The 258,079-nt window shown below is 35.6% G+C and overlaps 8 protein-coding genes across 14 annotated transcripts in view; 4 read left to right on the top strand and 4 right to left on the bottom strand.

The window, feature by feature from the left end:
• The window catches only part of LOC110447950, a 28,507-nt gene extending 19,018 nt beyond the window's left edge, over positions 1-9,489 (bottom strand). The window contains exon 1 of one of the 2 annotated variants that reach the window (XM_021493949.1): positions 9,429-9,489. Coding sequence is in view for 1 of the 2 variants with exons in the window: in XM_021493948.1 (XP_021349623.1) it covers positions 4,460-4,465 (6 nt within the window). In the remaining variant the exon portion in view is untranslated. Of the gene's footprint in view, positions 1-4,459; positions 4,767-9,428 lie in introns of those variants that run through there. The other variant, XM_021493948.1, reaches the window with a different exon arrangement.
• A 9,505-nt stretch (positions 9,490-18,994) lies between these two features.
• On the top strand, positions 18,995-82,648 carry LOC110447949 (tubulin polyglutamylase ttll6-like). Of its 5 annotated transcripts, XM_021493943.1 has the most exons (21): positions 18,995-19,077; positions 31,857-32,182; positions 42,053-42,191; positions 49,886-49,926; positions 50,158-50,276; positions 50,524-50,654; positions 51,399-51,555; positions 52,075-52,218; positions 52,898-52,983; positions 54,551-54,776; positions 55,497-55,678; positions 56,625-56,810; positions 58,442-58,616; positions 59,236-59,463; positions 60,632-60,673; positions 69,107-69,523; positions 71,298-71,324; positions 71,968-72,205; positions 72,470-72,487; positions 78,388-78,447; positions 81,421-82,648. In XM_021493943.1, the coding sequence occupies exons 2-21, from the start codon at positions 31,906-31,908 to the stop codon at positions 81,699-81,701; spliced, it is 3,174 nt and encodes a 1,057-aa protein (XP_021349618.1). In that variant the 5' UTR covers positions 18,995-19,077; positions 31,857-31,905; the 3' UTR covers positions 81,702-82,648. The 5 variants fall into 5 exon arrangements, with proteins under 5 accessions (XP_021349618.1, XP_021349622.1, XP_021349619.1 ...); XM_021493947.1 differs by lacking the exons at positions 60,632-60,673; positions 72,470-72,487 and adding an exon at positions 77,461-77,508 and having other exon boundaries at positions 69,431-69,523; XM_021493944.1 differs by lacking the exons at positions 60,632-60,673; positions 72,470-72,487 and adding an exon at positions 77,461-77,508.
• Positions 82,649-91,235: 8,587 nt separating this feature from the next.
• LOC110447947 (probable ATP-dependent RNA helicase YTHDC2) lies at positions 91,236-120,268 on the top strand. The gene is made up of 33 exons (XM_021493941.1): positions 91,236-91,508; positions 93,475-93,671; positions 94,351-94,441; positions 94,713-94,900; positions 95,718-95,920; positions 96,798-96,964; positions 97,340-97,442; positions 98,020-98,176; positions 98,706-98,760; positions 99,063-99,115; positions 99,389-99,516; positions 102,395-102,533; positions 102,920-103,112; positions 103,392-103,567; positions 104,403-104,490; positions 105,007-105,094; positions 105,601-105,681; positions 106,161-106,243; positions 106,769-106,874; positions 107,592-107,711; positions 109,721-109,886; positions 110,271-110,377; positions 110,796-110,890; positions 111,453-111,629; positions 112,166-112,413; positions 112,718-112,839; positions 113,399-113,494; positions 114,966-115,062; positions 115,363-115,449; positions 116,074-116,339; positions 116,805-116,956; positions 117,875-117,959; positions 118,682-120,268. The coding sequence occupies exons 1-33, from the start codon at positions 91,450-91,452 to the stop codon at positions 119,189-119,191; spliced, it is 4,683 nt and encodes a 1,560-aa protein (XP_021349616.1). The 5' UTR covers positions 91,236-91,449; the 3' UTR covers positions 119,192-120,268.
• Positions 120,269-124,696: 4,428 nt separating this feature from the next.
• Positions 124,697-149,671, top strand: LOC110447946 (receptor-type tyrosine-protein phosphatase F-like). 2 transcript variants are annotated; one of them, XM_021493939.1, is made up of 14 exons: positions 124,697-124,989; positions 130,273-130,318; positions 132,220-132,386; positions 133,053-135,457; positions 136,479-136,643; positions 137,330-137,485; positions 138,813-138,902; positions 139,577-139,658; positions 140,718-140,794; positions 141,849-141,986; positions 142,465-142,602; positions 143,003-143,148; positions 143,623-143,782; positions 145,240-149,671. In XM_021493939.1, the coding sequence occupies exons 3-14, from the start codon at positions 132,341-132,343 to the stop codon at positions 145,321-145,323; spliced, it is 3,687 nt and encodes a 1,228-aa protein (XP_021349614.1). In that variant the 5' UTR covers positions 124,697-124,989; positions 130,273-130,318; positions 132,220-132,340; the 3' UTR covers positions 145,324-149,671. The 2 variants fall into 2 exon arrangements, with proteins under 2 accessions (XP_021349614.1, XP_021349615.1); XM_021493940.1 differs by lacking the exon at positions 124,697-124,989 and adding an exon at positions 127,224-127,242.
• A 6,046-nt stretch (positions 149,672-155,717) lies between these two features.
• On the top strand, positions 155,718-187,436 carry LOC110447945 (RNA polymerase II elongation factor ELL-like). Its single transcript, XM_021493938.1, has 12 exons — positions 155,718-155,879; positions 164,830-164,880; positions 168,707-168,819; positions 169,433-169,558; positions 172,002-172,388; positions 175,584-175,654; positions 176,385-176,547; positions 177,502-177,577; positions 178,211-178,385; positions 178,871-178,919; positions 179,244-179,415; positions 179,891-187,436. The coding sequence occupies exons 1-12, from the start codon at positions 155,748-155,750 to the stop codon at positions 180,047-180,049; spliced, it is 1,674 nt and encodes a 557-aa protein (XP_021349613.1). The 5' UTR covers positions 155,718-155,747; the 3' UTR covers positions 180,050-187,436.
• A 4,127-nt stretch (positions 187,437-191,563) lies between these two features.
• Positions 191,564-197,888, bottom strand: LOC110447944 (tripartite motif-containing protein 54-like). Its single transcript, XM_021493937.1, has 3 exons — positions 197,749-197,888; positions 195,333-195,428; positions 191,564-195,034 (listed from the first exon to the last, which is right to left on the bottom strand). The coding sequence occupies exons 2-3, from the start codon at positions 195,400-195,402 to the stop codon at positions 193,833-193,835; spliced, it is 1,272 nt and encodes a 423-aa protein (XP_021349612.1). The 5' UTR covers positions 195,403-195,428; positions 197,749-197,888; the 3' UTR covers positions 191,564-193,832.
• A 4,290-nt stretch (positions 197,889-202,178) lies between these two features.
• LOC110447943 (tripartite motif-containing protein 59-like) lies at positions 202,179-224,932 on the bottom strand. Its single transcript, XM_021493936.1, has 4 exons — positions 224,284-224,932; positions 210,629-210,723; positions 205,830-205,941; positions 202,179-205,001 (listed from the first exon to the last, which is right to left on the bottom strand). Exons 3-4 carry the CDS (start codon positions 205,894-205,896, stop codon positions 203,965-203,967), a joined length of 1,104 nt encoding a protein of 367 aa, XP_021349611.1. The 5' UTR covers positions 205,897-205,941; positions 210,629-210,723; positions 224,284-224,932; the 3' UTR covers positions 202,179-203,964.
• Positions 224,933-244,729: 19,797 nt separating this feature from the next.
• Positions 244,730-257,357, bottom strand: LOC110447937 (ceroid-lipofuscinosis neuronal protein 6-like). Its single transcript, XM_021493928.1, has 7 exons — positions 257,232-257,357; positions 256,308-256,410; positions 254,863-254,961; positions 248,089-248,277; positions 246,947-247,002; positions 246,196-246,324; positions 244,730-245,705 (listed from the first exon to the last, which is right to left on the bottom strand). Exons 1-7 carry the CDS (start codon positions 257,312-257,314, stop codon positions 245,402-245,404), a joined length of 963 nt encoding a protein of 320 aa, XP_021349603.1. The 5' UTR covers positions 257,315-257,357; the 3' UTR covers positions 244,730-245,401.
• Between the last annotated feature and the right edge of the window lie 722 nt (positions 257,358-258,079).

The following is a 258,079-nucleotide window of genomic DNA, read 5'->3' as shown; positions in this document are numbered from 1 at the left end:
ATTTATCAGAAATATCGTCCGTTACACTGCACTGATCAACAGGGGATTGTTATAAATGTCTGAAATACACATATTATATAGACCAACTGACACACATGTTACAGACCTACTGATATGAGTCACAGCACACATAAACATTTCAGACATTTATAACGAACCCCAGTGCTCCGTCGCAAGATCACTCACTTCAAACGATATCAGTTTCACGCGTCTCGCAGCCACGGTTTCTCCAGTTTCTGATCACGACATGTCAAATAACGAGGCTGTTATAGAATCTACCGACTGTAGTCAGATTTCCATATAATCAACAAATACATTCACGTCTGGATTCTTCACAAAATGAGCAAAGAGAAACTTTCGGATTAACTTCCAAAAATAACTCCCTCGTGGAGGTCAAGGTCGGATTCACGGTGTTCACTGTTTTTATCCACTCGAAATTTGTTCCGTGTAAAAATCGGAACAATTTAAAATCCAACTTTCAGCTCAGATTTCTATTGATAAACTTAAATCACCCTATAGACATATCATACGCAATTGTATTGATACTAAATTGTGGAATAAAATTGAAGTGTTTGTTAAAATTTCAAAGTACTACTTTGTTTGCCAATCAGCACGCGACAATACGCTGTTCAAATTATTGAACGAAATTGTGTGAACTGTCGATAAGGCGGGCATTTTTAATTTTAAATATAAATTATAAGTTAAAAAAGAACATAAGAGGAAGAGAAAACGTAAATATAAGTATTGAACTGTTTTTGTATGGTATTTATGTTCTAGCGCGCATTACATTGTTTGCTTGCAAAGCTGTGTCATTCAACTAGATCATAAATACCATACAAATACAGTTCAATGCTTTAATATATACAACAATGTAGTATAAATGACGTGCTAATGCATGTACACTATCATATCACACACATAAACATACTGAAGAAGATCCATTTATAGATATACAGTCACGTCTGATTTTAACACGTGCTTACCGTATTTATAACATTTTGTGACGTCAGAATCAAGAAATAATCATGACGTCAAGTCAGTGTGACGTCATATAAAAGACTTTAGACATTTATGATGTCAAATAGGTGATATTAAAAACAGAGACAACAGTTTTCCTCAAATTATCCAACTTCATTCCTGGTAGTGCTTTAAAAGGGATCTTGAATTAATTTCCCTTTTAACAACGATTCATGAAAATACTTGACGTTTCCTTTTGCTCAACAGAGCTCAGCTGAAAAAATAAGAATTCTTGACACGTTTCATAAATATCATTTGAAATGAAAACTCAATAAAGATTTTCAATGTATTACATTTCGTCCTAGATAGTGCATAGCGTCTAGGGGTAGGTGAATGTATGATGGTTGTTTAATGTATAGCGTCTAGGGGTAGGTGAATGTATGATGGTTGTTTAATGTATAGCGTCTAGGGGTAGGTGAATGTATGATGGTTGTTTAATGTATAGCGTCTAGGGGTAGGTGAATGTATGATGGTTGTTTAATGTATAGCGTCTAGGGGTAGGTGAATGTATGATGGTTGTTTAATGTATAGCGTCTAGGGGTAGGTGAATGTATGATGGTTGTTTAATGTATAGCGTCTAGGGGTAGGTGAATGTATGATGGTTGTTTAATGTATAGCGTCTAGGGGTAGGTGAATGTATGATGGTTGTTTAATGTATAGCGTCTAGGGGTAGGTGAATGTATGATGGTTGTTTAATGTATAGCGTCTAGGGGTAGGTGAATGAGGAAATGTTTATACATAGGCAGAGTATGATGGTTGTTTAATGTATAGCGTCTAGGGGTAAGTGAATGAGGAAATGTTTATACATAGGCAGAGTATGATGGTTGTTTAATGTATAGCGTCTAGGGGTAGGTGAATGAGGAAATGTTTATACATAGGCAGAGTATGATGGTTGTTTAATGTATAGCGTCTAGGGGTAGGTGAATGAGGAAATGTTTATACATAGGCAGAGTATGATGGTTGTTTAATGTATAGCGTCTAGGGGTAGGTGAATGAGGAAATGTTTATACATAGGCAGAGTATGATGGTTGTTTAATGTATAGCGTCTAGGGGTAGGTGAATGAGGAAATGTTTATACATAGGCAGAGTATGATGGTTGTTTAATGTATAGCGTCTAGGGGTAGGTGAATGAGGAAATGTTTATACATAGGCAGAGTATGATGGTTGTTTAATGTATAGCGTCTAGGGGTAGGTGAATGAGGAAATGTTTATACATAGGCAGAGTATGATGGTTGTTTAATGTATAGCGTCTAGGGGTAGGTGAATGAGGAAATGTTTATACATAGGCAGAGTATGATGGTTGTTTAATGTATAGCGTCTAGGGGTAGGTGAATGAGGAAATGTTTATACATAGGCAGAGTATGATGGTTGTTTAATGTATAGCGTCTAGGGGTAGGTGAATGAGGAAATGTTTATACATAGGCAGAGTATGATGGTTGTTTAATGTATAGCGTCTAGGGGTAGGTGAATGAGGAAATGTTTATACATAGGCAGAGTATGATGGTTGTTTAATGTATAGCGTCTAGGGGTAGGTGAATGAGGAAATGTTTATACATAGGCAGAGTATGATGGTTGTTTAATGTATAGCGTCTAGGGGTAGGTGAATGAGGAAATGTTTATACATAGGCAGAGTATGATGGTTGTTTAATGTATAGCGTCTAGGGGTAGGTGAATGAGGAAATGTTTATACATAGGCAGAGTATGATGGTTGTTTAATGTATAGCGTCTAGGGGTAGGTGAATGAGGAAATGTTTATATATAGGCAGAGTATGATGGTTGTATAATGTATAGCGTCTAGGGGTAGGTGAATGAGGAAATGTTTATACATAGGCAGAGTATGATGGTTGTATAATCTATACCTAACCTCTGCATGTGTAGATTATGAAGATATCTCGTGCTAGCATGTATGCTCTGTAAGTGAGTGTGTGTGTGTGTGTTGCTTTTCTTGATTATATGTATTATGAAAAAATCGTCGAAAAATAAAAATTACAAAAAAACCCATTTCAATTCTATAAACGAACTATGGTAGCGATAAAAAAAACTCATTACTTTCACTCCACAGAAATCATGCTGATCTTTACCATGACATGGCGGTGTACTTAAATACGACTGCGTAAACAGAGACGTACTTAAATGATATTCTATACAACTCAAACAAACCTGTATACACTGTATATTCTGAGAGTTTTAAGTCATCCTTTCTATTGAACTTGAAATGTTATCAACGTACCGAGGTATATTTTCACTTACTGTAGAAATCGTTCGCCGTCATGTCAAACGTTGCCTGATTCACAACTCTCTTTGCGAGAATAATCTTTAATATTTTCCGGCAAAACATTTAATACAGTGCCAACTAGCTGTTATACTGTGAATTTAATACTTTGTATACAATGAAGAATCGTCTAGATCAGATTTATATTATAATATAATATATGAATATAATATGTCGAGTATGACTGACGGGCGAAACACCCACGATGACGGAATAGCTCACCAAACAACAGAACATAGACACGGGTCAGTTGGTCAGATATTCATACGAAATTATACACTGTACATAAACGGCCTCTTACACGAGCTAATTTTCATCTAGGATTGAATTTGTTCATTGAGATAAGTTATTTTAAATGGGGTATAGAATATAAACAGCTGTCTCCTACGTGTTGGTGTATATGATAGCGTAACGAGTTTTCAATATAACCTGTATTTCGATCGCATACACCCTTAATCCGTTAATCGGGTCACAACTAATCCAGTTAACCCATTGTCCCGTCAGTGATTTAGGGGACAGTTGGCCAAAATTAATATATCAACCCCACAATCTGGTCACTTTTGATTGGGAATTGTCTTCTATGAAAATAATATATGTTGTCACGAAAGTCACACTCTCTTGGCACAAAATAAGCATATATACCTATATTAACTTTATTTATTTTACAATAACTATGTAAAAAAAGGAACAAATAGACAATATGAATTTGCCAATATTTTTAGATACTTGTTAAATGATTACACTGGGAAAGACAATAGCACGTCCCATTCAATAAATTAAAACTCACTTGATGTTCACGAACGTTCTTCCGGCGAAACATTCCCGAAAGAATTTAACACAGGAAAGATATAATACACGTTCAATGTTCCATATTTGTTTGTGTCTGAATACATTTTTTAAGATATTCAAACCGCAGAATCGTCTTGCCTCGTAAATTAACTTAAACAAACAAATATTACGAAATATACAGGACTGACATAAGTAAAAACTCATTAAAGTGTCACCTTTTAATCTATATTTCTCATACCAAATTTGATTATTTCAAATCTAACAATCCTAAGTATGCGTCCTATATCTGAATCATACCATAACGTAGGAATATATTGTCAGTGGTTCTTAATAACAAAATTGATACAGAAATATAAACTAAAAGAAAAACGGAAGACTTACATTCATGTTGGGGTAGTCCGTATCTTCGAGATATCCACAATGTTTAGGAAAGTCTTCAACTTTCACTTTAAATATCCAAACTAATTTAAATATCACAAACTTTGATATATATTCCTGTATAGCCAAGTAAATATACCACCTACTTACGATAACTTAGAGTCAGCCTATAATATGATACGTCATTAGAGGTCGCAAGTGGAACGAGAACATTGTGTACAGGTAACAAAAGACAGGTATATTAAAAATTCATATACTTAATAACACTTTATACAGAACAAATATAAAGCTAGGCTATGTGAAGGCTACCCAACATCAGGTGTATATAATAATACATTGTACATGTACCTATAACAATTACGCTAAGCTCCTGACGTGTATTCGTACAGGTAAATGTGAAGTAAGCCGGCGTGGGCTCTACGTAATCCACCTGAATATTTATTCAATTACGTATAATACAAATGGATTTCATTAATGCTTTACTTATAAATGGAGTTCGGTCTGGGACGTGTCAGCTGGCAAATTAATCTTGTTCATAAAAACGGAAAACCATTTAATATAGGGTATTTAATGTGAGAAAGTCGACTTATGATACGTTAGTCGTCTTTAATGTCGTGGCAACTAACACGGGTGTGATATTGTAAACATTGATGCACAAGACTCCCTTTCAAAACACAGATTTTCATACCTTTTGACGCTTTCTTTAAAGATTGATTGATTACGTTTAATTTCCTTGCAACAGACAAGGTTAAGATACTTTAGTGTCCGCATACGGGGTCATTTAAAGTGCCTCTTCGGTGAAAACAACAGCCGTAACACGTAATATGGCAGACTTTTCTCCATTTATGACGACCCTTGGTTTTCTATCAAATAAAAATCAGCTATCCATGAAGAGCACCTCCCCGACATTCAATATTTTGCTAGTTTATGGATTAGGTGTTGATGAGAAACGTCATCAAATGCTTTCATAACATCACAAAACAATAACATTGACACACCCACCTTTATCCAAATGTCCTGCCCATTCATCAATAACATATTTAGAAGTTGTAACACAGTAGAACTGCTTTCAATGTTTTCATTTTCTTAAGCAAATATAATTAATGTAACGTTCTCAAAACCAGGACCGGGGTTGTTACAGCAAATTAATGAAAATAATCAAAAACATATACCTTCATATCACACAATGAAAAAACATATTATTTTCTATGAGATAGTAATGAAGACATAATACTTGTTCATTTTTTTCCATCAACCTACATCTCAAATACGGTAGTACTTCATGATCATTGCTGAAAAATCCTTCATTTTTTGTCAGCATCTAATTCTAGTTTCAGCACTGGACCGCTTTTTAAAAGAAAAGATGACTTATGTCAGTATCCCCTGTAATATATTTATCGATTTTTTTCAATAATATAATTCAACATATACAGTTACTCAACTTACAAACATATTTGAAATTGTCAATATGTAAATTATTCCATCTTGCTTAGTTCCGTTTTACTTAAATTTAGTTAAATGTTATTTGTTCAAAACCGCACATTCATTTAAAAGACATTCAACAAAATGATTTAGAAAAAAGCAATCTCATTTTGCATAATATGGCGTAAAATTGTTTTGATGTTTTCGTGTTTAAACAATTGGCCGCAACCAATTTGGCAACGGATTTTTAGCTCGATCGATAGTATGTCATGGCTCTGGGTTCGATTCCTAACAGAGGCATTCAAACATAATAACCACTGTAACATATTTACATTGATTATGTCTGTATAATGTATTTAAGCATATATTTACATAGAACGTACTCTGTGTGATCGGTGTATGTAATGGTCTAACTATTTACTAGGGATGATATATTTACATAGAACGTACTCTGTGTGATCGGTGTATGTAATGGTCTAACTATTTACTAGGCATGATATATTTACATAGCACGTACTCTGTGCGATCGGTGTATGTTATGGTCTAACTATTTACTAGGGATGATATATTTACATAGAACGTACTCTGTGTGATCGGTGTATGTAATGGTCAAACTATTTACTAGGCATGATATATTTACATAGCACGTACTGTGTGCGATCGGTGTATGTTATGGTCTAACTATTTACTAGGGATGATATATTTACATAGCACGTGCTCTGTGTGATCGGTGTATGTCATGGTCTAACTATGTACTAGGGAGGATATATTTACATAGAACGTACTCTGTGTGATCTGTGTATGTAATGGTCTAACTATTTACTAGGGATGATACATTTACATAGAACGTACTCTGTGTGATCGGTATATGTCATGGTCTAACTATTTACTAGGGATGATATATTTACATAGCACGTACTCTGTGTGATCGGTGTATGTCATGGTCTAATTATTTACTAGGGATGATATATTTACATAGAACGAACTCTGTGTGATCGGTGTATGTAATGGTCTAACTATGTACTAGGGATGATATATTTACATAGAACGTACTCTGTGTGATTGGTGTATGTCATGGTCTAACTATTTACTAGGGACGATACATTTACATAGAACGTACTCTGTGTGATCGGTGTATGTGATGGTCTAACTATTTACTAGGGATAATATATTTACATAGAACGTACTCTGTGTGATCGGTGTATGTGATGGTCTAACTATTTACTAGGGATGATATATTTACATAGCCCGTACTCTGTGTGATCGGTGTATGTCATGGTCTAATTATTTACTAGGGATGATATATTTACATAGAACGAACTCTGTGTGATCGGTGTATGTAATGGTCTAACTATTTACTAGGGATGATATATTTACATAGAGCGTACTCTGTGTGATCGGTGTATGTGATGGTCTAACTATTTACTAGGGATAATATATTTACATAGAACGTACTCTGTGTGATCGGTGTATGCAATGGTCTAACTATTTACTAAGGATGATATATTTACATAGAACGTACTCTGTGTGATTGGTGTATGTCATGGTCTAACTATTTACTAGGGACGATACATTTACATAGAACGTACTCTGTGTGATCGGTATATGTCATGGTCTAACTATTTACTAGGGATGATACATTTACATAGAACGTACTCTGTGTGATCGGTATATGTCATGGTCTAACTATTTACTAGGGATGATATATTTACATAGCACGTGCTCTGTGTGATCGGTGTATGTCATGGTCTAACTATTGACTAGGGATGATATATTTACATAGAACGTCCTCTGTGTGATCGGTGTATGTCATGGTCTAACTATGTACTAGGGATGATATATTTACATAGAACGTACTCTGTGTGATTGGTGTATGTCATGGTCTAACTATTTACTAGGGACGATACATTTACATAGAACGTACTCTGTGTGATCGGTATATGTCATGGTCTAACTATTTACTAGGGATGATATATTTACAAAGAACGTACTCTGTGTGATCGGTGTATGTAATGGTCCAACTATTTACTAGGGATGATATATTTACATAGAGCGTACTCTGTGTGATCGGTGTATGTGATGGTCTAACTATTTACTAGGGATGATATATTTACATAGAGCGTACTCTGTGTGATCGGTGTATGTGATGGTCTAACTATTTACTAGGGATGATATATTTACATAGCACGTACTCTGTGTGATCGGTGTATGTAATGGTCTACCTATTTACTAGGGATGATATATTTACATAGAACGAACTCTGTGTGATCGGTGTATGTAATGGTCTAACTATTTACTAGGGATGATACATTTACATAGAACGTACTCTGTGTGATCGGTATATGTCATGGTCTAACTATTTACTAGGGATGATACATTTACATAGAACGTACTCTGTGTGATCGGTGTATGCAATGGTCTAACTATTTACTAAGGATGATATATTTACATAGAACGTACTCTGTGTGATTGGTGTATGTCATGGTCTAACTATTTACTAGGGACGATACATTTACATAGAACGTACTCTGTGTGATCGGTATATGTCATGGTCTAACTATTTACTAGGGATGATACATTTACATAGAACGTACTCTGTGTGATCGGTATATGTCATGGTCTAACTATTTACTAGGGATGATATATTTACAAAGAACGTACTCTGTGTGATCGGTGTATGTAATGGTCCAACTATTTACTAGGGATGATATATTTACATAGAGCGTACTCTGTGTGATCGGTGTATGTGATGGTCTAACTATTTACTAGGGATAATATATTTACATAGAACGTACTCTGTGTGATCGGTGTATGTAATGGTCTACCTATTTACTAGGGATGATATATTTACATAGAACGAACTCTGTGTGATCGGTGTATGTAATGGTCTAACTATTTACTAGGCGTGATATATTTACATAGCACGTACTCTGTGCGATCGGTGTATGTTATGGTCTAACTATTTACTAGGGATGATATATTTACATAGCCCGTACTCTGTGTGATCGGTGTATGTCATGGTCTAATTATTTACTAGGGATGATATATTTACATAGAACGTCCTCTGTGTGATCGGTGTATGTCATGGTCTAACTATTTACTAGGGATGATATATTTTGTTTTGAATATGTTGGATACATCATTCCATTGCAGCGTCTTTGATAATGTATCGTGTTCAGGCTAGACTTATTCCAATTTCAATTTAAATAAAAACATGAATCGAATTATCATAACTTTACATTAAGCTCCATACTGATCGAGTGCATGTTTTTTGTTGATTTTTTTTATTATAAAAGGACAATGGTCTATAGATGGAATGAGAACGACGTTGACATTTATCCTTAAAATTCGCTAAACGAAATAAATTTTAATTGCACTTCTAGTGATAATTAAAGCTGGAAAAAAATCAGACGAAACACTTACAGTTGTATCATTGCCATTAACTTGTGACGTCATAATATTGTTCTTTTGTGACGCAATAATGAATGGTAAAACACCAAATAGCAGTAAGAGTAAATAAACACAATTTCTATTAAACACGTATTCTCACCTCTAGAACTCCAGCCAATCCTTATTAGTAAGCAAGGATCCTTCCTTTGGTGTACAACACAGTCAGATGAACACTGAACACATCTGGAGAAGAAGGGATACTTTTTATATGTACAGTATCATTAAATGAGCTCAATAGGCGGGGTTATTAATGTACATATCATTCAGTCGACCATGTGAATATAGATTTCTGTCTATCGTGTCATTCAGTCATTGAAACAAACTTAGCTAAAACGACGCTGAAATTGATTTTCCCAGTTAATGTTTAAAGTGATTGTCAACACGATTTCCCTTCCAGACTTGAAAGTGGTAAGTAGGAGGTTCCATTAAAATGTTAGCTGCTACGGTTATCAACACGTTGATGTCACAATAAGGAATTAAAATACACTCATCAATGTCGATATCAGCTTCGGGGCATGCGGTTTAATGGCATTAAAGAGTAATTATATATCAAGTAAAATAAAGTATTAGACGAGCCTTGTGGTCAATACCTTTGGCAGGATTATTGGTCAGCATGCTTATGGATAGTCATTGTTCATGGATACCTGAAAGTCTAATAAGCAAGCGAGGTTTAATTAAGAATGTACATACTGTTTAACACGATACATTCGTGGGTATTTTCTGTCGTGACTTGAAGCCACTAAGATCGTTCAATGGTACAAACTTTCGTGGATACCCATTTAACAAATAGTAGACAAGCATATCAATTAAATTTGTTGTATTTATTTTCGTGATTCCGTAGCCTCTACGAAAACAACGAACATTTCATGTTACACACCATATATACTGAACTATTTACAGTTTAACCATTTTTGATAATATATTGCATTGGTATTGGGCAAAACTTTTAAACTTATTGAGGTCTTTTCTCTCAATATTGTAAAGGTATCTACTTACCTGTGATGAACGGTTGTTCAGATGTGTGGAAATGGCTGTGTGGGTCAAGGATGAATACGGAAATGTTTTTGGCGTTACCTAAAAATTTGACAATTGAAACTCAGTAAAACAATAGCACGATGTTAGTACGTACTGTGATACATAGGATTGGCACAGAGGTTCTCTACATTTTCAACAAAATGTTATTTAGGATATGTTTTATTATTCAACCTGTTTTGCCAAGTGTAGCGAAAGTATCACGTGTATAGTCTTTGTTTTCATTCACGTATAGCACTAGCTCCGAGTTCAAATAGATATTCTCGTTAAAAACATGAATTAAGGCCAACACAAATTAGGCAACCTTCATGAGTCTTCGATATTGATGAATTTCAATTTAATTACATCTCTTGTGTATTGGTATGCTTGTTGGGAGAAAAGCGCGATATTAATTGTATATATAAAGTTTTTTTCAGTTATGGAACGAAAGCTGAAATTCAGTCCAAAAATAATCGAAAAAACATCATCAATAAAAGAGGAATAGGGGAAGTCTACCCTTTGCTTTGAAATGCAAAATGGTGGATAACATATATTCTGCGCAGAGAATGGGAAAATGCACTTAAGTGTTGTAGATCGTGTATACTGTCCCATGAAATTTGTAGAAAAACTGTTTTGAGTTAACTGTAATATGAACGGTACCTTACTGGCGTTGAGAAAATGTAAAATAGTATGAATACATTGTTGAGTTCTATGATAACCGAGAAACATATAGTTATGCTAAAGATTTTATTATAATTTACACATCATCATTAACACATGCTAGATACTTGCCTCGCCCAAATCCAGCAAATAATATATGTTTCCTTATGATAAGGATTATGAACATCACACTGTACAGTAACATTGAAACAACAAGAGTATGTGGAGTCGGGATAAAATAAAGACCTAATGATACTTGACTACTGTTCTTGCTTCCTTACAATGATGATGGGGTTTATCCTGTATTGTGTCTGGTTGTGGATCAGGTTCTGGTGAAACTGACTGCTAAGGAAAGCCATCGAAATACCAAGGTGCAAGGGCTTTGAAGGGGAAAATCCCATAAAGATTAGGGTTTATTATCCCCTACTTCCGGCCTAGGTGCTCCTAGAAAGTGCGTTTTCCTGCAGCACAGCAAAATTTTGTTTTGACATTGCATGGTCATGTGTGTCTTTTTCTTTGGTACCCTCAAGGCTATTCCAAAGTGTTTAGATAAGATATAATCCTAGGGAATTTTCCATGGAACAAAACCAAACCTTACCTACCAGAAAAGTAATGTTTCCAGTTGGTGTTTTATCAGGAATGCATTTCTGATGGAGAACCATTCCACATTGTCCAGAAACAGCAAATGCCATATGTAATATATCGGCATTGCTTTGAATTCTACGGGCCTTCTCCTTTGAGACATCTCAACACATCTTGCTATCTCATTCATTGACTTGTTGGGACTATCATCTACATGCAAGTGTCTGTCAGTTCAACCTGTCCATAAGTATCAAGAGTAATATCCTTCTTAAGTAATGATGGTCGCTTTATTACTTTAGATTTAAAGTAGGAATAAGGATTCTTTCTCTTCGATTGTTGACGTAATATGAATGTATGATTATTTCGCACTTGTCTATGCCGGATTTTTTCCAGTTTACAAGTTACACGTCCCACGTGCAGGTCTGATTAGTACAAATAAGCCCCTGATTGTTCGTTCAGAAGTTCTCAGTATTTCATAGCTTTGACAGGGTGGTTAGTGACGTAATGTTTCACAATACTTTTCCGTATTCGAAAGATTAGACTAGTAATCCATCGTTGGTACATGTACTTGTTTTTGAAAGAAAAATAAATCCAATTTATCATAAAATCAACCATTATTATACAGAATTTTATGAACAGTAAATGTCATTGCTTATTCCGTATTTGTTGTATCGATGTGATCAGTACTGCCTTGGTTGAGTCGTTAGTTTTCTAATAAATGACTGGTAGCTGAGAGTTATCGTTTCCCGGGAAACCATTGAATTCTACACCATTGATATAATAGTGGTGTTCATTAACGTGTATTGTGACGAATATTTTAACTAGGCGCATATTGGCATTTAAAAAGAATTATCAACATTTGATGCTACATAAACTACATTTCCCGATGTCATTTAGAACCATAGCATTTGCTGACAAAGCAACCATGTTTATATTTAAGAACACACATTTGTATTAATATAAATATGTTCCGTTATTATTACCAAAATATTTAAAAAACCGAAGCTTATATTTTTTTTACGTATCAAATGGTGCCAATCAGAGTTGCTCGTTCCTTTCGGGTTGATTTTATTTCGAATAACTTGTGTATACGGTTTTATAGGGTATGCGAGTGCCGAAGGTAAATGTTCATTGTATTATAAAGCCTGTCTGTAGTTTCTCAGAATAAGTTAACGTTGAGATCACCAACTAAAATACCCTTGTATTTCCATTCAGTTCATAATCACAGTCATAAAGCCTATAAACTTCACAAAGGAAGATAGCGGAACAACTTTATCTAAATATCAATCTTCTCACCAGGTTCAAACTGGAAGTTTAACCATCGAGGAACAGAAAGCAATAGTGGATACATTGCCACCATATTGTCGTAAATAATGATAGTTTTGAAATTCTGAAGGCTGAAGGCGGGGATAGACAGCGATTATTTAGACACAGAAATGTTAAGGTAAGTCTCGGGCTACAGTCGACGTAAATGTAGAGACTGTGTGTTCTAGTTCTACAATAGAGGGTTATCGATATATAATTTCTCTGTGTGTTACGTTCACCTATCAATTTATACAACGTGGTAGACGCTGCTGGTATATTTCTTAGTCCCCGGTGTTTAACCGTTTCGTCGTAATGAAAAGTCCTTTGTTATTTTGACGGCATGCCAAGTTTTTGGTATCAAGCAAAGTTTTTAAAAAATGAACTTTTTGAAAACGTATAACCATTTATTTATTTTTAATTGTGAAAAGAACCAATACTCGTGATATGTACATGTAGATAATGAGTTCGGCCTTTTAGTCCTAATCTAGAGGTCATATACTGAAATATGCTATTTTGATGAGTACAAAACACTTCAATTCAGGTATCTTAAATTCAGGTTTCGGTTAGTTAAAGATAAAGTGTATCAATTTCAATTAAAGGTTTTCACAATGATATGTACTTAAGACAAATGTGGCTTTAAATTGCTTTAAAAAGTATGAAAAACAACTATTTGATGGTTTTAAATATCCATACTTTTTACGTTAATAGAAAATAATAATACCATATTTTTTAATTAATACCAAACGTCGTCACAAACATATAAAAATATTGACTCTGGTCATTTTGAATACAAATTGTACCTCTTTTCGAAGCATAACTTATTCTTAAATATTTTTCTTAATTATTAACTGCGTGGGTATCAAAACTAAGAATCTCTGTCGGCTGAAGTAAATATATATATATATATAGACTAGTGATATTTTAATGTTTTTTCCATTACTCTTCAGAGTTTAAATACATTCGTTTGCTACCCTCGATTAGTGACAACACCGTAATAAAATATCAAAATGGCTGTACCATATGTTGTAAATGCTGAGGGGGTTATAAAATTATATGTATTATAAACACAGCCCGCCCTATATAATGATGACATAAATTGACAAATTCCGTGCGTGGGAAGATTTTTGCAGCCCCGCCTATGTAAGGTAGTGAATATGCACGTGTGACAGCTGCTTTATACTCCTTGTGTCAGATTTATACAGATTGCATCATGATATTCAGTCAGTAAAATACGACAATAGAACTCAAAAAGAGAAAACAAACGGCAGCAAGTACTGAGAACACGTGAAACAAAAGTAAAAACATCTCGAATCCTTTGCCCGTCCTCACCCCACGGAAAACCATCTCGGGTGTCCCATAGGAGATTGTATTTCATATACAGCATTTGATATCCGCCATTTGTTATATCTCCTGAAAAATCCAGAGAAAAAAAATGTAGGTTACTAATGAATGAACAAGTTTTCATCCATATAGGAACTGTAATTTAGGAATTAGAGGCCAATACTCAGAACTAAGAGAGTTCTTCAAAAACTTTCTTAACATGGTCATCTTTAAATTTTATTATTTGTCTCAATTGTTTCATGTTTTGGTTTTCTGTTTCGAATAAAAAGGTCATTTCGAATCATAATATGTAATGATTTCACTTTTTTATTTGACACTTTACCCCGAACTCAAATCTAATTATTATGCGAGTGGAGAAAGCTCTCATACAACAAGTATTTTAATTCAGAAGTAAGATAGTCATGCAAGAGTTGCACCCCTTTCTGTGAAGTCGTCCTCGTACAGACATACATAAACCTGTACTGACTCTTGGATGTCAATCTGTGTTGTCACTTCAACGACGGTGTGATTCGTCCTTGTTGGCTTTATAATTCTAGTTACACTAGGAGTAAGTTAATGTCTGTCTAATTCAGCTTCAAACGGGTTTTTAGAAAGCGAATTTATTAAGTGGTTAGACAGGGAGTTCCGATAGTGCTCCACTTTTTGTCTGAAAGAAATGTTTAAAAAAGTATTGCTTTTATTTTCATCATTGTTTTTTTTTCATTCCGTGCATAAGCTTGGTCACTCTTCGATGGACGATCTCTGGTCTTATATATCCATGTTCTTACATGTACAGTTATGTTTCAAAACACTTCCTCAGTACTTTATATTTGGCCTTACTAAAGATTCATAAATCCAGACATTTTAAGCTTCTCCATATTGTACCCAGTTATATTTACCTTTTAATTCCTGCGCATACATAAGTTACATGTATAATATACAACATTTAAATATAGGGTGATATGTACATGACGTCAGCACAAAAGATCCTACAATGCAGACATAAACAGGTGGATACGTATATACTTTTTAAAGGCCATAGTTTCTGACTTCCTGGTAGCAGATGGCAAGCTATTCCAAAACTTGGCCGAGACCCTTCCAAAGCACCGGTTTCCATAGGTCAGAGATTTTGGGACACACAACAACGATTATATCTGCCACCACAGTGATCGTGACGGCGGATACAGGTAACAGGATCATGTTCCATCAGTGCCTTGTATGTATACACCAAAATTTCGTACTACAACCTGTATCGTACAGGTAGCCAGTGCAATGAATATAGCACAGGTGTGATGTGCTCTCTCTGTCGAGTACGAGTAACCAGACGTGCTGCAGTGTTCTGGACCGTCTGCAGACGACTAGTTAGTTTGTCAGATAAACCACAGAGCAGGAATTCTTTATTCTTTCCATTTTCTCTCATTTGATTTCATATTACTATTTTTAATGTAGTCCAATGGATTATCATTCCACAAATGTGTCAGGGTCAAAGGAAACTCGGGCTACATTGTATTGTGCAAGAGTTTCTTGTTACTGGTGCCCTAGACGGAGTTAAGAGCCCAGCTGCAATAAAGTAGGAAAAACTGACTAGAAAGCTAGGGGCTAAAGTAATGATGATTAAGTAGTATCAATATCATTAGACAATGGTGTAAATGAAGCGAGTAAAATAAATGAATTCCTTCAATGTCCATGATTATGTTTAAGACACATTTTTGGACTAACAACGTTTGCGACAAGAAAATTCCAAATTTGAACATTGTGATATCAATCCATTATTAAAATAAGAAATGTTCATTTCTTCACTTTGAACAAGTGAAGCTGACGAAGCTATCAATCAAACATGACGATAGTAAAATAAGTGGTTAATCAATGTTCAAAGTTAGATATGTTAACAAAATTAACATTTTTTCCCGAAACTGCCTATGCCCGTTCTTCTCTTCGTCTTTGTCCCTGCTTCACTCCTTATATACTTGCCAATCACCGATTGGATTGTCTGTCTATAGAAATAACTTTCCTCTTCAAAAACACGCCAGTTTACTTCGTTAAATTAATTTGTAAGTAGACATTGAAACCCTTCTAACTTTGTTCTGTATCGTTCTAGCTGTTCCGTGATCAGTCTTTTCCCTCATGGGGAATGTTCGGCTCTGTACGACACATGCTCATTGTTATTTTTTTCATTTCTGTTGAATTCATTCTAACCTTTGAGGTTTCTTTACTTTCTTGTGTTTCAATTTGTTCGATTTATCTGCAAACTCAGGAGAGACAGATTGACACGTAGCTTGCAGTTTGTCACACCTATCGTTAAATGTAATTGAGTCGTCTGCGTCTGTAACATCCTCGTTGTTAAAACGTCGTTTAGAAGTCGATTGCCGTCAGAATTTTTTATTCCCAATTGCTAATCGGGTCTTGTCATTCTGATGTAAATTTCGGGTGCAAAGCACGTGCGTCGAGTCAGAGAACTTATTTGTTGCAGCTTTATTCGTGGCCTGTTCGTCATCTGTCCCTATCACTAAAATCCGTCTATTTGGATTTCACATAGGCAAAAAACCTCTTTCTCTCAGAGTCGCTGTTGTCTTAAATCAAAAGGCAGTCTTGTGCATAACGCACAACTTAAAATGTACAAATTCAGACTTTCATGAGCGCTTATTTCTAAACTTGGGACATGCTGTGGTACTTTGTTAATCATCTTCTAATTAATAAACCCCTTGAATTAAAAATATCTTCAATGACCATGTGTCTGTTTTGATAAACGTGGTCTTTGGAGAGACTGCACATGTGGTATTCCACTTCCCAAAGTCATTTGCAAAAAAAAAACCTATTTCCTCTGCCTTTTCTTTTAAGTCGGTTGGTTTTGTTGTCTTTTGCTAAGTACTTGTTATATTTACCCCTTAGGTATGTAGTCTAATGGCGGTTGTTTTGAAAGATTATACTGTGTCATTCTCTAAGAAAATGTGCTCTACAGCAACATCAAACAACTAAAGAGAATCTGCACTGAGAACCTAGAGACATCAGTACGTTTAAGATTGATTTCAATGAGACGTTTATACGACAAGGAAAAACGTGGGTTTCGTAATATTTATTGTCGTGAAGTATCCACAGTTTGCATGAAGATTCTTCCGAGCATAATAAATATGTATTAGAAGTATCTTTTATGCAGAGAATGAATAATAAAGGACCCAGTACCGAGCCTTGGGGAACTCCAGCATTACTAGATTTGCCAGTTGCCAACAAAACCTTAGCTATTATTGTCTATCACTTAAATGGTTATTTAACCGATCAGACAATTTTCCCGAAATGTCGTAACTAAAGAGTTTGTTTCACGTTCAGTGCCTTCACAGCCGGTCGAACGCTTTAAATAGGTATACCACCAAAAACACCGAACGTGTATATGTAGGAGGCTTTCAATCAAAATGTTCGCATTTCTATCATTTGATGTACTGAAGAATGCCCAGGCTGGAATCCCGATCGATATACTTGTATATCAGTAAGTTATGATATAAATAAATGTTAAAATATTTTACAGCTAGCCGTTCAAAAACTATTGATCGTTGCTTGTATTAATGCTACTAGGTTGTAATTAGCAGAATATTGATCATCCTTCGTTTTAAACCTGACGACATGCAGCTTGCTTCGAAAGGTGTACAATAGCAATTCCAGAGATCTAAGTGTGAGAAATGAATGTAAAACCCTACTGACATCACTGTATATTTCCAGCAAGTTGTAGCTGATTGTGTCACTAACCACAGAACTATAGCTATTCTATATATTCTGCTGACATTTGTGATATTTTCTGCATTTTGTAGACAATATACGTATATGACGTCATAGACTTTCCAATGATGGTAATTAAGGATTTAAATGCATATTTTTATCATTTAATGTAAGAAACATGCATTTTAAAAGATACATTTACGTTCAAAACTAAAAAAAACACGAGTATATGTTGATAGTCTAGTAGTTTTTCTTTAGGCTCATGATACAGTTCAAACCAATATGGAAACGACATATTTGCAAATGCTTTTTGTGGTGTTTGCTATATACAATTAATTTCATATTAAAATCAAATATCAGTTTATCGTCATAATCAATGGAAAGTAAAAACATTTTAATTCACTACATTCTATTCAGAATTAAAGCCCTTTTTATATCATTCTTAAAAAGACAGTAGACAAATCGAATAAAGTGCTATTTAACATTAATTTATAAGTAAATGATATATTAATTATATGACAAAATGAATAGTAAAAGTAATTGATATCAGTGACCCAATGTTAATGTGTGTTAGTTAGTGCAAGACGACACAAGATGTGTTATCAAAATTGAATTATTTGTAAATAGGTCTGTTTCTCAGCTATTTGAATAACACATTTTATTACGTATTCAGCGTCGTTTAGCCAACATATAACGTTTTTTAGATAATGTATTCATTTAAGACATGTGGGATTTTTAAAGAATCTTTTAACTAGAAATTGATTTGTAACAAAATAGGTTTCTACAAAAAGAAGAGTTACCTCTCTTTATGTGATCTCTGTTATTATTTGAGGTCAAGGTCTTTTACTGAGCAACGATTGACCAATCACCGCTTATAATTGAAAATGGATTTGGACTATTTTTAACGACTGTGTTGGTATGATTCGTTTTAATTCGTTTATTTTAGGTCGTACTTTACTTAAAATTAAATAAACATACAAGCTTATAATAAATGTGTTATTATTTTCTCACGAAAGAGCTGATTAAATATCTTAAAAGCATCGCGGATTAATATTGTTTACATTGGATGCGTGATAGGGTTACTAAGAGTCGCCATGTTTAAACAATATGGCGGAACGTGTGTGGGAAATAACGTAACATCATGATATTACTTCGATCAATAGGTATGTAAAGTCTGTAACTTTATGTTTAACAATATTGAATCAGATATGCGGAAATAACACTGACTGGACGTTTTCGCTTGTCCTAACGAGTCCAGGAGTCGTCCAAAAGGAACACGACTTCATATTGAGCAATGTTCTATACACTCTTCAATACACGAGTATCTGACAGTAGAAAACTAACGGACTTTTGAGTCTGTCGAATCTTAGACTGCGAATGACCTGCTGATAATAAAACAATTCGGGAATTTCTGTTCCCGTGTGATTCGACTTTGCCTAATGACCGTTTTGAGCTCTGAGGCAGTTCCTCCTGAAAAACTGTTGCTTAAAGAGGTCATTAGAAATGCTCACTTTTGCAGTAGGGCCTACTGTAAAGTGCAGTATACAAGGTGAATAAGAATTATTTGTTAGGTTTTTTCGTTGAAATTAATTAAGTGGTCATGTCTGTGGAGCTAGTGGCATTCTGGCTTGATTCAGTGAAACATGGTTATTGTTGAGGCAATGCTTGACTTCCTGCCATTTGATATATTGGTAACAAAATGTACAAGATAATAATAATAGTCTTTTTTTATAATTGATGACAAAGTTGAGTCAACGACTCGTTGACGTTGTTTTCCAAAATATTGCTGACATGTCACAGTACTAACTGTTTTAAGTAGTAATACTGATTATGGATTAGCATGTTAGTGTCAGGGTGTAGTAATATAAATTATAAATAGAAATTATATGACAGTTACTTGGACAATTACCTACCAAGTAAAGATGTCTTAAACTTCATGCATCCCCTCCCTCTCTTCCAAAAAATAATTTACACTTCACTATTATAATTTGCTGGGTTAAATTTAATGAAGCCTATTGGTAACTTTTTGAATGATTTCAAAAGGGATTTAACAATAGTCATAGCCTATACTATGTCATGTCAAGTAAATTTTATTTAAAGTTGGTACATGGTTAAAAACAGGGTAACACTAACCTAAACAGGCTTTTACAACCGACTATAACAATGGGTGGTCGGGTTGCCCAGTGGATTATCCCATAGCGCACTTGCTTTTCACCAAGGCGGCCTGGGGTTGATTCCCCGATCGAATTTCCAGTGATTTTTGAAATATTTTTTCATTCCAGTCCTGAATGTCATTTTCAAAATGTTGAGGAGTTCCATTACAGAGAATATAGATTTTGGCCATGGGCTTTCAAAATGAGGGTGTGTCTTACAAGAAAAGCACCATTCATATTTTGACCTAATTAAATGTTGCTGACTTTTGGTGTAGAGCTACCACAATAACGTTTATATCCCTATATCATCTTTATTTCCTCCAAATTGGAAAGCATGATACAATGATAGTACATGAATAATACATTATTTACAAACAACAATCGTGACATTCATACAAATTCACAAACGTATATATACATATTGTTAAATATCAGTGATATAATACTGGTTTATGTAGCCAGTAAAAAAAAAAAAAATAATAATACCTTGCCTATGTTCATTTTTTTTACATTTTCCTTATAAGGCAAGGATTTGTTAGACATTATTATAATAATAATTATTATGTATATAAGTCAAACATTCTTTTTATCGCATAAACAGATTCTAGTCTAAATTCTTCAAAATCAATTTCATTTAAATTATAGGTCATTGGGCCTCCTAGTAAAATGTGAATTACTGAATAGTCAGGCAGTGAATGCAGATATGAACTGAGTTCAATACTTGAATGCAGGCAATTATACACCGTAAATTGTCACAAAGATTTTCTGTTACAGAACAATGCAGAATCACATGAGATACGTATACAAAATCTGTGTAGAAATAGCCACAATGATGACATAAAAGTTGTATGTTACTTACACGTGTAGATCCAATCAATTTCATTACATATCCAATATTGTCAAGAAAATTTGGGTGACGCAAGGCTAATTTTTAATAGAGTAATTTCCATAAATTATGAGGTTTTAGACAGTCATGTAGCAATAAAAATCGTGTAAAGTCTGTGTCATTAGACATTCTTTGCATCCATGTATTAGTTTCATAATTTGTTACGGATTTATAAATCAATGACTTCCAATACATTTTATTTGGAAAAACAACATCATCTAGAAATTTTATAATGTATTCATATAGATTATACTTCTTTAGTAATCTGACAATGTCTTGTATACAACCTTTTTGACTATAATTATTAACTGTATACATAAAATACCTCAAAATGAATACTTTGCAGATTAAGTTACTTTTTTGATATTGATATACGCCTCTATAGAAAACCATCCGATTAAAGAAGTACACATACAAATATAATGTATCAGTTCTTGTTCTTTTTCCGAAACCTTGCATTGACTTAACAATAAAATGGTGGGCTCTCTCTAACATCAATAACTCAGTATTTGAAAGTACCCGGAGTTCACAACCGTAAAGTGCAGACGGGTAGACTTTGATTTTTACAATTTTAGCAACAGTTAATGGGTTTAGTGCGCATTGATGTGCCCCAGAACGTAAAAGGGCCATAGTACCACTTTTTATTTTTTTACACGCTTGTTTTATTCTTTCAATGGAATTGTGCTTAGCATTCAATAAGATACCTACATGAGTAATTTCTGAAACGACAGGCAATATATTATCGTAAAGACGTACAGTACAGTTAATGTTTATGATTCTTTTATTTGAAAATACGACAACTTTACTTTTTGACGCAGAATACAAAAATCGCCACTTCCGACTGTATGATTCACAAATAGTTAACATTTTATTTAGACTTGTAATATTTGTACTAACCAAACATATATCGTCTGCTTGAGTTGGAACATTTACAGTTTTATCGATTATCATTGCGCCCCTACCGCAGTTTTCAACTTCATTCAACAATTAATAAAAACTAAGTACATTTTGGCTGAGAGAGCCTCGCCTTGTAAGATACCTCGCTCCATCTTTACTGGTGCCGAGGTTTAACCATTAAAAATTATAGAACTGTGTATATCCGTGTACATATAATTTAAAATATTCCACACTTTATCAGTAAGGCCAATACCATACAATTTTACTAGTAGACCGTCATGCCAAACGGTATCAAGCGCCTTAGCGCTATTTAAAAACGACGCATATACATCTGAACCATTTTCCATATTATAATATACACATTCCTGCAAATTAAACGCAGTACAAAGACTACATAGATTCTTCTGATATGCTGACTGTTGCTTGTTTGGAAATATATCGGACTCTATTATATATTGTTAATTCTCTTTGCAATAGCCATTTCAAACATTTTAGAAAATACTGGCAAGAGGGTTATTCCCCTATAACTGTTAGGATCATCTTTCAGCTTTCCGTGACCTTTATATAGAGTTACTATAATTCCCTGTTTCCAGTTTCTAGGAATATATTCTTGTTTAACAACAAGATTGAATAAATTCTGTATATAATATATGGTAAATTACAGTTTCCTGTTGTTTGTATTGTGTGTGCTTAAGGTTCCCGGCCGCTGGCAAACACTTTGGAATTCAACTTAAGTTTCTTGTACATACAACAACCTCACCTAACTTCATTTTGGATTTATAAACTACATGTAGCTCTAAGTGGCCCAGCTAGGCCACTACTGTTGACCAGCTCAGTTTGCTTGAGTGACAGTTAAATGATCAGAAGTTCAAAGTTTGAATCCTCTGATGTCTGGACCTATCGCATTTTATCATTCAGAACACTTAAGTATAAGATTTTGTTTTACTCAAGAATTTTTATTTTACTCAAGGTTTAAGTTTTATTCGAACTTTAGGCCATTGGCCCATCAGTATACAATACATATTATACACAAATCATGGACAATGTACAGAGAATGAAGACAATCATATTCCATTATAATACCCTTAATTTGTTTGCCTCACAGATGATTTTTCCTAGTAGACAAAATTCTTTAATATTATGGACACTCAATAACTGAACGACTTTAAACACAGATGGTAGTACTGATGCTGATTCTTTTATTTTTTATTTCCCTTTTGTCATTTTTTATGAGAATTCCCCAAGGTTTGATTCTCTTTTCAAAAATGATTTATCAGACATACAACCTTTGTCAAAAAAGTGTCTGATGAATGGTGACATTTTTTGGCAGTGGTACAGGCCGGGATCCTTAAGGATACCTTTTTGGCAGTGGTACAGGCCGGGATCCTTAAGGATACCTTTTTGGCAGTGGTACAGGCCGGGATCCTTAAGGATACCTTTTTGGCAGTGGTACAGGCCGGGATCCTTAAGGATACCTTTTTGGCAGTGGTACAGGCCGGGATCCTTAAGGATACCTTTTTGGCAGTGGTACAGGCCGGGATCCTTAAGGATACCTTTTTGGCAGTGGTACAGGCCGGGATCCTTAAGGATACCTTTTTGGCAGTGGTACAGGCCGGGATCCTTAAGGATACCTTTTTGGCAGTGGTACAGGCCGGGATCCTTAAGGATACCTTTTTGGCAGTGGTACAGGCCGGGATCCTTAAGGATACCTTTTTGGCAGTGGTACAGGCCGGGATCCTTAAGGATACCTTTTTGGCAGTGGTACAGGCCGGGATCCTTAAGGATACCTTTTTGGCAGTGGTACAGGCCGGGATCCTTAAGGATACACTTTTTGGCAGTGGTACAGGCCGGGATCCTTAAGGATACCTTTTTGAAATGGTAGATTTATTTACAGGTTGAATAATGGAAATTTGTATTACATACATGCATCTACAGCATTCCATGTGTGTGTATATATATAAATGTATACTGTACATGTACATGATATACCCCTTCAAGCTTATGTATCCGTATAGACTGGCGAGGTATTGTGTACCCCAATAATAACTTCATGTATACAACATCACGACTGATACTTGGAATGGTCTAGCCTCCAAACAGATATCGTAGTCATCGATATTTCAAAGGCCTTTGATAAAATCAGTGATACATACCATTACAAGTGGTTCATTTAACTAAAATACAAATTGAATTATTACAGGGTTATTGAAGGGGAAAATCTAGCCATTGTAGGGGAACAAGACTCTGTCAATAGCTGGCGATCAGGTAGCTCAATTAGTCTAAGAGCCTCTGTATAGTCCCAGGTTCGAATCTCAGTCTGGTTGTTGCACCTGTTGTAATTTTACACTAAGATTACTGTTGATGAATATTTCATCTATGTGTGTATTATTATTCATAAACGTCCCCCAAGGTATGGTTTTCTTTTCAGAAATGATAAATTTATCAAAGCCACAGCTAGGGCAGAAAAAACGATTTCCAATATGTAGTTACAATTTTTGACAGTGGTACAGGTATTTGTTTCTAGAGCCTCTGGATACTTCTGAGGTCCCTCGTTCAAATCTCCGTCTGGTCGTTGCAGTTTTTTCTTTCTTGCTACACAATTCCATTTGTATTTACATGCATGGTCCCCCTCGTAGGTACTTGAGTCCTTGGCATCAATACAGACTGGTAGAAATAAAAAAGTCAAGAGGTCAATAGACCCTATATTCCAGGACAAAAAATACTACAATCAGCTATTTGTTCTGCTGTAAAACTGTCTAACACATACTACAACAAACTAGGGCAAAATATATTAATACGCAAACATAAGTACCAGAAGTTCTGTAAAACAGCTTCTCCCAAAGTTTGTTTTACATTTCAAATGTCATAGCTGGAACCAATAATCATGATGACCATACTTATTTGAACAAAGGCCAGTATGTACATTGTAGGTCACCAGATATTGATTATTAATATGGAACACCTTTCATTTGAACATCTTATAACAATACAAAGTTTACCATCAATGATCAATATATACATGTAGGTCACCAAACGGCAAATGTATCTAATTGATTGTCACCAGTGGTAGAAACTAAAAGCTAACTCACTAGTCCTAGACTACCACATATATTCTACAATAAGCCCAGGTGCCAATACAGGACTAGTAGAATAGATTATTAACTAGTCCTTCGTCATATGTAACTAGTCTAAGATTTCCTTATAAGGAAACATCGCGATCTATTGCACGAAACCGTAAAAGTTATCGACTGTAGGGGACATAAAATAACTACTACCAAAAAAATATGGTGAAGTTTTAGGAAAACATTTGACAAATATCATGCAATATATCTTATTTTAAGCAGTTTTCTAAATTTTAAAAAAGAAAAATGAAATAGCATGTGTAAGTGGTGTTTTTTCCTACATTCAAATTGGTGGGCTTATTATCAGGCATCGGCTAATTTCAGAAGGACTAGTGAAACACCTTCCCTAAACTGGTCTTTTAAACTTATAAGAATTATGATGTATTTTAAAATAATATATCATTTGACTGATTTGTTTTAAAATTTGAATTGTCCTTTCCAAAAAGTGAAAAGCTGCGTAAACAACAAAAACTTTATGTAAATTAGTTGACATTTTTTCTGAACATTTCACGCGCCAAAACTATGTGATCATGTCGGCTGAAGCCAGTTTAAAACCTTTTCTATTTTATGCTGCAGGAAGTTTGCTTCAGGGAAATCTCAGGGGGAAAATGTGAAAAGTAAAATGGGGTGAAAACTTCCCAGTATACAGCGTAACTAGTCATATATAATAAATAATATACAACATTTGATATAGCGCCCTATCTAGCTAGCATAAGCCAATCTAAAGTGCTTTACAGTACATAGATATACAATTAATACAATTAGCATATATATACATTAATCAATACAATTTTGAGGAATTTGCAGGAGCTGCCTTATCAGGCATTAACTACTAGTCCTATGCCACCTGGTTAATATCTCCCTATGTGTGTATGCCTGCGTGTGTGCTGGTGATTTGTTCTGTTTGTAGTTGGACCATGCTTCCAACAGCATCATTTATATATAATAAGTGCCACCTAACTTGAATGCTACAGCATAGATACTGCAACATCCACCCTAGACCAATTTATACTCCATGGGTTGTTGGAGTTGTGTGGGCAGGAGAAAAACACTTTCTCTGACTATCCATGCATCCATGCATACAACAACTTCGGGGATCGAACCCCGGCCGCCTGCTTGGAGAATTTCACCTCAGCATTTGATCAGATTATCAGGTGTACATGTGTACAGTGCCACGTTTCCGATATCCAGGGCTTGTATAATTTATAGACAAAGCTAGTGAAATTTTTCATTATTTTTAACAGTATAGGTCTGGCTAAGTATTATCTTTCGACATTTACCTGTATGTTAGGTTTTATTATGAAATTGAACACCTTTGATAATATATTCATTTATGTATTACCAAGACAAGACTGTTTTTATATGTATGACCCCTGAGCAGTCCGAGGACGTTAAACCAAACTGATCCAATTACTACACAAGAACCTGAAGAATCCCATTTAAGTGTGACGCTAACAAGCGTTCCATTTAGAGATCAGTGTGACTCTGGGACTTGAAAGTATTCCAAATTGATTCTTCAAAATGCTTTTCATACTGTCAAACGCTCTAAATCACGGACCAGGGCAACCAGTTTTAATGTTTGGGAAGTGCAAAAATTTGGCACATTTGTCTGTGGATTTTCTCAAAACTTTTTTTAAAAATTGGGCCGTATTTCTGTTGTCCCATTAGAGGACATTAAGAAAGCATGTTTATCTTTACCTGAATTTGTTTTGCATCGTTTGATATTATCACAATTGTCGCAATCTACATGTAGTATTAATGTAAGCTTGAAAAATCACTGCAGGTCACTCTCAAGATCTGACACCTAATGTGTCTGCACTCTCCTGATCGCTATCACTTAAGTGCTGAGTTATTTTATATTGTAGTACCAATACGTATCTGAGTTAAGAGGGACTGCTGCTTTTTTGTATATATATATATATATATATTTAACCATTAGTGACTAATAGAATCTTCCCCTACCTTGAGGGTGTGACAGAGAAATCTCCAACCCTCGGAGTGATGTTTGTTGGTTTTTGTCTAACCCTCGATCGGCAGAGCATCAAGTTAGACAACCCAAAAAAGAACTTCCTGAGGGTTGGAGGTTTCTCTGTTACACCTTCAAAGTAGGGGATCATTATTTCTCTCCCATCCTATTATTTCAGTCACAACTCCACCGACAGTTTCTGTTTGTAAACAAAAACACATGTGGGGTATGAATATCGTCATTTAATTTTGAAGTCTACCGGTGATACATTTTAATGGCGTCACAATCGGCACAAGGCTATCTACCCCTAGGGATGACAAGCTGATCTTTCCCAGCTAAACGGGAGACACACCTGTGAAGGGTGGGAGAATTATGTGTCTTTTTGTAATGCATTGAAAATAGAATTGGGTATTCACATACTATAGTATCATATTTTGGTTGTATTTTGATACATAAAATCCCATCTTTACACACTGTATATACATTGAAGTTTTTAGCCGCCCGGCAGCACATTCGTTCTTGGTGTAGGGTGGGTATACCTTCAAATCCAAGGGTTGTCAGCTGGTTTTACCTTTCTTTAAAGTGTACAGTAATAATATATACATCTGTAGTCAGCTATTCTACCTTATTCATGAGGTAAAGTCAAAAGAATACCAGGTAATAGTTGTTTGACTTCAAAATGCAGGTATATATATTAATCATTCACTCCAGTAGACACATTTAAACTCTTCCAATTCAAAGGTTGGAATAGTTCATTGTGAAATTTCAGGGGTGAGTTAATATTGTGAGCCAGCCATGTCTGAGACTATTCTTTTTATCTATCACTTATTTATCTTAAGTCTTCTTTCACTGATGGTATCTATGGAAAGTTCAGAGCTTTTTGATCCTGGAAAAATTACATGTCATATATGTAACTCTTGAACTGATATCTTTTACGTCTTGAAAACATTAATTGCAAAAATAAGTGGGGATTAACTAAACCTCTTCAAATGTAAGAAGACCTAACTGCTGTTAAACATCTCCAAGTTCTTTGTTTAATTTTGTGCAGGATATTTGATCTAATACATTTAAGTTCACAGTAAAATATTAAAAGTGGGACATAATATTGATATGTAAATGTATGTATTATGTATGTAAATTAATGTAATAGGTTAGTTAAATTACCAGATTCATGCAATCATTTGGATCCAATATTTCAAATTGTGAATGCATGCGACTGCAATTTCAAATCTAGTTGTTAAAAAAATCGGTTAAATTATGATATTTCTACCTCCTCCAAAGCTTGATCTCCTATATAGATTTTAAATGTCTCACATATAGTGGCTGCATTGGTTCAAACAACTTTAGGTAGGTATGTATATGCGCACAATTGCCATTCTGCCATACCAGGATTGTATAGGGGTTAGTCTCACCTGCTGGAGACATGCCAACGCACATATACCACTGTAGACCTACATTTTATCCTAATAACGTTGGCCCCTGTATAATATCTAGCCTGGGTGTGATACCTCTGGATCAAAACACAATGGCCTATCAATATGAAGAGCAGTCAGATATAAGATGTCAATGTTTAAGAATATTATTCTGCCAGAACCTTACCAAACGTATATACGCATGATCACTCGCCGAGGAATATATACCAGAATGTATACGATTGGTATTTTGTTGGTCGTCAACTGAACCAGGTGGTGTTCTGGAATCATCACAGTGTAACGACAAGGATTTTAACTGAATGAAATTTATGTGATTTTCTTATGAAGCTTGGGATTTCAATTTAACAATTATTGGAAGTGTATTAAAAAGTACAGTTCTATCAACAATATATGTTAATGTATTTTGAGAAGACAAATTATAAAACTTGTCGCTGTGCATTCAGACATGCATAAAGTTGGATCTTCGTTTACAGAGTGTATTTGGATCAATTATTAATTAGCAGGAAGCTGTATGGATTCAGTTAAATTTGGAGTGTTTAAATAATACAAAGTTTTCCCTGGATTTTTGTGTTTAGATATTCAAGGATTTTGATGTAAAATTTGATAAAATCTACACAGGACAAGAGGGATAAATTCACACATGTTTAAACCTTTAAACAAGATGGTAAGCTGGTCTGATGCCAATGTTTGGGTGAAATGTTTAAGTCATTATTTGCCATGTGTATATATTAACCGTATTTACAACATAAAACTTAGGGTAAAGGGTCTACCAATAAGTTAAACTATATCATTACCACTGTCACTGTGAAAAAATTGTTTAGGTCTTTTAATTGCTAAAGAAATATCCCATAAAAAAAACTGTTGCCAATGCAAGCATTTGAAAGAGGTGTATAGTTGTCAAAATTTGAAATGATTAAAAATTGAAATGAAAAAGTAAAACCAGAAAACTGCAGGGGTTGAAATTGGAATATTTACATTACAAAAGCCTACACTTTACTTATCTTACCATACAGGAATTATAAGTATATCAAAATGAGTGTCCAATTTATATTCCACAAAGCATTTGTAAAACTTGACAGGGGAAGTTATTCTAAGCCAGAAAAAAAACTCTGTTTGGTTGCTCCATCTTCTTTATAAATGGTTGCTCTATCTTCTTTATAAAAGGGAGAATACTCTTAGTCAAAAACACTCTGAGCGGAACTCTTCTTTACGATTGCAACTGATGCAGTGGTATTCTTTACCTTAAGTGCCTATCAGGGATTAGTTGAGGCCATTTTAATGTCTGTGTAATTATCAAACAAGCTACATATATGTACCTTTGAATTTATGGTATGGTGGGGTCCAGCATTTGACATCCATTAATCCATCAACTGTTTTCTTTGGACAACTTCTTCTAAAAACCTGAAAGACCCAGTGTCATGATATTTGGCCCTTTAACGAAGGTACCAGGGATTCGCATGTCATAAAAGTTAATTCATGTGTAAATTACATAGCTATGGCTAATGACAATATGTTTTAGAGTTTTAATTACTTGGGTATGGTATGTATATAAAGACCAGCAGTGCAAACCTTTTTCAAATAATGTCAAAGGTCAAGTTTGAGTGCATACTGGGGTCAAAGGTCAATTTTTAGTGCTGGCTTGCATTTTGAGCAAAAGTAAGTAACCTTCAGTAGCATGGACTACTTTTATATAAAGTTTCTTTATATTGATGACCGTAACTTACTTTTAAGGTCACAGGGGTCAAATATATTAGAAATTTCTGACATCAAGTCTAACTCAATAAAGCCCAAAGTTTTCAGTCCATATCTAGATATCAAATTTTTGTATCACACATATATATATGCATTTGAAAAGCAGTGAAATGTTCAAATTCTGCAACATGACTCTATGTATGTAACAAAGATGTCTAATTTTGTATTTTATTTGTCACTATATATAAGGTCACATCCCTGTCCGGATCATTGACTTTGAACTAGTTTTCGATGTTGTAGTATATCTTTGTACCAAGTTCTGGATCTTAACCCAATTCTTGTGTGATGTATTTATATACTTATCCTGGCCTATCTACTGAATCATGTGTTCACTTCTTTAATCATAGCTGTTACCTACGTCTTTATACATAAAACCACAAAAAATAAAAAGGGAGGAGGGGCAACAGCTCTTTCAGTAAGGTCACCAAATGGATGGATGTGTGAATGAGGTAGCTACTGTAACTTGCAAGCCTAACTGCCTGGCCGCAAAATCTTGATTGACATTAAAGCAAGTATGCCATGTATGGCTCTCCAGTGTTAATTCACATGTTTACCCCTAACATTCTGAGTACTTCCATTCTTACCCCTAACATTCTGTGTACTTCCATTCTTACCCCTAACATTCTGTGTACTTCCATTCTTACCCCTAACATTCTGTGTACTTCCATTCTTACCCCTAACATTCTGTGTACTTCCATTCTTACCCCTAACATTCTGTGTACTTCCATTCTTACCCCTAACATTCTGTGTACTTCCATTCTTACCCCTAACATTCTGTGTACTTCCATTCTTACCCCTAACATTCTGTGTACTTCCATTCTTACCCCTAACATTCTGTGTACTTCCATTCTTACCCCTAACATTCTGTGTACTTCCATTCTTACCCCTAACATTCTGTGTACTTCCATTCTTACCCCTAACATTCTGTGTACTTCCATTCTTACCCCTAACATTCTGTGTACTTCCATTCTTACCCCTAACATTCTGTGTACTTCCATTCTTACCCCTAACATTCTGTGTACTTCCATTCTAAGCCCGCCACATGTGTGCATACAAAGCTTTGATAGACCTAGCTGTACGTATCACCACACAGCTTGACCAGGAACTCTTGTGTGCTGCTCATACGTTAACAATGCTTCTGATTCATTGTTGGATTGATGAATTGAAATAAGAATGAGATCCAAATTTAATTTGAATGCTATGGATCATTTTTCCAGCCATACATTTTTTTTTGTCATTTATTGTATTTTGATTCAGAGTTTAAGAAAGCAACTTTAACATCTGTCAAGAACACAATGTACTTTGATCCTTACTTACATATGTATTATTTGTATCTTCAAAGATGTAAACAGAGTTGTAATTAAAACCATCCACAATCAACTTTAAGGAAAAACAAAATTGTACCAAAATTTTTGTTTAGAAATTAAAATGACTAAAAGTGTTCAATGTTTATGTCAGAAAAGATTGGTTTTCCAATAGAAATTTTAAGTTCACTGAACTAAGCATGGATAAAATAAATTGTACTAGAACCTTTGTTTAAAAATTGAAATGATCAAAAACGATAAATGTTCATGTCAGAATAAATTATTTTACCAATAGAAAATATAATTAAGTTCACTTAATTGAGCATGAATATCAGCCAAGAGCCAAACATTAATTTGTTGTTTTACAGTTTCTTGTTTTATGAAATATCAAATTTACCAACTGATTATAAACAGTGATATTTTCCGCAGGTTAGCCAGGGTGTAGAGACTAAGGAGGGAAACACTGGACCGGACGAGTATGGACAGTCCCCCCTATGACAAGGACGAACAGTCCGATGATCAGAGTGAGGTAGAGGAATCAACTTATCGTGACGAGCCAGAGGAAGTTGTTTCCGGAATGTCTGACTCTGATTCGGAAAGTGATCAGGAGGTGGATCCAGACGGAACCGACTCTGGTTATGACAATAATGATGGCGGCGGAGGTGGTCCAGAGCTGTCCCTCATGGACGGGGTGTCGATTCTGGTCCAACAGCCTCTGGAGCTGGAGGGTGAAGGGGATGATTACGGAGATGAAGGTTAGTACCTGTTATGGTTACGTTTATTTGCCGTGTTGTTCGCACTTTTTCCTGGATTTTTACTTACACCAGTGTATACCGCCTTGATATCCACGGCACAATCGACCAAGATATTGAAGAAACCTCCCTTATCGTTGTGTCTCCACCCCCTTCTGTAAAATAGTTTTATTTAAATACTTTGTCTACAACATTTTACATGGCTCCATAGTAAATACATGTACCTGTTAAGATACTTTAATTTTCTCCAGACAACAACATGTAAGGTACTTAACTTTTTATTGTACTTACTCAATATATCAGGTAAGATTTTATTTATTAGCAGATCATGATCAGAGGACATTTTATGCCATGTCACAGGAACACAATGTATATTCCTGTAAGAATAACTGCCTTTGTATTTCTGTACAGTTAATCCTTCAGTCTCATTCTAATTAATGTCTAATTTCAAATTCATTGATCAACCTTCGATTCAGCTCATTGTATGAAAAAAAAAATCTGCTAAAATTAACATGTTCGTAAAACTATTGTAGGAAGGTCATCAATTTAGTGCTACACAGATGTATGTCAGTTTTGTGAGCTACACAGACGTATGTCAGTTTTGTGAGCTACATAGATGTATGTCAGTTTTGTGAGCTACACAGATGTACATGTATGTCAGTTTTGTGAGCTACACAGATGTATGTCAGTTTTGTGAGCTACACAGATGTACATGTATGCAAGTTTTGTGAGCTACACAGACGTATGTCAGTTTTGTGAGTTACACAGACGTATGTCAGTTTTGTGAGCTACACAGACGTATGTCAGTTTTGTGAGCTACACAGACGCATGCCAGTTTTGTGATCTACACAGAGGTATGTCAGTTTTGTGAGCTACACAGATGTATGTCAGTATTGTGAGCTACACAGACGTATGTCAGTTTTGTGAGTTACACATACGTATGTCAGTTTTGTGAGCTACACAGACGTATTTCAGTTTTGTGAGCTACACAGACGTATGTAAGTTTTGTGAGCTACACAGACGCATGCCAGTTTTGTGATCTACACAGAGGTATGTCAGTTTTGTGAGCTACACAGATGTATGTCAGTATTGTGAGCTACACAGACGTATGTCAGTTTTGTGAGCTACACAGACGCATGCCAGTTTTGTGATCTACACAGATGTATGTCAGTTTTGTGAGCTACACAGACGTATGTCAGTTTTGTGAGCTACACAGACGTATGTCAGTTTTGTGAGCTACACAGACGTATGTCAGTTTTGTGAGCTACACAGACGTATGTCAGTTTTGTGAGCTACACAGACGTATGTCAGTTTTGTGAGCTACACAGACGTATGTCAGTTTTGTGAGCTACACAGACGTATGTCAGTTTTGTGAGCTACACAGACGTATGTCAGTTTTGTGAGCTACACAGACGTATGTCAGTTTTGTGAGCTACACAGACGTATGTCAGTTTTGTGAGCTACACAGACGTATGTCAGTTTTGTGAGCTACACAGACGTATGTCAGTTTTGTGAGCTACACAGACGTATGTCAGTTTTGTGAGCTACACAGACGTATGTCAGTTTTGTGAGCTACACAGACGTATGTCAGTTTTGTGAGCTACACAGACGTATGTCAGTTTTGTGAGCTACACAGACGTATGTCAGTTTTGTGAGCTACACAGACGTATGTCAGTTTTGTGAGCTACACAGACGTATGTCAGTTTTGTGAGCTACACAGACGTATGTCAGTTTTGTGAGCTACACAGACGTATGTCAGTTTTGTGAGCTACACAGACGTATGTCAGTTTTGTGAGCTACACAGACGTATGTCAGTTTTGTGAGCTACACAGACGTATGTCAGTTTTGTGAGCTACACAGACGTATGTCAGTTTTGTGAGCTACACAGACGTATGTCAGTTTTGTGAGCTACACAGACGTATGTCAGTTTTGTGAGCTACACAGACGTATGTCAGTTTTGTGAGCTACACAGACGTATGTCAGTTTTGTGAGCTACACAGACGTATGTCAGTTTTGTGAGCTACACAGACGTATGTCAGTTTTGTGAGCTACACAGACGTATGTCAGTTTTGTGAGCTACACAGACGTATGTCAGTTTTGTGAGCTACACAGACGTATGTCAGTTTTGTGAGCTACACAGACGTATGTCAGTTTTGTGAGCTACACAGATGTATGCCAGTTTTGTGAGCTAACGTATGTCAGTTTTGTGTTTTTTTTATTTTTATTTTAAGCAGACTGACATTTGCTCTTCTTCCCTAAGTTACTATCATATTGAAAAATGTAAGTTGAAACATGAAAAGTTTCACCAAAAAAATGTAAGACTGTTCTAATTATTTCTTCCAAAATAATTGATTGCATACCCAGGTAGTTGTAAAAAAAAAATGAATTTAGTTAACACTTACTCTTAAAACAGACTACTATAAATATACATTTTGTAGCTTATTGGTCATCATAAGTGTATTGCATTTTCTCTTTAATTGTATATCAGAAGTAGTTCTATCTGAATAAGACATGACACAAATGTTTGAAAAAATTGTGACAAAAGGAAATATCAACTAATTTATAAACAGTGCAGCGAGCTTTGAAATGCAGGGTTTTCTCCAGGGCTGAAAAACTTTTGTAAAAATTGCAACAGGATAAAAATGTATCCATTAGCTTATAAATAGTGTAGCAAGCTTTACTTAATAATGCAGGGTGTTCTCCAGGGCTGTTAGGTATTGCCATCTTCCATTATGTTGGGAAATATTGACAGCATATTGAAACAATGAAACCCACTTCCTACTTTTTTTCGCCTATTGTATTTTAAAGAGATATTTTAAGATATTTTATTTTATTTACCTAATTTGGAAGAAAACTACCTTGGTACTCTCTGAATCTCATTTGAAATGGAGCCAAATTTTAACTCCACATTATACAGGCAGTTTTAGAATGTAGGTACCATAGACAACAGGAGTATGAGATACAGACTTCTTATAGCCGTAATGAAATTTTGATAGACTAGACGTTGACCAAGAAAATTTTACTCAGGCATTCGTTTATTAAGATTGAACTAGTTGGACCAGAGTTGTTCATTTATGAAATAAGGTTGAACCTAGCAATCTGATGTTGCTTTCAAGCAAGCCTTGACATGCTGCCTTGCAAGGCCTGCATAAACATTTGCCAGGATTTATACTAAAAAATGTTACATTTAAAAGCAGACAAACCAGTTGAACTGGATACGTGAAAGGGGCCAAAGAAATGATGTGTAACAATAAAGGAAGATAAGTAGTTTCACAGAGGATTGTTTTCTCTCACTTCTATATTTATCATTGAATCATACACATCACAGGAAATAACATCTTGGTCTATGAAGAAATTGATTCTCATAGACCTGAAGTTTTTTTCATGGTGACTGTCTATGGGTTGACCAATAAGTTTGAAAACTGGCTGTGCCATTACTATACAAAATTTATATGTTACATTCAGACTTCAAATACATGCTGCGAAAGACTAATTAGTTTGAAATGCTGCGAGTGTTTCTCAAGCGATATTGAGAAATGTCCTTTCTATTACACACCTCTGCTAGACAATAACTCCATTGTCAATAAAGAGAGCTCCTTACTCTCTAAAAGGAATCATCGTGACTTTCCAATATTGATCTGAAGTAGACTTTACCTGTGATCCTACTGAATCAATATGTATTTTATCTGTTCATGAAAGGGCAGACATGTTTTCTGGTATCAAGTATCTATAGACAGTGTGTCTGAGACAGACGCCCAAGGTGAAGAAGGTATGCAGGTATTCAAACACATGTAACGTATAAGATAAAATACCTCAGGGGTAATTTTATAAGGTAAGGAGAAAATTCTAGCATGTTAAAAGTGATAAAATTTAATAGAGAATGCAAAATTGGAAAATATTCATCAAAATTTCATCAATATTACATGAAATATTTAACAGCCTGATAACAGTGAAAAATTATATGCTTAAATCTATATCAAAAACCACCATTAGGAAGTCCACAATGGCGTTCTCTTATTGCATGCTACTGGTCTTTTGATACAGGTTCAATTAACAGGGAAATCACAAAAATGGGAACATTAGAAATGGCCACTTATACAGGTGGTCTCTTAACACAGGTGGTCTCTTAACACAGGTGGTCTCTTTACACAGATATATGGTCTCTTAACACAGGTGGTCTATTAGCACAGGTGGTCTCTTAACACAGTTGGTCTCTTTCCACAGATCTATGGTCTCTAACATAAATGGTCTCTTAACACAGGTGGTCTCTTAACACAGGTGGTCTCTTTAACACATTTAATCACATAAGTAGGTTTGACTTTTGTATTTTAATAAAATGAGACATATATGTTATTGAAAAATTGTTCTTGGAAAACCAATTGACAGAAAAATATAATGAAAAATATGTTCAAACTTTTTTGTTTAAATTTTTTACAAGAATGAAAATTGTAACTATGAATAAGAAACTTTTTTTTACCAGGATGACATTAGCTTTAATAAATTCTTTCCGAAAGGAAACCAAAAACACTTGTGGATATTTTCTTTGATAAATGAATAGATAAAAATCTACTGTGTATAACACTGTTCTGATAGTAAAACTGAATTAGACCAGACCGACAGATCCAAACCCTGGACCACAATCACAATAGGGTCCCTCCAACGAACTGTAAGCAACCAGGTCTGAGTGGCAGTTCCCAGTGGCCCAGTCAATCAAAAGACAGAAAATGGATCACGAGGAGAGAATTATTACTTTGCAAGCTATTTTAGTGAGTTGGATGATTTTTTGAATTTTTTTTGTTTTTTGTTCTTTTGTGTTGCTGAAAAGTTTTAGATATGCTAACTAGTAGAGAAGTGGATGATAAGTTATAGATATCATAACTAGTAGAGAAGTGGATGATAAGTTATAGATATCATAACTAGTAGAGAAGTGGATGATAAGCTCCCTGCTTCCTAATCAAGAGGTTCGTAGTGTGAACCCCTATAGCAGAAATGTTAGTTTATTTATTATAAAAAATCAGGAGTTACTGTCTGTGATCACAAAATCGCAATGGCCAAATAAACATTGGATGCACCTGCTAGCTAGCTGGAATTTCACTCGGTTGACAAAAGGATTAGCTATCCCCTGCCAATTTGAAAAAAAATGAACAATTTGATCAATTTAAAAAAAAAGACATTAATTTTGTATTTCAAATAGAATATCCTCAGGATCATATTTGTACCCTTTTGAAAAAATCATCTCCGAAAAATTGTCTGTGCGTGTATAAAGTCCATTTAAACAGGTTGTGATCACCTAGTGGAAATACTGCTCTATACTCAGTGTCTTAATTACTTAAATATAAGTAGTAGGCAAAACTATTTTATCTACAATTAAATTGCTCAATTAAACGATTACATTTAATGAAAGATAGTCAATTAAATATCCCATTGCTAAAAGAAATAAACTGTTTTATATCGAATTAAAACTGGCTTCAATGGATTCTAATTTTAGCTCATTAACCCCTGAAATTTCATAATGAACTATTCCAACCTTTGTATTGGAAGGGTTCAAATGTGTCTTCGGGGGTGAATGAGTTAAAGTTCTTTATCAAGTTAAATAAAAACCTGAAGATGTTGGTAGTTTTGAAAGAGATCGTTATTGTGTGTACACGTTCGGGTGTTATTGTTTAAAACAATGACGTGTTTACCGATATGTAAGACTTTGTTGTTATGCTAGGGGTGTACGTTTCATGTCTCCCGTCTCGGAACTGATAGTGTTTCAAGATTAATGTCTGTTTGTCTAAGTCCTATTGTGCTTTATAAGTAGTTATATCTAAAACATGTACATTCAACTTAATCAGATCGTTTGCATGATCATTATATTTAACGATAATTGGCCACGTGGTGCATTATCTATCCCGAGAATTTTGGAAACGGACCAGGGTCTACTACCTGTACAATTTAACAGCATGGATTTTATGTACATATTGGTATTTTTGCTTTGTAAACTGCTGAATGTGAAGAATATTAATTTTCTACAAATTGAAAGAGCACTATATACAAATTTTGCATATTATTATTTAGTTATTTTTAACAGAATATTCCTAAATTTTAACACACATATATATCTGAAATATTAAATGATTATATTAATTCAAATTATTTATTTAATTGCAATGAAAACAATATTTCCTTTATATGTACAATATGTTTAGTCCTCTGAGTATGTGACAATGACAGCTGAGAAATAATTTGCTCTTCCAATATAAATGACAAGTTTGCAAAAAAGTCCATGTATGTTATCTCATTCACCCCTGAAGACTCATTTGAACTCTTCCAATTCAAAGGTTGGAATAGTATTTGAACTCTTCCAATTCAAAGGTTGGAATAGTTCATTATGAAATTTTAGGGGTTAATGGGTTAAGTTTTAAAACTAAATACTCCTTCTTATAACATTGTTCATTTCATTGGTTAAATTGCAACTGCCAACAAACCATTTTGACTAAATACAGACTTTTTTTATTAAATGTATGTGGAATATAAGAAAGAAATTCCTTCAGACCAAATAAGAAGAAATAAGGTTTTTCATGGTTCCTAATACATGTATATACCCTAATTTTACTGCTGACCTTACAGATCTTTTGCAAATTCTTACACACGTACTGGTCAAGTCAATACACACAATGACACACTACACACAATGCAAAATTTATCCCATTTTTGTTCTTGGCTAACTGTAAACAGATATTTAATTTGGTTCAACCTCATGTGGAGAAAAAAGTTCTTCTTATTAAATAAAAAATATTTTCATATTCTCCAGAGTTTCCCAAAATCCTCTGATGGGGAGTTTTTTTTTACCCCTAAAACTGTTGGTTGTGCATGTACCCCCTATCCTACATAACAAAATTTTGAAAATCTATAAAATATACCCCCAAATCGAAAATCCATCGGGAGCACAGCACTGTTCTTGACTTGTGAACTTAAAGGTGAGCAATTCATGCCCATTAAACCTCTTGTATTTAGAGATTAAAAAGCATATACTAGTAGTACAGGCCACTTGGGCCTGTTGTCAATGTTGAGGTTTCTATACAATGGTAGAGATTGTAACACTGTGATGTTATGGTTGAAAACCTCAGTGTCATTCTACACTTCAGTTACCCTGATCGTACGGTCCATTGTTCTCTTTGTTTTACATAATATTCCACTACAATATCTTCAAGTTGAAGTCATTCATATCATATTTCTGAGTGACCTGGATTTGCTCAGCGGCCTATATATTTGATTGTAAACTGTTGGCTACAACATTAAGATTTTGATCCTGTAATAAGACTACGTTGTAAAGTGCATCTATTCTGTGTTATTTGGAATCTGTAGAGTTTACTGTATACATTATTGTTACATAGTCTTTTTTATATCATAAAAGAGTTTATATTGTAGTGACAATAGTTTAACCCTGCCAATTGTTTGCCATCTGGTCTGTTGAATTATTTTTCATTGTTGAATGTGTCCATATATATTAAATTACAGTACACCTATTTATATCTATGATCCATGTTGATTTGTAACTTGCATTTTTCATTGAAGAACAAATATTGCAAAAAAAATCTAAAATTTTCTTAAAACCTATTCACTGGTTTCTCTGTCCATCTGTCTTCCTCTCTTCATGTCTTCCTTTCTTTCCCTCTATCACTCTCCCCATCAATTTTCTATCTATTGACTCATTCACCCCTGAAATTTCAAAATGAACTATTCCAACCTTTGAATTGGAAGAATTCAAATGTGTCTTCAGGGGTGAATGAGGTAATCCCCTCTGCTCCTCTGTCTCCCTCCCTTCCCTATTTCCCTTTCTATCTTTTCTTTCCCCTCTCTTTCATTTTTTCCCCCTGTCTACATTTCAGTCTTTATTTTCTCCTCTCTCCCCATCAATCTGTTACTCACTGTCCCTATCTTCCTCTTTTGCCCTTTCAATATACCCCTCTCTCTTTTCTGTTCTTTCTTTCTTCTTCTCTCTCCCTTTTCTGTTTTTTTCCAAAAAATGAAAACTTTCAAGACATAATCTGTATATAGATAATAACTTGTAGATGGAGTCTGAAAATGTATGTAAAAATGGATGGTATGAGAGTGATTTTTATATATATATATATATTTGTTAAATAAATAAATAAATAATACCATATTTGACCTTTTTTGTGCCCCCTATCCATTTTTCTGTCACAAATGTTCCATCCCTTCCACATATTCTACCAACTTGCATGAAAAAGTGTCAGTTGTTATATTTTTTTCTATTTTTTGAGAAATTTGTAAGATCAGAACTGCAATAATTCTCTATCATTTTTTCAATATATATGTGCCTAGGGCATTTAACAGGTCAAATACGATAATAAAATAATGTAATTTCAATATGTTGTTAATGATAACGACACTTTGGATAAATAACATTGGCTGTCAATGTAATCCATTCTGGTGGAACAGGCTCTAACAAATCTATTTAATGAATTCTTTTGCTACATTGCATGTACATAATATCGACTGTGATAAGAATAATGCCAAAATTGAGTTTTTTATCTTCAACTATCCAATTGGGGTTTTCTTCACAAGCAGGAGTATAGAATAATATTTCATTACAGATATATATTTGAACCATAAAAAAAAAATTCAAGGGTGAAACAGATTTTGAAGTATATGTTAAATATTGGTAATGTCCTTTTTAAAAGTTTGGAGATTCTAATTTTGTGTACATATCAAATTATACAGAAAAGATTGAAATGATTATAGTGTAAAATGAATCTGACACATGAGATAAATTACAACATGATGTAGTTTCTGATAACATACATTTACATTATAAATTCAGGCATTACAAAATTCAATAAAAGACATTATCAACATTATGATTGATTTTCAATAAAGGTTTTCAATATTGACATATTTAAACGACTCAGTCAAGGTGATCTTGTGGGTTCTTTAACTTTAAATTGATATTAAGGAGACCATAACATGGAGGTACACTGTATACATTTTTGTTGACAATTTTGAAATCAGGTGATTTAAAATCTCGATATATTGTATGGCCTTATTGAAAGAATCTTCTACTCTTTGATATGTAACAATTATAAATTCATCTAGTTCAACAAAAATCTGAAATAGACCAACGAAAGTATCAATACATGAACCCTAGCCTATTGCTAGAATCATTTTGATAAACCTCAAAACAAAGTGACAGATTACTGTAACAGTTGTATAATTTCATCGGCATGTTTATTTATAAAATGCGGAATTTGATCATGTTTTATCTTCACCTTTAAATGAAAGGATTAAATTAAATATGAGCAACAGTACCAGCCAGTATACATGGGTTAATAATAAGCACTTAGTAAAATAGTTTTAAGAGAAGTCTTGGCCCTAATTTCAAGAATGTTCCTTGACTTAGAGAAATTCCTAAACTTAAAGTTTTTCATAGAAAAACACTGCTGAAGTTAAGGAAGATTGCTGTAACTTATGATATCATCTTATTACGAATAATATTCTCATGTGGAAGAACTTCACCTCTGTTTTCTGAAGTAAAATAACATTTTTGAAAGTGAGGCTTAGAAAAAAAGACGAAAATATTACAGTTAAGGTACCGTCTTTTTCAAGCAAGAAAAGAAGCCCAGGGGACCAGCTCCTAATCCCAGACTTAAAGTAGGGGGCTCGGCTCACAACAGGACAATTAAATAAATGTTGTTGCATATAGATATGGATGGGCTTATTACCAGGCATGGGCTTATTGCTGGATAAATATAGTATTTGGTCTCTCAAGGTCAGGCTACATGGATGCGTTATGGTAGCATAACATTGTAACGTTGACTGCAAATAATCATTCTGTGCAGTAATTAAAAACTTTGTTGATCGTTGTAGATACTGGCATTAGCACACAGGCAGACGACGCATCAGAATATGAAGGCGAGGGTAGTAGTCGCACGGAACAGCTGCAGCAGACCGACCTAGAAAAGAAAGAATTGGAAAAAAAAGCAAAGAAGAAGAAGAAAAAGAAAAAGTAAGAACTTTTCTTTTTGTAATTTTTCCTGATGTACAATAGTGTTGTATAGGTATGTATTTTCAATTACATATACCCACAGGTCCCGGATTTTATAAAAGTAAATGTTGCGTTTATATATCGCATGCTGTCATAGAATTGCATGCTGGCTGATGGACTGTGGGAAATCGTGGGACAATCACGTTTTATGACAGCCAACACGCACCTCTATCACTGAAAAAAATTGGTGTTATTGAGTGCAAAGGAAATTGATCCCTACCATAAGTTACGATAATTGACCTCCCCCCTAGTGTATAGACTTTGACCGGCTTACTGTAACGTCTTGGGGGTATATAGTACTCATGAATATCTATAGATACCGTTCAATATTGATTCTGTTAACTACTTGTGTTCCAATTATCACCCACACCACACACTTACTTCAGCCATATAGGGTCAACACATGTACACATATATACTAGGCCTATAACTTGACCTTTTATGTCCTAAGATAGCGGAAAAAAGGATTAAGGACCCTTTTGTTTTCGTTCATAAGATTTAGATTTTCATATTTTTTATTTCCATGTTAACGAGAAAATTGTGTGATATCTCGTTGGAAATGCAAAGGATGCTAATAATATATATTTCATTTACAGGAAAACTATGTATAAATATACTAACTATTATGTTAGGAAACATACACCATATAGACTAGTGCAATTATGATTTAATGAATAAATGATTCAATTATAAAGAGTCATTTTAGTCTGCCATGGTAGGAAAATAGTCAAAAAAGGAGAAATGTATATTGTTTGAGGAAAAATGTGTTTAGATAAAATTAAGTAAAGCAGCTCCCCACTGGTCATTTACTAGTACATGTACTCGGCATCATTTTTACATCAAATACGGTAATTACCATTTCACAAGTTTGTCCCCTAGTATATGACTCTGAGATGGAAATGAGGTACCATATTTATCCTGCAATAAGCCCAGGGAGGCCAACACATAATCTCTGACTGAAAATAGAGGGGGGGTGGGGGGGGGGGGCTTATTACAGGACAATGAACAAGCTTTTGTTGGCCTTTATTCCAAACAACAATATATATTGGTGGGCTTATTATGAAACATGGGCTTATTGCAGGATAGATACAGTAACTTTACCAGTGCCTTACTCGATATTACGCGTCCCTATATATATATATCTATGTGAAGAAGATAAACTACAAATTATCTCGTCATATCCCCTAAAACCATAAAATAAAGGCCACAAGGAGATTACAATTGTGTTAGATTAGTGTATTTACTTTCAGAGATTCGATTGATTCAGTTCTTCAGTGTTTTGTTATGATACTTAACACTTTGGTGAAGAGATTTGATAGGATGGCTTCATACAGACTTCAAATTTATAGATAAAGGGCCATAAAGTGTCCACATTCATACTGCTCCGAAGTGAAGAAAGAAAATTGCAGGAGACTTGGAATACTTTGAAGATTTCACTTATATTCCTTTATGACTTCAAATATCAATGTACGCTTGCAAAAAATGAAAAAATGAAATTGTTGTCCAGAAGAAAAATCTTAAGATATATATATAAGTTATAGGGCCTTTGCAACCAGCCAATATCTTTCTCAACTCCCTCCGGAGCATACAGCCGGTGGTGGCATTTCGGCACTCCCAGCTTAGCATTCAACAATTCTAGCACTGCCAGACCATGTACCAGTACTTATTTACAACTGAGTAGACTGGAACAAGCGGAGTAAAGTATCTTGTTCAAAGATACAACACAGTGCCATGCCGTGACTCGAACCCGCAACCCTTCGGTCACGAGCCCGGCGTCCTACCACTAGACTACCTTGCCTCCTAATATGTTGTGTGTTACGTACCATAAGCATTATATATTTCTGCAAAATTATCATTGATTTCTCCTGCTAGTCAACATGAAAATTTGCATCAATAATATGTTAATTTTAAAGTATATTTACCATATCATTGATTCCAGTATAACAAAAGCTTAAGGTCTGAAAACAAATATTGATTATGACGACAATAAAGCGTTAATAAATGATATTAAAACAGTTTAATTTACGAGTGTTCCCAGGTAAGACTTGAAAGCTTTATCAAGGGATAAACAAATGAAGGGTATTCAGGTTCCTGTACTTTGGATGTTTACTCGAGTAACTTTCCATCAATATCTGCATTTCCTACGTACGTCATCAACTACCATTAAACACAGTGTATAACTGTGTCGGAATAGCTGTACAGGGTAAACACTTCCTTTGTCCCAGAACATTTCTCCGTCAAATCTTCTGTCCCTGACGTCAAATCTTCTGTCCCTAACGTAGTGCTGTTTACCATATTTAATGTAAACACTCCCTTAGCCAAACGGTTTCTTGTCAAATCGTCCGTCCTAAAATAGATGTGTCAAACTTAGGCTGGAGACCTATAGATTAAACCTGTCATTGATTGGTTTCGCACTAATAGGTGTTCAGGTACAGCGTACACCTGTGTAGTATCTACCATAGGTTAAACTGGTACTGTCGACCGTAAGGGACTTCTGCAGGACACAGTGAGTGTGCCATGGTTTTATCTACCTGTAAACTTGAATTGGAAGTTGATAGATAATTGTGTGGTAGACTGTAGACTTGGGTGGTGGTACAGTCAAACCTGTTTTATGTTTTTAGTTCAAAATAAGGTCACATAAGACAGGTGGTCACTTAAGACAGGATCAAAACTTTTCAAAGATTAATATAAACTGTGTGTTTAAAATGATTATATGATATTTATTTGTGAAATATTTACGTAATAAAACAATTTGACTTTTATAAGCATTATATATTAATAATTTATTAAATAGTGGTTTTTTTAAGATGTTTGTTAAAAATTAACATATCACACAGCTGGGCGAGGTAATGCGTTCCTGTGAACGTTTGCCTCCTGCCCAATCCTCGCCTTTAGGGCAAGGTAATGCGTTCCTTTGAACATTTGCCTCCTGCCCAATCTTCGCCTTTAGGGCGAGGTAATGCGTTCCTTTGAACGTTTGCCTCCTGCCCAATCCTCGCCTTTAGGGCGAGGTAATGCGTTCCTGTGAACGTTTGCCTCCTACACAATCCTAGCCTTTAGAATGAAATGTTTGCTTGGTAACGTATCTATATAAAAAAGACCTGTTTCGTCCATATTAAAAATATCACATGCATTATATCCTTCACATAATGTCCCTAGTTTAGATTTCCAGTCAATTACTGTAGTATTACTCTCATCACCTCTCTCGCTTCTCATTGTTCCAAATACAATGTCGTTACGCTTGGTAAAACTTTCAAGCCAACCATTGGAAGCCTTAAAACTCACGTTTCCTAAGTCACCGGCAAACTTCATGGCATTCGTTTTTAACAATGGTCCGGTGTCATGCATAAAATGTACCTCCTGCTTAAATAGTATCCGGATACTTTTTATGCAGAATAAAAAGTATCCGGAAACTTTTTATATCCCTACCAAAAAGTACTCCCCCTGTATAAAAAGTACCCCCCATGGAAAAAAAAAAATTGTTTAAATTTGTTTAATCACAAACAGTTCAGAAGTTGATCAGAAGATTACAGTTGTATGTTTATCCACCCCTACCCCACCTGAATCCCCACCCCGGGGCCAGGAAATTATGCCAAAATAATTTTCAATCACTGGACACAATTAGGTTTGGGGAGTCAAGTAGAAACATTTACAGTTATGTTATAGNCCCCCCTAATGAAAAAAATATTTTTTTCTCTTTTTTTTTTATCCAATTGAGTTCAGAGCTTGAACAGGACATTACAGGGGAATATTTATCCACCCCTACCCCACCAATCCCCACCCCTGGGGCCAGGAAATTATTCCATTTTTTTTTTTAATCACTGGACACAATTAGGTTTGGGGATTCAAGTAGAAACATTTACAGTTATGTTATAGTCATTACCCAAGCTATCTTCAACTCCCCACCCCCTGGATACTTTTTATACACCCGACCAAAATGTACCATAACTGGTAACATTAATTTGCCGGCTAACCACATCCTTAAACCATTTAAAACATAATTTGTTAATTTCTTCATTGCCGTTAAGATGGTGTTGACGTTTTGCAGTGCCAGGTACATTGTTCTCCTAATCTTTTTAGTATTACCTACGTACTATTACTCTGTGGTGTACTGAAGCCTTGTGGTAGTTTATAGGTAACTCTGTGGCATACTGAAGCCTTGTGGTAGTTTATAGGTCAGTTTCTGGTATACTGAAGCCTTCTGGTAGTTTATAGGTAACTCTCTGGTAAACTGAAGCTTGTGGTAGTTTATAGGTAACTATGTGGTATACTGAAGCCTTGAGGTAGTTTATAGGTAACTCTGTGGCATACTGAAGCCTTGTGGTAGTTTATAGGTCAGTTTCTGGTATACTGAAGCCTTCTGGTAGTTTATAGGTAACTCTCTGGTAAACTGAAGCTTGTGGTAGTTCATAGGTAACTATGTGGTATACTGAAGCCTTGTGGTAGTTGATAGGTAAGTCTGTGGTATAGTGAAGCCTTGTGGTAGTTGATAGGTAACTCTCTGGTATACTGAAACCTTGTGGTAGTTTATAGGTAACTCTGTGGCATACTGAAGCCTTGTGGTAGTTGATAGGTAGCTCTGTGGTATAATGAAGCCTTGTGGTAGTTGATAGGTAACTGTGGTATACTGAAGCCTTGTGGTAGTTGATAGGTAACTCTCTGGTATACTGAAGCCTTGTGGTAGTTGATAGGTAGCTCTGTGGTATACTGAAGCCTTGTGGTAGTTTATAGGTAACTATGTGGTATACTGAAGCTTTGTGGTAGTTGATAGGTAAGTCTGTGGTATAGTGAAGCCTTGTGGTAGTTGATAGGTAACTCTCTGGTATACTGAAACCTTGTGGTAGTTTATAGGTAACTCTGTGGTATAGTGAAGCCTTGTGGTAGTTGATAGGTAACTGGGGTATAGTGAAGGCTTGTGGTAGTTTATAGGTAAGTCTGTGGTATACTGAAGCCTTGTGATAGTTGATAGTTAACTATGTGGTATACTGAAGCCTTGTGGTAGTAGATAGTTAATTCTGTGGTATAAAGCAGCCTTGTGGTAGTTGGTAGGTAACTGGGGTATAGTGAAGGCTTGTGGTAGTTTATAGGGAAGTCTGTGGTTTACTGAAGCCTTGTGGTAGTTTATAGATAAGTATGTGGTGTACTGAAGCCTTGTAGTAGTTTATAGGTAAGTCTGTGGTATACTGAAGCCTTGTGGTAGTTTATAGGTAACTCTGTTGTATACTGAAGCCTTATGGTAGTTGATAGATAAGTCTGTGGTGTAAAGAAGCCTTAATTGTGGTAGTTGCTAGGCAATTCTTTGGTAGACTATATCTAGGCTTGTAGTGGTAGTGGATGGTATTTCTTTAGTAGACTGTTAACTTCTGACAGAAAGAGATAGGTGATTCTGTGGTAGACTAGAGCTAGGCTTGTAGTGGTAGTGGATGGTAATTCTTTGGTAGACTGTAAACTTCTGGCGGAAAGAGATAGGTGATTCTAAGGTAGAGGCTATGTCCAACTAGTAGCCTTCTAGTTGTGTTTAGTGGATAATGAATTCTACGGTAGAACTGTAAATCTATGAACTTGTAGAGGTAGAGAAGATTTGTAGGGAATTCTTTAGAGCACTGTTGACCATATATGTATCGATATATAATTATATACCTGTAAACTTTTTGGGGCAGTACTCGAGGACGATAATTCTATGGTATATAGGTAAATATAACTGTGGAGTGACGCTTGTTGAAAGCAAACCCCTGAATAACACCAGTACGATCATAGAAGCCATGAGTGTCACCCTTTGTTGAAGATCTACAATGAATACCATAATATATATACGGGTGTTATGCCTGATGTTTTGTCCTAAGGTAACCCTATATACACAGCAAGAAAAGGCCACAGTCATACCCCATGTCTCTCAACTGCTCATACGACAGCTAGTCCGAAGTAAGAGGATAAGTCAACATTAACGCTCCATTCATACAAATTACAGCCGATTATTTATACCCCTGATCTTCCATTAGGAGTCCCTGTTAATTTAATTAAATCCTCGGCATGCTAAAATTTTATCAGCATAAACCTGCCATTGTTATTTCTGTCGCTGAACAGGGTATGTCTTGAGCTCATTACTAAATCTTGAGTGTTCACCGGAACGGAAATGGTTCTGTAATAAGAGTATGTATATTGGAATAGTAAGGTTAGCAGTCCTTTATTGGTATTTTCTCTGTCAATATTGGCAGGTGAAAATCTATATAAGCATTATACCTGTACCTGTTATCATCTATAGTGCATTTGAGTCATGAAGGCTTATAACAGCGTTATGGACATAGGACACTTGTAACGATTTATGTTAATCGTCACTAAGCTCTCTGTTATTGCTTTTATAATGCACTTTTACAAGAAAAGAAATTTTCCATACTTGAGTCAGTTGATAATAACTTTTTAACATGTTCAAAAGTGTTAAATTATTTGGTTCAGTAAATTTTGTTCTATGAAAAACTGAAACACAGGTTAACCAAACTCAACTGGATTTATAAAACTGCTATATTACAACACAATTTGTAGTTGGCCTACAGGCGTCGATATCACATTGTATGAAGCTCTACGAAGCAGGTCTCATCCAGTCAGATTTCAGGAAATTTGCTGGTCACAAAATGAAAAATTATTATTGTAGTATGACTAAAATTCTTAACTAAGAGGCACAGAATGTGTTTCCCATAATTCTTAACTCCTCAGCCCCATTCTGGAATAGAAAGTGGGAAAAAAAGGACTGATATACTATATTTATATATATATATATGTATTATATAATGGTGGTATTTTAAGGGTAAAACTTTCATGATTTTGTAAGTGAAACAATTTATTGAGTTTAAAATTTTGTGTAACACCTTCAGTTAGAGTCAATACAATCATAAGTAACTGTCAAAACCCAGTCAACACCTTTACTAGGCAATATAGTCATAACTAACTCCCTATCAACACTTTTAGTTGTTACTTTATAATATAGTCATAACTAACTCCCTGTCAACACTTTTAGTTGTTACTTTATAATATAGTCATAACTTACTCCCTATCAACACCTTCAGTAGTCAATACAGTCATAACTAACTCACTGTCGACACCTTTAGTAGTCAATATAGTCATAACTAACTCCCTGTCAACACCTTAAGTAGTAAATATAGTCATAACTAACTCCCTATCAACACCTTCAGTAGTCAATATAGTCATAACTAATTCTCTATCAACACCTTAAGTAGTCAATATAGTCATAACTAACTCCCTATCAACACCTTCAGTAGTCAATATAGTCATAACTAACTCCATATCAACACCTTCAGTAGTCAATATAGTCATAACTAACTCTCTATCAACACCTTAAGTAGTAAATATAGTCATAACTAACTCCCTATCAACCCCTTCAGTAGTCAATATAGTCATAACTAATTCTCTATCAACACCTTAAGTAGTCAATATATTCATAACTAACTCCCTATCAACACCTTCAGTAGTCAATATAGTCATAACTAACTCTCTATCAACACCTTCAGTAGTCAATATAGTCATAACTAACTCCCTATCAACACCTGGCTACTACAAAAACGTCAAAAACACTTTTGGAATGAAGAAACCATATTTACGACATAGATAATTTATTTAATGCATTTTTTTTTGTTTTTCAGAATATACTACATTTGTCTTGCCAACTGCAAGTATGATGTTGGTATGTATCCATTTCATTTTTGAAAATTATGTTATATAAAGTTCAGTTCTTATCGTAATTTTTTTTCTTCTTCAACTTGATTTTAATATATGAAAAGAAAATTTGTTTTCTGCACAGCAAAAATTGATATTACTCTGCCATACTTTTCTCAAAAGAGAAGCTTAAAGTTGTCTCACAAGTTTGATTTAACATTATGTTAAGGAGTAAAATGTTTGATTTTGACTTTTATAGTACGGAAGGTGTCTCGTAAGTTTGGTTTTAAAGAAGTTGGTGAGGATGAGGACTGGACGCTCTACTGGACAGACTATTCAGTGGCATTGGAGCGGGTCATGGACATGAAAAAGTACCAGGTATAATCAGTCAACACATTTGTCTGTATATCGAAGTTGTGCCCTAGGTGTTTTAGTATGATACCTACAGTCTAAAAAAAAACAATGAACTAAAGAATTATCTCGTAGTAATATATCATCCTTTTTAATACAGAGCTACGATCAACCTTGACGTTACTGTTTGATAACATTTGAAAACCTAGTGTGTTGAACAATATTTAAGTTAGATTTAACGATATGCTTTGATTCATTTTTTATTTTTTTTCAGAAAATTAATCATTTTCCTGGGATGAGTGAAATTTGTCGAAAAGACATGTTGGCAAGAAACTTGAACAGAATGTTAAAATTGTTTCCCAAAGAATACAACGTCTTCCCGAAAACCTGGTGCCTTCCTGCCGAGTAAGTCTACGATAATCTAACTAATTTAAAACTTTAGTGAAATAGTCCATTTACAGCTTTGAACTGCAATAGAAAGTAAACCTGAACTACAAAAAAATTGCAAGAAGTTATACCGTAACCAACTTGGGTTATGTCCCTTAAGAATAGATGTTACCTCACACGTTATACCTGTGATTTGTGTTTTAGTTATCTCCCTTATCAATATATACTACCGTAAACATTACACCTATGATTTGGGTAAAAGATGTCTTTTTTAAGGCTATATGCTAGCTAACATTTTATAACTATGAGTTATCTCCCTTTAAATAGTTGATAAACACCATCATAGAATTCAGAATGACATTAGTGTATAGTCAATATGAACATTCTTGTACTGTAAAGGATGCTCATTAATTAATTCAGACCACAAGTCCAACTTATAATTCTGTACCCTTTCAGACCTTATGTAACTTTATTAGACTCGAACATGCATTGATATTGATGAGTCCATTATGGTTTACAGTGGTGAAAGGGTTAAAAACATTTTATTTCAAGTGTGGAATTCTTGTTTAAAGGAACTGTGTGTCCTAGTAAGGTTACATGCACCCTTAAGATGTCATAATATAATTGTGAAACTGTCAAGGTTTAGATGAAGTGGAATTAACAGACCGAATCCTTTTTGAAAACCAGAACTTTTGTGATAAGATTATATCTTAAAATGAAATCAGTGTGCATATAACTGATACAATTTTTTATCTATTTTAGTCATGGTGATTTCCTGGCATACACACGACAGAAGAAAAACAAGACCTACATCCTAAAGCCAGAGACTGGTTGTCAGGGCAAGGGCATCTGGGTCACAAAGAATCCCAAGGAAATCAAACCCCACGAACATATGATATGTCAGCAATATATGTGTAAAGTAATTATACCAGAAACTAAAATACTAAAGGTACAAGACTACACTTCAAAAACTGCTGGACAGCTTTCACACAAAATATTAAGTCCTGAAATTGACAGATTCTAAACTAAATGTGATTTGAAAATAAAATTCCACTTGTTGCAGAAGAGGAAAAGAAAATGTTGAAAGAATGGCTTAATTTTGATTACATTTTCTACATACCAATTTGTTTTTAATTCATTATTCGCAAAGACATTTCAATTATAATGTGATACAATATTACCTAATTGGATAATTGGGTCATTCTCACAGGTCAACTATGGCATTTGTATATTTTGCTTCCATTTGGCCCATACAACAATATGTGTCAGGTTAGTTGTTATTTACCATATGGTATTTTGACAGGTAAATAAGCCCCCCACCACCACCTCCTAGTGATAAAAGATTGGAGGAGGCTTGATTACGAGCATCCCTCCTTGTATTCTTTATGTTCACTTTGTATGATGAATATTAATTTGTAATATTTCTTTTTCTCTACAGCCTCTGTTACTAGATGGATTTAAATTTGATTTAAGAATCTACGTGCTAGTCACCTCCTGTGATCCGCTGAGAATATTCCTCTTCAAAGATGGCCTGGCTCGGTTTGCGACAAATAAGTATAATGAACCAACCAACAGCAATATCGTAAGTCACGATTCCTACAGTTTGGTTGATAAAAAAATAAGGTACTGATTTAGGCATTATGATTTAAAACAAATTCTAAATATTGAAATATTTGCAATATTATTATGGATTTAGAGGATCTGCCAGAGGCTCTCAAACATGAAAAATCCAAAACTTGTATCGTAAATCTAATATGAAAGGAAACGAATGACAGATTCTTTTTATCATATAATACGAATTGTGATCTGAAACGAATATTTTGCGTCCGCTTCACAATGACGTGACGTCACAGTGATTGTTCCTTTTCGATTGTGACGTCATTTCCGGAGTGATATTACACACGTTACGTAAACCTAATTTATGTGATGGCTTTTTGACACTGCATAACACGGTATTCGTATGATAAATTAAATTGTTTAATTAGATCATGGCTGAGACAATATAAAAAACAGCTCAAACATAATCTGTAATGCTTTATGATTTAATTTTGAAATAACGTATACCAAGAAGCGCCAGTCACACACTGCATGTACATGTAGTAAAATACATATTAACACAGTATTCATAGCATCCTTCACATGGAATTTCTACTCATTACAAAGATGGTGAAAATGTAGAAAGTTTAGGTGCACAAACGTTTCCCCTATACAGAAGCGTGTACAATTTATTGGTTTTGATGTAATGTTACTATTTATTACAGGATAATGTTTTCATGCATTTAACAAACTATGCCATCAACAAACACAGTACAGATTTCATCAGGGACGACGAGGCAGGAAGTAAAAGGTAACTTATTGTCGTAGCTAAAGTGTGTACAGAGGACGAGGCAGGAAGTAAAAGGTAACTTATTGTCGTAGCTAAAGTGTGTACAGAGGACGAGGCAGGAAGTAAAAGGTAACTTATTGTCGTAGCTAAAGTGTGTACAGAGGACGAGGCAGGAAGTAAAAGGTAACTTATTGTCGTAGCTAAAGTGTGTACAGAGGACGAGGCAGGAAGTAAAAGGTAACTTATTGTCGTAGCTAAAGTGTGTACAGAGGACGAGGCAGGAAGTAAAAGGTAACTTATTGTCGTAGCTAAAGTGTGTACAGAGGACGAGGCAGGAAGTAAAAGGTAACTTATTGTCGTAGCTAAAGTGTGTACAGAGGACGAGGCAGGAAGTAAAAGGTAACTTATTGTCGTAGCTAAAGTGTGTACAGAGGACGAGGCAGGAAGTAAAAGGTAACTTATTGTCGTAGCTAAAGTGTGTACAGAGGACGAGGCAGGAAGTAAAAGGTAACTTATTGTCGTAGCTAAAGTGTGTACAGAGGACGAGGCAGGAAGTAAAAGGTAACTTATTGTCGTAGCTAAAGTGTGTACAGAGGACGAGGCAGGAAGTAAAAGGTAACTTATTGTCGTAGCTAAAGTGTGTACAGAGGACGAGGCAGGAAGTAAAAGGTAACTTATTGTCGTAGCTAAAGTGTGTACAGAGGACGAGGCAGGAAGTAAAAGGTAACTTATTGTCGTAGCTAAAGTGTGTACAGAGGACGAGGCAGGAAGTAAAAGGTAACTTATTGTCGTAGCTAAAGTGTGTACAGAGGACGAGGCAGGAAGTAAAAGGTAACTTATTGTCGTAGCTAAAGTGTGTACAGAGGACGAGGCAGGAAGTAAAAGGTAACTTATTGTCGTAGCTAAAGTGTGTACAGAGGACGAGGCAGGAAGTAAAAGGTAACTTATTGTCGTAGCTAAAGTGTGTACAGAGGACGAGGCAGGAAGTAAAAGGTAACTTATTGTCGTAGCTAAAGTGTGTACAGAGGACGAGGCAGGAAGTAAAAGGTAACTTATTGTCGTAGCTAAAGTGTGTACAGAGGACGAGGCAGGAAGTAAAAGGTAACTTATTGTCGTAGCTCAAGTGTGTACAGAGCAATGTGTATCACTTGATTTTTGTGAGACAGATATTTTCGCATTAATTTTTGAAGAGAGGCAATCTCAGATTCAAATATCTTACCGATGTTTAGTTGAACGCATTTAAGCAAGAGATAAATTCAACTGTTTTTATTCTTTTCCTAAATTTTCCTTATTTTCCTTTTATCATATACCTGCAACTTGTTTCAAAGTTGGGTTGACTCTGAGAAAGTCATCAATATTAATTTTTGGGTACATCTTCAGTGTCCTTCACCAGTTCATCAAATGTAGGTCACTGTGACCTATAGTTTACACTTCATAGACTTTGGTAAGATATTTTTTAGCTCCATTTCATTGGTTGGAGTTTGCATTAAGCTATATCTCCTTTCAAAGCAGAAGCAGTGGTATATGTTTGTTTTATAAAAGTGTCCCTGTTTCATTTATTTATTTATTTATTTATTTTATCAAACAGGAAAATCAGCACTGTGGACAGATACATGCGTGAAAAGGGATTTGACATTGATAAAATGTGGAATGACATTGATGATGTCATCATAAAGACTCTTATATCAGCTCATTCTGTTCTCAAACACAACTACCGCACATGTTTCCCGAACCACGTGAAAGGCAGCGCCTGTTTTGAGATCCTCGGATTTGATGTTCTGCTAGATAGGAAGTTACGACCCTCAATACTTGAGGTAAAACATCAGTTGTGTATACTTAGTTTAAAGAGATATGCTACCTTATGACATGCTTTCTTAGGGATGATAACTCTGACTCAACACACTGACATGATAAGTTGGCATGTATCTTTAAGAACATATCCTGCCTTACTAATTATGTATGTGAAATATGTTAGAGTAACCTCCCTTGTTGTTGTTTTTCTTCATAAGTTATAACACAGAATTATGTTCTTGTTTTAAATCCATGGATTTGAACATGTCAACCATTTATAAAGCCAGTTCTAATTTTTATATTTTTTACCTTTGACCTATGACCGAAGACCTCATTTCCAGTTCTATATATTTGACCTTGACCTTTGACCTTAGACATATCATTTGGTGTCCTATGCATCCTTTTTCCATACAATTTTTTATTATATATTATTAGTCAATAGTGTACGAAGCTTGAACTCGTCCTTTTATGACCCTGGCTTTTTTAAGGATGTTAACTTGTTTACCCCTGAATTTCATAATGAACTATTCCAACCTTTCTATTGGAAGAGTTCAAATGTGTTTTCAGGGATGAATGAGTTAGGCTCCAAACAATGAAGTTTGAATACTGAGACTATAAGCCAACAGAAATGTATCTTATTTATGATACAGATACAGAAACTGATGGATGTACTGAAAGTACCAAAGGACTTCTAACTGAAATTATAACCCATAATATCAAATTTTTATTGAATTGATTTTCAGGTGAATCATTCTCCTAGTTTTAACACGGACTCGGAGCTGGACAGGGAAATCAAAGGTGCTTTGGTGTGGGACACACTCAACTTAGTCAATTTTGGTGCTTGTGATCGCCGTAGATGTATTGAAGAAGAAAAGCGGCGTATTAAGGAGAGGCTTCTGGGAAGAGGCGCGAAAAAGGAAACCAAGTAAGTGGAGCAGCAAAACAAGGAAACTAATTAATTTGTGTACCTTTAACAAGAGGGCAGAGCCAACACAGAATGATAAATATCAATATAATTAGTATTTTTATAATTATTATCAGTGTTCTCACTAGGTTTTGAAATAGGTGATTAATTATAGAGGAATTGACAGTCAAACAATCACAGCTATAATACTGACCTTTTCATATTCTGAAAAAACAGTTGGTTCAAAGTTGATGAATAGCAGTCAAATGTTTCTTAACTCATTCACCCCTGAAGACATATTTTAACTCTTCCAATTAAAAGATTGGAATAGTTCATTATGAAATTTCAGGGTTGAATGAGTTAATACCTCCCAAGTACTTTCACCTGTTTAGAGGTTCATTTAAAAGTATCAGTACAGGCTGGTAAAGTGTACTGTTGTGAATTCAACATAAACTAAATCTGGTAGAGATCTAACATAGGAACTCTATCAACATAACTTTGCCTTTAAATGAACAAATGGTTGGTTGTTTGACAATTAGAATTAAAGAATTATTTTTATCTAGTGACATTTGACCTGATGTGTGATCTGAAACCAGTAAACCCATACTAGAAATCCAATCCTCAACATTTGCAGAAAATATTAGAATGAAAGTTTATTTGTGTTGGTATATTGATAATTCTGATGGGTTTTTTTAACTTTTGTTTGCATTACACGACTACATACCAAGATATTTTAGCCACTACTGCGGCCTTCCTCAGTGTAACTGCGAGTTGTCAGGTGTAATTACCTCGGGTCCTGTGACCTCTCGGACACATGACCTCGGGAGTGAGTCATAGACACCTGGCTTGCTCCAAATTGTGATTGTTTGTTAGGGAACTTGAAGGAACATCTGGGTATATGACTGTTTAGTTACTTACTCATGGTAAACTCAGGAAGACTGGTAAATGTTCTGCCACATGTTTACAGGGAGGAGCTGGAGTTGGCTCAGGCCCAGTATCTGGAGATATTGGAGAGGTACGAGAATGGACACCTTGGAAATTTCAGGCGGATCTATCCGGCACCTGGGTGGGAGAAGTATGACAAGTTTTTCCACAGTAGTGGGACTCTGTTCCAGGAAACTGCTGCCTTCAAAGCCAGGAGCGAATTAGCAAGGTATGCTACACTCCTGAATAATGTATTATTAAAAATGAAAAGAAAAATATCATTAAGGACTTCCCACCCTTCGTAATACGCATGTTTTTCTTGTCGTATTTTTCGTGTCGTCATTTCCGTATTGCGTATCGGGCATATCATTACCGTAGTGTAAATTATAGTAACACCGGGTAAACAATAGTACACATGCGTGATGATGATATGTCAACACCCGATATCGAGTGATATCGTAATAAAGCTTATGATAGAAAGACATTAATTAACTCACGGGAAAACACTGACATACGATCAGACGACTTAAAGAAGGTCGTATGAGGCGCATGGAATGCAGACTGATGTGTTTTGTTTACCGACCTTACCTGTACGTATCACATGCTAACAGTAGTTCACAAAACAAATATCAAGATCCCTATAAAATGCAAGTGTATGTGCGTGCACGTGATAACGGCATACCATGCGATATCCTATGGTTACATATGTACCTGACATGTAAATATACCATGCGTAAGCGGGCTATGGAATAATGTCCAAAGTGTACATGATTGAGAGTAATTTTGTTCCATAAAAGAACAGTAAATTGACAATTAAATATAGTAATTTAATTCATTTCCGTCGCTTTTGGTAAAGTAAAGAAAATAAGTGTCGTTGTGTAAATTCTAACCCTCTGCAAAAAGTTCCAATTTTTTTCAAGGTAAACAACTCTCATCAGGATCAAAATTATTGTAAAATTTAATATAAATTAATTATTAAGACTTGGTTCAATTTTTTAGTCTTTTTGTATGAAACTATGTGTCCTGTTTGCTTTTAGCTTGTAATTAGTAACTTTTATCCATACAATTTCAATAAAAAACGCTTTTTGTTACATGTTGTAGATATTTTTTGATAAATAAAATATTTGTAGGGTTGATAAGCAATGTTTCTTTTCGATATTTTATTGTTGTTATAGTTTTGAGCAATGCCACACACTCAAAAAAAGTGATAGTGTTGAATTTGACAAAAATTTAATTTTTCGGTATTTTTTACGGTTTATCGGAATGCTTAGATTTTCATAAAATCATCTCTACATATTGACATAACTATTATGTGAAGCTTTCATTGAATTCTGCTGGCTAATTACGAAAGGGTGGAGCCACCTTAATATTGAATTTAAGATCACCTCCAGTTCGGTGAACAAAGAAAATAATCTGTTTATAAAAAAAACATCAAAAAAGTTGAATTTTAACTTAATATAATTTTTTATGCTGCACAAATTTTGACATGAATGGCTCCTGTGTACCTACAGTTGAGTTAATTACCTGTGAAAGTGATTTTCACAAAGTCATGTCTGAACAGCACTCTAAAATTCCTATTTGCTATTAATTAAGGATCCCCATGCCACTGTTGAAAACTGTAACTACACATTGGAAACTTTTTTCTGGCATTACTATGTCTTCGATAAATTATTTCTCAAAAGAAACCAATACCTTTTAATGAAAAAGGAGAATAAACAGCAAAAAAAAACACAGCAGTATATTCTGAGTGTAAAAGTGTAATGGCGCCAGGCCAGGATTTGATAACTGCCTGAATTGCAATTGGTTGAAGTGATTCACTCATGATTATACCTGACATGTCGTTTTTGACCAATGTTTTAGACAACAAAGGGATGACATAGCCCGGAAAAAAGAAAAGTTAGAATCCATGTTAAAAGGAAAGAAAGTAAACACAACTGGTCTACGGCCAGAGAGTCCAAACAGTCGCCGAAGACGGACACTTCGAAGGACAACCATGCCTTCCCGACGTCTCCTAAGCTCACGTAACAGTCTAGAGGTCAGTATTGTTGATTCCTGGTGAACTCTTGTAACAGTCAGCAGGTTAGTGTCAATGATAAACAATGCAGTATCCTGTGGTGGTTATCAAAGGGAGGTCACTCACACAGCAAAGTAAAGCTTTCACAGCAGATAATAAGGTTTTCAATCAGCCACTACAGGAAGGTTCAAATTGATAACTTATGATGTCTGAATTGTCCAGCCACTTTGTTCAAACTTTAAGTGACATCTGTGTCCTGAAACAATATTATTTTGAATTTTTGAATAAAAAAAGGGAAATTTGTTCCATGGACAACTGACTTGATAGTCAGGCAACCAAATTAGTACTAATGACTGGATTTAAAAAGGCAAGAGTCAGCTCCCAAATCTATTATTATCACTCAATGAGAAATTTAACCATATTTATCCTGCAATTAGCCCAGGGTCAGCACAGAAAATCTGATTCATAGTCGGGTGAGCTTTTAACCAGACAAAGAAATGATATTTGTTTGGATTTCCACTGAACTGTGTTTGACATAGGTGGGCTTATTACCAGGCATGGGCTTATTGTTGGATAAATACGGTAATTGGAACTCTCTTTCTGTAAAACATTGTATAATATCTAATGCTTACCTCATCAGGTGATGGGCAGTGAATCTTCCCGTCAGGTGTATGACGAACCGGTGGACACGTCAAAGCCAATGGACATCCTAGAAGAGGAGGAGCTTGAGAGAATCAGTGGCCTTTTACAACGTGACAATTTGGTTCGCGGTCTCGGCATCGTGGAGCATGTTTACCGCCTCCTACATTGTACGCCCGGTACCATGGGGGTCTTGAAAACAGACTCTCGTGCTCTTCCGCCTCCCCTGGTACGTATCTCCGTCATATTATCTTACACTCATGATGTAGCGGTATCAGAAAAGTTACATAGTTATTATAATCAATAAACCCCGACTCGGTTAGATGTAATACTGTAGAGTTTTAACCTACTCGCGTACCAAACTAGTGCAGAAATATTTTGTAACTTTTATAGAAAGGAAAAACCTAGGTAGATGTAATATTCTAGAACATTAATATATAAAGTCATAATTCAGAAATTTTAGATTTCGTAATATATAGATGTATTTATTCTTGAAATGAAATAGGCATTATCATGTTGCTGAATATGATAACATATCCTGTAAAATAGCGATTCTAGATAAAGATTATTGTCATTTAGTTAATTAAAAAGAAAATCTGAAACTGTTACAAAAATTTCCTATTTAAAAAAGTATTAAATCATTGCTTTACTGTTTTTAAAGCGGCAAAAAACCCTGGACGGGTTTATCAGTTGTAAACAACATACGTTGATACCGGAGATAACATTGGTAATACATTCTCTGGTAGATCTGTAGTGTTCAACAGTCTCGACAATTAGTGACTATTTGTGATATCTCAGTAGTGACTCGGGTCTCTCACGGGTCAAGTGACTGTTACATTGACCCAAAATATTGTTACATATATTTTCAAAGATTTCTTTTGAGTAAAAGTATAATTGTTGGCTGGTGGTTTTGAGTTTGAACAGTCTTAGAAGGGTTTTATTAGCTTGTAAATAGGTACATGATACATTTTATAGTGTCCTATTAGTCCTTATTATTATGAAATTATTCTAAGTTGCTTTAATTACGTAAGATTCATTGGATGACAGTATTCAATGTGTAATTCAACACTGTCAGAAGAGAATTGGAGCTGTCTTACTCAAAAGAATCTTCCCACATGAATCTCCGTAGTACCTCCATATGTGTGAGGCTGTGTGATAGAGGTTGTAGGGTGATCTGATTGTTATGGGTCAGAATTTCAAGCGGCTCATTTGTTGTACCATACAACATCAACAATACAACATGCAAAGAAAAATTAAACAAACCTGAAGCTGCAATCATGCGGTTGATACACTGGACATGTTGTCAATATGTTAATCACATATGGTCAACAGGTCAGAGCACTGTGGACCCTGCTATGTGGACCGTATAAATTAACTTTTAATTAAATTCTTGACAGATCTACATCCATAATCCATTAGCCACAAGACCAGATTCACAGGTAAAGAGTTACTGCCCCTGTTTAGAACTCTCCACCATAACACTGAGTTTATGGCTAATCAGAATGATGCATCCCTATCACGGCTTAAATATGAACCTATAGAGTGAAGTAGTTGTTTAGATATCATTTATCAGAGGGAAAAAAGCAAACTTCTTTCTTGTCTGTTAGCAATTTCCAGTGTTTAGATTCTGTATAATGTTTATGTAATAGTATTTTAAGTTCCTTAATAGATTTAATTGAGTTTAACTATTCTGAAAGATACTTTTTTCTGACTTGAACATACATTATACCTATAATTTATCTTCGTAATAAAATTGTTTTTAGATAGTCCTGAATTTCAGTAATATATTTTGAAGCTCTGGATTTACGTCAGCGATTGATAAATATTATAATTACTATATATATATATATGCAAATTACTATATCTTGCACAAATATATTTCAATGAATTGGACTCATTGGAAATTTGAATGAGCAGTTTATATATATATAGTCTACCTGTGTGTTTGATGTGTTATGAGATTGTATATAAATTATATAAGTTTCCCATAAGATTGTATTTAAATATATAAGTTTCCGGTGAGATTGTTTATAAAGATATAAGTTTCCCGTGAGATTGCATATAAAGATTATGTTTCCCGTGAGATTGCATGTAAATATATAAGTTTCCCGTGAGATTGTTTATAAAGATTATGTTTCCCGTGAGATCGTTTATAAAGATATAAGTTTCCCATGAGATCGTTTATATAGATATAAGTTTCCCGTGAGATTGTATATATAGATATAAGTTTCCCGGGGGCACCACCTGTCTGCTGTGTCTTCTTGATCCTGTACACAATTAACCCACCTTAGTTGTTTTACCCTTTATCAATTATCTCCCCCTCCTTGTCCCTCCACACTCACACGGTTGTTTGCGTGCTGTATTCGCCATATTCACCACCCTGGGGCACTTAAAAAGATTAATGTTACATCAGTGCTCTCTATCATAGAAACGTAATCGCAAAACAAAACAAAACAAAACCCAAACTGTTTGTCGGTGTATCATCAAAGTAAATGAAACACTTTTCCAGCTGCTTTTTTTATTTTCAAGATTCTTGATATATTTTGTCATTGAGATGAAGAAAAGTTTGGGTGCCATACTTTAGCGATACATTTACTGTAATAGTGTTAAAAGTCATAAAAAAAAAACTATTACGACACACTTTATATAAAGGAAAATTCATAGAAGGACAGCAGATGACGGGGAGAAAGTTTACAAAGTGGCCTTTTGTAAGAGGGGTGCCTTTTATGGCGAATATGGTATGCTAGTACCTTAATTCTGCTCCTGTACTACAAACTTTGGAACACACTTGTTGTTTATCTAAAATGAAAGTCTGTATGTAAAAAAAAATAACACAATTTTGTCAAATCTTTTAAGTTCTTTGAAGGTTGTCGCAAACAGTTAAAAAAACCTGTTATTATTACATACGTACGAGGGAAGCAATGTCATTGAGGCCAAATATTACAAAATTGAGAGTTCTGGTGTAGGTGAAATTCTATTTGTATGGCTAGTGCCTATGTTGTTTATATACACTGTACATTTAAGCTCCCAACTGATCTAAGTTTCTCCTACTTATTGGGGAAGGTAAGTGTCGGAATGATTTCTATACTTCAAGCTACAATAGAAGTGACTACATGTCTTGATACTTATAGGGTTATCCTGTATACCAGATCACAGCATGTCTCAGGATATACACAGTTTGTCTGTATCAAATATAATTTACGATGCATGTGAAACTAAGACGTCTTTTTTACCTTTTGATTTTATTCCATTTTTTTATTTTTTTATTTTAAATTAGATTAAAAATGTAAACATAGAGTTACATGCATTGTGCAGTTCAAGAATACAATGCTATATTCAAAATAAAAAAAAATCATAAATATAAAAATAAAATAACCTTGCTGTCCTGCCTTTAGAAACTTTGAAGTGTTATATAGCAATATTAAATAAATGGTTGTTCTTTCAATTTCCAACATGAATACAGTTCTCAAATAACAATGATATTTTTTTTAAATGAAATTGCGAAAGCTTCTTCCTGGAATTCTTGAAAAAAAGAATTGTCTCTAAAAGTATTTATTTAACTATCTGATTAATATATTCCGTTTTTTCGTATTGCAGAGTTATCTGCTCTTGTGAACAGGTATTGATTGTTACGTCATTGATTTGTGAGAGTAACGTCATCAATTTTTGAGAAAACGACGTAATTTTCTAGCACAAACCAATGACATTACAATCAATACCTGCTCAAAAGAGAAGATAACTCTGCAATACGCAAAGACGGAATAGTGTCTCACGCTATAGAATGGTACTGAATGGGTGAAATTTTGTAGCTAGCTCGTATCTGCAAAAGGAATAGAACAGTGGAGAAAAAATTGGATAAACATCAACATTTTTGTAGAAATCATGACATTATTGAATTTTTGTTTTGACAGATCACAAAACACATCTTATTCATGAGAAACAGGTCTCCGGGTTTTAAACAGACAAGTGTAAAATATCCAACCTTTTCTTTTCCTTATGGCGGATACAAGGTAGCATGGACAATAATGAAATCATTTTACAATAATAATAACGGACCATACAAGTACACCCAATCAGTATCATCTTAATATTAATTAAATCTCATTAATTTCTAAGACTTACGTATATAGTGCTTCAATTAATATGATTCTAATTGCCAACTAGTATTTTATGCTTCAATTCCTCTATATTTAACTGAAACTTAAATTATTATAAATAATTATGACACGAACAAGAAGAGAAAGAAAAAAAACAGAAGTTCAGCTTCTGTTTCCATCCCTGGTTGTACATATATTTAACCTCTATTTCTCTCCCTGGCTAAACATTCAACAAAGAAATCTATCTTAAGGATCCTGAATTGGTGGAAAAGAAAGCAAATCTCAATATCTGCTTTTCTCTTTCTTTTTTGTTTTTATTTCTCCTTTTTTCCATTATTTATTTTTCTTAGAAGAGAGTGTTTATGTTTTCTTTATTAGTTTTACTTCTTTTTAATCATTAAACTGTAGTTGATTTTTTATCATATTTATTAATGTTGAAGTCGAGGGGAAAACACTTCAGTATCACATTTGAATATTTCTGATACATATGTGTGATTTAATTAATAAGGGTGTTCTATCAGAGATAAGAATATACCAAGCATTCTTTATTATATTGTTTATAAGTACATGTTGCCTGAAAACATACATTATTACCAGATATATAATCAAACTTATTTTGGACATATTTTGAATTTACTTGATTTAGGTAAAATATAATTTTTAGTAATTTCTTGCTGTCTTTGGAGTATTGAAAGAAATTCAATCATATCTGAGGATTTGTAAACTAGAAACACATGATAAGTGGATCATGATGACATTATTTACGGGGATGTTACCCTACCTCTGACTGGTGAACACAAGGACTATGAAATGGTGTTTCAGTAAAACCTTGTTATCTTGCCATGATTTGATCAGTGAAATTTTGGCAGTTTAAAGGGGTTTTCACAGTACTATATTGACAGAGAAATTAAAGAAAACATGAAGAAGGACTGTAATGCAATGTCGGTAAAGTGAGGTGACATTGTATTGAAGTTTTGCTGTATATTTACCTGTAGCAGGTGACTTAATTGTCATAAAGTCTGGAAGTTAACAGGGAACAGTCAGAGCTTGGTTAGCATGAATTAATGTAAAATGCTTCAAGTTTGTGTAAAATCTAGCAATAATTAATGAGGTTAAAATTTGCATGTAAATTAATTGTGAGAAACATTACAGGAATGGTTCACTTTATAACTGGAAGCCTCCTTAATCATTCCACTAAGTACTTAGTATTTATAGTAACTAATTAACAGTAGCTCTTAATTACTTCTAGTCCCTGTTGTATCAGCTTCATCAACAAAATGACACGTTTAAATATTATTAAAAATGAAAATATAATATTTACATGTCCAGGCCAGATTCAATATGATTTTTATTAGATAATATTCACAATTTTTATTTTTTTATTTTTATTTTTTTTATTTCTCTACATGCATGTTTTTCAAAGAATTAAGTTTACAAAAATTGAGTAAACCTGTCATTAAATTGGTGGAGCTTGATACAAGTGAATTAAGGCATGTACTGTCAGCTGTATATCTCACCTCGTCATCACAACTCAAACGGTTACTACCTTAATTCAAAATTAAATTTTAAAGTTATACATGTATCATAAAAACAAAACTTTTTTGATTTTTAACCAAAACAATTTAAAAAATTAATAAATAACACCAAATAGAAATTAACCTCTGGATTTTATTTTTTAAATATTTGTATAAAATTGTATGTATAAAAATTTAAAAAGAAATATTGGAAAATGAATTAAAAAAAAATTGATTTAATAAATCATTATAATATAGTGTTAATTTTAAGGTTGTGTGAAATTGTTTTCATGAATTGTTTCGGTTCCTTTATATTTGAGTGCATTGCTCTGATCTTTATGTTTAAATGTGATTGTGTTATGATGACCAGTGAGAAAGCATTACTTTACTGTCTTCTCAAGATGTATGGTACTGTTTCTGAATTCTGGATGTTTAAAATAATATAGTCATCTGAATTACATAAAACATGCCTCATTCTGAGCAGACCTCTGTCTGAAACCCAAAACAATATTGCAGTAAAATTAAATGATAATGTTATAAGGGGAAAAAAATCCAGAAAATTATGTTTAAACTTTGCAGAATTACCTCCCTTAGATATACAGTAAAATGTCAAAAATATGGTAAAGATGTAAAATATGATGGTATTTTTTAAAAGAAAAAGAAATAATTGTATACATTAAATGAAAGGAATTTTTACTTGACTTTTTCGTATTAAAATTATTTAATGTTCAAGGTACAGGAGGGAGGTTTAATCCATTTATGTATCTGTTATTTTAATAATTCTGCTGGTGATTTATTTTAATCCCAAACCCTACACCCCCAATTAGTTGAGCTGAGCAGAAACATTACCATTATTGTGAGGAAACAGTTTACCTGTATATATAGATGATGTAGATGCTTTATAGATTATTACTAAGTTATTGTTTGTCTATCTCTCTGATCTATACTGCTATGTTGTACCCTCTCTCTCTGCACCTGCACAGGATAACCAGAGGTGGCTGTGCTCTAGTAGAAACACAGAATCATGCCTTATGGGGCGCCAAGCCCCAGTACGTATAAAGGACCGCCAGTATTATAAAAAGCTCCTGGATAGGTACTTTGGACATAACCATGCCCTAGCAAATGAGAGCTCCACAAAGGGAGAAAAACGAGCCAAACAACCTAAGGCTTCAAATCACGCCAACTGTACATCAAACTATCATGGCAGTGTGTTCTGTCAGACCCGCGAGGACACACGCCAGTTTCCACAAGTTCGACTCTCGTACAGCACGAGTGATCGGAAGGTGGTTCTAATGCACCAACCATTCGTCAACGCTGACGAGTCCGAGGGTGAAGAGCTGTATGAGGACGAGGTTGGTAGCCACAGTAAATTGTCGTGTGGCGCAGAGTTGCAGTGAATTCAAATTCTAACTGACTGATACGACTGATGTGCGTGCTTTATATACATACTGAAATTTGTGTTACATTGCAGTACGTTACGGCTGATTTTTAGTTTTTTTGGTGCAGCATGCTGCAAAACCAATCTTTGCATATTCACCATGCTATTTTTTTGAGATGCATGCTGCAGTATCAATCTTTGCCACAACACCATGCCATTATATTGTTTGTGACTAGGTTTGTGGAATGATGTGGTATTTGCTGACTTGAAGCTGCCTGTATAATCTTTATTTGTTGTATGCTGTTGTTGTAGCTGTGCCATTTTGCCACTGACCGTAATATAGATATCTTGCTTTCAACTAGAACCATTTCATCAGCAAAAGGGTAACACAGCAGTGTACGTCAGCACTTCAAAGACAAGTGACACAAGTTCAAAACTGCATGAGTTTAGGAAGGGTAAAGTTAAAGTTAACCCTACCTTGCAGACCTAGTAAACCCTTAAACCAAAATTTGTACAATTTTTATCTTGAATGTGTATGCAATCAACGACATGCAGACATAAGTATCAATTCAAGCTTAGAGAATAAGTTCTGAAGTCAGATTTGTCTGAATCTCTGAATTTTGGGATTATTTTTGAATTAACATAAGGCACGAAAAAATCTGAAATTTTATCTATAATCTGCTAGGTACATATATTAGTACTCATTTTCCATCTACAGCTCGTCATTCACTGGTTGATTTTTAAACTACTTATTCTTATGGGATATTTTTGACTCCTTTTCCACAGCTCTGTAGTCTTTCACTCATGTATTATAATAATTGCAAGTTCAAGATCACGATAGTGCTTATTGGTGGCTGCCTAGGGGTTCACCCGTATAATATTGTAGGTTTCTAATGTATAGCAATATCTTTACCACTCATCTTTGACTGCAGAAGTTAATTTTTCTTTAACTTTATGTCTGCATTAACTATTCATAGAAAAAAACAATCTAAAAAATGTATTTCTTGTTGATTTCAATGTAGTTTTCTTTTACATCTCCGAGTCGTTTATGATTTTTGTTGGTTTTGTCTTCAATTTATTAATCAAACTTCGTATTTAAAAAAAACTTGAAGTATTTTACATTTGTGAACTTTCGTTGCCATAGATTCTTTTGTGACTACATTTGGGTAACATTACCTATAACATGGTGAAATGTTTGGTGTACATTATACATGTAATACTGAGTTTGTCATGTAAAAGGACTTTAGTTTTTGTTGTGCTCTGACCTTAGAAACGTTGAGAAACTGTTGGTGTTTTTGTTTGTCGTTAGTCTAGCATTCTATTTTCCATTGATCTAATATAGTTGCTACCAGGAGACTTTTTCAAATCTGACATGAAGAATGGGGAAAAAGGCATATTATTTCTCTGTTTTATTCCACTACATTCCTAAAATTGTTGCATTTTCAGCAAAATTTTCAGAATTATTGTTAAGAAAGAAAATGCCACTTAACATTTAAATTTCTACGTTATTCTAAAGCAAGACACACTGTTCTTGTTTTAAAACTTTAATAACTGAATTCTTTTTTTTTTAAATGTTAAAACTTCAAATTCATAAGGGAACAAAAAAATGGTGTACATAGTACCTGTATGAGCCACCAGTTACTACTGACTTGAATGCCCCTTTTTTATGCAAATCACTTGTTTGGTTAGATAATGTTTTGAACTCACTAAAAGGCACCATTTCTGAGTGAGCCCTTCTATTGTTGGTGTGAGACACATAGAATTTATCACAATTGAAAACGCATTTTTAATGAAATTTATATTAAACGAAATACACTAAAAAAAGGAAATACATATAAAAAAGTCTGAAATTCAAGATAGTTTCTTTGTGTATTTTTTTGAACTTTTGTAATTAACATATTTTTAGTTCTTTCGATTAATTAGTTTATTTTTCTAAATTCCACAAATATAAAAAAAAAATTGTAGATTTTATAACAGAACTCAGCTGTATACGTACTGTACTCTATATCACCTGTACTGACATTTAATCTTAATTATTCCTCAATTAATTCCTCCTGATTTTTAACACTTTTTTTTTTAGTTTGTGGAGCCATTTGCTCACCCACAAATAACCTTAATTAAAACATTAATTAATCCCTAATTCCTGACAGGTGTGATGATAAGTGATGGCGGGGTGACATGTTTTTCGGTTAGAGGCGTGTGTTAGTGGTTTGTTATACCAGGCTGTTCAAGGGTAACTTATAACCAAAGTTTGGTTCCGTTCGTGCCAACAGAGATAAATTTTACAAAATACATTGGAGTAAATGTACAAGTTTATCTCACAACTATTAAGTCAATACATGGTGAGTGTTGCCTTATTGTACTGCAATCTTAAGGATCCAAGTCCCTCTGCACTCTTTGTTTTTTTCGTATATACAGTTTGTAACCTACCCTTAATTGCGGAAATCCGTTTCAGATCATCAGCTGCGCGGTTTAATGAGTTTGCTATTGGATTTTGCGTTCTGGCATCAGCCTAGGTCATTGTTTACAATGTCCGAAGATGATGTGGTCACTGAAGGGTCACTTTAAGCACTGTCACACTAAAATATCGTAAACTGGACATGGAAACATCGATGACACTCCATCCCCTTAAATTATTCGGACAAAGAGCTTCCGATGAGATTTGCCTCCGAGTTTTTCTACATCTACACAGTCTAAAGGTCTGCCCTGAACAGCCTGGTATCGGAGTGTATCATAAGATTGAGTTGATACATACCCCACACACCTGGTTTGTTTCTTATGTCGTTTAAAAAAAAAAAAAGATTCACCACATAATTTTAGCACCTTTCATTTTCAGATTAACCACTTAATTGGGCTTGTTTACTCTTTTTCCCTTTGTTTCAGAGTGATCGTGACCAGGTTACTTCTGGAAGCCACGGTCATCATCATCACCTTCACTCCATTAACACTGTAGATAGCTCTAACACTAGTTGTTATGCCTCTATGCTTGGTTCCGTTGCACTGCACCCGTATAACATGCCCTCCAATCAAATCACACCTGTGCCCCAGCCATATCTGCCCCATCCCTATAACTTATCCTCCACCCACCTAACGCCCATCCCTAGAGGTTACAGACGTCGGGGCGATGCCTCCGCGTCCAATAATGTTAGTTATACTCGTTTAGTGCCATTTTCACAATCATCTGCTCCTTTGTCCTCCACAATGCAGCCAACCTATGGCTCGTCAAGCCGAAGTACCGCCTGGCAGGGGAAGTCGGGCAGCCTGGGTAGCCTTAACGAGAAGACGGTGCCCTCTTACCAGGTAAACTGCAGGTCACCGTTGGCCGTCACAGAAATATAGCCTCATTATCATGTAGTAGCACTGTAGAGTTTTCCCCATAACGGTACATGGGTTCTGGGAACGGTTCTGATCCAAGGTGACTGTAATAAACATTTCTGTAGTATTGGGCCACTAATTCACAACAGGTTGTAGTTTTACGTGCAAGGCATAATTACATCTCATACATATGTATATATGTGTTTAGTACATCACATGATGAAATTGTGCATTTTCATTGGCTGTTTACATGACATGGACCCACTTGTATAAAACATCTCAACTCTTGAGATTTTCTCAAGTCTAAGATTTCCCATAGACAATACATTGCTTGAGATTTCCCTTAACTTTGAGATGTTTTATACAAGTGGGCCATGCTATTTATGTGATTGAGTGTTGTTGACAACAGTGGTTTTCCTTGACAGTGCACTTTCGATGTTTTTTCGAGACAAATATTTTATTATACTCTTACGCCAGTCGCTACACTATCTCGTCACTAATGTTGGCAACGTCAAACACAAACTCATGTTCACATTAGGTACCAGTTTTGTCTTAATGTAGGTAATATAAAGAGCATTCATTCATAAGTAAAGCTTCTATTCTATTTAAATGCAATGACATTTATCATTAGATGTACTGAATACATTCATGCCTTCTCCTGCAGTCATGGTGTAGTGTTGCTCAAAGGTGTATGGGGAATTCACCTGGCTGATCAGGTGCTGTACTCCTGGGTAAAGATACTCTGCTACTGCAGTAAAGGGGTTTCATTTTTTGCGGTTCATAATTTTTGCAAATTATTTTTGCGGAATCAATTTTGCTCACAGATTTAAGGTTGAGTGGCCATGTCACAGAATTTAGGTTGAGTGGCCATGTCACAGATTTTAGGTTGAGTGGCCATGTCACAGAATTTAGGTTGAGTGGCCATGTCACAGATTTTAGGTTGAGTGGCCATGTCACAGAATTTAGGTTGAGTGGCCATGTCACAGATTTTAGGTTGAGTGGCCATGTCACAGAATTTAGGTTGAGTGGCCATGTCACAGAATTTAGGTTGAGTGGCCATGCCACAGATTTTACTTCATTAAGGTGAAAGCTGCGTGAAATTCCTGCTAATTTTGGTGGGTTTTATATTTTGTGGAAAAAAAACTGTTACCATGAAAATGGCAAAAATTGGAACCCTGCAAAATGTTAACCGTTAGAGTATTGATGTACAGAAGTAATGGTAATGGTACATGTATTACGATGTATTACGATGTATGTAACCATAGAGTAGATTGGTTCTGGTTAAGGTGTAATTGAAGCGGAAACTAATATTAAATATATATGCCTCTAACAAAGACTATCATCAATGAGACCTTTTTGAAACAAACTTCACGGAAGCTATTGATAATTTTATGCTAATTGTTAGATATTTTAAAAATAGTTCAACAAACAAAAATCCGTATTTGGGCATTTTATTATTGAAATTCTTGGATGATGTCATACAAATTATTGTAAGAGAAAACCACATGTTGTACAACCATTGCTCTTTTTTAAACTTTTCTACCTCATTAGTTATTTAAAATTTTAAAAAAAAGTGTATATCGCTTAACAAATCTGTTCTCTTTTAAATTTCAAATTGATTTCTACCAGTATAATAGTTTAACATGAACCATCAACAGACACTTATTGCCGAAGCTCGATTTAATTTATTACGCAAATCATACCTTTCATAAGCACATAATCACACAGTAATGGCCCCAATTACCTCCCCTGTCTCTAGCCGTCCGGTTTTTACACGTTGGACGTGGTAAGTGCTTCCTGTTGATGAGGATCATCGTTCCCCTACGTTTAGCATTGGTTACCTAAACTACTGGTTCACAGTTTGGATTTTGAGTTGTTGAATTCTGAGTGCATTTAAAACACCACTAATATATAATTATTATCGCAAAGATTGTTACCCTTGATTTGTACTAACCCGTTTTTGGTATTTATTTATTTATTTATGTTATTATTGTGCACTAGACATTTTTAGAGGTAAATGACGTTGCGATTTGTTGATTTAAACAATAAAAATGTTCTCTTCAGGAAACCATGCTTGCTAAAAAAAAATGTTTATGATAATTATATTAATATAATGTTTATTTGAGCATAACTATGTGAAAAAGTAACAAGAGTTATTTCACAACTGCATGCTAACTGTAAATCAACAACTTATCATCAATTAATTTTAATTTACATTTTTTTTTTTCATGCTCATTGCAAAATATTAATTGAAAAGTTATCCAAAAATCTTTATCTGTTTCAATTAATTTGAATGCATTTAATTTGTATTACCATGATGTTACTTTCCTTATATTATTTTTATCAGGGAAGCGAAGAAAAAAATCCAGAAAAAATTGTGTTAAAATATTGTAATGTTTTTTAACACAATTGTTTCCGAATTTCAACAGAGAAGCAAGTTTGGGAGGAAACCCCTCGGAGGAGCCAACAGGTCTGCTGGAGGGACGTCAATTATCCCGGAGACAGAGTACCGTAATAATATGTCTCACCTGATGGATACAGAGGCTGAGAGGGCTCGACTGCTGGCAAAAAATGGATACACGGCGACGGGAGAGTGGCGCTCTGACAACACCACGCCCAGCGCTTCACATAAACGCACGCTCAGTGCACACGGTCAGCGCAAAGAAGGTATGCATCTGATAACTTTTATTTCTTAAAACTGAATTATAAAATGTCTAAAATGAAATCTAATATGTCTGAAAAGTTAGATTAAAGTGAAATATGTGTTTTTACAACAATACAAAAAAATAGAGTATGCAGATGAACTTCATTCATGCAAACTCTGAAATGTTTATTTCTGTCAATTTTTTAACTTGGATATCTCAAATATTCCATTTTTATTATAAAGACTCCAACTTGATTTAGATTTGTTCTATTTACGTTCTTTATCAGATTACAGTGGCCCACTAGGTAACTAGGAGTTGACTTCATTAGATATTCAATAACCTTACCGTGTCTGATAGTGTTGTTAAGGGTACATGCTTAATTAATTACTTGAATCTCCATTTCAAAAGAGTTCCAAAGTATCAAACCGGTAAGACTCAAATTTATGAATTATAATTTGGGTTTCTGGTTAATTAATGAAACATTTGAAAGGTACACAAGAATAGCATCCAGTGCAGTGAAAAGTGCTTCCAATAACTGGACCCAGTTAGTTTTAAATTGTTAGTCCTAATAAATGGGCGATAACTCTAATACAAATTCAAGGTGTAACATGTAAGGTAGCATACATCCTTAAATGCATGTGTATGACATTTTCGGGTGCTGTAATTCCATATTGTACAATCCCAAGGTTAAGAGTTGAGATTTGACTCTGTGTGCATGTCATGTTACCTAACAACCCCGTAATATCAATATAGACCTGTAATTATTGCATGCAAATCAGTTCGTACATATGTATATATTGATCTAGTAACTTCGAGGAGTATTTCAGCAGATAATCCACCTGACATGAACAACCACCTAATACCGAAAAAATTAGCAATAACATTTATAAAACCTTGTTATACTGCCACAATGAGTCCAGACAATATGTGAAGTAAAAAGTTGAACTGCAAGAGTGACAAGTTACCTATTGGCATTGTAAAGAGTTTGGCAATATATTGAGGGACTGTTTTAGGAATTATTAAAAAAAATAAAAAAAATAGATTTAAATATTTAAACATAGAGTGGCTTTATAAAGGGGTTTGAAAATGTACAGAAGGATATGTTGAAGGGAATATTTGGGATTGTTAAAGGAAAATTAAATTTGTAAGAGGCCTGAAAGTACCACCATCTTATTTCCTACAGTCGGGTATTATAAAAGGCTTTCATAATATAAAATGAAGAGTAAAATCTGTGGTATAAATGTATGCTAAAAGACAAGGTACATGTATACTGCATGAAAGTTTGAAAGTTACGACATCATGATATCAACATGTTTTCAAAAAATCAAATAACAATATCCTCCTCCATTTTCTTATTGCACGGGATTGTTAAAACACAGCTACAGTAAGTTATCAATGTCAGAAGCTGACGAGCAGTGGCCTGGATAGATCTTAGCGTTACTTATTTCAGCTGTATCTCTTCTTTGTGTGCCTTTCATTTCCATATATGGAATGCCTTCCCAAATACTCTTTGCAAACTGTTTGTTGGTTTTCAATGTGGTAAGCTGCAAGTGGTTGTGAAATCTACGAAAATGCTATACAAATAAACAATCTAAAAAATTGAAAAATTATAATACAGTATTCATCGTATAAGTGACCTGGGTTTATTATAATGAAATACATGATAAATCAAGGCACTGAAAAAATGAAAAAACATTGAATGCGGAAATGTACGCAATTTTACTCTTCAAAAATATATTTGTGTGTGGAAATTTTCATCTTATCAAATTATTCATGGTGTGGAAATAATGTGTTGGAGAGTCGGCTACAATATATATTTGTATGGTGTGTCAATGTATTCAGATAGGTTTATTCAATTTTCAGATTTAAGTGAAAATTTCCACATCTCAAAAATTTCTTATGTTACATTATGTTAGAAATTTGATAACTTGTTTGAAAATTGTGTGAAACGTTTGTGTTACTAACATGAATGGCTCATAATAAATTCTCCGTCACAGTAAATATGTGCAATATTGATTTGTTATGATATGAGGTAAACAAATATTTTCAAAAGTAAAAAAAAAAAGGAGAGCAGCATTTTCCTTGGAAGGGACACTGTTACAATGAATACATGGTTACAAAAGAATAATGTAATTTATTCAAAATGCGAAAAAAAAGAAATTTAGCAAAACAATTCGCAAAAAACAAAGAAAAAACACATACAAAATGCTCAATTTTATTGTTCAATTGGAATGTCAATGGAAAAAAAATCAAAATTACCACTGGCAGCTTGTGTGGCCCGAACAGCAGAAGCTATCGAAAAAAAATATATTGAGGACCAAAATATTCCTGTCCTAACTCTGGTCCTGAGCTTTTATGTTTGTGTCGTTGGCAGAAAAAGTGTTTGGTGACATTTGGTTGAAAGACATTTATACTGCTTAGAGAGAGTTGATCTGGGGATGTAGTGAGACATTTATACTGCTTAGAGACAGTTGATCTGGGGATGTAGTGGGACATTTATACTGCTTAAAGAGAGTTGATCTGGGGATGTAGTGAGACATTTATACTGCTTAGAGAGAGTTGATCTGGGGATGTAGTGAGACATTTATACTGCTTAGAGAGAGTTGATCTGGGGATGTAGTGAGACATTTATACTGCTTAGAGAGAGTTGATCTGGGGATGTAGTGAGACATTTATACTGCTTAGAGAGAGTTGATCTGGGGATGTAGTGAGACATTTATACTGCTTAGAGAGAGTTGATCTGGGGATGTAGTGAGACATTTATACTGCTTAGAGAGAGTTGATCTGGGGATGTAGTGAGACATTTATACTGCTTAGAGAGAGTTGATCTGGGGATGTAGTGAGACATTTATACTGCTTAGAGAGAGTTGATCTGGGGATGTAGTGAGACATTTATACTGCTTAGAGAGAGTTGATCTGGGGATGTAGTGAGACATTTATACTGCTTAGAGAGAGTTGATCTGGGGATGTAGTGAGACATTTATACTGCTTAGAGAGAGTTGATCTGGGGATGTAGTGAGACATTTATACTGCTTAGAGAGAGTTGATCTGGGGATGTAGTGAGACATTTATACTGCTTAGAGAGAGTTGATCTGGGGATGTAGTGAGACATTTATACTGCTTAGAGAGAGTTGATCTGGGGATGTAGTGAGACATTTATACTGCTTAGAGAGAGTTGATCTGGGGATGTAGTGAGACATTTATACTGCTTAGAGAGAGTTGATCTGGGGATGTAGTGAGACATTTATACTGCTTAGAGAGAGTTGATCTGGGGATGTAGTGAGACATTTATACTGCTTAGAGAGAGTTGATCTGGGGATGTAGTGAGACATTTATACTGCTTAGAGAGAGTTGATCTGGGGATGTAGTGAGACATTTATACTGCTTAGAGAGAGTTGATCTGGGGATGTAGTGAGACATTTATACTGCTTAGAGAGAGTTGATCTGGGGATGTAGTGAGACATTTATACTGCTTAGAGAGAGTTGATCTGGGGATGTAGTGAGACATTTATACTGCTTAGAGAGAGTTGATCTGGGGATGTAGTGAGACATTTATACTGCTTAGAGAGAGTTGATCTGGGGATGTAGTGAGACATTTATACTGCTTAGAGAGAGTTGATCTGGGGATGTAGTGAGACATTTATACTGCTTAGAGAGAGTTGATCTGGGGATGTAGTGAGACATTTATACTGCTTAGAGAGAGTTGATCTGGGGATGTAGTGAGACATTTATACTGCTTAGAGAGAGTTGATCTGGGGATGTAGTGAGACATTTATACTGCTTAGAGAGAGTTGATCTGGGGATGTAGTGAGACATTTATACTGCTTAGAGAGAGTTGATCTGGGGATGTAGTGAGACATTTATACTGCTTAGAGAGAGTTGATCTGGGGATGTAGTGAGACATTTATACTGCTTAGAGAGAGTTGATCTGGGGATGTAGTGAGACATTTATACTGCTTAGAGAGAGTTGATCTGGGGATGTAGTGAGACATTTATACTGCTTAGAGAGAGTTGATCTGGGGATGTAGTGAGACATTTATACTGCTTAGAGAGAGTTGATCTGGGGATGTAGTGAGACATTTATACTGCTTAGAGAGAGTTGATCTGGGGATGTAGTGGGACATTTATACTGCTTAGGGAGAGTTGATCTGGGGATGTAGCGAGACATTTATATTTTTTTACCACCATCTTATTTCCTACAGTCGGGTATTATTATACTGCTTAGAGAGAGTTGATCTGGGGATGTAGTGGGACATTTATACTGCTTAGGGAGAGTTGATCTGGGGTTGTAGTGGGATATCGGTACTGTATTCTGGTTTATTGTTTTTCTGATAGCTTAGATACTTGTGTGACAGGTATTGGGTTTATTGTCCAATTTACACCAAACGGTATAATTCTACTAAGACTAGTATTGTCCACAGTCTGCCCAACTATTTTTTTATTTTTTATTATATTAATCTGGATATAGCAGCAATGCCTGCATCCACTAATATCCTATTAACTCATTCACCCCTTAAATTTCATAATGAACTATTCCAACCTTGAATTGGTTCAATTGAGTTCAAATGTGTCTTCAGGGGTGAATGAGTTAAATCCTATAAAAAAGAATCATTTTTGATAATTCTTTGCAAATTGCATAGTAATTGTAAAACCATTTGCTTGATATAATTCTATTTGCAATCTCGAAAATTGACAAAACAAATAAAGAGGGTAAAGAGATTTAAGCTAATATTGACTAGTTTCCGTAGTAACACCTTGTCCTGGTACCATCAATATCTCATCAAAACCAGCCAAGGATAAAACTGGTGAAGAGGCAAAATGGGCCTGTAGCATTCATCAGATAACGTGCATGTGGTTAAAGGTGAATTTCTGAATTCCATACAGCTGTAACCATATCTAAAGATAGCAAAACTTTACAAACTCTACAATCTTGAACCCTTTCACCCCTATGTTACTTAAGAAGACTCCACCATGCATTGATATGGATGAGTCCATTATGGTCTACAGTGGTGAAAGGGTTAGGTGAACAATCTGCAATCTATTTCCACATAAACGTATAATAAAGTCATGTCCTCTTAAAGAATTTGTGCTCGTAAGGTCTAGATAGAACTCCTTTAAAATTAAGACAGTTACCGTCAAATGTCAATCATTTTACAACACATTTTTTTCCAATATTCACGCTCATCATTTATCATTTTGTATAATTACATTGATTTGAGTGTTTTTACCAAAATATACAGGACACCATTAAGTTAATTGTGATGTATTTCCTGTCAGCTTTCAGTTCCATCTACTCAAATCGCACTGTGTGGCAGTATCACCTAGGTATTGGTATACAAAACTGCATTCTAGTTTGCCTATATTTTTTATAATTGCATGTCAATCCTTTTTCCAGTATAGCTCACCCCTTCATTTATTATAGCTATTAAAAACATACTTCCCATATCCCTGAGCTTTAGTTTGAATCAAGCAACTCATAATCCTAAAAATATACTTTGTATGCCAGTTCAGTATATTCTTTCTACCTTATTTTCCATTTCCAGAGCAGATAACTCTTCCAACATTACAAGTTGTCTCCCTTTTGAATTTTGAATTTTAATTGAATTAAATTTCTGTAAATGTAAATTCATTACTTAGGTACCTGTTAAGAAGGGAGATAACTCGTACAGTTAGAAGTAGACTTTGTATTCTGCTAAAGGCACTCGCTATTTCTTTGTGCTATGGATTCTTTATAGTTGTGTATTTTTTATCAATAGAGCACATTCATCGAAAGATAATGAAATTTGTATCTGTTTATTACACGTGATAAAATAACATGTGCCGAATTAGTGAATTGTAACAGTAGTTGTAACTAGCTGTGATGCTAACTTTTAGGTAGTGAACAACTAGTGTTGATATTGTATTTAGAATAAGCAGGAAACAGTTGAAGCATATTGAAATTAGTTCAGTTCGATTTTTCAAATGTCCAGGAGTTTCATCGAAAATACAATATGTGCTTGAAGAAAAGTAATGAACAAAATAATTAAAATTCAGATTAAAAAAATAAATGTTAGCATTTAACAAAGCCTGTCATAGAGATTTTACCATTTATCTTACAATGGTGAAATAGATACATGTATACCTATGTTGAATGCCTCCTGATAAAATTGATCCGAAATATTGACCATCTCCTGATGAAATTCGTCTGATATGTTGATCCTTCAGAAAGTGTCCCATTGGACACACCAAACAAAGGCCCTAAATCCGCTGAATCGTCAGGAATCAGTAAGTACTAGGTGTCGCCTACCTTGTTACGTCCGCATTCCGGTGGAAAGTGTTTATCTGCCCTTACTCTCGCCTGGGTTGCCTAGGTAACCGGAGCCTAGGTTCCCCGGGTTAACTTCCCACCAATCCCTGTCGATGCTCATAACGCAATGGTGGAAGGCTTGCTTATGTCGTAAATGTTCCCTGTTTTGTCATTCTAACTTGATGTCACTCATATCCAACAAACAAATCATAAGTAATCAATAATGTAGTAATCTTTGTTCAATGTCCAATAAATCAATAATGTGTTATACCAATAAACTAATCAATGTTCTTGACACATTAATTTAGTGACATACAAAGTACTCGTGAAATGTAATGTAACAAATGGCCAAGAAGCAGTTACCCATTAGAGATATTCCAAAATACCAAAATAAAAAGTGAAACAGTCTCTTTAAAATGGGGAAAGAAGGATAAACTGTTGGCCTTGTTCTAGTTATGCTTTCAGAAAATCTACCTAAAGTCCAGTTTATTCAAATTATGCTACCTATCAAATATATGTCATGATATGAGCAGCTGTATTTTCCCTTCCTACATGCATACATTTGAGAGTTTTCTGAATGTGAAGACATAACATCTAATTGAATGAGTGTACTCCTTTTTCAAGATCAAACAAATACCGAGATGATGAAATCATGAATACATATTTGGGTCAATATTCCACCCATATCTTATGTAATAGTCCATTACATGAATATAGATAAAAAAAAAAAAAATAGTGATATTGACCTGTAGATTTCCTTAGGTGTAGACATTCATGTTATACTGGCAATAGTTACATGCTATTTTTTACACAATTCTATCTGACCTTAGGAAAATATATACAGTATATTACTTAACATAAACAGTAAATCCATCAATTTTTGTAAATACCAGGTAGATATTTTCACTCTTTCGTTTTGAGTTTACGTGAAAATAAATATCTCACTAAAATACAGGTAATACAGTATCTTAACAAGACTGTTGATTGGTGTAGATGTAGCACTTAGTTTGGTGTAGTGATGTGTAATGATTATCTTCTATGTATACATAGTGCCTTTAAGAAAGGATGGTTGGAGACAACACATACATACAGCTCTCCAGAGGTCGGCATGTTTCTTACTGAATTTAAAGTGAAGGAATTACCCTGTGAAAAAATATAGCCTTCTGAAATTGTGATTTTATTTCATGTATCTTATATTTAATTTCTAATGAAAGTGTTAGAATTACCCGGTACAAGGAAAATATAGACTCTATCTAGTCATGAACATGTGACTGCTGTATACATCTTTATCCTGTAATAAGCCCAGAGGGCCACCACATAATCTCAGTATAGCAATGGACTTATCAAAGGACAGCAAATAATAAATGTTGTTAATTCTACTGAACTACGATACAAATACATGGGCTTATTGCTGGATAAACAGGTTATGTTGATCATTTTACATGTAATAAGATTGAGTGTCTTGATTAGGTGTTAATATAGAAGGTAGGACGTTATCTGATAATGAAATCTGCACTCTGCTCCTATACAATATACACTGACAGTGTAGTACCTGATAACATCACAACAGAGGTCATGTACTGGTGACCTCATCTTAGAGGTCATGAACTGATGACATCACATCAGAGGTCATGCACTGATGACCTCACATCAGAGGTCATGTACTGGTGACCTCACATCAGAGGTCGTGTACTGGTGACCTCATATCAGAGGTCATGAACTGATGACCTCATATCAGAGGTCATGGACTAGTGACCTTTTACTCAGGCTAGTCAATGTGATAAGCTCAAATATTTTGGCATTAGAAAACAAATAAACCTCTCAGGTTACCAGAATATTGATGACTGGTACAATGGTATTAGACCCAACACTATGGTATATTGTAGGGGAACAGAGTGAACAATTCGGTTTGAATCAGATAGGAAATCAAATGTACTTGTGCTTGTGAATTCATTCATTGTAATTGTATGTGTATTGAAGTGTAGCCATTTTGATTTTAACGTATATCTTACTGACATGAACTAAATATTTTTGGTGTGATCAATTCATTTTGTTTCTGCATAATCGCTGTAATTAATCTTGTAACATATTTAATTTACGCTTACTTTCATCAGTGGTACTTTAGGCATTTTGTACACAGCCTAAATGTGTTTGTCTGCATTCATGAAAATAGGCCGCATGATTTGATATAAAAATAATATACTTCAGTTTTATATTTAATACTTATCGATTAAATATTCTTTATTAATCAAAGTGTTGAATTCAAGAAGTTTTAAGTACAGCAGGAAGTAGTGTCAAAGGTGTGTAATTTGTGTTTGACTGCACAACCCAGTACAGCAGTTAGAAATGAGTACGCTAGTTATCTGCTGTACTGTATATCCAGGAATTCAACATAATGGCCAAACATTTTAATCAAGCAACAGGTCATTATTTAATCAACCTTGAAATTACGAATTCAACATATCAGCAAATATTTATGTTTTTATGATGTCTTCCCTTTTGCTTCGGTGTCTCCTCAGTTCCTTATGTTTCATTTTTCTATTGACTTAAGATATTTTTTTAATCTTGCTTTTCCATATGATTAACAATTAATAAACTCAAATATAAACTCATATCAAAACAGTTGATAAATTTATACAAATTGTTATTTTCATCAGATTTACATCCATATGTTAATTTTTGAATTTATGAGAATTTGCTACAAAGTTAATCATTACAAATTTTGGTGATATGCTGCATGGAAAATTATGTATAATTCAGCCTGATGAATGGAAAGCTAAATCATGAACAGTTTTGGAGTGTCTCTCCAGTCTAGTTGAATCAGTTAAATTCATATATCGTAAACCTATTTTATGTTGCTACTCTATATTTTGTGAACCACAGAGTATATCGATCTAATTATAAACCAGCTACATGTATGTATATTGTAATCATGTTGTTTTATATTACAGACCTACCCAGAGTCCCAGCTAATAGTGGGCCGCAGGGTCTATCAGTGGTCTCGGCCCCTGCACCTGTAGTCCAGCGCCCCGAGCTCGCCTCCCGGTCCGAACTTGAGTCCCCAGGAGCAATGTCCATAACGAGAGTCGGCTCTAACCAATCAATGCCTGAGAGCCAAGGTAGCTCCGCCCACCTGCGGTCGACCAAGTCCCAGAGGATACGTGGTGCGACAAATAACTTAAGACTTCGGCAGCTGGAACTTAGGGAAAACCATGCAGTGGTGTTTAGCTGAAAATTCATAAAACCAAAAATGTGAAGTATTACATTCAGTATTATATGCCAAAAGAAACACTTTGTTGGTTGTGTGATGTGGTGATTTAATTCTGATAAAAGCGATTTCTTTCAAAGTGGTTAGATATATACTTTAAAACCAACTTGAAGAGGAGGTGTTTGACAGTGTGTGCACTGTACCACATGTTATGTGCACTGTACCACATGTTATGTGCACTGTACCACATGTTATGTGCACTGTACCACATGTTATGTGCACTGTACCACATGCTATACCAACAGGACAGGGGTTGTTTTATTGGGCGAGAAGATTTGTGCGTATCTTCAGGAACCTTTCCAAATAAGGCGTTCACAGAGTGTATAAAAGGAGTGCCTACAGGCGATTGTTAGTCTTACTGCTGCCTCATGTTTGACATTTTCGTGTTTATTATGTAGCCATCATTAATTTTCATTTTACTTAATTAGCATATTGACATTTAATTCAAGTTTCAAAACTAAATGTATTAATGCAAGATGCGAGATTGAGGCAAACAGTCATGTTAGACGTGATGGTCAACAAAAGTCCTGTGGACGAATTGTAAGTATACTGGGGTACTAATCCTTGGTAAAACTTCTTTCACTCATTTTCCCCTGAAATCTCATAATGGGCTATTCCAACCTTTGAATTGGAAGAGTTCAAATGTGTCTTCAGGGGTGAATGAGTTAAAGGATTTGCCTACGTATCCTAGGGTTAAAGTTCCCAGTAGGAATAGCCTACATTTAAAATGTGTTTTGCTAAGTGAGTACAAGAAACTTGATTTTCTCGTACGTATGTTACAAAATGTAACATTGCCTTAAATTACCTCGAAGAACAGTTCTATTACTTGTCAACATAGATATAACAATAAAATACCATTTGATAATGAAGAAATAAATGTAAAACAATTAATCAAAATTAATAAAATCACAATTGACAAACATGAAAATAATTTTTATTGTTTATGACAAATACAGATTGCAAAAAAAAACAGTTTCTGGTCAAGATTGATAAAAATACATTGTTTCGATTTTTTTGCGATTTTTTTTATTGTGATTTTTTCTTTTGTGAAACTAGTGAATACTTTAAGTTAATAAGTCTGCTACATTATAGAAAAATGCCTTATCTTAATAAGAGCATTTCAATACTTTTAATTTCTGAGAAACTGTGATATGAATTTGAAGCTCATCAGTGTATTTGGTGTAAGTGGTATTTCTGAACAGCTGTGATATATATCTAACTCAATGTATTTTATATTAACAGAACATTTTGACTCGAAATGTATCTTATTGTAAATCAAGTTTGAAACAGTTGTATTTAAACTTTTGTCATTTTTAATAAATTTTCATTATTACCTCAATTATAATTTATCAAATTATATTTACTTTTTTTTCATTATTGCTCTTACTATTTTAAATCTCTGCTCCCTGTGTCACCCCTATGTCATTTTCATTTTGTAGAAATGATTGATTTTTCTTAGATACGGTGACATGATATATTGTATAGTAAATATTTGTGGTTTATTTTGGCATAAACATATCAACCTCAGTCATTAGATTTTAGTGCCAATTCAAATAGACTTTATGTGAAACTTTTGTCGCATCTTTTCATTCTTATCTCAGCGATTTTGATGGAACTGGAAATGTTAGTATAAGTTTATACAACATACACTATAACTTATATAATTATGTTCCCATACACAGAAACTGCAAAATGATGTTACAACAAGATAATTTATAATTAGGAAACCTGGAAAGAAAATACCTTCAATTTCATGATATACTGTGTATTGCCACAAAGAAAATTTAAGGTATGGTTTTTAATTTTGTGTAAGTGTATTTATTATTTAATGTAATACAAGTGAAATAGAAGATTTTATTGTAAAAATGACGTTTTGTTTTAAGTGTGAATTTGTGACAATAACTCAAGTAAACCTGATGGTGACCTTACAGTATAAGCAAGTTACTTGATTGTGCTGGAAAAGTTACAAAGAGAATACTTCTTCTTTCTTGTCCCTACATGGGGCAGTCGCCAGGTACTGGCTTTAGGTCGCTGGTTTTTCTCCGGGAACTCCGGCTTTCCTCTACAACCAAAACCTCATCTGGTTTGGCACATCCTTAAATGACCGTAGCTGTTTAAAGGACGTAAAACACAAACAAACAAACAAGTTTCCAATTGGTCAATTATCTAATGCCAACAGATTCCCTACACTATTGTCAAAAGGATTGCTTTAAAATATATTTAATTTCCTATTTGTCCATTCATTAAGGTGCCAAAAAATGCATGATGCCTAAAAACAGTCAAGTGCTTTATACGCTATTTATTTATTTGAATATGTATGAGTTATTGATTATAAAAATTGTTGATTACGGTATATAACCTTGTAAAATCCAATAGCTTTTCATATTATGGAGCTTTAAGACAAATATACGAGTTTCTACTCTACAAAATAGTGTATGTTTCATGTTTCTACTCTACAAAATAGTGTATGTTGTTTCATACCAGTGCAAAACATTAAATGTATGTGTGTTGAATGTAAAAACATGTATTTTACAGGGGAAAAAATATTTAAAAAATTAAAAAAATAAATAAAAAAAAGAGCTGATTTAACCTCAAACCTAAATTTGGTAAAGATGCTTAAACGATTCATATATATATTAGTGAACTCTTTTGGAATGGAGGTGCAAGTTACAGTCAGATAGCATTACGTCTTTAAATGGTCCTCTCGTGATCCCGAGTAGGTGTGGTTAATTTTTATGGCCAACTATTGCCACCCGTATTTATTATATTGGCCAAGATATTTTCGCCTTACTTAATTCTGTTAGCTTACTCTAACCAAACTTTCATATGATTGTTCCTGTAAAGACCTTTACTGACAAGTACAATTTATTTTAACAGGGTTTGAAATCAAATATGGCCACCCCTGCTTCTCATTGGCTGAAACAAATTTTTGAGCTTTTAAATATCAATAAAAAAGTTGAGTAATCATGGTTACCATTCAATATTTTAGCTCTACACCATCAAAATATTTTCATACACAAAAACATCAATAGTTGAGTGACTAGGCCTCTTAATTATATGTTAAGGGCATATGCTACCTTATACATACATATTTTTTGTTAGAGTTATCTCCCTTAATGTTTGTGCTATTTATGCATTCATTTTATCTTTCTAAGGCATCCCTATTTAATAAACAAAGTTTTAATTACCTTTCTTAATGTTGAACTTTTTTGGAAAGGAAATACATTTAACATTAATGTAGCATACAGCCTTAAGTCCATAACTAAAGAATTGATCACATTGACAATTCAGTTATTTCACCTCTTGGTTTGTTAATGGACAAATTTGATTTAGTAACCGTGATAGTAGCTGAGCTATGTGACTTGGAATACTGTGGTAATTCAAGTCCCAGCTAAAATTTTGACAATATTAAAATTATCGACTTTATTATGGGTTATTGAATGTTATTGACTATGTTTTGTATACCCAGTATTTATTGTATTTTTCTTGTTTTAAAGTGTTTTCTGTTGTGAATCCTTATTTATTGTTAACATTTTGACACATGAATGTATGCGTGAATGTTTGGTTTAACAGAGTGCATTCGAGATTCACTGTGTATATATTTGGTAAATTATTGATTGGATAAATGCTGCTACCCCGTGGATTTTAATTGATTTTTTTGTATTCTAATCTATGTTTATGTTTTACATTCCCTGTTGTAAACATTTAATTTTTTGTTTATTGAAATAGGGATGGCATGTTGTTTTACTCGCATCCGTCCTGTATGTCTGTCCATCATTCCGTCCATACATCCACAATTGTCTTTGTCCCAGCCTAATCTTCCTTAACCACCAGGCAGAATATGTAATGAAGTTCTAACATGTGCTTTTATGTATCTCTACACATATATGCAAAACTTGATTAAACTATTCACACATGTGCATAACTAAATATTACATTTCACACATGTGGAATTAAAGACTCTATGGTGACATGTATACTGGGTTACTTTTGAAAATTATTTATATTTTCTGTGTTAATTTTGTTCAAGAGGATTTTTTTGATCAAATGCATCTCAGTTGTAAAAGGGTTCCAGGATGTTTTTGATTAGGGACATTTCTCTATGTGTATCGGGTAATGCCTCAAAATCTGAAACTTGCAGTAGAAATTATATCTACATGAAAATGTTTTTGTTTGAATATTGTTTTAAACTGAAATTGAACTTAGAAATTTTTGTTTAAATGAAAGATGTAAAAGAAACCCAAAAGTGCCTATGGTAACTATGCGTAGTAGCCAAACATAACTACTACGATGAGTGGGTGACACTACTAGCACCTAACTATCGTACCTATTTAATGTGGTAGTTTAATCAATATTACCCAGGTATATTTGTACTTAAAATTTTAATTAAAAAAAATCAGAAATTGTAATGTGACTTCCAACTTGATATTCAATTGATAAGCATATTTTTTTCAGAAAAAATGTTGTTTAATTTGACCTAAATAAATTTAAGAAAAATGTTTTGTTTAGTACACTGTACATGTTCATGACTTTATAATAACGAACTTCCTGTAATTGTTATTATGAGTTCTAATAATTGTTTTCTATATAAGAAAAAGTCACCAATCAAAAAATATTACATATACATATTAGCCTGAGTTTCCTCTGGTCCCGACACAAGACTTACCCAAACCAGAAATGTATCTGTCAAAATGTCTAAGTCTGGTGTCAGGGTCAGAGGAAACTGGGGCTAATATACATATATACGGATAAAGTGGGAATTTTGAGTGTTGAAATGTCCACATTTTTCACTTTAGTTTAGTAAATTATCCACATGCAAATATTTATTTTGGCTTATATAGATTGCAGAATCATTGTCAATGCAGAGTTTTCCACACCACGATCAGTTTAGAGGGTCAAAACACGAACATTTCCACTTTTACAGTATATGTGGTGTACATCAAAGGTCAGGAGTGTGTTTTTGAGGTAATGACGGTAGTCATGCTGTTTCCTTAATGCCAATATAGCTGGTGACCATATTGTTGAAAAGTGAAATTCGAATTCTCTGTAGTTCTTCTCGTGTGAAAATAACAAATTGCGTCAGAAGTGTTATCTGTATACAATATAACTATGGTTTCTGTCTATGAACACAAATTAGAATTTACATGTCTGTACATATTTTCGGTAATGTTAAACTGTTTCATCATAGTGTATATGTATATCTACAGGAAACAGTGATATACAAAACATCATTTTATGATATTCAATAAAATATTTTGAACTTCATTGGCATAGAGAGGTGTTGTTTTTTAAAGTTAAAAGGGTACAATGAACAGGTTCTGTTTATCCTTCCATGCACAGTCTTCTTATACAACAACGAGATGCTGACAAACTTCTTATTCCATGGATTCATGTTAAAGTATGATATAAACTTCATTTGTATTATACATTGTACAACAATTATGAAACAAGTTTTTACAACTTTAACTAATCACTCTTGTTGGCCAGGATTAGCGAATGGGTGTGTGTCTTACTGTGTGAGGAAACAGGAGTACCCGGAAAAAAACCCTGACACCATACCTTTTCACGTCTGATCGGGGAATCAAACCCCAGGCACCTTATATTAGTGAAAGGCAATGTCTACCTGACCACCCTAATTTAAGTTTTCTTGTCTGTAAAGTAATCAATACACAATGTAGCAGCTTTATTCTGGAACATACGACTGAGAAAAAATATATTTGAAGGTCTTCTCAGACTAATTAATTCAAAATTTAAAGCTATCAAAAGGATATTTAAAAGCACCATATTATCCTTGCAACCACAGCTACCATAGTTACCATCATAGCAACCCACTCCAACTTTTTTCCTTTATATAGCATTTGTATACGCCCGTCAAAATACATTTTCTGACCGATCTCTTTGAAACTTGGTATACATTATAATCATGATATGAAGTTGTGTCTCCCTTAAAAGAATTTTGATTCAACGATTTTTCCAAAAGTTATTGCCCTTTGTTCATTTCAGTATTTGATTTTTTGTCCGGAAATTTTCTCCTACATTTTTTATAGCATGTCAGCTAACCACTCTTAGAATGATGCAGATCTTATTTCCATGTAAGAAAGTATATACATGTAACACTATAAGGCATTCGACGGGTGTATATTGTTCGGCCCCGCGGTACTCTTGTTAAAATATCTTGGATGTAAATACACAGATTGAGTTCCATGTTGACATAATGTATACGGTCATATGAACACAATTGACAATAAACATATTCTTTATGCTATTGCACTCCATAGTATATGTTCGTAGCCAACTGCTTTTGTGCTCCATAAAGAATATGTTCATTGCCAGCTGCATTCATACTACTGTACACGCTGTCAAAACGAAGGTACCAAGGGAGACACTGCCGGAAAAAAAGTAAGAAAAGGAGAAAAGAAAAAATGTAGATCCCAAATGTTGCAATAGGGAATTAAGTAAAAGATATCTGATGATAACAAGCAGCAGGCCTATTTCCCTGTAGATTTACTTGCACAGGATTATATCTGGAGCCTATCACAAAAACCTTTAAAGGTTTTAACTCCAAAAATCCCACAGGAGTCGATCACAATGCAGAGGGGTGTCTTTTGATATTTTTAAGCTTTTGGAATCCAAGAAATTTCCAGTTATATTGGAAACAACACACACAATGTATTTCCAGGTATATTGGAATATATATTGGTACAAATTTGGGTATGGTTGCCTTTCATCCATCCATCGTCTGTCATGCTCCTTCCGTCATCCATAAATAATCATTGTTTCAGAAACTGTCAGATTTTGATAAAACTTAGTGGTACAGTCATATTGTGACCATAATATAAGGAATCACAGAGTTCTAAACCTTCCAATGCCGTCTCTTTAATTATAACTTACTCTTAGATTTTGATCAGAATTTCATAAAATGATTCTTAGATGAAGATTATAATCTAGACTAAAGAAGGGGCTGAAAGGAATGCCCATAAAGGGTCACTTAGTGTGACATCATTAGGTTGTAAGTCGGCAAATCGATGGCAGAAATATGCCACCATACAAGGCCTTCTATATCTCTATACTTTAGTGATGGATATACATGTAGATAGACTGTCGTTACATAAATTGATCCTTAGATGAAAGGGATTACGTATATACTTTTTTTTAGGAATAGACCGTAGACAATGATCAAAGTTTCAGTTTATTTAAATACTACTTTCAAGACTGCTTTAATATTATTTTACATGTGTGAAATTTCGAGTAGAAACAACATTGTTGTGTCATTTTACTTTTTGCATTGTATTTTTTTGGGGAAGATTTACCATTGTATTACTTGTAACAGGTTTATGTACATGTGCTCTCTTGATCTATTTTTAAAAATTTGTGATGATTGGTGGCATTTAGTAAATACTGCAACTTCAGGATAGGGTTTGTCACTTTTGTCCCAAACAAAACTGCAGAATCAAAAAAGTTTGAGCAAAATATATGCGGATGAATGGAATGAGCTGTCTTGAAAGAATAACCTTTCTTAAAACTTTCATTCCCCTTTCCAAACCTTGATTTTGACTCTGTGACTATTGAAATTATGATATTGAATTGTCACCTTGATATATGCTTTCTTTCTTTATGAAATGAAAAAAATATTCAAAAGAGAAATACAAAAAAATAAAAACATAATAAAATCTATCACTTTATAAAAACATATGATTTTGGCTAAACATGTACGTTTATTTCCTACAAATACATAATCTACAAAAACTGAATTGACTGTTACATCATATATTGAATCATGTTAACAGCTGAGATGATATCATGCAAATTTATTTCTGTGGTTTTGTAAAAATACACCATTTCAGTGTCTTCTATGTGCTGCAGGTTTTGTTTATGATGCAGGTATTCACAACAAGAGAATTTTATGGTCAAGTGTAGTTAAATTTGCAGACGCGTCTTTCTGGATAGATAAAACTGCTGCAAATGATTCTATCTAACATCAGCTCATGTAGACATGCATCCAGATCACGTTTTCCAATATAACATTTGTAGAGAACACTACGAGCACCAGATCAAAGATCAAGATTTAAGTTTGATGAGCGGAATGTTCTTGGTCGCTAGGCATTTGTCACACACCCACTCAGCATACACCTCCTGAGTGAGCATGTGGAATGCCGCCTCGCTGAGTCCTGTACATATCCGATGGAACCAGAAGTTACATCCACTCTCACAGAGTATCGCTTGATCGTTATCATGTACTTCCTTATGACATGCTCCACATGGATAAATTGGTGGAGCATTTGGATTTGAGGGATTGAACACCATGGGCTGGTCATGTGGATATATCTTGCCAGCCATGTGTGGCCCAGGCCCGGACCCAGGGTGAGGCCCATGTGGGGCACCAGATGTGGGCGGGTTAGGTCCAGGGTGATTGTTCATGATTTTAGAAATTCTGTTCTCTAGAAAATTCCACCTCAGGGTTTAATGTCTTTACTTGGTCCTACTTATTTCGGCAGATTCTGAAATTAATAGAATATAAAAAATTAAAAAGTTGTAACAAAAATATATAATTGAAAAGTATATACAGCATATTTGAACTTGAAGGGACAGAAGTCTTTTCTGTTTATCAAACAAAGTTACTGACTGTCTTTTCAATTGCAACTCTAGCAGGTCAACCTTCATTTGAATTTTTCTGTATAATTTTAAACTTTATTGCTTATTATTTATTTATACACAGTTCACCACACTTGTTCACTTTTTTTATATTTTCTTTTACTTTGTATCAATTCACATTAGAGAAAGATTCTCTTAGACCTGTGTTGCTGAGCTTGATTTATCAAAACTATCATAAAACATTTTTGCCAATGCTGAACACTCAATTTAATAAATTATTTCCACATTTCATGTATTTTTTCTGTCCAGTAACAGATTGGACCCTGTGACAAAGGATGTATTTGTATGGAGATTGGAAACACAATCAACACTATAAAAAAGACTGTTCTACCCTACTTTATTGACATAGTAGGGTAAGGCAGACTATTTTGTAGCTTCACATATTTGCATACTAGACGCAGATGCCTGTGTTGGAAACTAAGTCAAGTGGACAACCCTCTAGAATGTGGGCTTTTATGATTATTCACGAATCAGGTGCTTGCCCATCTGGAACCTTATACTGTCCTACGCCCCAATTATTTGACAATGTGCCATCATCAACTAGCTATATACAGGTTTGATATAGTTGTCTCACTGACCTGTACAAAGTTATAGCATTTGGCGTTTTTTTATTTCAGACTGCACTCGATCAGTAGTCAAGGCCTCCACTCTCTGTCTCTATTCATGTATGACTGTTTACCGTAACGTTGAAGCTTTCCTTCATTCGATTTCGACTGAAGTGACGTAGTGGAACTGTAACGTCGTGAGCTACATATTGTTTTGATATTGTTATTTTCGTTCTTTGTGAACCGCACCGGAATGAAACAACCGGAAGTTTACAAGTGAAAGTACGATAGCGCCGTCTGGCGATAGAAAATTCGTAAGGGATAAGAGTTGATTTTCGAATACAATGTAATTCAGCATCCACTCAATACCATTGCACATTTCTTTGTTACTTTTGTTATCCCTGCTCCATTTTAGATATAGATGATAAAATATGATCAAAAGTTATTTTGGTATTAATATAGACATGTCGGATGTCATATTTTGATGTCCTTTCATGCCTCAATGACAGTCTGCAATGGCTGCGAACTTGAAGTACGGCAGAAGTGAACTTCCACCGGGAGGTTCCTTTGCCAGGTAAGCAATAATAAACCCAGGACTAGAATGTTTCTTACAGTCGAAGCATTTGACAAATATGAAGGAAACAGTTGCTGTTTCAAATCATGTTTTATTTTTTATCTAAATTGAAAGTTAAGATTTTTTTCGTAGAAATCGTCTGCTTCAAATCAGACAGTCTCTTATTCCTTTTAGTTGTCATCTTTGATGCTTTCAAAATAGTGCATACCACTAAAGTAATTGTGTAGCAGATGGTTTAGGCATATGACAGTGTCGAAAATCACAGACTATAATCTGATAATATCCCAATGTGTTCACGAATGATCTTGTATCTGCTCACCTGCGTGAGTGTACAAAAAAGGAAAATTATGCCAATTTGCGCGGGTAATTAAGAAATTCAACAGTTGAGGGTCGATTGTAAAAGTTTAGGAATGACATAAGCCAGCGGGACATAATCTGCACAAAATATGTTGATCCCAATGGAAAGACTTTAGACGAGAAATAGAACTCTTTGAGACGGAATGTTGCGTCATACTCATAGATCATAACAAGTCAGATGACAAATGGAAATGTGCGTCTTAATTGATAATTGATATAATAGGGGTGTGATGCCAAATTTACATATATGTGGATATTGCAGATCATCCTGAGTGAGAGTTTTACTTTTATGCAATTATGGCCATGACAGCTGTCACTGCTTCTGTGCTTCATACATACGTATACATGTCTGGTCTGAGGTAAACCTATGACGAGGATTGGGTATATAATTATGGTTTATTGGGGAATATCAGCTTCGTGTCTGAGGAGAACGGGCTAAGGAGTTAAGACATTTGAAAGACAGTCTTCAATATTCTCAAGCTGCATACCTGCCAACCCTGGATATACTGAAAGAGGATGATGACCCTCTTTTGAAAATTAAAAAAAGGGTCAAAGCATGTGACGTCTTTTTTCCCAACAAATATAAGAAAAGTAGATATTAAATTAGAACTTTAATATTTTAATGATGTAAAAGGTACATTCTACATTCATTGAACTATTCTTCCAGCAGATCTAGCTGATCCTCATCCACAATACCAAATTCAAAGCTGAAAAATAAAAAAGATTTGTCATCAAAACAACTTATAAAATAATTCATAATAATAAATCTGATACTGTGTTTTTACAGGCATTTTTGTATGTCAATTAAAATGGTCCTGACAATAAGATGTCACATTCTTCTCATACAAAATACCATTTTGTTTCTGTCAATAAAAATGGTCCTGACAATAAGAAGTTGCACCCTACTCATATAAAATATCACTTTTATAGAGCAGGGTTTGAATTCTGATTGTCATTTCGATTGACAGAAACAAATCACCAAAAGCCTGTGCATCTACGTAAATACAATTGTAAAAACAACTCAATTATTCGTTAAAACAACTCAATTATTACTTGTCGGTAAGTTCAGTTACAACAGTCTTTATATAAACATTTGTAAAAACAGTTCTAGTATGTATATAAACAACTCACAACTTTCCTGTGGGTGAGAAACGGAAACAGGAAATAAATCTTCTTTCTTACGGCAAAGGATGGAAAAGTCTAGAGAATTCCGAGTGACTTTGGTAACTTCTAACATACAAAAAGATTCCGGGAGAAACGGACGAAATCCGGGTCAAAATCGTAACCCGGCAGGTGAAGTTATAAAAGCGAGTGAAGGCCTAGGGCTATAATCATGTAACCCGACGAAATCGGGTCACTTGGCAGGTATGAAGCTGAGGTAAATTATCTAGAGATTCTGTCATGGGTTGGTCTATATAGGAAAGGTTATAATGTAATATAATGTACAAACTGTAAATAAACTTGTTAATAGAATTTTGATGTTAGATTATGAGTTATGGAATCCTCCTGCTGGTCACAAAACAGACAACCCATCATGGTAAGTTCTACCTGACTTAATTACTACCACTCCTGCACTCGGGCTTAAACATGCATTATGTCTTTCATCAAGGGTGATGCAGCGAGGTGACGGTTCCTCCCCTCGGCCGTCCAGTACTAGTAGTTCCCAGAGTTTCCATAGCTTTGCCTCCAGTGAGGACTACCAGGACCATGGGCCTCGACCTGGCCAAGATATTTGTATTGGGGAGGAAGTCAAGATATCTATTCATTTAGCTATGGAACGATTTCGTATGAATGAAAGCCAAAAAGGTAATTATATTTAAAAGGTTAGAGCCATGAACAGAGAACTATCCGTTTACAAAACGACATGTGGCAAAGGGTCCAGGCTATGATAGATGTATAGGGATATGATAAAAAAAGTGCTTGCCTTGTTTTAAAGAAAACCTTTTTTTAAATGTAGATACCAGGTAGTATAGAAAATTTCACAATGGAGATCTAATATGATGATTATGTAGAAACAAAGAAAAAAAATAGCACCCTTCAGACCTAACAGGTATGCAAAAGTTTAGTAGCCTGATACGTATACCCAGGGCTAGTAGTTTTTATGCCAGGGGTCAGGGCTAGTGATCATGATTAACTGAATATTTTAAAAATTTCCTATATGAAAATATCTATATGTAGGGCTATTAGAAATTTTAAAGACCTGCCTGCGAGTAGGTTCACTATATTTGAAATTGTACACATCTACACTCTCTTAATATTTCATTAAAATTATGGTGTTTTGTCAACATCTGACCATAAGAGGCCCTTTTTCAAGTTTGGAAACCCACTTGACATGTTGCATTTGGGAACCCCATAAGTTTTAACTTTGGGGAACTTTCCCTTTATTACCCTATAAATCTAGAAAAGAAAAGATGGCACAATGGTACATTCATTAGTACAGTGTAATATTAATTGATAATTGAACTAACTTATTTTTTCTCACCAGAACTTGAGTTTCCGTCGTCACTAACAGCCACAGAGAGAGCCTATGTCCACAAATTGTGTGAAGGAAATGGCTTGAAATCAAAGAGCAAAGGGTAAACTAACCAGTATACAGATCAGTGATACTCAATATTGGAATTGAAGATATTTTATAATCACTTTAACTAAATATCATTTCACATTGTAAGATGAGAATAGTATAGATAATCGCATGAAAAAACAAAAAATAAATATATATACAGTATTCATGGAAAACAATGGCGTTTTAAGAAAATATGATATTAATTGAAATGTGATATTAAGCAGATTGATATTAAATGACATCTACTTTACTATTTGAAAAAGGAAATTGATCTGATTTTCTAGCAAGGCAAGTGGAAGATATATCACTATTACTAAAAGAGAAGGGAGGTTATCTTCCCAGTCATCTGCCTCATTTTATCTGGCGAGAAACAGTCGTCAACAAATTCTGAATCTCCTGCAGAGATATCCTGTCTCAAACAAGGAACGTCAAGAGTTGATTCCGAGAGTTGACAGAAATCAACCAAGTGATGGTAAAATTACATATTTTCTTATTCAAACATATTTTTTTTACTAAATGTTTAGCTTAAACAAATGTTATTCCCAAAAATAATATCAGTACTTAGAATTAGTACTTAGAAACAAAAGTATTATTCAGTAAAATTTTCAACTGAAGAAAATTTAGTTATGAGCAACTTCTACAAATGTTGTCATCGCATGTTGTGTTCTCAAGTTGCATCAAAGTAGTTTTGTTCCTTAACAAGTAAATGCATATTACATGGCTTCATGTGACCCTAGTTATGGGGAAATCACTCAAGTTTAGTTGGACTTTGTTTACGTTTGTTGTACAGTACTTCCTGTAGAAATGAACTTTCAAGCTTTTGGCATTTCTGTATAGAAAAGAGTAAAATGACTGTTGTATATAATGAGAATGGCAGCTATGTTTTGTAGGTAGATACCCATATATAAACTAGTTGTTTTTAATACCAGTTTATATTTGGAAAGTTTGGATATCTTTTCACCAGTATGAAATAGGGGGGAAAGGCTTTATTTTATTTGAAATTTGGCCCAAAAAATTGAAGGGTAAATTGTATTAAGAACTCATCTTTTCCTTTAATTTGTAGGTTTTCCTACTTCTTTGAAAATATAACTTCCATTGAAACCTTCAAATGGGACACGTCCAGTGATTTCTTGAAAGTTGTGTTAATTAAATTGGACATCATTAATAAAGCAGCTAGTCCAGTGCATCACCAGTTACCTGGTGTAGTATTTCACCGAAAACCTTCACCAAAACATATATCACTAACCGTAGTTTTGTACAATATCATACCATTTACGTTTTTTTTTCAGTTGGCAAAGAACTGAACAAAACAACCATTGGCAAACTCAATAATGGAGTTGCACAGGTGCCCCCTCCTCGTGGTGACTCAGACTTGAATGCCTTCCGGGAAGGATTGCCTGTCTTCAAGCACAGACAGGACGTTCTTGACGCTCTCAACAATAACCGGGTTATTTTGATATCTGGTGAAACCGGGTCAGGAAAGACCACACAGGTACATACTTTAATTATTGTTAAATCAAACCTCATAAATCTAGACAATTTGATTACAAGGAAACAAATTTCCACATCAATGTAACTATTAAATCATGGTTTGTTATATTTTTTGGAAGATTTTGATATTTTAAAATAATGTACATTTTGTTTATGTCCTTAAATGGAAACATAGTTTGTTAGAAAATTTTGCATAGCAATAGGCACAAAAAATTAGCAGGTCGTGCTTAGATTATGTTTGATTTCTGTCAATTATAGCTATGACAAATTTAAAGCTTTTAATTACTGGGTTTAAAACATTTTGTATGATGTTTTTATGTCTCAAAAATCAACATAAAAATCTGGAGTAGGTGTTTTGTATTTCAAAGAAGGTTGCTTAAGATTTCTGAATTAATATTATACATTCTCAAGAACTTTTTTTTTTAAAAAGTAGAGATTAAGTATATGCACACTTTTTAAATATGTTTTTTGAATGTTTGAAACTGGCAAAGGACGAAACACATAAAGAAAATACCCATACTTATGTATATATTCATTCTAAAGAATATATATCAACTGTCCAAGATTTCAGAGCATTTTAAAATTTCACTTTTATGTGTCGCATGTTCCAAATTCAGTACTGTGCTATTAAATAGGACAAAGGACAATCTCACATTGAAAGAACATTGTCATACACAGCAATATCAAAATTTTATCAAAATTTACCATAGGGTGCATTTACTGTTTACATGACTCAATGCAATCCAACATATATTAAAGAGAAAAAGAAGAACAGATAATTCTCACATAGAACCTATTAAGATGGTTCTATAATAGGTGCCAGGATCCCTCTGTGGTCTCTTGTTAAAGCTTACTTGTGTTATTTTTCCACATCGTAGGTCCCACAGATGATACTGGATGACTGTTGTAACAAGAACAAACCCTGTAGAATATTCTGTACACAGCCAAGAAGGATAGCTGCTCTCAGCATTGCTGAAAGGGTGGCTTTGGAAAGGGGAGAGAAAATAGGGCAAACAGTTGGTTATCAAATACGACTGGAGAGCAAGTAAGTTGTGTTTTATAATTATCAATATGTATTTGCTCAAAACACATTGCTGTTATGAAGGAATGATATGGCATCAAATTCTCCAATTCCAAGGAAAGTGAAAATTCACAAAAACAAGTTAAAAGAAATTCCGAAATATTCTGACAGTAAAGACACATGCATGTAAATGTAATGTCTTCTGAAATGGCCTCGAGTCACCCGGCTTTCAGCATCTTGCTAAAGCTATAATTGTTATAGAGGAGTTGAAAATGTAATGGTGGGTTCTTTCTTTAGGCTTTGGGGAAATTTTGTCTTCACCAAAATATCTTCAATCTTAATTGAAAAATTCTCACCTAAGGAAAGCTTTTCTATGTTTTCTTAATACTTCTCTTGCAGAGTGTCTCCAAAAACGTTGCTGACATTTTGCACAAATGGTGTTCTTCTCCGCACTTTGATGAACGGGGACGCGTCGTTTGGTGGTGTTACACATGTCATTATTGTAAGTATAGACAATAGGTGAGCAATTTAAACCATGGACATGTTGATATCGCATTGTAATGCTCAGTAATCTTTTTCATTGCAAAATAAAATTATATGAAATATCAGTTTGACATTTTAAAGAATTAGTGGTGGTGAGCCAGATAATGTAGGTTTGGACAAGCGTTGTCATTAGTCAAGTAATGAAAAGGATGTCAGACGTTGTTGTAGCAATCCAGAGCTTTCCTTTTTTTTCAATCAGAAATATGAAAATAAGAATTGTATTTTATGTATCACAATATTTGTCCAAAACATTTACAAAGTAAAGAGTTAAGGCTAAATCATACTTATACTAAATTATGATGATTTTCACAATGTTATTGGAGATGACTCTTATAAATATCCTGCTTATAGCCTGCCCCATTACTTCTTTCCTCGCTTAATGGACAATTTTTAGGAAAAGCAAACAAAGAACCAGTAGAACTTCTTGTAAAACCATTCATATACGTACATGTAATCTTATACATGACTAATCTGTCTACTCATATGACCTGGTTTATGTTTAAAAGAATATGCTGCATTAAGTTCATTGTTTACAGGATGAAGTTCATGAAAGAGACCGGTTTAGTGATTTCTTACTGGCTTCCATGGATGAACTGATGACAAAACATCCTCACCTTAAAATTATCTTGATGAGTGCAGCATTAAATACACAACTGTTTGTCCAGTTTTTCAATAACTGTCCAGTTGTACACAGTAAGTTGTCTTCATAGACGCTGTGTACAGAATAGTTCATGTGATGCTGGCTGTTAGATTTACAGTTTTTATGACAGATCTGCAAATTTAACACTAGATATCTACAAAACCACCACTACAACATTGCTTGAAATTTAAGTTTTTCCCACACAAAAACATAAGAATTTACACTCTAAGTTATTTCATAATTCTTTTTGTAATGGAAGCAATTTTGTCAAACTGATATTCTGATACTTGTACTAGTCCAGATTTATCACCAATTGCAGATGGGGAAAAAATGGGACTTTTGCTATAAATTTGAAAATGACAAATAATTATACTCTCCGTATCATGTTAATATGTTGACCATGAAAATAGTGAAATTTTGAACCACACTAAAAATAAAAGCTGTAAGTTAACAAAATTGAATCTCACTCGAAACCTAGCACATCCTTAAATGACCATATAGCTGTTAATAGTACCTAAAACACAAACAAACCAAAACCAGGTATCTCAGGCCTCTTGGTAATTGGTATATTTTATTTTACAGTTCCTGGCACACTTTTCACTGTGAAGGAGTACTTCCTGGAAGATGTATTGAAGTGGTAAGTTTTCACATTCCTTATAAGAAGGACAGGTTTATATCCAGATCCCATTATCTAAAATTAGTGTTGTAGCTTTTGATCGGTTGAGACCTTTCATGTGTAATGCCTTTCAATCCAATCACTTACTTCTGCTTGGTGATTATTGGGGATATACAAAGCACATGGTCAGTGCTCTAGTTTCAGTCAAACTTCTTCAAACTGTTCCTCTCATTCTAGTCAAGTTGTAAACATCAGAGAGAACTTAAGGCCTATTGAGTTTTGTATAGTGAATAATCTACATTTCTAAATTGTGTTTTTTAAAGGACAAAATACAGCAACAAAGCAATGGAAAAAGCAAAAAGAGAGAAGGGAACAGGTAAATATGAGGAGTGATAGAGGGAATAACAGGAAATAATTCTAATAAATTTCGAAAAAACTTGGCTACTTATATATTAATTATAGGTACCAGTATTAAGATGTTTTGGTCAAGACTTTTCTATGAATAACACCAGATCCCATTAATGGTGAGGCCCTTCTGAAGAGAGTTAGGTCAATTGACTATCATTGATGTTCCATGAACATTCTGAAATCTGGAACAAAACACCCCAAATAAAATAATTCATACAATAACTGTTTATTTTTTTAATAGTGACAAAACAGCAAGAACAGTTGGAGGAATTGTGTGCTAAGATGAGCATTGGCATAACGTATACAGAGATGGAAGACCATTCTATGGCTGGTAAACAAAGCCATTCCGACACAGATTCAGCTCCAAATGTTAGTATGTTGTGGTGTTGGCACTTATTTTACTATTGTAAAAATACTGCAGGGACAATAGTATATCTCAATTTCAATGTACATTTTAATATTTTCTCTATGTGTAGCTGAATATTTATAAAGGTGAAATTAAAATCCTAGCTGTCAGATGTGAAATTAACATTTAATTTGTTTTAAACACAAGTGGGTTGGTATTTTAAAAAAAAATCAATAAAATATATTTTGTATTCATTTATGGACAAGTTATTTGACAAGTGGGCCCTTGTAAAAAGTAAAACAAAATCTTGAGGAGGGCGGACTATGAACTCGGGGTTTGGAAAAAAAAAGGCAAAAAACACCAGGCATTACTAACAGGATTATTATTCTGACAGAACACTAACAAGATTATTACTCTAATAGNAAACTACTAACAGGATTATTATTCTGACAACACTAACAAGATTATTACTCTTATAGTAAACTACTAACAGGATTATTACTCTTATAGAAAACTACTAACAGGATTATTATTCTGACAACACTAACAAGATTATTACTCTTATAGTAAACTACTAACAGGATTATTACTCTTATAGAAAACTACTAACAGGATTATTATTCTGACAACACTAACAAGATTATTACTCTTATAGTAAACTACTAACAAAATTATTACTCTTATAGCAAACTACTAACAGGATTATTACTCTTATAGTAAACTACTAACAATATTATTATTCTGACAGAACACTAACAAGATTATTACTCTTATAGAAAACTACTAACAATATTATTATTCTGACAGAACACTAACAAGATTATTACTCTTATAGTAAACTACTAACAGGATTATTATTCTTATAGAAAACTACTAACAGGATTATTATTCTGACAACACTAACAAGATTATTACTCTTATAGTAAACTACTAACAGGATTATTATTCTGACAGAACACTAACAAGATTATTACTCTTATAGTAAACTACTAACAGGATTATTATTCTGACAGAACACTAACAAGATTATTACTCTTATAGTAAACTACTAACAGGATTATTATTCTGACAGAACACTAACAAGATTATTACTCTTATAGTAAACTACTAACAGGATTATTATTCTGACAGAACACTAACAAGATTATTACTCTTATAGTAAACTACTAACAGGATTATTATTCTGACAGAACACTAACAAGATTATTACTCTTATAGTAAACTACTAACAGGATTATTATTCTGACAGAACACTAACAAGATTATTACTCTTATAGTAAACTACTAACAGGATTATTATTCTGACAGAACACTAACAAGATTATTACTCTTATAGTAAACTACTAACAGGATTATTATTCTGACAGAACACTAACAAGATTATTACTCTTATAGTAAACTACTAACAAGATTATTACTCTTATAGTAAACTACTAACAGGATTATTATTCTGACAGAACACTAACAAGATTATTACTCTTATAGTAAACTACTAACAGGATTATTATTCTGACAGAACACTAACAAGATTATTACTCTTATAGTAAACTACTAACAGGATTATTATTCTGACAGAACACTAACAAGATTATTACTCTTATAGTAAACTACTAACAGGATTATTATTCTGACAGAACACTAACAAGATTATTACTCTTATAGTAAACTACTAACAGGATTATTATTCTGACAGAACACTAACAAGATTATTACTCTTATAGTAAACTACTAACAGGATTATTATTCTGACAGAACACTAACAAGATTATTACTCTTATAGTAAACTACTAACAGGATTATTATTCTGACAGAACACTAACAAGATTATTACTCTTATAGTAAACTACTAACAGGATTATTATTCTGACAGAACACTAACAAGATTATTACTCTTATAGTAAACTACTAACAGGATTATTATTCTTATAGAACACTAACAAGATTATTACTCTTATAGTAAACTACTAACAGGATTATTATTCTGACAGAACACTAACAAGATTATTACTCTTATAGTAAACTACTAACAGGATTATTATTCTGACAGAACACTAACAAGATTATTACTCTTATAGTAAACTACTAACAGGATTATTATTCTGACAGAACACTAACAAGATTATTACTCTTATAGTAAACTACTAACAGGATTATTATTCTGACAGAACACTAACAAGATTATTACTCTTATAGTAAACTACTAACAGGATTATTATTCTGACAGAACACTAACAAGATTATTACTCTTATAGTAAACTACTAACAGGATTATTATTCTGACAGAACACTAACAAGATTATTACTCTTATAGTAAACTACTAACAGGATTATTATTCTGACAGAACACTAACAAGATTATTACTCTTATAGTAAACTACTAACAGGATTATTATTCTGACAGAACACTAACAAGATTATTACTCTTATAGTAAACTACTAACAGGATTATTATTCTGACAGAACACTAACAAGATTATTACTCTTATAGTAAACTACTAACAGGATTATTATTCTGACAGAACACTAACAAGATTATTACTCTTATAGTAAACTACTAACAGGATTATTATTCTGACAGAACACTAACAAGATTATTACTCTTATAGTAAACTACTAACAGGATTATTATTCTGACAGAACACTAACAAGATTATTACTCTTATAGTAAACTACTAACAGGATTATTATTCTGACAGAACACTAACAAGATTATTACTCTTATAGTAAACTACTAACAGGATTATTATTCTGACAGAACACTAACAAGATTATTACTCTTATAGTAAACTACTAACAGGATTATTATTCTTATAGAACACTAACAAGATTATTACTCTTATAGTAAACTACTAACAGGATTATTATTCTGACAGAACACTAACAGGATTATTATTCTTGCAGAACACAAATGAAGATAAAAGTGAACTCCCTGACTGGATAATAAAGGAAATGGATCAGTTTCTTACTGACATTTTCTTGATGGGAAGTGAAGAGACATTTGCCCAGTTGGTCCATCTCATTATGAGTGAGAATGTCAGTGGTAAGAATATGAAGAATCTATCATAAATGTACCACAAAGCTCAGTTGTAAAAGAAATATTGTCTATATTTAGTGAGTTAATTCATGAAGTCCTTTTGGTTGAGGGCTTGGGGAGGAGGGTTATTTTTCAACCATCACCACAGCCAAAAGTATTTCATACCCCTCTTCAACAAAGGAAGGATGGTTGACTGTAATCAGATGGTCTGTCAGCTGTCCATCGGTCCTTAGACAGAATGTTGCCCAGACAACTATAGTTTTTATCCTAATTTCTTAAGACTTTTCTGATGTAGTCATGATCACTACACTGAAGTTATCCACCTGCTAACATTTTTGTTCTGGTTCTTTGCATGGTAGTAAACCGCTATATCCCTTGATTACAATTTCCAGTGGACTACCAGCATTCAGAAACAGGTGTTACACCTTTAATGGTGACCACTGCTAGGGGCATGAATGACGAAGTGGAACAGCTACTTAACCTGGGCGCCAACGTTAATCTCCACTTACCCAACGGCTGGACCGCCATTGACTGGGCCAAGCGGTTTGAAAGAAATGACATTTTAGAAATGCTGGAAGCTTTAATGTAAGTATGAATACTGAATACATTTTCCATGTTCTAGAGTCTGTTACGCAATATTGGGGGATTTACTTACTCGCATGGCACCTGACTAAGTGTGCTAAGAATGTGTTCTATCAGTCTTCTGTCAACTTTTTCTTCAAAATTCTATTCAAAATTTAATAGTTTAACAGAAATTTGGTATGAAGTTTCATTTTGTCAATGAAGTGGGTTTGTTCCTGGGGAACAGAGAGAGAACATTGTAGACCAAGGAAATGACGTCCTGAAGTTCATTTTTCTGTACAGGCTGTCAAATGATGTGGGGCCTTCTGGAGATTCTTTGGCAGAAGCTGGTAACCAGTTGTTGACCGATGCAGAAAAAGATATGCTATCGCTATACCAAAGCTGTTTTGATGATGAAAAAGTGGATATCCAGCTCATCCTCAATCTCATTTACCAGCTCATGTCAAACTACAGTGATGGTAGGTTGTTACAATGTAGGCTTACACATCAATGTCAAAGAATTCCTTTTTCTAACTGTATAATGTTATTTGTCCAATAGTACATTTTTCGCTGATGATACATTTTCGCTAGTAAAACTTTCACATTTCTCTGAAAGTGAGCTTCAAGCAGAATTTTGATAAATTGCTAAAAACATAATGTTCACATTCCTCCATCTGACAGGAAACCATCAATCCTAAATTGCAATGTGGGCATTCACTCTCAGACATATCTATTTCTAGTAGAATCAGTCAAAAATAAAAATAAATTGCCTACCAAAGACTGATAGGGGGCTGTTTAGATCAACTTTTCCCCATTGTCTGCCTTCCATAAACAACCCCTGTTATCACGTTTTCTCAGAAAGTACTGGACATGAGATTGTCTTTCTCAAAGATTCAAATAATAGGTCTTCACTTCATTTGTTTGTGGATTTGAAGAAAGTTTAATCTCCAGGTTACCATAATGGATTTTGATTTTTGGGTAGGAAAAACAATATTGCTGTCAGGAAGTCGTCATTCATTTTAAGGTCAAACTTTGTAATGATATCTCTTTGACAGGAAGTAAATCTTTCTCAGTACCACATTGGTACATGGTCATGGTCAAGGTCTTAATATTCCAATGATTCAGACTAAAAGTTCAAGTTGTGAAAGTCTAATTCTACATTAATTTAACAAAATGGACATCATAAAGACAAGTCTAGCTAGGCAAAAGATCCTTCTGTGTTTGTTCATGTGTCCTCTTTGTGTGGGTGCTAGATCCCTCTGAGATCTTGTTTCACTGAGTGTTAGCATTACAGTGATGTGTTGTATTTTACAGGTGCTATTCTGGTCTTCCTGCCTGGGTATGATGACATTGTTGGCCTCAGAGATCTGATCGCAGAGGACTCTTTTTTTCACAAGTACAAGTAAGTAAAATCAGTACCGGGTATGTATATTTAATGTTGTTAATTTGTAATTTTAATGAATTATAAAGAATATCAGCCTTCACCTATGCTGTAAGCTAAAAATCTACAGTAAATGTATCGGAGCCATAGATGACACAGTTTTCTGAGAAGAAAAGCAGCTAAACTGGTCTGTTCAATACAGATTAAATGTAAATGGATGTATATATGTATGTATAATACCTTTCTCTTGACTACCATTACTGGCCGTAGTAACTTGCTTGTAAGTTGTGTTTAGGAAAGATGCATAACATAATTATGTGGTATGTAACTTGGATTTAGCACTGTATTTTTGTCTGGCATTTATTTATATATTAAGCATAGGTTTTATTAACATGAACAATTATTACAGCCACAAAGGTAATACTAGTATATTATTCATGGTGTGTTTTACCTACATTTTATATATAATTTGTGATAAATGCTTCTCCATAATAAGTAACCATAGCTTTAATTGTTGTCTTTGTGTTTATCCTTCAGATACTTATTATATACACTTCATTCTGCCATGCAGTCCAACGATCAGAGAAGAGTATTTAAAACACCACCTCCAGGAGTTCGAAAAATTGTAAGTTTTACCTCAGTGGATTTGAAAATGTATTACAATCACTGTAATGTATTGAACCAAGTCCCAAAGTCAAGGTTACAGAAAGGAGTTAAAGTGCTGAATCCTTTTTATGCTTGTTTAGTCATAACTTTTCATTAGCTCCAAAACTATGTATAGATATCTGTTTGTATCACATACAGACAGTGTGTCGCATAATACTCCAGTCTGAACCTACAGGATCGGTGTCACAGAAGCGGTCAAAGATCAAATCATTGTTATTTTTTGTCTGACCATAACTTTTAATTGCTGAAATGTATAAAACAGCCAGGAAGAATGTATTACATCAGGAAATCCTGTCTGGTACAACTTGCAGATTCTGTTGTTTTAGGTCATTGTAACAGGTTTATTGTCTACTTGTTGTTACCAGGTATGCATATCCAGGCCCTAACTTAGGTACAGTTGAATATTTTATTATTAAAGCTTTATAGAAGACATATTTTGTAGACCCTGAATATCTATTGATACAGATACTGGCCACCAACATTGCTGAGACAAGTATCACCATTGACGATGTAGTGTTTGTTATCGACGCAGGCAAAGTCAAAGAGGTAGGACATCAAAACCAAATTACATGTATGTACACAATCAAGATTAATTTTTAGTTATGTATGATGTATTAAGGTGAATTCTGTGAATTTAACACAAAAGTTGAGTGAAACATCACCACAAACATCTTGAGCTAGAACTACCTCATTAATAGATGATTTACTTCATCCCTTGTAGAATCATATTTTGTACGAATGTAGATGTGACCTTTAAAGAGCAGAGGTTTGGAGTAAAAACAGGGACAATAGTAAATCATAATGAAAAGACTGTTCCTTTAAATACCTTTACAGATATAATTACTGAACTTGATTGGATGTAATCCTTGTGGAATGTTGTTAACAAAATTATGAAAACGCAGTGTACATTGTGTTATGGTCAAATGTTTTTTTAGACTAATGTAAGATTAATTGTTTATATTTTGTGTGTGAATTTAAGATTGTAAAATTTGTAAAACAAAAACAAACAAAAATCCATTTTTCAGAAAACCTTTGATGCTTTGTTGTCTGTCACCATGTTGAAGAGTAACTGGATATCAAAGGCCAGTGCACTACAGAGAAAGGGCAGGTAGGTATTGTATAAATCCATGTATAAATCCAGGTTTCTTAGTAAAAAATACCCATCATGACATCATGACTTCAGATTGATGTTGTCAGTGGTGACAAATATTTTATACCAAGTAAACAGTAGGAACTAACAGCTACAATATCTGTACAGAAAAATAAGTTCAGGTGCTATTGAAACATGGAACTTTGAACAAGTTCCCTACATCCTGGATGTTCATGGGGACACTTATTTGTCTCTGTTATCAGCAAAATAATCGCAATAAGTGTGTTTATAGTAGTTAATTGTAAACCAAGCCGTTCATAGTATATGTAGTGCATTATTTGTTTGTCAAAACATAAACACAACTTTCAAAGTACAAACTACACATTGTAAGTGAATGCCGTAAAAAGAATACAGTTGTTAAAAAAATCAATGAGTTTTCTATCTTATTTCTTCATACATGTGACAGACGGCATGTGTATGTGAAGGAATGTATATCAGTTATGATGCCTGATGTTATTTTCTAACGTTATTGATATATTACAGAGCAGGAAGAGTTAGACCTGGTCTCTGTTATCACCTGTTCAGTAAAGTGCGGTATTCAAACCTCATGGACTTTCCTGCCCCAGAGATACTGAGATACCCTCTCCAGGTGAGTGTCATGTCGCTATCATGTTGGATAAGTTATTTAAAGTTTGAAAAAATATTCTCATGTTCCTAATTGTCATGAATTTTGTCACGATTTATAGTTCAGATCTCTAAATACAAGCTAGTGTTACAACTCAAAAATAAAAATAAGTCCTTATTCTCTTTCAAATTTCTAGTGAAATTTTTTTGATTCTCCTATAAAAAGGATACCCTGGTATAATGCAGCTATTTACAATCTACTTTAGGTAGTAATTAGTGGATAGTCTTCATGGTGAATTAGGACATATTGTCTGGATTCCAAAATTCAAGATGGCCACTTTGGTTTCTTATTGGCCGAGATCTTAAGGGCCATAACTCTAGGACTGATTTTGTTCACAGATGGTGGTAAACAGTGCCTATATTCATGTGTAATACCTTTTTAACTACATTTCAAAATCCAAGATGGTTGCCTGTTTCTGCTTTACAATTATGGCAAATATATGATCAGTCATTTAGCGGTTACGTGTCCAAGGTCTGTATGAATTAGAATCGGATGAATTCACTTACAAGGAATAAAACATCTTAAAAAGAAGCAAACATAGGTACCTACACTATAGTGAGTAGGTACATATGGATGAAGTGATGAAAGAGACACCAGACAGGAGTGATGAAGACACCATATATAAATTGATTTTGTTTCCCCATCTTTGTTAAACCCATCACATGAATTGTTTGTTTCTAGGAGTTGTGTCTCCACACCAAGCTGCTGGCCCCTAAGACCTGCTCCATTGCTGACTACTTGTCCAAGTGTCCAGAGCCTCCCACTTTCCTTCTCACCAGGAATGCTATACATCTCCTCAAGGTAGGTTGTGTCGGCTTCAGAGGCTGAATGAGCTTCACACCATGTCAGATTCCCAATCCTTAAAGAAAAATATAATGATGTTGTAAAATAGGTTTAGGGATACAGGCATTGTCTGCCTCCCTCACACGTAGGTAATGACGGACTGTTTTATCTCTGATACCTCGTCAGTAATGGTGACATGTTGGGATTTTTTTTCAATGCAAAGTAACACTTTCTACTCCAACCTCCCTGTAATAATGTGACATTATATAGTCTGATTATGACATGCATGTGAAATGTTATCACAGTTACAGCTCTTAACCCATTCACCCCTAAAGTCACATTTGAACCTTACCAAATCAAAGACTTGGCAAGTCCAGTTTGGTAAGTATGTAGGGGTGAATAGGTTAAAGAATACAGGTATCCTTCACCCCTATGTAAAGGCTATACTCAGAGCACAATGTAAATGCTGACTTGTCAAAATAGCTGTCATCTTAATGAGGCAATGTGTTGTAGAAATGTTAACCCTTGGTATAAGATATTTGAGTGTCAGGAACTTGGCAAAGGCCTGTGTTGGACAAGCATAAGTATAACCCTTACTTTGAGATTTCTCTGTCTATCCCTCACAGGTAATAGCTTTCTATTGGTCCTCAACATGTGGATGTGGGAGATCTTATGATGTTTGAGATTTTCTACATGTTTGCATGTGGGAGATCGCCCTCCACTGGCTATATATTGCAATGTATAAATGAAATCAAATGTGCTTGAATTGTTGTTAAAAGTATTTATTATGTATTTAAAAACATTTATGATTTTGAATGACCACTGACTTTAGGGAGATAACTGAATATTTTACAAACCACTTTCTGATGAAATGGTTGCCCAATGGTTAGGTACAAGAAAAGCATTGTTTGCAATTGGGTCATGGACTGGACACCAGCCTGATGCAGAGAGCTCACTGTCATCCTGGACCTCTTAATTATACACCCGAGCTGCCATATCGAAACCTAGCTTCTCATCATCAATTTGATTCACTCGGTCATCATAGGGTACTTTGGCAAGGTCCTGATGCTGCTTAATGACAGTGCTCTTCACAAATTTCCATAATTTTTGAAGCATCAATCTGTAATTAATGTATGACAAAATTAGTAGAGAAAGTGAACACGGCTCACAATACTTCTGTTTACCATTTTGTTAACCATTTACCAAGTAATTATTACTTGTGGAACAAGATAAGAATAAAAGACAAACAAATCATGTAGTTATCCTGCTCACCTGGAATGATGTGTTGAATACATTCAGGGGTGCTAGAATGTAATCACGGAACATGAGGTACAATTTTACTTCTGGATCAGACGAGTAGTGTTAAAGTTTCTCAACCTTTGCTGTGCGATCCTCATGGCTGGAGAAGTAACTGGTAAGGGCTGGCCAATGGTGAAGGGTTCTGGAAACTGTCCTCTGTACATGTAGTCAAAGTTATCGATGGTTGCATAACACAAGATCTTAATTGGTCTGTCTGACCCTAGCTTAACGGCATACTGTAAAAGCATAAGATTTCGTTTGGGATTAAATTTCATTTATTTCGTGGTTTTATAACCATCAAGTGAGTAAATCTCGCCCGATCTTACATGTACTATATTTATCTGCACTGTGTCGTCACGCCTGTCAATTGAAACTAAATACTTACCAGAATAAAAAATACAGGGTTTTTAAATATTGATTCCACGTAATGTAATCCAAACGAATTTGTCCCCATACAAAACAACGAAATTTAACCCCAACGAAAATTTATGCTTTTACAGTGGATTGGCAAGGTGGAAAATACACCCTCTGTCTAGTACATGCAGCTGTACATCACGAGTCCTGGGAACCACTGAGTTACAACGTCCTTTTATAACAGAGCTTTTTTGTCATTGGCAAAACTTCTGTTAATAGTGTAACCAGGTGGATAGAAGATGAATTAGCTTCTTCAAGTTCATTGTGTTTCATTTAATTGTTCAAGGCTTAGATTTTCTACATTTTTTTTTCAGCAAATAGATGCCCTGGATACGTGTGAGGATCTGACAGAGCTGGGACATCACTTGGCAGACCTGCCTGTTGAGCCGTGCCTGGGGAAGATGGTGCTGTACTCTGTTGTCCTCAAGTGTCTCGACCCAGTACTCACCATTGTTTGTACATTGGCCTACAAGGATCCATGTAAGTGTGACAGAAGCTAGTAAGCTTTGAAATGCTATACCATAGTAGACATTGCTTCGACACCGAGTATATACATACTACTTAACACAATTATGAAATATGTACAGTAAACCACCACCTGTCAGGTGTTTTGAGGAGATGTAGAAAAGAAATGTTACAAAAGAAAATTTAAAAATAAAAAAGGCCTTGTAATATGTTGTAATACCGTGACCCTTGTCTTTAAGGAAGATGGCAATGAAACAAGGGTATGTGTATTTAGGTTTAAGTGAACTTAAAATTGAAAACTGTTCATACTGAATATAACACAAGGAAATGGTTAAAAATGAACAGTTTTGTTTTCAAACTCTAAATCTGATCTATCTCATGTCATTGATTTGCCATCAGTTGTATTGCCCAGTCAACCTAACATGAAGAGGGAAGCAAGTATGTCTAGGCGTAAGTTTGCTGCTGACACCTGCAGTGATCACATGGCTCTACTACGAGCTTTCCAGGTAAGTGTTAAAGTTCATTTTGCCAAATTTACCTATAGTTGCTTATGTAAAAATGTACTGATGGTTTGGATCTAATAAGTGTTCTACATCCCTTTTGGTAAACAGTGATACATACTTGATAAGGGTGCAGTTTTCTTATCTGACTCACTTGCTTAATTCTTATGTGACCAGTTTTGTAGTGCTTTGTGACTTCTTGAGATGATGACTGTCAGACAGCTTCCTCATCAGTTGTTGATCTAATTTCATTCAAGTAATCAGGATTTACAAGATGTTTAAAGAATACTTTTGGGAAGCAAAGAATTCAGATTGACCATATTGAATTCGTCCATATATGACATTAAAGGCATGGTTTTGAAAACTATGGTAATAATTTCAACCCATACCTGTTACATGTACCTGGTACTGATACATTGTACAGGCATGGCAGCGAGCAAGGACTGACGGTTGGGAGAGAAGCTTCTGTGATAAGAACTACCTGTCGTCAGCCTGTATGGAGATGATAGTGGGCATGAGGTAAGGTTATGTTGACACATTTCAGGTATGGATATATCCACATAACCCTCATAACCCTGATCATTGGGGGCTTGGTACTGCATTCTTGTGTTAATGTTGTCCCTAGCGTTTGACAAGAATCATAATAGGAATTTTTTTTAAATGGCTTTGTTTAGGTTTACATGTTCTTGTGTCTTACTTAAATCTAACAATGCAAGATCTCTATTTTGCAACTTTATGCATAATGCTTAACAAGAAGCAAGAAAGATTGATATTATCAGAATCTGAAGAATTTTCTCTGACATCTGTTTGGAAAAATAAAACAAGTGTCGGGACAAAACATCCACTAGGTTAAATTGAAAAAGGAACTGATCCATCATTTGATTGTGATATTAAATAGATCAAAGCTCTTAATATGTATGGTTTTCAATATGGCCAGAATTGTAAATCAAAGCCTTTCTGCATTTTGCATTCTTTCACATGACAAATGAGTTTTCATTTGGGGGAAAAGAAATATTATCATAGTTTAACAAGGAAAAGCCAAAAGTATTTGCAAAATATCATGACTTCTGTTTCATTTCAGAACCCAGCTGCTTGGCCAGTTGAGGGCGTCCGGTTTTGTACGAGCTCGAGGTGGAGGAGACATCAGGGACCTGAACACTAACTCTGAGAACTGGGCTGTGGTGAAGGCCGCCTTGTGTGCTGGTAGCTACCCCAATCTGCTCCGTGTTGACAGGCAAAAAGCCAGACTAGCCACCCAGTAAGTCTTGCAAAACTGTGAACTTCTAGATAGATATATAAGGAACACTTAGATTGATAATAATTATACAAATGTCATTCTTTATTCTTCTATTGAAGTGAGATTTATAAATCTTTATAAATATATTTTCATATTTTTATAAGATATTCCATAATAATGATCATTGAAGTGGTGATTTATACTTTTTAATGCAATTTTTGTATTTTGAAAATAAAAATAGTTAAGTTCAAAAATATTCCTCAATTATCACAAAATAATAAGCAATATTTATAAACTGGTAAAACATTATGTTTGCCCAATTAATTACCAAATTAAAACAAACTCGTGTTTTAAAACTGAAACATGCAGCTGACATCCAGTCTGCATAAATTGTCAATTGGTTGTGGATTTCCAATTTTCCATTTAAGCAATTATCATTGATTCCCTACATAAGTGATAACCTTAGAATTTGTACTACATATACATATTTGTACTAAGTAAGATTTTTGTTTTGACCTTGACATGACATGTATTTATTTTTTTATTAAATTTGCTAGGAAAGAAAGTAATGTGTTCTTCCACATGAGTTCTGTGGTAAGTCAAATTCCGAGCTCAAAGAAGACACAGAAAAGCCAGTTCATCAAAAGTCTGCGTTCTGATTGGCTATTCTACCAGGAGATGACGCGGTTCCAGCGACACCCTATGGTTAGGACCTGTACCATGGTGTCGCCTATCACAGTCGCTGTGTTTGCTGGACCAGCTAAACTATCACCAGACGCTGTCAAGGACAGACAGTTGAACAGAAGTAAGTGGAGTATATTAGTGGAGAGTATTAATGTACAGTACAGCATTATTAATCCAGCCACCGCTGATTTAGTTATACCATTACCCATCCAGGTTTGTGTTTCCTGTAAAGTGAAGACAACATTCATAGGATCACTCCATCATCATTTTCATATTCCTTACAATAAATATTAAAGATATGCATTGATTTTCATAACACTTCAAACAGATTCATATGGTGATATCAATTTTCAATTTTCAAATTGTGGCATGACATTAATGCTTCCTCCCACCTCCTGACATTTCTTGTTCTTTCAATTCCACAGATTTTGGAATGAGAGGAGAGTTTGGAAGTGAGGAAAGTGACAGTGAAGGTGAGGATAAAGAAGATAACAGGAAGACCACACTACAGCTGGACGAATGGCTCGGCTTTAAACTGGACAATGAGGTAAAGTTTAATTACATTACCTGTAACTGAGCCAGATCGGGTTATCTCCGGGAATCTAAGTACATTAAGACAATAAATAAAACAACAGAACAGAATATTTTAATGCAGGTTGTAAATTAAAGCCATTAACGCGTGGATGAAAACATTGCGGGGTAAAAATTCCGCGAATTGACATGTAAAGGTACCAGACAGATTGGACGAGATAGAAAAATCTAGCACTGGGTATGATGTGGGATATCTCTGTCTGAGATGCAAGAATTGTTTGTCTAGGTAGATAGTGTTAATGTCACAGCACCTAATAAAAAGTACCGTAAATCTGTAAGTACTGTATAACAGGAAATTTCCGCGCACTGAAACTTTCGCCCTTCACTGGTAAAATCTATATACAACCTGTGTTTATCTCACCCTTCACATCCAATGTCCACAATGTATAGTATGTTGTGTGTTAATATTCACTATCAGGATATAGTCATCATCATTATGTTATATGTAACTTGTGATATGAAGGATCTGTGTGTTTCATATGTAACTTGTGATATCAAGGATCTGTGTGTTTTAGACGACGAGCATAGTGTTACAGCTGAGACAGAAGTGGAACAGTCTGCTGTTACGGAGGATGAGGTCTCCCTCCAAGACTTGGTCACAACTGGATGAGGTAATTTGATCAGTCTCAGGTTCATAGATACCAAATATCAGAACCAAATAGGGGGAAAAAAGGCTGCATAATGTACTTGATATTAATTCTCCACCAGTATTATCCATTCATTTGTCTTTGCATTCATTTGTCCAGGGAATCTCAAATACTGCCACATTCAAATGCAAAATTTTCTAAAATTTTGTCTAAATCTATATACAGTAGATTTCTCTAAATATCACTTCCCATTTGTCAGAGAAAAACATGATATTAACAGAAACATGACATAAACAGAATACATATTTTCTGATGTTTTTCAGCCCTCAAAACCGGAAGTGAACTTAGTCAAATGCCTAAGTGATGTGGCTCTACGAAGAAGATTGATATTTTGTAACTAACCTTGTTCTTTACCCTAGTTGAAATATAGATATAAGTAAATAAGTATAGAAATAAATATATTATTTGTATTTCATTTCAGTATGCAGTTACATTTCTTATAGTTAGTAGCAAAATGACGATCAGTACGATTGTAATTATGATTGTTTACTGCAGTAGTGATGTAGGCATACAAGTGTTTGGCTGGTATTCTGCATCAAATTCAATTGTAAACATGAGACTTGGTAAATATTTACCTATATCTTGATATATATACTGTTCTTTCGCTAGTAACATCTTTTTATAGGTTAATTTCCTTAGATATTTGCTGCAAGTGTGTAATCGAAGATAGTACACATGTTATAATTAGTTGAAAGAATACATCACACTTGGCATTAGAAAAGTTTACAGATGTTAGACTGTCCTAGCTCCCCCAACCACAGGTGAATATCATGTTAACAAGTATGTAAGTCAACCTATTGTTTAACAGTCAGCCAGGTGTAACCTTTTGTTTAACAGTCAGCCAGGTGTAAAAAATACCCTGTTAGGCCGAGGCATTGTTTACATAATGCATCCAGGGTGTGACAGAAGATCCCCAGGGCATTTATCATGAATCATTACCACCATTTACCTGTATTTTTTTTGTGACAGTGGCCAAAATAAAGTGATATTAAGAGAAATCAACATAAAATCAGGTGATAATAAAAGAATTGAATTGCATAGATTATATAGCAGGAAAAACGGTGCATCAAAAAAACATGATAATAACCGAAAAGTGACATTAACAGACGTGATATTAGGTGGAATGTACTGTATATACATTTATGCTTGCAATACTTTGCTTTATTTTAACTGAATTCGGTATTCAGCGACCCTAGGTAAGGTGATTTAATTATACTTCCATCCTTTTAGGTTCTTAGGTTTGGTATATAAATAATTCTTAATGTGATAGTATTGAATTGATGGAATTACACATAATTACACATTCATATATCATATAGCCAGAGTGTATATGTTAATGTTGAAAATAAAAGGGTTGCAATTCAGATGCATGGAATTCTATCTCCTATCATTAAAAACAGCAAGATTTCAGTGTCTATCAAACCTTGTCTTTCAGTCTGTGGTGAGAACAATTGTCAATATACTGACCAATGAGGAGCAGACAATGGGACTGCAACAACCCGCTGGAATTGGTCAGCGACCAAGACCTATGAGTAAGTTCTTCAGATTTGTTTTGTACTAATAGTAAGGTGACACGTTTTATTGCAATGTAGACGATGGCAGAGGAGTCAAACAATGGCACAATGAAATTTACCTATGACAGACTGGTGTTAAAAACCAGAATATAGAAATCCCCGCAATGGCTTCCATTTTGAAAACACACCTGGTAGGACGATTTCCCATCAAGTGTCATCTTTATCATTCATAAACTGAGGTTACTGTTTAGTTTGACTATTTTGTGAGATGATACTGATGACTGTTTGGTGTATGTTTAAATGCTGTTTACTTTGTAGCCGCGGAGTCCATCATGTCTGGAGGAGGTGGAAAGGGCAATTTTGACTTTGTTACACCTCCAAGGAAGAATTTTCAATTTCAACAGAGTAAGTAAGATTTACAATTTTTTTCAACATGTGACTAGAGAGAATGATTTTAATATCATGAAAAGATTCGTTCCTTATTCTATTAATTTCCCAGTACTAGTTCGCTGAAACATTTATTTTTCAAGACAGATCTTTGTTAATTTCGTGACGCCATATTGCAAACTGAAATATTTGAGAGAGAAAATATAGGAACCAATTTTTATGTAACTCATATGAAAATGTAATCATGCAAATTATAACTATATTTGTGTGAATTTGTGAAAAATTGAAACACTTCATAAAAAAGCTTACAAAAGTCAAAAGGTAGCAACAATTAGAGTATTTTAACAAAACCACAATTATACATAGATTAATTATCTGTTGAACCATGTTTTAAAGGACATTTAAGAGATATTTTAGACTTTAGACCCTTGTGTGCAGGTAGGTATGGGTTTTACTTGTATCATGGCAGTTTGTGTTAGACATCTAAATTGAGTATGAAAATAACAGACCCAGTATAGATAATGTGTATCTCAGGTGAAAGTATGAGTTGTCCCTGAAATGAATTTTTAAAAAACAGCTGTAGATAAACTTCTTGTTAGTTGTCGCTGTTCTTGAAAATAGATATATATCTATCTATGACAGAATCCAGCAGTGGTGTTGATACCGCTTCGTCCAGCAGTAGTAACTCACCATCGGCTAACACGAGCCACAGAGGTAGTCAGTCCAGTACCCCCTCCATGAGTCCAGGCCCCGCCTCGCCCAGTGTGGGCGTGAACCACAGCAGCAGCCAACCTACCAGCTTCTTTGTTATGAAATGCAACAATCAAAGCAAAGTGGACTTGTCCATGAACAAAGGAGTGTGGGCCACTAACAAATCAAACAATAAGAAACTTAACAGTGTCTTTCAGGTCAGTATTGTGGTATTTTTCTGCAGTGTAATTAAGGATATATGCAACACTGTTCCATACACTTTCTCTCTTAAAGGTATATGCTACCTAACACTTTATACAGGTGTCTTGTGTTATAGACATTTCCTATACATGTAATAATATATGCTACCTTTGTTATTATATCTGTGATGTGAGTTATTTCCCTTTCCATGAAATATCTAAGAAATCTTTATGGTAAATGCACACATGTATTCTTGTATGCCTTTCAGATATGTTACCAAGTCCAAATCACTATTCATCAAAAATATTCACACGCTTGATTGTTGGAAACTCTTTTTGAAAATCAATACAGGTTATTGTTAGGTAGCATACTTCCTTAAACTGACTATATTACAGTATAACATTCTGTGTACAAAATTTCTTTGAGTGTATTATCCATACTGGTTAAATAATTCCAAGACATTTCATCTTTATATGATATAGGAGGGGAACACAGTTTATCTGGTTTTCTCAGTGCAAGGAAGCGGCCATTTCCAGGGCTATGCTAAGATGAAGTCAGAGTTTGTAGACAAGAAGGTTCAGGACTCCAGTTATCATGGACTCGACTACTGCTGTGATGTAGAGTGGATCAAAAGGTTTGTTCCTCTGTATATAATTGCTGATGTGTATGACTTATATAATTGAGAAAAGGATATTTCAAGGATATAGCTACACAAGACTGTATGTAGTAGACAATCCATGCAGAGACCTCGAAATAAGAGCCTGGTGTCATGCATTAAATGTACCCCACTACCAAAATGTATCCTGACACTATCTATATACCTGCACAAAATTTAAAAATAAACTCCATATAAAAAGTACATCCAAACCAATCCCAAAAATCCTATATTAAAATATCATACATGTATATCTGAAATAGTCAAAATATGAATAGGAGACTGTTAAATGTCATCTTTAAGTATACTCAACCCTGCTGCACTAATCCCTATCCCATACAGAAAGATATGATTATAATAATATAGTGTATTTAGTTTATCTGTCCATTCTATAAGTAAAGTTACTGTTTTATTGTCAATTATTTACAAAAATACAAAAGTGTCTTATGAATTATTATAAAAACCTTAAAATTTTGCTCTGAAACGATTAAGTTCTTTATGGAAAATAATTTTGAAATTGTCTTTTGTAGAATTCAATATATCATCTTCAAAAGAAAAACATGCCAAATGCACATTGAGCTTCTTGTTTAAGATTGTAATTTGCATAAAATATGATTTACCATTGAATATGATTTACCATAAAATATTTACCATAAAATATGATTTACCATTGAATATGATTTACCATAAAATATGATTTACCATTGAATATGATTTACCATTGAATATGGTTTACCATAAAATATGATTTACCATAAAATATGATTTACCTTAAAATATGATTTACCATAAAATATGATTTATCATTGAATATTTTGCTTTGGTGTCTGGTACTGCAATACAGATTCATTAAGGTATACATAATTAGGTACTTATATATTTAATTCTCTTCACCAGAGCAAACTTGTCATTCCAAAGTACTCTGCAGTTGCTGAACCCATGGGATGACAATAGAAAAGTACAGACCAGTAGGGATGGCCAGGTAAGATACATTTTACCTGAGGATCATATGATACTCTATACGAGGAAATGACGTTCCCTGTAGTGGAACTGTCTCCTTTAGTACGATTCACTTATTGTAAATGTATTTGGACAGTGTCTATAATTCATGAAATTTTATCAACTGTGTCTCTTTCCATTTATGTATGCTTGTCTGGATTCACATACACTGTTTTACTTATAGCATTGTTTTAACACTGTTCTGACTGGATTATTACAACCACTCGAAAGCAAATAGGAGTGATATTGCTTTCTTGTTAGATATGTGGTCAGTAATCCTTATTATACGCTGTCAAATTTGACGGGAGTATTATGGTATGGCGCCGTCCGTCCGGCGTAAACTTTTGGTTGTCTGGCAATCTCCTCCTACATTTTTGACCGATATTTTTGAAACTTAGTATACATTATATGCATGATAAGAAGTTGTGTCTCCCTTAAAAGAATTTTGATTCGACGATTTTGCAAAAGTTATTGCCCTTTGTTCATTTCAGTATTTGACTTTTTGTCCGGAGATTTTCTCCTACATTTTTTATAGCATGTCAGCTAACCACTCTTAGAATGATGCAGATCTTATTTCAATGTAAGAAAGTATATAACACTATATGGCATTCGACGGGCGTATATTGTTCCGCCCCGCGGTACTTGTTGGACAATGTATAATGGAAGCCTGGTTATCAATTTACAAGGAAATTTTGTTATTGTTAGGAGATTGAGCCACATGTTGGAGAAACCTTGATCAAATTGTGGGACAAATACTTGGCCCATCAGGGGAAGTCATCCCCCTCGGCCAGTAATAAGCCACAGAATGCAGGTAAGAGAGGGGCCTTTCACGGCCCAGCGTCACCTGAAGGACCTGGCAGCTACCAGTCTATAGGGGGCGATCACAGTGACTACTCCTCCCACGGTACTCGTAACTTCTACAACAGACAGTCACAAGGAGGATACCAGGACCAAGGAAACTATGGAGGGTACCAGGTCAACGAAGGGTCACATAATGGTCACAGAGGCCAAGGTCAAAGGGGGAAATCTTCAGGGAGGTCACCGATCAATCAGGGAAATCCCTTTGATAACTATAGTGGGTACCACACTGGTGGATACCAAGATAACGGGGTAGCACCCGGAACTGAGTACGGATCATACAGCTACCACCAGAGAGGTCAAGGGTCAGGAGGTCACAGGAGAGGAAATCACAATCGATCTGGGAATAGGAGATAGTTCAGTGAGATTCCTCAAAGGTGTACACCAAAAATATTATTTATGATGACGACAGCATTACATTGGACTTCCTTTGTTGTATGTAATGAAATGATAACAGACACGTTAATACAGTATGAGATTAATACACCTTTATATCTGTGTTATGTTGGGATCAAATTTAGACGTCGGTTGTTGAGGAGGTGATTAGCTTAAACAACATTTTTTAACCTCTTATATATTGGTCAATATATATACAAGGTACTAAAACACACAATTTCGCTGTAACTTTATTCTACTAAAACTTTACTTTGCTAACTGGAAAGTTTTAAGTCTGATAGTTAATGGTTGTGTTTAAAGACACACACAAAATTAAATTCATGCTAATCGCTGACTAAGCTAATCACCTTTTGAACAACTGGGCCCTGTTGTCTAAAAGTATGTTTTTCCTGTGTACTGTCTATTATTTATTGAACCCTATTCTTTAAAATATAAATGAAAAGTCCATATTTTTCCATTTCAACATACTTTGTATTTCTTTCAGTTCCCAATTGAATTTCTTTATAACTTTTAATATGACATTATTAAAAAATATGGAATAACTTGTAAAAGCAAGTTTTTTTTGAAAAGCTTGAGTTTGAGTTTCTTACAAGAAAACAGGTTCTGATGTGTCTTGTAAAAAACACTGATATACATTGTAGTAAGAAATGATGTAGCATTGAGAACAAATGTGAACTCTGCTACAAATGATTATGGGACCGCTAATACACATTTTACTGTGTAATATGAAAATCAATCATATTTCCTCACAGAAACATTCATTGACAGATGGTCAAACTGAAGTCAGAAAACAAATGAATTTGGAGATAAACGAAAATAATTATTATAATATAATATAATGTATTATATGGATATGATGCAGATGAGATCAGACTTTTGTATTAACTTAAGATCCCTGCAGCTTAAAAGGCAGCTAATGATGAAATTTGTTGCTGAGAGGAAATACTTAAAAGTATATTTGAGTTGATTTCATGCATGACAGTTTTAGTTAGAAAATTCAATTTTTGTCCAATTTTATTCTCCACTGTCATGTGACATTCAAAAGATTTTCAGTCTTATTTACTTGCTAATAAGGAAGAAATCAAAATGACTTTAAATGGAAATTAGCCCCAAGTAGCAATTTTCCAATAAAAAGACATGATATAGCTATAGGCGGACTGTTGTGTGCAAACATTTTTCTGAAGGTGATAGGGACATTTATTGTCCGAAAAGACCCTTTGGTTAGATAGGTCTTTTAAAATCAAGCAAATTTGGTGATTCAGAAATTAATCTTTAAAATTTGTGAGCAGCTTTCAACTCCATTTGATTGATTGTAAAAATTGAGGCAAAAAAGTTATATGATAAGTCTTCTCCTTCACAGTTCAGAGATATGTTTGGTCTGTATACATTAATGTGAAATACATTCACTGCTGTGTTTAACTCGCACATTTATCTAACCATGAAAATAAGAATTTATATGTTTAAATTGTGTATTCGTTTTATTTTATATGCAATTGAGAATCGTATTGTGTGATGTGAGGAAGCAACCATATTCTTGGACTGCATGATTAACACTTGGGACTGTTGTTGTTAAAGGGGAGGGGGGCAAAAAGAGGAGTGTTCAATGAGGTGTTTAGTGGAGATATTGGGTAAAGTAGAGAGAAAATAAATATAAATACAGTCTTTAACTGATATCGATACAATTGATGGGGATGCGATAGAGTGCAATCATTCAGGATGTCTGACTTGAGATAATTGGGGTAAAGGGGGGTAAACATGATGCTAAACAGAAAAATCCAATCAGCTTGGATCTAAGCCGAGTTAGTGAAGAGGAGAGTCAAGTAGTTGTAATTAACTCCCCAGGATTTGAGGATAACCGGTGCTCAGATAATACTATTGCGTTAAGGGTATATACATATTTTTTCCAATACACAGAAAGGTGTCAACAGTGTATAAGCTTGTTAAACAGGGTACCAATAATAATACATTGGAAATAATATATAACAGGGTACCAATAATAATACATCGGTAATAATATATAACAGGGTACCAATAATAATACATCGGTAATAATATATAACAGGGTACCAATAATAATACATTGGTAATAATATATAATAGGGCACCAATATATATATAATATAATATGGTGTTAAATTACATCCTGCTTTACATACCACACGGTTCCCTTCAGGCTTTTGTACATGTATAGCTCATTCATTGAACGGAGTCCAACTTTACCGTTATATCAACTGTTCCCTATCCATGTTGTTTATATTTCTATGCTGCTTACTGCCTATAATTTTATTATGTCAAATAATTTGCAAAAAATTAAAATGTAGATTAATTGTGTTCACAATGCGAATATAACATGGAACTCTTTAGAATCATAACCATTATACATTTGTAGCTAAGCAATGAGGAGGATTGGGACATTATACGTTTGTAGCAATGAGGAGGATTGGGATTGTATTTAGGATCATGATCTAATGAACCTACAATGCTGACCTGGGTGGTCGGGTGGTGCACTGAATAGCCCACTTGCCTTTCTCCAAGGGGGCCAGGGTTTGTTTCCCCAATCGAACGTGAAAAGGTATGGGGTCACCTGCCCAATCACATGGGTTTTCTCCGGGTACTCCAGTTTCCTTCCACATTAAGACCCCCGCACACTAACATCCGGGGCAACAAGAGTTAATAATATCAGTTTCATAATTGTTGTAAATATATAAAGTTTATATTTATTTATTGAATCTACATACACTAGTAGTTCACAGAGATGCATGTATGTGAGCCATACACATACTATAAACATGCTTATAGACCATCGGTCTAACTACCACACTATAAACATGCTTATAGACCATCGGTCTAACTACCACCCAGTTAAACGCAGGCAACATACCCTAATATGATAACTGCTTATTTGATCAGTAATCTTGGTAGAATTCTGTTTTTGAAATTATTTGTATGCAGATTGTGTAGTTAGCCGATTCTCATCATCTAATTAAGTAGATGTTATTGACACGTAAAATAGATGCTTGAAAAACTGGTGCCATGAAAATTTACATCCATTGGTGGATAAGAATTTAGGAAACATCTTTTAGGAAGACAACCTAGAAAGGAAAGTTCTGACAGAAATATAGTTTTCATAATGATATGGGTCTCATCTATTTCTACCTATTAGGTTTTCATAATAAATTTGCCATCTCCTTCAGGTGAAAAATAGGGATTAAAAATGGGGTAATATTGTTTTTGTACAGTAACTTTTTCATTTTAAGCCTGGTATTTTAGTTGACAAGATTTTTCATTAGGTTTTAAATTAGAAAAGTGTGGTTGTGCAACAGAATAAAAAATCAATGATCTTCAATAAGATAGAAAAAAAATCAATGAGTTTTAATATTTAATTGTAAAAGTTAAGTGAGCAGTCATCACTGCCCACACAGGCCCATTGGCCTCTTGTTAATGCCTAGTGTTGTTTACAAGATACCCAACTCCTTGTGACTCCTTGCTGTGATGTATGTTATGCAGGGGAAATAAAGTTGTTGTATTACATATATTGTCTTGTTCTCTCTTTGTAACACCATATGGGTATGCTTGGGCAAGTGTTTTGAAAAGAAGAGGTAATTTCATTGATCAGTATGTTGAGAACAACACTTTTGTCATTTTCACATCAATTTTTATAGAGAAAATAGAACCTTGTTCTCATTGCATAACACAATGAAATTATACACTACTGTCATAACATGCAACCAAGTTTTTTAGGTCATCTGAACGGGAAAAAATGATCTTTTCTGATATGTCTTGTCAGTCATCGTCCAGAAAAAAGGCACATTTTCAACTTCTCAAAAAACGTAGAACTGACTTCAATAAAATTTTGCTGGAAGTGTCCATTGCAAAAGATATTTTTAAAAAATGAAAATTATACTGTGTTCAAACATTCTGAGGGCCTGAAGTACAGGGTCCAAAGGGGCTCAAATGACTCAAATGTCATAGAATCAAGTACTCTTCATGGATGAAGTTTCTAAGGTTTTTAATCAACAATGTAAATTTCATTTCCCCAGGGTCATCCATTTGCCCTTGAGAAGGGGTTAAGTTTGCTACAGTTCATTTAGAAAAATAACACTTTTGAGTTGTTTTGTTTAGGTTTTTTCTGTAGGAAATAATTCAAACTTGGATAGAATTATAAAAATGGAATGGCAGTTAGATGATAAAATTTTGACCTGCTCCTGGGGCCTGAAGTGTGGTGTTCAAAGGGGAATAATTACATAAAACTTCCTCAGGCCGAGATGTCCTAAATACATGTAAATTATTGCTCCTTGGGGCTGAGGGTGAAGGGGATAAAAGTTCTAAAAAATACTTATGAACCAAAAAATGTTGCAATTAAATAGTTGTCAAGGTAATATCTGATGATCTTTTATGAAAACTTTCATTTCAGCATACCCCCAGATCTCCCAATCTAAGTCAAATGATACAGTTCTCATGGAGATAATAACTATTTTTGCTGTATTTCTTGTGGAAACTGTAGCATTGGAAAATTTCAGGCATGATTATTGAGGCTTTTTAATTGTAAGTCCTTCATAAAAAAGATGTGGATTACATGCCCCTGGGTCTCACGATTTGACCTTTGGGGTGGCTTACTAAATCTGTATATAGAAAAATGACGGAACATTTATTTCTCACTACTAAAATAGTTCATTTGAAAGGTTTAAATGTGGTTTTTGTTGCCGATATGCAACGAAAAAGTTTCTCTCTTCGTATATGTGCTTTATATCACTTCACATTCCAACAATGAAAAATAACTATGTTACTGAAGGACATCAGGCCTCTTGTCTTGTAATACGAATATTTCAAACAGAAGTTGTTATAAAATTAACCATATGAACATCCGAGGTAGCAACATCACCCCGTTATCCTAAAATAAAAACATCTCTGTGTGAGGCAACATTTTCATGGGGGAATTCGCAGTAGTGTTATATTTGGTGTAATTTGAAAATTAGTACATTACTTCTCTACTCCAAATTCACATTATGTCCTTGATATTAGAAACTCACTTTTTTTTCTCATTAATCACAAATGACTACTCAAAGTCAAATGTAAAATTTCACAGATGTCTAATTGCAAATTTTTAAAAGTTATCTCATTTAAATGTAATCAAATGATGCGCTACAAAATCACCCACATTAATTCTCTGCTTTCAGGGAGAATTAAGATGTTATATGGATGCTGTGCTTATAAGCACTCATCACTCAGCATGAGATTAAGTGATCATGTGTAACTATTAGGTAATCAACCATAAGTTGTTCCATTGTATGTAACAGTTACCAAGCCATGTGCTATCTCCATGCTGATAAGTAAACTGTTAAACTCGTGTAAGCATTAGCCTAGTTGTGAGAGGGTTTCTATAAGCCAGACTGTGTGAATGTGTGTGTATACTGTAATTGACCCTGTTATGGCTAATTGACAGGGGAGTTTCCTTACACTTCAAATTCAAAGCACTTTGTCTCCATCACCAGGAGGAAGCATGTGAGATGTGGAAAGGGATTTTGATTTATACCACAGATTGTGACATCATTTTGCATTAAATGTTGGTACTCTGCACACAAATATTACTTCAAGAGCATGAGAATCAATCGGTGTAATTGACAAAAAGGATTTCCACGCACGTGACTTTTTCTACGTTTGGAGTGACACACGGTAGAGATGGTACAGTTACGGACTCCAGACATCCCCACAGCGTAGCCAGAGCAGTGGTGGCAACATGGACTTGGAGTTTTGACAAAGTAGGTAACATTTTCTTCATATGTTTTTTTCCTCATTTGACGGTTCTTAGGTCAATTTATTACAGATTGATGCTTGAATACCTGAAGATGAAGAGTTTTTAGAGGTTCGCAAAGAAGGATGACGAATGTAGTTTGCCTTGTCTCCAGTCATTCGTTATACAATGTACCACATACTGATAAAAAAGGAAAGTTTACTACATAAGAATCAAGTCATGTCTTGCAACAAGTTTACATAATTATATGGATTTGTCATGGTAATTTGGAAAACAGACCCTATGTCAATAATTTTTCGACAATTTGGAAATTAATTTTGACAGAGAAAGGGACTATTTTATTTTTTTGAATAGGTCAGTTAACCAGACCAAAGGAGAAGTAGGATAAATTATGGGTAAACAGAAATGCCTTATCATTACAAAGTAAATTTGCTTGTGGATACACCCCCTTACCAATGGCAGACTCTTTTTGTACACACGAGCAATTACTTGCCAACGTTAAACTTTCATTTCGCAAATATATGTTAAATAAGTTGAAATTTTATGTGATTGTGACAGTTATGACTGATTTCATTAGAATATATATATAAAAAGAAACACTATTATGATATCATTGTTAACCACCAGAATACTGTATTTGACCTAACTTGCACTCCTTCACTTATAATGTTATTGCCATTTATCATTTTCTAGTTTGAGCATCCCATTCCTTCATCATAATTTCACTTGAGAAAATGTCTATTACTGGTATAGCTATTAATTGAGATTTTTGGAAAGTTTAAAAATATTTTAATCAAACTCAGTGAGCCTAACATGTTTTTTAAGGTCAACTATGATATCCACAAAAAAGGTTGAAAACAAAACTGAGAAACTGCTGAAAGAAAAGTAAATAAGCCCCTTTAGGGATTTATAATCAACATATATGGTATCATGGTATAAGTTCTCCATGAAATAAACTCTTGAGGAGAATTAACCTTAACTAATAGTGGTAAGACTGGTTTGAGAAATTTTTGCCAAATCGCTCTACAATTCATTGTAAGGTAACCATAATAATCATATGTATAGGATATATTATTCATAAGTTTCCATTTCATATGTATTTATGAAACAATCATTTGACCATCAATGCACATATACCAGAGAAACTAACTTAAAAGCAAAAACTTAATGTTGATGATGATGCTGAAAAAGTCAATGGACCATGAAAGGTAGGCCGCACCCAGCATTTGATACATGGGTTGAGATGTACTACCTAAGATGCATCTATGGTCCAAGTTTGGTTGGTCTAGTACTTATACTTTCATTGACACTAACTTAAACGCAAAAACTAATGTTGACGCCACCATCGCCAGAAAAGCAACATCTAAGTCTTCTTCATGGCAGCGAGACAAAAATGGAAACAAATTCAAAATCATCTCCATTTCTAAAAATAAATAATAAATTCTGAAAAAATTGTGTTTGATGTCGCCAAATTGAGGTTGTGCATGTTGTCTTCTGTACAATTTCCCAGTGTTCTGTAGTCTTCAATCTGATGTCTGAATGGGCGATATGGGTATACTCACTGCTTAAAAAGTACCATTGTGATACGTAGGTATTGAATATTATATAGACCTGATAAAAGAATATATAAATTTGCAGTTTAGAACTCTCTGATTGATTGGCATTATTCTGATAATTAAAAGTGACATAACCATATTAAACACCAATAAGCCCATGCCTGGTAATAAGCCTGTACAAGTCATACAGTGTAATACGAACACAAACAAAGGCTTTTTCAATAATGCCAGCCCTTACTTTGTGTCAGAGTTAATGTGTTAGCCCCCTGAGCTAATCTTGCATGAAAATACAGTATTAATTACATGATTAAGTAATAGATACATTATGGTATGTCTTTCAAATGTATCATCATTTGATTTTAAGTCCACCTTATTACCTTCTAGAAAGAATATTTAAAGGTTTATTATTAGAGTTGAACTCAGTCAGGTCTCAATAAGGTACATGTATCATGTAACCTTAAATGAAATTGTTTAGACAGGTTTTGCTTCAGATGTTGCTTTAGAACATGTTAAATCCAGAGTCGATGTCTTTATCTTATCTGTCAGATGTTCCACTGGGGAATGCTGACAGGGTCAGTGGCTGGTTGGTGGCCTGGGGTCACAGGGAGGGGTGGGGAGTCTGCTCTGATGATGCACGCACACACTAAGCCCTACATCGACATGCATACAAAACAGTTAATATTCCCACACAAACCGTGGTACTGGTAAGTGGTTCTCTTACTTATATATACATGCCTATGTAAATAGGTCATTCTACAGTATTCACATTTCTTCTTTATAAGATATGAAAACAGTTTTTATTACCATAGAGGATCGGCCACTCCTGTATACCGTTATAGTCCTCGCCATTTTTTTCCATTGGGGAGATTCCTATGCTCAAAATCAAAACATTAATGAAAATGTTTGTATATACATCCAGGGAAAAAATAACACTTTAAAATGGCGTTTTTAGAGAAATATAGGAATAGTTCACTAGTTGCAAATCAGTTCCACAATCAGGAGTCTCCTTCCTAAATAGGGAGAGTTGGTAAGCATGGTATACATATATCCGCTAATTCTGAAAGCATGTCATTTTATACCATAGAGATCTACCAATTCTTTCTATACAGCCATCAAAAACAGGATGTATGTGTTTAAATTAGCAGGTAGACTTGCAGTTTCTAAATTTTCAGGTGACCATAACATTTCAGTTATTGCCCTAAGGGTCCATGTACTCACCAACTTAATTAATTATAAATAGATTATCTTTAATAGGTTGATAAATTGCCTTTATTGCTCAATAAACACAGCTATTACGAGACAATATTTTCTCTAGTTATTGGTCCTTCAAGTAATTAATGATTGTATAGATCTTATCCATGATTGTATATATAGATCTTATCCATGATTGTATAGATCTTATTCATGATTTTATAGATCTTATCCATGATTGTATATATAGATCTTATCCATGATTGTATAGATCTTATTCATGATTGTATAGATCTTATCCATGAACCACCATTTTAATTTATCAGTAGCAATGTGATAACAATGTACTATAATTGTTAATTAAACTTCCTCTACAGTTTTTATAACAGACACAGCACCATACCAAATCTTTAGAACAAACTTAGCTGTGAGTCACACCGTGTACTAATTGGTCCGAGTATACACATGTGTAATGGTACAATCTTATCCTAAAGTAATTAAGTTTCTCCATTCAGATTTTACTCACTTAGTTTTAGCAGTACTTTGATAAGTATCCAAGTACAAACCGCCTATAATAGGCTTAAGTGTAAGTACTGATCTGTGTCATCCTGGTCAGTGATGTTTAGAAGGTATCTTTATTTGCCTGTCTGCATGTCACTCCATCCATTCACCATCTGTGTGTGACCCTAAATTAGATACAGTCAACATAAATCTACGCAGACACATCATCATCAAGAAATGAGGGAATTCATCATTCTGGAGACTTGGCGCTTTAGAAATTGTAATACTAGATCAAAAGTTTGATTTATCAGTTTGAGACTATGATCAATCATAATATCTTATATGGTTTCCAATGCTAAATACTAGAAGGAACTTAACTTTTACATGAAGCTGATTGGTTGATATAGTTGTCTGATTTGTCGAGGTGTTGGTACAGCACCTGGTGTTATTGTTTAGGTTATCTAGCAGACACACACACACATTAGTTAAGTGAGTGAGGATAGGTACTGATTAGTGAGAGAGGGTCAATGTAGGTGTCTGACTAGATACTCAGCTACCAGCTAGCTGTACTCTCTACTAAGGTAATGTTATAGGAAATATTTATAAATGTACAGCACCGTATTCCAGCCACCACTAATTGATTTGTACCACCATCCTACCAATGTTTAAGGGGACAATTTGTGAGTTTTTATCCTTTTTGAAATTGTCCCGTATTCCATCCATCTTGCAACCCAGCTTTGCTCAGGACGACATTGGCTTGTTAACCCTTTCACCCCTATGTAACTTGAGTAGACTCTACCATACATTCATCTTGATGATTCCATTATGGTCTACAGTGGTGAAAGGGTTAACCTACATACACTCTTAACACAATGATTTCTGAGATTGCCAGTGGTTGTGGAAACTGGTACAATATTGTCATTGGATATAAAAAGTGACGCCTCACAGTGCTTCGTGATTTTATCAACCATGTTCCTCTGAATCAATGTAAGTTGTTGGTATGATTTTGAAATTGTTGTGTACAGAAATTATTCTGATTTAAAGACATGTGCCACCAGGGTATAAATGGATCTTCTTTTCAAAAGAGTTCAAAATTAAATGAGATTTTTTTATTGATGGTCATTTGGACTACGTACATTGATTAATTGATTACACATACATTAACAATAACACTGTGGTCATTCGGAATAAATAGAAACATATACAGTTATTAAAATATAAGGGAGATAACTCCAACGGAACTATAATATGTAAGGTAGCACTGCTGTAATGTATTAAGCCCACAGTGAACCAATTTGTCCACTGGAGTTTGTTATACTGACATGTTAGTCTTTATATGTAGAGTATATCAGATTAGATAGGAACAAATTTGCAATTCTTTTTATCATGTTGTGAACTTGAGCATGCACTGTCTGAGATACAAAAGCTTTATAAACATCACCAGCTTTGTCATGTACTTACGACTTCATCAGGTGCTGATTGTGTTTTGTCGTAATGAGTTATAGTGTACACATAAGTTATATCAAATATGTATGTGATGGATAATCGTCTATAAACATATGTTCCTATAGGGAACGCAATAATATTAACGAACTTGTAAGTCACTCTTTTCCCAAGCTTTCGGGCTTAGCCCTTCGTCAGGGATTAAATGTCACCGGACCTCTATGTCACATCCATCTTGACAAAACCAATCATTGTATGTGATGATGTAACTAGGCTACATAGAAGATTAAGTTTATGATAAAATATTGCAAGCTAACAATGCTACTGTTCGTAGTTTTTGTTAGTATCTAGACTGTTATCTTACCCTGATATATATAGATTGTAAGCTAACCATGCTACTGTTGGTACTGTTATCTAGACTGTTTACTTATATAGATTGTAAGCTAACCATGCTACTGTTGGTACTGTTATCTAGACTGTTTACTTGCCTGATTTACATCTGTATCAGTTATTAACATCATGTGATTGTTGTTCTGTCCTACATGCAGTGTTTGTATGAACTATTTAACAAACCGATCTATTGACCTCTTTTTTCTCAGGGAATTACAAACCAGGAACAACAGTTGGTGGAACTGGAGTGGTTACGTAAGTTTTTAATTATGAATCATATCTCTATTAATTTCACAATTTGTCAAACATTTTAGTATTTCAACAACCTTTTGTTCAACTGGAAAAAAACAAGGTCTATATGTAAAATTATTCACCGACATGCCTCTATACATTACAAGCATTAATCAGTTCATTGATGAAAAATCTGTGGAAGAAAATTTTGTTTTGAAATATTCCAGAATTATTTTAAATGCTAAAACGGCAGAAAAAGGTTTGTTTATTTAAGTATANTAATTTTTTTTTTTTTTTTTTTTTTTTTTATAAAAAAAATCATTTAGGAAATATTGATTTGTTAGATAAAGTTGAACTGTCACATTCAATTTCACATGTTTATAAGTTATCATCATCACATGGTTGTTTTTAATTGACGTAATTTAACCAAAGGATATCTAACTATTTCATAGCTCTTGCTTAATGATGTAATTAGATCCATGGGAATCCTGAGAGAATCTCAAAGGGTATTAAATTTATTTTTAAATAATAAATGTCTTAATTTGTTATTACCTTTCAGAATGTTATACATTGTGTATCAGATATAGGCTTGAACATAATGAAATTTATAGTATTACATCAAATTGTATTATCTTGCCAAAAATCAGGGATGGGTCTCTGCTAACAATCATTATATCAATGATGTGTTAAGGAGAGTGGTTATCTTTCTGTAACATAATCTGGTTAAGTTAAGAGCTCAATGGCTTTGTAAGCTACATGTATAAAATATCTATACATTTCAACAAGTATATCGAATCTATATGGCATTTTCAAATTACACACGACTCGTGACGAGTCATAAATAAATACATTGGCAACAATCCTATGATTTTGATTTGTTAGGTAACTGTGGAAAAAAAATAATGATTGTCTTCATAAATCATCATGCATATTTTCATCTTCATTTCAAAGAGCTTTCTTTACTGGTTACGCGTTTATATGTAATCCCCAACATTAACAATAGTTGTTTGCGAAGGGAGGGCCGCAGTGGCCAAGTGGTTAAGGCGTCTGACATTCTGCTACCACTAGCCCTCCACCACTGGGTCGCGGGTTTGGGACCTTCATGGGGCAGTTGCCAGATACTGGCCGTTGGTCAGTGGTTTTTCTCCGGGAGGTCCGGTTTTCTTCCACCATCAAAACCTGGCCTGTCCTTAAATGACAATAGCTGTTAATAGGACGTGAAACACAAACAAACCAAACCAAACGTTCGCTAAGTGACCACAGAATGTTTATATGAAGTATACAGGTTCCTTAATAAATGTAATACATATCATCATAATTAGTTAAATGTTTATTATTCTATCAATTTCCTATACGATAGTGAAGTCAAAACTGAGTACTGTATATGTACACAATTTAGCAGTACCCGGTATTCTTATTTTAGCCTTTTTCACACTCTAGATATTGCGCTAAATTATGATTTGGCAAATTGAAGTTCCTATATATTTTTAGTATTCCATAATTTGCAGCTTGGCCGATTCATCAATGTGCTGATTTGTTTAAAATTTGATAATGCACTAAAATATGTACGTTTACAGTGTATTAAGGTGATATACTACCATATTAACTATACATACCTGTGAGTTATCTCCCTTAACATGAAAGAAAAAGAAAAAACAGAATCGAGATGAGTTCTGATTTATTGTGATATGTCCATTCACTTGTATCTCAGAAATAGAATTTTTCTATGGTGATTGATTGTAGGTGTGATATGTTTTGTAAAAAATCTGATTGACTTGAAAAAGATTGAGTGGCAGAAAATGAAGTCAGGGCCACAGAAGTTAGTTGTTGGTTATAAGGAAGGAGATGGTGTCTTTAAGAGACCAGTCTCACTGTATTTGGAATTAAGGATACACCATTTAACTTTAAAACTCTGTACTTTTTAGTGATTGTACGCATACACGATGGTGGATCATACTGGTTTGAGGTGTAAATCTCTGGGTCCTGGACTGATGTGAATCACGATCAAAATACTTACCTTCAAATCTACACATCATACATCTACAAATGTCAACTAGCCCTGCATTGATTTCATGGATAATCCTTGTCATTGGTGAGTGAGTTTGATTTATTTATAGGCTTCAGATTTTCTTTCATTTGATTTTATAATTGAAATGTGTCTTTTACTCCTACATGTATTTTTATGTAATGCTGTGAAAGAATAACTTTGATTTTCTATTTCTTAATCCCTCGTTCATCTCAGATGTATTTATTTGCTTTAATAACATTTTCCATACATGAAATATTTTGTATTTAGGGCCAGTAGAATATTTGTCCTCCACAGTAAAGTTCACTATAGAAATTGTTTACACCGTGGCAGTAAGCAGGTGGTAATGAGCCCTGAGGAAAATGATGTTTAGTAAGCTATGTATACATAGTAAAGTTCAGTGTCATCTGAATTTATTGTGAAGGGCCAGAGTTAAAATTCCTTGATAAAATGATTAGATCTTAGAATATAGGAATAGTTTAGCAAATTCATTGGTTGAAAATGCTAATTTTTAGGGTCCAAAAATCGGGAGTCTCCCTATAAATAGTGAGAGTTGGCAAGTATCATAGGGCCAGTAAAATATTTGTCTTTATAAATAGAAGTTGTATATACTGTGGTAGTAAGCTAGGTGGTAATATTCATTGTCATGATGAATTTATTGTGAAGGGCCAGAGTTTAAATTTCTGTCATAAGAAGCCATGATGAAAATACACAAATGTTTGTATTTTCCAGGTTTTCTGCAAATTACTGGGACTTTGTCCAGCCCTGTGTTGCAGTCAGGTTTGCGGGGGGACACTTTAGGGATTAATGGGGGCAGTGAAGGTCATGCTGCTCTGCCCTCGAGTCAGCACCATACACAACTCCACGAACAAACGGAGACAGAACACGAACAGCCTCAACTACCTGAACACGAGTCAGATCCTTTAAGTGAACACGATTCACCAGAGGAAGCACACAGGGAGCCACACGAAGACCAACAAGGCGAACCACACGGGGAACCAGATGAGGACACACAGGAAGGACTTGACAGGGGGTCCAGACATTTACCCGACCCAGACAGGAACATTTCTTCTGTAGAAAATATAGATGGAACTGACGTGACAGAAGGTCTCGGTATAGATGATGGTGGTGACATCCCCGATGAGCAACAACAGATTGGGGGGGACTCGGAGGGGACAGATGTACATCATCAGCTCCTCCCCGAGGAGTCGGGTCACGAGGAACCTGAACCAGAGCATGGTGAGCATATAAGTTTCCTCCCCGACAATCCTGATCCACTTCCTGTAGAGTCTGGAGACAGGCATGGTGAAGAGACATTTCCCGAGGATCATCTTTCCTCAGATTCTCCCGATTCTGAACCGTTTCACGCTGTATCTGATGGCCCCATCATCAGACCCCTTCCCACTGTACCAGCTGAGCATCCAGACGGGCAACAACATTCTGGTTCACAAGTTCAGCAAGGAGAAGGGTTTAGTAATGTCACAAGTAATGAGAATGGTACCGACATGTCCTGGAATGACAAAGTGGAACTGTCAACTAAAGGTGTTTCTGACCAGCAGAACCAGACGGTCAGTGCTGCAGTGACCACAAAGAGTCCAGAGACTGAAATTGTATCTAGTAACAGTATTGTCCAGGAGGAACAAACTGCAATGACAGTAATTAGTACGGTTTTATCTTCTCCATATTCCATCACTCCTACACCTTCTATAACAATGGATGTTTCTATATTGGAGAGCAGTGTGGCCTTTCGGCCGTTACCAGAGATGGTCAGCAATACTGCCGCTACATTTACAAATATCGCTACAGTGACAGAGACTATAGTGCTAGCAAGTAATGTAGCAGTAGTAAAAGGCACCATCACCTCATTACCTGGAGACGATATACAAACAGTAACCCAGTTTATTTCAGCTACACCATATCCAAGTGTTCAGCCTTCCTACAGTGTACATACGCCGAGTTTGATAGACCATGGATCTGATAATGAATTCAGCACTGGTAGTGAAAAGGAAATGTCCACAATCTCTACTTACATTCCAGACTCAAGTACAAGTACCACAGATCCGTCTTCTTCCCAATATCACCTTTATGATTCCAGTGCGAGGACAGCCTCTCCGGATATATCTCCATCGTCCTCATACAGAGAGCCAGTTACTTCCTATGTTACAGATCAACCCAACCTCAATCCCTCCCTTAACCCTGTGAATTCTGTAACGCGAACCCACTCTCCTACAGTTGAGAGCCTTCCCTTGGCCTCTCAAGGTCTAGTCATCCACGATAATGACGGCCAGCAGCAGACAAACACAAGATCGTCGACCACACAGGACACGTCAACCTTTACTGGTTATAACACCCAGTCTTTAGTCACAGCCCCTACCACAGAATCCTACATAAGTGATAACAACACTACAACCTTATCAACAATACCTCCTGAAGGAAATTCTTCCGTTCATCCAACATATCCTGAAACATCATACAGGCCTGTGACAAGAGTGTCCAACCGTACCAATATAACATTTAATCTTCCTTCAACAGGTGGATCAGTCACTCCGAGGACGCCATCAGTGTTCAGTAATACAACGGTAGCAAAAACAACTCGCCATTATTCGGAAATTGCCACTTCTTTTTTGACTACAAAAAAAGCTGATCGAACTTCAACAAAAGCACAGGAAAAAACTTCAAGGGCGACATCAGTTACAAACGTGACTTTTCCTAGGAGCACAGTGCCTCGTCCGACAAGTACTGCTGGTACTGTTAAAATCCCTAGTACCTCTCACAAACACATCCATGTGAGCACCACCATGCCTTCCGTCTTCATCAGCATTCGAGTTCAAATGACCTTGACTGAATTTTGTTCTCAAAAAGAAACTTTCATCACAGAACTGGTGGAAATAGTTGAAGATCACCAGCAGATAGAAATACAACAACAGCAGGTAGTACTTCTTAATATTCACCCCAAAATGTGTGACAAACTCGCTGAACCTTTTACGGATGATGATGACTTTGAAGAGGAGACGGTCAAGGTCGAGTTGTATTTCAAGGACACAGAAGGTAAAGCTGATGAACAAATGACAAAAGTTGTCAGCGAGATCATCAAGCCAGGATTTGATGCCCAATCCGAATCTCAATTTAAAGAGAAGGTAATTAAAGATACTTGTACAATCGGTCAGTCGGTCAGTCTGAATTTGACATGATGATACACTATATATGTAGATGTGCAATAGAGGTTGAAAAAGTTTGAAGGTCAAGGTCACTGCTGCTGAAAAAGACCATGGGAGGGATATAAAGTCAGGCATATGGCAGGGCCCGGGCTGATCATCCTGCTAGTGTTTCAGTTGATATGGTAGTACGTTTGTGTATCGTGAATTAGGAAACACCTGAGTACTGTAAAGACAAAATAGAATACTTTAATGGTAGGTTGTTAATTTGATTTACAATGAAGATGATTACATCACCATTAGAAATTTGGCACCAGATGTCATTTTAAGGTGCCAGAAAGATGAGACAAGACAAACAAACCTAGCACAGCATATAACATGGGGTATCCCTGTCCAGGGTAAGAGACAAACAAATCTAGCATGGCATATAACATGGGGTATCCCTGTCCAAAATAAGAGACAAACAAATCTAGCACAGCATATAACATGGGGTATCCCTGTTCAGGGTAAGAGACAAACAAATCTAGCACAGCATATAACACGGGGTATCCCTGTCTTGGGTGTGAGAATTGTTTCTCCCACCTCTGTGTATGATACAATTTAAGACACCTATACTGTGACGTTTTTGCATACACATTCTTAAAATATACCTGACCTCTGTTTTTTTCTACTACATTTTTTTATTTTTTTTCCAATTTTCTGGCTGAGAAGTCGACCAACATGTATAGGTAAGATATGGAAATGTTACCCTGGGTGTAGAATGTTGAGCACTTAATACCTCAGCAAGCTTTAATTCTACATTTATATATTTAGAATTTCCATAAAATCAATTGCTCAAACCCTGACAAGCTTTGGTTTCTCCATGGAGTTTGTGAAATTTTTTGTCTCTGTAGATTTTGGTCTATTCATAAAGGCTTANTGATATAACTCAGGTGACCGCTAAGGCCCTTGGGCCTCTTGTTGTCCTTGTTATTGATCCTATTCGGATTTTTTGCATCTCTAGTTGACAGATGTGAAGCTCATACATCCAAACGAGTTTGTGAGCCACGTTACTGATCCTCCTAATCGACCCGCCGTGTCCAAGCCAAAGTTGGAGACAGGGATCATGATCGTCATAGTGATAGCCTCTGTAGGGGGCTTCTGTTGTGTGTGTCTTCTTCTTCTCCAGGTAAGCCACTCGATCTGTTTATAAAAAGCCTTCATCATGTGATAAAATGCAAGTTAAATTATTTTCCATTTCATGAGATTTATATTGACAAGTTATAATAATTTTCATTTTAGCGAGAATCAGGCTAGCAAAAATGAAAGATTTGTGCCATCTCCATAAATAAGCATGTTCCAGATCATTGCATCTTCGCTAGCCAAGTGTGCGCTTCGTATACACTCCACATTAATGTATACGAAGCGAACACTTGGTTAGCGAAGATGAGGTCATTGATACAGCAGGCTAGTTTTTGATGTCAAGCTTAACTCATTCACCCCTGAAGACACATTTGGACTCTTCCAATTCAAAGGTTAGAATAGTTAATTATGAAATTTCAGGGGTGAGAATGGCAAAGTTCAATATTAGGAACAAAATAGATGTTTTAACACTTTCCAGTAAATCCTTATCAAATTGTCCTATATAAACGAAACAATTATAAATTTTCATTGGTAAAACTTTATGGGATTTTGTAAGCTTACATCCTTTGGCTGGATCAGATTTAAGGTGAGTTTTAATAATGGTCGTTGTGCTTATTATTTTGCATCAATAAGGTAAAATTATAAATGCAACAGATTTATCACCAGGTCATCACCCTTTATTATAATAATCTGTATTTTGTAGTTATTAAAGGTGTATTTTTCTATCCTTAGATCATCATTCACCGTCGTCAGAGTGGTAAGAGGATGAAGTCGTTCAATGGAGGGTCGGGCATATCTAATGTCCCCAGTATGGACTCAATAGCCCTGGGAGTGGTGCCCAAATCTAGGCCCAGCAGTGGTTTCTGGAACCCTGGTCTAGAGCTACAGGTGATCAGGTTACATTGTCCTTACCAGTATCTACCAGTTTCCTGTCTATAAAATAAATAATGTGTCTTAGAGTCAAGCTTCTTCTCTAGGTCTATTCTATTTCAAGTCTAAGAGTCAAGTCGCTTCTCTGCAGTTCAGTAGAGTCAAGCTTCTTCTCTAGGTCTATTCTATTTCAAGTCTAAGAGTCAAGTCGCTTCTCTGCAGTTCAGTAGAGTCAAGCTTCTTCTCTAGGTCTATTCTATTTCAAGTCTTAGAGTCAAGTCGCTTCTCTGCAGTTCAGTAGAGTCAAGCTTCTTCTCTAGGTCTATTCTATTTCAAGTCTAAGAGTCAAGTCGCTTCTCTGCAGTTCAGTAGAGTCAAGCTTCTTCTCTAGGTCTATTCTATTTCAAGTCTTAGAGTCAAGTCGCTTCTCTGCTGTTCAGTAGAGTCAAGCTTCTTCTCTAGGTCTATTTGTATTCTATTTCTCATCTTCTCCATAAACACTTAAGAGTCAAGTTGCTTCTCTGGAGTCCGGCAGAGTCAAGCCTCTTCTCTAGGTGTCTTTTTGGAGTCTTGATGTTGAATTTTAAGTTTAAGTTGTATTTAGGGTATGTTAAGCAAGTAGAGTGAGTAGCCCCTGATATTCCAAATGTTAATGATATATACATGTACTTCTCATTGTATCTTATTCATGTTTTTGCTAACATGTGTAATAAACAGGTAACTGTTTATCGTGTTTTAGTTTTATATAAATAGCAAACAATATTCTACCAAGCAATTAAATAAATAAATAGAAATAACTTTAAAGCAGGATATTTTCTGCGGGGATGATATTTCCACGATTTGAGGGTCAATTAGGTGATCACGAACCTATGGTCTGCATAATAAAATGACATCTGTAAAAATAAGCAGCATTAATAAACTTCAAAATGATAATTTCATTATGAAATAGCTTGAATTTGGTTGTGACGGTTCATATACATAAAGAGGAAATAGGTATACTAGTATATGAACCGTCACAAAAACATGGTTTTGTTGATAATTTATTTAACAAAATACACTTACTTGTTCTTGTTCAATATGCTGTAATAAAGCCTACCCATTTGACCATTGATCAGTGTCTGTCTCTATGCTAAAAGTCCGCAAAAATTTAGTTCCATCACATGTCTAGATCGTTAAATTATTGTCTGTGTAAATAACCTTTTATATGGTAATTTATAATAAATATACTGTAGTTCCAAAACTCGGAAGACTTTACTAATCCATCAACTATAAAGATATAGGAATATTATGATAGATATCGAAATATAAACAATCATCATTTATATTTATTTTACATGCATTTCAGAATGAAACATCAGATCCCATGAATTTGCTGAATTTCACATCTTTGTCAAACTTTGCTATGAATCCTGATGCACAGAAAAGAGAATTTGAGGTAAGTTTTTAAATCTCATGAATTAAAAGGTAAAAGCTAGCCAAGCAAAAATGGCTGGATTGTGAAAGGCTGGAAGAACAATCTGACTGATAAATCTCTAGATATTGATGACTGGAGACTTCACTGAGGTCTTGTTGTATTGCCACCATTTGGGACCATTTAATAATTTGTCAGTTAGCAAAGTTGCGAAAGAAAAGAGGGACTTCATATCAGGGTTTTACTCTATAGTGATAAACGAGGGACGTTTATACATTTATTTGTGGTAGGGAAACACAATTCTTTGTTTCCTCCAGATTAAACATGCTCATGAGGGTGAACTTTGATTAATCTGAAGTTGAAAGTTTTGTGCCAAGTTCTAGAAATAAAATGATAATGATAATTTGGTATAAACTGGTATGGTCTACTCCAAATTTCAGAATAAATTTGAAAAAAATTAGAAATTGAACTACTATGTAACTTAAGGATAATAGTGATAATATACAAAATATGTATAGTACACATGCCTTATTAATTTATAGAAGAAATCCTCCAAAGCATTTTGTTTCAAATAGATCTGAAACAACATTTGTTTGATAGATAAAATATGAGCTATTCATTTAAAGAAATAAACAGAAAACCAGATATAATATTATAGCGATTGACTTTTGTAGATTTAAGCTATTTATCATTTTTAGGTCCTGCCCATAGAAATGCCAAAACTGTCCTCTGTACCCGTCGGAGCTGAATACAAAAACAGGTTTGCTAATGTGATTCCTTGTGAGTATTTTTCGCATTCTTGAATTATTGTTTGATAAAGATTTCATAGTAAATTGTCTCAAAGTTGTCTTAACATCATCTTCAGCAATTTCCCTTTCGCTCAGTGGTGGAATCACCAATGTAAGACTTGAAATTCTCACTTACTTCACAGGGTGATCCCTTGTTGCTAGGGAAAAGATAACTCTATCTTACACGGGGTAGGGAAAGACAGCTGACACGCGCTATGACGTCATAATAATGGATTGTCGACCATGATGTCATTTTATTGTTTCCGTGATGTCATACAATTGTTGTGAATGGGGAATCATCCGTCTCAACCCTGGGGCTTTGGGGTTTGCGGGAAGAATAAGATCGATGTTTATTTCGACTGGAATTTGTTTATATGTATGTATGTGAGAAAAATAATCAAACATGGGTCTGTTCCATAGACAGGAATATCTCAACCCTCGTGTAAGACTTTGGCTGGCCAGCACGAGGCTTGCCTCTTCCACTCGGGTTGAGATATCCCTGTCCATGGAACAGACCCATGTAAGATTCTATTAGTCTGGGATTGCTCAGTTATACACTCATCAGAGGCATTGAGATAAACCTGTACATGGAACAGACCCATGTAAGATTCTATTAGTCTGGGATTGCTCAGTTGTACACTCATCAGAGCCATTGAGATATCCCTGTCCATGGAACAGACCCATGTAAGATTCTATTAGTCTGGGATTGCTCAGTTGTGAACTCATCAGAGGCACATACTAGTTGCGCTACTCATGTAGTCCTAATAGAAGTACATCATTCAGTTTGATGAAATAACAGCAAACTTATAAACATATGTCACCCTGGTAAAATACTAGATGCTTCCTACTGACTCGGCTAGGGAGAATTTCTCTTTAGCTCATTCGGTAGAGCGTAAGACTAGTAAACCAAACGTCCCGGGTTCACCTCCTAGCGGAGGCATTGAAAAAATAATGACCTCTGTTACATATAATTATGTAATGGTTTTCACAGCTGATTGTTGAATCAGCTGGTTATTTACTTACTTTGAACTGGATAATCCTGTTTTTTCAGTTCCACATAGTCGAGTCAAGCTTAAGAAAATACCTGAAGAAGATAACTCAGATTACATCAATGCCAATTATGTCTCGGTGAGTAAGCAGATTAATATTAATCTTATTATAAAAAAGCTTTTTATCTCGATGAGTACCAAAGCAGATTACTATCTATCCAACCAACACAGCTTAATATTTTGTTATTCAGTGTTATTGACAATTTTGTAAATATTAGATAATATTGAAGTGCACTCTGTCTGACAGTCTATCACTTATTCCCACTCATTTCTCATATACACCAACAATTGTCAAATTGTGTATGCAAGTACCTCTTGGGATGGTTTTGGATACTAGAATTAGGTTTCGTGCCACTCTGTTTACAGAATTATGGCCCTTGTTTACATGCAAGATACATTTTTGTGCCTATTTTTATCATTAATTCAATATGATAACAGCTTGACTTTTACAATCATTATTTACGGTTGTGGAGTTACAAATGTATTGCAATTAAAAATGTATATAACCTGACAAAAACATGCATCTCTATCAAAAATAGTTCCAAAGCCAGTCCTCAATGAGTATCATCTATTTTGAGCAGTAATTTTTGTTAAATTAATTGATCACACATTAAGAAGGTGCCCATTTATATAAACACTGGTAATACCAAGGTAGAAGCTTTGATCATTAAGTAATATCATAAAATAAAGGTAATTCAAGGGTGATAACTCTGCACATATTACACAAGAACGTTATATATTTGAAATACATAATGTACATCCTTAACTGGTTATCAATGATACATGGGAGTGTTAATACTGTGGCTTCCTGTACAGAACCTGTATTATAATGTACATCCTTAACTGGTTATCAATGATACATGGCAGTACTAATACTGTGTCTTCCTGTACAGAACCTGTTTTATGAGANCATGGCAGTGCTAATACTGTGTCTTCCTGTACAGAACCTGTTTTATGAGTCAACTATCTGAAAGTCCAAAAAGTGGTTTCTGAAACAGTTCTTTCAACACATGTTCAATTCACAATGAAATCACTACAAATGTTAACATAAAAGTGGTCTCTTAACTCAGGTTGTCTCTTTATAGAGTTCATATGAGCAGGTTTGACTGAACATGTAATACATCCTATTTTAGGGTTACAAACATGCCTACAAGACGTACATCGCCACCCAGGCCCCGTTACACAAGACTGTGAGAGACTTCTGGAGGATGGTTTGGGAACAACAATCACGGGTCATACTAATGCTCGCTCCCATGCAACAAAATGGACAGGTATACTCCAGCTTCTGTCTCAGAACCCTTAAGCAAAACCTAAGATATTATTTCGTAGAATTTTCATTGATTAATTCGATTAATTCTCTTTAATACTGCTGTTTATGTGATCTTGACAGAATTTATTGCAAACATTCAATACTTTACCAAGGACTGCAGAAGGTAAATCAATATCTATACAATTCCTTTAAAGTCCTGTTTAGATGTCCAACTCAACGAGGTTGGCACTGATGCTGGGAGTTGAACAAGGAATTTTGACAGTATTTTCAATATAAACAGAATCCTCAAATCCTAACCTCGTGCAAAATATTTGCTAAAGCTGACATGAAATGTAAGTGGTGTAAAGGAAAGTAGAAAGCACTGAGAATGTTTACCATATGTATAGCACTGTAAAAGATAGACCCTGTGGAATTAAAACACTAAAGTATCTGGTTGAGTAGTGATAGATTGTCATTATAAAAGTTTTTGTTTTTACTAGCCCAGCTATGAGCCGTACTGGCCCGACACAGAAGGTATGGACGCCTGTCTACAGTTTGGGGACATCACATTAGTGCTGAAGAAGAAGGACGTCCAGCAGGAGTACACCACATACATACTTCAGCTCAAGGACATTGAGGTACTCCCCGACAGTTTTATACTTATATCTATAGATCTAAGATATCTTGGTACACCCTCATAATTACTAAATAATATCATATTCAAAGTCTTCAGAGACAAAAAAAACATGTTGCTATTCGTAATGTTTGAAAAATAAAAACAGTTTGTGCCTGAAACCAAAATTACAAAACGGAATCCTATTTCCCCAGGGCTGCTACATATCAAATGAAGATAGATCTGTCAAGCTGTTTTAGTGAAGTAGTCTTTAAAATATTTGTCTTTAACTTGACTAGAATTCATTCTGTAATTGTGCCACATATAAATTTTACTTAGTTACCTCATATATTGAAAAACTATATATACATTTTGATAAATGTTTCTATCAGTTACTGATGCATTAATGCTGTGGTCCATTACAGAACAATTTGATCCGTGAGATACATCATTTCTGGTACACCTCCTGGCCTAGAGATGGAACACCAGAGCCTATATCACTGGTCAAGTTTATCCTGGACACTCGTCCACACTTTGAAGATAGTGGGGCACCGGTTGTCATCCATTGCGGGTTTGTGGTTTACTTAAAATGTTACTGTTATATTCCCAAGTACAATTTCTTCTTTATACACAAAACTTTTCCAGGACATTTATGTTTTCCATAAAAGTGTATGGCAAAGACAAATGAAAGAATAATAAACAGATTATAATCCATATTTAGATTGCTTTTATTGCCACAATACAATTACTTATGATAGGGGAAAAAAATGTTTTAACAAGCTCATTTGAAAGCACCAAATTAACCTACCAATTACAAATATTATAACAAACGATGACATCAAATTATCGTTTCTTTCAATAATAAAATTTTGACCAAACTTGAATTAACTTGCTTATGATGGCTTGTGCCAGTGTCCTTTTGTCATACATTAAATCAACAAATTCAATAAGACAGCCAACATTTCTTGTAAAGTATCAAAACAAACCCAACAATTAATATCAAAACTGCAAATTCAGCTTGCCTGTTAATGTGTTGTGTTTTCAGTCCTGGTACTGGGAGGACTGGCACGCTGATAGCTATAGACATCTGTATGAGGTCGTTTGAGGACAGACGCAAGGTGGACGTCCTCAACTGTGTACATTGTATAAGAGGGGAGAGGGCTGGTGCTGTACAGACCAAGGAACAGTATCATCTCATCTATAGTGTAAGTACTGTGAGATGTTGATCCTCCTTCAACTGTGTACATTGTATAAGAGGGGAGAGGGCTGGTGCTGAACAAAACAAGGAACAATATTGTCTTATCTATAGTGTAAGTACTATGAGATGTTGACCCTCCCTCAACTGTGTACATTGTATAAGAGGGGAGAGGGCAGGTGCTATACAGACCAAGGAACAGTATCATCTTATCTATAGTGTAAGTACTGTGAGATGTTGATCCTCCCACAACTCTGTACATTGTATAGGAGGGGAGAGGGCTGGTGCTGAACAAAACAAGGATCAATATTGTCTTATCTATAGTGTAAGTACTGTGAGATGTTGATCCTCCCTCAACTGTGTACATTATATAACAGGAGAGAGGGCTGGTGCTGAACAAAACAAGGAACAATATTGTCTTATCTATAGTGTAAGTACTGTGAGATGTTGATCCTCCCACAACTCTGTACATTGTATAAGAGGGGAGAGGGCTGGTGCTGAACAAAACAAGGAACAATATTGTCTTATCTATAGTGTAAGTACTGTGAGATGTTGATCCTCCCTCAACTGTGTACATTATATAACAGGAGAGAGGGCTGGTGCTGTACAGAACAAGGAACAAAATCGTTTTATCTATAGTGTAAGTACCGTGAGATGTTGATCCTCCCTCAACTGTGTACATTGTATAAGAGGGGAGAGGGCTGGTGCTGTACAGAACAAGGAACAATATCGTTTTATCTATAGTGTAAGTATTGTGACATGATGATCTTCCCGGCAACCAGGAATTGTTGGGAAAGGTACACAATAAATGTTGTTCATTGGTCAACCGTCATGATGGTATTACCCCTTTGACACCCTGTGCAGGTTTTTGAGTTTTTGTTAGGACTTTAAATTCCATTCTGCCCTGAAACATTCAGGATCCCATCCTCTTAATATTTTTTTCAGATTCCGCATATTGCAGAATTTTTCAGTTCTTTATTAAGAGGTCAAGGAGAAGTTTTCTATGTATATTGTTATCGGGATACAACCAGTTATGATTGGTCAACATGTACACACTAGTGAGAGGTTTTCTGTAACCCTTGGCAACTGCTGTTCTTGACATTTAAAAGACTAGTCCTCAAGAATGCATAAACAGTTTTCAACGAAATATTAACTTATCCTGCCTCTTGTGTTATCTTTCAATTTCACTTTTTAATTTCAGGAATCAGCAATATATTTGTATTTATCTTCCATATGGCAGTTCAGATTAAACCTCACAGGGGCCTCAAAATGTGTTGCGCACAAATGATAGTTTTTTATAAAGTTTTGATGTCAAAAATAATCTATTTATTCTGATACATTGGTTTTACTACAAGTTTAATTTACACAACATGGCAATGATCTTGGTTTGGGATCACACACTGGATTTAAAGTTTTTAAATAAGAAAATAATCCTCATGTCATAATGGTTTTTTTTATCTATTTCAGGCCATACATGAATATGCCACGATTGTGACCAGTCCCAAGGTATCCATATCCTCCACCGCCGAGGCCTTACACAACATGCTGTGATCTTAGTTCATCACCTTCATTGTGAGAACCACATGACCTTTGTTAACCAATGAGATGGGATCTCATGATAGGAATCATCATGATGAACTAAGACTGGGTATAATTGTGTTAAATATGAACTTCCATTCTGTTTGTGATATCTAATTAAATGATGTATGTATAATATGTTTTGTGATATGATACCAACAGTCACTCTATTTGTACCTGACTGTTGATATTCATTTTATTACATTCCCTGTTGAAACAATGTTGATAAACTTTTATTTTTTAAAGAGTAAAAATTTACTGCTTATTTCACTGATGTCTCAAAGACTGAACTTTCAGTTTTTTTATGAATATTCAACAGAATATCAAGCTTCTACTCACGCCCCAGGCAGGAAAGCTACACACACTGTAACTGAGGTCAAATTTGAAAATATTTCTCTATTTACCAAGTACAAGCCTCATTGCCTTGTATGTTATCTTTGTTCACTTTGTACCCATTTCTTCATTAGCTGGTAGTTGTAGAGAAAGAATACTGTCAAACCTGCTTGTGCAACCACACACATTAAAAGACCTTTTGTGTCGAGACCAATTCCAATGCTCCCCTGTCGAGTGATTTCATCGTGAACTGAACCTGTATTAAGATACCAACCGGGTTTAGAGATTAGGGCAGTTTCTTAATGCATCATGGTACCATGTATTTCAATATATGTAATACAATATATACTGTTTATCAGATGTATGTCTTTTTCAATTTCTATCAAATATATTTTGTTTTCCTAGGACGATTCAACAAGAGTAATCAAAGGTGGGTTAGTTTGAGTTCTGTTGAATTGTCATTGAATAATTACCAGTACAGAAAAGACAGCGAGACCTAGAAAAGACAGTAAATACATTAAATGAATACATTTTTTACAGTGTTTTGATATAATACTCTACTTGTCCGGCAATAAGCCCAGGCCTGATAATAAGCCCATCAAGATTTATTGTATTTCAGTAGAAATGCAAACATTTGTTATGTTATTTTATGATTATATAATACATGTAATAAGGCCCCCTCCCCTTTTAGTCAGAGATTGTTTGTTGGTCCCCTAGGCTTATTGGAGGATAAAACTAGCTATGGATAATGTGGCCTATTGACTTGTATATATATATACATGTATCTGACTGAAACCATAAGGCTAGTTACTAGCCTCATTAAAACTTGTAAAGTTGCAACCTTAGTTATATTATATACCATCAAGTTCTGCAGACATTTTGTCGGTGTGTTGCAAGTCCTTGTTAATAATGGGATTCAATGATAAACATGGTAGTGTGTCAGACATACACTGTCAGCACATTCTGATACTGAGCTGTGTGTCATTTCCATCCAATCATTTGTTTCTGTTTCGAAATGATTCAAAAGATAAACTCAATAGGTCAATGTATGTGCGACAAACCTTGTGCTCTAAAATTTCACTTGAAAATTTGATCTGAGAGGGAAATATTATACAACTCAAGTAAGGTTTTAACTTTTGAAATAACAAGGAAACTGTGACCCTTTGATATTCAGTATTGCAGGTCAATGCCCTAACGGAACCAGTATCCAAAGTGAGTGCCAATTGTGCTCTATCTTCAGAGGAGCATCATAAAAAAAAAATGTTAATTAATCTATCAAGATTTAATGATGCCTCTCTGTAGTTTCAATATAAAAGTTTAAATGTCTTCTAAATTGTAACAATTCATTTATTGAAGTGTAATGCAGAAAGTATTATGGTTTAAAATGTCGTCAAACGATTGATTTATTGTAGTGCTATATATTAAGTATCATAGCCTTTGGCTAAACATGTATTTTATCCTCAATAAATAAAAGTTTATTATTATTATTATTATTATAAAACCATCCTCATGTATGTATTTTACTATGAACCCTTATAGCTGACCCTGTTTATAATATCACCCCCACCAATGGAAGGCAAAGTAAGATCAGTTCTGGGGAAGGTGAGGCGTCCTGCAACAAAAACTACATTATCAGAATTTTGAACTAAATAAACTTTTCTTGGCGTTCTTGAAAATACCGGGTAAGATACCTTCCACCATTAGGTAGGGATGTGTTTAGATGGAGCTGCAGTGTCTTGTTACAAAGTATTTTTATACAAATGATATTTCTTAGTTTGCAGTATTATAATATCATGTTTAAAACAATAGTGCAATAAATCCCCTCCTCAAATATTTATGTATGTTTTGATATAAACGATCACCCAATGTTATACAATGTAACATATACCATAGTTTACCACTGATAAGCCCATGTCTGGTTATAAGCCCAGCCACCTTTTTTCTCACTTTTCATGCACAGGGGGTGCCAAGCATTAAGCCCACCATCCTTTCTATCACTGCAGGTTTGTTGATGCTGATTAAAGAAATAAATCGACTTTGGAATCCTTTGGTTTTTTGTACATCATCAGATGTGTCCGTTACAAGCCGTCAGACATGCTGTGATAGAAGAATGTAATCTTTAAACTGTCATAATATTCGAATAAGCATTCAATTGTTGTAACGTTTTTGCATAACTTCTGAAACATACATTTGGCAATGTACCTTGTTTTGGTTAGTTTGATTGGATACCAAGGTCACACCAATTTTGTTGTTAATGATGTTGGACCAACTGCAGATTTCCCAAATAATACCCAATTTTTCACAAGAATAAAGCCCACCCCACACCCCAATGTTCTGCTCATAACCCCCAGGCTTATCACCAGGATATTTCAGTATTATGATGTGGGGTGGCAATATCATACTGTGATATAGTACAGCAGAGTCCTTTTAATGTCAAATTGCTTAATATCAATTTTTAGATTCCATTTAATGTCATCAATTTTTAGATTCCTTTTAATGTCACAATGCCTAATATATATTTCTGGTTAGTATCATGTTTTCCTTATGCATTTCCCCTCCTACCCATTTTATATCGTAATTAATTCAGCTGTTTCATATGACCTCCTCTTATTTTCATATTATAGTACCAGTTTCCAGATATTGCAAATAAAACATACTTGTACAGGCTTAAATCAATACAAGCAATGCTGAGTTTTCTTGTAATTGCCCAATGAATGTTTGTATTTACACCTGGGCTTGATTTCTATTGGAAGCATACAGAGAAAGAAATGTGTCACTGTTAATGTCACATTTCACATTATATTTAAACATATATTAAATTTCCTCTGGCAAATTATGCATGACATTAAAAGGAATGGACTGTTGAACAATGAAATTCCCTCCAGTATATATAAACCCTTACTCTGTAATACAATATTTTGTACAAATATTGTTATGTAGGTTGGCAAAGTGCAATATTTCAAGGCTATAAAACAAATATATATCTTTTATTTTATTTTTATGTATATAATTGCGTTATGTGTAAAAATTACTTTAATATGAAAGGTGCCAATTAAACAAGTATCATATTTATCAAATAATAAGCCTATGCCTGATAATAAGCCCACCAATATATGTTATATTTTAAAGGATATGCCAGCAAATGCTATTTTATTGTCCTGTAACAAGCCTGTCACTGTACTTTGAGTCAAAGATTATTTGTTGGCCTCCCTGGGCTTAGTGCAGGATATATATGGTATTTCCCTGCTGGGGGAACTTTTCAGCTAAAGTCTATAAGTGAAAGGGACCTATAATACTAATCTGATATACAGTAAACACTCGATATAATGCCCCTTGTAAGAATTCCTCTGTATAATGCCAAAATTCCTCTGGACAAATGGTGGCAGTGTAACAAGGGTTTATTGTAATGTTTAAAGCTCTAAGTAGACTAATCTATGCCAATAGCAGCATATCTTTAGTACTGTTTTGTAATTATTAACTTGTATCTCAATTCCAACAGATACAATATGTTACTAAATACTAACTACACTAACAAAATACCATATAATTATACCTGTACAAACCATACTCACTGAATCATTAACCCTTTCACCACTGTAGACTATAATGGACTCGTCCAGATCAGTGCATGGTAGAGTTCACTAAAGTTAAATAGGGATGAAAGGGTTAAAAGATAATTTATTGGCTGCTAATATACAAAATGTCTACTTATTACACGTACTTCATTGTAAAGTTACATAATTATGCTGCAGATAAATATAACTTAAAGCTGTTACATGTACAATTATATTTAGATATTGATGTGTTGTCACTTCAAAACTTAAGGATTTAGTCATCGACTATTTCTGGTATATTTTGATGATTTGAAATTTATCATTGTCTGGTTGTAATTATAATTGTCAATGTATAAGTATATGTGATGAATGTTTTACGTTGCCTGTTTATGCTGAGGATGAGCAAGGCTAATTGAAATAATAAAGAACATGAATTTTAATTTGTTGTTGTGTGGTACATATCAGGATGGGCAGTTAGAATAAACTTCTCCCATTATCTTCTATAAGAATAACATTTTGGAACACAATAACTAGCTTAACGGTAAAAGCTATCGGAGTGAGCTCATGTGGTGGTGCTTCATTCCTCATCCATCCACGCATTGTGGTCTTCTGTCCATCAACTTGAGCATTTAATATCTCCTCCCCAAACTAGAAGTGCAGCTGAAGTACACGAGAGGAAAATACTGCCTTACTAGCATGTTAGCTTTTCCTGCAATGCAGTTTAACCCTCTGACAAGCTGTATAGTTAACAGCATCAAGCTTGGTCAAGGGCTAGATATATGCCAACTCACGTGTTAAATTTGATGGTACCAGTGGTTTTTCTTTGGTACTTTGTGAAAAGATTTCAACCAAATTTTTGGTGGTAGCAATTTTTAGCCTATGGGAATGAAAAGTTATAAAGGTATGAACCATCCGAAGGTTTGAGGGGGATGTAGAAGGGGTTTCGTTGGACGATTTGCTTAAAAGACTTCTTTTCCTAAACGGTATGTCTCTACTGAAATATAGTAGTAGCATATCTTACCTATACTATTGGAATACCAGGAACTACTTTTACAAATAGAGGGCACATGGTCAAAAAGGGTCAAACTGCATGATTTGTTTTCAATGTCATCTCCTCTCAAACTGCTGGACAGGTTTCAACCAAATTGTGGCGATGAGGATCAAAGGTTAAACATATAAAGGTGCTGAACCTCATTGCGGCTTAGTTACAGGGTCAAAAGTGGTAAAATTGCCTTATTTATATTCAACTAAAGTGTGAGGTTAGCACCCTAAGCCTAAAAGGGATTTAAATTTAAGTCATACGAATACTTACTCTTAAAAGTGGTATCAAAAGGAATTGAAGTGGCTGATTTGCTTGAAATAAAAAAAAATCCCAAAGTAACAGGCAAGTTTCAACCAAATTGTGGGGTTAGTATCACCTTAGCCCATGAAGATCAAAAGTTATTGAAATATAGTTGGTTGCATTCCTTAGGAATACAACCACACTCTCAAAAGTATTTGTCATGCAGCACTGAAGCAATGTGATTACAAGAAGGACTCCAGCGTTGGGTGTTCAAAGCTTAACTTAGCTTTGTCGTCTCAATGGCTTATTATCCACAAAGAAAACTTCCTACTCTGTTTTCGTGACACTTTCTTTGGACAACTTTGTCTTGAGTGTCACTTTTTCTGGATCCTTTTCTTGTTCCTCTTGAACATGAATTTCTTTTGTTAAACAAAAGCGTTGTTTTACAAAATTATTTGGAGGCACTTCTTCACAACTTCTTAACTCTTTGTTTGAAAGACCTCGAATTCAATGCTCCTACAGATATCTCCAATATTCTGTCATTAACGTCCAGAGTATCTTCAACAACATGTGTCCTCTTGTGTTCCACTTGCTGGGTCAGTGAAAAGACATGACAGCAATTCAAATCAGCACAGCAATTGTTTCGTCTTTCTGTGTTATCCGCCTTACAGTCGGCACCTGGAATACTTGAAAGACCACACCTGTATCATCTTATTTTACATGGGTGAGTCTAAGATATACTTTTAAATGCTCCTGGTCTATATGGTAAATTCTGCGCCGTATAGATGATGGTCTAGGTTCTGTAATGCATTGTGTATTGCAAAAGCCTCCTTAACGTCTTCGAAACTCCGGTGGTTAAGCTCACTTACGCTCTCTGCACTCCTTGAATATGTCAGCAAAATTGAAGACATACGACTAGCTATTTGATTGGTCTCGGGTCAAGAAACTGACCGATTACTAGGCTGATGCCTATCTTTTGAAAATTATAGAGGAACATCCCCCGATTTTACTGTTCCGCGACCGCGGAATTTTTTCATGTACATCAAAGGATCAAGTCAGTCTTCTTGACTCATCCACAAGGTGGCACACTGAGCCTTCAATTTGTCTATGGCATATATTCCAGAGGTGGGGAGTACATAAATGAGCGTAACCTCTGGATATCGAGGATGCATTCTCAATGACCTGCTTGTGTGATACATATAGATAGTTCTGTGACTCATCGTCATCTTAGTCTGTATTTGAGTCAAACATGCTCCTACGCAGATACGACTTGTTGGTGTCTGTGTTTACTTGTCAACCCGTCCTGAAGAATTTCAAATGCTTGATTACACTTGGGCTTGGTTGATTAATTAACCAACCTTTGAGCAACGGGGCCAAGTGTCCATTTGAATCTTTGTATGAGAGCAAGTAGCTCGAAATCTTCGAAAAGTTGGGTACAAAACTCTGATAATAGCTACCCATTCAAATGAATCATCAAATATCAGGAACACCTGTCGATCGGTGCTGGCAGAGAGCAATATCGAATAGCCTCTATTTTCACAGGATCAGGTTTAGCTCCCTGATCACCGATTATATAAAAGTATTCAGTTCTTTTTTAAAGAAGCTACATTTCTTCAGCTTCAACTGAAACTCATGTTCTTGTAACTTGTCAAACAGAACCTAAATGTGATGCATATTATGTTCTTGTGGCGTTTTGGAAAACATAGTATCGTATATTTAGACAAAAACAATGTTATTAGGTCACAAGGATCTGGAGAACACGCCAAGATACGTTATGGAGTTTATTTTCAAATTCAGAAGATCAACACAATCCTAAAAAGTTACAAATAAAATCCACAAATGTGAAGATACATGCAAATACATCAATCGGAGAGTATCAGTATAATGTAAATTCTGGGTGTCACCTTGTCATTCCAATACCATCTCACCAACAGAAGGATAATCCGTCGTGTTTATAACTACTTTCACCTGGGAATTGGAAACTGCATTACTAACTGTTAAAAGTTAATAAAATTATCAAATTTTTCAGACTTGCTGGCGCTTTGGTTCTGCTTTTTTGCCTTGTCCAGTTTCTCATTTGTCATTAATCTCCAACTTGTCCTCGTAAAAAACCTTCTATGATTGACTGACCGAAATATTATCTTCTCAAAACGAACCAAGTAACAGTAACTTTAAATACATGATATTGGTTGTTTTAAAAAGAAACTCATGTTTTATTACTGTTTAGAAAATAAATGTTAGAAATGCTTGACAAGGAACCGCCTATCTAAACGTGTAATGATATACATACTTCCACGCCTGTGTTTACATCTAATATTCAATTACATAATGTAGTAATATATTCGGGGGGAAAGCAATTGCCTCTCTGATCTAAGTAATTTACTACAGATCGTCGATATATGGCTTTGTTGTTTGTTTAATAGCTACAGAAAGTTTATTGACAAGATGTACACATACCTAAAAGAAATATGTTCGCGTCGGTGTATGATGAAAGAATGTACACAATGCTACATTTCCGTACGTTAAAGGAAACCTATCACTTTTACAATTCCGGCTTTGCAAAACTAAAATAGTATGTATATATTTGATGCGCCGACCTTTCCGTAGTATACACGAAACAAGAGTTATTCCCCTAGCACGGTAAACATAATCATATAATTATTTAACTACGAATTTTCTAAGAAAATGGGAAAATAAGGAAGCTCCTCTTTTTTGGAAGGGGCGTTATGTTTTTATTTGGGGCGAACTAGTTGGGGCGATATGAATCAAATTTGGGGAGAACTGGTTTGGGGCGTAACGTCTGACACCCATACATTCCATGCACTGTTTTCCCTACAGTTACCTTTCTAACTCTTTTGTTACAGTACACGCCGTTGCCATTTTGGGTGGTCGAGTGGCACCAATGTAACCAATGTAAGGAGAGGTAAATTCCGGCGAACGATCCCGTCCAGATCCGCTACAGATAGCGCACTTGCCATTCAACAAGACAGCCGAGGTTCGACTCTCCAATCGGGCGTGAAAGGGTATGGTCACCTGCCCGACCATGTGTGGGGTTTTCTCCGGGTACTCCGGTTTCCTCCCACATTAAGACCATTTGCTCTTCTATCCGAGCCAACAATCAAGTGATTAATATAAATTGGAATATGTGTTTCATAATAGTCGTAAAAAAATCAATCTATATTTCATACCACTTAGGTTATATAAATGTACATTATGATTAGACCCTTGAATAGTGTTTGGTTCACCAAACCCCTTACAATGGTATAATCATTCCTCAACCCCTTGATAAGTCATACTTAATTATCACAATTAAACATCGAAATTAGAATACCTGATTTGGATATATTGAGCATTAACCTATGTTTTTAAAATGATACGTGTATAGCTACGTTAATGAACATTAATTACGGTTTATATCTTAAATAAATAGTTCACTCTGACGTTATAATATGTCATTTTTAAACCCAATTGTTTATACTGCGTAATTACTTATTTCTCAAGCTTATATATATAGAATAATTTCTCTTTTACGATAGCTTTGGCCTTGTGACCCTGAATGACCTTTTGTAACAGTTAGTGTTGCTATAAACGGCTAGACATGTTACAAACATTACAACACTTTTCATTTAAGAAGAATGAATGCTATATATGACAGATCACTGAAATGTCAATTAAGGTCACTAAGCATACATGTTAGTTTTGACAGTCTGTTAAAACCCCTATATATTTCGAGTTTTACTGTATTTCTTTGGTTTCGTATCGCAACATCCCAGAGAAAAAACACCGACCTTCGGTATAACAGCTAAGTCGGTCATTGTTCTGAAATTATTAATAATTAAAGCTGTGTTTAGTGCAAGGCACAATTATAGCTACACATTTTAGTAACTCAATTCTCCTTCATCCTTAAATTTTCTTTGAAAACTGTGATCTTACCAAAACAGCGGAAAATCAATCTTTAGACATACCTTCTAATGAAATGCGGATATACAAGATTCTGTTGGTTATTGATCTCAATATGATTACTTAGTAATGTCGGAAATTTGGAACGGGTTTTTGGTAAATATTTGAATAACTATCTATTTGACAACAAATTGAAAATATCAAAATAATTCTTCTAAAGAATAATCAGGCATGAACACTCTACTCTCGATGAAATGGAAGAAATTATATTACGAGAGAAAAACTATAGAAAAACGATATAGAAACGTCGACCGAATACCGACTTCGTCAGTGAAGTGTAGACATAAAACACCTCAACCAACCAACCAACGATAGAAAAGTGGAAAAATCTATATTCATTTTTTGTGATATGAAAGAATTTCAGTAAAACATAAACAAGAATTCTTTTAAACATATGACACATCTTGTTTATGTTTGGGTGTATCTTCATAGACTATCTACTACAGGCTCCATAATAATGACAGAGATCCTTAAACTTGGACAGATACATTTGGTTAACAACATTTGCCCCGCTGTAAAACCGGAAACTGCACTTATTTTAGTCTTTCAACTTACCTTTATTATAGATATTTTGTTTAACGATGATTTTTTTTAATAACACGAACTTTAAAGAGGCATAGGGTGAAATATGTAAAGGAAGTTCTCACGGTGAACATACATGCAAACATGTATCAAGACAGGCAATGGGTTAACAAAACGAACTTTAATGGGTTATCTTCTTACTCAAATACAACGAGCTTTATGGGTTATCTTCTTACTCAAATACAACGAACTTTATGGGTTATCTTCTAACTCAAATACAACGAACTTTAATGGGTTATCTTCTTACTCAAACACAACGAACTTTAATGGGTTTTTTTTACTCAAATACAAAATCTTGGTTCCGAAATTTCATAGTATACATTGGTAAAATAAATACGTTTAAATTAAACAAGAGTCACTTTACTTATAGACGCAATTAATTAGTGTTGTGCTACCGTAGGCCAAGTAAGATTCTATTAGAGTTATTTCCCTTTGAAGAGCTTTTCTTCTACCCTTTATTTTCAAGGTGCGCTAAGTCTTCTATATTTATTTATTTTACCAAAAAAATAATGTTTTGGGTATATTTATTAAAAAATATCAATAAACCCTGAAATATCCAATCGTTTTTTGTCCTAATATTTATATTAAAGGGTGAACAATATGTTATTTTGACTTTTTTGACAGTCGATAATTTTATACATTTTGAGACGGCCCCCGACGAAAATCCCTCTGTGATCAGACCTAACATGGCAGCGCTGGCAGAAGGCCGTCAGTATGGGCTCTCATCGTCAATTTCATCTCAGGAGCACAAAACTGTGGTCCAAGTTAAGTTAACAGACTCAGCCCTAAAATCTATTGACGAATTCCTCAAAATCAAGGTAAGTCTCTTGAATTTTCTCCGGTTTGGGAGTAATGAATGTGAAAAGTCAGAAGCACATATCGGAATGATTTTGCAAAGTCGACAAAATTGTTTTTGGTATTATCATATTCCTGGCCAGGATTTGATTATATTCTATATTTATCAATGAAAATTGTTATTTAATGATACAGAGCGACCGGCTACAAACTTCAATTGAAACAGTATTTAATATTCAGACGAGATAATTGACAAAAATGTCAGAAATATCCGCTCAATATGGTCAGCATTATGTCAATATTTTGCGTCTGTTCTTCGATCCCGGACATCAAAATATATTGTGTGTCATCATATCTCTTGGGATTAAAACATGAAGGATTATAAATGATTTCATTTAGCCTTTTTCGTCCGGGAAGTTGTGTGACCCGATATGGTAACGGATACAATGATATGCACCAGTAGTCTACCTGTTGCCAACATAACCGTTACGTTACACAGTAGTCCTAACATATGTTCTTGATAAGTATGATCGGTGGGCCTCTAGATTTTCATATAACATCAACTCAAGTGTTACAAAAGACAAGTACTTGAACATATGTTTGAAAAATAACACTATTTATAATTCTAGCTGATGAATTAAAAAGCATTTTACTTAAATTCTCCATTAGAAAAATATTTTATGTTGATAGTATAAACCCATAACAGAAAGCTGTCAAATTGTGTCAAGATATAACAGCAAAATGTTATTATAAGCTATGTGTGAAATTAGCAGTTGCCCCGGTGCCACAGCTGTGATAAATGTTGTAGGTCCATGATAAAATACCAATACATACATACCTATATATATATACACACTATAGAGCACAGTACAATGACAGTACTTAACTCATATCTTAAACATTCATATCAAAATAACTCAATACATTGTGTTTGTTAAAGTAAGACAAATTCTGTACCACAATATATATGACACCAATTTGTCTACCTAGCAATTATAAATGTATACAAGTAACAAATTTCCACATCAACCTCACTACAAAAGTACATAGACTTTAGGTGAAAGAATAAGTAGCTGCAAGTTACTCTATAGTTGCAAGCAATTTTTGTTGAAGAGACCAAAAAAACCTGTTGGAGTTCCAACTTTAGAGTTGTTGTTCATGATAGCTTGTCAGATCCCAGGCCAGTGTATGCTGTTTTTTAGGGGGGGGGGGGGGATAAATGATTTTTAGCCCTGCTTAACTAGTGTCTGTGTTTTCATTCCTTTCTCATAAATTTATAGATTCAAGTTCAACTGTCTAGTGTACAATTTCATATTTATACTGTACAGTTACCCACAAACAGCTGTTGGAAAGATTTTTCTAGCATTAATTATAAGCTAATATAGACAATTTTCACAGATTCCAGCAGAAAATGTACTAGCCCCAGGCATTGAGTTACTGGTATACATAGCAGAATTGTACATCCCTATTTGACTGTAGTTAGTCCCTACAGGAAAGCCCAAAACACAGTTTTTAGGTTGCTTGAATCGAAGTCCAAATACAGGGTGAGGATATTGGTTAGACAGCTTTGGTATGTGACTACATCGTTAGACAGTTTGTGGTTTAGCAAGGAACCTTGCAATAGATAATTTTGACGAGGTGAAGAAACTAGTGTAAGACTGTTCTCTGGTCAGACAGTTCGTAATGGGGTGAGGAACCTCTGGTTATAGACCATTTGTGTCGGGATGATGAACATCCATTTTCTGAAATCCAAGGGTTCCCTTTGATATCGACATATCTTTTCTACACTTGTGGAATATGTCATGACAGAATCGAAGATGTTTTACCTGTCACCTTGCAGATGATACTTGTCTGATGTCTTCAACGATAGAAATCACATGTTGTAACAATAATACTTACAGGCTTGAAGTTTGGTGTTTGCCCTCTGTCATCCTCAAGGACACATGTATCAGCCTAACGATTAGTCAGGTTTTAATACCTGAAAAACAATCATGTATCTCACCAGAAGCTTTCAGTGTTGTCATGGCATATTCCAATTAAAGTACAGAGAAGATCAGCGAAATTAAAGGGGAACCAGGACCTCTGAACAGACTGTTTGTGGCTGGGGAAGGAAACTGATCAGACTGTTTGTTGCTGGGTGAGGAAACGGATCAGACTGTTTGTGGCTGGGGGGGGGAACTGAACAGACTGTTTGTGGCTGGGGAAGGAAACTGATCAGACCGTTTTAGTATCTGTGACATGGTGAGGCAACTGATCAGACTGTTTGTGGTCGGGTGAGGAAACTGATCAGCCTGTTTGTGGCTGGGTGAGGAAACTGATCAGACTGTTTTAGTATCTGTGACATGGTGAGGAAACTGATCAGACTGTTTGTGGCTGGGTGAGGAAACTGATCAGTCTGTTTGTGGCTGGGTAGGGAAACTGATCAGACTGTTTGTGGCTGGGTGAGGAAACTGATCAGTCTGTTTGTGGCTGTGTGAGGAAACTGATCCGTCTGTTTGTGGCTGTGTGAGGAAACTAATCAGACTGTTTTAGTATCTGTGACCTGGGGAGGAAACTGATGAGACTGTTTGTGGCTGGGTAAGGAAACTGATCAGTCTGTTCGTGGCTGGGTGAGGAATCTGATCAGTCTGTTTGTGGCTGGGTGAGGAAACGGATCCGACTGTTTGTGGCTGGGGAAGGAAACTGATCAGTCTGTTTGTGACTGGGTGAGGAAACTGCTCAGACTGTTCGTGGCTGGGTGAGGAATCTGATCAGTCTGTTTTTGGCTGGGGGGGGGAACTGAACAGACCGTTTGTGGCTGGGGGAGGGAACTGGTCAGACTGTTTGTGGGTGGGTGAGGAACCTGATCAGTGTGTTTGTGGCTGGGTGAGGAATCTGATCAGTCTGTTTGTGGCTGTGTGAGGAAACTGATCAGTCTGTTCGTGGCTGGGGGAGGAAAATTGTTAGACTGTTTGTTGCTGGGGGGGGAAACTAATCAGACTGTTAGTGGCTGGGTGAGGAATCTGATCAGTCTGTTTGTGACTGGGTGAGGAAACTAGTCAGACTGTTAGTGGCTGGGTGAGGGAACTGGTTAGACTATTTGTGGCTGGGGGAGGGAACTTATCCGACTGGTTTTTTCTGGGGGAGGGAACTGGTCAGACTGTTTGTGGATGGGGGAGGGAACTGGTCAGACTGTTTGTGGGTGGGTGAGGAACCTGATCAGTGTGTTTGTGGCTGGGTGAGGTAAATGATCAGACTGTTTTTTGCTGGGGGGGGGAAAAAATCAGGCTGTTTGTGGCAGGGGGAGGAAACTGAATAAACTCATTTTGGGGGGGGGGGGGAAAAAATCAGGCTGTTTGTGGCAGGGGGGGGGAACTGATTCGACTGTTTGTGGGTGGGTGAGGAACCTGATCAGTGTGTTTGTGGCTGGGTAGGGAAACTGATCAGACCGTTTTAGTATCTGTGACAGGGTGAGGAAACTGATTAGTCTGTTTGTGGGTGGGTGAGGAACCTGATCAGTGTGTTTGTGGCTGGGTGAGGAAGCTGATCAGACTGTTTTTGGATCTGTGACATGGGGAGGAAACTGATGAGACTGTTTGTGGCTGGGGGAGGGAACTGATCCGACTGTTTGTTGCTGGGTGAGGCAACTAGTCAGACTGTTAGTGGATGGGTGAGGAAACTGATTAGACTATTTGTGGCTGGGTTATTAGAATTGACCCTGGGGTCTGGCCACCACCCTAGGGACATAGTTTCTGAGTCACAACGAGGAAACAGTTGAGATCCCACCCCCTTCCCCATAACAATGCATACATTTGCAAGGCATGAAAAATCTAATACAGATATGCCACAATGATTGGCCTTGGGGTCAGGTCCTATCCCTGGGAGCTTATTTGAAGATTCTTTTTGCCATGATTGCTTAAATATCCAGGTGAGCAGTACAGGCCCTCTGGGACTTTTGTTCTTGTTAAAATCAAGAGATTAAAACAATTCAACAGTACTCTGTGACCAAAAACAAACATTGTATTTGGTTTTATTTATGCGCACCTTAGAAAGAAAAAAACATCTTCGATAGTGGTAATAGTCAGAATTTCAATTCATCAGTAATAATTTCCAATAACAAAACAGAAACTGGAAGGCCTACACATGGAAACTGATCAGACTGTTTGTGGCTGGGTGAGGAAACTGATCAGACTGTTTGTGGCTGGGTGAGGAAACTGATCAGACTGTTTGTGGCTGGGTTATTAGAATTGACCCAGGGGTCTGGCCACCACCCTAGCGACATAGTTCCACCCTAGGGACATAGTTTCTGAGTCACGACGAGGAAACAGTTGAGATCCCCCCCACACACACACACACAAACAGTTGAGATCCCACCCAATCCCCATAACAATACCTACATTTGCTAGGCATGAAAAATCTAATACAGATATGCCACAATGATTGGCCTTGGGGTCAGGTCCTATCCCTGGGAGCTTATTTGAAGATTTCTTTTGCTATGATTGCTTAGATATCCAGGTGAGCAGTACAGGCCCTCTGGGTCTTTTGTTCTTGTTAAAATCAAGACCTTAAAACATTTTCACAGTACCCTGTGACCAAAAACAAACATTGTATTTGGTTTTATTTATACGCACTCTGAAAAATAAATTCATCTTCGATAGTGGTAATAGTCAGAATTTCAATTCATCAGTAATAATTTCCAATAACAAAACAGAAACTGAAATGCTTACACATGGAAATTCAACCTTTAGCCTAATAATGCAAGCTGTGAAAAAGACCTCCCTTGACTGCCACATGCCAGGGTCAATGAACAAGTCTGCATCATCTCCATGCAAGCATGCCCCAGACTCAGATGTGTGTATACATAAGATCCTGACCTCCTGGTGATAACAGTGCCACCCCCTGGCTAGAAAGTCTCCCTGCTATTTTGAGAAGTGTTTATAAAATATGAAATTGTGACGTATTGCTATACAAAGTTTTGTATAAATTCAGTGTGAAAGTGAAAGTTGAGTGGTACATATACTAAAGCAGTTAGACTGTGTGCCGATCTTCTTGGAACAATTTTTATACTGGCGTCAAGTTTGTGGAAGAGTGACACAACAGTGGGATATTTATATGTATGGACATGAAAACTCATGATCACTAGTCAGTTGGGGTAGTTGTTTCCAGTTTTTGTGTCGCCTACGACGGATGTCGAAAAGACTCATAGGCGCTGCTTTGTCGGCGGCGTCGTCAACAATGTAAAGGTTTTGCGTTTAGCTCTGTTTCTGACAAAGCTACACCAACAAAACCTCGATCATAGATGTAGCATGGGTAGTGGAGCCTACTGCACTAAAAACATTTCATTGATTTCTGCATTTTTTTGGTAAAAACCTCAAATTTCTGGACTTAGAAAAAAACTCAACATTAAGGTTTTGCGTTTACATAGCTCTTGCATATTAGGCTCTTTATGACAAAGTACAAGAGCTAGACCAACCAAACCTCAATCAAACATGTATCATGGGTAGTAGAGCCTACTACTCTAAAAACATTTCATGGATTTCTGCACTTTTTCGGATAAAAAATATCAATGTTATGTTTTCACATTTAGGTCCGTTTCCTTATGTACTACATATATGTCAAATGCTTATTATATTGACAAAGCGGGACAGGCGACACATATTATTACACTTAATTCTTGTTACTTATCCTTGTGCAAAAATTTCTGTCTTAACCATTATTATTTAACAAGATAAGCAGTATCAAATTTTCACAAATCATTATCAATCGGGCTGGTGCATGCAACTGCCTTTAGAACCACTACTCAAGCTGGAGGTTTCACTAGACGTCAGACTATCGGGCTAACCTCATTTTCTGGCCATGAACCTGCAACCCAGAATACAAATACTTTCCAATGACATTACCTCATTAATGCCAATTATATAATGGCCATGAACTATTATTAAAAGTTCTCCAAAAAGGTGATGCATACTTAGTGGCTACTGATCTGGAAAAATGATATAATTTGTAAATAATGCAACTATGAGTGAATTGAACCCAGTTTCAAGGTTACATATAACGGGATTGAACATGTAAAGAGTCTGATGATTGTAAGCCATTGTTTCCAGAAAATAATATAAAGGGGAAATGAAAAATATGGTACTTCTGTTCCCAAGTAGAACATGTTAGGTATTGTAAACTCTAGGTTATCTAGAGCAAAACTTGTGTGTTGTCATCACCTACAACTATATATAGGATGGTGATTTGCATTTACCAAACAGTCTACCGTTGTACCATGTGTCTGGGTCTGTTTGTGTAAAAATGGAAGCTAACGCAAGTAAATAACTGATTAAAAACAAAGCAAACTAATTCAATGTTTTGTTTAATTTCGTATTTATAAGAAAAAATCATGTTAAATGTTGACAGAAAAAATTATAATAATTGACAGTATTGATCCTGAAGCAAAATCAATCTAAAAAAACAAACGTGTTCAAATCACACTGAAAATGCTTTTAACTCATTCACCCCTGAAGTTTCATAATGAACTATTCCAACATTTGAATTGGAAGAGTTCAAATATGTCTTCGGGGGTGAATGGAAGAGTTCAAATGTGTCTTCGGGGGTGAATGGAAGAGTTCAAAAGTGTCTACAGGGGTGAATAAGTTAACTGACAAGTAATTATAAACCTCAGATCAATTGATCAGCTTAAATCTTCTGAAAATCTGAAGACAGCCTTTGGAATGGTACAAGGCTATTCGAAGTAAGAATGTACTGTATGTACACAGAACGCCGACTTCCGTCAGTGAGATGAAACCCGTAAGGACGGATTCATGTAGGTGTTAACCCTTCAACCAACCAACCAATGTATGTACACCTGTACACCCTCTGGCTAACGATGTATCCTACTATCCTACCTGTACACCACTCGTCACCAGCTGGTCATGGTACAGCAGCTTGCATGTAGGGCAAGGTTAAGGTCGCTCATCAAGGTGTCTGAAGTACCTTTTTAGGAGACGATTGATTGGGTTCATGTGAAGTACTGTACATGTGTTTGGATTTTTTCACCATAATATTTCAGTGAGGTAGCTCTCTAACGATGACATCATGGTCAGTACACCAATATACTGCCTTCATCAGCACACACACATACAAAACTGTATATAACAGACATGGAGGCACATCCTAAATGGCCTTAGCTGTTAATAGGACACTATATAAATGAACCCATTTTGGAGTACATATAAAGATGTTATGAAATTCTACATAAATGAACTTTGTAATGTATATTACCTATTTCTCATAAACTTCTTGATTGATGTTGTGTATCCAGTCTAAAACAAAGATACCCACCCCATATAATGCTAGGATTAGGTCTAATAAACAGCATTTGTCAAAAACCAAGGTAGCTTTTAAGGATAGATTATGATAAAAAAAATACCTTGCATTTAAAACTCTTGATATCGATATACCATGCCTTTTTCCAAGATCCATTGTTAATAAATGACGGCCATTCAATTAAATAGAACATTATTATTGAAGGTATAATAATCAACCAAATATGTTCACCAATGTTTACAATTATTATTATCGATAAGAAAATTACTTTTCTTCATTGAAATCCCCCTCCTTTAGAATTTATTACTTTTTTCAGGAAAAAGGAGGTTTTGCCCATAAAACTTAAGATTTGTCTTGATGTGCACGGGTGAAATTAATCTTTTTGTGATAAGATTTTGTCCTGATGTGCACGGGTGAAATTAATCTTTTTGTGATAAGATTTTGTCCTGATGTGCACGGGTGAAATTAATCTTTTTGTGATAAGATTTTGTCCTGATGTGCACTGGTGAAATTAATCTTTTTGTGATAAGATTTTGTCCTGATGAATAAATCTATTGTTGTCACCCCGATCATTATTGGTGAAAATCGTCAGTACACTGTGACACCTGACAATGTGCCCTGTGGTTTTGTATCTTTGTCTGGGAGATAGATATCCTGAATTATTAATTACATGTCTGCCTATATACTTACAACCTTAACACAGTGCCTCAGAGAGTGTCCCTCATGACATAGGTCTTACAGCATATATATACATTCTGCCTTACAAACATTAATCTGTCAGGGCTATAACTTTGACATGTACTTTTCGTTAACACATACACACATCTGTAGATATACATGCATGGATCTACAGTTGTTCATGCTTTGGTATGCTGTGTTATAGGTTTTATGTTGCATGTTTATATAGACATGTACATAAGGGATGTATCACAAAAGCATTTAATTACACTCACTTTAGGTCACCAACCTACCTATTCTCGGTGAAAAAAATCACGGTTTTATACCAATTCGTTCAGAAATATCGACTATGAAAATAAAAAGGGAAAAAATAGTTTTAAAAAAAATTGTGTGTTTATTTAAGAAATAAAACAACAATGAAATGCATCACATTTCACATAATGTTTGGAAGTTAGGATGGGGTCTTCTTTGTATATATTCAAAACTTGTTGGTGTATCAAAGTTTTAATCAACGGTGGGTGTGTGTAGAAACTGACCTTTACTCAATATTCTGTACAGAAAATTAAAAAGATCTGTGGGCCGACAGGTTCTTCGTAAAGAGTTTTAAGATATTGTTTATCTCAGGGTGGTTCGCAGCAAAAATTATTGCTTAGCATCATCAAATCAAATGTAGAAATATACAAGTATGCATATATATATACACACAAATGTACTTGTATGCTAGATACAGTACAATTATGCCAGGTATAGTATATATTTGAAACCTTCGGATTAACACTCAGCATTGTACATTATACAGTGTTTATTCATTATTATAACATAAAATGTAGAAGCACAAATTAAGAAGGAAGACAATTTATGATGTATGCATATATATATGTTAAACTTTGGGGGCTGTCATCGCTAGCTGTTTATTCCAGGTGATATATATATATGTAGTACCATCATAATTCACTCATGTTTTAAATATTTGTAACATAGTGTTTTTGAAATTTTTCATTACAGGCTGGCAGTGCTGCAGGCCAACCAACCATCCAGTTCACGGGCAACACCGGAGTAAGTCTTACTTAGGGGTGTATGCTACCTAATTACAGTGACCTACATCTCTCCTAGAGAGTTCCACCCTGAAGGCATGAGTTATGTCACATATGTTTTCTGAATGGTAATTTATACTCGATGAATTGATCAATCAAGATGACTCATTTGAAAGATACACAAGAATTTATACATATTCTTGCTCTTATAATAGACACAAGGATCATTCTGAATAGTGATTGTAAAGTAGAATGCTAACTGAAACTATTAAAGGGCAATACATTTTACCAAAAACCACAAGTAATATATATACATGTAGAATGTAAAAAATTATTTGTCCTAAATATGGCAGAAACATTTGCGTGTCAAACTGGGATGGAGTATATTTACACTTTCTGGCAAGTGATAAACATCGTGTGCACTTGTTAATAACACAAGCCAATATCTGAAAGTTATTTAAAAACTGACCTATCAGAGAGCTGCACTAATGTCTAATGTTGAAAAAAAACCTCATTCTTTTCATTTCTTTTCTCGCGGACACAAGAACTGGTTGTGTGACAGAGTTTAATCAACCATGAATTGGTGGTGAATATGTATGTTACCATGCTATTCAACACAACTAACAATAGTTTATTGATATTATAAAATTATGGACATTTACGGGGGGTTGCGTTACTTTTGCATGTCAGTGTATAAGGGGTGTTCAGTCTCATATTTATATGATGTATAGGATTGGCCCACACAGATTTGACAACCTACATGAATGTTTTCATAGTAGGTACTGAAAATGTTCACAAGACCTTAATTACACAAAATCTGCTTACTCCACACGTGTGTGCACATCCTTTTACAATGAAAAAAAATACAGTTTTATAAGGGTTTTTTTCAATATGCTGTTGATTTTTTCCCAACTTAGGAAAGTAACAATACCTTAAAAATCCATATGAAGCTGAACTATAAACCAACCACATACTACTGTGCTTCATTTACACGTGTATCCTGTGTGTGTGCAAAATATGTACCGACATCCTGCATCTCGTAAAAACCTTATCTACTTTTTGTCAACTTAACGTAAAACTTTTTTTTTTGTGTTTTCAAAAATATTGAAATTCACAACTAAAATTTCAAATACAGGGATAAAGTAGGACCCTCTAATGACATAAAACCCCACAAATATGTACATAAATTTCAAGGTATTTTCCAGAAATCATATTTTGAAAATTTGTATACAAGACATGGTAAGCTGGTCAGTCTCATTATTACCTGTATATATTTGGTAAACAATTGTCTAGTGTTTATATACAGAATCCATTAGATGTACTATCTTACTTGTAGAACACACATTTAATTCATTGTTAAATACACGTACTGTATGTGTAGTGAAATAAATATACCGTATAAAGTTTATAAATTGTACTTTAAGATACGCCGTGCTGATTACAGCTTATATATTGTAATTTTAAGAGTTTGGTGTATATTTTTGTACATGCTGATGGCAATCTTTTACTTGAATATAAAGGTTAATTATTTTTCTGTTGTACATGTTTAGGTATATGTATTATTATACATCTGAATAACAGCATTTTCCCATTGAATTTAGAGCTTTATTCTCTCTAAACATTTTTTTGGACTTTTGAGAATCAAATATATTTATAATGTATATTGCCAAAACAAAATCCGGCTTTTTTAAAGGATTTACAAGTAATTTCTGTATTAAATTATTACAGATATTTTTTGTAGGAGTCCTGAATATGTGCACAGTGATTTTGATTGAAACGTCAATATACAATTACAGTACAGCCGATAAAAAGCAGGAAATCAAAACAGTTGTAAATTTAAATAAGTATATTTTTTTTTAAACAAATACCAAAATTCCAAATTTTGATATTTATCTGAAAAGCTAGATGTTCGTATGTATACATGTACCGAAACAAAAGGAATTTAAAACACTGGGGAATATTTATATATATATAAACAATGTCACACGTCAAAAATGTTGAAGCGAAAATCAGTGTAAACCCTGTACATGTATACATTGTGAAGTGGCTGTAGTCGCAAGCTTTTCCGTCATGTTTCAAATTTGCCACTTAAACTATTATTTATGTTAAATGTATGCAGTCACTAATTAGTTCAGCCATGGTATCTATTCTGAAATTCCCAAAATAAATCTCTGTTGCATCAATTCACATTTGCTGTCGGGTACAATATACACAATATGGCTCTGAAGGAAAAAATTTAAGTCCCAAAATTGATACGTACGGATCATTAAATTCATTGAGAAAAAATCAGTACCTGTGCTTTGTGGCCGTCTTACAAATTATTTGACCAAACGACTGGGGTGTAAAGAAAGGTTGGAGCACTCGCCAAGGGCAAGTAGGCTGGCATCAAAAATGCATTTTTCAAATTGAAATCTACCTGTCCCATTTTATTTGTTGAAAAACACATCACAAACATTCCCAAGGTTAAAGTTTGGTTACCTGGCCTTCAGGTGAGTGGATTTGTACAGTCCTATAAAGGTTGGATTGATTCTCCTTCACTGTATGTAGGACTATTCTGTACCTGGATAACATGCATGAACACAAAGAATTTCAAATCTGTCTCCTCGCCAGTCATTGACCTACATGTTGTACAAGCAGCATACATGTATGTGTGTACGCTTACTGACCCACTAAATTTGTCAGGGTCCCTAACGCTTTATTTCTCAAACTGAAAAAAAATGTGTTCGTTTATGAAAGGCCATGATTAATTGCAGAGTGTTATGTATTGATTTTTCTTGAAAGTAAATACTGGTAATGTATAAATTAACATGTGCGTGATTTTATTTTTTTAATTGTGTGTAGTTTGTTATCAATACACTATTTTTAATTTACATTCTATTTCTAGATTGTTTATTTTCTAGGTTAGAACAATGTTTTTGGCTCATGATCACCTGTCAGGAAGTGCGTGTGGCTTTATGGTATGGTGATCATGAGGTGTCTTCCCTCTGTCCTTCATCCATCAACCTCTTTTAATATTATTTAAATGAATTCTTGCTGAAAACTAAAGACTCCTAGTCATAATACATTGTATTTGGCTAGTATGGCTGATATACATTGAACATGTATCGATATAATTTCCTCATATAATTTACCTTCTCCTACTTTCAAGGTCACAGCGGTGCTAATTAACTCATTCACCCCTGAAGACACACATTTGAACTCCTCCAATTCAAAGGTTGGAAAAGCTCATTATGAAATTTCAGGGTTGAATGAGTGAAACTATATTATTAAATCTTCAAACAACATTATCTGAAGAACCATATCATTACGTGATCAAGAGACATGATACTTGATAATACTTACTTGGGTATGTTATGGAGACCAGCAATAAAAAAAAAAAATATATATATAAACCCAAAGTTTAATTGAGTGCTGGCTTGGGTTAAATGTCAGCACAGACTACAAAGTGTAAAAATATTTTAAAATCTTCTTATTAATAAAATCTTCTTATTAAGGTCCATAAGTCCAAGTGTCCTGATATATTTGTTTATATATATACCAGCAGTGCAAATCTTATTTTCTTAAATATTCAGATGAGCAATACAGGTCCTTTTGGGCTATTTGTTGACAATTTTCAATAATTTTTTCTTGTCTCTGCCATTAATAAAACCAGCAGTGCAAGGAAGAAGGTAGCTGTGTGGGTGGATTTTATTTTTGAAAAGATGATCTTGTACATGCTTAAATGATTTCCTTTTATGTTGCTATTTGTTCACCATACTTCATGTATATTACCTTATACACCTCACATATTTATGATGAGCTGACTTTTCAGTATTTTAAAATGCGGAATTTTGCAACTTGTTTTACAGATAATCTGTATACCAAGTAATAATGCCAGTGATCGTGCACGGACATTACAGTTCTCGCTGTCCCCGCTGGTCGACTCCAACACCAGCGACTGTGCACACCAGCCAGACACAAAGTAAGTAGAACCCTCTGTTACCGTATCAAACACATTCTCTCTTACGTGTCGGGAGGCAGCAAGAGTTATTGTTTGACACTAAAACTCTGAGATTATAAAATAAATAGTTCACGGTCGGGTACAGATGATAAATGGGTGTGTGTAAATAAACTGAAAATAGTTCTATAGTTTATGTTTGTCATTTTTTTTATCGGGATATAAATGTTTGAAAGTCTACATCAGGGGCAATATCTGAGAAATATAGATGATCTCATTCCTCCAGATCACAGAATTCCTTATTTTAAGTAAACAATGCAAAAATTTCAACTGTCAGAAATAACCAGTTTTACGAAATGGTTCTTGTAGATGTTGTTGCAAAGATGGCTTCAAAGGAAGAGTTGCAACTCTGATGTGGTCTTTTAACTCATTCACTTGATGTCACAAGGAAAAGATGTTTATCGTGTTATTCATTTCAATAATGGGCTCATATTTGGTCGGTAAAACAGGATTTAACCTCATCATGTGACATGTACACGTGTGACCTAAAGGGAGGACGTAATTTGTGGCTGCAATATAAGATCAGTAAAATCTTACTGAAGTTTATTGATACTTGAACTCTGTTTGACCTTTGTAGACATGGCAATCATCTCAATATGCTGGGTACCATGTCCCAGAAAATCGCAATCCACGCCACCAGTGATGTTTTCGTGGCCACCAAACAGCGCATGAACCAAGCAATAGCTGACACTAACAGTGTGTGGTAAGTACACCAAACAGTAGCAGACACTAACAGTGTGTGGTAAGTACACCAAACAGTAGCCAACACTTACAGTGTGTGGTAAGTACACAAAACAGTAGCCAACACTAACAGTGTGTGGTAAGTACACCAAACAGTAGCTGACACGTGCACTTACAGTGTGTGGTAAGTACACCAAACAGTAGCCAACACTGACAGTGTGTGGTAAATACACCAAACAGTAGCCGACACAAACAGTGTGTGGTAAGTACACCAAACAGTAGCCGACACTTAGTGTGTGGTAAGTACACCAAACAGTAGCCGACACTAACAGTATGTGGTAAGTACACCAAACAGTAGCCGACACTTACAGTGTGTGGTAAGTACACCAAACAGTAGCCGACACTAACAGTGTGTGGTAAGTACACCAAACAGTAGCTGACACTGACAGTGTGTGGTAAGTACACCAAACAGTAGCCGACACTAACATTGTGTGGTAAGTACACCAAACAGTAGCCAGCACTGACAGTGTGTGGTAAGTACACCAAACAGTAGCTGACACTAACAGTGTGTGATAAGTACAGACTACAAAATTGTTAAAAATATAAAAATATCCTTTTTCCTTAACATTTTCTTTATGTTGGTTTAAGGATTGTAGAAAGATTCATGTAGCACAACCAGTGAGTCGTAATACGTGTCGTCCAGTTACTAATATTATGTGTACTCTATTACCTTCCTTAGATAATTGACCAGTGAAGTGTGTTACATATGGCCCATAGGTCATTTTTCTGATGAAGGTGACAAATTACTTATGGTATAAGTCATCAAAATGTCACACATGAACATATCACTGGTTGTTGAACATGAATCGTTCTTCCAATCAAGGGATTTCTTCTGAAAGGCTGAGAAGCAGTAGCTTTCGGGCATCGAGTGCTTCAAAGTTTGTGACCAGAAATTATCTTTACCAATATACAAGTTTGCAAATGTCAAATTTGTATAAGCGCAACCCACTATATGAACATTACTAGCAGAAATGCATTTAATTTGAGTATGAAAGCAAAAACTATCGTGACGTAACACGTGGTTTACTTATGACGACATATATTAACCTTGTTCAATGAGAGTCTTGATGCTGTGCCAATTTTAGTTAAATAGGGCTATTCCGCCAATGTCGTTTAAAGGACGACGCATATACAAAACGCAGTAAATAAACAAATTATTTAAGAACAAATAAACAAAATTGAACAACTGTTCTATAGTAAAATTGTAGATACATAGATTGAACAGCGTTTTTGAAATTTTCATGCCAACTGAACACTCACACAACTGATCAGCTACAAGGCCTACTCGTGAGACTTGGACCATTAGTCTGCCGGCATGACTTACTACAAGGATTGCAAGCATAAGTTTTTATACCTTGACCAATATTCAAGGTCACAGGAGTCAAATTTATTGAAATCCTTGAACAATTTCTGAAGAACATGATTAAATTATGGCCTAGTGTCTTGATATATGGCTAGTAACTTACTGAAGTGTAGTGCTAAGATTTTTGTGTAAGTCCCTAACACCACTGAATGTCTTAGTTCTCATAGGCCTGTTGTTTATTTTTCATTCCAAATTTTGTCTGCAGGTGCATGTGGGAGACTTCAGATTACTCAAACTACTTTGACTAGTTCTAGTTTTGAAACAAAAATGACTTATTTCCTTGTCATCCATGATCACACAGTAAAACCATAGCTATGCTACCCCTCGTTTGATTGGCCCTGTCCTTTTCAAGAAATGTTTTTTTTTCTTATTAATTGAATTATACACTTCTCCCGATATATAATCTTTATAATGTCCAAACTTGGCTGGTCAGATGATGACAGTATAAAGAGGTTTTTATAAACCCCTTTTTACACCAAACCTAGTCACAGATTTACTATGTACGATGTTCTAACTTGAATAACAACTTTGCAAGTAAAAGAAATGGTCACAATGATTTACGATATATTACTGGAAAAAAATCCACGTTGTGTCTTGAAATAGGGAATTTTACTATAGGTCAAACCTTAAAAAACTACTTTTGTTTCTATTGTGTCGTGAAATTGGGAATTTTACTATAGGTCAAACCTTAAAAAACTACTTTTGTTTCTATTATGTCTTGAAATTGGGAATTTAGAAATTGGTGAAACCTTGACCTGCAGAGATAGCTAGGCTAGAAAAAGCCTTGAATCTTCAGTACATCATCCTATTCTGTGAAGTACGTTTATGTGTATGAGGTGTATGATAATTTAAGCCATATATTTATGAGTCATGCCTATTAATCATATTAATTTCTAAATTTGTTATACCGTGTTAACTGTGTGGTTTCTTTGCACACATCAGTTCTGCGCTAATGAATAGTCATTGTTTTGTCATCTAAATAAAATGTATGTGCTTTTTTTAAAATTGAATATGCATTGAAGTTTAGCAATTTTCATTTCAGTACGCAAGAAATCAAGCCAAGTGGACGCCACATTGGACGCAAAATCAAGAGAGTGAAAGTTGGTCTAGATCTAAGTTCCAAACCCACCCCCAGTTTAACAAAGCCAACAAAAACTGCTGTAGTGTCATCCTCTCATGTTGTTCCCCACGCCTCTTCTGTACGCCCCAGCTCCCTTCACACAGCATCCCACTCCATATCGCCCTACCAGGGTAGTCATGATTCTATGCCCAACTCTTCCAAGGTGACATCTTCGTCTGTATCGTCGTCATCGTCGTCTCCGTTGTCGCATCACCCGTCATCGTCATTGTCTTCGTCCACCCCGTCATCTGTACCAGCCAGCAACAAAGCCAAGCCTATCAACCCGGCCATTGTTGGAGTGCCTATACGGTGAGTTTGACATACACTGTGGGTTTTTTTATGGTTAATTGATAACTTGGTTTTTATTAATTAAACCCATACAGGTTCTGGGTAAATTAAACCCATACAGGTTCTGGGTAAATATGCCTGCTGTATCCCACTGCATGTTTGTAAGAGGTGACTTTTGTGGGGCCCCTGTAGAATCAGGGGGTTTCTGCTGTGTCTTCTATGAAGAGTATATGGGAGAAGAGCCAGATCGATTTGCTGCCCCCATTAAAACACTTGGAATCTTTTTTATTTCCTTCCTTTCCTATCTAATTTCTCTTTCTGGTGGTGTCTCCCTCGGTACCCATCCCCATATGTGACCCTTTGTGTTGCGAGAACATTAAACCCTTAAACAAACAAAGAAATATTTTATCAAATAAGTATGTGAACAGTCTAGGGAGAAAAAAGTTATAAAAAGTTTCGCAATTACGTTTATTGAGTCACTTTTTAACTGCTTCCTGTTTGGGGGCAACACTGGCCGAGTGGTTAAGGCGTCTGACTGTCTACAATCACGAGCTCTTCACCTACAAGGAGCAGTTGCAGGTACCAGCCACTGGTCGATTGATTTCTCAAAGTTCTTCATCTTTCCTCAACTACCAAAACCATGCTCGTTCTTAAATGACCATAGAGCTGTAAATAGGACATAAAGCACAAACGAAACCAGAGCATCTTGTTCTAAGTTACCAGGTATAATCTTATAAGTATGCCTGCCCTTCAAATGCAGGTAGTCACTACCAAATAAGTCAAATGTGAAATAGGATAGTGGACCTGTATGGGCTGATGATATCAGATTGTAGCTGTTTACAATGTATATCTGCCCTAGGAGTGCTGTTGGACTGTTGGATTGACTCATTCGACGGAGGGGATATAGAAGGGGATTATATAGATACACCCAATTTTATCACAAAAAATGTATTCCCTTCTGCGTGTGACATCTGGAATGGTCCCTCAACAAGTCAGAACTCCCCCTTCCTGTAATCTCCTGGTAAGGGGGTTTCATTACCCCTACATGATTTGTTACTTATGGCATGTGAGGTGATCACAAAATTTGACGGTGAGGCACTGAAGCCAGGACAGGTTGACCCTTTCTTATATGCAAATGTAGCACAATATGAAGTTTTAAACACATATAATCTTGTCCAAGTAGTAACTTTAGATTGTAAAAGCTTTGAAACTTGAAGTATACCTAGGCCTGCAACAAGCCAAGCAAGTGTGTAATGCACTGAAATTAGGTCACTGTGACCTTCAACCCAAGGTCAAGGATTTTTAATTGATATTTATAAAGACACTTTAACCATGAAGTCACACTCAAGTCTCGATTTGTATTTTTATTATTCTGTAAATTTAATACTGAAGAAATTTGGAGAAAAAAGCAGCCTGATCGTGCAGTTAACGATACAGCTGTTGATATCTGCCGTGTTTAATGTTATCACATGATCAGATAAAGGATCAGTACATGAACAGCTGTGTTGGTCCTTATCACAGACACATGTGTCAGTACTGCTCATACAGTGTACTAGGTACTAGTGCTAGGTGTACTGTGTGAAAAAACCCAATTTGCATTGATCACCATATAAAACCATGTTTATATATTTTTTTTCATGTTTTTTAAATAATGCAAATTACATTCATACATATATGGATATATGGATATAGGCATTTGAAATGAATTTGGTTTGGGGAGGGGGGAGTGAGAGGTTAATTAACATGTAGAAGTCATTTTCTTTGTATGTTTTGAACCGTGAGGCATGAAGCTTAGAGTAATTATATTTACCCTGTAGCTGGCTTGGGTGAGGAGTATTTTGTTCTAATAAATTACCTAGATCCACTTTCAAGGTCATAGAGGTCAATTCTTCAAGCAACTTCCTCTAATGAACCACAAGGCTTGAAGTCACAGAATCATTTTACCATGCTAATATGAAGGGCTTTCAAATTTATTAAAAGTAAATTACCTTTATTACCCCACTAATGTAGTGTATTATTTGTGTCACAATGATGATAGCCCTATGTGTTCTAATAGTTGTGTAATAGTTAACCCATGTGATCTGGGGTAAGGATATTTTGTATGTATCAGGTTGGAAGTCTTATCAAATGGAAGATATCCCCTTGACCCACACTTGATTCACTTTTGTTTCAGTTTTTAGGTCGCATGGCATTCTTGCTGTATAGAAATTGTTTTCACAATAATAATATTCAACATCTGATATAGAACCCTATCTAGCAAATATAAGCCACTCTTAAGTGCTTTACAGTACATAGATATACAATAAATACAATTAGCATATACATTTAATCAATACAATTTTGAGGAATTCGCAGGAGCTGCCTAATCAGGTGCTAACTACTAGTCCTATGCCACCTGGCTAATATCTCCCTATGTGTGTATGTCTGCGTGTGTGCTGGAGATGTTATGGTAGCCCTATGTGTGTATGTCTGCGTGTGTGCTGGAGATGTTATGGTAGCCCTATGTGTGTATGTCTGCGTGTGTGCTGGAGATGTTATGGTAGCCCTATGTGTGTATGTCTGCGTGTGTGCTGGAGATGTTATGGTAGCCCTATGTGTGTATGTCTGCGTGTGTGCTGGAGATGTTATGGTAGCCCTATGTGTGTATGTCTGCGTGTGTGCTGGAGATGTTATGGTAGCCCTATGTGTGTATGTCTGCGTGTGTGCTGGAGATGTTATGGTAGCCCTATGTGTGTATGTCTGCGTGTGTGCTGGAGATGTTATGGTAGCCCTATGTGTGTATGTCTGCGTGTGTGCTGGAGATGTTATGGTAGCCCTATGTGTGTATGTCTGCGTGTGTGCTGGAGATGTTATGGTAGCCCTATGTGTGTATGTCTGCGTGTGTGCTGGAGATGTTATGGTAGCCCTATGTGTGTATGTCTGCGTGTGTGCTGGAGATGTTATGGTAGCCCTATGTGTGTATGTCTGCGTGTGTGCTGGAGATGTTATGGTAGCCCTATGTGTGTATGTCTGCGTGTGTGCTGGAGATGTTATGGTAGCCCTATGTGTGTATGTCTGCGTGTGTGCTGGAGATGTTATGGTAGCCCTATGTGTGTATGTCTGCGTGTGTGCTGGAGATGTTATGGTAGCCCTATGTGTGTATGCCAGCATGTGTGCTGGAGATGTTATGGTAGCCCTATGTGTTCTAATAGTTATGTTATATTGGTTACACAACAGAGACCGGATTATACACCTGCTGGCCTTACGCCCTTACAAGAAACCCGAGTTGCTGCTGAGGCTGAAAGCAGGTAGGTATCTTTCTACTTTCACTTCTAGTTTATGACAAACTTCAACGGGTTCAGGATTATGTCGTGTGCTGTGGCATGAAATGTTTTGAAGGTGGATAGCTATATAGGAAATCTGCTGATATAATTCAGCAGGTAGTTTGTTCCAATTGTGAAATCTCTGTGGAAGAATGATTCTGTCCACAGGGAGATGTTCTACAGGACATAGTTGAGACCCTTTCACTCCACCACTTATTTGTTTATAAAGATTGTTTTATAAAGGTGAAATGATTATGTACGGACATATGTTTGTCAGTATTGTCTTATAGAGTCTGTACTTATTTCTAAAGTAGACAGAAGACTAAGGCTGGTGTCTTTTACCTGTACTTTATTATATTTAGACCAACAATGGAAGTCTAGATATAAACCCTAAAAAAAAGGCTCTTATGAATAGTATACGTGTGTGTTATGTTTAAACATAAACTTGACTTATGGTACAACAATTATGAAACAAGTAACATAACTTATGTTAAATACTAATGTTGGCCCCGGCTGTTAGGATACAGGGGGTCTTACCTTACAATACCTTATCACATTTGATCAGAAAATCGAACCCGGCTGTCTTAGTGAAACACAAGTGTACTGTCCACTTTGTCACAGTACCAACCATTTATGTAGACAAGCAGTCCAAGTATAAACCCGAATAAGGGTCGTTATAAATATTGTATGTTGTGTTTTATCGTTATTTCTGTAGATGGAATCTTGGAAAAAGACAAAGACACCATTTCTCATGTACTACAACAAGTGGCCACATTTATCCCACGTGATAACAAATACTCGCTGGGCCGATCTGCTTTTTCCGATATACGAACAGACTGGAAGTTCTACACTGAGGCGGACAAGGAACTCGTGAAAAAGTAAGATCACCTGTCGTCAAGAAGTAATGTAGCCTGTAAAGAAATAAGTGTTTTTTGTAGGTCATCCGAAGAAGTTGATAAGGAAGTAGGTCATCTGTAGTCTAGTTCATTTTAAAGTCATTCATCTATGGTAAAACGCCAAAAAAAACCACTTTCATCTTCAGTGACAGATTTTATTTTGTTGTACGTATACTGCAACCACTTGTCCAGTGCGGTTTCGGTGTATCATGTGTGACAAATGAAACAAAGTGTCTGAAGTCATGATTTTACAGCACTGTAAAACCAGAAAATTTAACCAGTTTTATTTTCCGCCATTCCAACCTTTAACCAAAATCGAACACTAGCAAAATAGGATTTATGCTTAGTTTGCAGTACCAATATGTATACTATGTATTTGCTGAAAGGTTAAGATAAAGTTCGTGGAACATCAGGAAGGATTACACAGTATTGTGTCGTTTTTCTTACTGTTGTCACACTTTCTTAACCCTTTCACCACTGTAGACCATAATGGACACATCCATATCAATACATGGTAAAGTCTATTTTAGTTACATAGGGGTGAAACGATTAAGTTTGATTAAGCTACACATTGGTTGCTGGAAAATCCAGTCACACTGACCATTCTCTTTCATGTTTGAAATTAACAAAATTTACGAATTTAATAAATCAGCGTGAAAATATTCACATGGGACAAATATTGGCGAATATATTACAGCAAAATGCCAACGAGAACATAATCACGCCTTGAAGTGTTAAAAGAAAATTTCAGGTTGAGGTGTTTTTTTTATCTGACACTTACAATCCGGCTCCCTCGAAGTCTGTTTCAAACTGTTAGTACCAGACTTTTGTTTGTGTGTAGTGCACCCTGTGAAGTAGGTTCCTTTTGTAAGAAATAAAAGAATGGTAGTTGAATATGGTGGACAATTTCTAATATGCTCTATATTTGTCCTTCAGAAAATTGGACAACCTGTCACCAGCCTCGTCTCCTGCCTCAATTCAAAGATCCCCAGACAGTCTGAGCAACTCTCAGGTATGTGGTGTGTAAAGGGGAAGATACAGGGAGATAAATAAAATATTTAAGGGTTCATATCTTAATTAAACTGGAATGGACAAAACATACACAAATGTGTAAAATTTAATGTCGCCCTGGTAAAATACTAGCCGCTTCCTACTGACTCGGCTAGGGAGAATTCTCTTTAGCTCATTTGGTAGAACGTAAGACTAGTAAGCCAGAGGTCCCGGGTTCGACTCCTAGTGGACGCATTGAAAAATAATGACCTCAGTTACATTGGCATCCACGTAGGGACCCGGGAGATTTGACAAATATACTCGGTGATACTTTTACAAGAATCGCTATGACCCCTGGTAAACTTGGGACGAGTTGTTTCCTGCAGTGGGAAGTGTGTCACCCTGGTAAAATACTAGCCGCTTCCTACCGTCTCGGCTAGGGAGAATTTCTCTTTAGCTCATTCGGTAGAGTGTAAGACTAGTAAGCCAGAAGTCCCGGGTTCGACACCTAGCGGGGGCATTGAATGCCCTCTGTTTGCCCTCTGTTGCATTAACTATATTGTTGAAGGACCTAGTTAGCATAGCTTGAAGTGCTATGACATTTGTCCATCCATATTTTCTTCACTTTCAACTTCTGTTTGATTCTGTATTCCAGAAACGGTCCAGTGAATCTTTCCCAGATCTACTTCCATCCAAAAAACAGCGCATCTCCCACGCCACGGCCAAACCGAAGAAAGAAAACAAGCCTTTGATTGGTGAGGTCCTCAAACGTGACCAACACCTCACTGTCAACGGCCAAGACCACTCGCACAAGAAGGAAAATATTGATGGTACAGTATTTTGAGATACAAAAATTTTAAGTGCTAACTCATTAATTGGTTAGTATACTGTATATCCAAATCTCATTATTTCATGAGAAAAAAGCCAAAAGTCATTTCTGCTTGTCAACATCTCTTTAAAAGATTTTTCTTAATGAACAACTGGACAAATTGAATGTTGTGTTGAAGCCTCTTAAGCTATCATGAGATTAGGGGAAATTATGCTTGATGCTTCATTAAAGGCATAACTAGATGAGGGGCAGATAACCCTGAATTATATATAAAATTGTTATCTTGTTTACTTGAAAATGTTCGTGTTCTGTAATCCAAACAATGTTAAGTTTTTTTTATTACTTTGATCTAAAGACAGTTTGTTATTGTATAATTGCTGTTAACAAACCTCTTTTGTGAAGGAGTATTTCACTGTGGTATTCAATAAGGTAATATAACAGAATTCCATTGGTATACACTGTTCATGTGTGATATTTTATTTACAGAGCGAGTCCAAGTCGCCACATCCACCTCTGACAATCCTGATTATATGAAGTAAGATATTATCTCGGAAGAGTCATATTTCTGAAATTTGACCTGGTGATACACTATTATATGTAGATGTGCAATAGGGCTTTTGTCAATAAGGCACATTGTGGCGCCCTTGCTGACCTGTCGTTGTTCTAGTTGGCTGGTAAATTATATTTGGATTTCTTAAGCTTGCACCAACAGTTTCATCTCTCAATTATGATGATAACTACAGATGCCGACACAATTTATACTACATTTTGCCTACACATATAATTCATCTATGTTTTGCCTGTAGAAGTCATTAATTTTATTAAAATTCCTAAATTCATTGTTTTATTTGTTTGTCAGTACATACCACCCGATCTCCACTGCTGAGCAGCGTCAACGCTACAAACAGGAGTTTAATACCGAGTACGAGGAGTACAGAGGGTTACACATGAATGTAGAAAAAGTGTCGAAGAAGTTCATGGACTTCGAGGTCATGCTTAAAAAAGCAGAACCTGGATCAGATAATTATGAGGTAAGACTTTGGGACCATGTAGCATTACCAAGTCTGCAGTGTATGTTAGCGGAACTGGGGAAAAAAATGACACTCATTATACATTCCATGTGATATTCTTCTTTTCTTGCAAGATTCTGTAAATAAATATTAGAAACTAGATTAGGCTGGAGATGGGAGGGGAAAATTCTTTTAGAAATTATGCATAAATTATTCACATCCCTTCATTATACTGTACAGTGTTAAATAATTGCAACGTGAAAAAGGTTTCCGTTTTAGTATTTTCATGATAGGGTTCGGTTTAGAAATACTCAATATGTATCATCCACAAGATCACGCACCCTGAGCCTTCGATTTTGCCTTAACATATTCCAAGGGTGCAGAGAATATATGTGTATTACCTGAGGCTCAAATAATATTCTAAGCATATTTAGCCTGATGTTTGTTGTGTAACTTTTATTATATCTTTTCATATATCCATGCTTTTGCTTTTCAGAATTTGAAGAACAAGATTCGAAAGGAATACAAACTGCAAAAAAGTGATGTAAAATACATTGATCAAAAGAAGCGGTTTGACTATTTACACAAGAAACTTGGCTTCATAAAACAGCTGATCCTCGAGTACGATCGTCTGCAGACAAGTGGGGACTCCTAATGAAGGCTAAAACCTTCTAATATTGCTCAAATCTGGTCTCCGTACACTTTGGATTATGTGATCTCCATCTCTGAGATGGAAGACCTGGCTCGCCTCAGGACCTGGTAATTAGATCTGTGCAACAGCTGTCGATGTAAAGCTATGCTCGATTTCTGACTGAGAAAGAAAAAAAAATGCTTGCCTGGCAAACCGTTCTGTTAATGGTATTTTCTCACCATTAAGGAAGAGGACAAACAAGATAGAAGATTTCTCTAACTTGGTGTGGCGGGCATGTTTTCTGGATCATGTAACTGCCAAATCTTAATTTAGGTTGGCATAAAAACAAAACAAAAAGTCTTATGTGTTCATTTAACCTTGTACAGTATTTCTCAGTTTACCTCTGTCATTGAGTGCCTTGGATATCCCCGCTGGGGTGTTCAACCATGATAATTAGGAAAAAAATAACTTGGAATTTAACTTATGCTTAGTTGATATGCCATGCCCTACTTTCACAAAATAATTATCTACTCTTGTGTCAGTAATGTCGTAAAATATCAAAGTTTAATGCAATCACATAAAAATGGTGTCTCTTCGTTACTTGGTACTGGAATTAGAACTTATATTATGATGTGCCCTGATTTGGTTTTTTTGAAGATTTTTCTTAGTTAAAATGCAAAAAGGGCATGTAAATAAAACACTTAATTGTCTGCAGATGAAGATTTGTATTATTTGAAAATAATTTATTGAAAAGGTACAAAGTTTATAAAAATATTATTGATACTTGAAATTGCTTACATGTAGCAACTGTGTATATTATTTGAAAGTTTTACAAGAGAGTGAGAATGTGTCCTGTGGATTTCCATTTCATATTTATAATTAAGCTCAAAATACTTATATGCATATTAATTTATTGTTCAAAAAACTTATTTATTACAATATTAATATTTATACGGAATCCTTTAATGATGAGGTATATTGTTTCATTCTTATTAACTCATATGTCTTACTTCGACCAGTTGGCCTTATGCTTAGGTGCAACATTCGTCCTCTTAAAAGACTTCTTCTCAAGAACAGTTTAACAGATTTGAAGGTGGTATGGAGCATCCCTGGGTCGATAGGCAAGGCCTAATGGGGGAAGAGCGTAGATGTTTTAGTGTATTGCTTGTTAGTAGTCTAAGTTACAAAGTTCAGATTTTTATTAAATATAGAACATGGCATAACTGGTATGGGGAATCATTGTCAGAAAATGTAATTTTGTCAGATTTGAATCATATTTAATGTGTATTTGTCCCTATAAATTCTTTCTGTTATCTAACGCACACAAAAATGCATAACTCGTTCACCCCTGAAATTTCATAATGAACTATTCCAACCTTTGAATTGGACGAGTTCAAATATGTCTTCAGGGGTGAATGAGTTAATTTTTCACACAAGAACTAGTTAGTGTAGATTTGTCAATGTCGAATACAGTGTAAATTTGGCAATGTGGAACACTTTTATCACGAGGTGTATACATAGAAAACATCAACAGATTATTAAACATATCATAGTATGTAGTGTAAACATCCAGAAGGGGAGCTATGGAGACAGGTTGTGAGGATACTGATAGAATTAGTATAGAGGCATTACCAACTATATTTTTGTTAAATATAATGCCTTAATGTTGAATTCACCATGTAAACTTATCAACAATGTATACGTATTATATCAAAGATATCAACCAAGGAAATTTTTAAAAATATCAGGAATGTATGCTTGTGAAAATCATACACCATGTAAACTTGTGAAAGTCATACACCATGTAAACTTGTGTAAGTCATACACCATGTAAACTTGTGTAAGTCATACACCATGTAAACTTGTGAAAGTCAAACACCATGAAAACTTGTGAAAGTCATACACCATGAAAACTTGTGAAAGTCATACACCATGAAAACTTGTGTAAGTCATACACCATGTAAACTTGTGAAAGTCATAAACCATGTAAACTTGTAAACTGTCAAATACTACCAAAAACATCAACCATACAAGATTTTCCTGATCAGAGAGGCCAGTGCTACATGTACACACAGTGCTAATAGTGAATGTGTTCTGACTGAAAGTGTTGGATGGAAACTAATATAAGATGGATGTGGGGTGAGAGAAGTCTTACACACAGTTGCTACATGTGCAATTTAACTTTTTCTTGATCAAACAGGATGTTATATTTTTCAAGGTTTCATTAAGTTGACCTTTGTCTGCCAAAGGTAATTATAAAAAATGTTATTAATTGTTAAATTATTGTACTACACAAATATATGCTGATGTAGATGGCTGATCAGGAGGTATCATTGAATAGTTATTCCAAATTGTGAAACATTTGTGTTTTAATCAAGGGAGATAACTATTGACACCAATCCCTGGTACAACGTGTAAGATACCTTACAGCCTTAAGTGAAGACTATTCTGCCGGTGCTGTCTAGTTGTAATGGTAGGATCAACAATATTGATAACATTTTGTAATGTACTTAAGGACACATGCTACCTTTATATTCATCTTAACTCTTTCACCACTATAAACCATAATGGACTCATTCATATTGATGCATGGTAGAGTCTACTAAAGTTACATAGTGGTGAAAGGGTTAAAGAGTTCCATATGAAAGATTTATAAATGGAACTTTAGACTTGGTTGATATACTGAGATTGAAAACATGCAGCAGAGTCTGAGTGTAAATCTCAATAATACTCTACATATACAGCTTCTGATTTAGGCCTAACAAAATAATTTTCATGTTTCCACATTTGGCTTTTAAAAAAAATGTATGTAGGTAAACAAAACTTCTTATTTTAATAATATTTACAAAGGTAACATTGAGACAGCATTCCAAATTTTAACAGTGCTCATTGAAATTAGTAAAAATAATCTAGAGCAGGTTGTGAAATCTGGTGCAAATAGGGAAAGTGGAAGCAACTCTTCCTCTCTATTATTGCCTTATTAACTCATGATCATTCACCCATGTAGACACATTTGAACTCCTCCAATTCAAAGGCTGGAATAGCTCATTATGAAATTTCAGGGGTGAATGAGTTAAACAGTGTTTATTTACGAGAAAGAAAAGTACTCAAGTATGTAAGGTAGCATATATCCTTAATAAGGTCGTGTTCGTCAATTTGCAGACAAAATTTAAGTCTTAATTGTTTCATTACAGCTGTCGTTATAGATTACGGTCAGCCAGTTACAAAACTTGTTTATTTAAATATGTTGCTCTATCATTGTTTATTCTTTGTACACAACAGCTGTTGCACAGTTTCCTACAAATTGTTCAATTTCATATAATGAAATGTTTATGTATAATTAATTGCATAGCATTGTAATAGCCCTTCCACTTTAATTGAAAACTTTTTTTGTTTTAATTCGATGAAATGTCTCCTGGACAAATATGCTGGTATGTTGATCTGCGTGTGTGAATGTGTATGTACATGAATGGGGTGTGTTTATTGTAAAATCTTACAATTCGCATCATAATATCCTAAGTTGTATCTTATAATTACACATGATTATAACATATTTTCTTACAATGAAATTAAGTCTCTTCTACTTGGTTGAAGGTTGAGTCTATTTATAGAAATGTTTGTCGTGTCCGTGATGTAACTGTGATGTCGGTGATAATGTGTCCGGAGAGTCTGCCACGGATTTGGTATTCCATTAGCAGTGTTCAGAATAAAAATCAGAATTTAGTTTCCCCCAAATAACAGTCAACATAATTATGTGAACCATGTTTTATAGAAAATATGTACATGCATGTGTAATGTGTAAAACTAAAGTAATACAGTTAGCCTGTCAACTAACCTGAACTATCTTTCGTTTACAAAAACAATAATTTCAAGCCATACAGAACTTTTACGCATGGAAATTGATATACCTGGTAAATGTTTGCTAGGACAGACACTATAGAAGGGAGATAACTGAGTAGCTTACATATAATTCCAGGATGTGCTCACAAATCAAGATTTGCATGGAACCCCACATTAGTTCCTGCATTATTAGATAAACCTATCTGCTCACTGAGAAATAATTATGAGATAAACCTATCTGCTCACTGAGAAATAATTCTTAGATAAACCTATCTGCTCACTGAGAAATATATGTAACAGAGTCATTATTTTTCAAAACCTCCGCTAGGAGTCGAACCCGGGACCTCTGGTTTACTAGTCTTACGCTCGACCGAATGAGCTAAAGAGAAATTCTCCCAAGCCAATCGGTAGGAAGCATCTAGTATTTTACCAGGTTGACATATATTATTAAAGGGAGACAACTTGAACAGGCTTATATGAAATTCCATGGTCTGCTCTGTTCACAAATCAAACCTTAAATAGGAGACAAGACATTGAGTGCATTGTCATTTGGCCTTTTTTAATTTACTCCGGACCCTGTACATCAACCAGGAAGTGTCTTAGGCTACATTAGGGTATTATATTTATAATGCTTTGCGATTGTGGTGGATTTCATATAAGCAGCTAACTCATCCACCCCTCAAATTTCATAATGAACTATTCCAATCTTTGAATTGAAAGAGTTCAAATGTGTCTTCAGGGGTGAATGTGTTAATCTGGGAATTTTATCACAGTTGCTATAGTTTGCTAGACTATCGATAGTGTCAGTATATTTTGTTCATAAAAGTGACACTCTGCTTCTAAATTAGTATATCTGCTACACAGAATTGACACAAAATTTGGTTATCCAATGACCTGCCCAGAGCCCCAGTTTATTACAAAGGAAAACACAAGTACCACTTTGTCATGTTTTACAAAAAAACTTTCTTTCATACAAAACATATCCGACATATTCAAAGTGAAAATAAATACAAGATTAATCTTAAACTTTGATTTTTCAAGTGATAATAATTTTTCGCTATTTTCAAGGTGTATGTTTTTTCACATTTTTTTTTAGGTCAAATGAAAAGATATTTCATTTCTGAAAATATGTGAAAAAGCTCATTATTCTACAAAAAGAAAAACACTTATCCTGCAAATTAATTGTAAATTCATGGAATATTATTAAACCAATGATGAAATACTGTTCCCAAGTACCTGTTCACAGTACATGTTTTATGTAAATGATAAAGGAAAAATAAGGCTATTAATACAATGTATATGTAAATCATGTTTATTTCAGAACATGATTGCTGTCAATTATGTCTTTCATAGGGTACGTACATTTCCATCAATTTGCGAGGAGATTTAACCATGTAGACAGTCAATGTTGTATACAAAACAATATGTATTACAAAGAGCAGGGCATGTTATAAAAATGTCATCTTGTGTTAATGTGATATTTAACTTCTTCCACAAAGGTTCAAGTGTTTGATAATGTTTAAATATTTACGTAAGTAGTCTAAAATTTGTGCCATGTTCTTCAAAACCTGATAACCTTAATAAATTTTCATAACACCATTTATGAAAAATATCTCGCATTTCGCAATTTTTTTTATTTTTTTGTCATTGGACAATAATCTTGAATCTCTAAAGAATATAATTATTTTTAAATCTTTACATCTAATGAGAGATTTGCATTAGTTTTTAGTGAACTAGTTCAGAGTCGAACAACAGGGTCTGGAACTTACACCAAGCTACAATTTAATCTGCGAGATTTTCATAATTGTTGATGTGAAACTTCAACAGGTTTGTTCTTGAATTAAGAATTATCAGTATTAGATATTTGACACCATATAAATGTGTTGCTATATTTATGTTTGAACAGAAAAAAATCAGTAAAAAAAATCATTGAATTAAGTGTCATGGACGTTATGAATCGTGATACAACCTTTCATTTCTACAGTGTGTGTATATTCACCAAACTTGTCGAGGGGAAAAATTGACAGTGTTGTAATAGCCGCATAATTTTATTTTTGTTATGATCTAGTCTTGTCTGGCAGACAACTGATGCTAGTTTCTGCTTGTTTCATTTGTCTTTGTGGGAAAACTCATCGAGAGTAATAAAACTAATTATGACTTCTGTATTCTGTCAAATACTTAGTAATCGCCAAAAATGTGGAATATACAATGGGTGTCTTGTGGAATATACAATGGGTGTCTTGTGGAGAGTCACTGTTCTGTAAGTTTGCCTGTTTTTGCGTTATTGCTAGCCAAACCATGGTATAGTGATGTTATTGTGTTCATTCAGCAACTCTTATTGTAAAAATGAAATACTTAAGGCTGTATGCTACCTAACTATGACAATTGCATTGTATCTCCACACGAAAGAGTTTGACAAATCTAAAATGTCCAAGGAATGGTAGTTACTGTTTGTATTTTTAGCAGATGAATGCACAAGAATGCACTGATTTTATTGATATAGTTAATCTCCTTTGTAAGGTAGCATACAACCTTAACATGTAAGGTGGCATACAGCCTTAATGTGTAAGGTAGCATACAGCCTTAATATGTAAGGCGACATACAACCTTACTATGTAAAGCAGCTTACAGCCTTAATGTGTAAGGTGACATACAACCTTAATATGTAGTGCCAGCACTGTAAAACCCTTGCTTCTCTAACCTGCTGTGTACTTTTAATAGATTTTCTTTTAAGGGGAACGTCTAAACAGCTTTGAAAAAATATGTGCATTTTTCCCCCCGCATGATGCATTAGGAAATTGAAGGGGGGAAATCCACAGTTTTAATGAAAGTTTTTATTGACGTGCTAACATGACAGTATTTGTCCAATCGCATGGAATCATGACAATGTTTGTCCAATCAAATGCCCAATATGTCGACTGACAGGAGGTCAAAGTTCAATCTGTGTTGGTAGTCTGTGTCTATGGTGGTGTTGTTTGAGTACATATAATGTACACTATTCTACTTGGTGTCACATCACATCTATTTTAGGCTAGATGATCTGTGGTCTGGACAGCAGAGTTCAGATATTGCATCTTTTTTGGAACACTCAAAAAAGTATTTTTATGCTGACAAACAAACTTCAATTTTACATTTGGGTATGTTTGGATTTATTTAAATAGTTTTAGAACTGACACTTATATTTCCTTTTCTTTTCTCTCTAATATTTGCAATTTTCTCCAAGTTGTAATAAAAATGGTGTTGGGTTACCTCCCTTGCCATGTTAAATCTGGGTATGAACAAGGCTTTTTTCCCAATATCTTAAAATAAATTGTGTGTTTCTGTATATATTTTTATCTTCTATGTTATTGTTTTTATTTTTGAAGAAGAAAGATTTATTTTTTTTGAATTTTTTTTAGTGAGTAATCCAAAAATGAATGCATTATCACAATTTTACTGTTCAGACTACTTAATGCCTAATGGTGCTCTGTTCAGGACCAGCTAATATGTAAAAAGGTGAAAGGTCATTTTTATGCATGTTTCAGATCCATTCCTTAGAGGTTATTAGTAGAATAGTCATTATTACTGAAAACAAGCATTCCAATGACAAAAAGTAATGGATTCTGACCAAGAGGTGTGTTGAGGAGAAACGTGAGCATGCAGCAGCGTACATTCATGATTATTTTAGGGAAAATGTGGACATTCAGAAGGATGGATAAATGTATGAAGACATGTTGGTAACAACTAGTATCAAAATGTTGGACTTAGTGTGCGTCCTGTATATAACACAGCGGAGGCAAGTCAGGTGTTTTGAGGTGAATGAGGTAAATGTGATGCGAGTTGGTGTGATGATTATACATAGTTTTGGTATATTCATGTGAAATTGTGTATTTTAAATTTACCATACAGTGTGCCAAGACAGGTTTTGTAAACTTGTGTTTGATTGGTCGCTGTTTGGATCACATGGTCTACCCACTTCCTGATGCCTTACGGATGCTACTGTATACCAGCAAATATTTGTTGTAATTTTTTCACCCTTCAATATTTGGCAAATTTCAAAAATCATGACATCAAATATGAGTAAACCATAAACTATACGTAACATTATTTTGAATTGTCAAAGTTCAAGCTTGGGGAATATGAACTTTACCAGTGGAGGGCTAGGCTGTAAATTTGACTACAATGAAAATTTGCCGGTATACAGTACGAGACTTGTACAGTGTCATGTAGCTTCCATGCAGTAATTACTATATATATATATACATGAATATATAAATTCAATAAATCAGCGTTGCAAAGCAGTAATGGACTTTCTTGTTTTGTCTGTATAATTGGAGTCTGTATAAACTTTGTAAGCATAAAAAAAATTGGCAATATAAACATGCATATTGCATTTTTTTTTATTATAGGAAAAAAGATCTTGTCTCTTGGCAAGAAATAATCTGATAAAGATAAGTCACTTTAATAATATCTTGTGGCCATAAGGATCAAGGGTACCCAGGGGTTGTTATAAACAAGTTTTACTGTAACAGGAAAAGAAAAATTCAGGGAGACTGGGCATTGAACCTCGGACCTCCAAGCTCCTCCAGACACTTGCATTTAGAGCTTCCTGACCAGGAGATTATGAAACAACCCAGACTTCAGTAAATATTTTATGGTGGTACCTTATTAGTCCCCACTGGTTCCAGGGGGGCTATAGGTTTGCACTTCGTCCTTCCGTCAGGAGAAGTTTGTCCGGGACATATCTTTACTATTTCACCTGAAGTAACCAGATTTGGTGTACAAGGACATCTTGGGATGGCAGAGTGCAACAATAAGGTCACTGTGACCTATGACTTGACCTTCACTTTTGAAAAAGATTGTCTTGGCATATATTCTGCAATGTTTCACCTGGAGTAACCATTTTTGGTGTACAACGACATCTTGGGATGGCAGAGTGCAAGAATTAGGTCACTGTGACCTTTGACCTTCTCTTGTGAAAATGGTTGTTCGAGGCATATCTTTACACAATGTATACTTTTTCACCTGGAGTAACCTGTTTTGGTGCAAAGGACATCTTGGGATGGTGGAATGCAATAAGTAGGTAACTATATGACCTCACTGTGACCTATGCTTCCTGACATAAGTGTACTGTTTGCTAAATATAGAAATCATTACCGGTGGGGGACTATGGATTGCCTTGTTTTTAGGTCACCTGCTTTCATAAGACTTATTTTGAAGATCCAAAAGGCAGTCATGATATTTGACAAGCTGGTTCCAAAGATGGATCCCAACAAAGCTTACCAAGAAAAAACTTTATACAGAACCAAAAGACCTCGAGTCACCTAGTAGCTTAATAGAATTGAGCCCGTTGATGTTTGCAAAACAAATGGCCATAACATACTTTTAGGGGCAATATGTTGAAATGTTTAAACCACTTATTAATAACAAAGAGACCAAAGGGTGATAATTGGGCAGTACCATTCTGTAATGAAGGGCTATCAAAATGTTGAAATAAATGACCTTGATCTACCCTCCAGGTCTCGTGGGTGAAATCATTTAAAACCTTTTAGCAACTTCTGAATAATCACGAGACCTGTATTGATATTTGACAATAATCATTCTTTCATGAAGGGCAATCAAATTTGTTTAAATAAATGACCTTGATCTGCTTTTAAGGTCACTGGGGTTAAATGAGTTCAAATTTAAACAATAGGCTTAGGGTCATATTTGGTCTGCAACATGGTTGATTAGAAATACGTATTAGGGCAAGTCTTTTCTCCAGTGAATGACTTCGACACATTTTTCGAGGTCACAGAGGTCAAATAAGTTGAAATGTTTAAAAGGCTATATATTATACAATTTATTGGAGAATGACGGACCCCATGGTACAGCGCGCCACGAGTCTTTTAACCAGTTGAGCTATATTGTTAGAACAGCAAGTCTGGTGTTATGCATTTCATATTGAGGACAACAGCTATATTTGTGAACAAAGAGAAAACACCTGTTTAACATATCATGTTTTTTTTACTTTCATAGAATATTTTTATAAGGCAAGCATAACATACCAAGATCACAGATTTTTGTGTTACAACAAATATCATTTCACTCAAAGCCCTGAGCAAGCATACGCTCTGGTGCAATAATACAATTCATATATATATATATTTAACAATTATAATTAGACACAGCAGAGATTCTTGAAATTGAAATGAGAAGTTTTAACAATAGAATATTTCTAGAACTTTAAAAGCAGAGCTAATAATCAAATAAGGGATTAATTAAAAGAGTAACATACTTAAAATGTAATGCTATAAAAGAGGTGGTCTCTCTGCTCCCAACCATTAATATACATTGATAATTTGTAGCCAGGTTTGTGCAGCTGGTGCTAGCTGATAAGAGCCAGATTACTACAGAAAAGAGGAGAACTAACCCCCAGAACACTAGACTGCATGAATATCGAGGTAACAGGACGACCGGACTGGGTAGCTTGATCAGTGGGATAGAATATTTCACCCTGACACACAACGACAACATCGGATGTGTTTTTGATCTTACAACATACATACTTTGATTCCAAGTATGATTTAAGATGGGAGAAACCAGATATCCAATCTGTAATGATTAAGATTATTCTCCGACAAAAGTCTAAAAACTGAAGCTTGAAGATTATATGTAAAAATTGACTCCAGTGGATGCAAAATGTACTCATTACAAACAGGAGAGCCCCTCTTTTTGTACAGTTTAACAGTTACAGCCAGCCAAATTAATATACAAATGTAATACAATTTACAATTGAAGCACAGGCTTGAATTGATAGCCTTAAATCTTCAAAAAATTATAAACAAGTCTTGTTCTTGAGCAAGGCTAGGAGATGATTGTAAATGGTATACCGATTGAAATACAACCTGCTTGAACTGACCCCCTCTCAAAACCGTGTTTGTTTTTGTTTTTTCTACTAAATAACAAGGCTAAGTTATTGTAAGGCAATCATTAGTCCCCCACTGGTAACAATTTCTATATTTACTTATCTGTACACCTATCTCAGGATATAGGTCACTGTGACACTTCTTGTACTTCACACTCCACCAGTCAAGACATACTTTCATTCCAAATCTGTTACTCCACACGAAATAGTGTAGAAGATGCACCCAAGACAAACTTCTTTAAAGGCTGAGGTCAAAGGTCAACCCATAAGTCACAGTGACCTACTTTTTTTGTACTTGACATTCACGATGTACTTAGCAAGGCTGCAGTGTACCTATACCTTGCACGATATTGAGAATTTCCTTTTGTTAATTAAGGGGTTAACAGGGATGGGGAATCAATTCAAGCACCTGCTAATTTGTGTATCAGTCTCTGTTGAACTTCTGAAAACACAACAAGCATAAGTTGCAATGTAATTTGCCACCACTTATTAATTTGTTCGGAATCGTATCGGAACAAGCTAAAGATTTTGACCCTAGTTGCAGGTAATTAATGTCTAGCTGTATCATTTACATTTCATAGAAACAATTGAGTATATATAAGCACAAAACAATCAAACAAGAAAACTATACTTTTAAATGTTATGGCAACAATATAACAACACTCTTTGAATCGTACAATAACCCCTCCTATTCAATCACTGGCAGTATAATTCCTATCCTCAATACTCCAGGGGTTACCCTCAACTTGCGATCACTTTACCCCTGGAATATGTCGTGACAAAATGGAGGCTCGGTGTGCGCCACCTTGTGGATGAGATGACTAGTTTGATCCTCTGATGTACATCAAAAGAATCTCTCTCAGCATAAAGGTAAAATTGACTGGCTTTGCAGTCAGGTGTTACTCCTATAATCTTCAAAGGACAGGTATCAGACTAGCAATTGGTCAGGTGTTTTTTTACTGAAGACCAATCGAAAAGCTAGCCACATGTCTTCAGTTTTGCTGCGACATATTCCATGGGTGCAGAGAGCGTAACTGATCGTAACCCCTGGAGAATCAGGATGTTTAACTCTTTAACAAGAAATATGCCCAATGGGCCAAACATTTTTCACCTGATTTAAATAATATTTTATTTAAACGTAAAACACATATCAAGTTCGATGGAACACATTTATTCGAATATGAATGTTTACAAAATGTTTTGGATGATGAAATAGGGATTTCTAAAAGTTTGCATAATGGTATACTAAACAGTGGACCTCATTTAAACAAATCTAATTGTCACACTCGACTGGGAGTTTTCATGTCTCTACGTACTTGTACTTTTAAACTTATATAATTATTTACTCATTAAATATCATTTGATCCACATCTAACCTGCTTTTCTCTAGTACTCTGTTGTTCCCATGAGCTTGTAAGCTGAGCATGCTCATTAGAACAACTATGTTAATTAGATCTACACCTTTGAATTTATTCAATCAAAAAAGTTAATTTTGTGAAAAGTTGATGCAGACAATTGGATTGCCATTAGCATTGAGAAAAACATTGACAATGACCTGTAAAAGTTGTTCTGGTCAATTCAAAATAATACAATATTACACACATATACCATAACTATCCAGCAAAAGCCCATGGCTGGTAATAATGCCAACTATGGGATTGCATTGTCCTGTAATAAGCCCACCTAACTACTTTGAGTGGGAGACGAGTGTTGGCACCATGGGCTTACTGCAGGATAAATACAGTAATTTCTACTGGAACAAAAGTACAATCATCTGGTAGAAAAACAATGGTGAAACATTTACCAGGTAATATTCTGTTTAAGGTATTAACAATACCATCAAGTTAACCCTTTCACCACTATAGGTAATTAAGACAGATTTAATTGATCAAGCTGGTGAGAATTAGTTCACAGCATAAATACCATAGTGTCTTCACTATGAGGGACAAAATTAACCACGGGGAACATGATATAACTGGTGTACATGGCATCACTGCATTGACAGAACCACTCCTATATAGCTAGTACACAATAATAAGTGAACATAGAATCTACACTGTTTAATTTCTCAGACTAACAAATACCATTTGACCTATATTTATTGCATATTATAATACAAGAGTTATTGAAATTTCTCCACAATATTTTTGTAATTTAGTTTTTTTGCATATTACCGGTATATATATTTATAGAAACATGTATCTCCCCTTAAAATTTAAACAGGCCTTCGTTCAATTAATTGCATAACACATGAAGTCGAGCAATATTATTACATATTTTTATATCTTCATAAATTGTAACCATTTGTTCATTTCAATGCATATTAAACAAGTACAACTTCCTTATTATTTCGATTGAATTATGACACTTATTGACATAGATTATAAATGTAAAGCATGTATACATATAATGAACCAATGTTAGCTAGTTTTAAGGAATGTTCATGTCATAGAAACCATATTATATTTGAAATAAAGAAACTGTATCATTAATTTAGAGACCACACAAGTTTTACTCAAGAATTATATCAAATCAAATAACATGTAATAGTTGAACTAAATAAACCTTAATAAATTGCATGAAAATCGAACAAAACTGTATTACAGCTGAACTAAAAAAAAAAAAACTCAAGAAACCTTCTTTAGTTGAACAGAAACCATATTTAGATTAAACTATAGGAATTAATTCCCAATCCATTTAATAGTTGAACTTAAGAAACCGTATCATAATTGAACAAGAGACCATATATTATAGTCAGACTAAAAAAAACATATTTTAAACATAGATATAGTTTACAGAAACCAAGGGATAAAAGGACAGAAGCTGTATTATTTTTGAACTAAATTATATTATATTACTTTTGTTAGCTGTAGCCCTTCTCATAAGCTTGGTCAGATGCAGGCGATATTATCAATATAGGAATGTAATATCTTCAATGATACATTTTCAGTCCCAGTTGAGAAAGTTTTATATGTGATAATATAACACCAGATTGTACAGCTGTTCTGATTGACTGTTGGTCCACATTCACCTCAGTCATTCCACCAATATCGTAAACAGTGATGCCGGTACGCAGACATCTTAAGGTCTGTAGTATGACTTCCCACTACCGTAGCCATACACAGAGCTAGTGGAATAGGAACTCGGGTTGTACCTGTTGTAGGATGTCGATCCTCCGTACGTAGCGCTCCCGTACTTTGCATACGATGAACTGTAGGTGCTGGTCGATGAACTAGCAGGTTTCGTAGTCTCAATCTGAGTACAGCTATCAACTTCACCGTAATTCTTTATTCGGGTTGACAGATATTTCTCGTCTCTATCATTGAATGAAAACTGAGTCTGAATACATGAATCAACATCCTCTATACCTATGGCTGGCATTTCTTTAACAGTTTTTGTCTCCTCTTGAGCCTTATACAGTTTGTCAACATTTTTCTCTGCTTTTGCAGACTGCAGTTCCTCACACTTTTCGTCAATAACTTTGCACCTGTCCTCAATTTCGACAATTTTTTCTTTCAACTTTTCTTTTTCAGTATTTACACTTAGTGCAGCCATTCCAAGTAGTTCTTTCTCTCTCTCCTCTAAAAGTTCTCTAAGTCGATTGAAAGACTCTCGTATATTTTCTGTCAACCCCTCCTCCGCCCGAGTCATTGTATCTATTGCCTTTTCCACAGTAACACGTTTCTCCTTCAATTCAGTGTTTTGTGACTGTAGCTCAGCCATGGCGTTGTCTAAGACCTGGACGTACTTATTTACCGCTGTATCAATATCTAAAACGATGTGACCATCACTCTCTTTATGATCGAGTATAGTACAATCCCGACACACTAAATAGCAGCAATGTTCACAGAAGAAGTTCAGGTGCTGATGCTGATGTTTTGTACAGTATTGTATAATTTGAACGTCAGTGTTCCTTACAAAGTCAATAAGCTGTATCACACGATGGTCGGTCGGAAGCTGGCGTAGCCCTTCTTCCTGCGAGATAAAGTGTTTCCGGCACGTTGGGCAGACAATACTGACGGCTACTGGAACAAACCCGTGTGTCTGTCCCTTATGATAGTCCACTTCCCCCTGATAAAGTTTCAAGGTACACTGTAGGCACAAGGAATGGTGGCAAGGCAAAATCTTCGGAGGTCGATCAGAAAGGTCATATAGTTCCCGACAGATCAGACACCTGAGAAATGTCTCCAGGAAACGCTCCTCCTCCAGGAAAATATTTCTCTTCTCTACACTACTGGTGGATCCCCCGAATGACTTCAGCAAATGAAACTGTTTTTCTAATTCTGAAATATAAAATATGCATGTAATTAGCAGTTTATAATTTCCAAAATTGGGAGTAACTCTCTAAAAAGGCTTGCAATGTCTCCATGATTCACTCATTATCATATCAAACTGAAGGAATGAAATTGCAGAGAACCCCAAAATGAAATAGGTATTTCATTTATTCACATATACCTATATCAATCTTACTTAATATCTAGACATGTATATTTATAGTTAAACCTTATGTGCTATACTACGAGTCTAAGTTGACCTTTATAAATACATTTTTTGTAATATACCAGCACAAATTTAAAATACCTTCAGCACTCCTGTGTAATGGCGACAGAACTTTGGTCGATTCCCCATCAGAATCTTCAACGGATGCCATAAGATGTCTTGTTCCTAGCCTGTTCTCTACAAAACCAGATAACACAAGTCAGGAGAAAGGTTGAAGTAAATAGTTTTTAGCACTAATAAGTGAAGTCTAACATTGCATTAAATTGGTACTGATCAGACCATTTGTATGCATGATGAGAATTTCAATACCTTAACCTGGCAATAACTGCATGAAAAATGAAAAATAATACATTAATGGGCCTGTGGTGGCGAGAGAAAAAAAAGATATACATGCATATCGTTTTAAACGAAACTTTCCCACAAAGTTTTTTTTCTTCTTCATTTCTCAAGCTTATCTAAGTATGTTTTATTTTATACAAATGATTCCGGAGGGGATCTTCAAATTTCTATAACTTGCAAACGGGAATAACTTGCATAGGGAATATCTCAATTAGCAATAAAATGGGTTATAGCCCTCCCATTTGAAAATATCATTCCATTACTTTTCTATATATAGTAATGAGATGGAAGAGAATTTACCTAGCCTGCTGCTTATACTGTTATTGGATATATATATATAATCAAACTTTGACCCCGAGTTGGCTGCTTCTACGTGTACACTACACCATGAATAACAGTGGCATGTGTCTGAAAATTACTTGAAGTGAAAGCAAGTGGCAAACTGAATTCCAGGTGGTTGGGACAAAGTTTTCACTTCCAAAATATATGGTCTGTCACTGATATCAAAATATCAAACATAAATCTAGTTGAAATCTGTCAAACAATTCTATAGGAGTAGTCATGTCAATTGTAAAACAATCAATTTGCCAAGCTCTGTTTAGTCTTAAACCTCTGCCCTCTGGAAGGTCATAGCCTTCTTTTAAACAAAATGTTTCCTTATTCCAGTGATTATGAATACTAAATATATTTTACATCTAGAAAACTTCTTTGAAACATACTAAATATATTTTACATCTAGAAAACTTCTTTGAAACATGAATTTTAAACTCACTTTCAACCCAGGCCAGCTGTCAAAGTTGACCTTTGATCTAAACACTGGTCTTTATGACATCACACTGTCTACACTTAAGGAAGTATTCAGAAAATGTTTGCATACGTATACGACCCCTGTGACCTTGCATATTGAATCAATGTCAAGGTGATTTGTTTGAACAACTTTGAAAGCCTTCCACCATAACCAAATACTGAACAAATATCATTATCATTAACCTTATAACTCTTTAAAAGTAAGTTGAATCAAAGTTAAAAGATTTTACCCCTTTGACCTTCAAAAAAGTCAAGGTCATTTACTGAAACAAATTTGCAATTGATAGCCCTCTGTCCCAGCTATTTTCTGGTAAAATATCATGACCCTAGGTCTTCTTTAGCTTTAGAAGAAATCCATTTTTGACCCCATGTGACCTTGAAAGAGGGTCAAGGTAATTAATTTCAATAATAGTGTCAACTGTGTAATAACAAAAACTACCTCAAAGTTTCTTTTTACAATTTAATATTGTTGAATGTTTGTACAGGGCATAAACATAACTGTCAGTAAATGTATTGATGTTCTTTAATATGGTGCACAAACACATCCATGGAAAGTATTTTAACGTTTTTAACCGACATTTAAGGGTGGCCATAAACCAATTGAAGTATTTAACGTTATGCTACCAAATTAGCTTTATGTATATTAACACAGCATACATCTATAATAGCCTGAGTTTCCTCTGGCCCTGACACCAGACTTTAGACATTTTGACAGACACCTTAGATGTCTGGTGTGGGCTAATTCTAGACCGTTCCTTGAAACCCAAGACTCGATGCTCGTTTTGGGAATTCAAAAAATATACCGTTAAGGTCTACCGAAACACCAAAGAGCAACAACAATTCGGCGGTGGGACATGTATTATTTCACTTGTATGTACATGTGTATGTATATATATGCTGTGTATGCAAAACTTGTCCTGTTGGTCGAGAGCCTCTCATTACCCAGAGGCCATAGAGCGAGATCATTGGTGGGCTATATTATGTTGACAATCACAATAAACCACCTTTTTCATACTTCGTAACATTTCTAAATGTCTGAATGTGACGCATTGGACCATATCACCAGGAGTTGATTATACGTCAGCATCGAAATTAGTTTATAACTCCTTAATGGCAAATATGTCCATGTACACCACTGTGTTTTAAAGCTACCGATGAGTATGGTTAGGTGAAAGTGAAAATTTAAGAGAAATCCCAAAAGGTGTTATTTTATACATATACACACACGGTATTGGGCCGTCTCTGGCCAACGACATTGCTTAGTATAAAGTCTACGCCGCCGCTGTGATTAATGTTCCGCCATTTGTCCAGTTGGTAACAAATGGTCACTTCAAAAGGTGATGTTACCTACCTGTGTAGCCAGGGGATAGGGTAGCGCTCACTATCCACGCAGGGCGGCAACCTTAGCACCGCAGTGATATAGTGGACCTGCCATGGAAAATGTCGTCTGCCCGTTGTTCATAATACGCTGCGCGCGACTATCGCCCATGACCCTGTTTCATCTCAACTGCGCATGGCCAAACTAGTATTTTAAAACTAGACGCTACGGTTGATCAACTTCAACACTCATTTAAAGCACAAGAAAAAAAGCTTTCGTCTGCTAAACAAAAGACGTGATTTTGTGTTGTTATTTGTCGAGAGGTTTAACAGCATTGTATGTACATGTGTATGGAAAATCACCCCGTGGCGACTTTCCGCACTATCGATAAATATACTAACAGATTTAGTTGCTTAGCTCAGCTTTAATTATACGCCAATCACCACTTCTCCTTTCAATAAAGATAGTGTCATCCTGTGAGTTAATATACTGTAATGTGTATAACATGAAGTTCAATCTCTTTATTAGGGATGTAATCGGCGAATGGGTATAGAAGTTAAATATCTTTATAAATGCGTAATGACAAGGGTGTTTAGTGCATGGTATAGTATGCGTGTGTGTCTATTAATAGTATATTTTTTTACTAAACGTTTTAGTTCTTTTATTATGTGTTTAAAGAATCAAACGAAGTAATAAAGGTAGAACGGGGTAAGTTCAGTCACGGAGATAGTTGATCTAGTGGTGATAACGACGTATTATAAGTTTTTGGCGCCAATTTCCGACCTTTTGGGGCCGTGTTTGAACTTTCGGCAACCAAACGTCAGACACAAATTTCACATCAATGACTTTCATATATCGTTTGTTTTTCATCTACAAGTTTTTTACATTACTTGTCTGCTGTTTCTTACAACCATGATTTTTTTTGCGCGCGCGAGGGCAATCCTTCTATCAACTATTCCCGCCAAAATATATTGCGTTCAGTAGCGTTCCCCCGTTTTGGTCCTTTGGTATTGGAGGTACCAATATTGATGTGGTCATTGCAATTTTTTGGATCTCTATTTTTCAATATATTTCTAAACTTGTTAACTTGGATACTCTGCAGAGTGCAGCGCAAGTGAGCGTAACGTCTAGAGTATCGAGGATGTATGCGTTTTGACCCAATAACGACATTTTGTTGCTGTGTGACGCTGTACGTATTAGGTGGCGGATCTGGAAAGCCTCTAGATGAGGATCTCATTTTTTGGCCCCCTTTACTGGACCACCGAGGACCATGCCGATCAATATACACACTGTGTACTCTAGTAAATGGGTGTGTGCACCGATGTAACCTAAATACACTTAGATGTGCATGTGTGTTATACCTATGTATACTGGACGTACGTAGACCCACTATTTATACCTAATTAGTTATGCATGAAGTCTTTTCATGCTTCTGTTGATTTCCAATTTCGTGGTTTGTGTTGACGCTGTGGTGTGTTTTGTCTCTGCGTGTTGAATTAAAGCCGTAGTACTACATTTGTTCATTGTGTGTTAGCCGTGATAATTATGATATATTTTAGCCTTTTGTGTCGACACCTTGGCGCATTTTGTCGCTGTGTGTTGACATTATGTTGAATTTTGTCGTTGTACGATGACATTATTATAAATTCTGTCGTGTTGACAGTATAGTATATTTTTGCCTTTTTGTATATTTTGCCCTTTCGTGTTGACGGTATCGTATATTTAGTTTTTCACTGATGAGTGAAACATTATGCATTGTCATTGGTCGGTACATGTGTGTGCTGTATTGTCTCTAGCCTATTTAAACCGCGCTTAGTTGCGGCCTTGATTAGGATCATACATAATAAATCATCATAACGTCGCTTTCTGATCTACCCAACTGTCTGAAAGACAGCATTATCATCAGCGCAACATCCACCGGGTTAGAAATTAGGAATATGACAATAATATTGCCGAATTCTGTCTAATTGCCAGTTTAAACATTATTTTGCGTCCTGTCGTCGCCAGTAAACCTACATTCGACTTGTCATTTGAGTGTCTGTTGGCTATGGTTATAAATTCAAGGACATTACACTGAAAATGTGCAACGAATACGTTCACATTTAGGTAGGAGTTTAAATTCAAGGTCCCGAGGCTACAAACATGTTTTTAGCATAAAATATAATTCTGACATCTTCTGGTCTTTTTATCAGACACACTTTTTTTGCAGACATAGATACTTGCGAAAGAGCATGATCCCGCTCTTAATTCAGAATATCAAATATCATCATGGCAAATGATATCTCGAGAATCCGTCTCGGTTCAAAGACTATTAACCTTACATCAAACAGACAGTATTTTGTCTGGAGTAACGGCCTATATGGTGGTCGGGCTATGTGACGTCACCAGATTGCAGTCATTGATGTTGATAGGGTGTTTACGGCTGATACACGAGCAAGTATAATGTTGTACACTTTCTGTAATGTTAAAGAGAGATGAAGAACAATCAGGGTGGCAAATTAAGAGAAAGGCTAATATTGTTTTTGTCTGGGATAAAAATTCGGCGACTCAACCCTCTGTTCTTAATGTATCGACTTTCACTTCGAATTTATCAGAAACAGAGCAGAATTCATGATCAACCCCCTCACAAGAATCTTGGAGTCTTCAGATCATAAAAGAATCGAAGGGCCAAGTTCAATTTTGAATCCTCTTAACTTATGCAGTTCTGCATCGTGTTATTCTATATACAGATGGTCAATATCGACGATTTCACCAAATATAGACTGCTTTTCAACAGAAATGGTCAGTTTATTAACATTTGCAATTTGGACTTCAAGGATGATACGTGCTACTTGTGCAAGATGTTCCTAAAGAGTAAGTGTTTTCACTGTGTGTCGACCACCATCATATCTACTCAGCCACGAACGACCCGAGACACTGAAATGGCTTTTTGAAAACTAAAATCTAATAGTAAGAAGTGTGAGAAAAAAATCCTGCATTGCCGTTATATTGAACAACATAATACAAAAGGACAATAACGGGAACTGAGGAGACACCAAAACAAAAGGGAAGACAACATGAACTGAGTAGTAACCAAAACAAAAGGAGAAGCAACAACAGGGATTGAGAAGACTCCAAAACAGAAGGAAAGACAACAGGAACTGAGGAGACACCAAAACAAAAGGAAAGACAACAGGAACTGAGGAGACACCAAAACAAAAGGAAAGACAACAGGAACTGAGGAGACACCGAAACAAAATATTGCGGCCATAACCGATCTTTTTTCATTGTCGTTTCAAGCGAGTCTGCTAGAAAGCATTAGCTTCAAAAATCATCGGTCAAATGGATATATCTACCAATGAAAATCCTTATGGAAGAAAAACTACAAATCATCCACAAAATGTGTTCTGTCTACAGCTACCGTGACAGTTGACCTTGACATAATATGCATATAACTTACCTTGTTTGCAACGAGAAAGAAGTAAAACAGACACAACATCAAAATCGTGTTATTATGTTTTAATGATAACATTCTGTACTAGTCAGATAAAGAGGCTACAACAAATTACTTTAATTATTTAATTATTTATAAACGATGTAATTATTTTTATAACAAAAATGTATTAAGAAACCACTTAGGACAGCTCCCCAGTTGACATCTACGTAAGCGTTTCAGCGACAATATACAATTGATGTTGATACCTTTCACATTATAACTTCAACAACCTATCACAATGATTATAAGATCAAATATATTTATATACGCAGAGTGTACGCTCTATTATAAGCGGTTTAGTAAAATGTTTATAAGAGACATATGCGCTGAAAACTGCATCATTTATCATCATTTCTATAACATTTATTTTTCTGTTTCTGAATTTTCCAAAGTATTGAATGTCTTTTTTCAAACACTTAAACCCAATTTTATCTATGGCAAACGATATTTAACGTTATATCAAAGTTTTACGCTATAGATATCGATATATAATGTAATCTTGCTTGTACCAAACATTTTCATTGGCTTAAAAAATATGTTATCAGCACATAACGTAAAAAAATTACGTCGCCGTTTGTAACGTCGCTTTTGATTGGTTGATAAAGCGTCGTAACAATTTGTAAGAGAAAAGAGTCCATCAATAAAAGTGGATTTCCACAGGGATTGTGTATAGTAGATTAAATTATAAGGACTGACTTGAATATATTTTTCATGTTATGGAGCTATAACACGCAAAAAAACGGAGTGTACTCACATCATAAACCGGTTTTTTTGTGTGTTATATCTCCATAACATGGAAAATGTAATCAAGTTAATCCTTAAATAAGGTTATATCAAAGTTTTAAGATATATATCTGCACTTTTCTTGCATTCAATATATGGTTCTTTATACTTTAGACTTGGATTTTTATTTGACCTCAAGTTCTGTCGATGGGTTGAAAATGTACGAAAGGGTCATACGACACAGTAAAAGGTTAACTTTGTTTGGTTTTTCTGCGCCTCCTTACTCCGTATTTCAAGTACTTATATAAAATGATATCCAAGCTATTATATAGCAGTGAAATAATAGTAAGACTTGCTACAGTCTCTTTATTTTTTCTCGTGTCTGTAGCTAGCATATATATATAGTCGAGGCTAAGCAGGAACGTATCGAGTAAATAAGTCGCCGAGAGGCGTTAATCATTGAGGTATCGGACATCCTATTCGTAACGATAAAGGCTAATTTAGCTTGTTCGAATTACGGAACACGCAAACTCTAAGTGGCTGTCTCTTTGGTGAAATGTTGTTTCGAGTTAAACATTCCAGTTTAAGGAATTCTATTGTTTACTATTGACTCAGAACATGTGATCTGCAGTGGTAGTTCGTAATTTCAGTTATCAACATAGCATGTCGTTTTCAAAGGTAACAGGTAGGTGGTATATGGAAAGTAAAGTGTATAGTTACAAAATGTAGTCCTTTATTTAAATATCACGTTAAGGTGGGTCTAGTATGTAGGTGGTATGTCGATAGTGAAAAGCATACGATTTATTGAAATATCACAGTAGTGAGCGTGTTGTATAAAAGTTGAATGTAAATAAAACAGTATTTGATTCATTTTTTTTTAAATATAACGATGATGTGCGTCTAGTTTGTAGGTGGTATATGATTGACTCTTCTGTAAATTAGTAAGAAAACATGTTCAAAAACAACGAATTAGTCTGTCCAATAAACAGGCAGTATGTTTGTGTCGAATGGGTATATACTTTTTAGCTTAGTTTAAACATGCATGTTATTTTGGAGAGATTCGAAAACAAGCTTAATTTCTTATAGGCACATGTAGTATAACGTCAGATACACGTGTGTAATAAAAGGTAGGATGTATGTATCATATTGGTACTAGTTAGGTACATTAAGTTATCAATACGTCTGTGACAGGTGTGCCCACCACGCAGGTAGTATGTAGGTGGTACGGGTATAGGAAACTAAACAACCCTACATAGACATGTGTACCTATGTGTATATAATAACATCCAGATTTTAATGGTAAGATCTCCATGATCTTAAATTTTAGACGAAATTTATACTTATATGAGATGTAAACCGCTCTGAGGTATTTGTATGTTTATATATAATTATGTTAATAAGGAGACACTAGAAAGTACGCAGGTAAACTTGTCATTATGTTCGACTATCCAGAATAGTTTCGTCGACTACTTGTATGTATGCGATGAAATTGACATCATGGAGGAGTCGTGTATTAAATGTAACATTGGTTTGTCGTATGTTTTTATGTAGGTAATACTTTCTCATCTCAGTTGCTTTGCATAGGAATGTGAAGTACATTTATATTCAATAATAATATTTTACATATAATGTGTAATATATCAGGTTATAATTTTGTAAACAAAGATAAATAACGTTACAATAAACACATGCTATTCAGAAATGTGATTTTTTTCTCAGAAGACTTTCATGGAAAGTCGATAAGAAATTTGTTCAATACGTGTATTGCCACCGGATTTCTGATTTCACGAAAACGCCATTTCTTAAGTATGTACAATATCATCGAAAAACATAAAAATCAATCCATTTCCAGAAGTGATAGATAATCTCATGTGTACATGTATTTCTAGGAATCTACCAAAATCGAAACGAACATTCACTTAAACGTTATCCATTCCACTCAACAGTGCATAAACAATTGTCAACACTAATATGAAAGACACTTAGTTTTCTTCGAAAATGCACATCCACAGATAAATGCCAGCAGTTCTAATATCCAAAGTGTCATTGACTTATGACATTTTGAAAGATACATCTCCAAGTCCAGCTATACTGGCCTTTATGACGTTTTCCTGTCGACTATTAAACTGAAAGCTGACAGCGAAGTCTTTGGATGAAGGCGACGGACCGGGGATATGAACCTTTTTCTCCAGCGTCTCGCGCGCCGTCTGGTGGGTACTGAACATGGCACTGATGTTTTTATCCTCCCGCGCACCATTTAGTCTATCTTTCTCTGCCGTAACCGACTCCTCTCGGCTTTGAACGATTTGCAATTGTTCATCTATTTCCCCTCGTTTTCGGTCAATTTCAGATTCGGACATTTTGAACAACTCCCTCTCCCGTTCATCTATGGCGTCCCGCAGACGGTCGAATGTTTGACGAATCTGAACAGCTAATTCGCGCTGTATTTGTTCAATGTTGTCGGCCGATTTCTCCAGCGACTGTCGTTTATCCAACAAAGTTTGCTCGGCACTCTGCAGATCTGCCAGAGTCTCGTCTATAACTGGAGTGTACTTGTCTAAAGCCTCCTCAACATTCATCACTCGGTGGCCATTTTTCTCCTTGTGATCAATGACTGTACAGTCACAGCACACTGGTAAAATGCATGGCTCACAAAAAAAGTTCAGTGGCTGCATTTTGTGTTTTGTGCAGTACTGTACATCCTTTTTCCCTGTGGACCTGACAAAGGACAGTAGCTCAAGGACAGTGTGGTCGTTTGGCAAGCGGACAATCTCCGCATCTGACAAAATCAGTGCTTCTCGACATGACGGACAGCAAATTTTTACCGCCATGGGCATGGCACGAAACGCGGATGATAAATTTTGACGAAATTCTCCTTCTACTCGGAACATCTGTCGCAAACAGTCAAGGCAGAATGTGTGGTGGCAAGGCAGCATTTTAGGAGCTTTCTCGGTGTCATCAAAGTTCTCACGACATATTAGACATTTAAGGAATGTGTCCTCAAATCTCTCCTCGTCGAACACAAGATTTCTTTTCCTGTCACCAACGTCCTTTGGTTTAACCAACTCTTCAATGTTATTAGAGGTACCTGAAATGTTAAAAGAAAGATGGAATAAAAAACATCACACTGTACAGTTCAAGATAACAATACTTTGTCCACACCTGGACAATTTATACACATTTACTTAGTATTCATCGTCAATAAACAATGACAAAATAGTTACAATACAGAGGAACAAATCTCTAACTAGAAGTCGATGAGAAAAACATCACGTCCGCTTTACAAATGAGTAGTTTGATTATCCAGCAAACGATTACCAGCAACTATGGAGACGAACGAAGATATCACTTATATAAAGAAGTTCACAAAGAGAGCCTATCTGATTTCATACCCTGACTACCACAGGGAATTTCTTTCGTGAATTAAAATATATGTAATAATTTTATAGAATAACCGCGTGAATAAGTTTTCCAAACATCACACATTAACAGCATGAATATCTCTTTATTACCGTAATTCTGTACACACCTGAAAAAATCCGATCAATCCAATACCGCAAAAACATTATAACCAGAACAATTAGTGATAACATCCTGTCTTCTGGAAAGATGCGTATCCGCTCCACAGTGTATTATATCACATTTAATCAATAATATCAAATTATCTTCAAGTTAATTTCCACCTCCATGTACTCCGATACTTATCCTGTGTCAGGAAATTAATGACCGTTTTTGATGTCTGTAGCATAGCTTACTATACAGAACGCACGTACAAAGCCTCACGTCTCCTTGAAGATGAACTCTTTGGTGTGAGAGGTAACGTTAATCACTGACGTCCCCCCTGGGTTTCACCTTTCCTACCTGTATTTAAAGATAATTCACGCCCCTCCCCCTCCTCCCTCAGGGGGTTATTTACCTATATTTAAGGTTTCCTCTTCCAGTTGCCTCCTCTTCTCCTCTGCTTTCCTTTGCTCTTCGTCCATTTCGTCCTCTGGCGATGGGAACAACTCTCTTTTTACTGGAAGCGCCTGGAAACCAAATTTGACACAATTATTTAATGATAATTAGTTATTACTTTAAATGCTATTGTTTGAGCGCATCAATATTGTAGCATATTTGCAATTGCTTTAAAGTGACAGGAATCGTGGTTTTGAGAGAAAAGTTTTCTCAAAATAATATGTTTTTGATTGTGGTGATTATGAGTTCGTTCCGGTACCAGCAGTTATCTCATTTCTCAGACTGCTAACGTAAATGGTCTAATCTCAATGTTGATTAAATATTGAAAAATTCCTTTCAACAAATACATTAGTCAGCATCAGACTCACAGGGGTGGTACTTATTCAGTCCAAATATGAATATTTCGTTTTAATTTTAAAGAAAAAATAAGATTAGGCTTCAAGAGTGTAGACGATTCCTGCGCTGTGTGTGGGACCATTTTAATTTTTAATCAACCTTAAGGAAGGCTAGTTATTGTACAATTTTACAACTTTATACTCCTAGCCAATTTTAAATATACTAGAATATACCTAGTTGTACATAAACTTATCAGAAACTTATGGACATTTCCCATTTGCTATCATATTCAGAATTCTATTTATTTAGAATGTTCGCCACAATTGTGCTATGCACATGACAGCAAATCAGATCTTGCCCCGATGATGTTCTGTACATAACAATGAGTCAATGTTGACCCCGATGGTGCTCTGTCCATTACAACGAGTAAATTTTGAACCCGATGGTGCTCTGTACATTACACCGAGTCGATGTTTGCACCGATGATGCTCTGTACATTACAAAGAGACACCGTTTGCCACGATGGTGCTCTGCAGATTACAAAGAGTCAACGTTTGCCCCGGTGGTGCTCTGTACATAACAACCAGTCAACAATTTCCACGATGGTGCTCTGTACATTACAACGAGTGAATGCTAATACAACGAGTCAATGTTTGCCAAGATGATGCTCTGCACGTTACGACAAGTCTATTGGCGCAACATTACATAGAGTATCACCCATTCAACGCCCCACGACCACCCCGTGTCAGAGAATATGAAATGAGCTCTGTCGCCGGGAAATCAATGGAGTTATGCAAGACCACATTTAAAACTACTTCCTCTGCATAACAGTTGGGAATGTTCATTTATAACATCAATACAAACGATCCTCAGACAAGCTACTGATATCATACAGACACAAGTGTAATACAGCCCGGCCACCGACAACAAAGCACATTCCACTCGACAACCCAAGTCTACCCTACTTCATCTCGTGTATCAATATTTGTGATTACAAGCTGGGAAATGATGGATCGCCAGCACCAAGGATTCCGTTACGTCAGACTTGTTTAGTTTACGGCCAACCGTTCTACTTGATTGACTTTACACGTTTCGGATGGCTGGGCCAACCGTTCTACTTGATTGAGTTGAGATGTTTCGGAAGGCTAGGCCAACCGTTCTGCTTGATTGAATTGTCATGTTTCGGACGGCTAGGCCAACCGTTCTACTTGATTAAAATTGACATGTTGCGGACGGCTTGGCCAACCGTTCTACTTGATTGAGGTGACATGTTTCGGACGGCTAGACCAACCGTTCTACTTGAATGAATTGACATGGTTCAGACGGCTAGACCAACCGATCTACTTGAATGAATTGACAGGCTTCAGACGGCTAGACCAACCGATCTACTTGAATGAATTGACATGTTTCGGACGGCTAGACCAACCAATCTACTTGATTGAATTGACATGTTTCGGATGGCTGGGCCAACCGTTCTACTTGATTGGGTTGAGATGTTTCGGAAGGCTAGGCCAACCGTTCTACTTGATTGAGTTGACATGTTTCGGACGGCTAGACCTACCGATCTACTTGATTGAATTGACATGTTTCGGCCGGATAGACCAACCGATCTACTTGATTGAGTTGAGATGTTTCGGAAGGCTAGACCAACCGATCTACTTGATTGACTCGACATGTTTCGGACGGCTAGGCCAACCGTTCTCCTTGATTGAATTGACATGTTTCGGACGGCTAGACCAACCGTTCTACTTGAATGAATTGACATGGTTCAGACGGCTAGACCAACCGATCTACTTGAATGAATTGACATGTTTCAGAAGGCTAGACCAACCGATCTACTTGATTGACTCGACATGTTTCGGACGGCTAGGCCAACCGATCTACTTGATTGAATCGACATGTTTCGGACGGCTAGGCCAACCGATCTACTTGATTGAATCTACATGTTTCGGACGGCTTGGCCAACCGTTCTACTTGATTGAGGTGACATGTTTCGGACGGCTAGACCAACCGTTCTACTTGAATGAATTGACATGTTTCAGACGGCTAGACCAACCGATCTACTTGATTGAGTTGAGATGTTTCGGAAGGCTAGACCAACCGATCTACTTGATTGAATTGACATGTTTCGGACGGCTAGACCAACCGATCTACTTGATTGAGTTGACATGTTTCGGACGGCTGGGCCAACCGCTCTACTTACTTGATTGAGTTGACATGTTTCGGACGGCTAGACCAACCGATCTACTTGATTAAAATCGACATGTTTCGGATGGCTGGGCCAACCGTTCTACTTACTTGATTGAGTTGACATGTTTCGGACGGCTAGACCAACCGATCTACTTGATTGAATCGTCATGTTTCGGACGGCTAGGCCAACCGTTCTACTTGTTTGAGGTGACATGTTTCGGACGGCTAGGCCAACCGTTCTACTAGATTGAGGTGACATGTTTCGGATGACTAGGCCAACCATCATAATAAATGTTGGCCTATTCATACGAACCATGTCAAATCAATACAATCAACCTAATTGTATCCCTGGTTGACGCTCCATCACTTACCTGCTTGTAACTGCAATATCTACATTAGATTCTTAAAACAGCACTACGACAGACCAACACATACAGAAGTTCTCCCTACACAATAACTGTGTTGGTTTATCAATTATGTTTTTATTGTTCTCTTCTTATTACGTTAGTTTGCAAACGCAATTTCCAACGAATTTTCTCAACCCTAACCTCATTTAACCTCAACAGCTTTTTCAAACGGAACTTTCAAGGACAACATCAAGAAACAGGTTTAAAGCAAATATGAAAACATTTCCCTGTTAAACGCTGCTTAAACCCAGGATAAAACGCATTGTTATCAAACGTTATTATTTTCATATTTTTCTTGTCGTAAACAGTGAACATTTTCAGATAATATTCATAAATAGTTTGCTTTGTATTTTTCTTTGAACGATTCGGCATGTAAAATAATGTCATAATTTTGAAAATGGCTCGCATACTTCTCTTCTGTAAGATCAGCTTGTTTACCATTTCCAAAACTGTGAAATATTAATCAGGAAAGCTTTAGACTGCACATCACATTACAAATACGTATTATTATGACCCTGACCTTGAACACTGCCTTGATGTAAAAACCTTAATGTAGAATTACTATTACATCTTCATCTTTTTATGTTTTTTACAACAAATATCATTAACATCCCCAGAGCTAGGCATGCAGAAACAGTTAATACCCTACATTGGGTAATACCAGCAAGTCATCCTCTAAATTCCAGGGGTCACTCTCAATAATGTTCTCTGTACAATACGTAAGTGAGCTAGCCCCTAGAATTTCGGGGATTCTGTCAAGTATTACCACGCAGGCAAAGACAATATTTCATTAGCATCAAATGTAACCAAGGTTTCTGTAACAGAAAGAGACCATATTAGATAACTTTTAAGTTTAACCAGGGTTTCGGGAACAAGAATGGTCTATATTAGATTTATATCAAATTCAAGTAAGGTTTTGGACTGGAAAAGACCATATTTTATTACCAGCAAGGGGGCTTTTTTGTCCGAAATATATTAATATTACTACATCACCATTAAGTTTCACCAAGATTATGGGACGAGAAAAGACCCTTTTTCATTATCAGTATGGTTGTATTGTCATAAAAACACTATATTACATCACCATCAAGGTAAACCAAGATTGTGGGACGAGAAAAGACCCTTTTTCATTATCAGTATGGTTTTATTGTCATAAATACACTTTATTACATCACCATCAAGGCTAAACAAGATTGTGGGACGAGAAAAGACCCTTTTTCATTATCAGTATGGTTTTATTGTCATAAATACAATATATTACATCACCATCAAGTTTAATAAAGATTGTTGGACGAGAAAAGACCCTTTTTCATTATCAGTATAGTTTTATTGTCATAAATACAATATATTACATCACCAACAATGTAAACCAAGGTTTTGGGGCAGGACTGGACACTTATGGATTACAATCAAATTTAGCACCAAACCCTATGTACATCAATCGAACATTTTCATTGCAGTCGCATCTGAGATGTAAAATTAAGTCATCTGACTCTGCTTTAAGTGCAATATTCTCCATGAAGAGCTCTTACTCGAATGTCATTGACGCAATTGTTATATTTACTATTGAGTACAGTGTCATTGCAAGTCGGCTTCCCTAAAATAATAGCCGAATATAGCAGTCGCCATTGGAAGTCTTGGGGAGTTTTTACTAAAGTGGTTACATTGGTATGTTCAGTCTTGTATTGATATGTTCAGTCTTGTTGGTGGAAATCAAAATCACTTAATATATCGCACATAAAGACAAAACGTGATATCAACCAGGGGTATAATAATTTAACCAACTTTAATCAACTTACAGATATCTACAGCGTATTTTTCTTACCGTTTTGTTGGTTTTTTTTGGAGCAGTTAACACTGTCAGGATCTTTTAGATTTTATCTTGCCAAGTCGCTGTGCCTTATTCTAGTCACTCACATCCTGCAAATACAGAAAGACAAACTGTCAATAATAAAATCAAAAACTCATGTGGTCCATAACAAACTACGGGATATTTTGCATTTTGCGAGTTATTATTTTCGAGAAATAGTTTATACTAAAATTCTGGAATTTAATTACTTCGCAAATGTTTGTTCAGACACAAGTAAGAAAGATACACTGGCCATTGATCCTTTCCAAGTCAAATAAAACAGGTGGTCCGTTTAAAGAACAATCGGGAACATATATATACGCGAAATTTAAATGATTTTAAGTATGCATAGTTCAGCAAAATTGTGTGAAGATGTATGTGTTTCAATGTAGTGTATGTCGTAGCGTAGAAGAAACTTGTAACACTTTCTAAATGTTAACTTCGGTGATACATAATTATGTACTTCAGTGGGACAATTCAAAGGTTTAAAAATAGTCATCACGAATAATAATAATAATATTTTTATCCTGATTTAACAGAATCTTCTCCGGATTTCCCATTACTGCATGAAAACATTCAGAGTTTTTTTTAGTTCTTTAGGGGTACGAAATGGCTCATCCTATGCAAATAGTAGGTAGCCGCCGTCGCCGCTACCGTCAAAAAACAGATATCGTGGTTTTAAAGGGATTGAAGGGTACACAGGAAATCTAGACAATCAACTGTTTTGTTCTAAAACATACATGCAGGTGTCCAATTACTACAAAGCAAATGTTATTGAAATCATGTTACCTTGTCTATTGGAGAGAGACGAATGACAAAATGTGTCTTGACAATGTGTAAATGGTAAAAGATTCTCAGATAACGAACATGTTGTTTGTGTCGTGCTTATCTGTGACAAGGCATCAAAATGGCCGAGTCTCCTTGGTCATTGAAAAGCACAAGACAAGCAAACAGTGTCATAACAATGACAAGTGTACTCAAACTCGATACGAACTTACAACAACCGAGGAGACACCAAAATAAAGACATTAACAGGAAATAAAAAATAAAAGGAAAGGCAATACCAGGAATAACAGACACTACAATTAGAGGAAAGACACACCAGGAACTCGGGAAACACCAAAATAAAAGGAAAGGCAATAACAGGAATAACAGACACTACAATTAGAGGAAAGACACACCAGGAACTCGGGAAACACCAAAATAAAAGGAAAGACGCACCAGGAACTCGAGAAAACACCAAAATAAAAGGAAAGACACACCAGGAACTTGGGGAACACCGAAATAAAAAGGGAAAGACAACACCAGTAACTCGGTAAAACTCCAAAATAAAAGGAAAGACACACCAGGAACCGCGGACACACCCAAAATATATACAACAGAACAAAAGGAAAGAGATCATCAGAAAAACTCGGAGGGAGAAGTAGGTGTTCTGGAATGGTAAACGGTCACTTTACCACAGTTGGCAACCATCATGTTGTCGTCCATTCGACCATGAACGTATGTTGGTCGCCGTCGACCTCACCATTGAGATACTGTACTCATGGCAGACAATGAACTCTCCTTGTTGAGTTAATGACGTTTGTAAAATATTTGTTTCAATGTTGATTTAATACTAAACAATAGCTAATTATTTGTCAAATTTTAAAAAAAACTGACACTTCTAACTCGTCCTCGAGTAGCGATTCATCTGTGAAATGCACGTTAAGTCCATTAGCAAGGAGGACAGGTATTACTATAGAAAAATGGTTAATGACCGTGCAATCAAATTCAGCCGGAAATACTTAACAGGACATTCGGGTAGTTTTATGAAATATTTTGCCTGTCCGGTTGTCCGATGGAGTTTGGAACACACTGAAAGCCGTCATGTGTTTGTCCTAAAATGGTCAGCGAGTTATACATTGTCATTGCTGTCTTGAGTTTTTCTGTAATAAAAAGATTGACTCGGTTTCTACGGCGTGTACTAGTAGCGTTTAGCATTTACTGACTATATACGTAATAATGACTGCGTGTTGCTTGGATGCTTTCCTTAGGGGCCTTTCATTGTTAGGAAGACACCACACTATATGATCACGTGTTTACGTATCACAACGTATGGGTTAGTTTACATACATTATTTACAATAAGAACAACAGGGAATACCAGTATTACTTTATTACCCCCGGCGAACACCATAACGTTGGTAATTCAGTTATTTCAGTCTTTGTCATATTTCCAATATCCATATGTACATACATAGGTCTCTAGTTTCTATGACAGTTAGGTCTTGATCCATTCCATGTAAAGATGTACCATTTTACAGCTTCCTTTTATATTCATATCTGGCGATTCCCCAAACCAATGGGTATAATTTCCTTTAAGGATTGCAGTGGTTAAGACGTCTGACTGTCGACGATCACTTGTCTACCGCCACATGATCGTGGGTTCGAGACCTATTTGGGGCAGTCGCCAGGTACTTGCCGAAGGTCGGTGTTTTTTCTAGGTGCTTACCTCAACACCAAAACCCGGTACGTCTTTTAATGATCGTACAAACAGATCTGGTTCCTCCCATATTTGATGCACGTATGTACCACTGTAACTCAGAGATCTCTGAAGTCCTTTAGGTTGGCTGACCTCGTGCATTTGAAGCACATTATTGAAGCATCGTTTCTCTAGGATAGTTGCCGAACACCGATATTTTACTTACTTTGTGTTCAAATGAGATTCCAAAAGAGCCGTTGTGTACTTATGTTCATGTTTACAGTTAAATGTGTGAGGTTGTTTCTTCCAATTCACATAATGTATATCACACGTTAGAACTCAATAGCCTTTGTTCTACGAATTCTTTGTCTTATCGAGTACAATGATGTTTACAGGGGACAGACTTTAACGTATATTGTGCACTTAGTGCTTGTCACAACCTATCTACCAACTCTGGAGAGAAAGTAAAGCCTTGTTGAATTTACCAAACCGTCTATCAACCCGCCAGACAGCCTTGCTGAAGGTACCAAACCGTCTGCCAACCAGCCAGACAATGAAGCCCCTGTACAAAATTTGGAAGAAGGACAAAAGGAAAATCAACAACCATTTTGTGGAAAAATCTTTCATCGGCTAACACATTCATTGCTTAAAAAGCGCCCAACGGGTTTTTTTCTCGGATAATGAACGGTCCTAAAAAAAAAAAAAAAAAACAATTATATAAACTACGGTTATAAAACTGAAAATAAACAAGGGTTTGTTTGGTGCAGCCGAATGACCTAATGCGGACAATCTCAACATTCCAGACCATGCGTATAAAACAGAACACAGATTGTAGTTATATACCGCACAAAGTACCTGTATGGAGCATGGGCCGAGTGTGATAACAAAGAATGGGGTGTTGAATTCCGGCGTGGTGAGATATTACTCTATTTATTGGCGGGGGCGGCATATTTTAGACATAAATGCTAACGTATTCCGGTGTAAATTATACGTACAGGGTCTACACTACGTCATACGAGAGCCGTGAAACTAGACAAGCCTGTTTAGACCCAAGCTTAATCCTACCTGTGTTCCCCCTCCCTACAAAGCACATAACTCATCGATGCGCCGTCTTTTTATGACATGCTTTTAAGAGAGTGATATCAGCCTGTTTGTTGTTGCCTTACGCAGGCGTTATAGGTGTGTTGTATGCATATGCAAGGTAAACGTCCAAATTAATAACAGATCGTATTCCCAAACAGACTAGGACTTTCAGTAGTGAAATTTATTGGCTGTTATATATCTCATTAAGGAGAGCTGATCGTGTTTGTCAAGTTTATATTGTGTGTCGCAATCTGCACCAACCGTTAAATGGACCTTAAACTACTTTATGAGATATAATTTCAAACTACATGATGTGTCATCTGTACGTTTGTTTTACTTGTAAATAGTTAAAAACGTCCATCGCCTTTTTAAGATAACAAACACATGTGCAGAGAGGAAAACTCCGAAGGGGAAATATGTTTAATCTTAAGGCATACCATCAATTCTTGGCATATTTGTACTTTTATTATGTAAATAAAAATACCCGCTAGAGATTTACAAATCGACTAAATAAATATCGTTTTAACCTAGTAAATTTCAAAAAGTTGTTTCGCTCATTTTGAGCTTCACGAATGTCTTCACGTGTCGTGACGTCACATCGAAAATCACAGACGCAACATCAAAACAACTACGCTGAAGCTTGGCAATGGTTAGAGAAAACAACCGTGTTGGGGTTTTCTTTGCTCCTGGTAAAATACATTTGTTTCAATTTTCCAAATATCAATTGACCAATATTGAAACTTGTACGGATTTCTCATTATTCTCACAAGAAATGCTAATCCATGCATCCAAAATGATATAGATAAAAAATAATATTGATAAACTGATGAAGATAATGAAAAGAAACATTCAATTTATTTTACAACATACGTTTTTTTTTAACTCTACTGTTTATGGGTAAAAACAAAATGTGAGTCATTTTTATATGTTTTCTCGTTTACAATCAAGAAATAACGCATCTTATTAGAAGGATGCTATTAATGTGATTAGTTGACTTTCGTGATCTAAGGGGTTACTAAGACTTCCTTCACTGACAGAAGAGTTCCACTAGAGCGTGTTATCAAGTGCAGCTGCACGCAATCTCAGTGGACCTAGGCGGAGATTGAAACATTGGCCACGGTCCAGGTGAAACGGTCATCCCTGAGGAACATATATGATCTAATCACCCTAGCATTCTTCCTGTCTCCTCTGTGTTTCATTCCCATTTTTTAACGATGACACTGTGTAGCACGTGCTTGGCGGGCTTCCATTATGACGTACACAAGCTATCATTTGTGTATGCATTGCTGCATTAAACGTCTGTAGGCCATGGAAGTCACGTGCTCATTCGTCATTGTGGAGATTAGATTTGAAAGTAAACGACGACGAAGCAATTTATTAATGTGTCGCACCTAGGGGCTTTAAGCTAAGCCAATATTTTGATTCAAATTTGCCCGGGTTTTTTAAATTTCAAATAACGGACACTATCCGCCAAAACATTTCGAAATATATGGGGCATGCTATTTTCATTTCCCTAACGTGTGATAGCACTTTTAAAGTACTACTTGTGGTATTGTTGACACCACTTGGCCCGACCTTCATCATTATATTGATATCATTACTATTAGCTGAAATCTTCAGTGGGCTATATATGGATTTCAACGAGAAGCTGATTAACAGGTGTTTATTTCTAAATCGCTCTAAATAATGTAAATCTTTTAAATTGGTTTCGACCCTACACACTGTCCTAAAAACAATAATCAATTTGACCTAAGTAAGAAATTGTAAATTATTCAAATATGCATGAATTCCACTCATTCGAACTATATTTAATCTTCAATACAGTCAGGATAATTTAGACCAAACTACCCCTGCAATCATGTTTACCTAAGTTTAAGTGGGTGATTGCGCTGGTCAATTAACGTAATAATTATGCTGAATTAATTTCCGCAATTCGCGAAGGCGTATACAGCAAACACTGTAGCTATTCTATTCGCAAAGACGTATTTCATATTTCACCCAAAGTATTTACGCGATACCGCAACTCGTGATCATTACGCGAATCACACATGTTTTCGTAAAGTAGTGCTTTTCTGCTTCTTCGCATTAATTTAGGCATTTTCGCAATATTAAATTATTTTTCAATCCTTCGGTTATGTGCGAGACGAACCCCATTATCACGGCAGTGAGAGTCCACAGGCGGTATATCAAAGCACTTCCTTATGAAATGAGTAAAATATTCAAATTTTAGGAAATATAATCTTTTTTAGCATTTTTTTTCTTTTCTCTCACTGACTTCCTTGATTTGACCCTTAGCGTTATGCATCCCAATACATAGATATAGCGGGGTGGGGACTCTGTTTCTGGGCTATTCACAGAATACTACGATACAACTGTGCGACTCTGAGATCACAGTAGCGTGCAAATCATGTACGGGGAATCCCTTTTTTATGCTAAACACTGTAAAATGTAAAGTTATGGTTAATTTTCCACATTCATGAACACAGAATAAAAATGCTCATTCAGCAATGTTATTCGCCCCAGTTATACAGCGTGAAATACCATCGTCAACAGGAAGCTAACATTCAAATTCAGCCGTACATGTCCTGTCTATTTTGATCACATCTGTTTGAAATTTCCATGACGTTTATATTTGTATCACGTGATCTATACACCATGAAAACTCAACAGATCCGGATTCCCATAAATACCCCCATCTCATATTCTAGATGTGAACTAGTTTACGTGTCGTATCCTGTGGGCGGATTAGAACTTCTGCTCTTTGAATTTCACGCAGACGACTTGGACAAATTTATCCGCGGTATTTCGGAACCATTAAAATCTGTCAAACCATTCTTTGGTAGTAGCCTTTAAAAAAGGTACCCACTAATCGCCTATATATGGGCAAGAACTTTTATTCTCATGGAATTATCACACTCTCATGAATAAGAGGTGCCCAATCACGAAGATGTTTACCTGCTTCAAGTGCTGAACCGGAAACGGAAGTAGGAACTTCTTTGACATTGTAAACACCAAATTTTGTCTGGTATTTTAAAATATACATAGTTGGCGAATTCATTTTACATACGTCAAGATACCACCGTTGTCTAGAGTCCCAAAGTACGCAAGAGAACACATTTTAAAAACCTAGGCTACGGCGACGGACGCTTCACACACGATTTAACAGTTTGCGAAATGATCAAAGGATAAGCAGGCGAACATCCAAGTCTATAGTAAAATACTACAGGTTGCTGATGCTTCGTGTGTTTTTGTCGTGTTAATTAGCATTCAGTATCGATTGCGAAAAAGTCCAAGTAATATTTTTTAATTGCTTCCAATCGGTACATTTCAGGGATATTCAACTTCCTACAGTGTCCATACCCAGATGTTTCCAGTAGAACATCTTCATCTACGCATAGAAACACAATGACACGAAGAATACGAAGTTCCTGGCATCAAATGGAATACGAAAACAGACCTAGCTTCGCCCCTGTTAGCACCTTGCGAATTAGCAAAGAATAACCCTAACCCTAACACAACACATATCTCGAGCACACACGCAGGCATACACACATAGGGAGATATCAGCCAGGTGACATATGACTAGTGGTTAGCGCCCGCTCAAGCAGCTCCGGCGAATTCCTCAAAAATTGTATTGATTAATGTATATGCTTCTTGTATTAATTGTGTATCTATGTACTGTAAAGCGCTTTAGAGTGGCTTATGTTAGCAGGATAGGGCGCTATATCGATGTGCTGTAAAGCGCTTTAGAGTGGCTTATGTTAGCTAGATAGGGCGCTATATCAAATGCTGTATATTATCTTATTATTAGTAGTTAACAAAACTAAGTGAGTAAATATAAAGTCGGCTGCAATAGTTACAAATTGACTATACGGTATAGGTAGTACTAAGAACGTGATAGTATGTACATCGTCGACGAGGTTGTTACGTACACACCCTCACGTGTGTTTTGGCGCCACAAATCTATTATCTGTTGAATCAGAGCGTGTGGTTTGTTAAAGGTTGTTACATAATTTATCTAGTCAGGGCAGATCAAAAAGTTCAATTGCTTCAACCTGTTACAGTATATCATCATCTCCTTTTAAAGGGAATACAGAAATACATTAGCGACTAGACAACACCATTTTATCGTCTACTGGGCCATTGATTGGCTTTTAAAGGCGAGTACAGTCAACGATACACACCAAATATACATAATAATCGACCAATCATCAAAGTTGTCCTTAATATGAAGACCATGGCAACGACGGCGATGATGACGTAGATTGAAACACATCACAGGTTTCCCCAGTCACAAAAATACGCTGACTAGACATTTTCTAATTCAGGATAATATCAACTATTGATTAAAACAAGACAAGATATCAAAACCGAATCACAGCGTCTATCCATCCATAGGGTATATTGATCAGAAAAACAGCACAGCAGAACTATTTCAGATGCAGCCGTTAAAAGTACCTACCGAATAAGATATGGTCATCTTTATAACGTGTCTAATGCTTGCCAATCTGTCTGGCAGGGCGTGGATTGGCTCGTCAATTCATACAATAGTACCGCACAGACGTGCGCCTTGACATGTCAAAGCATCCGGTATTCTGTCTGTCCGGTACTGTTGGCACGCAGTGGTCGATATGGTAATAGTTGTGTTACATACAAATTAATTTCAATGCGGCATTAAGGATGCATGTTATTCTTATAAGAAGCGCCTTTCCATAACACAAATCTCATTTTTAAACCGAATATCGTGAGTTTTGTGATACATGTTGACTGTTGACGTGCAGACTTACAAAACAGGATTTCTTGAGATGCAGATCGATGAAGGCCATGGACAAGTTATAGGGTCATCATCATGATCTCGCTGAGAAATTGCGTGATATGAAGGTCAAAGGTCAATGTTTTTGGTGTCACTACCCAGGTTCTCGCTTTGCGAACGGTGACATTACTTAGCCTTTCGGAACACCTTGTACTTTTTCAAGGGTCTCGATGTAAATCTTCTTAGTTTGTTATTCTGCCCTTGTTTTACCGAGTTTGAGTTCGAGTTTGATTTGATTGTATTTGATTGTTGTTTTTAATGTTTAAGATAGCATGCGTCCTTAAATACACAAGTAAAGTTTCCTCTACAAAAACGACTTGTATCTCGACGTCGACATTGGGACACGTATTCGCTTTATCCTCCACTATGTCATATCTAAGATTCTAAGAATATCATTAACAATTGTCGACAAATATTTCTTAAATGAAAACAATAAATACTTGATTTGTATAATGGACAGGCTTGTTTTTATTAGTAAATCAGCATTGCTAAGGCCAAAATAAAGAGATCGTCAGAGTGAGAGTTAGGAATCAAATACCCCCTAACTGGTGGCCAATCTTGTTTATTACATGAACATTATTTGACATGTTTGACAATCAAGGAAGACAACACCAACAAAAACAATGTATCTCAATTAAGCATCATTTGGATGAAGTACTAAATATTTAAGTTTAAGAATATTAGTATATTAGTATCATCCTCTGAATATCACACTATTCATGATCATCTAATTTTATGAATGAAGAATTCATCGGATTGTAGTAGTATTTGTATATATATATGTTCATACATACACATGTATATCTGTGTTCTATAATCGGTTTCCAGCTCTGATTTGTGTTTGAAACGTGACCCGAATGATAAATATGTCATTTTCCGTTGCATGTGACCTGCTGTATCAATATGCCTGAAGCTCGGCCGCCATATTTACACCTTGCCTGAATCCTGTTAAATGTCCCCCGGCAGTATATGCCAGCCTTGTACATATAGGAGTTCCCGTCTACTTGTTGTACTTTATCTTGGGTCAGGGCAGTAATGTAAATAATCAGATAATGTTGGTTCGGGTCACAGGTGCAGGATTAAATTGCCCCACCCAAAAATAGTCATGAACTTGAGCAAGACTATCCGTACGTCAGAAAAAGCCTTGCTCAAGTCCGAACTGTAAAAGGTATAGCGGTAGTTAAAATCTTTATTACAGAGACAAAATTCGGCATTAGAGTTCAATATTTATCTTTCTCATCAGACGTACATGCGCGTGCATTTCCCAGTACCGACTTCGCAAGCTAATATATGATGATACAAACTTATTTTTCATTTTTGTAAAATATATCGATCTTTGGATATTGTAGTAAGCTAGCGTTTCCCAATACTGCTGCAGCTGCATAGTCTGGCCAATGGGACAAGATTTATGAGACATCACTCGACCCTTCAACACTGATAAAATCAAAACAGTGCATGACCGAACAAGACAACCCCCTCCCTCTAATCTTCGTTACTTATTGATATGAGGTTCCCGTCTTGCGCAACAATGTTGGTCACTTGTGATATGCACAGTGCGTTAAATTGTTCCGTCTGATTATAGTGTCCCGGACTTGAGCAAGGCTGTATAACGGTATTGATCCCCTGTGCTGGACACGACACCGTATCCCCGGATGACTCAATATATATTAGGTCTCTACGAACACATCCAGTGCCATCGTACAAACTATTTCCTTCCTTAGATTGCATATGATATCGTCGGATCAATAACTCCACCACATTCATTTCCCCTGCAATATTCTGCATAACCACATTATTTCCAACTGCAAATTAATTTAATGGAAAGTAATGAAACTCGATTCTTTCTAAGCAATATATTCATAACATTAGACGATAACGATAATCGTGATCGCGATAATCGTGATGATTATGAAGCGCAGTAAAACCGCGATACATTGCCCCTAGTTTCATATGCCACATCGTTCACTAGCCCGAGTTTCCTTGTTTACCTCCAACCTATTTCATTGTTCCCTTTTCTTGTTTTCTTAAGAATTCCTTTATATATTTGCAAACATTTATCGTCAAACCCTTTTATAACGCCAACATTTTTTGGACAAATTGGTGGCAGTATAACGAGGTTTTACTCCATAAAGTCGATAATTCTGACGCTAGAACATAATTTAGCCACTGTATCCCGCTACATAATTGAGGCGATTAAAGAAACCAAGATAGATCGGTCTGCTGACAGACATTTGGCGTTCTATGAATAGCTAGTACGCACTGGGATATGCATTGTATATTTAAGTGTTTTAGCGTTTAATGGAATGTGCTATAGACGACTTTGTTACCCGATTCTACATCTACTCTTATTAACTAGTTTCCCCAAGAACAATTACAATGAAAACATAACAAGCCATGATATAGTCGAAACTATCGACCGGTCAATAGTTTTTACTGTTGCCGGACAGTCAACTCACTTTCAAGTCAATCCTTCAGCTGATTAAGATCAAGCAAACAAATAATAAAACTGGTTCAGAAGACGACACTACCATGTCACGGTTTGAAGAAATTCGTGATCCGTGACTCTAATATCTTTTTGGTATTCCTATAATAACACTGTTATAGATAATGAGATATGTGATGCTTATATACATGAAACTTTTTATCGTTGATCAGATAGCAAAACGATAGTTTCTTGTCTTAACAGTCAACAGTCATATATATTTCTCCGATTTCACTGTTTTCTGAGGCAGTTCACCTAGATTGAAAAAGTTTCGATTGTTGACCAACACAACATGTGATGTACTGGAAACAGCTAAGGGTACTTTTGTCCGATGCCGAGACGAAAATAATAGTACACTCAATTGTTCGCAGTAGACCAATGGTCAACTACACAGGTCAATTGCACAAAGACCCAGTAAAATGAGATTATATATACTATTTATGGTGTCCACTATAAGCGGGAACAGAAGAGTTATTCCTAATTTGTGTATCTAATTTGGGAAAAACTACAGAGGTATTTCAAAAGTATGCACAACAGTCAGGTGTCAATCGGGAACTGTCGACTCTTTCCGTAATCAAGTATTTTCTCGTTTACGGAAAGTGCGGACGGTTCCCGATTGCAGTACTGTTAGATATCATGACCTTTTGTGTTTTCTCTTTCTTCTACAACTTTCACATTTTCGCGTTTCTCTTAGCACACCAATCGTTTGTGTATCTTCTGTCGTGTGGCCCCGTACGACCTCACCACGTTTATGGGCCGCTAAAATTTAACAGATAATAAACTGCCCATGATCAGTGTCCGTGGTGATAGGGTGTAAGAATTAACTGACCAGTACAGTACTAGTCAGCTTGTTCAAACTGCCCATCATCAATGTCCGTGGTGATAGGGTGTAAGAAGTGACCAGTACAGTCAGCTTGTTCTGATGTCAGCATGTTACTCAACGGTAAATTTTAACACTTTCATGTTTTTCAATTCCGTAATTATAAATGTCATATCATGACCTACATTTCTATAGGTATTAAATTGGTGTTATAAAGTATAGTTAGTTTATCTTAATTTACTGACCTGTAATATTAGTCTGTTTACGTGATATAAAGTATAGTTAGTTTATCCGGATTGACTAGCCTGTACTATAAGTCTGTTTACGAGTTATAAAGTATAGTTAGTTTATCCGGATTGACTAGCTTGTAATATAAGTCTGTTTACGTGTTATAAAGTATAGTTAGTTTATCCTGATTGACTAGCCTGTAATATAAGTCTGTTTACGAGTTATAAAGTATAGTTAGTTTATCCTGATTGACTAGCCTGTAATATAAGTCTGTTTACGAGTTATAAAGTATAGTTAGTTTATCCTGATTGACTAGCCTGTAATATAAGTCTGTTTACGAGTTATAAAGTATAGTTAGTTTATCCTGATTGACTAGCCTGTAATATAAGTCTGTTTACGAGTTATAAAGTATAGTTAGTTTATCCTGATTGACTAGCCTGTAATATAAGTCTGTTTACGAGTTATAAAGTATAGTTAGTTTATCCTGATTGACTAGCCTGTAATATAAGTCTGTTTACGAGTTATAAAGTATAGTTAGTTTATCCTGATTGACTAGCCTGTAATATAAGTCTGTTTACGAGTTATAAAGTATAGTTAGTTTATCCTGATTGACTAGCCTGTAATATAAGTCTGTTTACGAGTTATAAAGTATAGTTAGTTTATCCTGATTGACTAGCCTGTAATATAAGTCTGTTTACGAGTTATAAAGTATAGTTAGTTTATCCTGATTGACTAGCCTGTAATATAAGTCTGTTTACGAGTTATAAAGTATAGTTAGTTTATCCTGATTGACTAGCCTGTAATATAAGTCTGTTTACGAGTTATAAAGTATAGTTAGTTTATCCGGATTGACTAGCCTGTAATATAAGTCTGTTTACGAGTTATAAAGTATAGTTAGTTTATCCTGATTGACTAGCCTGTAATATAAGTCTGTTTACGTGTTATAAAGTATAGTTAGTTTACCTTGATTAACTAGCCTGTAATATAAGTCTGTTTATAAAGTATAGTTCAATTATCGTCCACTGGTATTTCTATTCAGAAATGATAAGCGAAACGTTAAAAGACACACATACGTACAACTGGGAGGACACTCAACAACTTAGTTGATTTTCTAGTTTGGGCAAAACTCTCTCGTAGATCTACGTACGTATCGACACGGTATAACCGAGCTAAATCTTCGATGACCTACCTGTGGGACGATGTGTACATTTTTCAGAGAGCTTATAGGTGATTTGGATTTTAACGACAATATTAAAATTTTATGACCGACGAGACATCGAGGTGTAATCCTTTGCTGCATAGTTTTAATGTATAGTATATATCACTGAGGGATTGAAGAGCGATGTATGACTAAAGATGAAATATTCATAATTTTATCTCCGACATCTTTACTGAGCGAGACTTTCAGCAACTATGAAAGACAGTATAAAACAGTTACACTTGGTCAACATTCTAAGAACATGGGGTAGTGGTATATCAAATTTCAAATTGGTGTGTTTATGTGCCCATACTACTTTACTTCAAGACTTGTAATACACAGCCAGCGACAAAATCGGAAAGGTCCTGACATATATACAATGACTTAATTCATTCTCATGCCCCTATAGTCTAGCACTGTATCAAATAGATTTTGATGCGATCGTAATATTATTTTCTACACATATGTCAAACTTACACATGTGCATACATAGGTGTGTCACACACGTAGTATAAGAGTACAAGGACTATGGTGTTTCCAATCTTACCTTTTCTCCGTACGTAAGTGTGTCGACCATCAGTAGATACTTTCCAGTGAGGAGGCTATTCCTACACACGGTCAACACGCGATTAAGTGTTGGTTTTAGTATATATCTTTACATGATTCAGACACAACAACGGCCCAGCTGTGTCTAAGTTGAATGTATCGCGAGTTTTCATTGGGTGACTCGACGGAAAGCAGGTCGTAACTTATACATCACAACCAACCGCCACTGGCGGCCATCTTTAAATGTCTGACTTGAGGCTCCGGACGAGGGAGTAGTCACGAGAATCGATCGCGTCTGTTTATAAATAACTTTTTTTGGTAGATGAATAAAAGACTATACACAAATCATATCACAACATATGTACGCTACGTTCATTCCTGCACGCATGCGTTATGCAAAGAAGATGTATCCGTTGATTGCCCACTTGTCCGAAGGCCCGTTAGACGCAGCAGTCTGAAACCTCGCTTGTCCAAAAACTAAGGTCAAAAGTCTGATCCAGCAATGAAACAAATCACACACTTTGTCTCCTTTATTTCGTATTTTGAATTCAAATGTCTATTGAAGATTTACAAGCGTTTTGTTTCTTTTGGCCGCTATACTGGGCTATCTATAAGCCGTTTCCTCGTGCAAGGTCCGTCTTGCGCTTAGATCAATGTGCCTATTGTGACATAACTCAGGAATTATTGGTTACGTCAAGGGCCTATATAAGGCATGCATTGTTTGATGGCTCGATATGCCAACTTACTGGAGCATGTCCTAATGTACAGTATACTGTATACATGTATGTGTACTTTGAATTGGGGTCCCTGATCTATATTTATTTTGCCTCCAACTCTTTTTTTCTTTTCTTTTCTTTTACATACAACAATATCGGACAGTCTTTGACACTGAAAGTCGAGCCCACACCTACTAGCGAGGTTCAAACGCCGCCGGGAGATCTAGACCTTATGGCCGAATTTTACTTGTTTGAATATTACATGTTGTTCTTTGTTGGCTCAATCTGTTTGGGCTGTTTCTGATGTAAGAATCGTCGTATTTCATTCTCTATAGTACTGACATGGGACCTAGAACTTTTAGTCCTGTTGGGAATTGCTGGAGATTCCACGCTCAAACAGTAGATTATCACTAAATAAACAACATGTTTGTGTTGAATACCGAACACTGCAATATATCAGTATATCTGCTGTCTTGATGGTGACAATCAGGTACTAACGCACTTCATGATATCTGTCAAATACAATCTGATTAAAATCATCTGTTACATGGCTCCGCCTGAACGATGTTCAGGCGTAGTACGAAGTTAACGAAGCCATGTAACATATAATTTTAATCAGATTGTGTCAAATAAGAATTGAAATGCTTTTTTTTAACATTTATGATGATATGCAGCATATTTCATGACGCGCGGTAGAAAAGACAAAATGATTTTGCCGTTCTTTGTGGTCTCATTCGGTTCGAGAAACAGGTTTACATTCACTCGTCACATCTCGGTAGTATTGATGGAGGGTACCGGAATCAGCCGAGGTCATTCGAATGATTTGCATTATGATTGTTCCCCGATTACTCAAACAGTTTAGCGGAAATGCCCGCACAGTTTCCGATTGGAAAACATTCACGTGTAATATGGTTCTTACTGTACAGCGTTTGAAGGTTTATATCAGGACTGTACAAATGAAATGTAAGAACAAGATCTCTATTTAGATACACATCAAACAAATCTAACTATTTTCCCATTAAAAGTCGTGCAGCACCCAGTCATATTTACCACTCAATCGTTTTGACTGTTGCCTAACATGCTTTGGCAAACGGTTTGGTTGACAACGGTTTGCAACAACAGACCTGAATGGGTTTTTTAGGATTTTAATAAAGAAAGGATTAAAAATCAAATTTTCATCCTGTTGCTCATAAACCCATTCTCGTCTCTGTAGCAACCATTTCTAGTCAGTGGTTTTAACAGTTGCCTAGCAAGCTCTGGTCGGCTGGCAGTTACGCTCACCAGTCTGGGCTTGCATAACTAATGATATACGTAATGCCAGGTAGCATTTGTTCTCTAATTGATCATGTTGCAAAACAGTTGTTCCTTATATTGACAATCACCATTTTAAACTATTTACACTCGGTGTTAGGACCAACCCAATGAGCTGTTTCCCTCGGCCTACATTCTCATCTGGTTGGTCCCAAACAATCCGAGATATACAGCGTCGTGTCAAAAGAATTCGCAGCAGCTTGTCCATTTTTTCACTAACTTTCACGTATTGATATCCATTTTCATTGAATTTTCCTGGAAAATTGCACCTCTGAAATGAAAATGGACATGCTGAAAGATAATTAATATTTATCTGACAATATTTTCAAATTTTTCGCAAAACTATTTATAAAGGGTTATTCTAGAATATGAAATTTCACTGCCATTGTTTTGAAAGACAGAACAAAATGGCATAGTAAATCGATTTAATCTGAATAACTTGTCATTCGTTTCAACCAGCCAATACGAAACGTATCTTTAAGTACGTGAAATTTTGTAACAATAGCAATAGTAGTCAAATTAGCACTAGCAAATTTCAATTAAGAAAAAGTAAAAATGCATGAAAATTTTAATAAATTTTGGGTACTGGCTGTAAATGAAAGCGTCATTGCATTATGAGCTCAAAGTAAAAAAAGCAAAATATTTGAACGAAAATTGAACGAAAACCAACCTCATGATTTTAATAGCCCTCCCCCACCCCCTGCATTTTTTTGCCCCCTTTTTCGGTTACATAAAAACACCAATTCTTATCTGTTGACCCTTGTCATACCGATTGGCATTTAAAGCTTTTGCTAAACACACGTTGAACTTGAAACAGCTGTACTGGTCATACATTGTATGGTCTAAGGGGCGATAATCTCTTCTAGTTAAACAGTTCAAACTTCAGGTTTTTTTTATCCTTATTTTAATTCGTAAATATGCTCCGTGTCATATAGACGTCGATCAACGTGACATAATGGTATACTTTTGGCTTGAGAAGATTTATTTTACCTATTTTTAAAGATCTACACAGTTTATTTTAGTCACTAAATATAATCTCTCCATTTGAAATGTCTATGGTCATATTTCAAAATTGTTTATTTAATACGAAGAGTGATATTTTTGTGTGGGTTTTGTTTTTGTTTTTCTAGAGATAAAATATCAACAATCTTGGGAACATTATGACAAATGGGACAAATAGGCGTAATGAAGATTTCTGTAAGATATTTTATCCTGGCACATGATTATGAAATATATATTATCGACTCACCATATTCCTAATAAAATAGTTGTTGAGTGAGTTTGGCAGTTATGTATGAAGAACAATGGGATATTACCATTTATGAGAAACAATGGATTAACATTATTGTTTTTTTTCTGAAAGTGACTTTTGACCTTCGGACTTGTGTGCACTCGCATACCCAAAGCGTTGAATGTTATAAATGATGCATATACCTTACTCATCAAGTATCCGTCGAGTGACTAAATATATATATTAACAAACAAACAAACAAAAGCGACAATGTTATTAAAGTCATTTTTATTTTGGTGATATTTTTACATTTTTCTTAACACGGCCAAACTGCATCCACCCATATTTATTATCAGGAAAAGTAATGAGTCGATTAAAAATGTCTTACAGTGAAATGTGCCGGAATAAAACCCCTGAAGATAGATAACTCGTGGTCCTGCTGTATAGTCAGTTAACCAGCGATAGATAACTCGTGCCCCTGCTGTATAGTCAGTTAACCAGCGATAGATAACTCGTGCCCCTGCTGTATAGTCAGTTAACCAGCGATAGATAACTCGTGCCCCTGCTGTATAGTCAGTTAACCAGCGATAGATAACTCGTGCCCCTGCTGTATAGTCAGTTAACCAGCGATAGATAACTCGTGCCCCTGCTGTATAGTCAGTTAACCAGCGATAGATAACTCGTGCCCCTGCTGTATAGTCAGTTAACCAGCGATAGATAATTCGTGCCCCTGCTGTATAGTCAGTTAACCAGCCAGTCGGTTACACATTCTAGTACAGAGCTGTAACAATAGTTTGACAAATAACAAAGAAATGTCGATTTCTGTCTTATCCTAGGTTGATAACTTTGATGGACCATATTCAAAACATGCATGAAGAATTTTTATCGACAAGGGATGAGTGTCATCTGTATAACATCATCCTGAAGTTACGATGGAGAAATAAACAACAAATTGACTGAATATCTTAAATGCTATACCGTCTGTTAGTCTTATTTACTTTGATAGGCTAAATGACGTATTCTGCATGTGATGTTGTGTGTAGGAATCCTTCACACCCGCGTAATGTAAACTCAAGAAATCTCAACAATAGGTTAAGATTTTTTAGCTTCAGGACGAAAATTCTCAGAGTTTTGAGTCTGAAAGATCTTATTCTAAGGAATAAAATGCTGGCAAATCGCTTCTACCATGGTGTTGAATCTCGACCATTGTACCATGTTAATATCAGTACCGTTTTGGATTGAAAAACGACAATAACACACTTATATTTTTTTTACCAAAATGTGGGATTATCACGTTGTTATGTGGTGAAACAGTATTTAAAACTTCTCTCGTTTACATTGATGAAGCACACGATTCACTGAAGCAATTTATGAACGTTTTGAAGATGAATTGGTGAAACTCTTTGCGTTCAACCTTCCGTGTTTCCTCGTTAAACCATTGAATTATCCAAAGGTTCCACGTGTTACAGTCCGAAGGCGCAATAAACACTAGTAGCATACTTACAGCACCGGCGTCACCAGGGTCCGCATTCATGAAACCGTTCTCACGCTCAAGGATGGGTTCTGTGCTCAAACCGACATTTTTGTTACCTACTTAAGTCAATTGTAAAGATTGAAAGGAGTATTTCACTTAAAGATCCTTTAAATGTTTTCCAAATTATTGACAAAATACGACTTTTTTATGATTTATAACCGGCACAAGAAATTAAGCTTGAGCACAAAATCCATACTTCAGCAGAGATTCTGTGCTCAAACCTAATTTCTTTTAACTCGATTAAATAATGTCAAATGATCAAAAAGTCAAATGAAAACAGTGAAAACAGTTTCTGGCTTTTAAGTCTCTTCAATGTTTTTCCAAATAATTGACAAAATAAGATTAATTTATTACATAACGGGAACAAGAAATTCGGCTCGAGAACAGAATCCATGCGTGAGGATGAGAACGGTTCCATGGATACGGGACCAGATCATAAGGTAAGGCACAAAGGATGAGAACGGTTCCATAGATACGGGACCAGATCATAATGTAAGGCACAAAGGATGAGGACGGTTCCATGGATACGGGGCCAGATCATAATGTAAGGCACAAAGGATGAGGACGGTTCCATGGATACGGGATCAGATCATAATGTAAGGCACAAAGGATGAGAACGGTTCCATGGATACGGGATCAGATCATAAGGTAAGGCACAAAGGATGAGAACGGTTCCATGGATACGGGACCAGATCATAATGTAAGGCACAAAGGATGAGGACGGTTCCATGGATACGGGACCAGATCATAAGGTAAGGCCAAAGGATGAGAACGGTTCCATGGATACGGGATCAGATCATAATGTAAGGCACAAAGGATGAGAACGGTTCCATGGATACGGGGCCAGATCATAATCTAAGGCACAAAGGATGAGAACGGTTCCATGGATACGGGAGCAGATCATAAGGTAAGGCACAAAGGATGAGGACGGTTCCATGGATACGGGACCAGATCATAAGGTTAGGCCAAAAGATGAGAACGGTTCCATGGATACGGGATCAGATCATAAGGTAAGGCACAAAGGATGAGAACGGTTCCATGGATACGGGACCAGATCATAATGTAAGGCCAAAGCAGATGATAAAAATGACTAAAACGTGTTGAAATCAAATTCTATGGAATTCGAAAACATTCGAGTATTTTATGTTTGTTTACCAAGCTGTGGTACATCATGCCAATATGTAATGTATCTGTCCCTCATCAATGTACAACTTCATCTACTGCTAACGTACCTCGATAATTTCAGCATTAAGTGATATGGTAAATGGAATGAGGGATAACATATTCATATATATTGACAAGATATACCATATTTAGTTTAACAAAAACAGTAATAGAATGTTATGAACTCTACAGATCAATGTTAACCTGCGTCGTCTGTTTTTGATTGACATCATGGTGAAGTGAGAGAAAAGCCGTGTAAACCACTATCCGGTGACCAAAACCGTTAGTGTAGCACCCGTGTCTGTTAAAGTATTCCCACGTAACACGTGGGTATTTCGGCTAAAGGTGATACTGTTTAGTTTTGATTTTACGTGGAGAGACAGAACATTGAACAAATAGAGTGATATCCCGGACACGAGTGAGGAATACAATGCAACAAAGGAAAATTGAACTTCAACGAATACCTTGCTTGACGACGAACGAAATCTTCTGTCCTTCGCCTACAAAATCATCGTCGGGTCACGTCCAAATGCATGGCAGCTCATGGAATCCTCCGAAATGTGTCGAAACTATTTCTATGAATCATGTGCCAAAAGCAAGGTTAACTAGAACAGTGTTAAAATACTATTTCATCTCAAAGCAAAACTACAGTCAGGAGAACTGCAGATTTGATGAGGCCGAAAAACGTTCGTTCGAAAACAAATATATTAGTGACTGATAAAACGACAGTGGTTCTTTTTACATGGAGCGAGAATTGATATTCAACGCCAATGCTTTCGTGATGTTAAGATGTAATCCTGTCCTCATTCATGCCGTCATTTTTGTTAGAGGTGACGATGTCGGTCACATCATTTTTGTTAGAGGTGTCGATGTTGATGCCGTCATTTTTGTTAGAGGTGTCGATGTTGATGCCGTCATTTTTGTTAGAGGTGTCGATGTTGATGCCGTCATTTTTGTTAGAGGTGTCGATGTTGATGCCGTCATTTTTGTTAGAGGTGACGATGTCTTTCACATCATTTTTGTTAGAGGTGACGATGTCGGGCACATCATTTTTGTTAGAGGTGACTATGTCGGTCACATCGTTTTTGTTAGAGGTGACGATGTGGGTCACATCATTTTTGTTAGAGGTGACGATGTCGGTCACATCATTAAGGCTACAGAATTACATAAGTGTCAACGCACATGTTTCCGTCTCCTTTTTATATAATATTACCTTACTAAGTCATAAATATTTATTGGTTAAATAATACAACGTTTAAACTGTAATGGGAGCTCGAATGGGTAAATAATACAAAGTTTAAACTGTAATGGGAGCTCGAATGGGTAAATAATATAAGTTTAAACTGTAATGGAGCTCGAATGGGTAAATAATACAAAGTTTAAACTGTAATGGGAGTTCGAATGGGTAAATAATACAAAGTTTAAACTGTAATCGGAGCTCGAATGGGTAAATAATACAAAGTTTAAACTGTAATGGGAGCTCGAATGGGTAAATAATACAAAGTTTTAACTGTAATGGGAGCTCGAATGGGTACCTAATACAAGCTTAAACTGTAATGGTGCTCGAATGGGTAAATAATACAAAGTTTAAACTGTAATGGGATTTCGAATGGGTAAATAATACAAAGTTTTAACTGTAATGGGAGCTCGAATGGGTACCTAATACAAGCTTAAACTGTAATGGTGCTCGAATGGGTAAATAATACAAGTTTAAACTGTAATGGTGCTCGAATGGGTAAATGATACAAGTTTAAACTGTAATGGTGCTCGAATGGGTAAATGATACAAGTTTAAACTGTAATGGTGCTCGAATGGGTAAATAATACAAAGTTTACACTGTAATGGGAGGTCGAATGGGTAAATAATACAAAGTTTAAACTGTAATGGAGGCTCGAATGGGTAAATAATACAAAGGTTAAACTGTAATGGGAGCTCGAATGGGTAAATAATACAAGCTTAAACTGTAATGGTGCTCGAATGGGTAAATAATACAAAGTTTAAACTTTAATGGGAGCTCGAATGGGTAAATAATACAAAGTTTTAACTGTAATGGGAGCTCGAATGGGTAAATAATACAAAGTTTTAACTGTAATGGGAGCTCGAATGGGTAAATAATACAAAGTTTAAACTGTAATAGGAGCTCGAATGGGTAAAAAAAACTAAGGTTAAACTGTAATGGGAGCTCGAATGGGTAAATAATACAAAGTTTAAACTGTAATGGGAGCTCGAATGGTTATCTTTTCTTTCCTTTTACCTATAGCTTATATTCTGCTTTTAGACACTGACTCATATAATGATAAGGTAACTAAGGGAAGGTAATCACTAATAATAACAAAGAAACTAAAGAAGAACGCTGTCTTCTGCATAACCCTTGTGTGGTCATTTTGCGGTGCCATATCAGGAACAGAACATTTCATAATGTTTAGACCAGGGAGGAATTTATATTAATTTCCATGAAGGCGATAATTGGTACATAATAATGAATGTAAAGGAGAGAAATTTGCAACAAATATATAAAAATTACAATAACATTTTAATAAACTTAATGCAGGTCCGTATATGAGCATGTATTTTGATTCTAATAGCCATTACCGGACTATATTTTTGTAGGCGTATGTTCGTAAACATGACGCGGAAGGTGATGGCAAGGAGTTGGAGGTGCTCATGCCAGGCGGATTAATTTTTTTAAGTTAGCCAATAGCACATTGTGGTTTAGATACGTTTATACTTCATGAAAAGTTGGTTTTGTCTCCTTTTTTTGTGGTTAACTTATTTTGATGTTTGTTCCCCAGTCCCTGTATTTTGTACCGATATACCGGTCCGAGCCTTCTATGTTGACTTTGTGGTATATAATACCTTAAATCAGAAGATCTACAAATCTGTAGTATTGTTAAGATGGGAACTATTTTCTGCGTCGACAGAAGAAGAAACTTTGACAAAAAGAAGAAGAAAGGTTAGCGTCACTAGATGTTTCTGAGGTGATATATATCCTCTAAAACAGTCTTTACATATAGAAATCAGGCCATGCCGACTTCAAATGCTTCGGTACATCCTCAAACCTATCTGTAGAAAATCGTAATCGGTAGTAAATAGAAAACAAGCGTACCACTTGATAAATGAAACAATGTGGACTGGACATCAGTAAAGAAGGATTGGGTGTTTAGGAAACACATTAATACAAAGGGAATGCCATCATGATGATCAACTCATTAGAACCAGATTCGAAATCAGGTGCTGTCGGAAGGAGCACCACATAGGGTACTCGTCGGGAAAATGATGTAAGTGCGAAAATCATCAGCTGTTTACGGTTGTTATAAAAACATAAATGTTTTTCATGTTTTTTTGATTGATTGTTTAAACCAACACTGCTGGGCTCCATAAAACCAAGCTAAAGATGACTTTCTCTCATGCCTTGTTTATACTTTTGTTGGATATTGTGAAAGAACTTTCACATTTTGTTAAATTTTCCCGTGCGTACATTGTGAACCATATACCACAATACCAAAGGGGGAAAATAAAGCCAAAAACCACTACAAAAATATAGCCCAAAACCACTACAAAAACATTGCCCAAAACCACTACAAAAATAAACAAAGGACCGAGAAGAAGATTTATAACATTAACACAACAGAATAGAAAACCAATGCTAAATTAAGTCTTGTTCATAAAACAAAATCAAATGTTTACGTCATATACATTTATTTACTAAGTTCATTATTGCATCTCAGTTATTAGTTGTGACGGTATATACGGTGTATGATGCCATCAACGTCACGTCAACAATGCATTTAGCCTGTACATCAACATTACATTATGTATATAATATGGTGAATAAGGTCAGAGAAAAAGAATCATTTATCCCACCTTGAAGTGAGACTGGGAATCTCAACTCCCCTTTAGTTGAGTTTCCCATAATTCACCCCAAGGGGATGAAAGATTCTATTTATCTCATATATCAGCTTGTTATTAAATCTTTATCTTGATCGCTTTAAAGAAAACTGTACCATTGCACCAACGAAAAAGACTTTTACTTGAAAGATGTTTTTACCTGCAGTGTTTTCCTTCAAATGAAAAAAAAGGATTTTTTAAAATTTAGAGTTACTTCCCTTGTCAGGTCATTCATATCTCATTTTGATGCTGAGCATTTGTAATTCCTGCATAGCAACATTGGTTAAGTGTAGGAATGGCAGTTTAAATGTCTTGAGTGCGATCCCATCAAATATTTTATCTTTATACTTTTTACCAACAATTCTATAAGTAAATAACACATGAATACAGCATTACGACATTATCAAACAAACGTTTTCTGTCATTTTAATACACCGTACATCAATATAATAATAAATGTGACAACATTTCTTCATAAAGTAATTGACTCGTTATACAATAATTCGTAAGCATACGATGACATAAAATACTTGATATCCAGAAATCATGTGTGGCATGGACTTAATTAGATGGCATAAGAAGTTGTTATGAATGAGTTTCTGATGAACCGAAAAAGGAATGGAAAAAAACCCAGATTGGTTATTAAAATATATTTTTTCTCCGTCAATGGTAATGCTGACAATATATCATCACAATTAGAATGGGATCGCATCCGTGGCAAGTAAGTGTGACGGAGCCTTAATCTTCAACATACCCGGCGGTATTAATCCCGTTATTATCTTGGACATATCACCAATCTAACTCTTTATTGTAGTAAAATATCGTTATCTCTGTTTTAAACGACAATAATCGTGTTTTTGAATTGAAATAACGTAACACACATTCGCCATATATATCTTTTCGCCATTAATTTATAAACATATCCATAAGAATAACTGTAAGTAAAACTTTAGAGTTTTATCGATTCCCTTAATCCATTTTACAAAATAATACGATGGAACTAAAAAAACAAATGCGATTGTCCCTCTATACAGCCACAGCTAATACACTTATTCAGCTATCCAGACACCACTTATGTGGGTGGCCCATTACACAGCCACAGCTAATACACTTGTCCAACTATCCAGACACCACTTATGTGGGTGGCCCATTACACAGCCACAGCTTATACACTTATTCAGCTATCCAGACACCACTTATGTGGGTGTCCCATTATCATTCCAGTATTTAAGGGGACGGTTAGGTTTTTTCTGTACAAAATTGTGCCATTAACTCAGCTCTGCACAATTAAGCCACTTATAATCGTTGTTCCGCGGACAACTATTCCATATCCAGAAACCCCGGGTTCACTATTACATAACTTCTATTCACAAAGTTATATATATCACCAGTTAAAACAACAAATGTAGATTTTGAGCACTGTTACAGTCAAACCTGTATTAAGAGGCCAACCAAGGGACCGGCAGAAATTGGCCGCTTAAGATAGGTGGCTGCTAAAACCAGGCTCACCCGAAAATCACAACCTAGTTTTCATACATCCAGGGATTATAATGACATTTTCCCGGCAATATAGGCTGCTATGTTATTTTGAATTTGGTATTTGTTTTGTGTTATTATCTATCCACATGACGTCACTATTTGGGGTAGATATATCCATCTGAATGAATTAAAAGGCGGACATTTTGATGGACACATTGCCTCCTCCTGTCTGGTATCGGTTTTGTTTTTGGACCCGTTTGTGTCTGTATATTGTGAAGATAATGATGACAATTAGAATTAGACCAGCCAGTGAACTAAATATGATGACCAAGTCTTTGTCGTAGGGTAATTCATCGCCGTCTGTTTTATCCGTCTTTGACAGTGACTTTGGCGTGGCAGTGGCATTGGCAGTTGATAAAGTGCCGTTAGAGGGCGTTGTCGGTGATGGAGTACTTCCGGAAACTGTATGTGACGGAGCTACACTTGAGACTGACGACATTGGAGAGAGCGTTTGAACTTGTGTTGAAGGTGCTGATGAAGGCTGTGAAGACGGTAAAGCGGTTCCATTCACTGACGGGGTTTTCAATGCTGCTGTTGACGTTAGGATTACTGTCGTTGCATGTTGTGTACTAGCCGCCGCTGTTGTTTTGGTCCGGATGGTTGTTTTCGTCGGTCTTGTAGGTGATGCTGTGATTGGTGTTGTTGTTGGAGTGGTTTGATTTTCTGTTGTTGTTCTTGTTTGTGTTGTTGTTGTTGGTGTTGTTGTTGGTGGTGGTGATGGTGTTGTTGTTGTTGGTGTTGTTGGTGCTATTGTTGTTGTTGTTGTTAGTGTTGTTGTTGTTGGTGTTGTTGTTGTTGTTGTTGGTGGTGGTGGTGTTGTTGTTGTTGTTGTTGTTGTTGTTGTTGGTGTTGTTGCTGGTGTTGTTGCTGGTGTTGTTGTTGTTGTTGTTGGTGTTGGTGTTGGTGTTGTTGTTGTTGTTGGTGTTGTTGGTGTTGTTGGTGTTGTTGGTGCTGGTGTTGTTGGTGTTGGTGTTGTTGGTGTTGTTGGTGTTGGTGTTGTTGGTGGTAGTGTTGTTGGTGTTGTTATTGTTGTTGTTGTTGTTGTATGTGTTGTTGTTGGTGTTGGTGTTGGTGTTGTTGTCGTTGGTAGTGAGGTGGTTTTGTTTTTTATGATTGCTGTTAGTGTTGTTTGTGAGATTGCAGAAGAGGATGTAGGAGAAGCCACCAGAGTCTGCAAATAGATATTAATGCAGTGCAATGAGTTAAATATCTTAACTGTATGGGAATCAAATTCATGTATATGTATTACACAAAAAAAAAAAATAGTTTAAGTATATGATAAATACATGTAACTGCATTTACATAAGGCTGAGAGGTTAAAATTAGGAAATAAATTAAAATATCACACAAAGACTACCAGAAAATCTGTATTTAAAACCCTGATATTAAATTCTCATACACAAAAGCAGCAAGAGCACAACACTGAGTAAACAAAACCGTCATTCGGATTCCATATCAATAAAACTTTGCAGAATATGAACAAAAGAAAAATTACTTGGAGACACTTGAAGATGGAAAAAAGAATAATTAATGTTTATTGGAAGGGTATGAGAATTCTTATTAACCGACAACATTCGTCACGGAAATCTAGGCCATATTAAAGTACTCTAAAGTCCTCAAATAGAGAACCGGGTAGCAATAAGATGGTTATACTTGGACTACCTAGAGGTATGTGTGTATGAGATTAGTCGTTACATCAATACAGATCGATAAAAAAAGTACCAGGAAATTTGTGTTTCTGAGGAAAGAGCAAATATCAATTAAGATATACAAGAACTACTTTGTGTTTGCTAGGAAAGGCTGAACATCGATAACATTTTCAGGAAATTCGTGTTTATAGGAAAGTACTACACGATGTCTGTCTTTATACAATCCATCTATTGTTAGATCATACTTTTACGGAGGATTTCTATAGTATGTATCGCCGGGATGTCAGGTAAACCTGACCAGACCGTTAACTAATATTGAATGAACGTTGGAAAGCGTAGAGTTGTACAATATTGTATAATCGTATGTTTTTAATTTAATGAATATAATAAGCGCTGTGGTATCGATAAAAGACCTGTCACGCGTATTTAAACTGTATGGTTTTGGTATTCTAAAACATATTTATTCATGATTTTTTTCCTACATTACATATATCATAAATATTAGAAACATTACATACACAAAAGCAGAGGGAAAAACACTCAAGCAATATCAAAATATATTTACTGCAGAAATTCAGGTGTATCCATAAAAAACATGTATAATATACGATTTTGGTATTCCAAAGGTATTTATTCATCCATATACGTCAATGTTGCAAATTCAGATAAATACTTTTGTCCTTCATTACATCTATAATAAATATTAGATACACAAAAGTAAGGTGGTGATAACATTTGAGCAGTATCAATATATTTACCGTAGAAGTAGCCGAAAACGTTGTTTGCAAATTATGGAATACAGCCAAAATAAGAATCCCACACCATAAGGGCTTCATGGTTATTGTACAGGAGGTATGTCCGAGCCCTGCCTGGTTATAGTCTACGTGTAAGACGGGTAGGGCGATGTCCTGACTGTACAAGCTCTTATCTTAAATATGTAACATTCGGGATCGCTACTAGGGGTACATTTATGATGATAACGGAACACTGATACGTCGCTTGGATCCTGGCCCTGATTGGTCGTTGGGCTACCCTAGTCTGTACATATTTGACAAATTGGTCAGAGTTTAACTGTTATCTGGGTTCATGTATGTAGTTTAGTCCACTCTTAAATATCCTTCGTAGATTTGTGAATGATTAATTATTATATCGATAGTTCGATTTTTTAATGTATATTTTCGATCAAATTTCTTGATCATAACGATTGCCAGTTTACCACAGGTGTAACTGATTCTGTATCCATCAGCTGTGGTGACAATCACAGTTTTGGGTAACTACAATTATACCCTGCACCGACGGTGTCATATGTTTGTGTAACGTGCGATAGGAAACACTTGACGAGATGCGTCAAGACAGGTGCTAATGAAATACACTTCCTCAGCAACTCACCACGACTCTGGTATTTTGTGAGGATTTTCTCTGGCATAACTTTTTTGTTGTATATATTTATTCTTAAAATTGTACATTGGTCTCTTTCTATCAATTAAGCTTTAGAGTGCCAAGAGCGGTTTATATTTGTATATAACATATTTGTTCCTGTTTTCTATGTTCTGTTTCTGTCTCATGATGTCGTTTACATTGTTCCATGTTTTAATAGTTTTAAAATGTCATTACAAGAAAAGGACTTATTATTATTATCATACAGCTACAAAATCTGTCCGATACAGAAACTATTCAATAATAAAAACTAAAAAAATAATCTTCTATATCTTAAATAAACTCTTTGTTATTTAAACAGTAATGGTACGGATATTGATGAATAAACATAAAAAATACAGCGATTGTTTTACTTGAGCTGTAGTGTGTTTGTATATTGGTTTTACATATTCATATCTAGTCCGAATTATTCTGACGTTTTATCGACTTTTTATATCGGTCTGTCGTCGATAATCGACGACAGACCGATATAAAAAAAAAAGTCGATAAAACGTCAGAATAATGCGGACTAATTCATATCTAACTCCGTCATAGTTGCGAGCTCTCAGATAATGCATGAAAAAAAAGAAAAAACAATTGTGACTCTGAAACTGTTACATATCGGATGCTAATCTATCCTACATTTTTAAGTTCGGAGAAATAAGTTCCGAAGCACTTAATGTGGGACCCCCTGCGGTGTCGTTGTTAAAACCCATTATTATGTCTACCAAATGCACGGTAGGAAGCTTCCGTTCCTCTCTTCTACTTAATGTTTCCGCGTTTGGCTAAGCAATTCTACTTTTCACCCTTCTTCTATGGCATGACCCTGTATTACCCCTCTGCTGGGTCGCCAAGCCTTGGTCACAACTTCATGGGTGCATATTTGACGAGATGAACGTGCGTTGAGACCGGGTGTGTATGTGTTGGGTGTTGTGTGTGCTGTAGACAATGTATTACTCAATCTTTACACAGTTATCTTGGGTGTTAGCTGGTAAACATTTGACAACTATCTTGTATACAAATACATATATCAATAGAAAGTGCATGCCCTCCCTAACGACGTGTTTACTGTGCAAACTCTGGTTGACGACATGCATTCCTTCATTTGACAGGAAACGCATGACGATGGTCACCATATATTATACTTAAGGAAATGTATGACATGTTAATAGCTGTTAGTGGTTATTTTCTCGTTAAACACATTATACTGCAAAACATAACGAATATTTCGGACACAAGGCATACCAACTTTGGCACTCTTCTTACATGGTGAGAGAGACGAGCAGAAAATTAAGAACAACGGAAGGATCGGACAGAAGGCATACCAACTTTGACTATCTTCTCCCATGTTGAGAGAGACGAGCAGAAAATAAAGATCAACGGAAGGATTGAACAGAAGTCATACCAACTTTGACTATCTTCACCCATGGTGAGGGGAACGAGCCGGAAATCAAGAACACCGATTTGGACACAAGTCCATAAAAAGAAAAAGCTCTTAGTTCGAAGAGACATTAAAGAGATCTTAGTTAGTAGAGAGTTTTTAAGAAAATAAGGTTTGGTGCTTAAAACAATTTTATGGTAGAAATATACAAATAATCAACAGTAATAATCCTTGCATTTCATTTAAATTTTGAAGCACCACCGTTTTTGTAAGCAGTCTTATAAAATACAAAAAAGATACACGATGCTCAGGATGAATTAGGAAATACTTCTTTATTCTTGTTCGTTGACGTTATCATGGCCTGGTAAACGTTTGTACTGTCTAGTCAGGTCGTGACGTTCCTTAGGATAATTAATTGAATTCACATGGTAAATCCAGCAGATTATATTTTAGTTACATTTTTAGAGGAAGAAATGACAATGATGATCTGTTGTAACTGTATACTTAATCTACATAACAACACATCTTATTGGATAAGATAATCCGCATGACGCCATTGCACACACGAGGTTGTACTCGCGCGTGTTCACATGTTGATGACCAAGAAATTGACACTAGTAGTCATTTTGATTTCCCCTCAGCTTTCATAATCCACTCAGACTTTATAATCCACTCAGACTTTGCACTCTAATACAAAAGCGATTAGTGTATAAAGTGCAGCTCATTGATTTTATGGAAACATGTACTCATTGTAAAGATAATACAGTAAAACCTCGATATAATGGCCTCAAACATATTTCCATGTTCCTTTTTACCGGTTTCTTATGAATTCCTTCATAAATTCCCTCAATATACATGTATCGCAAAACCCCTTTATAACGCCAAACTGTATCTGGACAAATGGTGGTAGTATAACGACCACCCCTGCATTTATTGTTTATAAGAAAAAGTACACAATGCAATTCGAAAATAGGTTTTAAACATCGATACGAAACGTCATCGACCAGATCTGACGAGAACACCAATCGATCATGAACCACATAAAACGAACCGGAAGTAAGACGCGTTTTCTGAACTTAAAATGGCACTCGTCCAGATGTGGCACGTCGTGTAGGTCATCACGACCTTATATTGAACTTAAGTTTGATCATGGGACTGAGCATTGATAATGCCAGTCAAATCCAATCAGGGTAGATAACTCTAAGCAATGTATTAACTCACTATATTACCAAACCAAGTAAATGTAAAAGTATATTTAGATCAGGTTCAAATAATTGTTATCTTCATATAAATGTATGTTACATACGAGATGCATGTCATGTAAGCCCGATTTTCCTCTGGTCCTGACACCAGACTTAGACATTTTACAGATAGATGTCTGGTGTGGGCCCCAGACATATATCTGCTAAAATGTCTAAGTCTGGTGTCAGGGCCAGATGAGGATGTACTTGTTGAGTAAGTCATGTTTTATGTGGTCACGGTGAGGGTGTGGTTTTGTTGAGTGACTGTAGAAGCTACGTATATCGGCGGCTATCGTTGATAATGTATTACTCAGAGTGTTTCGGTTATCTCCGTTTTTATTTACATGTGACCGTTAGTCATACAGACCGATTTACATTACGAATTAAAAATTTAGATTTAATCGATAATCTTCGATAAAACCCCCCAATATAATCAACATACGCTCTACATCATGATAAAATATCTGTTCAATATGTCTTCTTGACTCGGCAAGACACACCACAATGCGCGACATATATTTTACAGAAAACGTTAATCTTTCAGAATGTATGGTTTCGCTACCTAGCATGTGTTGGAGCTTATCATATCTTTTGTCTGTTTTTTGTCGACTTACAACTCCGATATAGCCTCTGTGTGAGTGATACACATAATACACATACTTTACCCATTAATAATTTGATATTAACCAGTATATTATGTACACCCCCCCCCCCCCCCCCCCCCGAAAGTGAATTCTTATAATTCAGGGGTTTTATGCACCTCCCCGCCCTTGTATGACGCTGTTATCGCTGTTGAGAAAAACTACTTCAGTAGTTAAATGGTCTTTCAACGATGTGCTATTTTGTCTCGTAGTGATTCTCATTAAGATTTATACTGACTTATGGCGTCGTATATCTACTTCCCAATATATAAAAACGTGTTAAACTTTTACTTAAAACTTCCGGATTTAATCAATAAATAACCTATAGTGTCACGATAAAAGACTTGTCTGTTGGGAGATGACATACTCTTCTGGACCAGGCACACCACACAATGCGTGACACATCTATAATACAGAAAAGTTTCTCTTCATGAATGCATGGTTTTGCTTCCTATTATCTGTTGGAGCCTATATCATGTCATTCCGGTTGGTTTATATGGGGTTTTTTTGTCGACTTTTAGTTCTGACGTGCTTCATTTCCAATTTATTTAATTTCATTTCGTGCCAAATCACTACTTTAAACTAAACGTTCTCACCCTTGTATGACACTGTAAACGCTGGTAAAGAACAGGCAATTTACATGTCCATGATTTAACATTATATTGTATAGCAGAACATTGTTAGAAGAATTGAAATAGTACGCAAAAATTGATGACATACTAAAAAAGCAAATTCGCGAATTTATATCCCCCGCTTGCAGGACATATTGCAGGTAAACATTATTGAGGTTAGCTTTAAACATGTGAGTATCGTGCTGTTGAGACATAATGTATAGCTTGAAACTAGAAAAAAAGCCTTATACAGAAGTTAGACTTTTTATTGAACATGTAGGTATTACGGTGTAAATTAATCGTTTAATCTATCAGAATTTACTAACCTCATTAATTATCCGTAAATAGGCACAAATCACATCGGTTGGTAAACTTAGTATGAGTCGGATGTGCATACGGAATTTGGTTGAAATATCTGCACAATATCTACAGCATTTATCACACGAAAACCAAAGAGTGCCCAAGAAGGGTGGAAAGACAGAAGAACACAAACATTGTTATCAAGTTTGAAGGAATTTGGCTAATATTTGCTACAGTTAATAAGCGGAAAATGCAGATAATGAAGTTTTTCGTTATTCCATGGGCCATAACTCCGCCAAATAAAGTCCGCTGAAAGTGGTCATCGAATTTGGTCGAGCCCTTACGTTATTCAAGGGGCCATAACTCCGCCAAATAAAGTCCGCTGAAAATGATCATCGAACTTGGCCGAGCCCTTACGGCATTAAACCCCGTTACCAAGTTTGAAGAAGAACAGTTAACATTTGTTGCAGTTATTGCACGGACACGAAGCGTGACAGACAGACAGACAGACAGACAGACTGACAGACGGACAAACCCAAATTAATATCCCCCGTTTCAGTGAAAGCGGGTGATAAATAGCACACAAGAATTGATGACATACTTAAATAGTACACGATAATTGATGACATATTTAATAAGAACAAGAGAATTATGTTTAACAGTTACAGTTACATATTGAATTACGTAAGTGACCTTGAAAACTGATGTTGCTAATTACATTTTGTCAATGGGGTCAGCAGATCAAATCTGGTTATTTTTAGCGTCACCTAAGCTAAAATACAGAAGAAATCCCCAGATTCTCCAAGGGGCCACATAAATCACCTCTTCAGATACCACGCAGAGGAATACGACATGTATATCTTTCACCGAACCTGCGTTGCTACCAAGACACAAAGACAAAACAGGACTTCGAAGTGCCTCTTACCAAACACTAGACTATAGTACTGGAAGTATATAGACTATAGTAATTGAAATGTTAAAAATTAGGATATTGAAATTATTATTTTCTGTGAACATGTATTAAATGGTTCTAGTATTCTCCTATTAGTTTGAACATATACTACTACATCTTCTGTAAACTTCTCTCTCTCTATATGTATACTCTTCTAGAAAGGACTTTGATAGGCAATGTCTGTGCCTTATCCTCTAACCGCTACCAAATTGATAAGCAAATGCAAAAAAACGAAACGAAATCAAACACTGCGGAATAAAAATAACATTATATATAATGCCAGGGTGTCGCCTGTCAAATCCAGGAAAACACATTTATCCCCAGTAATTCAAGACCTTATGGACAAGTTTGCATGTTTTCATGGTAAACACTGAAGATAAATGAAACCAGGCCATCATAACGTAGTAGGAACCGCTTCTATAGATAACCATGGCAAGATCATTTATTGGCCAACATGGATCAGATATCCACAAAATCCTTATACTTAACACAATCTCTGAGGTAGCGAATCCGAACACCACAACGTTTGTCATGGAGTAAATAGGTCGGTGAAAGAGAACAATACTCTTTCATAGCTTTAATGCAAGATAAGTCGATTTGACTCTTCGTGACCTTCGGCTTATGAACCGAGAAGTAAATCCCTCGGCAAAGCCTCAGGCCTTACACATCCTTTAATATAGAACCTTTCTGGTGTAATGTTCCCCGCGGATGAATGTTCCTAGTGTGAGAAATGTTGCAACACATTTCTGAAATGTGTCTCTCAATCTTGCACTCACAGGTACGAGAGAACTATAAATACTCTGAACATTCTTAGGAGTGTATTTGAAAAACAACTATAATCTGTCCCCTAAAAAATGAACACAAACCATATCTGACCAATAGAAAATAATTCTTTATTCCATCACAACACACTCATGTGAACTTCTTGCACCTTTTATCAACGATGTTCCTCTTGTTGGTTTTGGACAACAATAGCATCGCTCCAATAGTGAAACATAACGGTTGATCGAGGGTTGATCGAGGGTTGATCGAGGTTTGTTACCAGTTCTGTTTGTTTATTTGTTCCGGGTTTTTTTTAATTTGTTTGCTTTTTTGTTTTGTTTTTCTACTTTTATATAGCAATTACCTACATCACTTACACGGCAATATTACAATACTACATTATACAGCTTGAGCAGACACCCACTCACCTTCATGGATTACTTTAACGTGTTTACGAGGTTTCTTCTTGCACCACTGTTTGAGTATATATTTCACTAAAATACAATAATATTATCGTCTTATGTCCTTTGTAGAAATTCTTGTTTTAAATAAACTGTATTGAAGTTTCTTATGTGGTTTTAATGGCTGATAACCATTTCACCAAACAGAAGAGTTCGACCGAAGAGTTTGGTGGAAACATCAAAACTGTATTTCACCTATCTTACTTATTCGGATTTTCAGAGACAATTATTTTCACTAGTATGCGTTAGAAAAATCTCATTCTGAGTAAAAGACTGTATTTTCTTGTCATGAATAGAAAAAAAAGAAAAAGTTCACAATGGATCAATGGAACCGTGGGAATTTGATCTCGTGTAATGGTTTCTGGTCTTTCAGATATAGTGTGTAGAACGACCAAGGTTCCGGAACGTAAACGACACCGGGGTATTTTTGCCTTAACACCGGGTCGTTCCATAGTAAAGCCACCCAAATGGCCACCAGTAAAAGAGTTATGGTGAAGGTATAGAACAGGAATCGTCCGTTAATGTCCAGTACTTGACCTCTGGACTTTTCCTTCGACCAGAAGATAATCATGGCGACGTATGTAAGTATATAAACATTGAAGATTTGTCCCTCAGTGACCAGGTACCTTAAAACATAAAACAAGTATCTCATGTTTGTTGTAATGTAACTTAGATAAGATCGAACGCCGGTAATACCATTTGTTCTGACAAAATAAAAAAGAATTAGATGTCTGCCATATACATATTTAAGTAGCACCAAAGCACAATGAAACTTAATGCAATTATATTAGTAAAATATAATGTAAACAATATTATGTTTTTCGTTGCAATGGCCTGTATATATATTTAAAGTGAAATTGTGGATTAACTGTTTGTTGAGGTATCTTTAAACTCAATACAAGCTTAACAATCAAATCAGATTCCTCGTCAATGTATCTAACCAATCCTCGGCACCGGGGGTTACGCTCACCTACGCTCACTGCACCCCTGAAATATGTTATAGCAAAATTGAATATACAAGAAGACTATTTTGATCATTTGATCTTTAGGCATCGTACTGTATTCAGATTTAATCTACAACTCGTCAAATGTAACTGTTGCTTTATCAGGTATTACCAATAGTAAAGCCCACTAAAGACGATCAAGAACCACCAGGCCGGACCAGCTTTCACGCTCATATGCTCGTGCTTTCTCTTGAAACAGCCAGTAAAATACAGGAAGAAACATATGAAGAATGGAATGTACCTAAAAAGGAAAACAAATATATATACTAGGAGGTCATAACAAACAGGTTCATTACAATATGCACTTGGTTGTATTTTTTTTCATGTGAATCATTTTACGAATGAAACATTCAAATAGTTTGTATGCAATGGATGATCTGAATTGGCGATAAAGGATCGACCGAAGTCTTGGGATAACGGGGGTCTAGAAAGGCATCTAGCTCTGATAAAAACAAAATATTTTGAGGACGATAGATTGAACCTTCCCAGTGGCAGAAGGCCTTTACAACACGACGAAATATAGTCGGTGTACTTCACGCAAAATTGCAGCAATACTGAGACGAGAGTCACTGAAACAAAACGAGGTAATCAAAGCAGAAAAAAGGTATATCACAACGTTTATTATCCCATTCATACAAATTAGACCTGTTCCGTATTCATCCTTTTCTTTTATCCAGTCGTAACTATTGCCTAAATAATCATGATTGAACGAGTTTCTTTCGAAGGAACTAAATATCGCCATTAATTTAGCAAACACTTTCATTTATAGTTTACAGGAGGTCCAAGGTTTCGATAATAAATTTCACGTTAAGTTTTAGATTAAACATATCTTTATTACATTGGTGATCCGTGACGTCACTTACCACATCAGGTGTCCTATAACTTCATCGTAGTTGTACAGGAGTTCAAACGAGTCGACCTAGAACAAATCATACAGAATTTTATAACAATACAGTTTATGACAGTTCATTTTATCAATTACAATATTTCTCTAGTTTACGTAAAAAAAAGGTTTGGAAATGAATTTTGTACCAAATTTTTCACCCTCGAAATTCCAGTGCTTCCGCTCATTTATGTTCTCTGCACTGCTGGAACATGTCATGAAAAATCTAAGGCGCAAAGTGAGTTAATCGATTGGTTTCAGTTGAGAAAAGCTGACCAATCGCCAGGCTAATATCTCTCTTTTTTTAAAAAAAAAATGCAGATGAGCGACACCACTTTTCAAAGCCGGTCAGTCTTTTGATTCATAGGATCAGACTAGTCTACTTCTTTCACCGAAAAGATGGCGCTTACAGTGCCTTCGTTTTTCATGACATATTCCAAGGGTGCAGAGATCGTTCCTAAGCGTAACCCTTGAAATCTCTATACAGGTTAACGAGATTATCATTTTCTCTTGGAGAAAGGAGATTGGACACTTGGTGAATGCTTATATTAAGAAACAAAGGCATCGATAGCACATTATATGTCGGCGTGGATTTCTTCCAAATTTGGTGACTTGATATCAAGATTCTCATTGATTAGAACATCAAGATCTTCAAACAAACATAACATTTCGAGAACACTAGCTGATCATTTCAATATAAAATTACATAAAACGTGGATAAGTAGTTTGTTATTAGGACGCATAAATCCATAATTATCACTTTGTCTCCATAATGGATGACGTATACCGAATTTTTAAGTCTTTGGCAAGGAAACATAGAAACTTGCTGATTGCGTAAATATGAGACTACGATTATCATTGGAACAATCTAAAGAAAGATGGAATGACTCAATGACCGTACCAAATATAATTTGCCATTATGTTGTAGCCCTAGGCATGCCTGTGAATTATCAGAAACCCCATATACATATTACACAGTCTCTTACTGGTAAAATATTACAAGGAGTATCTTGCTATGAGTTCTTCTGTAGCAGTATGAAAACATGTTACCCATCAGCGTGACATCCAAACACACTGTAATATCTTATTGCAGTGAGCGTCATTAATGTCAATGCTACTTACCAATTCTTTTGGTTGCAGAGTTTTCATGATGGGATTGTCCCTGACCGACAGGTGGAGCTCGTAACCAATGGTAACGAGGCGATGGTTGATGGAATCCCCGACTAGGTGTATACTACTCCCCATGACGAAGATTATCACACACAAATGGGTCAAGGTCGGCGACAACTTCCTGGAGCTTCGGTCAATCAGCTGCAAATATAAACAGTATCATTGTGTGTAAAACTTACTGCAATTCTTTTATTTGTGTTTAATCATTTCAAGATAAGAAAGAGAAGAAAGTATTCAAGATTTGGTTATAGTGAAGACAGGACCTACGTATCCAACTACATCCTCATATGAGGCGACTAATGTGGAGATTTCTGAATCCTGGTCTTCTTCCGTGTTTCCTACCTGGGATACCGACTAATTAGCTTCCGTGATCTCAGCAGATAAGTTTCCTAGGAGTGCGAAACAGTAATGCTACAAGATTACGTTTGCTTACACTTAGGCCACGTTAGGTGGGGTTTTTCGTTTTCACTCTTCCGTTATAGAAACTGTAATGAATGTTTATGAGCTAAGGGTGGTTTGTTTCCGCATGTGTCAATAAAATTATACGGAAGAAACAAAACAAAATCGATAAGTCTACTTCCTTGAGCCTGCCGAAATATTCTAAGTAGTTAAAAATGAAATTTTGTTAATAAGAAAACCCTGTATTTTTCTGCATGTGTCAGTTAAATCATACGGAACAAACAAAACAAAATCGATTAGTCTGCTTCTTGAGCCTGCCGGAATATTTTAAGTAGTTAAAAATGAAATTTTATTGATAATAAACCCTGCAAACCTATCGCAATTTTGCTTTGATGCGGCTCTAACGTACCCCCAAAAGACCCATTCACGTCTTGATAACGTCAAATCAAAAAAGCAAAAATTGAATAAATAATAAATGCAAAGAAATTAGAATTACCTTGAAAATACATAAGAAAGTGATAACGTTACCTTGAGTATACAGTAGGGTGTGATGACATTACCTTGAGAATACAGAAGGATGTAATGACGTTACCTTGAGTATACAGTAGGGGGTGATAACATTACCTTGAGTATACAGCAGGGTGTGATGACGTTACCTTGAGAATAAAGAAGGATGTGATGACGTTACCTTGCGTATACAGTAGGGTGTGATGACATTACCATGATAATACAGTAGGGTGTGATGACGTTATCTTGAGAATACAGTAGGGTGTGATAACGTTACCTTGAGAATACAGTAGGGGGACGTTACCTTGAGAATACAGTAGGGTTTGACGTAACCTTGAGTATACAGTAGGGTGACGTTACCTTGAGAATACAGTAGAATGTGATGACATTACCTTGCGTATACAGTAGGGTGTGATGACATTAACTGGAGAATACAGTAGGGTGTGATGACGGTACCTTGAGAATACAGAAGGATGTGCTGACGTTACCTTGAGTATACAGTAGGATGTGATGACGTTACCTTGAGAATACCGAAGGATGTGGTGACGTTACCTTGAGTATACAGTAGGTGTGATAACATTACCTTGAGTATGAAGTAGGGTGTGATGATGTTACCTTGAGTATACAGTAGGGTGTTATAACATTACCTTGAGTATACAGTAGAGTGTGATGACGTTACCTTGAGAATACGGGAGGATGTGATGACGTTACCTTGAGTGTACAGTAGGGTGTGATAACATTACCTTTAGAATACAGAAGAATGAGATGACTTTACCTTGAGAATACAGTAGGGGGACGTTACCTTGAGAATACAGTAGGGTGACGTAAAATTGAGAATACAGTAGTGTGTGGTGACATTACCTTGTGAATACAGTAGGGTGTGATGACATTACATTCAGAATACAGTAGGGTGTGATAATATTCCCTTGAGTATACAGTAGGGTGTGATTACGTTACCTTGAGTATACAGTAGGGGGTGATGACATTACATTGAGTATACAGTAGGGTGTGATTACGTTACCTTGAGTATACAGTAGGGGGTGATAACATTACCTTGAGTATACAGTAGGGTGTTATAACATTACCTTGAGTATACAGTAGGGCGTGATGACTTTACCTTGAGAATACAGTAGTGTGTGGTGACATTAATATTTCCTTTAGAATACAGTAGGGTGTGATGACGTCACCTGGAGTATACAGTAGGGTGTGATAACATGACCTTGAGAATACAGTAGGGTGTGATGACGGTACCTTGAGAATACAGAAGGATGTGATGAAGTTACCTTGAGTATACAGCAGGGTGTGATGACGTTACCTTGAGTATATAGTAGGGTGTGATAACATTACCTTGATCATACAGTAGGGTGTGATGACATTACCATGATAATACAGTAGGGTGTATGACGTTACCTTGAGAATACAGTAGTGTGTGATGACATTAGCTTGAGAATACAGTAGGGAGTGATGACGGTACCTTGAGAATACAGAAGGATGTGATAACGTTACCTTGAGTATACAGTAGGGCGTGATGACGTTACCTTGATAATACAGTAGGTTACCTTGAGAATACAGTAGGGTGTGATAATATTACCTTGAATATACAGTAGGGTGTGATAACATTACCTCGAGAATACAGAAGGGTGTGATGACGTTAACTTGAGAATACAGAAGGATGTGATGACATTACCTTGAGTATACAGTAGGGCGTGATGACGTTACCTTGATAATACAGTAGGTTACCTTGAGAATACAGTAGGGTGACGTAAAATTGAGAATACAGTAGTGTGTGGTGACATTTCCTTGAGAATACAGTAGGGTGTGATAACGTTACCTTGAGAATACAGAAGGATTTGATGACTTTACCTTGAGAATACAGTAGGGGGTGATGACGTTACCTTGAGAATACAAAAGGATGTGATGTCGTTACCTTGAGTATACAGTAGGGAGTGATGACTTTACCTTGAGAATACAGTAGGGGGACGTTACCTTGAGAATACAGTAGGGTGACGTAACCTTGATAATACAGTAGTGTGTGGTGACATTAATATTACCTTGAGAATACAGTAGGGTGACGTAAAATTGAGAATACAGTAGTGTGTGGTGACATTACCTTGAGAATACAGTAGGATGTGATGACATTACCTTGAGAATACCGTAGGGTGCGATGACATTAACTTGAGAATACAGTAGGGTGTGATGAAATTACCTTGAGAATACAGTAGGGTGACGTATCCTTGAGAATACAGTAGTGTGTGGTGACATTAATATTACCTTTAGAATGCAGTAGGGTGTGACGTAACCTTGAGTATACAGTAGGGTGACGTTACCTTGTGAATACAGTAGGGTGTGATGACGTTACATTGAGTATACAGTAGGGTATGATGACATTACCTTGAGAATACAGAAGGATGTGGTGACGTTACCTTGAGAATACAGAAGGATGTGTTGAGGTTACCTTGAGTATACAGTAGGGTGTTATGACGTTACCTTGATAATACAGTAGGATGTGATGACGTTACCTTGAGTCTACAGTAGGGTGTGATGACTTTACCTTAAGTCTACAGTAGGGTGTGATGAAGTTACCTTGAGAATACAGAAGGATGTGATGAAGTTACCTTGAGTATACAGCAGGGTGTGATGACGTTACCTTGAGAGTACAGAAGGATGTGATGACGTTACCTCGAGTATACAGTAGGGTGTGATAACATTCCCTTGATAATACAGTAGGGTGTGATGACGTTAACTTGAGAATACAGTAGGGTTTGACGTAACCTTGAGTATACAGTAGGGTGACGTTACCTTGTGAATACAGTAGGGTGTGATGACGTTAACTTGAGAATACAGTAGGGTGTGATGAAATTACCTTGAGAATACAGTAGGGTGACGTAAAATTGAGAATACAGTAGTGTGTGGTGACATTTCCTTGAGAATACAGTAGGATGTGATAACATTACCTTGAGTATACGGTAGGGTGTGATAACATTACCTTGATCATACAGTAGGGTGTGATGACATTACCATGATAATACAGTAGGGTGTATGACGTTACCTTGAGAATACAGTAGAGTGTGGTGACATTACCTTGAGAATACAGTAGGATTTGATGACGTTACCTTGAGTATACAGAAGGGTGTGATAACATTACCTTGAGTACACATTAGCGTGTGATGACGTTACCTTGAGAATATAGTAGGGTGTGATGACGTTCCCTTGAGTATACAGTAGGGTGTGATGATATTACCTTGAGAATACAGTAGGGCGTGATCACGTTTCATTGCGTATACCGTAGGGAGAGATAACATTACCTTGAGAATACAGTAGGATGTAATGACACTACCTTGAGAATACAGTAGGGTGTGATGATGTTACCTTGAGAATACAGTAGGATGTAATGACACAACCTTGAGAATACAGTAGGGTGTGATAACGTTACCTTGAGAATACAGAAGGAAGTGATGACATTACCGTGAGTATACAGTAGGGTGTGATAACGTTACCTTGAGAATACAGAAGGATGTGTTGACGTTACCTTGAGTATACAGTAGGCTGTGATGACGTTACCTTGAGAATACGGAAGGATGTGATGACGTTACCTTGAGCATACAGTAGGGTGTGATAACATTACGTTGATAATACAGTAGGGTGTGATGACATTACCATGAGAATACAGTAGGGTGTGATTACTTTACCTTGAGTATACAGTAGGGTGTTATGACGTTACCTTGATAATACAGTAGGTTACCTTGAGAATACAGTAGGGTGTGGTGACATTACCTTGAGAATAGAGTAGGGGGTGATGACGTTACCTTGAGTATACAGTAGGCTGTGATGACGTTACCTTGAGAATACGGGAGGATGTGATGACGTTACCTTGAGTGTACAGTAGGGTGTGATAACATTACCTTCATAATACAGTAGGGTGTGATGACATTACCTTCAGAATACAGTAGGGTGTGATAATATTACCTTGAGTATACAGTAGGGTGTGATGACGTTACCTTGATAATACAGTAGGATGTGATGACGTTACCTTGAGTATACAGTAGGGTGTGATGACATTACCTTGAGCATACAGTAGGGTGTGATGACGTTACCTTGAGAATAGTGTAGGGTGTGATGACATTACCTTGAGATTACAGTAGGGTGTGATGACGTTACCTTGAGAATACAGAAGGATGTGATGACGTTACCTTGAGTATACAGTAGGGTGTGATAACATTACCTTGAGTATACAGTAGAGTGTGATAACATTACCTTGAGAATACAGTAGGGTGTGATAACATTACCTTGATAATACAGTAGGATGTGATGACGTTACCTTGATAATACAGTAGGGGGTGATGACATTACATTGAGTATACAGTAGGGTGTGATTACGTTACCTTGAGTATACAGTAGGGTGTGATAACATTACCTTGATAATACAGTAGGATGTGATGACGTTACCTTGAGTATACAGTAGGGTGTGATGACATTACCTTGAGTATACAGTAGGGTGTGATGACTTTACCTTGAGTAAACAGTAGGGTGTGATAACATTACCTTGAGAATACAGTAGGGTGTGATAACATTACCTTGAGCATACAGTAGGGTGTGATGACGTTACCTTGAGAATACAGAAGGATGTGATGACGTTACCTTGAGTATACAGTAGGTGTGATAACATTACCTTGATAATACAGTAGAGTGTGATGACATTACCTTCAGAATACAGTAGGGTGTGATGACTTTACCTTGAGTATACAGTAGGGTGTGATAACATTACCTTTAGAATACAGTAGGGGGTGATGACGTTACCTTAAGAATACAGTAGGGGGTGATGACGTTACCTTGAGAATACAGTAGGATGGGATGACTTTACCTTGAGTATACAGTAGGGTGTGATAACATTACCTTCATAATACAGTAGGGTGTGATGACATTACCTTGAGAATACAGTAGGGGGTGATGACGTTACCTTGAGAATACAGTAGGATGGGATGACTTTACCTTGAGTATACAGTAGGGTGTGATAACATTACCTTTAGAATACAATAGGGTGTGAAGACGTTACCTTAAGAATATAGTAGGGTGTGATGACGTTACCTTAAGAATACAGTAGGGTGTGATGACGTTACCTTGAGTATAGAGTAGGGTGTGATGACATTACCTTGAGAATACAGTAGGGTGTGATAACGTTACCTTGAGAATACAGTAGGGTGTGATAACATTACCTTGATAATACAGTAGGATGTGATGACGTTACCTTGAGTATACAGTAGGTGTGATAACATTACCTTGATAATACAGTAGAGTGTGATGACATTACCTTCAGAATACAGTAGGGTGTGATAATATTCCCTTGAGTATACAGTAGGGTGTGATGACGTTACATTGAGAATACAGTAGGGTGTGATGACATTACATTGAGTATACAGGAGGGTGTGATGACGTTACCTTGAGTATACAGTAGGGTGTGATAACATTACCTTGGGTATCCAGTAGGGTGTGATAACATTACCTTTAGAATACAGTAGGGTGTGATGACTTTACCTTGAGTAAACAGTAGGGTGTGATAACATTACCTTGAGAATACAGAAGGGTGTGATGACGTTAACTTGAGAATACAGTAGGGTGTGATTACGTTACCTTGAGTATACAGTAGGGTGTGATAACATTACCTTGGGTATCCAGTAGGGTGTGATAACATTACCTTTAGAATACAATAGGGTGTGAAGACGTTACCTTAAGAATATAGTAGGGTGTGATGACGTTGCCTTAAGAATACAGTAGGGTGTGATGACGTTAACTTAAGAATACAGTAGGGTGTGATGACGTTACCTTAAGAATACAGAAGGGTGTGATGACGTTGTAGGCCATATGGAAGTAGTCCCCGATACTTGGCTGGTTCAGGGGGAACCACTCTACCGGCACAAACAACTGTAAAACAAAACCTTATTTTTGAATAAATCCGCTTTGTATAACAAGTTACATAACCGGAATGTTATGAAATGAAGGTTTTTTAAGCATATTTTATTGTCCACATATAGTATTTGCAATAAATAGCATGATTCACTTGGCATTTGTCGACAATTATTTTTGAATTATTTCATGTTTGTTATATTTCGCAAAATTGCCATAATTATGTACCAATACAATGATACGCTTTTGCTAGTAGATGATACCTGCCGAACTTCATAGAAGTGTATGGGTGGTAGTATTATATTTCTACCAAAATTGCCTTGTTATTCAGTAAATACGCCTATTGTGACGTCATAAAATGAAAATAAACGTCACATGCAGTGGAGGTGTTTCGTTTTGCACACGGCACGCAAATACAGACTATATTACCGATCGCCGGATGTCGGTTTCTCTGTGTCACATGCATAAATATTACATTATTGTATTACAATTCGGTCGAAAAAGCTTGTCTCTGCAATATTTGCATGAAATTCTGAACATGAGATAAAAATAAATAAATACGTTTCCACTTGAGATTTCTGAAAATCGTCATGAATTGTACATTGAAGCAAGCTAAGTAGGGTTACGTCATATGATACAGTAGTTGGAGCTTTGATAATAAGTAGTTATACCACGACCGCTACTAGACTTGTACAAGTCACATATGTGTAATCGATGTTTTCTACCCCTTATTGCAGTGATCTGTATTTCCACGGCTATTGCCCCTTAGGGTCAATTCTGAAACTGATGTAATAGATTTACCTTATAGGAAATACTCTATAGTGGGTACTCTATCTATCAAATAAAGATACAAGATCGTACTACGATAAAATAGAACAGCTGTTAGATAAGTGTTTGAACTTAACCTAGATATTAGTTATTACAAACAAGTAAGCACGTCCTAACATGACATGATGTATATAATGTTATTGGTGGAGACTTTGAAAGTGTTTCTGTTCACATCATATCACTCAGTTATCATTCAGATGTACAATGGACCAGTTAGCATATTAACCAAGTATCAATATATATTTTGCAGATTTAGTTTGGAACTATTTTTAAAAGGAGTCACGTGTCACAAAAAAGGTACCATACAGCCTTAGTTACTGTAAACGTCAGGTAAGAAATTATCAAATAAGTAAACGCCATGTCACAAACGTCGGGTAAATCACATTAGGTTAGATGAGCAAACGACAGGTAAGCAAACACAAAAATTAAAAACCATTATACAATTGTTAATATGATGAAGCCCAACATTTGTCTTTTAGTACAAATACACCTTATTTGTCATTTCCATTTTCTAAATAAAATAATGGTAAACGTACGGCAGCTATGGGACGTCCGAAGTCGAATATCCAATTTTCAAAGGCCAATAGAAGCCATATATCCCAATGGAATTTGTCCGACTTCCGGGCAGGTACGTCATCTCTGTATTAATATTAAATAAAAACCATATTAATATGTATTGATATTCATAGAACAATACGAAAATATTAAAATGTAAAAAGAACCATAGTTAGAACTCAGAATTGATAAAATTAGAGCAAAATATGAACAAAGGAAAGATTTAAAAGGAGACAATTATAAAAGAACAAGGGGAATATGACCAGGCGTTCCGGAAGGGTGGTGTCTCCTGCTTTATCGACGACACTCACCATGTAATTCTAGGTAAATCCAAGTAATGTCACGGCCTCACATAGAATGAAAACTAACCACAAGATACACTAAGAAGCATGATCAAACTCATCGTCCTTCATATCACTGGACGCGTTTGGTTCCAGGAATGAGGTTTGCGGTACTAAAATTATTTAAACACGTTCTTCTGTTTGTTGATGTACATATTATAATGAAATCGCCATGTAGTTATAAATGTGCAATACTTTCTTGAATGAGACTGAAGTGAGTTTGAAATGAAATAAATATTATGGAGAATGTTTTTTTTCCGAGAAACTGTAATAATATATTATACAAGCCAAGTCAATATTGTTTATTTCAGCGTACACCAATTACATTGATACATTTTTAAAGTGTACATGACCACGTTATCACACAACAGATTATAGTTCATTATCAGCTGGGGTCCTTCTCAATGGAGTAAATCCTGTGACTTTAGTTTACGTAGGTATATCATTATCGAATCTAAATATAGCCTTTGAGTAGAGAATGACCCCTTGCCTCCTGCATCCTCTATAACAGCATTACAGGACACACAAATAGATTTTGCACCGTAAGACAAAACGCCAAACTACCTGTCTATGACGATGTCCGGTTCCTCGAGGTCGTAATCCTTGCCAGCACGTTTACGCAGGTTGCCGTACATATCGGCCATCATTGACCAACTCGGACTTGGTTTATAATACCAAGGGTCGGGTAACTGTTGACACGGCGTTATCACAAACTGTTGTATCTCGGTGAAGTTGATAATCCGTATAGTATACGTACGAAAAAGGACATATGGTATATTCCGGATTATACTACCAATTCCCGTTAAAATTTCAATGGAAAAAAATAAGCACACACACTGACACAACATGACGGTAATAAAACGGGTTTTGATATCGTCAAACGGGTTTTTATATCAATTTAATGTGAATAACCATATTTTAAGACAAGTCTCGATTCGTTTTTAAGTATTAAACATTGAAAAATGGATCTGATTAATTTAAGGCACAAAAAAGTATACTAGAACAAGGTCACCGTGACCTACTTATTTATTAAGTATTTATGCTGATTTAGCGTTACACATTACATGAAAATTATGAGGAAAGATTCCAGAAGTAATATGTTATTTTGCTTTTATATCATGACGGCAAAACAAAAAGGTGTATTTTTTTTTAAAAAAAACAACAAATAAACGCTTTAAGTGCTATAACCTTCAACAGCCCAAAATTGTCACTCATCCTTTATCCTCCTACCAAACGCTTCATTATACCATTTGGCAGCACTGCACACTATATATATATGGCTTTAACAAGCTTGAAAAGTCTGTAGGAAATTTGTCAAGTCCAAGAAACTAACTTGGATACTTTATAAAGATTGTTGATGGTGTGGCGCAAGAGGACTCGTTATGGCGGTTTAATACAGAAATACACACAAA

This window comes from Mizuhopecten yessoensis, unplaced genomic scaffold, assembly GCF_002113885.1.
Source record: "Mizuhopecten yessoensis strain PY_sf001 unplaced genomic scaffold, ASM211388v2 scaffold3689, whole genome shotgun sequence".
NCBI lineage: Eukaryota > Metazoa > Mollusca > Bivalvia > Pectinida > Pectinidae > Mizuhopecten > Mizuhopecten yessoensis.
The sequence above is the reverse complement of the archived record's forward strand: the minus strand, read 5'-3'. Positions and strand labels throughout refer to the sequence as shown.

Bases quoted from the DNA above. Each gene is read 5' to 3' on its own strand.
- LOC110447945 (XM_021493938.1), top strand. From the start codon at position 155,748: ATGGCAGCGCTGGCAGAAGGCCGTCAGTATGGGCTCTCATCGTCAATT. The intron at 176,548-177,501 runs GTAAGATCACCT...TTTGTCCTTCAG, and splicing joins GACAAGGAACTCGTGAAAAA to AAAATTGGACAACCTGTCAC. The intron at 178,920-179,243 runs GTAAGATATTAT...TTTGTTTGTCAG, and splicing joins GACAATCCTGATTATATGAA to TACATACCACCCGATCTCCA.
- LOC110447946 (XM_021493939.1), top strand. From the start codon at position 132,341: ATGTCAACTAGCCCTGCATTGATTTCATGGATAATCCTTGTCATTG. The intron at 142,603-143,002 runs GTACTCCCCGAC...GGTCCATTACAG, and splicing joins TTCAGCTCAAGGACATTGAG to AACAATTTGATCCGTGAGAT. The intron at 143,783-145,239 runs GTAAGTACTGTG...TATCTATTTCAG, and splicing joins AGTATCATCTCATCTATAGT to GCCATACATGAATATGCCAC.
- LOC110447943 (XM_021493936.1), bottom strand. From the start codon at position 205,896: ATGGACGAAGAGCAAAGGAAAGCAGAGGAGAAGAGGAGGCAACTGGAA. The intron at 205,002-205,829 runs GTAAATAACCCC...TTAACATTTCAG, and splicing joins AGAGGAAACCTTAAATATAG to GTACCTCTAATAACATTGAA.
- LOC110447944 (XM_021493937.1), bottom strand. From the start codon at position 195,402: ATGGCATCCGTTGAAGATTCTGATGGGGAATCGACCAAAGTTCTGTCG. The intron at 195,035-195,332 runs GTATTTTAAATT...TTTATATTTCAG, and splicing joins ATTACACAGGAGTGCTGAAG to AATTAGAAAAACAGTTTCAT.
- LOC110447947 (XM_021493941.1), top strand. From the start codon at position 91,450: ATGGCTGCGAACTTGAAGTACGGCAGAAGTGAACTTCCACCGGGAGGT. The intron at 102,534-102,919 runs GTAAGAATATGA...TACAATTTCCAG, and splicing joins TATGAGTGAGAATGTCAGTG to TGGACTACCAGCATTCAGAA. The intron at 106,244-106,768 runs GTAGGTATTGTA...GATATATTACAG, and splicing joins GCACTACAGAGAAAGGGCAG to AGCAGGAAGAGTTAGACCTG.
- LOC110447937 (XM_021493928.1), bottom strand. From the start codon at position 257,314: ATGATGGCCGATATGTACGGCAACCTGCGTAAACGTGCTGGCAAGGAT. The intron at 256,411-257,231 runs GTAGTTTGGCGT...ATATTAATACAG, and splicing joins CCGGACATCGTCATAGACAG to AGATGACGTACCTGCCCGGA. The intron at 248,278-254,862 runs GTAACGTCATCA...TTATATTTGCAG, and splicing joins CACCCTTCTGTATTCTTAAG to CTGATTGACCGAAGCTCCAG.
- LOC110447949 (XM_021493942.1), top strand. From the start codon at position 31,906: ATGGACAGTCCCCCCTATGACAAGGACGAACAGTCCGATGATCAGAGT. The intron at 32,183-42,052 runs GTTAGTACCTGT...TGATCGTTGTAG, and splicing joins GGATGATTACGGAGATGAAG to ATACTGGCATTAGCACACAG. The intron at 51,556-52,074 runs GTAATTATACCA...TTTTCTCTACAG, and splicing joins GTCAGCAATATATGTGTAAA to CCTCTGTTACTAGATGGATT.